This window comes from Schistocerca cancellata, chromosome 1 (genome assembly GCF_023864275.1).
Source record: "Schistocerca cancellata isolate TAMUIC-IGC-003103 chromosome 1, iqSchCanc2.1, whole genome shotgun sequence".
Classification (NCBI taxonomy): Eukaryota; Metazoa; Arthropoda; class Insecta; order Orthoptera; family Acrididae; genus Schistocerca; species Schistocerca cancellata.
In genome coordinates this window covers 776,531,339-776,819,696 of record NC_064626.1, presented here as the reverse complement: position 1 = coordinate 776,819,696, position 288,358 = coordinate 776,531,339, and the positions used below count along the sequence as shown (strand labels likewise).

Below are 288,358 nucleotides of genomic sequence, written 5' to 3'. Positions count from 1 at the left end.
TAGTTGTCAGACAAAATGTTCAGTTTCTTGGATCCACGATCTTGTGTGTTGGTATTATGCCCCTACCTGAAAAGGTGAGCGTCATTATGTCGCTGTTGCCACTGACCACCTTCAGAAGTCTCTGGCGTTTCCTGGGAATTATTAATTACTACAGACATCATCTGACGTACTTGACTGCCCATCAAATACTATTAACCTCTTACAAATTGGAAAAAGCATAACTGGCAGCCGACACTTGATGTGGTCTTCTGCAAGCATAACTGCTTTCAATTCCATGAAGATTGTGTTTGATAACGCCACATTGTTCACACATCTGGTTGTATTGGCCCCAATCGCTTTAATGGCTGACACAAGCCAAATGGCCATCGGTGCTGTTTTACAGCAATGTGTTTCCTGTTCCTGGGAATTCCTGGCATATTTCTCGAAAGGTCTGTTCCCACAATAGGAACATTGGAGTTCTTTCGATAAGGAGCTGACTTCCATCTACTTGGCTATTAAGCATTTCTGGCTATTGCCTGAGGGACACTCTTTTAATGTGTTCACAGATCACAAGCCCCTTACGTAAGTGTTTCACAGTCACAGAGGTCAACTCTCCATGTCAATGTTAGTAGGCAGATTTCATTGCACAAGTCACAAGTGACATCTGACACATCTCCAGGCAGGACAACATCGTTGCTGACTGTTTGTCTCAGGACTGTGCGTCAGTTGCAGCTGTTGATTGGGATGCCATGGCTGTTGACCAAGATTTGGATCCTTTCCTTCTTCAATGTCAGTAGGATCCATCATCAACTTAAACTCCTTCCTCTGGAAGGTTCTTGGCAAAAGATGTTGTGTGACATGTCCTGCAATCGTTTTCGCCCTGTTATTGCAACTCAACAGCGCTGCCCCATTTTTGACATTTTACATAACTTGTATCACATTTCAAGGCTAGTGCTAAATTAGTTTCTGATAAAGTCGCCTGGGCCGGCCTGCAAAGGGATTTTCGGCAGTGGGCGAAGTGTTGTCACATGTGCCAATCTCCAAAAATTACCCGCCATGTTTCTGTTTCTGTTCGTTCTTTCACCTCTCCTTCAGGGAGATTTTCACACCTCCACTTGGATACTATAGGCCACCTTCCCCCTCTGATTTCTGCCACCTAGAGTCAATAAGAGACAGATTCACAAAGTGACCTGAGGCTGTTGTGGTTGTAGACATTTCTGCTCCCTCCATCACCCAGGCTCCAATTACATCTTCGTTTTCACGATTTGGCATCCCTCAGATTATTACTGTTGATATGGGTAGCCAATCTTAGTGCCTTTTGTTTGACAAGATTATGCATCTGTGCGGGTGTAGTCACATTTGCACTACAAGCTTCCATCCCACCAGTAATGGGATTCTAGAGTGCCTGCACTGTACTTTGAAGGAGGTTCTGGTGTGCCATTCTGGTTCTTGGCCTGATACCTTACCTTTGGTTCTTATTGGCCTTCACACCACTGTAAAAGAGGATATTGAGTGCTCTATGGCCCAGCTTGTCTATGGAGTGATGTTAAGATCACAGGTGAATTTTTTTCACACTCCTCTTCCTGACCTTCATATTGGAGACTTTGAACTCTTCTTACAGAAGCTGCAATCACATATGCAATTCTTTTCGCTGCAGAACCCTGTACATCACAGAACAAAACCTGTTTTCTGTTACAAAGATTTATATACATGGCCTTTTGTCTGGCTGACGGAGGCGGCTGTCAAGCTTTGGCTCTCCCTGTTATGTAAGGACCCCATTAAGGTGTTATACTGTTCAGACAAGACCTTTGTCCTAGATGTAAACGGACGTCGGGATACTGTGCTGGTCGAGTCACTGAAGCTGGCTTGTGCAGAGTAGAGCTTAGGTTCTACGTCTGTCTCATTGGTGCCTCAAATACTTCAGTCAGTCTCACCCCCACCTCCTTCCCCTCTTGGCAACACACCGGTCATTTTTTGTGTGGGCTGGTAGGCAGATTTTTTGTCACTTTCCACATATTCAGGGGTTCTTGGTGTTTCTCACAGATCTCAGACATATAATGTGAAGTGCATTGATTCAAACAGAAAAAATTGTTTTTCCCATCTCTGCCCTTCAAGGGCTGATGTGGCGGTGTCAGACAATAAAACCAAGACAAATCGAAACAGTCTGAGCATTAAAGTTTAAGGATGTTTTGTAAAAGTGTATGTTATCTTTGTACCTTTCTTTCTTTGCTAGTCGACTTTGGTTCTATGTTTTGCATCGTATTGTGGAGTTCATATATGTGTTCTATTAATGTGTATTAATTGTGAAAATAAAATGTATAGTGCATTAGCATCCAGCACACATCCTTTTATGGAAGGGAGATCATAAATTTTCCAAAGACATTCATGAAACTTTATTAATTTTTTATATATGTAGCATAAAAGATGACCTGTAAGCTTAAGAATTCATCTCACATTCGAAGAAGAGAAACTACACATGGTGGTGACACACATCATCTGAAAAATACAATAGGAGATACGTAAGAAGTGAAGCATTTAGCAACTGTTAGACCAGTAAAAAGGATCTTCATAGGAGAAGGCTTGGATATAAGCAGGATTTTTTTGACACCTATGACAATTAAGCAAGCACATTTTATGAGTAATGTCCATTTAATGTCGTTATTTCGGTTTTAAGATTCCGTTTCAGATAAATAAAATGAAACAGAAATAAGATCAGTGGACCTTTATTCTCTCTATATGCCACACAAAACCATTATCGAATCGTTACAAAATGAAGAAAGTGCTTCATTCCTTGCATCTGTATTCCTAAACTCCTCACATGACGTGTCCCACAAACATCTGCAGCCTTTAAATTTCTTCGGAAATTCTGTCCTTAAAGTTTCATGTGCCTCACACACTGCTATGTACATTAGAACAGCATTTAATTCTGCTTGCATTGACAAAAGACAACCTTTTATCAAGAGGTTGGACAATTTGTTGGGTGGAGTGGTGGGGGCAAGGGGCGGCTGTCGGGTGGTCCTACACGCCTGACATCCCAACAAGGACTGTCCGTTGGTTGGTCAGTCTGTCAAAACGCCTACACTCATCCAATTTGTCAGTCAGCCAGTTGGTATGTGTGTAAGGCCATTTAATAAACTAACTGTATAGAATAACTTACATTGAAAAAGAAGGTAATGGTTCCTTAAAATGAATTCGAATTTCTCATCTAGTACCTGTTTGATTATTTAGGAATGACTCAGATTTTCTTCCATCAAAAACGTTGGTTTATTAAAAGTCTAGACATTAATACTGAACAACAACAATTAACACTTCCATTGCAGCACAAAGGGCAAAATAATCTGTGACTGATAAGACAGAGATATATAAATGTCATTCAGGTTATTAAATAATACTGTTCACAACACAAAGCTTTAACACCCTCTCTTATTTAATAACTTACAAAACCTCATATTATTGTACAACTGTCACAGTCATACAGCAAATTATGGTTTTGTTAATAAATCTGCAAGCTGATTTTCTGTATTTACTCTTCAAATAATAATTTCACCAGTTCTAACTAACTCTCAAGCAAAGAATTTTCTGAGAAAAATATGTTATCTCCATCAGTGTCATTCAGGATCCTATGATAGTCGAACAGCAGCTTCATTGTCTGCTCGTAGGCAAGATTCCGAATCCTTTACCTGGCGAAGTTCATTTAAAAGTCTCTGTTTCACTAGCTGCTACAATTCAGATGCTGTAGTGGAAATTGGAACTGAAATTTGTCACTGACTCATTCAATTTACAGGTGCACTGACGTACAGGCAAAGAACAAATAAGGTAGATCGTCCAGTCTGTACATCATCCCCATGATCAGCATCACTATAACATTCAAAATACCTTTGTTTCACCACTTATCTAAATAAATCCATAGCCATAAGCAACTCTCAAATAAAGAACAACTCTTTTTACCCTTATTACATCACACTCTGTTGGATTTTCAAGACTTTGTAACGACGTAAGTATTATTACAGCCTAACAGATAGTTCCACGCCATGCAATTAAATCTTTGTCATAACTTTATTAATCACGAGCATTTGCCAGGCACCAGAGGTTGTTCAAATACAGCACGCAGCGAGACAACAGTGAACGCCTACCTTAGTCATCTGCCATCTAGTGGCCAAAGAATAGAACTAAACAGAAGTGGTTAAAGAGAGTTGCCACCTAAATAAAAGAGTGCGATCTAAAGCCCGGTCCACACGCAACGACCTCTGCGCAGACATCGGCGCAGATGTCTGTACATGCAAAAGATCGCTGCAAATGTGGTGTGTTCACACGACACAAACCCAAATCTACTACTCGCCCGCCATCTGTCGGTGTAGAAAAGAAATATCAGTGGCAAGCGACTACGCTCCCCATAAACGTCAAAAATTTAATTCAGTTATTTTGAAATATAGAAATGGACGAAGTTCTGTTGTGGTCTGTGTTCGCAACTTGTGTTGCAAAAAAAGCATTCAGCCCAACCGTAGGAAACAGAGAAAGCGGTCAAAATGGTGTAGACAGTGGCTGCTAAAGTGAAAGTAGTTTTCTCACGTAAATTTACTGCGAGAGTTGCAGGGCGAACCTAACGACTGGCGAAATTATTTGCGGATGGATGTCGAAACTTATAATTATCTCTTAAAGCTTGTACACCTCATATTGTGAGAAAAAATACTTGTATGAGAAGGGCAATTTCTCCTCATGTACGGCTGGCGGTAACATTAAGATTCCTAGCGACAGGAAGGAGCTATAAGGATTTGGAATTTTCAACTGCAATATCGAAACAAGCGTTGAGTGAAATAATACCCAACACATGTGAAGCTATTTACGCTGTCTTAAGGGATGAGCTCCTTTTATAACAGTAGTTAATTTTCTGTTATGTTTACACACAAATATATTCTTTTCAATAAAATTTTGATAAACGTTTGTGAAATATATTGTTTTACATTGTCTCGTGTTCCATTTCCTCGCACATTGACACTCCAATTTCATCTTCAATTGTACTCATGGTTGGTCTTGGCGTTTCTTGATCACTAAGAAAGCCAAGCAGATCAAAATATCATAACGTTGGCCGGTATACTTCATCTACTCCTACACCAGATCTTCTAGATTTCTGAACTTCGGATAACTCTTTTTTGGCAAACAGTTCGCATCGAATTTTTTTTATTACTGTTTCTCTGTTTGCCGAGGCGTCAAGTGCCCGCAATTTTTCAATTAGAGCATTGTATGCTGCTGTCTTTTTGTCTCGGTCACTATATTCTATACTTTCAATCTTCCACAAACATGGGTAGTTTCTATATATTTCAATGAATTCACTTACAAACTCTCGAGAACACTGACGAGTATCAGACATTTCAATGCCATGTGCGCACAAATACAAACACTAAACAGAAAACTGCTGTTTCGCGCCAGATTTGCGGCGATCTCCTGTCCACACGCTCCAACTTGTCTGCGCAGATGTGGTTTGAACCCACAGATTTGAGAGATTTCCTTTCAAACCTCCAACTCCAACTTCCAGGTTTGCACACATCTCAGGTTGGTGCAAATCTTCTGTCCACACGCAACGACCTGTCTGCGCAGATGTGATGTGCGCAGACATTTGCGCAGACAGATCGTTGCGTGTGGACGGGCCTTAATGGTGACGACTATCTATAAACGATATTGTTTAAATAATCAGTTGTCTAATGTGTAATATGTTTTGTAAAAGAGATCTTCATTTTTAAAGTATTGTGAGAATGTAAGCAATTAGTAAGTGTTCATGGCCTTCACATTAAGTTATGTAAATGAGAGGAACCACCGCATACAAATTGGCGACAGGGAAGCTTACCACTGCTTTTGTCTAAGATAGATGGCCGCCGAGTGAGATCACACGTATTTTCTTCGTCCGCTAAAATAACTTATTTAGGAGAAAATAGTGTCAAATTTAAATTTTCTTTGTTTTGTATACTTGCTGTAGTGTCCGTTCTTGTCACATAACTGAATATTAGCGTCCCAGCAGAGATTTTCTTGAAAATACTTGTTCTTTAGCTGAAGTCCCGATAATCACGACATAACCCGAAATTTTACGTAACATAAACACAAAAAATTCTATTCAAGTTTTCATGATAGTGCAAAATTCGTTAAAAAAAGACAGCTAGTTTATAGTTTCATGAGTGTCTATTGTCGCAATAAAAGTGTAATTAAACGTTTTTTAAATCGTATTTAACTAACACATTTCGTATTGTTTACTAGTTAGATAGACGCGATCTAGGCCTACATTTTCAGAGTTATTAAGTCTAAAAACCTGACCAAACACTCCTGATAACGTAAATTCTCTAAAAGCAAAGTAATTACATATTCATTCTTCTGTCTTTGTATCTCTAATTCAGTACAAAAACAACCACCACCGCACGTAAGACCTTTGTGTCGTTTTTTTGTTTACACTCTGCAATCTCGGGTCCTTGACAAATTTAAAACATTCTTTAAATTTAATTATTCTTTCGAAGCTGACCATGAGTGAGAAATGTGGGAGCTGTAGTAGGGTAGTGAGTAGAGGGATTTGTTGCCAATCTTGTAGGAAATATTTTCACTTGGGGAGGGGGGATGCAGTGGGGAGAATGCTGGGAGAACAGAAAAGGCTCTCTCCTGAACTGCAGAGTATGCAGTAGGAACATTTTGATTGGGGGACAGGAAAGGAAAATCTGAGCCCTTCAGGCACAGTTGGAGGAAGCAACAAAGGAAATCAGAAGGATCAAGGGAGATGGGGGGAGGAGGATGGTTGGAAACTGGCAGCTGGTAGGAGGATAGGAAGAAAGAGAACGCGATCTGACAGTTTTATCAGCAACACCAAAAACAGGTATCTACCATTGGCAGAGTTAAGTGGAGAAATGGTTGAAATGGCTCTGAGCACTGTGGGACTCAACTTCTGAGGTCATTAGTCCCCTAGAACCTAGAACTAGTTAAATCTAACTAACCTAAGGACAGCACACACATCCATGCCCGAGACAGGATTTGATCCTGCGACCGTAGCAGTCTCGCGGTTCCAGACTGCAGTGCCTAGAACCGCACGGCCACTTCGGCTGGCTAAGTGGAGAAGAGCCTCAGGTAGAACAAGGAGCAGGAAATGTGCAGCACACTTCAACCGAGGCCAAGAAACCTAGGAATATATAACGTCTTAGGGGCATATGACATAGGTGGTGACCTGGACAAGATAGCTTCTCTGACTCGTGGCACCAACATACACTTTGTTGAGCTGTTCCTATGTCATGATAGACCACACCTTGATGGAGCTGTGAGGCGAATCAGTGTAGGGTTAGGGATGGCTCTGAGGACAGCCAACTTTGCTTATGTATCTCTGGTGCCCATCGGGACTATCAACAGATGGGATTTCACTAGGCATGGCCTGCACCTAAACAGGACTGGGAAGGGGAGATTGGTACAGCTGATTCATGAAAGTACAGGGAGTGTATCTCGGGCCACAAATGGTCAAATACCTGTTGTCATAGGTAGGAAAAGTAGGTCTTTTTTAGGATAAATCCAGACAACAGGTTCCCCTGCCTAAAGAGTATCTCCAGCAGTTTAAAAAATACTGAAACAATTACTTAGAAGACAGATTTTAACACTTCAAATATCACATGTACCAGATATCAAAAAGAAAAACAAACCATTGGAAAGAGTAACATGGGGCATTTCACAGACTTAAAGTCCTCCATCAAAACATGTAATCAGTTAAAAATAAAATACAACTATTAGAAGTTGAGCTCCAATCTCTGAACTGCACAGTAGTTTGCATTACTAGGCACTGGTGTAGAGACTCAGAAATCCAACATGTAGTACTATCATTGTATGAAAAGGCAAACTCTTACTGCAGAACTACTTAAAGGGGTGGAGGATCATGCATTTATATCAGAAAAGGAACACAGTTTAAATCAAGACTTGACCTCAGTACAGTAAGTGAAGATAAACACTTTGAAATATCAGATATTGAATTAACAGTGCCGCACGGGATTAGCCGAGCAGTCTAGGGCGCTGCAGTCATGGACTGTGCGGCTAGTTCTGGCGGAGGTTTGAGTCCTCCCTCGGGCATGGGTGTGTGTGTTTGTCCTTAGGATGATTTAGGTTAAGTAGTGTGTAAGCTTAGGGACTGATGACCTTAGCAGTTAAATCCCATAAGATTTCACACACATTTGAACATTTTTTTAAATTAACAGTGCTTGATATCACCAAGAAATTAATCATTTTGTGTGTGTATAGATCTCCCAGTGGTAGTGTGGACACTTTTTTCAATAAATTAAGAGAATTCTAGATAAAGTCTCAAATACAAACGTCAACATAATTCTGTGTGGGGACATTAACATCAACACTAATATCATAAATTAATCCAGCAGCATCTTCATAAATATCCTTCAAAATTTTGGCATATCCCTAATGGTCAATAGTGCAACAAGGGTTACAACAACAACTGTATCAGCAATTGATCATGTGGCCACAAATATGGACAGGGAAAAATGTGATGTAGCTGTAAAAGATCTTGGACTATCAGACCATCTCTGTCAAATAACAACAGTAAAATCAGGCATCGAATCATTCCCTGAACTACAAGCCTACAAACGACATCTATCACAAATCAAAATAAAAGAGTTTTCAAAAGAGCTAGAAAAACAAAGCTGGGAAGAAGTGGATAAGAAAACCAATATGAATATGAAATTCTCTACATTCTCCATATTCTTTAAATTGATCTTTGAAAAGGCATTTCCAAAAGTATGCAGGTCTGTATCAACATCTCGCAAAAACAGATAGATAACAGTAGGTATTAAGAAGTCCTCCCAAACACTTAAACACCTCCATTCCATGAAAAAGATTCACAATGATCCAGAATTCTTAAATTTCTATCATAGATACAAAAAGATCTATAGGAAGGTGCTAATTGCTGCAAAAAGTCATTTAATAACAAAATAATATATAATGCAGAGAGTAAAAGCAAAGCAGTCTGGGATTTTATAAAAAAGGAAATTGGGAGAGGCAAACAAATGCAGAATAACATACTGCTAAGGAAAGGGGATAAGGTAATAAATGATCCACAACACTTAGCAAACTATGTGAACGAGCATTTTTCAAGTATTGCAGATAAGTTACAGCAAAATTCCCCAAAACAAATATAAGACCTGTAAATAATGTTGCACTAAATACAATGATGTTACTTCCAACCACAGAGAATGGAGTCAATTAAATTGTTCGAAAACTAAAAAATAAAAAGTCAGTAGGCTTAGATGAAGTACCAATTTGTGTACCGGAACAATGCATAGGGATTGTACAAGGCCCCTTAACAAATATAATAAATGAATTCTTCAAATCAGGGACATTTCCAGAGCAGTTAAAACAGGCAAGAGTTGTACCTTTGCTTAAGATAGGTAATGCAGAAGGCATAGAAAATTACTGGCCCATGTCCCTGCTGTCAGCATTGTCAAATATAATAGAAGCAATTATGAAAGATTAATGAATTTCCTGAATAAATACAATCTTTTAAGCGAATCACAGATTGGTTTCCGGAGTGGCAAAAATACGGAGTCAGCCATTTTAGAATTTACAAAAGTTATACTTGATGCTCTTGATAAAGATGAGTGTGTCACAGGCATTTTTTGGATCTTTGTAAGGCGTTTGATACAGTCGACCACAAGATTCAATTAGACAAATTAGAGGCATTAGGAATAAGAGGGGTAGCTAATTGTAAAGATCTGTTCTAAATACTAGGGATTTTAACTGCTCCATGTGAATACATTTACCAGTCAATTGTACACATCAAAAATAACATTGGTAATTACTGCACAAACAGCTCTGTCCATGGCCATGCAACAAGAGATAGACTCAACTTACATTTACCAAGAAAAAATAACCATAAAACTCAAAACAGCATTTTCTACCAAGAAATAAAACTACAAGAAATTACCAAAACAGAGTAAAGAAATTGCAAAAATACACCTATTTAAAAAGGCAGCTTAAAAGTACCTGTTGTGCAATACATTTTATACATGAAGTATTACTTAGATAAAACAGAGTAGGGATTTGGTAAAAAAAATGTTAAACAAGTAAACAAATGATAATAATTATTATAAAACATCCATCATTCCACATAACACCTTCCACATAACACCTTCATTTTATGTTTTTCTTCCTTCTTCTTTACTTTCTAGACATACTTACCCCCAAGCTATGTATAGCACGTGTGTGTGTATGTGTGTGTGTGTGTGTGTGTGTGTGTGTGTGTGTGTGTGTGTGTGTAAATAGTGAAGTGTCACAAAACAATCTATGTATAGTATGTGCAGTGACTGATAGTGAGATATGAGCGAACAATATGGCATTACATTATTTAATAAGTTCTTTGTAAAAAAAGTATTGTATACCAGGAGTGAATTTAATGATTGTCTCTACCCAGAAGTCTGTAAATATATGTATATACGAATTAGCTTATTTTAAATTGATCTAAATTTGTAAATACTTTGACATATCCTATATCCTTGTAAAAAGTGACCTACAAATGAATAAGGCTACTGCTACTACTTCTACTACTACTACAGTTCGATTACCTGACTCCGCTGCAGTGCATTTTGCGCAGCAGAATTCCAAGTAAGAAGAAGTGGCTATATTTATTTACCAGTTTGGAAACACAGGCTTGCTGTATGTACTATGCAAATTCAAGAAACATTACACTGGCCAAGGTTAGCACCAATAAATACTACAACTGTGGAGTGACTATTCATTGCTACAAATTATTCTATGGTAGCATTACTCATTTGGGGTGATAACCTGTGATCAGCACCAAGTAAAAGACTGAACTATAATTTCATTTGCGAAGTGTATTTTATCATGTACTGTGAGATAGGAATTCATCTTGTGAAAGCCATGATCACTGACAAAATGTAAAACTTAAGGACTATATCTTTCTGACTTTTATACAAATCAAATAGCTTTAATAATTTCCTTATTTCATTAAAAACGTTTAGTGCACTAATAATTATTTCCTAAAATCTATAATTATAGCAGAATACTTTTCAGATAAATTAGCTGTTTGAATGTGAGTTATAGCATTGACTACTTATGGTAAAAACATGGAACGAAAATGTAAGGTATGTGAATGATTTTTACTAGCTAAAATCACTAGAACATGCTGCATGAATAGGCCGCTGTGTAGAAGATGAAGACAACAAAAGGTACTGGGAATAATTTTGTGTTAAGAAAAGTAACTACTGAGGCGGATATTGAAGCTACACACACAGTTTTGACAGGCATTTGTGCATGTGGCGACCTTTTCTCTCAAAATTATAATGTGTAGGCTAAAGTGATGGTATTTCTCGAAAGTCTTAATTGTCTCAATACAAGTTATCTATCGCAAAAATGGTCACGTCTGAGTAGTTAATGGATTTTATTTAGTGTGGAGCACCTCCACGCCCACACCGACGTGGTGACCATCTCAAAGGATCTACTGTCACCTCCATATTTGTTAGTTACTAGCCGAGGCCTTCATGGGATGTGGGGCTGTGATGTTATCTGCGTGTTTTGATAGAACTACCCGCTAACACAATCGCATCGAGGAGATAGATAGAGGACGAAAAGCAAACAAATGGTAGGGGTTTGAAGGGCAGAGGAAAGAAACTGTCAAGGCAAGCACCAAGGAAGAAAACGTCTACAATAGTCTGGTCAGGAAGTAAGAGCAGTTGCGGATTCTTGCTGCCTGCGGACAAATCATGTAACGATAGGGTAATTGTTAGTTTTTGGCTATCGTCCAATGCACAGTTCCATTTTCATTGCTTAGATCGTCATAAAGAGTATGAGTCCCTTTGAGGAGGGGTACTGCTGGGCTGGGACCCTGCAAAATCTCCTGGGCCAGCTGCAGCATCTGTACCAATAATATGCCAAGACTGATCATAAATCGACCACTGTGTAAGGGTTTCCGTTCGGTTTGTTTGCGTTTGGTTTGCGATTCGGCTTCTCTGCATTGATCGGCTAGTTTACACATGGCGGTGCCAGTTAATTTTGCTGTGCTGCAGGGGTTCACCAGTATTTGTCGTGTTTGTGTGCTGGTGTTATCCATAGGTGGTTAATTGGCCCTAAGTAGTAGTGTTTTTGGACTATTGTGTTTCCACTATTGTTGTGATCGTAGTTACTGTGACTAAGAATGAAAGGATTGTTCGAGTGTCTCGTTCTCTTGTACAGTCATGTGGCAAGTTTTCTAAATATATCCGTGAGAGTCTCAAGGCGGTATCCCCTGTGATGTTCCGCAGCATGTGTATATCATTCACCATTGCTCATGATATGTAGCACTGTGTTCTGATTGATCAGCAGGCGGCACAGACGTGCTGGAGCTGTGTATCTCCAAACTGGAACTGCATATGTCATCAGTGGTCTAATCAGTGTTGTGTACATGGACCTCAACACCTTCCTATTCAGTGTGCTTTGTCTGTTGAGCATAGGATAAAGCTGTTTGAGTCCCGTATTTGCTCGGTTGGTTACGCATTCTGTATGGCCCCCCACATAAGTTTCTCGTCCAGCCAGATACCAAAGTATCTGACTTTCTTACAGAATCATGTTGGCTGTGTACGTAGTATTATTTGTCTGCAGTTTTGGTATTTCTGCAAGTGTTTCAGTTTGCACGTGAACAGAACAGCTTCACACTTGTCGCCATTTAATTTAACAAACCATCGTTCCAACATAGGCTCTACAGTCCTGAGTGCTGTCTGTGATCATGAATTAATACTTGATGTTTTCCAATATTGTGCTACAAGAGCCATGTCATCTGCATAGATGGCTACTGTCATGTTTTGTGTAGCTGGAAAGACATTGATGCACAGGTTAAACAAGAGAGGCCCCAGAATGTTGCCTTGGGGTACTCCCAGTTGTATATCATGTTGTGTTGTCTATTTGCCCTGAATGTCAGTGTGGAAACATATGTTGGTGAGATATGTGTGTATGAGACTTACGAGTCTGTCAGGGAAACCAGCATCACTGAGTCTGCGAATGAGACTGTTGCGCCATAGACGATCGAAGGCCTTTTCGATGTCCAGGAACACAGCCCCTGTTACTTTGTTGGTGGTGTAGCCATGTATGATATTTTCTGCTATGTAGAGGAGTTGTTGTGTTGTTGATTGGGCATTCGTGAATCCGAACTGCTCTGGCCTCAGGGTGTTATAGGTGATTCAGTGCCTAGTGAGGCGTTTAAGAATTACCTTCTTAACAATGTTCCCGAGCGTGCACAACAGGCTGAGGGGCAGGTAATTTTGTGGGAGGGAGTGGTCCTTCTCTGGTTCCCTGAACATCAGGATCTTAGCTGCCCTCCAATAGTTGGGGAAGTGTTGGTGTCACAGGAAGGCATTCACAGTGTGTGTTAGGTACTAGCTAGCTCTATCCATTAACTCTTGGAGGACATAGTTTCGAATGCCATCAGGACCAGGAGCTTTCCTAGGTGTGATAAGCTCGATGACCCACGAGATTTCAAGTGTGTTATTACGTATTGTTTCGTCAAGCATGAGCCGGCAACTAGTTGTCTGATCTCCTGGTCTATTTCAAGTGTGAAAGCTAGGTTGGAGGGAACCAGATTCAATGTGAAAGGCAGTATTAGTGTTCTGGTCATCAGTTCATCTTTCTCTTCTGCATAGTGTGATGTTCCATCAGGTCCTTGTTGAATTGGTATGTAGTGCTTCTCCTTAGTGAAGTGACCGCTAGTTTTTACACACCAGGCTGCGTGGGATCTAACTCTGCCAATGTGCTGTCCCACTGTGCGGTTTTATATGTTTGTATCTTGCCCTGTATGTACCCTAGAGCCTGTTAATGTGCTGTTTGCACAACGGGCGCCTGGTGTGCTGCCAACATCTCCTCAGACTGTTTCTCATAGAGATCAACCCCTGGATTTCCGGTGACAGGGCCGTTGATCGTTGCTATGTGATTGTTGGAATAGCGCCGGCTATTGCACCCTGAACCACGATGGGGTCTGCACGGATTGTGTAATTTAGTGAGTCTCTGGAACATTACCATCAAGTGTTTCCTTGAACAGCGCCCAATTCGCGCTCAAGTAGTGCAATAGCCCGTTTGGTTCATTGTACTTCAGTGTCTCTTCTGTGTGAAATGTAACTGTAACTATGGTATGGCTTGAGGCCAGCATGCTTACAACTTCAGCATTGAGTGTGACTTTGATGCCCTTGATGAGGACCATGTCTGTCACATCTGATCCCTCTGCTAGGCTATGAGCATCGGCTCGGCCAGAGCTAGTGTAAATTAGTGGAAATTGCCTTCAAACTAATACAAGCAAATTACATCAAAGAGATGCTTAAGTTTATATCCAGCAGCAGTACACTTTTCAAAATTTACCACCACAGTGGTTAAGCATCTACAATGCTTAGCAGGTTTTTATATTACAGTAATATTGTAGTGCATGTTTGCATGATTCATGGATGTATTTTATCATCGAATATATGTTTTGGTGCTTATATAAAACTGGGTAGTTTTATGTTTGTTGCCCACCCGTATAAGCCACTAAACTGACAAATATCTTCATCGCAAAGTTGTTTACAAATAGTTGTGCATACCTCTGTATGGTATTGAGTTTACAGCAGTACTTATTCTGCTCATTTTGCAACAATTATTTTCGTGTGGTAAAGCACTGCTCAGACTTTGGTAGAGCGATTAACATTGGTTGCATGCAGAGTACTGTGCTACATGTGATTATCCACCCACATTTATGAACGAAGCCAATCGCCACTCACAATCACTTTTAGGAGCAAAACAGTTGTCCACATTAGGATAAAACTGGGTGGGGCATCTCAACTTCAACAGCATATGCTATGTTTGGTGTTGTCCCACACATCAGGTTCATCAAGTATCCAACTGCTTGCCTATAAGCATAATCAGCTTTGATAGGGTTCTCTTCCACGTCGTTGTCCTTGATAATTGGAGTTGTAACAGGTCTACAATCACTCACGTGAAAGAGCTCCAAAGCCTTCTTGGTGTAGTGATGCTGACTGACTTGAATAGAACCCTCTTCTTTTCTATCAATTTCCAATCCTAAGAAACACAATGTCGGTTTGATTTCAATTTGAACTCCCTTTCAAGATCTTCAATAAATTCTTTAAGTTCACTATCATTGTTTGCCAAAATCAATCCGCTATCAGTGTAGAGTATGAGGAAAATCTTGTAAGAACCCCTCTACCTCATAAAGAGGCACGGATCAGTTTTGCTGCTCTTAAATTCTACTCCCTTGGCGTAATTTGTGTATCTCTCTTTTCAGCATTAGGATGCCTGTTTCAAGTCGTATAAGCTTTTCCTTGCTTAACATACTTTTCTAGGACCATCACTGTAACCTTCAGGCTGTGCCTTCATGTTACCATAAAGAAAAATAGTAGTCACATCTATTTGTGCAGTGTTCAAGTTCTTCTTGGCGGCAACGCTGAGTAACGTTTGAATAGTCGACGTCTTAGCTGTAGTGTTAAAAGTTTGCTCATAATCAATCACTTTTTTTGCGAAAGTCCTTTTGTAACCAATCTTGCTTTGAATCTGTCAACAGGTCCATCAGTATTCGTCTTCAGTTAGTACATCCACTGACATGAAAATGTCCTTTTTCCAGGAGGTAAAACTTTCAAAGTCCAAGTTCCATTTTCTTGATGTGCTTCCATTTCTTGATCCGTTGCTGCTTTCCAGTCGTCATGACATCACAATAAGATTTTGGTTCTCAAAGGTCATTCTGCAGTCTTGAAGTCATCTTGAACATTTCCGTGTTAAACATTCATGCAGTTGTGGCTTAACACTTTCATATTCAGATTATTCTGATCTCTCTTCAAATTCATCTTGCAAAACATCATAACTATGGAACTCATTTTCTCTTGCAAATCTAAATTTCGCTTTGCTCTCCGTTTCGTCTGACGACTTGTAACATCCGCATTCCTAATTGCTCTTCTGGATTGCGATATAACTGATTGTGACAGTAAATGCTTAACGAAATTTTACAATGAGCAGCGCTATCGTTACCGAAGGACTATAACACCACTTAGTTGGAGGAAAGTGTACAACAGACCGTTCTGAAGGCAGAATTTATTCTAAACCTAATCTAAATACTGAAAATAATTTTGAAATGGGTGGAATATACTACAATCACTCACGAACCACACAGGGGCAGAGGGGAAAATGTACTTTGTGTAATATTTCCTACAAAATTTACTGATAATACAAAGAAAACACTGGTTAGCTAAAAAGAGGATAATTAAATGGTCGCCAGCCCGCTAGGGTAATGAGTCTCCAGAATATTAAGAACAGTAATGGGAAATAAATTTAAGCAAATAATCACTGGTGTGGCAAAAGAAGGTTGTCACACTTTTCCATAGCACAACAGTTCACAAGAAAATAGATGAATCAGAAAGTTTGCTGTTACGTACCCTGAAATACTAAATTTTCAAAGTAAAGCTAAATGGAGTTACTAGTTAAATAAATGTAACTAACACTTTGTTATTTAAGAAAAATTACTTTCAGTAACCTTAATGTAACGTAAAGCAATATTTAGGGAGAAGCAAGCAATGTACCTTAGATTGTTTGAAAGACTGAATTGAATTTGCTTTGAGCAAACAGGCAACTGATTTTACTCAGAAAGCCAAACAGAGAATTAATGACATTATGCACTCTTAACTTGTACTGTATCTTTAGTTATTAGTTTCGCCAATGAAATTTTACATTAATTTTAATGAATGAAGTGAATACTAAAAATTACAAATTAGAAAAGTCTCTGTTATGATATACAAGAATGAATAATTACTGAGGCATAAAATTTACACTGAAACTGGTCATTAGCAAACACACAAAACTGGCAGTAAATACTCAATCAGTTTTCATATTCTTATGACACTCGGTCACTGCATGGAAAGGAAAGGGACCCCACCTGATAATAATGTCTGAGGACAATTACAACACAGGTGCCTGACAAGTTTTAACTATTGCAAGTTATTATTCAATGTCTGCCCCAATAGCTGTATGGTCAGCGTGATGGACTGCCGTCCTAAGGGGCCCGGGTTCGATTTCCATTTGGGTCCGGGATTTTCTCCGCTCAGTGACTGGCTGTTGTGTTATCTTCATCATCATTGTATCCCCATCCGGTGCCCCATAAGGGGTCCCCCGGCCAATGACGCCAAACGCTCATTTCCATTTTTTCAAGTTAATCATACTTTGTGAAGGAATCACAATTAAGTAAAGCCTCTACAGTATTATATCTACCAGTTAACTGTCTTACGATGATGTTGCAGCTGTGCAGACGACGAGGAATATAGCCGACGACAATGCTGAGCTGCCGCTGTTGCTGCTGTTTCAGAACCCCAAGTCGTCTCCAGAGCCATATATAGTTATGGGACACGCAGTAGTTATAACTGCAGCTTCATTCGCCTGTCTAGTCCTACCGTGCTCTCAATATTCGTGGGTTAACGAATCAGGCGCGTCTACACTGGCGCAAGCATAGCTGCATGTCTGTGGAAGCGCCCAAAAACCAATTTCGCACTCTTTCATCATTCAAGCTACTCTGCTCTCCCTCTGCTTGCAACGCGACAGAGACTCTCCACACGCTAAGGTAAACAACGACATAGCTACTACCATTTCCTCACTACTATCGATACATTTAAATAAAGTTCCCTTGGCTACTACCCAGCAATTTATAATATTTTCATTATAATTACAATCAGTTATATACAGTAAAAAATAAATATACTATTGCATTGATCACACATTAAATATAGTTTCTGTAATAAAACTTACAGATTCAGAATTAGAAGTACAGTACTAGTTATCAACGGAAATTAAACAGCGAGAATTGTGGATGGTGCAGAATGTCTTTTATCTGCATTTTCGATGTTACAGATTCTTGAAACTTCTGCTGAGGGATATCAAGATCCACAGGATCTACTGGAATTTCCTTTTGCACAATTTTCTCTTCAAAAATAACATCCCATTTTCTATTTAGCTGACGACTTTCTTCGCACCAGATCCAATATCATCACGTCATAGCCAATCAGAATCGCTTTTACTGCTTTTCGATCCGTTTCCACCCTTAATTGTTTTGGAATGTGAACATAACTTTTAGACGCTATTATATGCAAATGCTTCACGCCAGGCTTCTTTTGGTACCATATTTCGTATGGAGATGTCCTAGAATACTGGAAGGCCCCCTTCTATTAATTATGTACACTGCAGAATTTTTCATTTCAGCCCAAAACTACTGGGAAATCCTCTTGTGGTGTTGCAGTTCTTCTTATGTCTGTGCTTGCTATGAAAATACGACTAGGAATTCCGCCTTATACATGACACCTTTTCAATTTCGTTTTACCCAGACATGTTTCATCACTTTTTGTGCTATCTTCAGTGGGTTATTTTATTTTCTTACTATAAAATAGTTGTTACATATTAACATTTACAGAAACTTTGGTACAAAATATTTACGATTGTGAATAATTATTGTCAAATATTGTACATTATTTGTTTACAGTTCACAATTGAGATATGTATTAACGACGTGATGCACTGTATGTTGTTTATTACATTATGTCTAAAGTTCTAGTTTATAATAAACAGAAAAATAGAAATTACGTTTTGGTGTTTGCAGATGACAAGTTGTAGATTGTGTAGCAGACTAGCTACCAACAAAAATGGCTAATAGCTTCATGTAAGGTATGTAAGCTAATGCATACATCCACTCTTATGCCAATTAAGCTTCGAACAAGAACTTTGAACATAATGTAATAAACAACATACAGCACATCAGGTAGTTAATACATATCTCAATGGTGAACTGTAAACAAATGATGTACAATATTTTACAACAATTTTTCATTCACAATTGTAAGTATTTTGTACCAAAGTTTCTGTAGATGTTAATACGTAACAACTATTTTACAGTAAGAAAATAAAATAACCCACAGAAGACAGCACAAAAAGTGCTGAAACTTGCCTGGGTAAAACGAAACTGAAATGGTATCTTGCATAAGGAGAAATTCCTCGTCCTATTGACTGGGAAATGTTTCTGTGGCTGTTTCAAGAACTCTTTAACTGCATCAATTTTGCTGCAGAGTATGACATAGTGGAACACTGGATTGTGCCCTCCTTCTGTTGACTCTCCATTGTCTATTTATTGTTGAACTCGACGCCATTATCGCTTAAGAGATTTGTAATTGTAGCCCAGTAGTCTTTGTTTTGATTATAAAATTTCTTTATTTAATTGGAACTTATGATTTTTCTTTGAAGAAGTAAGTTTCTCGAAATTTACTATAATCATCTTCGAATAAAACAAAGTAGCGGTACCCAGACTTGGACTTTTGAAAATGACCGCAGACATCTGTATGAATGAGCTCTCCTGGTTCAGAAGCTCTCTTCCAGGTGCCAAATGGGAGCAGTTTTCTTTTATTATAAACACAACCTTCCCAGAGCTCACAATCCAATCCCATGTTTACGCCTAAGATCTTGGGAATTAACATCTTGACATGTCGCTTATTTTTATGTCCAAATCTTTCATGATACAATTGTAGTAAGCTTTCACGACTGATTTCATTTACTTTTTCAGGAATAGGAGGTTTAATGCTTCTCATCTTTACTGCAACTAGTCCTACAGAACGAGCATGATTACCAACTAATTTTGTGACTTCACCAATATTAAAATAACGCCTTTTTGGAGTCGATAAAAATGTGATTTTTGGATTTTATCCTGTGCCACAAACAAAGAAAATACATTCTTTTTAATTTTTTATACATATCATTCATCTCTCACAATGATTTTAGGCAACATTCCGTTTACTACTGTTTCTATTTCTAAGGTGCCCTTGCCAACAGCCTCAACAGTATCATCATCTGTTGATGCAAAGGTACGTGTTGTAGAAAATGGATCAGATGTCTTGCAAAAAATGTCGCTCTTGGTGATATGACTTGTTACACGTTACACCCTTATCTGCAAAGCAGCTACCAATATCATACTGAGATGAAGTAACAACAGACGTTATGGCGAAGAGAACCATGTTCATATTTGGAGTTTCAGTAGCTTCTGACATATCACTGTTCTGAGGCTTTTGTGGTCAACCATCTGTAATCTGCTTTCAGCATTTCTTGATCACATGATTCTCACAAAAATGACAAGCAATTTTCTCTTTCCACTGTGGTTGTTTAGAGAGTTCTTTCTATGAATTACTTATAAGTGGCTCTTGAGATGCAGAATCTCCTCCTTTACTCAACAAAGCTTTCTCATATGTACAAAGTTGAGTTGTTAAGTTACCTACAGTCCTATTACTTTTTTATATAAGAGCCAACTTGATTTGTGTGAAAAATACTCATCTGGTAGTGTGCCTAAAATGTTAAAAATGAAAACTGAATTGGATAAGTCTGTATTTTTTTCTCCATCTTTGGCCACTTTTCGCTTCAAAACACTCCACACATTTTTCAGTTTTGATATAGGAGTTGCTACATCATCATTAGAATGTTTCACAAATCCAAAAAAGTCATAAGCAAACGTCACACAGTAAATTTTGCCTACAGAAACACTGTCAAATAATTTATGCAGTTCTGCCCATTTTCCGAGATGAATTAAGAAACATTATTTTTTGAAACTTCATTCTCTCATACCTATAGTCAATAAAATTAATGCACTGGTGTCAGCCTTAAAATAATTTACTATGTTATTGTATATCCCTTTTACTTGAGCAGTAACATCTTCCACAGGTTCTACAGTTTTAGCTAATCTACCTTCAATAACATCAAGTGCGCCAAGAATACCACATAGACAGATATTTGCTTTCTATTTTCTTGTATGCCAATTTGAGTGTCCTGCCAGTGAACTAATACTTATCACGCTAGTCGCATCCATAGTCGAAATTCACAAACTGACTCCAAAAACTACTCTGGCCTATGAAAGTCACAATACACTAATTTCAAAATTTACACTTCATTAATGTACAAAACATAGAACATGTGTTTCTTTAATTCACTTTGAATTATGCAGATGCACACATGGGCCCACAACCTGTTTGATTATTTATGAATAACACAATTTTTTGATTCAAAAATATTGGTTTAGTGAAAATGTACACATTAGCACTTAACAATGCCAATAAACGCTTCCTTTGCAGCAAAGACTGTAAAACAATCTGGGTCAGGTGAGACAGAGATATTTAAATGTCATTTAAATCATTAAATAAAACTGTTCACAAAAAAACTTTAACATCATCTATAACTTTTGACATATTAGTCAACTTTCACATACTTCGTAGATAAAGTTTGTATTGCATCTCATACACTGAGTGACATTATTATAGATACAGGTGGAGCAATAAATGAATTATGTATTGAAATAAAATCTTATTTTGTTGCACTCCCACTTGTATGTTGGAAATAGAATAGTGATTCTTTTAATTGTAAATTCTTGTGTAATATTTCAATGGGAACATGCAACATTTATAACATTTTGGTGATTGCCTGTGATCTTTGGATTTTGTCCATACAGTCTTTTGACCTTAGTTTCCACAACTGTATAAAGAAACTAAAGTGTGTGGGTGTCTCTTCACCACAATGGATGACAGCTCTTGTGGTCTTGATGAAATATTATATTTTAGTTCCAGAATTTAGTCATGCCATCTAAATGCATGAGACTGGCCAAAATGCCAGGAGAAATAGAGGATATATGACGACTCTAGGTAATTGTCTTGATAATAGGTCATTAAGTAAACCAAATATATGTAGTTCTGTGAACCCAGTATACAATTTTAATTTAATGTTCATAAGTAATGAGTCACTCCTTTTCACATGCATATTAAGCTTGATTGCATTCTGTAGTCTTCACTTCAGTATAAATAGCCTATAAATGCCTTCATTTTATTCTTGTAGTGTAAGGACTAAAAGATACTTCTTGAAACATTTCAGATTCATCATACTATTGAATTATTGCCTTACTTAGCAAGTATATGTGAATGGTGGCATGAATAAGAGCATCAATTCTTGTTAAAACTTATATATATATATATATATATATATATATATATATATATATATGTGTGTGTGTGTGTGTGTGTGTGTGTGTGTGTGTGTGTGTGTGTGTGTGTGTGTTTGTGTTTACACACACACACACACACACACACACAAATATATATGAAGCCCACCTGGCTATCCAAGTGGTTTAGCACGTTGCTTCCCGAGCGGGGAGCTGACAAATCCACCCAGTGGATTAGTGTCGAGGTCTGGTGTGCTGACCAACCTGTGGATGGTTTTTAAGTCAGTGTTCCATCTACCTCGACGAATTCGGGCTGGTTCCCCTTATTATGCCTCAGTTCCACTGTGTCGGTGATTGCTGCATAAACACAGTTTCCACCTATGTATACACCATAATTATTCTACCAATCCAACACTTGGGGTTCTACTCATCTGGTGCGAGACATTCCTGGGGGGGGGGGGGAGTTGACTGGGGACCGAACCACACAATAACTCTGGATTCGGTGTGGGCTGATGGAGGTTTGGGTGGACTGCTGTGGCCTGTTGTGTGATTGTGAACCACTGAGGGCTATGGAGGGATGAAGCCCCTCCGTTGTTTCTAGGTCCCCTGTTTAATACATACATACATACACATAAAAAAATTTGTGTTACCCCGGTTCCCAGATGTAATGAAGGTAGACGTTGACTGTGGATATTTTATTACAGACGAAGTGCCTTTTACTGTTCAGAGGTGTCACTAAACCTACCCAAGGATGTAAACAACCATGCATGAGCGGCGCCTATTCTACATCTACATTTATACTCCGCAAGCCACCCAACGGTGTGTGGCGGAGGGCACTTTACGTGCCACTGTCATTACCTCCCTTTCCTGTTCCAGTCGCGTATGGTTCGCGGGAAGAACGACTGTCTGAAAGCCTCTGTGCGCGCTCTAATCTCTCTAATTTTACATTCGTGATCTCCTCGGGAGGTATAAGTAGGGGGAAGCAATATATTCGATACCTCATCCAGAAACGCACCCTCTCGAAACCTGGCGAGCAAGCTACACCTTCTTTCTATGTATTCGCAATACATTACATTTGTCTATGTTAAGTGTCAGTTGCCACTCCCTGCACAAAGTGCCTATCCGCTGCAGATCTTCCTGCATTTCGCTACAATTTTCTAATGCTGCAACTTCTCTATATACTACAGCATCATCCGCGAAAAGCCGCGTGGAACTTCCGACACTATCTACTAGGTCATTTATATATATTGTGAAAAGCAATGGTCCCATAACACTCCCCTGTGGCACGCCAGAGGTTACTTTAACGTCTGTAGACGTCTCTCCGTTGATAACAACATGCTGTGTTCTGTTTGCTAAAAACTCTTCAATCCAGCCACACAGCTGGTCTGATATTCCGTAGGCTCTTACTTTGTTTATCAGGCGACAGTGCGGAACTGTATCGAACGCCTTCCGGAAGTCAAGAAAAATAGCATCTACCTGGGAGCCTGTATGTAATACAATAATTAGATGGAGGGGGTCCGACAGCCGATCAGTTTGAGTCATTGCACCAGGTAGGAGGTACACAGCTCTTGTTGTCTGTAGTTCAACCATGCCTGGACTGGCAATACCGCGGTTCGATCGCGTCTGCATTGGTAATTTGTGCCGGGAATGGCTCTCAACAAGGGAAGTGTCCAGGCGTCTCGGAGTGAACCAAAGCGATGTTGTTTGGACATGGAGGAGATACAGAGAGACTGGAACTGTCGATGACATGGCTCACTCAGGCCACCCAAAGGCTACTATGCAGTGGATGACCGCAACCTACGAATTATGGCTCGGAGGAACCCTGACAGCAACGCTGCCTTGTTGAATAATGCTTTTCATGCAGTCACAGGACGCCGTTCTATGACTCAAAGTGTGCGCAATACGCTGCATGATGAGCATCTTCCCTTCCGACGACCATGGCGAGGTCCATCTTTGCAAACACGGCATCATGCAGCACAGTACAGATGGGCCCAACAACATGCTGAATGGACCGCTCAGGATTGGCATTACATTCTCTTCACCGATGAGGGTTGCATATGCCTCCAACCAGACAATCGTTGGAGATGTGTTTGGAGGCAACCCGTCCAGGCTGATCGCCTTAGACACACTGTCCAGCGAGTACAGCAAGGTGGAGGTATCCCTGATGTTTAGGGATGGCATTATGTGGGGCTGACGTACACTGCTGGTGGTCATTGAAGGTGCCGTAATGGCTGTACGATACGTGAGTGCAACCATATCGGCAGAATATTGGCGAGGCATATGTCTTCATGGACGACAATTCACGCCTCAATCGTGCACATCTTGTGAATGAATTCCTTCAGGATAACGACATCGCTCGACTCGAGTGGCCAGCATGTTCTCTAGACATTAACCCTATCAAACATTCCTGGGATGGATTGAAAAGGGTTGTTTATGGACTACGTGACCCACCAACCACTACTACACCGAATCGCCATTGAGGAGTGGAACAATCTGGACCGACAGTGCCTTGATGAACTTGTGGATAGTATGCCATGACGAATACAGGCATGCATCAATGCAAGAGGACGTGCTACTGGGTATTAGAAGTACCGGTGTGTACTGGAATCTCGAACACCACCTCTGAAGGTCTCGTTGTATGGCGGCACAACATGCAATGTGTGGGTTTTTATGAACAAAAAAAGGGCGGAAATGATGTTTATGTTGATCTCTATTCCAATTTTCTGCACAGGTTCTGGAACTCTCGGAACCGAGGTCATGCAAAGGTAACTTCCATGAGAATTTCATCACATCTCTGGACAGAATATCCGAAAAACTCCATATATTGTAACTAGTATCCAGACACAAATTTCAATGAGTAATTAGATGGAGCAAATGAGGAAAATATAAGCGCGTTACTTTGTTGAAAATTCTCTCATGGTATAGTGTCCCATTGAAAATCTACCACATTCATCCATCACATGAAACGGTAATGAATAACTTTTTGAAGTAATACACTCAACACATATTGTAACACAACACACCTTACTACACTGTCCTTGTACATGCATTGCACATGCCATTACAAACAATAAGTGCCGCTAATAATTTCGCGAAACTATAAAACTCACAAGAGAAAGAGACAAAATGCAACTAATAAAAAGTGTTTCTCATAGTGAAACATCAACATTCGTAAGGTCTGATATCTTGAAAATCCGGCAAGCAACTGGCTCAACACATGAGTGGAGCCCCCATAGACGATCAGTTTGTCAAGCTGCACAGGTTTGTTAAACTATTTGGCAGCTTGCATCTATGTTTACCATGTTTGACAACGTCGACTGTGAAAAGTTTTTACAGGCTATTTGACAAACCACTTTGATGGTTGATGCATGCATTTGTCAGATGATAGACACCTGCTTGCTCAGACTGTTATCTATAATTTTTGGATATGTGGCACTGGAGTAGATTTTGAAGATTTAAACTTTGTATCCCACATTGCTTACTAGTGTCAAAATACTTTGTGACTCGATATGCACAGCATGAAAGCTGCATCATCAGTGTGGATAAATTTGATTGATAAATATGTTGTAGGGGCCTTAAATGTTCAAACCATTAGGTCAAATAGACTGTCAATTAAAATTTTTCTGAACTGTGTCAAACACATTCGGTTTGTCAAACTATTTAGTAGTGTGCTATTGAAATGTTTTCGACATGTTTGTCAAACACGTGAAATTTACCTGAGCAGCTAGAGATAGAAGGTCTAACGACATCAAGAGATAGTGTGGAGCTGGGATGCAAGACTCACACTCCTACTCATATCTAAAATAGCGGGTGTTCGAAACGGTGGAGGGCCGAGTGATTTTAGAATTTCCTCCGAAATTCTCGAAGCACTACAAGGTCATGTGTATATGAGGCATGCTTGCTTGTGTGAATGCCTGTGTGTTTTTTTCTTTTCTGATGAAGGCCTTGGGTGAAAGCTTACTGTGTAACATTCTTTTTGTTATGCCTGTCTGCAACTCTATGTGTCATCTTTATAGTGAGTGCAGTTTGCAGTTTCCATAATTGTTGATGTTCCAGCCTGGACTTTCTGTTATTTGATTTTGACAGCAAATGTAAGAATACATTGTGCAAGACGGCGAACAGTGTAAATCATCAGTATGTTATGTAGTTCCGTAAGTATGAGTGTAAGTTAGCACAAAAATGCGTAATCTGTAAAAAAAATTAGCATTTATTATAACGACAAATGTATCATGTGCATACTATCGCAAAAGTAATAGAGAAATACAGTTTGCACCCACGTCAATCGAAAGTCAAACAGGCACTATGAGAGGCACCCATATGCCTTTCTCATACTGTGGCATCAAGCAGTCAGGCCTGCAAGATGAGTGGTCTGCCAAGCGAGTGGATTCATTCTTATCTGTCGAGTAACATGAACTCTAGTACTCACAATAAAGTTACAAATTATCCTCCTGTATGAATAATGCGCAACGGAAACGCACGTCTGACTGTCAGTAATTTACAGAACTCTGACTGTTCACTACACACTGGCAATACCACATTTTCTTTTTTTTATTTAACGGCTTTTATCAACACGTGGCCATCGCACTGAATATGAGTGGCGCACACATTATAAATTCTGGATATCATGCCAACATACAATTTGAAGGAAAAGGCCACCAATCTTTTTCTTTTCACTATCTTATTTATTCCGATAAATTCTATAACCTAAACACACAAATTCTATAACCTACAACAATAACACATGAGAAATTCCGCCCAGTGGGCATGGCTTCACATTGGTGATTCTCTATCTTATAATCTCGTAATTATTCAACGCTACAGTGCACTTTCTGGATAGGATGGTGGATCTTTCTTTGCTATATCTCACACTTCGACTCTCACAACCATCATCACGAAACTTTCCTCCAGACCGAACGGGACATAAGGAACACGCATAACCCACTACCTCTGCAACTACCTAGCTACTCTCCCATGCAAACCACACATACCCAAATTACATGACATACACCACACTACAACATGGAATACAACACAATAAATAGTCACAACACTATCACTTTCAGCTTTCCCACTTCAATTAGTATTTATTCCAGTTTCACACGACACTGCCCCACTTCGTAATTCTTCTTTCCTACTATGAACTCTGGAGATATATTGAAAGGGTACAGTACCGCCCGACATTGAAAATAGGTACAACATACTTCATTATTTTTGTCAGAACAACACATTTTTTTTGTAAAATAACTCAATTTCAATTAATACAGCGAAGCTGGATACCAGTGTGGGAAAGAATGACAATTTATTTATTTAATTTATCATATGTGCACTCCCACAAAATAAATCCCTACATCCAGTTTGGTGAGATCTTTTGAAATGAATGAATGTATGGTCGTCTGCTAACCACAGATAGTGAATGTGAATATATGATCATCTTTGAGTCGATCCTTTGGCCACCTTTGGTGGAACCAAAGAGATGAAATTTACCTGAGCTTTGAGCGCCTGAAATGTAGCTGGCCAATAGGGTTGTAAGGTGCTCCCCCACTTCAGCAGAGGTGGAGAGGACCCTGAATACGGCCATGTTTCAGCACTCTGCCGCTGGATCCTGTGCTGTTAACACCTGTTTTAGATGTGCTCAGTAATGACGAAAGAGTGGAGGCATGGTATGCATGTGGAATATTTAAGAGTAGTTTGAAATAATAATTTCTCTATTTCAGGAACTTTTGTGGGGAGAATTAAATGTCAGGCAGGTAATATTAATGGGATTGTAGTAATCTTCGGAAGTGACCAACGGTCACAAAGAAACCACGTGTAGCAATAAGTTGAAATACTACCGTGTGCTTAAGTTAAGCTGAATCACTAGCGTGTGTACAATAAGTTGAAATATTTAAGAGATAGCGTGTGTACCATAAGTTGAAATATTTAAGAAATGGCGTGTGCAGGACTTGAAATTAGAGATGAGTACTTCCACGTGGTGAGTACTGTGTAAGTCTCAATCTGTGTATGAGACAAAGGATAAAGGGAAGTACTCATCCATGGTATCATTTGAGGCCTCGCGTGTGTGATGAATATGCTCTTAATATTACTTTGCATGTTATGTTTCCGTGTGATGCTTGATTCAAACTATAATACTCTGAGAGAGAAGCAAGGTGAGTCAGCTGTCTATCCAGCACCGCCACTTGGCTTGCATTGCACAGGAAGACGTGCATATATCTCCAGAGTTCATAGTAGGAAAGAAGAATTACGAAGTGGGGCAGTGTCGTGTGAAACTGGGATCAATATTAATTGAAGTGGGAAAGCTGAAAGTGATAATGTTGTAACCATTCTCTGTGTAGTATTTCATATTGTTGTGTGGTGTATGTCATGTAATTTGGGTATGTGTGGTTTCCATGGGTGTGTAGCGAAGTAGTTTCAAAAGATTAGTGGGTTATGCTTGTTCCTTCTGTACCGCTCGGTCTGGAGGAAAGTTTCGTGATGATGATTGTGAGAGTTGAAGTGTGAGGTATAATAAAAGATCCACCAACCTATCCAGAAAGTGCACTGTAGCGTTAAATAAATTACGAGACCATAATATAGAGATTCACTAATGTAAAGACATGCCCACTGGGCGGAATTTCTCATGTGTTATTGTTGTAGGTTATAGAATTTGTGTGTTTAGGTTAGGGAATTTATCGGAATAAATCAGATAGTGAAAAGAAAGAGATTGGTAGACTATTCCTTCAAATTGTATGTTGTCATAATGTCCCGAATTTATAATGTGTGCGCCATTCATATTCAGTGGGATGGCCACGTGTTAATAAAAGCCGTCAAATAAAAGACAAATGTGGTACTGCCAGTGCGTAGTGTACAGTCAGAGTTCTGAAAATCACTGATAGTCAGATATGCGTTTCCGTTGCGTAGTAATCATATAGGAGGATAACTTGTAACTTAAGTGAGAGTACTAGAGCTAATATTACTCGATAACTAAGAATGAATCCACTCGCTTGGCAGACCACTCATCTTGCAGGCCTGACTGCTTGATGCCACAGTATGAGCAAGGCATGTGGGTGCCTCTCAATATGCACGTCTTCCTGTGCAATGCAAGCCAAGTGGCGTTGCTGGATAGACGGCTGACTCACCTTGCTTCTCTCTCAGAGTATTATAGTTTGAATCAAGCGTCACGCGGAAACATAACATGCAAAGTAATATTAAGAGCATATTCATCACACACGCGAGTCCTCAACTGATACCATGGATGAGTACTTCTCTTTATCCTTTGTCTCATACACAGATTGAGACTTACACAGTACTCACCACGTGGAAGTACTCGTCTCTAATTTCAAGTCCTGCACACGCCATTCCTTAAATATTTCAACTTATAGTACACACGCTAGTAATTCAGCTTAGCTTAAGCACTCGGAAGTATTTCAACTTATTGTTACACTTGGTTTCATTGTGACCGTTGGTCACTTCCGAAGATTACTACAATCCCATTAATATTACCTGCCTGACATTTAATTCTCCCCACAAAAGTTCCTGAAATAGAGAAATTATTATTTCAAACTACTCTTAAATATTCCACATGCATACCATGTCTCCACTCTTTTGTCTTTACGGAGCACACCTAAGACAGGTCTTAACAGCACAAGATCCAGTGGCAGAGTGCTGAAACATGGCCGTTCTTCAGGTTCTCTTGCACCTCTGCTGAAGTGGGGGAGCACCTTGCTACCGTATTGGTCAGCCACATTTCAGGCGCTCAAAGCTCAGGTAAATTTCATCTCTTTGGTCCCACCAAAGGTGGCCAAAGGATTGTCTCAAAGATGATCATATATTCACATTCACTATCTGCGGTTAGCAGACGACTATATATTCATTCATTTCACAGATCTCACCAAACTGGATGTAGGGATTTATTTTGTGGGAGTGCACATGTGATCAATTAAATAAATAAATTGTCATTCTTTCCCACACTGGTATCCAGCTTCGCTGTATTAATTGAAATTGAGTTATTTTCCAAAAAAAGTGTTATTCTGACAAAAATAATGAAGTATGTTGTACCTATTTTCAATGTCGGGTGGTACTGTACACTCTCACTACTGGCTACCCATGCAGAAAAAAATGGCACGGTACTATCCTTGCAATGCGAGGGTAGTTCCAAACATTATTTTAAGAAAGCTGTATTAGAACAAACGTAGCACGTCATCAAAATAACCAGGAGGAGACCTTAGCCCCTGGTGACCTCAAATAGACGACCAAATGCTGTTACTTTACCAAATTATTGACACAGTTGGTGCATTATTATACTCTCCACAATCCGGAGTAATGTACACATACAAATTTACAACAATCCACATGACAAATAAAACATTACATCATACAAATAAAAAATAATGTTGAGATAAAAATTTGCTTAGTTACTGGGATCTTCGTTATTTTTATGAGTAATCCAAACTTCACTAATTCTAAGACAAATAAAAAAAATACTAATTGTACTCATGAAATTTTAAATAGCTCACCGTGCAAACACAGAACAAGTAATACGACATTCATAAATTGCGTTGTAATAATCTTTTACACGGCAATGTCTAAATACAAAACAAAATCAACAAAAGAAAAAATTGCGTACCCTAGTTCCATGTATAATGTCAGGCTCCATACCATTACTCTAAAATATACATCAAACGTACAGAGAAATAAAACTGAGAAGAAAAATAATGATATACATCACAAGTTTCATACTGGTTACGTAATATAGTTCATCTAAGACATCATGTCATACCTCATTAACTATCATCACTTAAGCAATTGCCACCACTACTCGACTGTGAGTTTAACCTTATCCTTGTCCATCAGTACAAATACCTGCTGCTGAGCTAGTAAGTCCATCAACTTTGATCAATACACGCAATAAATAGTTAGCAATAAGTGCTTGAACCCACCAGTAGCTCTCGTATCTTACTCTACTGCTCATTTCTCTGTTGTTACACATTTAGACGACAAGAACTTGCATTTCGACTAGCCTTCGTTACACTTTAATGTGAAATATCACCACTTTCATAATGAAAATAAGTGGCTTCAGTCAACGCACCAACAAGATCATTACTGTCCACGACATCATAATGCATCAGTTAATTCCGATATTTGTTGTGCAATGCAAACTCTTGTCCCCTGTGACAACCTTACTGACCAATACAACAAGTGCCGCTACGTTAGTATTACGCCACTGGCCAATAATTAAAGCATCATTGTACCAAATATTCTAATAAACATGTTATGTGTACTTGATAACCCAGAACAAACAAAAAAACACTAACTATTCTAAACACAAATGTTAATGAAATACAATTACACTTGCTGTCCCTTCAGGAATGAAACATATAAAAAAAATTTACACAAATACAAATACATTTCCTATCTTGCGAGTCACACGGAATCATTTCCTTTTGTGAATTTCTTGGGGTCAAAAAAGTTGCTGACAGGTTCCCTAGAAACACTGTCTCGGTGTCAAAGCTCTCCCATAGTTACCCGGACGAAAGTCTTTAAGTCACTCAAATCGGCATTTTGAACACATTAAACACAAATGTCATAGTCACTCTCAGAGTACCATCCACACGAATCTGGTCGTCCAGAAATGGCCCTACAGCTACTATTACCCACGGTTCTGTCCTTTCTGTTCATGGTGTAATTAAAAGTCGTAAGTTCCAACAAACAGCACTTATTCCCGCACCAATTAAAGAAATGTCTCCTACTACAAATGCAAATGTCAATGTCCCACTTTAGTTTCTTGCGTTCATACAATAATTAGTCACCAAACGACAACTGTCCTCTTTAAGTATACCAAGCGTCCCACATGCAATCACAAAGCACACTTAACAAGTCACTGCCAAAAGTTTATGGATCCCACCGTTCAATGGTCAAGACAAAACAAAACAATCGTCCTGTCTGCTAAAGACAAAATCTTGTCCACCACTCACAATGTGGGAACACCAGTCCTTCACTTTCCATCTTATGGAAACATACGAGCAGTCATCTTGTTTCACGGCTCCACAGTCCAGTACTAGTTAATAGTTGCTGGTAAAAAATGCCCACCGGACTCTACCGCGCGTCGTTCATTCTGCCGTGGCGCCGCCGCGCGAGCCGTTGAGCAGAAGAAAACACCCGCTGTTGCCTCCGCGGGATACTTTCCCCAGTCGTAAGGGTGGCGGAACTTATGAGTGGCCAGTGGTACGTGCGTGTCGCCCCAGGCCGTTGACCTGCTGTAGTGGGCGCGTGGAGTGTACCTCGACCGGCAGTGGAGTGGGGAGCACACCGGCTCTGTTGCCTCTCCCATGCCGACGTCAGCTTGGCTTACGTGGTACGGGTGCGTTCTGTGTAGCCCCTCAGCGCTACGACACCCAGTCAGTCAGACCCTTCCGTGCATCTCGCAACATTACAGACAAAAGGATATTCTTACAGTATTTACTCATTGATTACATGTATGATCTATTAGATACATTGGTAATAAAAGAATCTTTGTTCTAAAAAACATAAAGTCATACACCCTAGTTTTCTACACATACAACATCAACATTTATCTCTTTTCTATATACAGCCCACACTTGTGCTATTGATTGTACCTGTCGTCCCTCATACAAAACATGAAAGTGTCAAAAAAAAAAAAAAAGGAATAAGAAACAAAATATACAGCTCATATTACAATATCAAATAGTAGACTACTCTAACATCCTATCACATGAAAATATTACAAACTGTTGATTCTAAAACTACAATATACAATGAACCTTTGTGCTTGTGACAGACTGAAATTAATACCCCTTGAAAGTGTTCGAAAAAAAAAAAATAAGAAATAATCTACACAGCTCACAGTTACCTACCACATGTTGTTAAATAGTAAACTACTTTAACATCCTAACACAATAAACATTTTAGAAACTGATGACTCTAAATCTACAACATACAATGCACCTTTGTGCTTGTGACAGACTGAAATTAGTATCTCTTTATATATTTTACCTTTTTATTATATATATCAACATTTCTAGAACATGTGTGTACCATCCACATGATGTCAGATATTGACCTGCCATCGACGTTCATCCAAATCAAACAACAACACAATAATGTTTTAGTTATGGATCGGTAGCATCCCCTTTACAGGAGTGTGCGCATTGATCACACTACTCTACGACTCTCACTCACCAGATATCACATTTTCCTTCTCATTCAATCCATTAATACACTAACAGAATAGGTCTACAAGTCAGCTAACCTTAACACCACCACACTCACGACAACATACCATACCTTTGCTCCCTTATACTCAACCACATAACATATGAAGCTGTTTCAGAGATAACTTTCCAGTCTCCGAATTCGTCCTTTCACTCTGGCACCTCTCTCCATCGGCTTACCTCTGCATTCACTTTACCGATTATTCATCCTGCTAAATATCAACTTTGAATTGCGACATTTCATCTAAGAACAAAAAATACACATATTATTCATCCTGCAAAATAACTGTACACATTCTTGGTACCGTTTTGATTAGTTATACTGGTACCAGGCTTCAACAACAACAACAACAAAAATTATTTTTTTCATATAGCAAACGTTATGGTAAGAAATAGATTTACACTTATATTACATCTTACGTCAGTATTACACAACGTTCACCATCTGGATCTCATACTCCCTTTATGTCCCTTCACGTTGTGCAGTTGTCCTCATCTCGTCATTCGTATTTCGGCTCTCCATCCGTCCATTACTTCATCATTTCCTGGTCTTCCTTCGTCATTGGCATCAGTCTCTATTGTAGCATACACAGGCCTCTCTGTAACATACATCTAAGACATCTCCACATTATTAATTCTACTCACCTTTATTTACCACTGTTTCATCACGTCGAATCCCTCTTTATTAACAACACTGCTTCACGTCGCTTCTCTACTTAAATATCACCCTTATCCACTACTATTTATCACGTCGCTTCTCTCACTATCTACCATCTTTATCCTCTCATTACTCATCACGTCGTTTCTGTTTGATCCTTATTCATATGACAAAAAATATGTACATACACCACTCTGTCGACTCCTGTTCATGACTCATTCGACCAATCTATTCTGTCACATTTCCTGACATCCTGCCTGAAAATCATTATGTTCGATTTGACCCTGCACAACGTTACACACCACAAATAAATACACTGACTATCTACCATAACTTGCCTACTTTCGATCTATCCTTAACTTTTCCATAATTTGATGTTAGAAATGTGATGAAGCCCACGCGATTGTTTTCCCTTGATCGTCTCGATCAGTACAGCATTTTCATGGACAATCCGCCTCACTCTAAATGGTTCACTGTACACAGTAAAGAATTTGCTAGTTAGGAATCTGTGCTTACATGAAAATTAAATGTGTGCAGAGAATATACAAGCTGGGAGAAATGGGACAGCCCAAGTGTTAGAAACTTTGGTGCTAGTGGCCCCTTTCCCTAACACCAGAAAACTGTCACCACAACAACGACATACTATAGATCAGATGGCAGCTGATCTAAAAACTTCGATCACATTGCTGATGTTACCTGTAACAGCAGTGTAAATGTACCATGCCATACAGATCACAATGTTCACTTTTCACATTACGTGTTAAGTGCCTTTAATAGTCAAATTGCACTAATTAAATTGGACTCATTAGCATTATTACATGACATTTTGCAACTGGTTTTTTGAGGAAACAGTCCTTTTACTTTAGTGTTCCAAATAAAAATTTGCAAATTTTGCTCTGAGAGACCAGCCTAACAGATTCCATTACTGGTGTTTTATTCTGTGATTAGAAGTATGGTATTTGCATTCCTAATATGAGTGGAGTATGTCTGCTACATAGACAATTTTCAGTGCCAGCGGCATGTGTTTTAAGGCAAGATGTTAAGGGCTGATATGTTGGATCAGTTTCTCCTATCCATCAATCTATTACAACAAGAAAGAAATGCCAGGATTCCATGCTCTCCTGTCATTCTGATAGTTTCTGCCGTTCCTATCCTCGACTCTGTCTAACCTATGAGTCGTGTCTCCGTTCACAATGTTGCTCCCATTTCCCTGTTCCTGTAACAAGTACTGAAATGACGCAGAATCGTCTAAGCCTCTGCCTGCTATCGCTATATCTCTGCGCAGTTTCACTGGCAACTTCGTTATACAGATCCTAATGAACTCCCCAGGTTCGTATGGCACATCCAAATACCTATTTCGTCTCAGTATTTCCTGATAGCACGCCACTGGATCTCTTATACCACCTTCGTTACAATTTGGCGTCATCAATATGCTTTGCGTAACCCGGTCCTGCTTACTTTTCGACCAGAATTCATCTACATAGCTACTACAGTCTTTAATAACTTCCTGCATTTTCGCTTTAGCCTCGTCCCTCAAATGGTTACACTCAATCGTCATTTTGAGGAGCAGTCCCCACAATGAAGGTAATGAATCTTGAAATTGAGACAGCCTTGAACTATACCCAGTTGGGTTTGCCACATGTTTTATCCGACACACCCGTTCTTCTAATTCTCTGAGTTCGTCTTCCTCTTTCTGCCTATTTTCGTTTTTTGAATTTATCTCACTCTCCCTCTGCAGTCTACCTGATGGTGTTTCCCCTTCACTTCTGCACGCTAATTGCAACTGTGCTATTTCTTCCCTATGTTTCCTATTTGTTTCTAATTGTGCCTCTTTAAACTGTAATAGTGATTGTATCTCCTCCTGGTTGGCATAAACCTCTCGCTGCGTACTGTCAGAGCCTGTTTCGCCTCTTATACTGATCTTTTCTACATCTGCGCTAATCGTATTCATTCTGACCACTACCTCCGCAACTTCATCCCTGTGTTTATTTAGCGCCACTTCCTGCCGGGTGACTTGAGCTTCCACGCTGTCTAATGCCCCTTGTTTATCTGCAAGTAAGTCCTCCACTATCTCTTTGATTCGCTCATCCGGCAACACGTCCCTACTTTCTGTAATATCGCTCTCTATTGCACTTATTCATACCTCCAAATTACTGGTTTTTTCTTTCACAGCATCCCATACTTGCTTCACCGCATCCAGATTCTTCTCCCCCTCATCTAACCGATTATTAACTACGGGCAGACGCTCATCGATACCTGAGAGTAGCTTCCTCAGTGCCTCTTTATTTCCCTTATCCAATGCCTCCATACTTTCCTTACTATCTTCATCCATCGCTTCGAATATTTCCTTAATCTCCCTATCTCTCTCGTTATTATCTTTATCCATCGCTTCCAATCTTTCCTTATTATCTCTATCCATCGCTTCCAATCTTTCCTTATTATCTCTATCCCTCTCCTTTTAATCTCTATCCATCCTCTGTAAAAACTGCAGTAGCACATTGTCATTTGCTACTTTCGGTGCGCTCACCTCGTTCGCCTGAGAAACCGTAGCTTCGTTAAGGGTAGCTGCACTTTCACTGCATACCTGACCTAGTCCCAGCTCGCCCGCGTCGTCGGGAAAAGCCCCCAATTGTGAACAAAGCCCGCCGCTTAAAGGATCACCTGGCCGCAGTCCGCTGAACAATTCAGCCCCTTCCGAGTGTTTGACGTTCTCGCTCATTAACCCAAGGTCGACACCTACTTCCTGCTGCAATGCTACGTTCACCCCAGAATCACTATTCTCCATGGTGACTACACTTTTCGACTGCGACCTAGTTACTACGGACATTATGCAAAAAAAATTTATACCACGATCTTCCAGTCTTGGACGATGTAGCAAGCGATTACATAAAAAAAAATAAAAGATCCTCACCAATCCAGAAAGAAATTGCAAACAAAAAAAATTTTACTCCTTAGCGCTATCACAATACATCCCATAAAAAAAATCTTAACAGCAAACCCTAACAGCAAAATATCCTGGCAGGATCGAAATTGTGAGAGGCACCCACATGCCTTGCTCATACTGTGGCGTCAAGACGTCAGGCCTGCAAGATGAGTGGTCTGCCAAGCGAGTGGATTCATTCTTATCTGTCGAGTAAAATGAACTCTAGTACTCACAATAAAGTTACAAATTATCCTCCTGTATGAATAATGCGCAACGGAAACGCACATCTGACTATCAGTAATTTACAGAACTCTGACTGTTCACTACACACTGGCAATACCACATTTTCTTTTTTTTATTTAACAGCTTTTATCAACACGTGGCCATCGCACTGAATATGAGTGGCGCATACATTATAAATTCTGGATATCATGCCAACATACAATTTGAAGGAAAAGGCCACCAATCTTTTTCTTTTCACTATCTTATTTATTCCGATAAATTCTATAACCTAAACACACAAATTCTATAACCTACAACAATAACACATGAGAAATTCCGCCCAGTGGGCATGGCTTTACATTGGTGATTCTCTATCTTATGGTCTCGTAATTATTCAACGCTACAGTGCACTTTCTGGATAGGATGGTGGATCTTTTTTTGCTATATCTCACACTTCGACTCTCACAACCATCATCACGAAACTTTCCTCCAGACCGAGCGGTACATAAGGAACACGCATAACCCACTACCTCTGCAACTACCTAGCTACTCTCCCATGCAAACCACACATACCCAAACTACATGACATACACACACTACAACATGGAATACAACACAATAAATAGTCACAACACTATCACTTTCAGCTTTCCCACTTCAATTAGTATATATTCCAGTTTCACACGACACTGCCCCACTTCGTAATTCTTCTTTCCTACTATGAACTCTGGAGATATATGCACGTCTTCCTGTGCAATGCAAGCCAAGTGGCGGTGCTGGATAGACAGCTGACTCACCTTGCTTCTCTCTCAGAGTATTATAGTTTGAATCAAGCATCACACGGAAACATAACATGCAAAGTAATATTAAGAGCATATTCATCACACACGCGAGGCCTCAAATGATACCATGGATGAGTACTTCTCTTTATCCTTTGTCTCATACACAGATTGAGACTTACACAGTACTCACCACGTGGAAGTACTCATCTCTAATTTCAAGTCCTGCACACGCCATTCCTTAAATATTTCAACTTATAGTACACACGCTAGTAATTCAGCTGAACTTAAGCACACGGAAGTATTTCAACTTATTGCTACACGTGGTTTCATTGTGACCGTTGGTCACTTCCGAAGATTACTACGATCCCATTAATATTACCTGCCTGACATTTAATTCTCCCCACAAAGTTTCCTGAAATAGAGAAATTATTATTTCAAACTACTCTTAAATATTCCACATGCATACCATGTCTCCACTCTTTTGTCTTTACAGAGCACACCTAAGACAGGTCTTAACAGCACAAGATCCAGTGGCAGAGTGCTGAAACATGGCCGTTCTTCAGGTTCTCTCGCACCTCTGCTGAAGTGGGGGAGCACCTTGCTACCGTATTGGTCAGCCATATTTCAGGTGCTCAGGTAAATTTCATCTCTTTGGTCCCACCAAAGGTGGCCAAAGGATCGTCTCAAAGATGATCATCTATTCACATTCACTATCTGCGGTTAGCAGACGACCATACATTCATTCATTTCACAGATCTCACCAAACTGGATGTAGGGATTTATTTTGTGGGAGTGCACATGTGATCAATTAAATAAATAAATTGTCATTCTTTCCCACACTGGTATCCAGCTTCGCTGTATTAATTGAAATTGAGTTATTTTCCAAAAAAAGTGTTGTTCTGACAAAAATAATGAAGTATGTTGTACCTATTTTCAATGTCGGGCGGTACTGTACCCTTTCAACTACTCAAAAACTTGTTGAACAAACTGCTGCTTCTGAAAACAAAATTAGCTACTAAATGTGTTTCGTACATCAAATGTAGAACTGTTTACCATTATTGCTGCACAAATGTCATTGGCAAGCAAAAAATGTGTGTCATAAATGTTGTATAGAAGGCCTAGGCTTAAAATGCAATGAAACTGACAGCAAAGACGAACTTATTTCTGTACTGCTAAAAAATTTGAAGGTTTGAAAGAAAGCTCTGAGGCACTGTTAAATAAAAATCAACTAAATGAACCTGGAAACGAGGCAAGTGCACTACTCAACGTAAACCCAAACAAAGACCATCTGAAATCATTTAATGCGGAGCTCAATGTTAAATCAAGCAATATCCTTATCTTGGTACATAACAAAACAATGAACACCTCTGTAAAACTGGGACAAGTTGCAAGTGAAAGTGATTGGTGGTGTTTTTCGACAAGAATAAAAACAAAATAGTGTAGTTTGACCATAATGGTTATGGATGTACACTACTCTCAAACGATCTGTCTCCAGACTATAACACATCAGCAATAGTGAAACCAAATGCATGGCTTGAAAATGCAGTCAGGGAATGGCCATTCCATATCAGGCCATTTAGATCTTCTGACCCATAAACACAGAGTCGAGTGAACTTGGTTTATTTGTTCTTCCTAGCGATGTAAGTAGCTACACTGGTGTCCATAATTAAAGAAAAAAACCACTATTTCCCCATCCTGTGTTTAATACACGATATAGTGTTATAAACCGTCAAACTGAAGTCCATACGATTGTGTTCTGCACAGAAGAGACGTTTTAGTCAGCGGACAACCACGCCAGCGATGGCTTCAGGGCACCTTCCAAATGGGTTAGTGTTTCCCATTTACTCCCACATCCACGATCGCCATGTACACAGCCCCAGACGGTGCAATATAGCACAGAGAAGACGCCTATCACACTCTCTGCGGTCGAGGGCCATAGGAAGAATGGAAGCAGAATAGTCATAAACTGATGTGGCCCAGTGGCTCAATGTAAATCATTCTGTTGTTTCTCAGACGTAGCGACAATTCATAGAGACTGAAACTGCATCCCAAAAATAAGGGTAGGGCAGACTAAGTGTGACATCAGAGGGAGAGACCAGTTTTTGGCTGTAAGGGCACGATGGTACCGTTTTCCTACAGTGCAGCAACTGGCATCTGACCTCGCAGCATACTTTGAATGTCTTGTATCGAGGCAAACGGTGTACAGAAGGCATCGGGAGAGAGTGTTTATTGTTAGAGACCTGCTGTACGTGTACCTCTGACATGTCTTCACTAAAGAGAACGGCTAGACTGGAGTTGGCAACATGCCATCTGGATGGTCGAAAGATGGCCGGTGTTCTTGTTACAGATGATACCCGATTTTGTCTGGAGAGTGATTCCCAAAAGATTCACATCTGGAGTGAACGTGGAACACGATTTTGGGTCCCAAACATTGTGGAAAGAGACCGATATCGTGGAGGACTCCTCATGGTGTGGGCAGGGACTAGTTGGCCAGTCGAACACCTCTTTGTGAAATCGTTTGGGTGAATGAACAAGGTTTAACTGCTATCAGGTATCATGACGAGATCTTGGGACCTCATGTGCGATTGTTACGAGGAGCTGTTCGCCCAGACTTCATACTGATGGACGATAATGCTCGACGTCACAGAGCACAGGTGGTTGACGTTTCCTTGGAAACGAAAGATATTGCATGCATGGCGTGGCATGCTCGCTCTCCCGATTTGAATCCCAAAGAGAATGTCTCGGATGCACCATGGAGACGCATCCACCAACACTCACCAAGACTTGTGAGCATACTTACAGGAAGAACAGGAGCAATTGCCCCAACATAAGAGTGATGACATCATTTACAGAACGCCCCGTTGTTTTCAGGCCTGTACTGCTGCCAGAGGTGGTCACACCCCATACTGAGAACATTAACCAGTTGGCAGAGTGTGTGTGCAAATCTGATACATTGGAAAAAACGAAGAACATGATTGTCTACCCCTATGCATGTTGCACTTGTTTACATTCTGTATTCTTTAAATTGTTTCTACTTTACTATCACCTGTTTATACTGTTTCGTGGCGAAATAAGCGCAACCTTTCCAAATTTCTGTTTGTTAGTTTAATTGTCGACACTAGTGTACTTGTATGAAACAGAGATTGTGGAAGGGAAGGGATGGGTACGAATTCGTGACTTCCAGCCACGCAAGGCATTGTGGTGATAAAATGGCAAAAGCTGAAAATTTGAGTCACACTAGGACTCGAACCCGGAATTGCCATGTCTTATGAGTAGTTCCTTTAATTGCTTTGATCCCTGACCGACTTATTTCCAACTTATTGCGTGCTGCAATGCGGCATCCCTCATCCATTAACTCCTACTCGCAAATTATTGATTCCCATAGAAGTTCAGAAAATATTAGTGCAGCTGCAATGAAACGGATGTTACAGGACCATCATACTCTTACAGAAATCTATATATTTGAATGGTGTCTGTTCTGTCAGATATGACAGATAGCACTCAATTACATGCATAAGTAACTGTATCAATTTTAGAATTTTGTCACATCATTAGATGTTTTGTGGCTGTTATAATTGTCATGGGATAAAACGAGACATGCCAACATTTTGAAAATAAATGACTATGTCTTTCTGCATCATCCAAACTATTGCAAAATTTGCTTGTTATATACACTATAACACAAAGAACACTATAACAAAAATAAATCTCTCATACATTTAAATAAACATATCATGAAAGAGAATGCATACTTTTGTTTCATAAAAAACAATGTGATTTATTACTCTGAATAGCTCATCATCATATTGTCTTACTCTTGCATTGTCTCCTTTTTTATCTATGTATATTGCTTAATGCTGTAAACTTACAATGTACTGAATGGTCATTGTTACATTGTCATGTGATCATGTGCCATAATATCATTTAAAATTAGTTCTTGTACTATCTTTCTCATTTTAAATTGATTTCTGTAGTATCTAATTGTACACATGTACAGAAAATATGGAAAGACTAGTAAATAAATAAAAATAAATATTACATGAAATATTTTCGAAAGGCATTGCTCCACAGCCTTAACTAAATTTATGAGTGTCATATTGGAAAACGCAGTTGTCAACTGAATCTCTTCATTGTCTCAGCAGTTCATAATACCTCAAAACATTACCTCAGCATATGTATGTACAGAAAAATCAATCATGATTTTCGCAATGCGCACTCTGATTCTACTATAAATCATATATAATCAAATATACTTTTAAATTTCTGTTCAGTTGGAAATTTTGTTGTAGATCAGACAAGGTGAAACAATGAAGAGATTTTCTGAGGAACGGTCTTAGAGGCTCTTCTTTGGACTTTATTATACATTAAGGCTATTAAAAATCTGAATTTTACTGTACTTGAGTCATAGTTAATGAGCTGTGTATTAAGATCCTCACAGCACAAGCACAGCACAAGTTTAATTTCTATTCTAATTCGAGCAGCTCAGAAAGCATAAGCCATGTAACCTGATTGCCCTTGAATTATCATTGACTTCATGAAGATCAGTCCATAATACTTTCTAGTATTCTAAATGTTTGTTCTTATAATTGAATTTGTGTGTGTTTCATCCCTTTCGGTCTTATTCAAATGTTTCATTATTTTACATGTGGTGGCTTGCCATTTATGGACAGCATTTTCTGTGTTGCTCATTTAATGGTCCTGACATTCTATATGGAGCTTCATTTTATATGTTTTTTAATATAAAAGATAACAAGAAGACCTCACCCTGAACTGTGGGTCTTTTTATTTCCACAAAAAATATAAGGCAATTGCCCTTTAAATGCCTTACCTTGTTAATGTTTTTCTACCCTCTCAAAAATAAACACAGTAATGAATTGATGAGTTGCTACCTACATTTACAAGGACAATTTAATGTGAGTCATGATCAAAATTTATTTCCAGTAAATGGTTGCACAGACTGAAGACTAATAACAAACACATTACTATATTCTTTAACATGCGAAAATAGTGGTTACCAGTTCCGTTTATTCTGTTATCTTTCTCATAATATGATTTACTCTTCGCTTTTTATGAACTTTTTGGCCATTCATATTCGTTTCCAGGATGCACTGATCTTATTCTTCCTTTCTAGCCACTAGCAGTAGTCACTTGAGTTCACCAAAACACTGTCACAGCACACTGTTTGTACTACAGTGTATTGCGATTTTCAACAATTAGTACCTATATCCTTCAAAGTCACAAAATGTTTAGATTAAATTCACTGCTTAGGTTGACAATTATGCCCTCAGTACATTACTGTGCTCTGTTCTCTGTAATTTCTAATTTCTAGTCATCCAAAGAAAGTAAGAAAAAGATAATGTATTTTGCTGGGAAAAATAAGGGTACTGCTATGTACCTGGAGATTAGTTTCTTCTAATCAAGTACCTTTTTAACACATTGCTTGAGAGTTAATAGTGTGTGTGTGTGTGTGTGTGTGTGTGTGTGTGTGTGTGTGTGTGTGTGTGTGTTTGTCTGCTTGTTTTGTCTCTTATACATATGCATTATCTGCTCTTTCAAATATGTCGAAATGAACAGACACCTTATTCTATCCAGCAGTCTTATAACTAATTTTTTAATGGTTTTAATGACATTAGTCATGTTTAGGTTTCGAAATAACTCAATGGCAACCGGTGAAAATTTGTGCTGGACTGAGATTCGAACCCAGAACGCCCACTATCTATCTAAAGCCACATTTTGGGAATCCTGTTGGATTTTATTTTCTGAGACATGTGAGAAAAGTAACTAGACGGAATTTTTATCCACCAAGGTTTTTGTTTTTTGAAACAAGAATAGTGTTCCCTTCATAGTAGTTCCCTTTGGCAGCTATACACTGTCGTTGTTTTTATTCTTGGTAGTAGCGCTGAAAGGCTTCAACTGCTAGAGCCTTTAACACTTTCGTCACATTCTTTTGAATGTTCTCCAGAGACTAAAAATAACATCCTTTTAAAACATTTCTCAATTTTGGAAAAAGAAAAAAGTCCCCAGGACACATATCAGCTGAATAGGGGGCTGTGGAACAACAGGAACTCCTTTTGAGGTCAAAAATTCCTTAATCGAAGTAGCGGTGTCATATGGGGAATTCTCATGATGTAGCATCCACATGTGCGCTATGTTCAGTCTCACTCGACTCATCCTTTTCATCATTCTTTCAAGGACATGTTTGTAAAACACTTAGTTGACATTCTGTCCTGGAGGAACAAATTCTTTACACATGATATCCCTTCTGTCAAAAAAGTAGATCAGAATTGTTTTGTCTTTGATTTTCTCTTCTTTTTTGGTCTAGGAGATGCCTCAGTATCCCACACCTCACTTTGCCTATTTGTCCCATGATTGACTTAAAAATCCAGGATTCACGACCTGTGACCTAATGACTGAACTATTCGTGCTCATTGGCAGTCCTCTCAAGACGATCAACACACGTTTCTTCGATTGTCCTACTGCTCAATTGTGAGGTTTTTTGGCACCATTTTGGTATAAACCTTTCACATGTGAAAATCTTTGGTCAACATTTGATGTATGCTGAAAGTGTTTAAGTCACTCATCATCCTTATCGTTAAACGCTCCACGTTTTCGTTGGTTCATCTTGAACATGTTCTCGGCCATTGAAAAATGATTTGTGCCAGCGAGAAATTGTGCTCCTGACAAAGAATGTTCCCCATAGACCTGTTTCAACTTTTCTAAGGTCACACTCGCGAATTTCCCAAGTTTAACACAAAACTTTATTCCATAACGTTGCTCTAAATCCCGCTATTCCATTTTTGTAATACACAACAAAAACAAAACTTCACTGATGGCACTCTCAAAAATCACTTGATGCCTGTATGGAGCTGAAACTCAGACTGAGCATGTGGAAGGGATGAACACACAGGTCGACACAACTAGAAAAACACAGCATTGCCAGATGACGCTCAGTATTATCAGCCTCATCACTTTTCTCTCACATCTCATATATTGTATTGTCCATTATGTGTATTATGTAATTTCGTTCATTTTATGTGCATGGTGTATGGAAACAATGTATTATAAGCATTTCTTTACAGGTATCATTATTGTAACGATTTTATATCATAAGAATGAATCATGTATTATTTTCCGTTAATAAAATACACATGGGTGAACGAAAAACAAAGGAAACAAAAAAGATCAACAATTTAGTATGTAAAGTAACGTTTTAAAATATGAAAAATAATAAGAGATTTGTACTCATCTGGGCCACACGCTTCATGTATGTCACATAAGGACATTATTTTATATTGTTGTGAAACCAAAGATACTGTTGTATGTGATGATATTGTTTATTATTATAGGACTACTTTGGCGTGATCGTCAGCTTCAAGTTATTTGTGAGAAGTACACATTTTGATTCATTATTCCTAATTTTAAGTAGATAATTTAACCTGTTATAAAATTAAGGTTTGCTACATGCATCAGGTAATCAAACATGCACTCATCTGGGCCTGCTACATTATATACAGGATGAAGCGAAATTCGTGCACTCGGGATTCGCAGCACGACTCCCCACATACCAGCAATAAAAAAATGTCTCTCACAAAACTGCATCCAGCGAGTACATCTGGCAGAAAAAAGAAGTTAAAGAGTAGCAGTCTGGCAACACTGTAACCACAAGCATAGTAACTACCACTGTTGGTACATGTAAGTCGTTCTGTATAGTTGGTGCAGTGGAGAGAGTTTTGGGTTATCACACAAGACGCCTATGGTCCGATCCTGGATTAAGGTACATGCTTTTATTTGGTAAATGTAGCCCAGGTTGTACAGTATCTGGCATCTTAAACGTCAACCGCGATTGCAGTGGGTCTTCTAGAAAACATCAGCACTTACATACTGCAATAGTAGAAATGGAGGGTTGGTCAGCTATGAAAGAAGCCCTTTCCACTTGGTGGGCTTGAATTTATTAGCACCACTTTATCTAATAGATGCAAAACCTGATTTGTTTATACCCTCCTCCAATGGTCTCAAGGATTAGTAGCAACTGTTATTCTTGCCTCGTTCAGGTACGTTACATTTCGTCAGGGCCTTTTACGTTAGCAGTAGGTTTAGCAACGTGTGCTGCGAATAATTTCCAAACTCAGTTACTATTTGTATGTGTTATCACCATGGTCCAGCTAACTATGCCTTTCAACGTTGAGTCTGGTTACCGCATGCTGTTTAGTACATATATCGATGCATTATTATTAGTAGTATTATTATTATTATTAAACTTCCTGGCAGATTAAAACTGTGTGCCGGACCGAGATTCGAACTCGGGACCTTTGCCTTTCGCGGGCAAGTTCTCTACCAACTGAGCTAGCCAAGCACGACTCACTCCCCGTCCTCACAGCTTTACTTCTGCCAGTACCTCGTCTCCTACCTTCCAAACTTAACAGAAGCTCTCCTGCGAACCTTACAGAACTAGCACTCCTGAAAGAAAGCTGTGAGGACAGGGCGTGAGTCGTGCTTGGGTAGCTCAGTTGCTAGAGCACTTGCCCGCGAAAGGCAAAGGTCCTGCGTTCGAGTCTCTGTCTGGCACACAGTTTTAATTGCCAGGAAGTTTCATATCAGCGCACACTCCGCTGCAGAGTGAAAATCTCATTCTGGAAACATCCCCTAGGCTGTGGCTAAGCCATGTCTCTGCAATATCCTTCCTTTCAGGAGTGCTAGTTCTTCAAGGTTCGCAGCAGCAGAGCTTCTGTTAAGTTTGGAATGTAGGAGACGAGGTACTGGCAGAAGTAAAGCTGTGAGGACGGGGCATGAGTCGTGCTTGGGGAGCTCTGTTGGTAGAGCACTTGCCCGCGAAAGGCAAAGGTCCCGAGTTGGAGTCTCGGTCCGGCACACAGTTTTAATCTGCAAGGAAGTTTCATATCAGCGCACACTCCTCTGCAGGGTGAAAATCTCATTCTGGATTATTATTATTGTTATTCTATCGATGAGATTGTGGAAACATCACGTCTATTACTGTTAGGGAAACAGAGTAATTCGAAACCGAACATTTCACAATTAGCGGTGTTAGGATGAATCATGCTGAGAAATATCTGTCAGAGGGGTAATGCGCTTTAGGTGGAACAGTGCTCAGGACTGACGGCGTGTTTATACCGTATGCACTGTCCACCAGACAGGGATTAGTTGCGAGTGGAGTAACACGCTGTGACAGACTCCAATGTACATGCAAACACATACCGAATTTTCTCATTGTGAACCTCTAAACCAGTGTGAAAAACGTATGGTACACACAAAAGATGAATATATGGATATGCTTCTGGTCCTTGGTGCATCTGGTAACCAGGCTGGTGATGCCACTCGTGAATATGCTGCTAGATATCCTCGTCGACGTCATCCAGATAAAAATGTGTTTCATCATCTGGAGCTTTGCCTGTGGGAGTCAGGTTCTCTCCTTCCACCATCATGTGACAGTGGTCGTCCACAGATTCGCCGTACTCCAGCTACTGGAGGTCATACACCAAGAACTTCAGTGAGGTACACGTAGCTTAGCAAGGCAGCTGTGTGTCTTGCAAGGCATGGTCATTAACGTGCTGCAAGAGCATGGGCTGCACTCCTATCATTATGCTTTCATGCAACACTTGCATCCTGCAGTTCGCCATCAGCAGACTCAATTCTGTGAATAGTTCCAACAACAACAGGAAGCCAACGATGACTTCATGAACACCATAATATGGTCAGATTAATCAGTATTCACTTGTGAAGGTGTCTTCAATATGCACAATGCCCATTACTGGTGTGAGGTTACCCATACATCACCCATGACTGTGGATATCAAGTTCGCTTTGGTATCAACATATGGGCTGGAATATTGTGTGACAGGTGTTTGGGCCCCTACATGTTGCCTGATTAGTTGACTGCATGAAGGTATCACGCATTCCTCTCAAACTGTCTGCCTGATGTGCTGCAAGATGTTCCACTACATGTTAGGCAGAGGTTATGGTTCCAACATGATGGTGCATCTCCACACTCTGGAATTAATGTGTGACAGTATTGGACAAAACATTTCCAGGGAAATGCCATGGATGTGGAGGTACAGTTGTATGGCCACCGCATTCACCTGACATAAATCCCTGGATTTCTTCTTGTGGGGACACTTGAAGGAGAATGTGTACTCTACTCCATCGCTGAATGTGAAAGAATTGGTAGCATGTGTTTATGCCACTCTTGTTACTGTGGACATGGCTTTGCTGCGAAGAGTACAGTGCTGTATGATCTGGCGGGTTGCGCAATGTTTGGACGTGCAGGGAGGCCGCTTTGAACATCTGTTGTTCTGATTAAAACGTATTCTATTGTGAAGGTCATGCGGTCATTAATATAGAAATTTTTATTGTCACTGGTTGCTAATATGCGACATCTTAGTTCTCGTATTATATGTAGTATAAATGACAAGTACGGTGCTATCACCTTTAGCATCTCGAAATTGATATTGTTTTTGTCGCTATTCTGTCCTGTGATGGGTCATTTGTTTCAACTGTCTATTTCTTATTTGTCTAAGCATGTACATGTTATGTTCAGCGTTACAGACTGTTGTAAATTTAGGATACATATGACCTAAGAATTGGTGTCTGTTACAGTACGAAATGTCAGAATGAAATTAGCAAATAATTACAAATATGCCCCAACCTAGGATCGAACCTTCGACCTCCTGCTAGCTAACCCAAAAATTCTGTCCACTGCACCAAATGTACAGTCCAAGCAAATTGCGCTGATAGAGGTAGTTACTATACATTTGGTTCCAGTGTTGCCAGATTGCCGCTCTTTAACTCCTTTTTCTGCCAGATGTACTCGCCAGACGAAATTTTGTGAGAGTTCTTTATCACTAGCATGTGAGGCTTCTCACTGCGAAGCCCGAGTACGCGAATTTCGCGTCACCCTGTATGTCATATAAGAACCATATTTCTGTAACAAGTTCAAATACCTACTAAATTTTAAACATTGTACAGAACTATGATCTTTTTACAGGTAACCTGAAGATGACAATCAAGCCAAAATAGGTCTATAGTTACAAAAAATATAATCAAACACAACAGTGTCTTTGGTCTCAGTATACTAGTGTTCTTATAAGACATATATGACAGCAGGCCCAGAGAAGTACATGTTTGATTAGCTGATGTTTTTAGCAAACCATAACTCTATAATAGATTAAACTAGCTAGTTAAAATTTTGGAATATTGTACTGAACTATATACTACTCAAAGATAATCTGTAGACGGTAACTTGCTGAAACAGGTGTGTAATAATAAACAATATCATCAAACACAGTGGCTCTTTTGTCTCACAACATAATATAATAAGGTCCTTATACGATAAGTATGATGCAGCAGGCCCAGATGAGTACATGTTAGATAACATGATGTAAGTAGCAAACCATAATTCTATAATAAGTTAAATTTTCTACTTAAAAATTTGGAATATTGTACTGAACTATGTACTTTTCACAGGTAACATGAAGATCTCAATCACGCTAAAATAGGCTTGCAGTAATAAAAATATAATCAAACACAACAGTGTCTTAGCTCTCGTAACATGTTAGAATAATGTTGTTATCTGACATAAATGATGCAGTGGGCCCATATAAGTATATGTTTGACTACCTGATGTACATAGAAAACTGGTATGTCTATAATAGGTTAAATTATCTACTTAAAAAACTGGGATACTGTACTGATTTCTGCACTTCTCACTGATAACCTGAAGACAGCAGTCAAACAAAAAATAGGCCAGTAGTAATAAATGATACACTTAAACACAGCACTGTCTTTGGCCTCACAACATTGTATAATAACAATAAGTAAAACAAATAATAAGAATAATAATGAATATTTAAATATTTGAATTAGATATGTTGGAAATACTTTGACAGCACATTATGTACAACTTATTTTTCTGATATGGATTTCAGAAACCAGCTTTATTACAAATCAACAGATGTGGCATGAAAGCTTTTTTAAATTATTTTGTAATAAAAATTCTCATTTCTCAAAATTAATTAGTGGTGATGGGTATTTTGTAAAATTTCAAATTATTGCAAAAAACTGATTATTCAGCTTTCAAGAATCTTAATATTTCAAATTTCATATAAAACACATTTTATATGTTTCATGGTTTTGAAGATTATTGCTCTATACCTAATACATGAAACGATCTCTTGGTGAGTATTTTAACTCTTAAAAGTGAAATTTGACAAAAACGAAAAACAGATATTGTATTTTTCTGATCCCTCTACACAGCTGCCAAGTTTCATCAAAAAAATTGATTTGCATGCGGAATTTTCCCTTGTTAGTTGAAGAGTAAGTCCAATATTCTGACATGATGCTAATGTTCCTCAAGTACATAAACGAATGATTCTAAATCTGTGCTGTTGAATGAACCCAAGAAAAATAAGATCAATTCCCCCCTAGTGGCTGCTGGTGAACCTTATGGGTGATGGTGGGGAAAGCGTCATTGTGCAAGAAAGTAGAATGCCTTTTAACTTTCGTAACTTACACTTTAGCTGGCATGATAGCGTGCATGTTGTAGTTCCACATGTAAGTTGACTTGTGAGGGAAGCGGTAAGGGGATGCTCAAGTAACAAATTCCTGCCTGTGGAAACCTGGCTTTAAGCTTTTGCCATGCCTGCCTTTCCACCAACTGTTGAAACTCTAACAAAGCAGATGTAGTATGACTTCTATTCTTAAAGAAATACCCAAATCCTTATGAAGTTTCTAGATAGTGGAGAAAAAAAGTACACGAATTTGAATTTCGTCAAAAATGTATTGCTGCCAAACTAAAATATAAAATCCAAACGAAGTCATCACAAGCTCAAAATCAAGTGAAAAAAGTATCAAATGCTAGTATATTGACAGCCTACTGTAAACATTGCAATTACTTTCGTCTTGTTTTAACTACAAAAAAAAAAAAAACAGTGGAATCGATGAACTTAAAAGCACTATAGACCTATTGGAGAAACAGCAGCAAAATCTTGGTTATAAACCTAACAAACAGAGCATCGGCTACCAGCGATGTAAACAAAGAAAGAACTACAGTGGAAGCCAGCACAAAACCTGGAACTGCAAAGTAAGTGCATCAGATAGCTATAACGCCAAAAGTAATTCTACAAACAATGTCACTCATACATTTCTGAGTCCTGAAAATAATTATATACATCATAAGTTGTGCACTGTATATTTTACGAGTGTTTCCCATAGTAACTAACGAAATGATGATTAAAAATCAGCCAACCGATCTAACTGTGCAAAAAAGAACAGAAACTTCTAATTTTTACCGATCTTCATAGACATCAGATAGCAGAAAAGGTGGCAGATGTAGAAAGAAACTTGGGTATCCAGGTCTTTGTCAAGCAACAAGCAGGCATTGCAGAACTGACAAAAAAAATCGCAATATCATGTGAAAACTTTGGCTCAAAAGACAGTGTTGTAATTTGTGCAGATATCAAGGTAGTGAACTCGTCACACTTATTGAAAGTGTGCTATTCAAATTAGGCAACACAGATGCAGTTGTTGTAAATGAACCACACAGATATGATTTATTGTTTGGTCATGTGTAAATAAATTAATAGAAAGAGTGAACAAAGAGGTAGATGAAGTATGTAAAAAATTTCTGTGTGTGACCATAATAGAGATAAACAGGTTAGACAGATCCATGCATACCAGCCATGGTCTTCATTTAAATTATAGCAGTACATAGTTTTTGGTTGAATAAATGTGTCATGTAGTAAACATGAATAACAAGAGTGATGGAAGTAGCTCAAAATACTTTGGACAAATGGGTCATAAAGAAAGGTGCAATGCATTGCAGAAAGACTAAACAATATTTTTTTCGGAAGTAGATTGTATCACAACAAAATGTGTTGCAGAACTGAACTCTTAACATGCTCTAAAGATTGTACACCAGAATTTACAGACATTAACAAAGAATAAATATACATATTTTCCAACAGTGTATGGAAACATGCTTCAGCTTTATGTTCTTGTGAACACTAGTTACAGAAGTCACACTAGTTACAAAACCTACATCTATACTCAGTGAACCACTATGAAGTGCATAACTGTACCAGTTACTAGGACTTTCCCCCACTTGCATTAATGTATGGAGTGCAGGAAAAATGGTTGAATAAAAGGCCCTGCGCTTGCTGTTAAGTAAACTAATCTTATGCTCACTATTCCCTATGGGAGCGTCATGTACTGGGTCGTAGCATATTACTAGAGTCATCATTTAAAGCCAGTTCTTGAAACTTCATTAGTAGGCTTGCTCAGGACACTTTACATCTATCTTCAAGACTCTGCCAGCTGAGTGTTTTTCAACATCTCAGTTACACTCTCCCTTGGGACAAACAAACCCGTGACCATTTGTGGTGCCCTTCTTTGTACACATTCAATATCCCCTGTTAGTCCTATTTAGAAGGGTCCCACACACTTGAGCAATATTCTAGGATGGATTACATGAGTGATTTGGAACCAATGTCCTTCGTAAACTGATTGCACTTCCCTAGTATTCTACCAAACTGCTAATAGCTTTACCCATGACTGAGCCTATGTAATACACTACTGGCCATTAAAATTGCTACACCACGAAGGTGACGTGCTACAGACCCGAAATTAAACCGACAGGAAGAAGATGCTGTGATATGCAAATGATTAGCTTTTCAGAGCATTCACACACGGTTGGCGCCAGTGGCGACACCTACAACGTGCTGACATGAGGAAAGTTTCCAACCGATTTCTCATACACAAATAGCAGTTGACCGGCGTTGCCCGGTGAAACGTTGTTGTGATGCCTCGTGTAAGGAGGAGAAATGCGTACCATCACGTTTCCGACTTCGATGAAGGTCGGATTGTAGCCTATCCATTGCTGCTCGCGTTGGTTGAGATCCAATGAGTGTTAGCAGAATAATGAATCGGTGGGTTCAGGAGGGTAATACGGAACGCCGTGCTGGATCCCAACGGCCTCGTATCACTAGCAGTCGAGATGACAGGCATCTTATCCGCATGGCTGTAACGGATCGTGCAGCCACGTTTCGATCCCTTAGTCAACAGATGGGGACGTTTGCAAGACAACAACCATCTGCACGAACAGTTCGGCGACGTTTGCAGCAGCATGGACTATCAGTTCGGAGACCATGGCTGCGGTTACCCTTGACGCTGCACACAGACATGAGCGCCTGCGATGGTGTACTCAACGACGAACGTGGGTGCACGAATGGCAAAACGTCATTTTTTTGGATGAATCCAGGTTCTGTTTACAGCATCATGTTGGTCGCATCCGTGTTTGGCGACATCGCGGTGAACGCACATTGGAAGCGTGTATTCGTTATCGCCATACTGGCGTATCACCCCGCGTGATGGTATGGGGTGTCATTGGTTAAACGTCTCGGTCACCTCTTGCTCGCACTGACGGCACTTCGAACAGTGGACGTTACATTTTTGATGTGTTACGACCCGTGGCTCTACCCTTCATTCGATCCCAGCGAAACCCTACATTTCAGCAGGATAATGCACGACCGCATGTTGTAGGTCCTGTACGGGCCCTTCTGGATACAGAAAATGTTCGACTGCTGCCCTGGCCAGCACATTCTCCAGATCTCTCACCAATTGAAAACGTCTGGTCAATGGTGGCCGAGCAACTGGCTCGTCATAATACGCCAGTCACTACTCTTGATGAACTGTGGTATCGTGTTGAAGCTGCATGGGCAGCTGTACCTGTACACGCCATCCAAGCTCTGTTTGACTCAATGCCCAGCGGTATCAAGGCCGTTATTATGGCCAGAGGTGGTTGTTCTGTGTACTGATTTCTCAGGATCTATGCACCCAAATTGCGTGAAAATGTAATCACGTCAGTTCTAGTATAATATATTTGTCCAATGAATGCCCATTTATCATCTGCATTTCTTCTTGGTGTAGCAGTTTTAATGGCCAGTACTGTAGTTCCACTTCATGCTTGTACTAAGTGTGTAAGTAGGCTGTTTATGTTTTCTCTATGTAAGTAGGCTGTTTATGTTTTCTTATTGGCAACGTTACGTAGCGCTCAATATGAAAATCACTGGCTGTGCTGTGTGCAGTCTGTGGCTAGTTTGCATTGTTGTCTGCCATTGTAGTGTTGGGCAGCGGCAGCTGGATGTGAACAGCGCGTAGCGTTGCGCAGTTGGAGGTGAGCCGCCAGCAGTGGTGGATGTGGGGAGAGAGATGGCGGAGTTTTGAAAAATGTCATGAACTGCTGTATATATTATGAATATTGAGGTAAATACATTGTTTGTTCTCTATTAGAATCTTTCATTTGCTAAGACTATCAGTAGTTAGTGCCTTCAGTAGTTTGAATCTTTTATTTAGCTGGCAGTAGTGGCGCTCGCTGTATTGCAGTAGTTCGAGTAATGAAGATTTTTGTGAGGTAAGTGATTTCTGAAAGGTGTAGTTTAATGTTACTCAGGGCCATTCTTTTGCAGGGATCTTTGATAGTCAGATTGCGTTGCGCTAAAAATATTGTGTGTCACTTTAGTGAATGTTTGAGTACGTTCAGTTTTGCTCAGCTGTTTGAAAAGCAAATAGTGTAAGAGGTTTATAAGCACAGTCTTGTATAAATTGTTCAAAGGGGACGTTTCATATGTCGACCCTTAGCCTAGGATACCTCACTGAAATCTTCTGATTTTTTCTTGTAGTTTGTGTAATTAGTGTAGCTTTCGTTTATTGCTAGCGCGTAATTATAGAGAGAATTTCCTTTGTAGTTGTAGTTTTTCATTGTTGTACTGTAAAACAGTTGTGGCATGCATGTAGATTTGCACCAAGTATTTAGCAGCTGCGCTTGCAATTAACTACATATTATTTTCAGTGCTATGTTAATGTGTTCTCTTATTTTTGCTATTCAAATTGTGCTTTTCTGTGTTATCGTGTGAAATATTGTGACAATAATGGCGTGTGAAAAACGTAACACTCGGCTCCAAAGTAAACTGAGAAACAATAGTGACGACGAGCGTAGCTTATCAGCACCACTGGGTAGTGAATTAACAGACATTCGAAGTAGTAATTTGGTAACTGTGCATAGGGAAATGGAGCGGGCGGCAAATAATGGTGTAGACAGTGAAACAGGTAGTGAACAGGGAAGCATTATCGATCGATCGGTCGGCAACAGCTCGCCTCAGGAATCCGAAATGACAGAACACAATACTGCAAATACTGTAGACTTCGGTTTTGAGTCCTCACCGTTTTCTCAAATGAGTCAAGACACGTTTTCTGCTTGTCAAAATGTGAATGTTGCCGGTGAAAATGCACTGCCAAAAAGCATAGAGAAACAGATTTCAGACACTAATACATTATTATTGCAATTAATGCAACAAATGGAACAAAATCAGAGACAAATGGGACAGAATCTTCTAAAGTTAGACACAATGGAACAAAATCAGAAACAAACACAGCAACAGTTAGACACAATGGAACAACATCAGAGACAAACACAGCAAAAGCTTCAAAAGTTAGACACAATGGAACAATACCAGAGGCAAACACAGCAACAGTTAGACACAGTGGAACAAAATCTTAAAAAGTTAGACACAATGGAACAAAATCTTCAAAAGTTAGACACCACACTTGAACAAACACGTGAATATTTAACTACTGAGTTACATAACATCGAATCGAAATGTCAAAAAGTCTGTAATGACGTAAAAACACAAATTTGTGAGCATTTCCAACCTATTGCATTACAGAATCACGAAGCAGCCATAAAAGAACTGCAAACTATTGTTCATGAAAATCATGAGACCTTGCAAGCTAAAATTGACTCAGTTGCATCTACCGATTCGGTTATGCAACTTGCAAAAACTCAGGAAAATTTAAAGGACACAGTAGATACCCTGAAAATTGGTTCAGAAAGACACATGGAGGAAATAAGTACATTATCAGAGAAAGTAGTTGAACTTTCGAATCAGCTAAATAATTTATCTACGAAGGTAGATGATAATCTGAATGACGCAAAACTGGTAGTCTTTAATGACACAGAAGAGAGCGAACAAATTAGGATACTGAAACAAAATCTGAATCAAATTGATACGCAACATCAAAGAGAAATCCGGGAAGTACAAGATCAGCTGACACAGGTAATGCAAGAATTAGGTATTTCAGAGGACACTCGCGCTCCAATACGGGAAGAGGGACATAGAAATACGCAACAGCCACAAATTAATAACACAGGACACTTCGGAAATTATGAAAAAAATTGGCAAGGTACACCGAATTTTGAGATGGAACCGCCGAAACGACGTAACAATGACCGACATGCGACTCGCCGACATGATGATTTTGATTATAAGCTGTTCATTACTACACGTAAATTCAAAACGTTTAAGAATTCTGCCAACGACATTCATCCACAAGCGTGGCTCCATCAATTCTCTCATTGTTTCCCTCCCAACTGGTCATTGGAGCACAGGTTAGAATTTATGTGTGGCTACTTAGAGAATGAACCAGCTGTAAGAATGCGATCGGTCATTCACGATTGCCACAGTGAAGGAGAATTTTACCATGCCTTCCTCTCAGCATATTGGTCTCAAGCCACACAAGACCGAGTAAAACATGGCATCATAATGATGAAACATTTCGAACAATCTGAATTTTCCAGTCTTGTCAAATATTTTGAAGACATGTTGCATAAGAATCAGTATCTTTCAAACCCATACAGCCCCTCAGAACTCATCCGCATTTGCTTAATCAAACTACCTGAACATTTACGGCATATTATTTTGGCAGGACGTTGCAAAGACGACATTGAAGCTTTTCAGGGACTCTTACAAGAATTAGAAATTGACACAGACAGTCGCAGGATGCGAAAACGGGAAAACAATCACTACAGGGCACATCCGTCACAATTCCGTGACGACAGAAACAATAACAGGACACGACAAGTCTATTCTTACAACGCAAATCGTGACCAAACAGACACCACCCATATGACAACCATTGGCAGAGTAATAGTTACAGAGAAAAATCACATTTTCGTAGTAATGAATATGACAGAGACAATCATAGAAACAGACAAAATGGCAACCAGAACTATTATTATCACGGGAGACAGAATAACTTTAGACGCAACGGTCCAGCGCGCAGTTACGACTCGGGGAGAAATTCTCCACCACGTGACCGACACGAAAGAAACTGTGTAAACTACCGAGAAAACGACAGACCTGAATTCCATCAGAACTGGCGAGCTTTAAACAGAGCTCGGCCCTCTCGGCAAGGCGAATTTGTGGAAGTTAGGCCTCCTAATCCCAGTAACGACGCGCGCCAACAAAGAAACAGACAATGACTCGCACCGTAGGCAGCCACCTGCGCCCGCGGGCTCAGGGAAAAATAACATTGACGCTAACCTTGAGCAAAATTCCAGTATTCTTTACGGACGAATACCGCATGATAATTGCATTCAAGTTGAAACTCTGCGTACTAGGAAGAGTAAAGGTTTACACCACATTCCACATGTAAAACCATTTCTTGAAAGATAATCTGCCTTTTAACTTTGTCTTTGCCATAAAACGTTTCGCTTCACATTTGTAGTATGCATTGTCATACTTAGAAACTGTTATCATGCAACTATGTTTTGAAGTTAACTATCCAGTATAGAACCTAGGGTACATATTTAGACAGTAATTACCACTGTATTGTGATAGTGAACAGAGGACACAGTGTTACTGTGTGTGTACATTCTTGCTTGTTAGTTGCACGATCGCGTAACGACTATGAGGCTCACATACTTGGAACATATACCGGCACTGCTAATGAGATTTTACTGCAACATTTTGGTTTACTTGAAAATACATTCTGAATTAAAGTACTTTCTGGGAGACACCAGATGACACAGTGGTTAGTTTATGTGACAGCTACATGATTATATCACGATGTTACTAATGTGTGACACAATTTACATTGTTGCTTTTACGGTGTTTCTGTTTTGTCTCCACAGTTTTATGTATTATTCTGGAAAGCAAAACATGTTATAGTAGTAACTTTTGTGGTATAGCTACAATGAGACAGCCTTTTCTGTAGCACAACAATACGCTACAGCACAGTAACTTCTTCATCACAACAATAAGCGTAATAACTAAGAAATCTATACGCAAAGCATTTCACTTTTGTTTATTATGAGGTAAGAACACTGACTTCTGCAGAGCTTAGCTTTTGAAGGACGATAACTACGACACTTCCACAGAGATTATCTTACAGCAAGACGCACATCTAGCGCTACAGGACACGTATTTGAGTGATTAATTTTGTACTTAAAACATTTATTTTTAAAGATTTTTGAAATACAAAGAAAGTTTTCCATGATACATTTCATTCCATTGCTGTAATCTGTAACACCTTAGGGTATAATTACAATAATCTTCAGGGGGGTACACGCCTACTTTGTGTACCATGTGTGTGGCAAGCACAAGGAGCCCTAGCTAATATGGTATTTGCTTATACAACTTTACACATCGGTACCATATTTCTCTAATACATAAATTACACAGCTATCTGATCATTTAACTGAGAGAGACAAACCTTTTTACTACGTCAGTGACAGATGTTTACGCAATTACACAGTTGGGTAACTTCACACTTATGAAATTGTATTTTGTCTGTACTTTGTGAACTGTTCATATTTTTTCGGAACCATTGTGATACTATGAGAGCTTTGAATGATGTATTTGGTATGGTATCACGATTTTAAAGTACGTTTGAGGCAGATGACACTTTTGACATGAGCAGAGAATTTTTTATGGTTCGAAATTATTGCAGAAAGCTACGACTTTTTTGAGATTTGACTGAGGTGTTATGATGTTATTTTTACGACGACGATGTGTATTATGCTGTTGAGGTATGTTTATGTCAATAAAATGATGCTACGATATATGAGGAATGTGATTACGTGTTTATATGTATATGAATAATGAATAGAAGTTAGGGACTCTTGACTTGTGAAAAAGGATGTTGGAAACCAAGAATCGTACTTTAAGAGTTATGAAATGTGTGTAAATGCGTGAATGTATCACAATGCCGGCGAAAATTTTTTTGGACACTGTTATATTCATAGGATTTTGTTTCTACACATTTGCAACGTAAATTCTCGATCTGTGAAAATTTTATATGAGACTGTCACTGTAGCGGAAACTGCTGTCGTAAATATTTCCGTAAGAAAGTTAAGTGACCACCTGCACGTGCGTTGTGGGCACCCAGGTGTGTCAGACGCCTGGAGAACAAGCCATTAGAGTGCGTGCCTTTCCAGAGGCACAGGTAGAAAAAAAAATAAATAAACAAAAAGGGAGGCCATTAACCTCGCTGTTGACATTCCTTTGTAGAGGGCATTGCTAATGCGACACGCTCGTTACTTGAAAACATATGATTACTCGTACTTTGTGCTAATTACTGAAATGCTTATGAATTGATGGGAAATATTCGTACATCTGCACACCTGATTATGTCAAGCGTCTTTCTACGAGAGTTGAGAGAATTTCTACTAACTTATGAAATGTCACATGACTATTGAATGATGTTTTTATGCTTTGGTTTGCGTAATTGCTTATTTCATTTAATATCTGGTTTCCAGCTGTGTTGCAGCATTGCTTTTATAAAATAAAATGCATTTGCTAATGTGAACACTTTCTGTCAACAGATCTATTAAATAATTATTTTATGATTCACATTCTTTAAAAAAGGAGCACTTGGAAAGGAAAGAACAATAAGAAGGAACTAGTAACAGTAACACATAATTTTCTTTTCAAGTACATGATAATATTTTTTACAATAAGTTGTTGTGGTGCACCACTTTAATTATATAGACATTAAGATGACCACTTTAATTATATAGACATTAAGATGACCACTTTAATTATATAGACATTAAGATGACCACTTTAATTATATAGACATTAAGATGACCACTTTAATCATATAGACATTAAGATGACCACTTTAATTATATAGGCATTAAGATGACCACTTTAATTACATAGACATTAAGATGTGAATATACATTTCCCTTGTCTGCATTGTTGTTTTTAGTGTAATGTTTTTTCTGCTTGAGCTATGTCATGTTTAAATATAAGTTATTTCTGCTGCTGTTTGCCAGGCATAGCGCTACTAAATTTCACTTTGTATTACTCTGTTAAGCTAGTTTTACTATTGATTTATTTTTATTGTTGCTGCACATTGGCTCATATTATTTGTAATGGTGCATTGCTTGGTAATTTAGATTTACTGTAGCTTACTTTGCAATTTTCCATTTTTTTTTACATTGCTGTTTGTGTTAATTTGTTATGTGCTGCATTGCCTCGTCCCTTATTTTAGCATCTGAGCTCAGTAGATTTAAGTTAGCTTAAGAGGGGGTAGCCTATAAGAGAATGAGTTGCAATGAATTGGAAGAAATGTATTGAGAAGTTATACGAAAAAAGTACAGAAAGCAGGTATAGGTAGGACTTTTGGGAATAATGATGAACCAAGGGAGATCTCCATGCAAAATACTGCAGTAAAACAAACCCTGTCCTTTCCTTTTGTGTTATCCCACTATGTGTTTGTGTACCCTTGTGTATTTGTTTTCTTCCTGTCTCTGTGTAGTTTTACAGAATTTTTTCTTCTTCTAATACTAAGCTATATTCACTATGATGAGGAATACTGTTATCCTCAAATATAATTGGCATTAATAATATGTTATTTACCTTGTAAAGATGCTTAGACATTATTTATTCTGTTTTGTTTTAATGCTCATGTGTGAAGTTGATGTTTCAATAATTATTCTGATCGTTTATGTATGTACTCATGTCATAATTCCTGTAACACTGATGTATATGTTATTTCGAATCTTTTGTAAAGCCTGTATTAGTACAAATGTTATCTGTATTGTTATGTTCTTTAATGATGTATTTTGTACCTTTGTAATTGTATTCTCATGTTATAAAATTGTAATTGACACCAGTTCATCAAATTAAGTAACTTGTACGTTACATTTCACTGCACACATTTCTGTTGGTCATAGTATATGGACAATATGTGAGAAGTAGGGACTGATAGTGTTTGCACATGTGTTAATAATTCAGCAAGGGACTGATTAACAGCATTGCTGGTTCTAAGGACAATTAGAAAAAAAAACTTTGTGAGTGCACGAGTGGTGGTTTATGGACTTACTATATTATCCGCAAGACTCTTCGATGGTGAATGTGCACCTGCACAGTCGCAACAGATGGCTGCTGGCCGTCTCTACATGGACTACAGTGGGTCTGCATCTTTGATGACTCACCAATATCATTATTTCTACAAGGACTGCAGTGGGTCTGCACCTCTGGTGGCCCACCAATACCGTAATCTCTACCAGGACTACAGTGGGTCTGCTCTGTGATGACCTACCTACCAATCTTCTTCAAAACGTCGAATGACTCTGCTGTGGGTTTGCTCTGTTGTGGCCCATTACCTGTCTGCATGTCAAGAGTCAGCACAGTCTTTCCGTTGGAAGGACAACACTACTTCTTCACGACTGCATGGAAATCCACTACTTCTGTGTGCATTGTCTTTTACGGCTCAGACTTTGAGAAAACAAACTGCAGGTTTACTCTTATGATGAATGATCAGGACTGTCTTTATGGACTGAGAGAAAATTTTAGCTTTTGACCAACATTGTATCAATAAGTGTGTGCATTTGATTTCTTTGCTATTGTAATTATAAAAAATTTTTTCAAATCTGTATTGGCCACTGGCCAAAAATATTTTGTAAAATATTTTGTGGGGAGCATGGGGGCTATGTAAGTAGGCTGTTTATGTTTTCTCTATGTAAGTAGGCTGTTTATGTTTTCTTATTGGCAACGTTACGTAGCGCTCAATATGAAAATCACTGGCTGTGCTGTGTGCAGTCTGTGGCTAGTTTGCATTGTTGTCTGCCATTGTAGTGTTGGGCAGCGGCAGCTGGATGTGAACAGCGCGTAGCGTTGCGCAGTTGGAGGTGAGTCGCCAGCAGTGGTGGATGTGGGGAGAGAGATGGCGGAGTTTTGAAAAATGTCATGAACTGCTGTATATATTATGAATATTGAGGTAAATACATTGTTTGTTCTCTATTAGAATCTTTCATTTGCTAAGACTATCAGTAGTTAGTGCCTTCAGTAGTTTGAATCTTTTATTTAGCTGGCAGTAGTGGCGCTCGCTGTATTGCAGTAGTTCGAGTAATGAAGATTTTTGTGAGGTAAGTGATTTCTGAAAGGTGTAGTTTAATGTTACTCAGGGCCATTCTTTTGCAGGGATCTTTGATAGTCAGATTGCGTTGCGCTAAAAATATTGTGTGTCACTTTAGTGAATGTTTGAGTACGTTCAGTTTTGCTCAGCTGTTTGAAAAGCAAATAGTGTAAGAGGTTTATAAGTACAGTCTTGTATAAATTGTTCAAAGGGGACGTTTCATAAGTGTTACACCCAAGTATTTGTATGAATTTACAGATTTCAACTGTGACTCACGAAAATTATATTGATACGATATTATGGTTTTTTTCGTTTTGTGAAGCACACAATTTTATATTTTGAACATTTAAAACAAGATGACGATCCCTGGACCATTTCAAATCAGACTGATTATTTGTACAGCTTTGTTCAGACCGTACTTTGTTTTAGATAACCTTATCATCTACCGAGAGCCTGAGATTACCATTAATATAGTTCACATGTCCATTAATATACAACATGAACAGCAAGGGACCCAACGCACTTTCCTGCAGTATAGCTGAAATTATTTCTACGTGTGTGGATAACTCTACATTCAAGTGAACATGCAGCGACCCCTCCTACCAAAATTGCCTGAATCCAGTCACTAATTTCGCTTGATACACCATATGATCGTACTTTTTATTATAATGGTAGGTGAGCTTCTAAGTCAAATGCTTTTCAAAAATCAAGAAATATGGCATCTACCTAACTGCTTTGTCTCATGGCTTTCAGGATCTCATGTGTGAAAAGTTCGAATTGGCTTTCACATGATCTGTGTTTCCAAAACTGATGCTAGTTGGCATGGAGGAGGTCGTTCTGTTAGAGATGCCTCATTTCGTTTGAACTTAGAATATGTTCTAAGGTATTGGACTGTTGTTTTGTGGATCACTTCTGCTGTCCTTCCTGTAGACATATATGACCTGTGCTTTCTTGCAACTACTGGGGACACTTTTTTGTTTGTAGGATCTACGACAGGTTGTAGTTAATGCAGGTGTTATCTCAGCCACAAACTGTGTATAGAACTTCATAGACAAATCATCGGGCTTGGAGCTATGTTCAATTTTAATGATTTCAGTTGTTTCTTAACGCCATCTACTTCATTCATCATTTCAGGGGTACAAGAAGTGTGGTGGAGCAATACTTCTGGGTTTTCCTTTGTAAAAGCTCATTTGAAAACAGAATTAAAGCATTTCTGCTTCTGCTTTGCTACACTCAATTTCAATTCCCGCCTCATTTGCTAGGGAGCGAACACTAACTTTGGTGCCACTAACAGCATTTACATACAACCAGAATTTCTTTGGGTTTCGTGAAAGATCATTTCACAGTATTTTGCTAAGGTAGTCACTGAAGGTTTCATGAATTGCTCTCTTGGCAGCCAGATGCGTTTCTTTCAGCATCTGTCAATCTATAGGCCTATGCTTTGTTTTGTACCTACTATACCACTCTGTGCCATGTACACAATCAGTTCCAGTAAAATGCTATACATATAATCATTGGGGACATACGGCAAGGCAATGATGGGAGTCGAGAGGGCTCATGATTAGATGTAAGAATTAAGTTAATGCATTTTGTTTTCTGGTATTGTGAATGTTAGTTCTCAAAATGCGTGTTGTCAAGGACAAAACTTCGACAAAACCAGAGATGCAAGGTGTGTCAGAGACAGAAGTAGAAAGCATATCATTAGAAAAGACAGCACTATTAACAGCGATTCATACAGAACTGTATGTGTTGGCAGAATCGCGATCATCACAATGGGGTGTAGATTTGTCAGTTGCAAGTTTAATTGCTCATTTTTCTGGTAAGGCAACTGAGCATGTGCAGGTCTTTGTTGGAGACTTTGGAATACTGGCTCAGCTGAAATGTTGGTCTGATAAGGACTTGAGACAAACAGCGGAAGCTAAAACTTATGGAGGGTGTACAGAAGCTCTGAAGGGAGCGATAACATTCGAAGAATTTAAAGAAGGGTTAAATCAGAGATATACGAAATGAAATAGTGTCACATACTATAGGGAACAATTAGGGATAATAAATAAGAAAAATACAGAAACTGTGGAGCAATTTGCGGCTAAGGTAACGAAACGTAACGCATGTACCTCTGAATTAGGACAGGATGCTGCAGTCAATGAAATAATTTTGCAAGAAGATGAGCAGAGAGCGCTTGATGCTTTTTTAAAAGTGTTGCATGCGGAAATGTCAAAATGTGATGGGCAGTGTGTCCAATGGTTTTGCGCACAGCTGTGTGCTTAGCTGTAGACTGTAGAGTGTGAGGAGGTCGATTTGTCTACTAGAATACAGGATAAACAGACAGTGTTTGCGGCTAGTATAAGAAGTTTCAGATGTGGACAAATGGGCATGTAAGGAGGCAGTGTCGCCAGCGTCATTGTGATGTGAAAAAAAGCAAGAGGAAGTAATAGTTTTAGAAGTGGAGGACCGGTAAGTAAAGGAATTCCAGGGCCACCTATGGTAATTCCAAGTAAAATTGGATGCTACGAAGTCGTGTGCAGGAGTGGGCTTGTGAGGTAATGGGTGAATTGTGACGCCCTGAAAATATTCTAAGTTGGCGTGGCCGCGCGGGCGGCTTGGCCAGCCATGGTCCGGCAACAAACACGTAGTGGCGAATGTTACCCGGACGAGAGGGGTAGCCCCAGCGCATGGTCCAGCCGCGTGGCTGGGAATTCCATTGTGACGCTGTATCGACGAAGGAGACATGCTGGTAGTGCAAAAGATGGTGGACTTTGTGAAACCTTAATGGAGACATTTCACAGTTCGTATAGAAATTAATAGTAGCCAGATGAATCATGATACCTCAAAGAGAAACTTGTACATTACCATTATTTACACGACGATTCTGATGGCGTAATCAGATTTTAAATATATCTATTAGTTTAAACTTTAGTATCCGACGGTAAATTATACAAGAAACACCCAGCAACGCATTTCCAAAATCTAAACGGTTCGTCCGATTTATTCGATCTACGTGTCTTTATAAAGCTATTAGTGTAAACCTAAATTGGTATGAATTACAGGCATGTAACTTAAATAGTACTTGAGTTATTGGAGGTCAAAGTGGCCGATTACTATCGACCGCGTCAGGCCATAAGTACTCCACAGTGACACGAAAACGCGGTAGCAGCATGCTTGTAAAGATATTTATTCATCTATGTCTTAGTTTATATCTGATATATACTAATCATGAAGAAATTGGTTAAATATTTACGGTGTTTTAGACAGCACAGTGACATTAGGCTATTGGCCTACCTTCTGTTGTATTCCTTGGATATACGTTTATTCACTTTGGTCCGCAGCTCGTGGTCGTGCGGTAGCGTTCTCGCTTCCCACACCCGGGTTCCCGGGTTCGATTCCCGGAGGGGTCAGGGATTTTCTCTGTCTCGTGATGACTGGGTGTTGTGTGATGTCCTTAGGTTTGTTAGGTTTAAGTAGTTCTAGGGGACTGATGACCATAGATGTTAAGTCCCATAGTGCTCAGAGCCATTTGAACCATTTTATTTACTTTGTTAACGTATCTAATAATGTGTGTTAGAGCGTGTTTATGGTCCAGCTGTAGAAATATTTATATAATTTCAAGTTATTTAAATGTAAATTCAGTACTTCGAATGTGTTTCATTGTGTTTGTGTGTGTGTGTTGGTATGAAGACATGTCGCGAGCGCTCTAGCCAGTCACAGCGCTCTTGAATGGGGAGATTGGATGGCGGCGAGTTCGGAAGAGTTTGGTGCGAGGGACGGTCGCACAGGACAGGGAGAGGGTGATGGACGTGAAGGCGCGACGAACGGTCGCGGGGAAGACTGGGAGTGTGGAGCGGTTAGCGCGTGGTCGCGGCACATAGAAACACTTCGGTGTGCCGACTTGTGCACTTGTGAAATTTCCGTCGATTCTACACTGAAGACGTAGTGTGCGTTTAGAAGTGAATATCTCGCGAGCTATGTTGTTGTTCATAACTAATTACGCGCAGTAGGAATCTATTGTTTCCCTGTTATTCAACTTATATTTTATTTAATTGCTGGACCATCGACACCAATAAGTGTTTTGCAGAAATATACCGCATCCTCAAAAGTACTTCTACTATCGTACTCACCATTTAACGTCTTTAAGATAGCACCTGCAGATTTTATTTAATTGCAATCTTTCATTTATAAATTTCTATGTTACATTCACTAATTCTCAATTGCCTAGTGATAGAAACCTTCGACCATTCGATTCATGTGTGTATTCTGATGGTATACTGTAGACTCAGCAGTATTTGGCCTGTAATGCGGCAACTACATATCCCAGCACCTAGACAAAGAAACCAGCCAAAACTTTTAATATTGCAACTCTGGGTCGGAGGGTGCGTAGTTATTAGAAAGCCTGCAGACTGTGTGATAAGAGGAATAGTTGGGTTGCAGGGTATTATTGGACACAGGAGCCCATGTATCGATCACTAATAGTGATCTGAGGAAACAAAAGCAGTGGGACCAATGGTACAGACTACTTGGAGTGGAGGATAAAGAGGTCAGATCATTAGAATCAGTGGACGTAGACTTTTGCCTGGAACAGTACAATTTAAGAAACGTGTAGAGATTATACCACACGTGAGTGAAGGCTACGACATGATTTCTAATGTCAGCGTTGTTCCATAATCGATCTTCAGTAACATAGTGTGGAACTTGACCGAAAAATGTTTCAGCTCGGTGAAGCTGCTGCCAATGGAGCAATGTCGCGAGGGGAGTCTATCATGAAAGACAAACCGATTAAACTGTGAACGACCACACTAAGACTTACTCACATGACTGTGTACCTAAGGTCACTGGGAAATCACTTTGGGTCAGTGCTGAGTCCAGCTTGCCAGTAGGAATTCTGTGTGTGGTAGAACCGTTAGAAGAGTTTTTTTTCTTTTTTTTTGTAAAGAGGTGGAGCCCCTCCACGATGGCCAACACAAAAGGTCTACTGCCATCTCTGCATAAGGGTTGGTGTTCACTAAAGTGAGGTGTCGCAGGACGTGGGTACTGCGATGTTTGCGTACGTCTAGCTAAGGTTAGCCATTTATATGCGCTCATCTGGAGATAGATTAGGTCGAAAGTCGAACGAAGGGTAGCGGTTTTAAGGGCAGAGAGAAAAAAGTGCCAAGGCAAGCGCCAAGGTAATAAAACCTCTGCGATACTTAGGTCTGGCACTAAGAGCAGTAGCGGGTGTCTTGCTGAGCCGGCCGGTGTGGCCGAGCGGTTCTAGGTGCTACAGAAATAGAGGGCGAAAAGAAGGTAGCTGTTTCTATAGGTAACTTTATCGCAGATGACATAGGACTACGCATATTACACAGCACCACATACCTACGGGAAATTAATCACCAGCCTACTGCAAACCATACAGAATACGTCGGTACTTGCAGCAAATTCTGAAGGAATTTACCGATTAACAGCTGAAAGATGGAAAAATTGAAGAAAGTAATGTCGTAGGGCCAAAAAATCAACTGCTGGAACAGGGAAATATAGGTTTTGTTGTGATTACATACATCTAAATGCGAAAACAATGATGGACGCCTACCCTTTGCTAAACGTCACAGAAACCTTCATCATTTAGGGCAACGCAAATATTTTTCAACAATAGAGATGAAGAGTGGCTATCACCAGATAGAGGTTGCACCACAGGATCGACACAAAACAGTATTTAGGACAGAATACTCAAAGGTTTAAAACAGGCAATATTTAGTGCATCTCTATGACATAATCGTCTATGGGTGCGAAATGGAACAGCACATGTAGTGATTAAGGTTAAAAGCAGCGAAGTTAACACTGACTACAGAAAAACGTAATTTTGCGATGGAAGAGGTAGCATATGTAGGTCATAACATAATTAAAGTTGGAGTTAAGACAGAGAAAATTTAATTAGAGCTGTACATGAATTTCGCCGGCCGCGGTGGCCGAGCGGTCCTAGGCGCTCAGTCCGGAACCGTGCGACTGCTACGGCCGCAGGTTCGAATCCTGCCTTGGGTATGGATGTTTGTGATCTCCTTAGGTTAGTTGGGTTTAAATAGTTCTAAGTTCTAGGGGACTGATGACCAGGGCAGTTAAGTCCCATAGTGCTCAGAGCCATTTGTACATGAATTTCCTGTACCAGAATCTGTAAAGAAGTTACAATCGTTCTTAGGAGTCGCGAATAATCACCTCTGATTCGTAAAAGGATTTGCAGATATTGCCAGACCGTTGACACAGTTGCTAAAAGAGGGTACTAAATCTGTATGGTCAGAAGAGTGTCAGCATATTTTTGAGAAGCTAAAAGAAACTTTATCATCGAGTCCGATATTGCTATTTCCGAATTTTAATAGAGAATTTGTATCATGCGATGCATCAAACCAAGCACTTGGCTATGTATTGTCATAAGAGGTAGAAGACATAGAACATGCTGTATCTTACACATAAAATGAACCAAATTCTGCAGGACGAAATTATTCCGAAACAGAGAAAGAGATGTTAAGCTTTCTTTATGGCATCAAATATTTCAAATGTTATCTGTATGGTAAAAAGTTTAGAGTAAAAACAGATAATGTGGCGTTAAAATGGTTGTTGGGGTTAAAGGATGGGCAGTGAATTTTATTTCGAAGTCATAAACCTGGGAAGAAGCACATAAATGCGGATGGCTTAAGCAGAAAACTAGTAGTATTATATAATCAGGGTAATGAGTATAAGCAATGGAAAACTACACAGAGAGCGGATGATGAATGTAAGCTGTATTTTAAGCAGTCACACTTTTGTATGTAGGATGTGTTGCTACACAGAGAAATCAAGCTGGAACCAAGGGTAGTGTTGCCAGCAGAGCTGAGGAATAGATTTCTACAGGAAGCTCATGATCACCTATTAGCGGGTCGCGGAGGTTGCAGAAGTACCAACAGAAGAGTAGCAGAAAGGTATTGGTGGAGGCATAGGCAGACAGATGTGAACTATTATGTGCGGAATTACATACAGTGTACACAGAGAGCAGATTTGTGTCCAACAAGGGTAACATTGCAGAGGTTACATGAAGCATTAGTACCATTCAAATTTCTGAGGATTGGAGCTTTAGGTTCATTCAATAAAACACCTGCAGGGAATAAGTACGTACTCACAATCATAGATCATTTTTCAAGGCATGTAGAAATGGTCACAATGCCAAACCAGCAGGCAGCAACAGTAGGTCAAGCACCTGTGAATAATTGGGTTCTGAAGTTTCGAGTACCAGAAACAATAGTAACAGGACCAGGGAACGAACTTCATGTCGGATCTGTTCAAGGAATTGTTTAAGTTTTTGAATTGAAGGAGTTAACGATGAGTCCTCTTCATCCACAAGCCAATGGAGGAACTGAAAGAGTGCATAGGACAATTGGGAAGATGCTTGGATACTATGTTGATTCGCATCACACCAGCTGGGATTTCTATTTGAAGTGTGTCATCTCTGTCTACAGCACAAAGCAGCACATGAATACAGGACTATCGCCTTATGAAGTAAAATGCCATTGCTGTTTGACATATTGAAAACGAAGAAAGGGAAGCTGGAGAGGAATTTATCAAAGTGATTAGGAAAACTGGAACAGAATATGGAGGCAAATACAGAAGCACTGGAGAAACAGGAAGAAGCAGTGGGCTGTGCAACAAGAACGGCAAGGTTTTAGGTTGGTCAGTGGGTGATGCTCTCAACTTTGTATACACTGAAGGGAAAGACAAAAAAGTTTTTTGCAAAGTATCAGGGGCTATACCAGGTGTCAGTGACCAACTGCCAGGAAGTTTCATATCAGTGCACACTCCGCTGCAGAGTGAAAATTTCATTCTGGAGACATCCACCAGGCTGCGGCTAAGCCATATCTCGGCAATATCCTTTCTTCCAGAACCGCTAGTCTTGGAAGGTTCGCAGGTGAGATGCTGTGAGGTTTGGAAGGTAGGAGACGAGATATTGGCGGAATTAAATATGTGGGGATGGGTCGTGAATCGTGCTTGGGTAGCTCAGGTGGTAGAGAACTTGCCTGTGAGAAGGCAAATGTCCCGAGTTCGCGTCTCAGTCCGGCACACAATTTTAATTTACCAGGAAGTTTCATATCAGTCTGCTGCAGAGTGAAAATTTTATTCTGGAATAGGTATTACCGAAGGAATATCCGGATTTTGAGATGTATACAGCACAGTATTTTAATGATGAGCCAAGAACAGCAGAAGAAGCAATGAGTGGCCCAAACTCTCAAGAATGGAAAGAAGCGATGAAGAGAGAATTAGAATCTTTATATCAGAACGAAACCTTTGAATGGGTAGATATGCCAGGAGATAAGAAACCACTGCAGGCAAGATGGGTATTCAATTTGAAGAACCCTGAAAGCTCATCACCAAAATACAAAGCAAGACTTGTGGTAAAAGGATATACACAAAAACAAGGGGTAGATTACGGAGAAACTTTTTCACCTGTAGTCAAGTATGCATCATTGAGATATCTTTTAACCTTGGCAGTAAAACGAAATTTAATAATTCATCATATGGATGTTAAAACGGCATATTTAAATGGGAAATTGGAGGAGGAGATATATGTCATTCCACAAAGCGAAGCCATAAAAACCAGATCAGAAAGTAAAAAGATTTGGTGTTTGAGAAAAAGTATTTATGGACTTAAACAAAGTGGACGTTGCTGGAATCGATGTCTACATGAAACTCTAATAAATATGAATATGAAGCAATCCAAGGCAGATCCCAGCATTTACTATAAAGGGAGAAAAGAAGACATAATAATAATGGCGATATGGGTGGACGATTTCTTTATCCTGACTGAAAGTGAGGGCCAAATGAGAATTTTCAAGAAACAGCTGCAAACCAAGTTTAAGGTGCATGATTTGGGAGAAGTCAAACGTTATTTAGGTATGCAGATTACTAAGGATGAAGAAAGACAAGAATTGAGCATAAGTCAATCATCATACACGGAAAAAATATTAAGAAATTTGGCATGAGTGATTGCAATGGAAGTACTCCAATGGAAGTAGGAGTGAAGTTAAGTGTAAATGAGACTGATGTGGAATGTGACAAGAATGTTCCTTATTTAGAAGCAGTAGGGAGTCTGTTATATTTGTCTCAAATGTCACGACCCGACATTGCTTTTGCCACCAATGCAGTGAGCAGATATTGCAGAGACCCAAAGGAAAAGCACTGGAAAGCTGTAAAGAGGATATTCCTATACCTAAGAGGAACCTCAAACTATGAGTTAAAATACCATAGAGATGGTAATGCAAAACTAGAGGGATATAGTGATGCGGACTGGGGGAGAGAATTGGGAGACAGATACTCCACCACTGGCTGCTGTTTTAAATTAATGGGGGGCCTCACATCATGGTCCTGTCAAAAGCAAGAAACTGTTGCATTGAGCACCGTAGAGGCCGAGTATACGGCACTATCTTACACCACACAGGAAGCATTATGGCTACGAACATTAATAATTGAAATAGAACCCAATTTAATTGAGGAACCTACAACCATCTTCTGTGACAATAAAGGAGCCATAAACCTAGCTAAAAATGATGTTACTAGTGCTAGGACAAAGCATATTGATATACGGTACCATTTCATTCGGGACCACATAGAGCGACAGAACAATGCCGTGGACTATCTGCACGCAGAAGACATGTTAGCTGACCTTCTGACCAAACTCTTGGAAAGGGAGAAGTTTGAGAAGATTGTGGGACTATTTGGTTTATCTTGTGGAAGCAACACACAAAATATAAGTTCAAGGAGGGGTGTTGGAATTGTGTGAACAATATATTTCGTGTGTGACAGCGCAAAGTGCACTGTGTAAAATAGACCTCTTTGGCATTGTCTAACACTCTTTGTGTGCGCTAATTATTCTGTCGTGTTCGCTGTAAATTTTTTTTGTTCTTGAATGTGCAAATATAGTTATTAGTAAAATGTCCTTTTTTTCTCCTTAATACTTATTCAGCTGCGCAAATTCCAATAAAGGCTATGTGGCAGAAAAGAACAAAACATTCAACATAGCAGTAAGCGAATCACTTGTGCATAAAGAAACATCCAGTATCATCCCTTGACCTTGGGAAGACTGTATGCAGCACAATGGAAAGAAAGACTTTGATAGGGAGGCAAAGATGGATATAAGCCTTGAACCTTCCGTCGTAAATTTACAATCAGATGGTTTGGACAGAGACTCAGACAATAGTGATGATGACTATAATGATATAGACTCCAGAACAAAGCTAGATAATAATAGTTTCTGGTTCAAAAGACTTGTAGTTTAAAAAAAAGGTTTTTTTGTGAACATATGAATTGCTTAAATAGGTTACAAGAATTTCCTAGGCTTTAATGTTTGAGAATTTGTATCCTAAGAAATATGCAAACATTTGCAGCATAATTCCGAGGAGAAGCAACTAACTAGTTGATTAGTTCTGACATCTAAGCTTTCCTAGCATGTACTATGCTCTAGTAGCTCTCGAGAATCCGACCAGATAAATTCGACGAAAACTCCGATATTTCGACATTTAACAGTGTCGTTTTCAAGGCTGGAAATGGAAAATGTCCTGAAGTAACCGAGAGTGTTACCTGTCGAAATATCGGTGTTTTTCGACGTCATTCGGCAGGATTCCCTTTCGCTATTCTAAGAGTGTGCCTAGTTGCTTCCTTGTTTCATGGATCATAAATATGGTGTCTCACTGCAATGTCGAACAAGTTAGTTTAAACTTATAATGCTCTTTGACGATGAAAAATCTGACAACATACTGATAATTTGCGCAGTAACGTTTTGCATTAGTGTTTGCCACCAGCAACTCTTTTTTTATGCATAGTGAGTTACACTTAATAGCAATCAAACACACTCACACTCACACACACACACACACACACACACACACACACACACACACTAACAAAATTACATATTTCCAAAAAGTTCTATGGAGTAGGAGGAACTGTCATGTGCACAGGGTGGTCCATTGATAGTGACTGGGCCAAATATCTCACGAAATAAGCATCAAGACGGAGATGACAGATAAACTCCAGTGGAAGACTGTGCAGGAGAGACGCTCAGTAGCTCAGTACGGGCTTTTGTTGAAGTTAGAGAACATACCTTCACCAAGGAGTCAAGCAGTATATTGCTCCCTCCTACTTATATCTCGCGAAGAGACCATGACGATAAAATCAGAGAGATTAGAGCCCACACAGAGGCATACCGACAACCTTTCTTTCCATGAACAATACGAGACTGGAATAGAAGGGAGAACCGATAGAGGTACTCAAAGTAGCCTCCGCCACACAACGTTAGGTGGCTTGCAGAGTATGGCTGTAGATGTAGAAACTAAAAAACTACGAAGAACGAAACTCGTCTTGCTTGAAGGGACAAACCAGATGGCGCTATGGTTGGCTCGCTAGATGGCGCTGCCATAGTTCAAACGGATATCAACTGCGTTTTTTTTAAAATAGGAACCCCCCTTTTTTATTAAATATTCGTGTAGTACGTAAAAAAAATATAAATGTTTTAGTTGGAGCACTTTTTTCGCTTTGTGATAGATGGCGTCGTAATAGTCACAAACGTATAAGTACGTGGTATCACGTAACATTCCGCTAGTGGGACGGTATTTGCTTCGTGATACATTACCTGTGTTAAAATGGACCGTTTACCAATTGCGGAAAAGGTCGATATCGTTTTGATGTTTGGCTGTTGTGATCAAAATGCCCAACGGGCGTGTGCTATGTATGCTGTTCGGTATCCTGGACGACATCATCCAAGTATCCGGACCGTTCGCCGGATAGTTACGTTATTTAAGGGAGCAGGAAGTGTTCAGCCACATGTGAAACGTCAACCACGACCTGCAACAAATCATGATGCCCAAGTAGGTGTTATAGCTGCTGTTGCTGCTAATCCGCACATCAGTAGCAGACAAATTGCACGAGAATCGGGAATCTCGAAAACGTCGGTGTTGAGAATGCTACATCAACATCGATTACTCCCGTACCATATTTCTATGGACCAGGAATTGCATGGCGACGACTTTGAATGTCGTGTACAGTTCTACCACTGGGCACAAGAGGAATTACAGGACGATGAACGATTTTTCGCACGCGTTCTATTTAGCGACGAAGCGTCATTCACGAACAGCGGTAACGTAAACCGGCATAATATGCAATATTGGGCAACGGAAAATCCACGATGGCTGCGGCAAGTGGAACATCAGCGTCCTTGGCGGGTTAATGTATGGTGCGGCATTATGGGAGGAAGTATAATTGGCCCCCATTTTATCGATGGTAATCTAAATGGTGCAATGTATGCTGATTTCCTACGTAATGTTCTACCGACGTTACTACAAGATGTTTCACTGCATGACAGAATGGCGATGTCTTCCAACATGATGGATGTCTGGCACGTAACTCGCGTGCGGTTGAAGCGCTACTGAATAGCATATTTCATGACACGTGGATTGGTCGTCGAAGCACCATACCGTGGCCCACACGTCCCCGTATTTCTTTCTGTGGGGAAAGTTGAAGGATATTTGCTATCGTGATCCACCGACAACGCCTGACAACATGCATCAACGCATTGTCAATGCATGAGCGAACATTATGGAAGGCGAACTTCTCACTGTTGAGAGGAATGCCGTTACACGTATTGCCAAATGCATTGAACTTGACGGACATCATTTTGAGCATTTATTGCATTAATGTGGTATTTACAGGTAATCACCCTGAACAGCATGCATTCTCAGAAATGATAAGTTCACAAAAGTACATGTATCACATTGGAACAACCGACATAAAATGTTCAAACGTACCTACATTCTGTATTTTAATTTAAAAAACCTACCTGTTACCAACTGTCCGTCTAAAATTATGAGCCATATGTTTGTGACTATTACAGCGCCATCTATCACAAAGCGAAAAAAATGGTCCAACTAAAACATTCATATTTCTTTACATACTACACGAATATGTAATAAAAAATGGGGGTTCCTATTTTAAAAAAACGCTGTTGATATCCGTTTGACCTATGGCAGCGCCATCTAGCAGGCCACCATGACGCCATCTGGTTTCCCTCTTCAAGCTAGACAAGTTTCTTTCTTTTTAGCGTTTTCGTCTGACGCTTATTTCGTGAGATATTTGGCCTGGTTACGATCAAAGGACCACCCTGTATACAATGATTTCAGTTTGTGTCTGAGGATAATTGTGCTATATATTACGTTTGTACTTACAATGCCATCCAAATCACACTAAAATGACAAATATCACTAAAGTGACCAACATTGTAACCAGTTTTCATGATCTTGTCGTTAGACAATCATATTTTTGAGAAACATTGTACTTGACGTCTTCACAACTCTGCATCAACTGTTTTCACCTTCAACATGATGCAGTCTATAGTCGTGGAGCACTGGATGCAGTGTCATCAGCATGTCTCTCACCCACACATGACTGATCGAAATCAGTTATATAATTTATTACTCTCCTCGCAGATGTGAACATATAATGTGATGTACCATGGGCAAATGAACTTGATTGTTGTCCACAGATACGCAGTTTAGCAACAGACTTTGTTTACCCAGTCTCTCAAAAAACTCATGATCAAATCTCAAGAAATGGCTTTGAGCACTATGGGACTTAACTCCTGAGGTCATCAGTCCCCTAGAACTTAGAACTACTAAAAAACCTAACTAACCTAAGGACATCACACACATCCATGCCCGAGGCAGGATTCGAACCTGCAACCGTAGCGTCCGGGCGGTTCCAGACTCAAGCGCCTAGAACCGCTCGGCCGAAACGGGCCGGTCAGCAAACATCACCCCCTCCACATTTGCTCCACCTCTCTGCATGAAAGTACCTTCCTGCGTAATGCTGACTGTAGTTCCACATACTGTCTACATATATTAACTCTAATAAAACTTTGGTAGGTACTCGCTATGATCAGAAAGAGATGTTTGCAGAGACAGTGCAAGGTGCTTACTAGGAGATGTCTCGTTTCATTTTCATAAAGTTCAGTTTCTTACATCAAATAAAAGGTTTATTATGGTAAGTATCTCTTGAAACCAAAGGCACAGTGCTGAAAAGTAATCATTACTTAATGGGAACACTTCCTTACTGCCCACTGCGCTGGACTAAATATCACTTTGGAATTCCCTTTTTTAGCTTTTAAGTTTATGCAATGTATCAGCTCCAGAGAAGTGAAACGTCGAATGATGACAACCTATTGTATACAGCTATGCAAAGTCAGTGACCCAATGTGAAGAGAGTTTTCGCTGAATGATCGAGAAGAACTGATTAACCGTTCACTCTCCTGACCTCCATGAAGAAGTCATACACCATCCCTTAAATCGCTTCAAAGCTCAGGACAGTGGCAGTGCCTGACTATCGTAATAGCTTCCCAGATCGTCAAGCTGCTTGGACTGGAGAAGTATTTTGTCATATCAGTTATCACTACCTCAAGTGATACAGACAGACAACTGGTAGAGTTGGAGGGGTGTTGAACTTACGCAAACTTCCTCTGAGTCACATCATATCAAGGCTTCCAATTAAACAGGTATGTGGCCTTAGTCACAAAAAAACAGTTAATTATCCCTGATTTCGGTGCACAGTCCATGTCCATTAACTTAAAGTGAGGGCATGTAAGGCCTGGACAGAAGGATGGGAACAAAAGTGATGGAAGAGAGGCAACAAATAAAATAGTGGCCATCTGTTTCTTCCAGAATATCGTGGCTTACAGATTGGACATTTAGCAGAGGATATCTAACATCAGTAATAAGGACACGTTTCTGTTATGGAAATTTTCCCTGCATTTCCATGGTATAGATGTTGACTCTCCCCATATATTATTTGCAACTTGAAGTTAGAAGGTGATTTAAATCGTTTAGTATTTTCATGTTAATGGTATTATTATTATCATGTAACTTTGTGAAAGAGACTAATAAAACTGAAACTCCATTATCCTATCATCATAAAATACAAAACAATACAAAATAATCACGAACATTTTTAATGGAGTGCAATCTACACAAATAATGTCTCAGCAAAAATTAATGTTTTACGATCTGTTATCAGCTGCTGTGTGAACTGTATGTACTCTCATATTTGTTGTAATTTCAGAGCGTCTATTTGTTTAATATAGCGCTGGCTAAATGAACTCACAATAAAATAAAATAATCAACTTAAATCACAATTACTTGAGTTTAAAATATGTTAGAATTCGTTAAGCTCTGATTTTTTAAACATTTTTTTCTTAGTTTTATAAAGAAACGCGAAATCCATTACAATATTCAGCGCTCTCGTTGTCGCTAATTTATCTCCTCTTGGCTTTCAACTTCGGATATCTTCTGCATCACAACATTTCTAGCAAGTTTCTTAACAAATTGTATTCATATCAGTTCAAGAACTGGTCCGACGAGATTATGAAAAATCCCTAGGCTTCTAAATTATTTTTATTTTGTATCCTAATATATTGTGTGTATTGAAACGAAACATTGTTAAAGCTTTCTTTTATTTGGGTAACTAATTAATCTTCTACCGTAAGAAGTGCTTCACGTAACACCTGACATGAACGACTTTATTAGCCCAGTGATCTACATTACAATACTATAAACAAGTCACACAGTCTAGTTGTCCAAATAATTTTTACACTTACACTTGCTTGGAGATATTGGCCTCCTTTACATACCTGTCGCATGCGGACGAGTGTTGCAGTTATTGTGCAGTATTATCTGTTGCTGTTTCGTGTATTCTATATCGACAAATTCAGAAATGCACATCTTTCTTCAGTGAACTTGTCAATGTACATGACAGGAAAGCATTATTTTTATTCTATATGTTAAACAAGATTACTGATCAGTTTCTAGAAAAGAAGGAGTGCGTGCTTATAATCTCGACCGAAAGTTCTAACATCATCTTACGTGTAGTCGTCGATTCTCACCCAATTCGAGCTATAGCTTCTCATTACGCTGACGTGGACAAAGATGTCAATAATGCTACACAGATTTTGTTTGTCTATATCCGTTTGATATGCGTCGAAAGTCGCACAGTTGTTGTTTGATAGTGTTCGATTTCAACAGAGTAAATTTAGAACCAATTCTTATCGCCAGGCAAGTGGATTTAAACAAAATAAGCAAGTCTGTAGATGTAAACAGTACGCGAAGTAGCATTCACTTTTTGAGTTACCTGAAGGGCAATGCACTGTGGGTACGAGTTGTGTGGTGCGCATGCGCAGTTCAGTTTACAGTTGGAGCTCGTCAGAAAATGGCGTCGGCTAAGTTCTTGGAGGAAGCACTCAGTACAGACGTCGATGAATCAGCAGTCAGTGCTATTGTGGGAACGTTGGAGACACAGTTAGTGACTACGCAGCCTGCAGTTTCCAGTCAGCAAGGAACATCTGCGTCTGTGAATCAGAATCATATGAACAATACTATTGCTAATGGGGGCACTGTCTCAACACAGAAACACGGTGTTACAAACGGTGGTCCTCCATCTATGAATATTTTGAATGCAGATGCAAATAAAACTATTTCTTCTAGTACGATACAGAGTAGTAATGTTGTTCATTCAAGTGTTGTAAATACTGTCGTGGCTTCTCTTCATGGAGGAGTACCTACAAGTGGATACTTAAACCAAGTAACTTCAAGTGCTAATCAAGGAAATATAACAAATATTAGCAAATCTCACGAACCTGTTAAAGTAGTTTATCCTCCTGGAAGTCAAACGAACACTAGTACTGTCGGTATTAACATAAACAACAGAGTGAATTTCCCAACAACAGCTCTTCCAAATGGTAATCTTGGATTGTCTCCTATTCCATCTCATACAGTGTTAAATGCAGTCACATCAACAGTCCAGAGTGCAGTGTCACAGTCTCATTCACAGTCTGGAGCAAGTGTTACTGGTAAAATTAGTGGTGTAGTTAGTGTTGACGGGAAACCTGGAACTGCTTTAGTGATAAAAGCTAGTGGAAATAATAATGCAACTCAAGGGACACCAATAAGTGCTAATTTAGTGACAGTCCCAATGACTGTAAATACTACCATGGCCCTGACAGGGTCATATGTAAACACAGCTGTTGGAACTACTACTGGCACTACAACAGGAATGTCAGGTGTGGTGACATTAACAAAACCAGTTACACATTCGGTGGGGACTTCACAGACGTTGGTAGGGAATTCGCCTACTATTTTACCAGCAAATGTTCAAATTTTGAATGTAAATGCAGTTCGATTAGGCACACCTGGTCAGCAAGGACAGAAGAGCATACCACCAAGAGTTGTTATAGGTGCACCACATATGGTTGGTGCTAGACCAGGGCAGCCAGGAGTAAGTATTTGAAATAAATTTGATACTGTCTGCTTTAATAGTGGAACTATAGGAGTGCTGGAATGTTGTGCTACTTTAGTTGTTTATTAGTTATTTACATTGTCAAAATGAAAGATATATTTTGCACAGTACTGATCATATCTTGCAGTAAAAAAGCTTGAGTTATTTAATGGTGTTGTCATTATAGTCATATTACCAAGATTGGTGATTTTATTGAGATTTCCTGAAAAATCACCTCTGTTGTCAAGTTTTGTTTGTATACAGCACTCATTTTGTTGCTTGGGTGAATTAAATTCTAGAGAATGAAGCTAGTTTTTTACAGATACATTGCATAGTGAAATCTGTGATAAGAAGCTGAAACAATCAGTTGTACATTTAATTGTTGCCTGTTAGCCATCTACCCAAGGTACCAAATAGGCAATGATTTGTTATATGTTCACATTCACACATTTTCAACATTTGATGAAATGATTCTTACTATTTGCTTTCCTTTTAATGTTAGGATAGTTGCAGTGTTTTTTTTTCAGTTATTAGATTGTTTCACATCAGTAGCTCTATCTGTAAAAATAAGTTTAGCCACATCAGTGCTATACATTGTGGAGTGGAATGTGTTTATTTTTCTCACGCAGCATTGCAGCAAAGGTGTGAATTACACAATATCTGCATCATTTTGAGATTGTGGTAAATAATGGTTTATTTAAATAACATTGCAAAAGTGGGTCATTTTTTCTTTCAGAATGTTAAATTGTGGCTTGCTTTTATGGGCTTTTGAAATGTGGCAAAGTAATGTACTGTATATTTGTGTTATTGGAGTCATTGTATTTTTATCTATTTCGTATGTTATGACTTACGAGATGTATAACATGTAACTTGACTGCAGTTGACAAAAAATGGTCAGAGGTGCTGTCAGTTGGTGGTGTCCTTGTCATATTTGCCTTTGTTTATATGCATAGGTGTATGTTTATATTACTTAAAATACAGTAAAATTATTGTCTAAGTAATGAGTTCTCATTTTATTAGAGTATTCTATAATCAAATAGAATTATATGTATAAAGTGAAGCAATTATTCATTTATGCAGGGTCTGTTGATGTAACCATAATCAAGGTAAGGGATAGGTGGGTGACTTACTTGTGTCCACTGGTAGCTTTGTCTTAGATTGTTGTCATACTATGGATTCTGAATAATTCTTACACCTATGACACAAATGCTTATATAGTGATTAAAGGTAAGAGATTGGCTTACGTTAGTGGCTCTCCTCCCACCCTCCACTCCATTGTGTTTTATGTAGTTAATATATGTAACGTACACCAATATATTTGTTGGTTATTTGTCTGTCCTTTAATACAGCTTTTCTGGATTTGCCATGCTATTTTTTATTTTATAACAAAAAATGCATTGAATATGGCACAAAAGTATACATCAAACTGTTACAGATCAGTGTCTCACCGCAACTAAGATTTTGTTTTTTGGGGGTGAGAAATGGTACTATCGTCCTATTGTCTTCATTTTTATATTATTTTGCCTTTGTATCATGTAAATGATGTACTTCTGCAGACCCATGGAAAGACAAGTTAACCTTTGAAAATATTAGGTCAAAGAAATGATTGTAGCTTTGCAAAGTGTGATTAACAGTGATCATTAACTTATTGTAAAACAGTTACTAAACAGTTGGTCATTGCCATTTCCTTCGGCATGTTCTGTCATCTGTGTCTAGCTACTGTATTTCCTTCCTGTAGGGCTTCCCACTACAATAATGTCCTTTTAATTATTTTGGAGTGTGAGAAATAATAGAAATCTATACATATCTGAATTGTTTTATTTAATCTGTTTTGGTAATCTGACTACAGGATCACTTTGCTGGTCCTCTATTTCCATTGTTGATAGAATTGTACATGGCAGAAACACACACACAAATGGGCCTATGAAGTTCAGCTTTATAATCTGACCAAAATATTTCTTATATTACTTATATTAATATTGTAAATAATTAACATATATTTAATTCGATTCAGAACCAGTTGCATGATGTAGTGATCAGAAATAAGGTCTGCGTTTTCATTAATGTGTGTAATGAACTATATTTTTTTCATAGCTATCATTGTGTAAGAATTGTGGTTTGTTTGTGTTGTGTGTTATTTTGGTGTACTTGAGAACAGCTCCTGCCTTGTGGTTATCCAATTTTCTAGTGAAACTAGATCCCATGTGTTGGATTGTAAGAATTTTTTAGCTTAAGTTAAATGCCATTTACACTTGCTATGGAACTTATCGTAATATTATACTGTAAAATGGCCTAGGTTGGTTGAACGTGCTGATGCCGGTCATTGGGTTTGTCTTGTGAGATAATGAATTTGGTGGTGATGTGCACATACAGTGACAGAACATAACACTGACCAAATTTATTTTTCTTGCGTATTTTTGGTGGTAAGGGGCTGATTTGTATTGGTGTTCAAGATCTAGGTTGAGTTGAAAGATGGCAGTTTGGATGTGAGTTGACAGAGCCAGTGAGTGAGCAAATGAAATCTTTGTTATGGTGAGATACTGACCTGTAGCATAGTCCAAGATCTAGTTTAGGTTGCAAAGTGACAGTTTGCTTCAGAGGCAGTGAAGCTACTGAATTTAATGTCGTGAAAATAACACACAGTTCTTCTTATTATGTTTATTTCATGCCCTCCATTTTGATTATGTCATGGGTCAAAGCGCATGAGTGTGGCATTGACAGGTTCAGTATTTACATGTCCTTATTTTTTCCAAATTTTGTAGGTTGAAACAAACATCAGTGACCAGTGACTTATAAAATGCTGCAGTTGCGCAATTAACAGTATTGGAGAGTCTTTTCATAACTGCAGCATGTAGTTCTTTTGGAGTAAATAACAATTAGTTCTGCAGCTGTTGTTGCCTACATTAGTTGATTCAAACAATTTTAAAAGTTTCATCATGTGTAGTAGTTAGTTAATCAGATAAAAACTGTGATGGGTCATTCCATGGCAACTCTGTTACAAAGTGATGTTTATATTATAAGTTTTGGACAATTAACAGAATAAAATGTTTCTATTAAATATTTTTTTGGCTCAACGGAGGTGTCCGATCCCACCCGTCGGCTTTGATCCATGATGTAAGGGTTGTGGTGTGTGACGTCACAATGGTGCGGAGTTTAGTTGAGTGTGTAGTGTTTATAGATGTTGTTTTGTTGCAGTTGGTGGTGCCCTCTGGTGTTGTGTTTATGGTTTGTGTGTTATGTGGTGTATTGGGTTCATTTTGATTTTTCTGCTCCATCTGTTAAGGTATTGGTTTTGACTGTGCTTACAGAAATTGGTTTCAGTGAGTTAACAGTCAAGTTTTTGTTGTGTTTAAGTTATTGTAGTGCTGTTTGCTGTATGTCACATGTTAATTTGTTTAATTTAATTTGTGGCTGCTTTTGTTAGGTATGGATATGACGGATAAATTTAATAGTGCTTGTTTGCATGCAGAAATGGGGGACAATACGTTGTCCCTCATAAAATTTTTACAACTATTTGGGCTGCTGGCCGAAGTGGTAAAGTGGGACTTGTGTTGTCAGGAAATGCGGTTGGCAAAAGTTCCGCCGTCTCGGACCAGGGACTGCTACATGTTGCGGTGTCGTAGGGACAGCTTACGGTGCACCATAAGGCGTGGTACCTGGTTCGAGAGGTCTAGGTTGGGCATGCAAGAGATTGTGTTGTAGGGCTTCCCACTACAATAATTTCCTTTTAATTATTTTGGAGTGTGAGAAATAATAGAAATCTATACATATCTGAATTTTTTTATTTAATTTTATTTATTTTTGTTATAGATCCTCTCACAGTTTTTGTGCACATGAGACTGTTGTGAGTGAGAGGACAGTTTTTGACTGGTTTTCGTTTTGCAGGGAAGTTTTTTTTTTTTTTTTCGGAATATGTTAAGTACAGGGGTAAGTTGGGTGGGCCTGGGATGATGGTGGAGGTTGACGAGTCGCAGTTTGGGAAGAGGAAGTATGGGAGGGGTAAGTCTGATTGGTTTATGGGTGGGGGGGGTGCGTTGCATCTGGGGGTGGTTTTTTGGAGAGTGTGTTTATGGTTTTGGAGGGGTGCACGAAGAGGGAATTGGTGGGATTAATTGAGGAGTGTATAGAGGAGGGCAGCACAATAGTTTCTAATGCTTTTTCACCTTATAGGTGGTTGGGCGAGAGGGGGTATCATCATTTAGTTGTTAACCATAGTTTAGAATTCAAGAATTATGAGACTGGGGAATGTACAAATGCAAATAGAGGGGTTTTGTGGGGTGGTCAGTTATTGGGAGGGGAACGAGGCGCTCTTCTAACCTTCAGTCTCATTTAGATGAGTATTGTTGACGGAGGAGCGTCCCTGGCAAATATTGCATTTTTCGTGTATTTTTTTCTAAAGGGCAATTAGTAAAATGTATAGGCCGAGGGTGGTTGGTTAAGGAGGTGTTGTGGGGATGGGTGGCTCGGGGAGATGGTGTAGTTTTTGGTAATGTTTGTGGAGGCAGGTGGGTGGAGAGTGGTGGTTGTTTTGTGATTATGTTGTGGAGGATCTATTTTGTTGCAGTTGTTTTTGAGTCGTAGTGTGTGATTGAGATTTGTTTATTTTATGGTTTTTATTTATTGATGAATCTTTGATTTTTTTTGGGGGGGGGGGGGGGAGGTTGGGAGTTTTTTTTGTTGGTGTGTGTGTGTGTGTGTGTGTGTGTGTGTGAGTGTGGGGGGAGGGAGGCTGACGTAGAGTGCAGCGCCGGAATTATTTTGTGGTAAGTGATCGTTTTTTTGCCTGTTATGATGGTTGGTGATGTACTTCTGTGTTGTTTGGTTGGTGGTATCGGTGTTTTGGTATTGTGAGCTGCTGTTGAGCTATATGGGTCAAGGGAAGTGTTCGATTCCAATTTTGTTTGTCAAGGTGTTGGTTTTGTGGTAGCAATAGTTGCGGCATTGGTGTAATTTTTGGAGTTTTATAATGTGGTATTGACTGTTACAGTTGAGCTATATAGGTGAAGGGAAGTGGCAGATTCCAGAGGATATTGTGTGTAGTGGAATTTGGGAATTTTGTGTTGTCGATTTATTTCGTCATTTTGTGTGGTTTGGTATGGTGGTGTGTGTTTATATGTGTTTATATTTAGTTTGCCCACACCCAAAAAACCCAATTTCCCATGCTTGTCCGGTTAGTTTTATTATAATTTTGGTGCAAGATGTGTGTGTGTGTGTTGGTGTTTCGATCTATTTTCGTGTTTGTTGTCATGTTTACATAATGACTTAATAAGCGCCATATTGCAGTCATAGTGAATGGTCGAAAACCCCCATTTCCAATGCTTGTTGTCATGTTTACATAATGACGTAATAGGCGCCATGTTGTAGTCATAGTGAATGGTAGTTTCCACCATATTGGTGACGTCATGGGTCAAAGTAGACGGCGGAATCAGACACTTCTGCACTTCAAAACATACTTTATACAGAATGCTCTATAAACCTATATCACAATAATTGTTACATTACTATATTTATAAAACCAAATCCTATAATTATTCTTGGTAACTCACGTTACATTTCCAAGAAATGACTTTTGTATATGATAAAGAAAATACAAAAGTCTGCTCTGTTTTATGTGAACATTTCTTGTAAGTTTTACACATAATACCAGACGATGTTATAAGTATTTTAACAAAGTTCCAAACATTTAATCTCCAATAAAATAAATATTAAAACATAATGAACAGGTAACTCGCATTACGACATACGGTAACTCACGTTACATTGTCACAGATCACAGTCAAGCTTGAAATAACCACTGGAATTTACAACACTTGGAAGGTTCACTTTTCTGACAAGCTTGTCTTTAGTGTAGTATAACTCATCTTTAATTTCAGGCAACTTCCAAAAACTTCCCATCTTTCATAACAACATCAACTTTAAACTCACAATTTTCAATTTTAGAAACATTACCAGGAAAATATGAATTGTCGTATTTTACCACCACCCAGTCATCTACTTGTATATCTAGTGATTTTTCTGTTCTATATGTGTTTTACTCTGCAGCTGATGAAGTGGTGTGTCGTACAACTTCATTATTGTAGAGTTCCAAGTGATGAATTTTAGAAATGTTCAAGAAAGGCTTGCAGTTCTTGATTAAGGCCGAGAGATGTAGTTTTTTTGCCTCTTTGACTAAAGTCTTCTTCGCTCATAAGAACGTATGTCATATTAGAAGAAGAATTCAACAATGCTTTTACCAAATCTGTTGCATAGTTTACAACACATTTCCTGCTTTTCACACAAGACCAAACTTGGTGTTTGACAGCCTCACCAATTTCATCCACTGCTCCCTTCCCATGAGAAGTTGCAAAGTACTTCCATGTAATTCTTTTGGCATGACTCTTACTTAAAACTTTTGTATCCTCTCCAATATATCTGTTTTTAAACTGGGAAGCAGGACCATCTGACCAGATTGTAACTTCTCCAATATTTTTTGGTAGTTCTTCAAGAAGTCTATCAACATAGGGAATGACAGTGTTATTTGCGTGGTCAAGATTACCAGATAGCAAGACATAGGGGTGAGAAGTACCTGAATGCCAGATCATGGCAGTAAAAATACTAATTTGATTCTGCTGCCATTGTGTACTTTGAATTTCATCTTGACTCACACATGTAAAATTTTCATAAAAATTGATTTGCATCATGGCAGTTAGCATCGCAGAAGGCAGTGATTCCTTATCACTCTGATAGTTCTTTGATTGTTCTCTCTTAAAGTAGCAGTGCTCTAAAAATTTCAGTCCTATGGTAATAATATGATCAAATAAGATTCTATAATGTACCTTCTTCTACTTTCAAAATTCTGCCATCACCCTCCTGCCACACATACCATTTCACGCCGTACTCTTGTACACCAGTACATAAATCAAGAAGTTTAACTGCCAATAAATCTTTATATTTCATGCACTTTCCCAACCAACAATCGGCTGTAGGCTCTGCACATAGAAAAAGTTCTGGCTGATTACTGGTGTACTTAGGTATTTGAGGTACTATGCTATGAAGAGAGTTAATAGCACAAATGAAATTCTCATGATATCTGCAGACACACACATTGTGTGGAAGTTTATTGGCAAGCATGGCATGTTTAGGTCTTAATTCTGCGAATTTACTTTTACCAATCACTTTGCAATTTTCTTCACAAAACATTGCCTGGGCTTCTTTCGAAGAGAACATCAAGTGTCGTACTTGCAACTTACTCTTACCTTTCTCACGTTTTACAGTCACAACATCTTTGCGTCCAGGGGCCTGTCTGCTAATGTCATCCTTTCATAGAATTTGCTCACACTTAATATTTCATCACTTATTTTTTGTTTAGAGATTCTTTCTACTTCTAAAAGTTCAACATATGTATGATACAACCTTCTAATAACAAATTTTTGTTTTCTGGGTGATGCTGGAAGTACACATTTCAGTTTTGATATATCTTTTCCCAATGAAGACCTATTTTTATATGGTGGAGAGGCAGAACTATTTGGTGTAGCTGAAGATAATTCCTTTAGCCACTTCCTGTACTTGGCAACTCTTTCTCTAACATTCTGTTTCCTGTCTGCAGCAATCCTTTCTTGTTCTCTTTTACTCAAACATTTTTCCAGTTCCTGCTTCTTTTTCCTGAATTTTTTCATAGTTTCCTTGTGTTTGATTTTATAGTCTTCACATCTGCCTTCATCTTTCAATTTCTGCGTTCTTCTCATCTTTTCAGCTGCACTTAAAGGCATTCTGCAAAATTACAAATTTTTGTAAAGTAGAAATACATCTACATCCATACTCCGCAAGCCACCTGACGGTGTGTGGCGGAGGGTACCTTGAGTACCTCCCTTCTATTCCAGTCTCGTATTGTTCGTGGAAAGGGGGATTGTTGGTATGCCTCTGTGTGGGCTCTAATCTCTCTGATTTTATCCTCATGGTCTCTTCGCGAGATATACATAGGAGGGAGCAATATACTGCTTGACTCTTCGGTGAAGGTATGTTCTCGTAACTTTGACAAAAGCCCGTACCGAGCTACTGAGCGTCTCTCCTGCAGTGTCTTCCACTGGAGTTTATCTCTCATCTCCGTAACGCTTTCGCAATTACTAAATGATCCTGTAACGAAGCGCGCTGCTCTCCGTTGGATCTTCTCTATATCTTCCATCAACCCTATCTGGTATGGATCCCACACAGCTGAGCAGTATTCAAGCAGTGGGTGAACAAGCATAGTGTAACCTACTTCCTTTGTTTTCGGATTGCATTTCCTTAGGATTCTTCCAATGAATCTCAGTCTGGCATCTGCTTTACCGACAATCAACATTATATGATCATTCCATTTTAAATCACTCCTAATGCGTACTCCCAGATAATTTATGGTATTAACTGCTTCCAGTTGCTGACCTGCTATTTTGTAGCTAAATGATAAAGGATCTATCTTTCTTTGTATTCGCAGCACATTACACTTGTCTACATTGAGATTCAGTTGCCATTCCCTGCACCATGCGTCAATTCGCTGCAAATCCTCCTGCATTTCAGTACAATTTTCCATTGTTACAACCTCTCTATACACCACAGCATCATCTGCAAAAAGCCTCAGTGAACTTCCTATGTCATCCACCAGGTCATTTATGTATATTGTGAATAGCAACGGTCCTATGACACTCCCCTGCGGCACACCTGAAATCACTCTTACTTCGGAAGACTTCTCTCCATTGAGAATGACAAGCTGCGTCCTGTTATCCAGGAACTCCTCAATCCAATCACACAATTGGTCTGATAGTCCATATGCTCTTACTTTGTTCATTAAACGACTGTGGGGAACTGTATCGAACGCCTTGCGGAAGTCAAGAAACACGGCATCTACCTGTGAACCCGTGTCTATGGCCCTCTGAGTCTCGTGGAAGAATAGCGCGAGCTGGGTTTCACATGACCATCTTTTTCGAAACCCATGCTGATTCCTACAGAGTAGATTTCTAGTCTCCAGAAAAGTCATTATACTCGAACACCTATAGCTGTACCCTATGGGATTTTATGTTGCATATGGAGATAAATATACATTAAATATGTTGTTAGTTGTGTTGTATGTAATTCAGAACCAATCTGACTGCTCAAAATTATAACTAATCCTACAAAAATTATGGTAACACACGTTAAATAAATATTGGTAACTAACATTAGGCTACGTGATTTAAATATCCTATTCCAGGCAAGGCTTTCAGGAGGAATTTATTTGAGACACCACCAGGTACACTTATGTGAAGGACATCATGGCATATAAGTTTCTATACTTATATGGATTTTGTGAAAATCTTAAAAAAGTTGGCATTTGGTAACTCATGTTACACATTTTGGGTTAGGTTATATAAATGTTTTTGTATTTATCATGCTTAAATTGTTTGCTTCTAAAAATATATAAAAAAGAAGAAGAAGTTATGCACTTTAAAGTGATTACAAACCATAAAGAATTATTATAAATTTCATGATTTTTTACTTACCTTGAAATTGATCAGATCTTCTGCGTGAACAGACTCAACAAAATAGTGTTCAAAACAATGGTTCCCACAAGTAAACAATATGTTTTGGAGGGAAAAATCAATCTTGCCAACAAAATTCGATGCCCAGCCTACATACGTAATGGGGGAAAATATTCCCACAGAAAAGTTAATTTTTTGATAATAATTCCTCGTTTACATGGAATGACCCTGATGGTGCAAAGTATTTGTGGAAGACATACAGATAAAGAATACAGAATTCTCAGTCTTTGGCATTTCATTACATTGGCAGCAGCAAATTGGGGTATGGCCCTGTGTGTCAGAATTTAAAATTATGTATGAACATTTTGTGGCGTCTCTTATCACATCTGATTTCCACTTTACATAATCTAATCTCTTATTCTTTTTTGTGTTTGTTTTCACTTGAAAACTTGTAGCAGATTACACTACAAACACTGCAAGGCTTGCAACCTGGTACGCAAGGTCATCTATTGCTGAAGACTGAAAATGGCCAGTATCAATTACTGCGGATGGGGCCTGTACCGACAACGCATAGTTCGACTGTTACTCCAAACAGTGGCACTGCTACGATACCAAGTGGCAGTACCTTCAGGATTCAGTCAGTTCCAGCGGTAAGTTTCATATTATATTTACTGTCATCTTAATATTTTTATTGTTGGCGAAATTGGTTTTGTAATTCAGCTTCAGATTATTAATGTGCAGACAGCTGAACAAGTATGATTGCCATTCCACTGTTAATTTTATTTTTTTATTTTACGATGTACCAGAAGTATAGTTGGAAGGTTCTGGTAGAATGTAAATAATTTAGGAGTAAAGGAGACCACTCAGCGAATAGCAGGAGCATTGAGTCTTCAAGAAGCGTGAACGTAGGCAGCCAGCCAGTTGGTTGGCAAGGAATGCGGAGGGAAGGGTGGCTAGTACACGGACTAGGTATGTGATGCATGGATGCTGGAGCCGGTGAGGAGCGGTGCACGATGACGGTGATGTGAAGACGTCACTTGAGAGGGGGTCATAGGACAGAGGGACAGAGGAAAGGGAAATTATGTGGGGATAGTGGGTTAATGGAGGTTGATGCAATGAAGGTTACAGGAGCTGAGGATGTGTTGCAAGGATAACTCCCATCTACACAGTTCAGAAAATGGTGGAGGGAGGAATTCAGGTGGCTCGGGTTGTGAAGCAGCCATTGGAATCCAGCATGATCTGCTCAGCTGAAAGTTGTGCCACTGTGTAGCGAACTGACCCATGTGTAAGGCCTGCAAAAGCCATCCACCCAGCACTTTCTACTCCAGTCCTTTCATAAACTTAACATACACAGTCAGAGTCAGGGCCACCTGTGAAAGCAGTCACTTCATATACCAACTCTGCTTCAGTCACTGCAAAGCCTTTTATATTGGTGTGACAATCAACTAGTTGCCTGCCAGAATGAATGGCCACTTCCAAACTGTGGCCAAGAAGAAAGTTGACCATCAGGTGGCACAACATGCACGTGAGGACAACATGCTGAATTTCTGTGGCTGCTTCACAACAGGGCCATCTGGATCCTTTCCTCCAACACCACCAGTGTTTCTGAACTATGCAAATGGCAATTATCCTTACAGCTTTTCATTTGCTTCCATAACCATCCTGGCCTCAATATCCATTAACACATCGTTCCCACATCCTTCACTCAGCAATTTCCCCTTCCTCTGTCCTGTTACTCCTTTCCAGTGCACTGCTTCCCATCGGCTCCAGCAGCCATGCATCACATGCCTAGCCTGTGCACCTGCCACCCCACCCTCCTGCATTCCTAGCCAGCTAACAGTCTGACTCCCTCTGAGCCCATAGCGAACAATGCTCGACTACTCTTCCTCCCTTCCATTTCTCTCTCTCCCTCTACCTACCCCAACTGACAAACCCCCACCCAATCCATATACCGAACTGCAATTCCGGTTTTGTGTGTCCAGCCAGCACTATGTAGGGACACGTGTGTGTGTGTGTGTGTGTGTGTGTGTGTGTGTGTGTGTGTGTGTGTGTGTAAAACATAGATCCTAGTTTCAGGTGGAGCTCAAAAACTAATCTTTGAATTTTTTGTTTGATACTTAGTCACTAAGCCATCTTGCTCATTACGTATACCAATGGAGGATGCATTTTGTATAAGAGTATCTTATTTATCTTTGTGGGAAAAATTTTATTTTATTTTATGATATTTTATGTTCATGAGACTTTGTTTAGGATATCAACATGACACATACAACACAGATTTTATCATTGTTGTGTGAACTTGTTCTTAAGTTCTTCATCACATTCATATGTGTCCGCCCCGGTAGCTGAGTGGTCAGCGTGACAGACTGTCAATCCTAAGGGCCCGGGTTCGATTCCCGGCTGGGTCGGAGATTTTCTCCGCTCAGGGACTGGGTGTTGTGTTGTCCTAATCATCATCATTTCATCCCCATCGACGCGCAGGTCGCCGAAGTGGCATCAAATCGAAAGACCTGCACCAGGCGAACGGTCTACCCAACGGGAGGCCCTAGCCACACGACATTTCCATTATCACATTCATATGTAAAATATTGATTTTACTTAAATTGAAAAATATTTGCCTGAAACAGATATCTGTCGGTATTGCCGTAGGTTGAAGGGTTTTTCTTTAAAGGTATTTAGTTACCTTCCAGTGCTTCTCTTTGACTCGGCTGTCCCAATCGTAATGGTACACGATTGTTGACCAAGTAATATGCCATCTATTTTAACAAATTTCCAATACCTAAACATACATCTTTCAGTCTACATTTTGAGAAGTCTATAAACAATCTCCACTGACTTAGGACCTAAGTGATGTTACAGAAGTTCAATAAACCCCTCAATAACACAACAAAAAAAACCATATGGTCTTCTCCTTTAAAGAGTTTTATTAATTCCTTTTCTCTGTTCCTGTACCAAGGGAATGATACTCCATGAAGTAAAGGATTTTTTTTTTTCTTTTTTTCATCCCAGTCTTAACCCAAGAAGTTCGGTAGCATCTTTTTTCAGATTCAGGTTACAATTTAAATCATTTAGTTTGTTTCGATTAAATAATTCTGGTCCAGAATCTTCCTTCGGCTTGTAATCATCATCACATCACGTTTTTTGACTTGCTTTCATGTCGCCCAAGAATGGGTGGTGGAATTGGAATGGGAAGAGATTCACCACGCGTAACTGGTTGTAAGGTTGAAGAAATATGGAATATTTTATATTCTTACTTTTTGTATTATGACGCTCAACCTTAACAATACAAAAATAGCAAGTCATGTTTTCCTCCAAACCATGGGCATTGCAAAAAGCATTGATTTCCTCTTCCCATTTTTCCACTGTCTCAATCTCTCTCTCCTACTTGCAGTAAAATTTCTTGCTGTGAAACTTAGGTTCAAATGCAGCTACATCTTTTGGAAGCTATGAACTTGAAGCATATGCTGTACAAAGAAATGATGTTGGGGCAACAATGCCACCACAGCCTAGTAAGGCAGCATCTTCAGAAACAGTTATGATTGCTACAGCACAACCACAGCAGGAAACAGTAATGGATCTACCTGCTGGTTTCAGCAATTCACCCACTCAATTATTGCAGTTATGAGCACTCTCATTCATCCATACATATTTTGCAATAATGGAAAAAATATTTCAACAACGGAGAGTAGACAACGGTCTTGAGAAGTTCGCTTCGGTGATAACTAACCTGAACAACCAGACCTTGGTGTTAATATCAGACTTTTGTGTGGCCTACTTTGAAAAGAGAAACATGCCTTTAGGTACATTCCTGTATTCCTTGTCAGCAAAGTAATGTAGACCAACATGTACATACTGATATTGGAAATTTTGAAGGTACCTCTGCTAGATTCACACAGGTTAATATGCACCTCGTTAGATCTCTACCACAGTCAGAAAGTTAAGGTATTTATCTACAGCCATAGGAAGATGTACAAGGTGGGCAGAGGCAATTCCAGTACACTGTATAACAGCTGAAACTACAGTGAAGACATTTCTGTGTAAGCAAGTGGTTGCACATTTCGCATGCTACTTTCAAGTTATATGACTGATCAAGGACATTACTTTGTGTCCACTCTGTCCCTAGAGCTGGCCAAAATTTGTGGTTTCCAATGCCGCCACATGTTTACCTATCACCCTGCCAGTAATGGTATGGTGGAACGGCAGCACAGAATGCTGAAAGCAGCATCGATGTGTCATCAAGAGAGATGGATGGAAGCGTTACCATTAGTATTGATAGGCCTGCAAACAGATCACAAACCTGACGTTGGTACGTCAGTGACTGAGATGGTTTACAGTGATCTGCTACTGATTCTGGAAGACTATTTAGTATCTGTCTCACTGCCAAAGTCAGAGGACCTCATGCAGTGTGTGCAGCAGCTAAAATGTGACTGCATGAATGTATGTTGCACACTGCCTTCACGCCATGGCACCCATACACTAAGACTTGCATGGTTGCTCTCATGTAATGTTAAGAACAGACTTGACCAAGTTGTCCTTACAGCCACCTTATACTGGCTCTTTTGAGGTGCTGGGTAGAGGAAAGTACAACATGGCCATATTATACAATGATCTTTCAACGAAAGTCTCGATCGAACATTTTAAGCCAGCATGGGTTTTACTCACACCAATCTCAGGTGCTTTACCTGTGTGTCAAGACACAGCGAACGCAGAACGAACTGAAAGGACGTCTAGTGCATCATTCGAGACAGTGCCACAACTGACAGATGTGTCACCACCACAAACAATCCCGTCACCGCTCCCAAGACATCAGACGCACACAAGAACTGGCCATTGAATTAAAGTATCAATACATCCCAGGGGCTCCACATTTTAAGAGGGGGGAGGGGGCACCTGTGTGGCAGTATTTTTTCCATGCAGCTGTGTGAAATGATGTCGGAGTGTGCAAGGTGTTTCTTTGATGGACACTGTTTTTTATTTGTTCTGTCGTGTTAAGTAATTTCTGAGTGTTTGTTGATTCTTCTTAGCATTAAGTAATTTTGGCAAGATTGGAACAACTAGAGTTTTGTTCATTCATTATATGCTGCACGTGTTCTATTTATGTGGTTTAGATCCATGTCTCCAAATGATTAAGATCTGAAATCAGCACAATAAGAACTTCAAGAACAGCGGAAGTTACACAAACACCAAAAATCATGTTTTGTAGTATTATTAATCTAATATAACTAATGGAATACGTAAATTGCTATCAACAGTTTACTCCTTGTTTTTTCCCCATGAGTGTTGTGCATTTGTAAATGTGTTGATTGACTGGTATTTATTTTGTACATTCAGACCAAAAAGTGTGTGTTACAGCCCTTCTTTGGATCTGACGAAATCAGGTGATTCTAAGAAAAAAAAAAGAGACAGAAAAACACATTCCCAGATTATGCTCTTTGTGGACAAGACACATTGTTCATATATAGGGAACATGGACACAGCAAAAGAAACTGGAATGATTCTAGAAAAAGCATGTGAAAACTCTGTATCCTTATGTAGAGTGGGATTGTGTAGAACATTAATCACAACCAAATGAGATAAATGCAAGTTCATAGACAACTATAGTGATAAAGTCATAATGAATGCATTTTAGTTAAATGAAATAAAGTTTCCAGTGAGTGAAGAGCGGATAGGAAACTAATCATTGTCAACCTATGATTATGACACTTGAAAACAGTGATGCAGGTGTTACCAGAGATTGTCTTAAAGTAAAACAACAACGAGATGTCAAACCTGAAGAAGCAAGTGGCGATAAATAATGATTCTTACATCTAAATGATAATTTCATACAAAAGTATTATTAAATGCTGCAAATGTAATGAACCTAATCAATCGCTAAATATTGATTGAGCAGGAACTAAAAAGGAGAAAACTCCTCAGAAATAATCATAAAGGTAACGTAACTATAACATTCTCATAAATGGGTGATGTGGTACATAGATTCTTGTGCCTTGACTCACATCACAAACAATGGAGGGAAGATTCATAATGCCAAGCCATGCAACAGCCCTGGTCAGTGTGAGAGATAATGGCTGTGACTGAACGATTAAAGTACTCAGTAGTAAAGCAGCTTCGTAAAAAGGGAGAGAGGGATAATAAAGACAATTTTAGACCTATTTCTACGCCTTCAGTGTTTGCTAAAGTTATTGAAAAGGCTGTGTATGTAAGGATAATTGATCATTTTATATCACATGATTTGCTATCAGATACACAGTTCGGCTTTAGAAATCGTTTAACAACTGAAAATGCTATATTCTCTTTTCTCTGTGAGGTACTGGATGGGTTAAACAAAAGGTTTCAAACACTAGGCATATTTTTTGATTTAAATAAGGCGTTTGATTGTGTTGATCACAAAATATTGCACCAGAAGTTGGACAATTATGGAATACGAGGAGTAGCTCACAATTGGTTCACCTATTACTTTAGCAACAGACAGCAAAAGGTCATTATTCACAATGTTGAGAATGGCTGAGATGTGGAGTCTGAGTGGGGTACAGTCAAGTGGACAGTGCCCCAGGGATCAGTGTAGGGGCCACTCCTGTTCCTTATTTATATAAATGATATGCCCTCTAGTATTATGCGTAACTCTAAAATATTTCTGTTTGCTGATAACACTAGCTTGATAGTAAGGGATATTGTGTGCAACATTAGCTCGGTTTCAAATAGTGCAGTTCATGACCTAAGTTCATGGCTTGTAGAAAATAAAGCTAATGCTAAATCACAGTAAGACTCAGTTTTTATAGTTTCTAACATACAATTCAACAAAAACTGGTGTTTTAATTTCACAGAATGGGCATATGACCAGTGAAACTGAACAATTCAAATTTCTAGGTGTACAGATAGATTGTAAACTGTCGTGGAAAGCCCACATTCAGGACCTTGTTCAAAGACTTAATGCTGCCATTTTTATATTCCAACGGTATCTGAAGTGAGTGATTGTTCGACCTGAAAATTAGTCTACTTTGCTTATTTTCATTCACTTATGTTGTATGGTATTATATTTTGGACTAACTCTTCCCATTCTAAAAGGATATTTTTGGCTCAGAAATGGGCGGTTCGGGCAATAAGTGGTGTAAGTTCACGAACCTCTTGTCGATTCCTGTTCACGAGTCTGGGTCTTTTGACATTGGCCTCTCAATATGTATACAGGGTGTCCCATTTATCTTGACCACCCTAAATAACAGTTTGTCCAGATGCAAATTACAAAATGTTTCAAGCAAATGTTCTTCAGCCGTCAGGGGGACATCAATCAGCACGATTGCCTTCATTGTAGCTTTGGTTTTAAAAAGATATGAACAGCAGCTTGACATTTTTAAATGGCACCCTTTATTTTTTATTCGGTAATTAATTTCCTCTCCTAAAGGCCTGTTCAAAAATGTATCACAGTGTAACATTCACTGAAACACAACATTATTAATTACATAACACAACATTGACGTTGATGCTCCCAGCACTTAGTGCAGGTACTCGGGGTAATGGAGCATATCCAAATGCTGATGTTGACAGAGAACAAATGTAAACATTGGTAGAATGCACACGCACCATTCCGTAACCATCATCAGTTGAAGAGTTGTGTGAGTGGAATGTACATCAACGAAGAGAGGTAGAAATGCTACTCATCTATGGGGAATGTAAGTCAGCAGAACAGTAATTGCATTACTGTTTTCTTATGTACAGGTATATTTAGTACAGTAGTTTAGTCCTTTTAAATACTGTTGTGTAGTGTAGGCTTACAGTAATGGCTGTCCTTCCTACAATCTGCATCGACATAATGTTTCTTTTATTTTGTTGTTGAAGGTAGGCGAAATGCTAACTTCCCATCGGATGTTTTCTCGTCTTGTTGCAATGTTTCAGGAAACAGGAAGTTTCAACCCACGCAACGCAATCATCGTAGCACTCGCACAGACAAAGCTGCCGAAGTTACTGTTCTTGCTTCCTTTGCTATGAATCCACATGTGAGCACACAACAGCTTGAACACGAGATTGGCATTCTTAAAACCGGTGTACGTAGTATTCTTACACGTCACTGGTTCCATCCTTACCATGTGCACCTGCATCGAGAATTGGATGGGAATGATTTCCAGAATCGTATACAGTTCTGTCAGTGGGCATAGCAGCAAATCCTCACCAACCCGAACTACTTCTCCAGTGTTCTATTTACCGATGAATGTCCCTTCTCAAACAAAGGACAGGTAAATACAAGGAACATGCATTATTGGTCCAGTGACAACCCACAATGGCTTAGACAGGTGGAATGTCAGTGACAATGAAGAGTTAACGTTTGGTGTGGGATGCTTGGTACTACAATTATTGTCCCTTATTTCATCAATGATAGTCTAAACGGCACAGTATATGCGAACCTCCTCACACGAATTCTTCCTCCTCTTCTGGATGAAGTGCCGCTAAGAACCAGAATGCGTATGTGGTATCAACAGGATGGATGTCCAGCACGTAATGCCTTGCTTGCATGTCGTGTTCTGAACCGAAGGTATCCTGCCAGATGGATTGGTCGAGGTGGAACAGTTACTTGGCCTGCTAGGTCTCCTGATTTAGATCCTCAGGACTTTTTTCTTTGGGAATACATTAAAGACATTGTCTATTGTGATATTCCAACAACTCCAGAGGACATGCAGGAACATATCGTGCTTGCTTGTAATTCTCTTCGGCAGGCAACTCTGGAAGCAGTAAAAAATTATTTCATTCAATGAGTGCACCAGTGTATCTGTGTCCAGGGTCAACACTTTGAGCACCTTTGAATATTCTACTCCTGGGCTATGGTACAGGAGAGTCAAGTCAATTTTGTGTTATGTTTTTACTGACAACTCCAGCAAGTTGTCGAATTTGTGATCCCGGACTCAAAGTCAATGTTGTGTTATGTAATTAGTAATGTTGTGTTTCAGTGAATAGTACACTGTGATAAATTTTTGAATAGGTCTTTAGGAGAGGAAATGAATTACTGAATAAAAAATACAGGGTGCCATTTAAAAAGGTCATACCGCTGTTCATATCTTTGTGGAAAAACAAAATTGTCCCCCTGATGGCTGAAGAACATTTGCTTGAAACATTTTGTAATTTTCATATGGACAAACAGTTGTTGAGGGTGGTCAAGATAAATGTGACACCCTGTACATTCCTTTCTGTCATTTCTTAGTAACAACATTAGCTATTCCCAAGAATAAGCAGTTTTCACTCAGCTAATACTCGGCAGACATCAAATCTGCATTTGGATCGGACTTCCTTAACTCTTGTGCAGGAAAGTGTGCAGTATACTGCTGCATCCATTTCCAATAAGGTACCACTCAGTTAAAAAATCTCAGCAGTTATCCACGCACTTTCAAATCGAAACTAAAGAGTTTCCTCACGGGTCACTCCTTCTATTCTGTCGAGGAATTCCTTGAAAAATTAAGCTGATTCTTGTTGTATTGTTGATTGCATTTACTTAAACTTATGGATTGACATTTTTTTTGGGGTCATAAACATTTTATTTTTATCTGTTATTACTTTTATGTTGTAATTTCATGTACTGACATTCCATGATATTGGAGATTTGCTCCTCAGTTTGGTCCTACGGAACGTGATTGTGTGTGTGTGTGTGTGTGTGTGTGTGTGTGTGGGGGGGGGGGGGGGGGGGGGGGGGGAAAGTGGGATAAGAAGTCACAGAAGTTGACATTCAAGTACTACTGCTGGGCAACTGAAGGCTATCAATTCATAGATACGGAGACTTACCAAGTAACTGTCAGCAGAAATGTGAATTTCCTGGAGGATGAGAATTTTCCAAGCTCAGAGATAAAACAACCTAATCTTACCAATGATTAGGATTGGGACAAGAAGCAGTTCTTTCTAACATCAGTACTTTCATAGTGAAGGAGTAGTTAAGTCATTAGACTGTGAGTTTGAGCCCTTTTATAGCTTTGAGGCTGGAACACTGAAGCTCAAGCTGAGGAACATATTTTAAAAGATATAACACCTCCAGGGTCAAGCAGAGAAACAAAATCCGAGGAGTGGCCTGGTCATATGACACATTTGAGAAGAAGTATTTTTAATCTCAAAAAAATTCTTTGAACAGATTTTTTGAGATAATACTTACAACCAGTGAGCCAGTGCCTAGGCATGGAAATTACACAAAATCATGAAAAAGGAAAAATTTGAAATCTTCCAGGAATCCTGTGTAAGAAATGTTCTGTGTTCTGAAGAAATGTGAAATGAGTGAAACCAAGCCGGTTTCAACACCACTCAAACTCTGTTTGAATTTGAGGTAGTCAAACCAATTCACATCAGTGCACCTTAGCACAAGGCAATAGGAAGTTATCTACAACTATCTTATATCTCCATACCTGACATGTTTTGCTATTATCCTTAGCTGATGTAATCACTATTTTAATTCTTTGACTTACTAATATTTTTTCCAATAGTCAACCCTATATTTACCACTTAAATTTACGAAAAAGCAGCATATTTTGTCTTACACAATTTTCTCAGTATTTTATAATTTTTTTGAGAGGAACTCTGTAGTCTTACCTTAATATTTACTGAAGTGATGAGGAGTGAAGATGATACTGCTATTAGGGGCTCAGCATTCGTTCGTCGAGTACAGGCTTGGTGACTCCAGTATTCTTGAGCTGGGAACTGGTAAGTGCCACCAGTCCCCTGTCACTGTAAGCTCTGGACTTGCTTCAGCGACCATTATGTGGTGTGACAGTGGGACAGTGTGTGTCATAGGGAATGGGGATATTGGCTTGACCATCTGGTTCATGGTGATGGTAGAAACATCTATTTATAAAACCTCTCAATCTTAAGGTTTACTACATGCTGGTGGGGTGCTTGGCTGTTGAGGTGAAACAGTCATTAGTGGGCATCTTCTGGGGAACCTACCTCACCTCAGTTGTATAAGGCTTACCTAGGCATATGGGGTTCTGTCTAGGTGACTTTTATGGATCCTCCGGAGGTTTCTCTTTCTCTTCCCAGCGGAAAGGGTGGGCTGCTGGTAGGTGCCAACATCCAGTCAATGAAGAGGACTTGGATAGCCAGTCTTCCTGATTCTGGACTTCTGCAGAGTGGTGGTATTTGTAGTAACAGAACATATGCTGCTGGCCAGAATGTGTTTTTCATAGTCAAGTTGAAAGAAGGTCATTTTGAAAAGGTTTTGCCCTTCTGTATTCAAAAGGGCATAAATGGAATCTGTGCTCTTTTAAAGTCAATCAAGCACTCGTGAAATGGGACATCGTTAGTGGAAACTTCTAATTCCCAGCAAGCAGTTAACCTCCAAAAAACTAGAAGTATTGGGGAGTTTGCAATAGAGACAGAATTGTGCAACACCTTGAATTACAGCAAAGTTGTTGTGACTTCCAGGGATCTCTTTGTCATCCCCAGAGAAGAACTGAAAGATGAATGGGCCCATGAAGGCATTGTTGATGCACAAAATATAACAGAAATGGTGGATGGTGATCTAGTAAAATTGGACTCAACAGCACAAAACTTTCAGAGCGTGTCAAGGGAGGTTTCCTTTGCCTCAGTGCATGGCCTTATTTCCCGAACCAAATGTGCTGTTTTAAGTGCCAGTGCTTTTGGCACACTACTGTCAGACATAAGGGAGAAGCCACTTGTGGCAAATGTGAGAGGGCCGCCCAAGAAGAAGTTGACTGTTCATCTCCTGTGAAGAGTGTCAACTGCTCCGGAGATCACCCTATATGGAATGGGGTCTGCAGTGTCTTTCTTGAAGAAGAGAAGATACAGAAAATAAAAACCACTGAACACAACTCGTATAGAGAGGGCAAAAAGATCTAAAAGGCCATGCAGCCCCCAACGCTCGCTGCTTCCTTTGTGTCTGTTCTTCGACAGCCAGTCCCTAAAACTGATATTGCAACACAAATGGAGGTTGCCAGTGTCAGCACTAGTACCTGTGTCTGCCAATGCACTTGTTCTGCTACAGTTCTGTAGAAGTCCATACTTTCATCCAGGACTTTGGACAAGGCTATGGTTGCTGCTGTTACGTAGCTCCCTGCCCCTCCAAAGGTTCAGGCTGGTCCACCATCTGGTGCTGTTATTACCATAGCCACGGTTGTGGCCCAAAAGCCTACAGGACGAACAATCTGAGACAAAGTGTCAATCACTGACTGAGCCAGGAAGTAAACTGTCCGATGATGGTGAACTAATCCCCTGTGACATATCTTTTGATTGTACATAAGAGCTAATGAACCTTGTTGGCTGTGACAATCATTTCACCTCGAAACTGAACCTTCTAATACGGTAGCTTCCCCTCCCAGGAGGAAAGACAAGGTGAAAGTGCAACCCCCGTGGTAAATGGCTCCCATCCTCCAGTGGAAATTTAATGGATTCAGGCTGAATGTGGAGGAACTGAAGATCCTAGCACAGAAACACCCACTGTGCATGTGTTAGCAGGAAATGCATTTTGAAGTGTCCGATGTCCCTGTCCTAAGGTGCTACACAGTCTATTGCAAGGATGGCCTGAATGGACCAAGGGAGTGGTTATTGTGTTTGTAAATAACACACACCACTCCTCTGCTCTCCTCCTGGCTACTGACCTGCAAGCAGTTGCAGTTGAAATTCACATGTGTTGGAGGACCGCAATTTGCTCTCTGTATTTACCTCTGATGCAGTAGACTCTGAGGCTCTCACAGGTCTTGTGGAACAACTCCCCCACCCATTTCTGCTCTTGGGAGATTTCAATGCCCATAATGTCTTGTGGGCCTCAACCTCCACTTGCCATCGGTGTCAGGTTTTTAAGGGCCTCATGGCATCCTACGAGCTGATCATCCTAAACAGCGGTAATTCCACTCATTTTTGTGCTACTACTGGGTCATTCTCAGCCAACGACCTCTCTCTCTGCTCTCCAGGCTTTGCAGACTCTGTTCAATAGGAAGTCATTGATGACCTTTACAATGAACACTTTCCACTCCGCATTAACCTACTGGATGGAGAATTGCTTCAACAGAACCCACCGAAATAGATGGTCAGCAGGGCTAACTGGACACTGTTCATCCAGCTGGCTGTATTTGAACATCACAACAACATCGAGCATTGGGTGGACCACAGGTAATCTATCATGTCACTGACTTATCCTCCCCAAAATCCTCGGGTCATCAACCTGTACCTTGGTTGACAGATAAGTGCCATTCAGCAATTAGGGCCGGGCGCGCGGCTATTTGATGATTAAATACTGTCCTACAGAAGACAACCTCATAGACTTATGAGTCGCAAGAATCAAGGCTCGACGTGTAATTAAGGAGAGCAAGAAAAGATCATGACAAGCATTCCAGGACTCTATCAATTGTTGTACTTGTTCTACAAAAGTACTGGAAGCCATCTGGTGGATTTCCGATAAACACAGTCGTTTACCAATAGCAGCAGTGCTGAAACAGATGTGTCTCCAAACACCTGGAGACATCGCTCAGACGCTGGAGAATATTTTGCAAAAACTACTGCCAATGCAAGCCAGGATCCAGCGTTTCATAGGTGCCGTGTGATTGTAGAGAGAGGCAAGTTGGACTTAAGATCCAACAGTTCTGAGTCCTACAACTCCGCTTTCTCCATGTAAGAGCTGGAATTGACACTGTCTGAGACTCATTACAGTGCACCCGGTCGTGATCAAATTTGGTACTGCATACTTAGACATTTGTCAGTGGTGTCAAAGGAAATTCTCCTCAAATGTTGTAATCTTATGTGGCAGACAGGCATCTTGCTGTACTCATGGAGGGAGCCAATTCTGATACCTCTCCTCAGACCAGGAAAGGACCTCACATATTCCTGTAGTTACCGTTATATAACCTTAACGAACTGTATAGGAAGACCCTGGCGTGAATGTTAACCATCATTTGGTCTGGTTGTTAGAGACCAGCTCCTCTTAGTGTGGATTCTGGAGATGCCGGTCCACTGTTGACGGCTATTCAGCCGTCTCTTCTATGTAAACATCACTGTTTTGACATCTTCCTTGATATCAGTAATGCATATGACACTACTTGGATACATATTAGTATCGTGCAGCTGCATCAGTGTGGCTTTCGTGGCCCCCTTTCTCATCTTCTTACAGTCTTTCCTGTCTCAGCAGTTTTTAGGACTCCAGTTGGTGACACACTGTCAGATTGTTTGAGCAGGATAATGGTGTCCATCAGGCAATTGTTTTAAATGTTACCCTTTTTGCCATAGCCACAAACAGTATCGTGCCTACAGTCAGGAGTCCTGTACCTTGATCCTTATTTGTGGATGATTATACTGTTTTCTGTTGCTCCTCCAGTGTTGCAGCAGCGAGCCACCAATTGCAGCTTACATTGCGGAGGTTAGAGGAGTGGAGTGCAAAGACAGATTTTCAATTTTCTGCGGATAAGCGTGCGTGTGTGCGCGCACAAGCATGTGTGTGTGTGTGTGTGTGTGTGTGTGTGTGTGTGTGTGTGTGTGTGTGTGTATTTTAATTATTCTCGTCATATTTTTAATTTATCTGACTTGCATATGAGGGACACCATCCTACATTTTAGAGACTCGAGAAGTTTCTGGACCACATTTTGACTCCAAATTGTTGTGGTTGCCACACCTGAAGCACTGTAGCTACAGGTCTTCGGGAGCAGACAGGGCGTGTCTGCTCCAGTTTTATAAGACTTTTTGTGCATTTGTGGCTGGACTATGGGTGTAAAGTGTATGAATTGGTAGGCCTTCTCATTTGAAGATCATTGATGCTGTCCACCATGAGGGGATTTGGCCAGCCACAAGAGCTTACAGACCAGTCCCATATTCAGTCTCTGCACTGAGGCCAGGGAACCTCCACTGACCATCCAGCGGCAGCTCCTCGTGGTGTGTCAGGCATGTAATTTCCTCACAGCTCTGACTTCACCTGCATACCATACTGTTACTAGTCCATGTGTGGATCTCCTTTTCTCCAACTATCCATGAGCCACAATACCATTTGGGATCCATGTGCGCTGAGGCCAGGGAACCTCCACTGACCATCCAGCGGCAGCTCCTCGTGGTGTGTCAGGCATGTAATTTCCTCACAGCTCTGACTTCACCTGCATACCATACTGTTACTAGTCCATGTATGGATCTCCTTTTCTCCAACTATCCATGAGCCACAATACCATTTGGGATCCATGTGCGGCGTGTGCTGGAGTCACTCGATGTGGAGTGAGCACAACCCTAAATCCATCATAGTTACTGTGTACTGCCCTGGTTACCACAGAGGCCGAGAGTAATTTTAGATTTGGTGCAGTACAGCAGAGATTACACTTCTCCTCCTGTTTCTAATGTGGTATTTTCTGACATTTTATATGAGCACCACAACTTTTTAGCTGTCTTTATGGATGGGCCTGAACAGAGGGCTTTAGTTGGTTGTTTCTGTTTTCGTGGATCATGTCCTCAAAGTCCGACTGCTTAAAGAGTTTACTATCTTCGTTGCAGAATTATATGAGATCTTGTGGGTACTGGAGCAAACGAGACATTCATCCAGTGCTAAATTTCATGTCTGTCCTGATTCTTTTAGTGCCTTCACTCTCTAAAATGTCTGTACCCGGCAGATAAAGTAGTCCAGAATATCCAGGAATCCCTCCTCCAATTACAACAAATGAGGAAGGAGGTGTCTTTCTGATGGGTACCAGGGCACATAAGTATTGCAGGGAATGAAAAGGTGGATCTAGCAGCCAAGGAAACATGTTGTGGCACTTGACCATTTTAGTTTGCCATCCTCATGCAAGCAGTAACCTTGCTGTTGAGCTCCAGAGTCTTGCATCGGAGGGAGGATGAGTGGTTGGAAGTGACAGACAATAAGATTCGTCTAATAAAGCCTACAACACAGCCGTGGTATACCTCCTTCCAGCCATGTTGACAGGACAAGGTCCTCCTTACTTATATTTGCATAGGCCAAAGCCCTATAGTGCATTGTTTCTTGCTCTGTCGAGAGGACCCTCTCATGAATGGTGCTTGCGGTGTACAGATCACTATGCACTACATTTTGTTGGAGTCTGTTTTATTTTCTGACCAGCCGGCCCCAGCGCGTTTGGCAACTTGTGAGTTTTTAGAGTGTTATGAATTGTCCAACATTTTTCCTAGGATTTTAGGGAGATGATTTTAATGTGTTAACTGTGTGACTGGCTCACCCATGTTTTTTGTAAGCGTTCAGCCAGTTACATTTTCCTGTGCCTTTCTTATAGCTCCTCTGTCATTGTACTTGTGTTTTAATCTCCTATATAGCATGTTTAGTGTCTCTTCATTGTCTTAGCATGTATGTTAACATTTTTGCCATTTTATCTACATTTGTTTGTTTTAATGTGTGTAAGGGTGCTGGTAACCTTGTCTCTGTCTGCCCGCAAGCTCCAAACACACCTGAAGATAATACTGTTTTAGAAGTGTTTGTTGGTGTGGTATATTGGACAACATTCAGGCATGTGCAACACCATTAGGCGTTTCTCACACTCATACTGTGTATCACTTTTCTTCTTCCTTGCTTTGCACACTGCATAATTTTTGGAGCATGCTTTCATGAAGGATTTGGGGGGGGGGGGGGGGGGCGGGAGATAAACTTAGCAAAATGGGCCAAACTTGCTTGCAGTGTACCAGGGGAAATTCCAGATCGAGGCCACACCTCTAGGGAAATCTGGTAGAGTGACCTGTTCTGTTATGTCCTCAGCCATGTGAATTCTAAACTGATTGAAACAAGATTTTTTTCCTATCACTATTTTTAGTGGGACATTTGAATTGAAAATCCAAAGTCCATCAGGTAAAAGAAAATTTTCATATGTCCATTGGATATCTTCTCATGAGAGGGAAAGATGACAACTGTTCATCCTGTCTGCCAACTGCATTCATTGAATTGTTGTATTGTATAGTAGCTTGTGACTTCTGAACGGTTATTTTGATTTTACTCATCAGTTTTTCTTGTTGCTGTCATATTGACATCTGTATGAGTAGTGGATAAAATATTTACTTCTTTTTTATCCATTCGCTTCAGAGCCATGAACTTTTGTTAAAATAACACGAGAATCTTTCCTTTTTTAATTTAGATTTTTTGAACTGGGCTCATGTATTTTGCCTTGTGGATCTGACTGTCCCTGTTGTCCGGTATACCACACCAACAAACACTTCTAAAACAGTATGTCCTGTATGATCATTGTCTAAATACAGTTACATGAGGTCTGTAATGACTGCTTCAGTAATTGTGATTCCTTTATTGCTTGGCTCAGATTTTTTTCCAGTATAAATATAAAATCCTGAACAGTAGCCACTATTGAACTCACAAATTTTGAAGACTTTTATATTCTGAAAAGAGCCCATTTTTGGGGATGTAATTGGATGTAGCAGAGTCTTCCTATGAATTCCATGAAGCTTTCATGAATTTGAGCATCTTATTCAGGATAATAAACAATAAATATTTCTAATAAATTTTCAAATTTTGTGGTCTAGTGAAAAACAAAAGACTATTTCATATTCTGCTTATGGAACAAGATGTATGGCTTTGGCATCAACTGTTGAAAATTTACTGTTTTTAAGACAACTTACGTCTGAGGTAAATCTAAGTGATGTCAGAAAATGACTTAAAATACTTGTATATTGTGATTAAAAAAGAGACATACAGTTAGCAAAGCAGGGAACCTAGTGGCAAATTCTAGATCGAAGCAGATATATCATTTTGTAGGAAGACATATTGGGTCAGGCATTGTTAATATTGAATGCCTGCCTTCTGAAGAAATGTTAGCTGATACTTTCACAAACCTCCTATGTAATGATAACCATAATACATGTGTGAGAAACTGTAGCCTTGTTAAATAAGTTAGTGAGTGACTTCATTGAACTTCACATTGTGTGTTGGTGTTAATTTAAGGGGACATCTTGGAATATGTAAATTTAATAAGATAATGATTCGGTTATAATAGAAGGAAACATTCCACGAAGGAAAAATATATTTAAAAACAAAGATGATGTGACTTACCAAATGAAAGTGCTGGCAGGTCGACAGACACACAAACAAACACAAACATACACACAAAATCCAAGCTTTCGCAACCAACGGTTGCCTCGTCAGGAAAGAGGGAAGGAGAAGGAAAGACAAAAGGATATGGGTTTTAAGGGAGAGGGTAAGGAGTCATTCCAATCCCGGGAGCGGAAAGACTTACCTTAGGGGGAAAAAAGGACAGGTATACACTCGCACACACACACATATCCCAAAAGACTGCTACTCACTGTAGAGATGATACGTTTAGTTGCAGACAGGCACAGCAAAAAGACTGTTGCACATTGAGCTTTTGGTCAAAGATTTCTTCAGAGAAGGCAAACACACACACACACACACACACACACACACACACACACACACACACACACAAATCGCCATTTCCGGCAGCTTGGTGGGGCTGCTACTGTCACGTTGAACAAAAACAGCAGTCTGTAGGTGGTGAGGAAAGGTAGCGTTAGCGATAGTAGGGTACAGATGGGAGAGAGAGAGAAGAGCGCTGTCTGGCACAGTGTGCAGGTACTGTATGGAGGCATGACAAGACTGCCATCACGCGCAGTGGCAGGAGGCCATGGAGCAGGGAGGTGGGGGTGGGGGGGGGGGGAGAAAAAGGAGAGGATTCTAGAAGGGAAGAGATGGGTGGATGTGTTGGCAGATGGCAGAACATGGCGAGGGTGAGGGGATATGTATAGGGAGGAGGTGACAGGACAGAGGGGGTGGAAACTGTTGGTTGGAGAGTGTGGAGACTGTGGGGTACTGTAGATTGAGGCTGGAATAATTTCAGGAGCAGAGAATGTGTTGTGCAGTTCAGAAAACTGGTGGTGGAGGGGAGGATATACAGGGCCTTGGTTGTGAAGTGGCCGTGGAAATCAAGGGTTTACGTTCAGCTCCATGTTGTGTCACAGGATGGTCTAATTTGCTCTTGACTGCAGTTTATCAGTGGCTGTTCAGCCTGGTGCACAGCTGGTTGGTATTAATACCAATATAAAAAGCTGTGTAATTTATTGCATCAGAGCTGCTATATGATATGGCTGCTTTCACAGGTGGCCCAGCCTCTGATGGGGTAGGACAAGCCTGTGGCAGGTCTGGAGTAGGAAGTGCTGGGTGAGTGGATCGTGCAGGTATTGTGCCTGGGATATGATCCATGTGGCAAGGGGTTAGGATTGGTAATGGCAGAGGAGTGGACTACAATGCTGTGGAGGTCGGGTGGGTAATGAAACACCACTTTAGAAGGGGTGGAAATGATATTTAGTAGGCTGCTCCTCATTTCAGGGCATGATAATAGATAATCAAAGCACTGACGAAGGATGTAGTTCATTTGTTCCAGTCCAGAGTAGTACTGGGTGATGAGGGGGTACTCCTTTTTAGCTTGTCCTTTGGGGGTTGGAGGGAGGATTGGAGGTGTGTGGGGAAAATGGCACAGGAGATCTGTTTGTGAACTAGGTCTTGGGGACAGTGCCTGTCTGTAAAGGCCTTGGTGAGACCTCCAGCGTACCATATTTACCCGAGTATAAGATGGTGCTGAATATAAGACATTCCCCCATTTTTTTAAGAGGCTCCTTGATAAAAAATTACTTTTAACACAGTCTGACAAATCAAAATTATGAATTGTTTTATTGATGTTGAGTATCTGCCTAAATTGTTAGCTTTATACCTATTTTAAACTTAAACAATTTATTGATTGTCTGTATTTTGATAACACAAGAAGGGTAATTTCAAAGATGTATGAAACTTGCAACTCTGTTATTAATGAACATTGATCCTCCTACCTTTTCTCATTATTTAATTAAAAAACATTGGTCCACTTACTCAGTGTGCTTGCACAAATCAATCAGTGTGCAGCTCTGTGTTGCTACACAATCAATCTGCATGCTTGCACGGGTCAATCAGTGTGCAGTCCTGTGTTGCTCCACAATCGATCTGCATGAGCACACTGAGTAAGTGGATCAGTGTTTTTTAATTAAATCGTGGGAGAAGGTAGGTGATCAATGTTTATTAATAACAGAGTCACATGATCGATATATATTGCTAGGGGCCCATGTGTTTGATAGACATTCATTCTTGGAAATTACTACAAGAAGAAATCAAATAAACAAAAAGAAATTGTTTACACTAATTTTCATCTTCACTACGTTTTTTGCTTACCAAGCATGTTGTCTGTGGTATCACTGTTTTTAACATTGCCATTGTTTGAAAAGCACCGTTGTGAAAATGTATAACTTCATTGCCACAAATATTTTCACTGTTTCTTCTGAATAGATTGTGGTATATGAGGTTGTGCTTAGGATGAAACCCGAGAAGACGCTGATTTTTGCTGAATACGTGTAAGATTTTGCTTCTATACTGACGTGAGAATGTACAGTGTTATGTACTTTCAAGCATATCATATGCCGGCTGCTCTCTCATTGGCTGTGTGGAACCAGCAGCTGACATACACTTTTAATTCCCATCATACCTAATGTTTAGCATCGACAACATTGTTGCAGCAAATATGTCAGTATGCCACTGGCTCCTATCTAAACTTTTACTGTCTCCTGCAGAAATGTATACCATTGCCATGTATTCACACAATTTTAAAGTTGATTCAGATGGATTCAGGTAAATTGGTAGATGTTCATTTAAAGCCAAAGTAAGCGGTGTAGGTTCCCATGGTTGGCAGCACAGTGTAATTTGCAGCCTGCTCAACCCTCCGCTTCCCTCACTCGTCCCAGTTCCCAGCTATCCAGTATCACTGTTCCCCCTCCAACCACTCCATAGTGCTGTGCTTAAGCAGCTGTCAAACATGGACTGCAAAATCTTCTAGGGTGCGGGTCGTATTGTAACAACACCAACTAATACATAAATAAAAGAGTGCAATCACGATTCAGTGAAATTCTTGAACTTCCACCCACAATCTAGTGATGGCTGTTGGTACCATCTCCAAGACGAGTCGTGCCACTGTAATTTATTCTCACAACAACAATTACAGTCAGTTTAATATGATTTATTTTGTTTGTTGGATATTTAATACTTTTCATCTGAATGTCACCATCCTGTTCTAAAACTGATTAAAAGGTGGTAATGTTATTACCTGGTATTCTAGTATGTGAACAGCAGCTGAATTTCTCATTTGCAACCCATTAGGTAAATTATTACAGTATCTCATAATCAAATAAGAAATTGACTTGGGTTCACTATCAAGTAATGTTATTTGAAGGACAACATGTTCCCCTTTCACTGTTAACTTTACTTAAAAAGCACCATAAATGTTCGTACATTGTATAATTACTTGTATGAGAACTTTTATGGCAAACCTGTTCAAATAAAATAAGTTTGTAGCTTGATAGCATTAAATTGTATATCCTCCTGTATTTCACAAACTTGTCAAATGTTAAGCAGAGCAATACATTGTTGTGGTGGCTAGTTCGTAGTTTCTTGCATATCCCTTGCACTAGAGCCGCACGAGACAAATGTCCCGAGTTCGAGTCTCGGTCGGGCACACAGTTTTAATCTGCCAGGAAGTTTCAAATGTCGCATATTTGAGCAAGGTCGATACTGTATGTAGCACATCGGTGTGTCAGGAAATCTCGAACCTGTTAAAGTGCGAGTATTGTTTGCACTGTCTATGCTTCCAGATTCTTCAAAATAAATCTGCATGTCACCTCAATAGCCCAGGCCTCATTTGGAAATGTAAGACAATCCCTATATTGATCTATTGAACTATGTAAAAATATTGACCCCAGCAGCAATAGTTTAATACGCGAATATACACTGCTAAGCCAAAACATTATAACCACTGCCCACCGCATAGTTGGATGATGTGTGGATGCATTATGGGCACATGGTATGGTGACAAAAGTATGTAAGTGGAGCAGACACAGAGACACAGTATGTAAGTGGAGCAGACACAGAGGGGGGTTCACCCGAGTGAAGATGAGGACTGCAAATGAGCAAATACATTGATAAAAAAAGGACTTTGGCAAAGGACAGACTATAGCTGATGGAATGTTCATGTGCTTCTGTCATGAGCATCTACGGAAAGAGGTAGAAGGATAGTGAAACTATTCACAGAATATGGGGTTCAGAGGTTTGTATGCTCTGTAAAGTAGGACAGATAGTGATCTGTGGCATCTCTGACAAAAGAGCACATGCTGGTGCACGCAAAAGTGTTTCGGACCACACTGTTCATCGTACATTGTTGAACATGGAGCTCCACAGAACACCACCCCTATATGTTCACATGTTGACCCAATGACATTGTAGATCAAGGTTGCAGTGGGCACAGGACATCGGAATTCGATGTTCAGTCAATAGAAACGTAGCAGCTCTTCAAGTGAATCACAGTTTTGCTACGCTAGGTCAATGGTTGTGTCCACAAACTTAGTCATCGAAGTGAATGGCTGCTCGAAACGTGCGGCACACCGAGGACACAGGCTGGTGGGAGCAGTATTATGCTATGGGAGATACGAGATATTCTTCTGCACTTGCATGGGACCACTGGTAGTAATCAAAGACATGGTGACAGTTGCGAATCACCTACATTCCTTCATGCTTGATGTCTTCCCTGACAGCGATGTGGTCTTCGAGCAGTTTAATTGTTGATGTCTCTGAGCCAGAACAATGCTACTGTGGTTTGAGGAGTATTATAGTGAACTCACATTTATGTCTTGGTGATCAAATTCTCCTGATCTAAAAACTTTGGAACCTGTCTGGGTTGCTGTCGGATGCCATCACTCTGTACGCAAATCAGCTGCTCTGTATTTACGCAAATTACAAGACAGCCAATGCCATGTACCTCCACAAACCTACCAACAAACTGTCAGATACCTGTTACACAAAATCAGTCATGTATTTCGTTCCAAAGACAGACAAACAAACAAACTATTAAGCAGATCAGTATAAGATGACCCCCGTAGGTTTTTGAGTGATGAATTTTGGAAAAAAACCTCAGTTTATTATCAAGTAAATATGGTTCTGGGCAAGGAAGTTCTTGTCACTGTAGATACTGCATCCACCGCCAATGCACCACCTGTCATTCCCCTTCCCTGCTCCTCTCCTTTTCTGCTCTCCTTCACCCACTCCCCTCCACCTTCCTGCCCCAAAGCATCCCAATGATGCACCTGGTGACAGTGTTGTTGTGCCTACATCTAGTCCATGCACACTCTGCCAGATAGCGTTCTTCTCTCTCTGTACCCTCCTCTGATTTCATTCAACATGACAGTTGTATCTGGTCTGAGCTGCTGGAGGTGGCAGTCATGTGCATGAGGGGTACCTGCTTGTGAGAATGAATGTGTGTTTTCTTCTCTGAAGAAGGCTTTGGCTGAAAGCTATATGGTGCCTGTCTGCAACTCAGCGTGTCATCTTTACAATGAGTAGCATCCTATTCTCTTGCTTACATTGTTGGTATTCCAACTGGAGCTACTGTTGTTTAACAAGCAAATTTTTCAGTTTACTCTTTGTTTTTTCTGTTACTCTGTGGTGGTTGTGTGTTTGTAAATTTTTAGTCATTGTAGTGCTTATTTTTTGTTTAATAAAAAGTTCTTTTGCAAGGTTTTCATGTTAATGCTATAGATACTCGACAATAACACCCTGAGAGCTCAGTTTTGAAAACCCTCCATTAACTTAGCTAAGCTGTTAATGAGTAGAATCTAGATATGTCACTGTAGAAATCATGAAGTAAGAAGCAGTTACATTGTACAGTTTCCATTGAGAGGGAACTGTGAGTCTTGCTTCGAGGAAATCTGTCAAAGGTTTGGAAAAGATTCTGTGTGTCCCTAGCATAGGCTTTTCAGAGTTAACTTTATTGCTAATGTTTCTCTATAAAGTTGACCATCCTAATCAGTAGCTGATTTGAATATTATTGCAGTATGAAAATTCGAATTTTGAGAGATGCAGTGTGTATCACGCCATGTGGTAGAAGAGTTATTTGGCCTCTCTGTGTATGCAGTTAACGTCGATCTACTATACCATATTATATATGGAAATTTGGAAAACTCCTTGACAGAGTAATGCATAGTACAACGAATCTCATTGTGTAGAGAAATGCTCCAAAAAATTTGAAAGTGTTGCAGCTCATTACTGCTGATGTAACTGATGTGGTTATGATCTTGCCACTGAATTACTAAAAGAAAGGTGGTTGTGATGAGAGTGTATATGTTGCAATATAAAAATACCAATGTGCCAAGAATAGAATGTTCTCTTAAAGACAGAGCATGGTGGAACGTATGATGCTTATCTTACAAAAAGGTGATGTGCAAGATAATATTTCTCTCATTTCAGAATCACTTAACACACACATTCAATACCTGATTCTTTTACTATGACAGTATTCTATCTAATTTGTTAGGAACATGAAGTGAAGACTTGGCTGAAGAGGTCGTAATCTTTTAGTGATAATGAGCCATGGTAAATGAGCTTATACATGAAACTAATAGAGAGAAGCCGAAAAGAACTACGTGGAATGTATATATACTTTAGGAGTAAAGGAGACTACCAAGAAGAAGTGCTGAGTCATCAACAGGCACACATGAAAAGGAATAAAAAATTGTGTGCGCTTGTTGACAACTCTAAACTTTTGCTTTTCAATAGGTGGTCACCTTTACTCCTGAAGTACTTACTTTATACCAGAACTGCCCTACTATAATTCTCTCTCTAAGTGAAATTTTTATTTGCTTCAAATTCACATTAGTTTCTTCTTTAAACTTTCTGAAAGCAATAGGACAGAGTTACTCCTCTGTGGCTCTGAACTGCAAGTGGACAAGGACTGAAATGTGATTTCTAATGCTATGTGATAAATTAATGGAAGGCAAAATGTTGGACCAGAATGGATAGGGCATTGTAGAGGGGGGAATAATGATGGAAAGAAGGGAGACAGTTTAATAGGGGTGAAGAAGGGGAAAATAACTCAGCAAAAAACTTCTGGAGGTGAAGAAAAAAAATTCTGGATGAAAAATAAATTTAGGAGCTCGAGATTGGGGACACAGTAGATTACGTACTGGATAGATAAAAATGGGTGGAGATGATTGGGTTGGGTTGGTTTAAATTAAGCCATAGTGATTTGAAAATAATTCACTGCTATAATACGGAAGTATTTTTAATTATTTGTTTATTTTAATCATGTTAGGCACATAAGTTTTGTTGCACAATTAGGTACCTTGGTGACAGATCTTACCCACCTATTAAAATGTATCTGGTATAAGGAAAATCATTGTAAATTATGACTCTTTCATTTATTTGACAAAATCTTAAAACATAACCTTTTTTGCCCCCTCCAGGACCACTAGACCGATTCAAAGTATATTACACAAATTTCTTTGAGAAATTCTCCACACATCCATCTCTTTTGTTCTTTGCTTTTCAAGCACCACTTCTGTGTAGTTTTGTCTTTTCCTCTTTCGGAGGAATTACAACATCTGGAGCCTGATGGCTTATCAAGATTGATTTTTCTCTCCTCCTCAACACCATGTAACATTTGTCCCTCCTCCTTCTTTCAAGTGGAACTTAGGCACTAGAGCATTGGTGTGGTATCTGAAGTTTCCCAGGCAACATACTCCATAAAACTGCTTTGTAACAACTGTTATTGACCTTTAAAATGTGCTTACATTTAAGAGATCAAACATCACTACTGTGGCCCTTCTCCTTGTGGTCCTATATAGCAACATCATTTTTTGACACAACTGATGCATCAGATTAACTCCAGTTTTTGTACAATTATAAAGTGCTGGTCACTAGTACCTTCATCAGTTTCATCATCATGGTTAGTATAGCTAGCACAATTTTATTTTTCTTTGGGCAATATGACACAGAATGCATTTGTTAATGAAAGCAAACACTGACAAGTATATGTCTGTGTTGTTATTTGAGAGCATTTATTTTCAGATCTCTTTTTGTTTTTCTCATTGTACTATGTACATGAGTTTTGTTTCTTCTAACAGTGTTTGAACCACTTTGAGCTGCTGAATCAGTTATCACCTGTACATTCCAATTTGTTCCAGGATTAGGTTCCAGTAACTTCTAACATAACCGTTTTAGCTAGCAGCATTGGTGGCATGAAACTTTCCTTCAGGCTGTTGTCTGACATACAGTTTCTAAATTAATTGTGTAGCCAGTCTTAGCATCAACAAGAGCAAGTTATTTTAATCCACTACCTTTAGAGTTGTGCCAGTGCGCTTCATATTCTTTCTCGAAAAATATCATACCAGTCACATAAAGGATGATGATAAAATATCTTATGTCTGTGCTATCTGTCAATCTTTTGCCTCTTCTCTCTGGCAAATTGTAAACAAATGTTTTCAATGTATGCATTAGTGCAGGAAACAGTAAGTTGCATTATTTCATTGTCATGTTAAGAATTCAATGTTTCTTTTGAAGTCTTGACCCAGCAAGCCCTACCTTTTCTTCTAAGAAGATGAATAATTATGTTTTTTGCTGGACTGTGCAAATTTTTTCCAGGAATTTTTGTGTTCCATGTTGTTTATCGATCATTGTCACAATAAAATTAATATGAAGTGGATGCACTCGTATTATTCAATTCAGACAAACTATATCTATTTTCCGCATCACACACTTCATGGCATAGTCCATATCAATTCAGGCAGGATAGGAAAAAATCTTGCCTTCATAGTCTTGGTTGTTATTGAATTTAACATGTGTTAAAATGAAGGACTAAGTAAGGAACACACATTTTTTTTGTTTTCTCCAAAAAAAATTCTGCTCAGGGATACTGCCGTCCAAAGATGACACTGCGCATACCATTTTGAAGATGGGAATTTTGGAAAAAGTTTTAAAACGCTGTATCTCTGAACAGCTCTAGATATTTTGTTGTTGTTTTTTTTTTATTTGAAAGATAATTGCTTTATGGTTACAAAGAAGTCCTCCATTTGGACTTACCTGTCAAAGTTCTTTTACTATAGTCGTCTGAACTTTTTAAAAATAATTTATGGAAAAAAAATTTCAAAAATGCCAATCCATTAAATTTGATTTTTTTTTTATTAGTACCATATAGTTCTACATTCCCTGAAAAGAAGAGCTTCCACTTTTAGGTTGAACAGGTTTTATAAACAATCAAAATTTTTGCCATACATAAAACCTTATTACCACATTATCATGCAACAGGCTCATAAAAAATCAAAACCTAGTCTTATTTAACATAATTTTAGTTTAGAAAGATGGGTAAGAGACTCATTTTTCAAGCATTTTAAACGGTTCCAAAATGTATGTGAAAGGTCAAAAGACTTCAAGGTTTCAGTTTATACAACTTCTATGTGCTCTGTTTTGTACTGAAATTAGCCAGTCAATGGACTAAAAATGTGTTCCACTGCTACAGCATCTTCCTTTGATATGAAGTGATGCCTTCCTGTTGAACCAATAGGAACTGGAGCACTTACAATCTTCAAAACATTGTGAGCACCGATGTTGTTGTTGCTGTCCTTCAGCTGGAAAGCTATATCCAGGAGCTGGTCCATGTGGTAGCATAAAGTTCACTACAATTTCATTTAACTCCTAACTGGTGTCTATAATCTTTGCAATCCACCAGTCACAGTCACACACACACACACACACACACACACACACACACACACACACACACACACACACACACACACACATATCCCCCTTCTCAGGTTGTGAATCTGAAGATTATCCTGCTGTTTCTGAGGTGTTGGCCGAATGAACGAAATTTCTTCTTTCTCGCTTTTTAAAGTGTGTGAAATATGAGTTTTCCCATCACTTTGAGTACAAAAATGTGTCTTCTGAATTCCTTTCACAGGAGTAGTTTGTTTGGACCATTCTTCTTTTTTCTGCTCACAGAATTCTTCGATTTTCTCTTTGGATGAAAGAATGAGGGCCGGTGATGTGTAAAATTTCACGACTCTCGTAAAATCATCAGCATTCTGAATCACAGCTGTATTTGGTCTGGGAATATTATGTCTTATAGCATGGTGCTTCAGCAGGCATCCTACACCATGACAAGGCCCCTTCCCATGACCAGTAGCAACGTATACCCAGTTAATTGGCACAAGTGATTTACTCACTTCAAACAGCTGGTAACAATTTTTAATATGACTAGGAGCACCCTCAGAAATGATGGTGATCATCTCTGCCCCTGTTTGCAGTTGAAGAATTTTGTGCATTGCTAGCAAAGCATGTGCTGAGTCATGTCATGTGTCAGCACTTATAACTGCAACCCTTGTGGTCTTGTTTTGAAAATATGTCACTCCTGTAAAAACTGAAACCTGGTCATTACTCTAAAGATATCCTTGTACTTTTTGTGGGAGGATTACAGACCTGTTCTCAGCAAAACCACAGTGAAGCACTAAAAGTAGTTCTTCAGCCTGTACACATCCTCTCACTCCTGAAATGTGTTGTTGCAATTTCTTCAGATGCTGGTGCGTTACTGCTTTCACTGACCATTTACCAAGTTCATCAATGAAACTGTCAAAGGCAACAGTTTTCTTAATTAGTTTATTTTCCTCCCATGTCGCATATGTAATTTCTGCAGCGTTATCTGCTACATCTTTCAGACCAAGTGTTTGTAAAGACAGTCCTTCCTTTCCAGGGTAATCACCACATTCTTGAAACAAACAAGTCTTTCACTTTACATCACAGATTACTAATGACTTCACACGCTCAACCAAGGTGTCAAATGCTCCAGTAAGTTCTTCGAAGTTACCACACAAAGTTAAAAATTCATGCAGTACACACAAACAGACATCTCTAGGGGGTGTGGAACTACCCACTTAGGTTGTAGTGCATAAAATTTTGATGTTCCAATATGTGAAGTTGTATAGTTGCTCTTATAAATTGTAAAAGTTTCTTTAATGCTGAGAGTCATGTACCTCTTCACTTTCACAACTTTTTGACCTTCAATTGTTACAGTTATAGTGTCTTGTTTGGTGGTTCTCTGGTGAGAACAGTCCCATTTATCTTCCAGATAAAATGACTGCACTATTTGAACTTCAGCTGCTTCTACAGGATGACCATAATAGGGATCTGGTCTTCCAAAGACTCCTTTTACAGACATCCCATTTCTTGATTTGTCTACCATGTACTTTGATACTGATGGAATGTGGTTCAAAACTGTTTTCTTTGAAAATGTCTCTGGAATAATAGTTAAAACTTGCACATTTTCACTTAGGATGCACAATATTCAATAGCTGAATTGATATTTGTGAAAAATTCCTGGCAAGAGGCCTTTGGTTCATTTTCTTCTGAAGATGGAATTTCTACTTTCAAGAGTGTGGTTAGTTTTGCTGTAGTGTTTTCATCCATAGCTTTAGTAATTTCTCTGCGATTTCTTGATGCATAGAGCTTATGACTTGACTTCACTGATCATGGTTTCTTAATAGGACTAACACCTACCTCTGTAGTTGACTGATTCAGGGTATTTAATTCTTCCTCTATTGATGCAAAATCTGCACCATGGGAGGCTTCACCTAGTTGAGATACTATCGTTGTTGTTCTGTCTAAACATTTAGAACACAAAAAGTCATCAAAGGAAACATCTTCACTTTGAAATAGTCTTCAAATGAGAACATTTATTCCCAACCTGAACAAAGTCTGTTTTCTTGTTTGTCTTACATATCACTGTTTTTATGGATATGCAAATAGTCAGCATACTTCATTTCCCTGTGGCCCCAGTCGGAAGACATTTCAAACAGTCCTTTTCACAAAACACACTGCAACTGTGTCAACTGGCAGATTCCTCATGAAAACACAGAACTCACTGTATGCTCTCAGGTTTCTTAGAATCCTCTTCAGTAAACAAATTAGCACTGAAGAACTACAATACAGAAATCTGCAATGAACAACCACGGCAAAGAAACTGACAAGACGCTACATCAAAGTGTAAGAAATATGTGCAACAATGAAAGAGAAAAGAAATAACTACAACAAAGACAACAGAAATAAACATTGTAACAAAGAAATTAGAAAGAAACAACTTCAGTGAAGACATACATTATCCTTGAAAGTTAAAAAAGATGATTTTTTAAAATAATACCTGTCCAACTTAAAAGTGGAAGCTTTTGTTTATAGAGAATATACTACTACATGTACTAATTAACAGAAAAAAAAATCTAACTTTTCTGGATTGGAATTTTTGAAAAACAAATTTTTTCTGTAAATTATAAAAAAAAATTCAAAAGGCGACAGTAAAAGAACTTTGCCAGATATGTCCAAGCGGAGGATACCATTGTAATCATATAGCAATTATCTTTCAAATAAATAAAACTATAACAACATATCTAGAACTGTTACAGAGATACAGCATTTTAGAAATTTTTGCGAAATTCGCATCTTCAGAATGGTGTTCACATTGTTATCTTTGGAGGCCTGTATTTTCGAACAAGAATTTTTTGGAGAAAACAAAAAATACATGTTTCTTACTTACTCCTGAATTTTAACATATGCTGAATTCAATAACATCCGAGGCTATGAAGGTAACCCCCCCCCCCCCCCCCCTGAAGTGATATGGATTATGCCTCGTGTACCGATTCAGTATTGTGGTCACTTTCAATCACTTGATTAGTTTCTTGTTCACTTTCATCAGGACATACCTCTTCTGGCTCCTCAAGCCATTGCAGAACAACATTGATATCTTTTGTTGGTTCTTGTCTTGTGCATTTTGACATTTTACTTGTTCTGAATACAGCCATGTAGTTGACAACTGTCAACCAAACATGCTAACCTTCCTCCTCCATTGGCTCATGGTTCATTCCTGAGTTTGTGTGTGGCGCACATGGGGCCCAGATCTATTGCAGCCCATTGTTTCTTCCCTGGCTGCATTTCCTTGACCGTGCCCCTCCCTCCTTATCCTTGCTCCTTCTGCACTGTCCCCTCCTTCCCCTTTCTGTGTTTTGATTTATGTCCACCTGGTTCCCTGTACTGCTTGCAATTTTGTTCCTCCTGCATTTTGGCATGCAGGTCTCCGCTTGAGGATTTAACTTCTAAATTTTATGTTTTTAGCATGCGCCATTTGGGGAAGAAATCCCTGCCTAGAGTGTATGGCTTGGGATTCCTCTCCCCCCCTTCCTTCCGCTCTTCCTTCCCTACCGTAGCCCCCCTCCACTAGCACATGTGACCAGTCCATGTGGGGGAGGGGGGTGGGGTCTGCTATGTACCCATCTTGCTGAGCCCCCTGGTAACACAGGGATCACACTATTGATACCTGAGCTTTTCCCTCCCCATATATGCAGAGGAGTGGTTGCTTGTCTTCTTGGAGCATTGGAACTCCTGGCAAAGGTTGCTGTGCCAAGTGGCCCTTGCTGTGGCTTGGTGGCACCCATGGGGGGAGTGTGGTTTTCATGAAGAATATCAAGCTGCAAAAACCTGGCCGTTCTCAAATAGCCTTCTCTTAAAATGTTGAAGGATCATTGAATGCTGCTTTATATGACCTGGCAGCCTTTCCTTCCATGGCTACACCCTGGGAGGAGGGCCAGACACACCGTCTTGGAATGAAACACTTTCCCCAGTACCTCACACACATTCACTGCCACAAAGCCACTGTTTTTTGGGGAGAATATTAAGGACAAGTTTGGGGAGTTGAGCCTCTCTGTAAGATGCGGTTGGGCTTCCTGCTGATCACAACTTCTTCTCTAATCCAGTATGCAGCTCTTCTTGCTTGTGATCATCTTGGCACTGTCCCAGTGCCTGTTACCTATCACAAATCCCTGAATATGGTCTTGGGAGTGATTTTTCACAGGGACCTCATTCTGGAAATTGATGAGGAAGTCTAGGCTGATATTGAGTGACACAGCTTTCATTTTGTTTGACATGTGCAGAAGGGTAGCAAAGACAACCACACTGACACTTGCACCTTCATTCCGGCTTTCGAGGGGCATAACCCCCCCCCCCCCTCCCAAGAGAAGGTCAAGGTTATGTACTACAGACATGATATGAAGCCGTACGCCGCACCATCCAAGAGGTGCTTTTGTTGCTTGATTTTGGGCATATGGCTTCCCATTGTATGGCGGTCCATCTGTGTGGTGACTGTGGACATCCACTCCATGCGGGAAACCCCTGTGTTCCGCCCCCTTTGTGTGTCAGTTGTCATGACAGCCACTCCCATTACTCACCAGATTGCCCAGTTTACAAGAGGGATAAGAAGATCCAAGAGTACAAGTTTCTTGATCGCCTTTCTTACGCTGAGGCTTGCCAAAAAAATGACATACTCCATACGGTGTCCTTACCCAGCCCCATCACCCTCTCCCTCCCCTTCCCCTTCAGTTCCCACAACCTCCCCTCTGGGCGCTGCTTTCCCTCCTTAGCCGGAGAAGTTATCCCCTTCTTCAGCTCCTGCCTGTGATGCCCCCCCCCCCCCCTTCCCCACCCCTCCCACCACCACCCGAGCCCAAATTTCTTGTATCTTCGTGGCGCCTATGCGTAGTATATGTTGGCACCAGTTGTGTCATTCGGCAGTCAGCTTCTCTAAATTTTTTTCAATAGTGTTCCTTGAAAAGAAAATCACCTTCCCTCCAGGGATTTCCATTTGAATTCCCGAAGCATTTCCGTAACACTTACATGTTGTTCAAAATAACCGGTTACAAATCTAGCAGCTTTCCTCTCCTTCAATCCAACCTAGTACAGGTCTCAAACACTTGGGCAGTACTCAGGAATAGGTTGCCCCAGCATTCTATATGTGGTCTACTTTACAGGTGAACTATACTTTCCTAAAATTCTTCCAATAAACTGAAGTCGACTGCTTGCCTTCTCTACCAGAGTCCTCACATGCTCATTCTGTTACATATCATTTTGCAACTTTACACCCAAATACACTCCTGGAAATTGAAATAAGAACACCGGGAATTCATTGTCCCAGGAAGGGGAAACTTTATTGACACATTCCTGGGGTCAGATACATCACATGATCACACTGACAGAACCACAGGCACATAGACACAGGCAACAGAGCATGCACAATGTCGGCACTAGTACAGTGTATATCCACCTTTCGCAGCAATGCAGGCTGCTATTCTCCCATGGAGACGATCGTAGAGATGCTGGATGTAGTCCTGTGGAACGGCTTGCCATGCCATTTCCACCTGGCGCCTCAGTTGGACCAGCGTTCGTGCTGGACGTGCAGACCGCGTGAGACGACGCTTCATCCAGTCCCAAACATGCTCAATGGGGGACAGATCCGGAGATCTTGCTGGCCAGGGTAGTTGACTTACACCTTCTAGAGCACGTTGGGTGGCACGGGATACATGTGGACGTGCATTGTCCTGTTGGAACAGCAAGTTCCCTTGCCGGTCTAGGAATGGTAGAACGATGGGTTCGATGACGGTTTGGATGTACCGTGCACTATTCAGTGTCCCCTCGACGATCACCAGTGGTGTACGGCTAGTGTAGGAGATCGCTCCCCACACCATGATGCCGGGTGTTGGCCCTGTGTGCCTCGGTCGTATGCAGTCCTGATTGTGGCGCTCACCTGCACGGCGCCAAACACGCATACGACCATCATTGGCACCAAGGCAGAAGCGACTCTCATCGCTGAAGACGACACGTCTCCATTCGTCCCTCCATTCACGCCTGTCGCGACACCACTGGAGGCGGGCTGCACAATGTTGGGGCGTGAGCGGAAGACGGCCTAACGGTGTGCGGGACCGTAGCCCAGCTTCATGGAGACGGTTGCGAATGGTCCTCGCCGATACCCCAGGAGCAACAGTGTCCCTAATTTGCTGGGAAGTGGCGGTGCAGTCCCCTACGGCACTGCGTAGGATCCTACGGTCTTGGCGTGCATCCGTGCGTCGCTGCGGTCCGGTCCCAGGTCGACGGGCACGTGCACCTTCCGCCGACCACTGGCGACAACATCGATGTACTGTGGAGACTTCACGCCCCAAGTGTTGAGCAATTCGGCGGTACGTCCACCCGGCCTCCCGCATGCCCACTATACGCCCTTGCTCAAAGTCCGTCAACTGCACATACGGTTCACGTCCACGCTGTTGCGGCATGCTACCAGTGTTAAAGACTGCGATGGAGCTCCGTATGCCACGGCAAACTGGCTGACACTGACGGCGGCGGTGCACAAATGCTGCGCAGCTAGCGCCATTCGACGGCCAACACCGCGGTTCCTGGTGTGTCCGCTGTGCCGTGCGTGTGATCATTGCTTGTACAGCCCTCTCGCAGTGTCTGGAGCAAGTATGGTGGGTCTGACACACCGGTGTCAATGTGTTCTTTTTTCCATTTCCAGGAGTGTAATTAAACGACATGAGTGTGTCAAGCAGTGCACTACTAATGCTGTATCCAAACATTACAGGTTTGTTTTTTCTACTCATCCACATTAATTTACATTTTCCCAAATTTAGAGCTAGCTGCCATATGTCACACCAACTACAAATTTTGTCTTCAACTTCGGCACCTTACTGTACACTAAAGCATCATCATCATCATCAAACAACAGCAGATTGCTGCTCATCCCGTCCACCTAATCATTTGTGTATATAAAAAACAACAGTGGCCCTATCACACTTCCCTGTGGCACTCCTGATGATTCCCTAGTCTGACGAACACTCGCCATTGAGGACAAAATACTTGCTTATATTACTTAAGAAGTCTTCGAACCACTTACATATCTGTGAGCCTACTCCATATGCTCTTACCTTTGTTAACTGCCTGCAATGCAGTACCATCTCAAGTACTGTCCGGAAATCCAGAAATATGGAATCTGCCTGTTGCCCTTCATCCGTAGTTCACAGTACATCACATGAGAAAAGGGCAAGCTGAGTTGCACACAAGCGAAGCTTTCTAAAACCATGCTGATTCGTGGATGTAAGCTATGTACATATTTTTTTTAGAGCTTGATCAATTATTCACTTGAATGTCAGCAACAATTTCTTTACTTGTTTGTGTGATTCAAATGAGTGTAGCTGCTAGCTGAGACAACCCCTCCTTATTTATTTTACTGAACATGTAGACATTTCTGCTTGCCTTTCTAGTCAATTTTACCTTTGTTTCCATTGTTGCTACAACTGCATTGTTATCACGTTTCCAGTCTCTATTTTCACATTTTCAAAGAGATCAGGTCAGTTGGTTGCTATTATGATGAGAGCCACAGAGTGGTATATTGTATGCCAAATAAACGTCAGTTTCTCCAAGGTGCCTGTATAACAACAAATGTCAGCATTAATAAAAGTTACGACTTTTATTTATGGTACAATATATACAGTTTGAGTTGTGTGAGGAGACTTGAGTGAAAAGCACGAGTTCACTGAAGATCACTTAAAAGCAGAAGCAAAGTCTAAACTGGATAAATTACAAGTTCCTGATTCAGTGTCCAATTCAGGCTAGCCAGCATGCTGGGCATAATCCAGTCTGTAAATACAGGTGTATCAGAGCAGAAATCAGCAAGGTTGCTTGAAGATTACACGACAATCATTGCTAGGTGGCTCGTGCATAATCGGAGGTAACTGCTGATCACCTTACGGGAGTCATAATTGAATCGGCTGACGTGGAGCAATGTGGCCTCGTAAATACCAGCTGAGTAGAAGGTTACTTGTCCCATTCTGTTTTCATAAATGACAGGTTTAAGGAAATAGTTTAGTGATTTTGGTGCTGCTTGTCGGAGTGATGCCTTCTGCAAGCTTGACAGTGAACATTTTGTTATGCTGTTCCATGTCTGCCGAGTAAGCAACCTGGCAGACCTGGCTATACTGTGGGAGGGCGTAACCCCTAGGATACAGCAGTTGCCAACAAGTCTAGTATATGTTCATCTACATGTAAACTGTGCAAGCGCTCTGTAGTGTGTGGTGAAGTTCATATCAATGTTAGCAGTTTCGTGCACTGTACCATGCGTATGTTGTGAGAGACATAATGTCATTTCTCTTATCTTATTATGGTGACTCGTACATGTGAGACATGACAGTGGCAGCAGGATTACTGCACAATCTTCCTTGTATACCAGTTCTCTAAATTAATCCAACAGGGTTTCGTGAGAACAATGTTTCCTTTCTTCCAGAGATCAAGAATCTCTGTTGTATTTTTATGAGTTGTACCAATCTGTCCTGACCCTGGCAGTGGGCTTTAATAATTTAGTAATATGTGTAGATGATTTGTTGTTCATATTTTTGTATTCTAGTTTTTTAGCAGTTTAAGTGCAATTTAGACATATGTCTCATAATTGTAAATTTTGAGCCCTTGGATGTTAATAGGTGACTGAAGATAAATGAGGGCTGGAGCATGGCTTTTGGTAATAGTTTTAACTTTTACCTTCTTTAAGTAGTTTAGAATGACAGCTGATAACAGCTTTGGGGAACACTCTCAGTCTATAACCAAAGTCATTGTTATAATAAAAGTACTGAATTGTATTTACAATTAATTACCTCAAGTATCTTTGTTGTAGGTTTAAGTATTTCTAAGTCTAGGGGACTGGTAACCTCAGATGTTAAGTCCCATTGTGCTTAGTCATTTGAACCATCTTTGTTAGCTATCTCAGCTGAAATAATTGAGAAAAAATCAATTTAGGATTGTAGTACACTGTACAGAAATACAAATTTTGTTAGGATTACTCATTTTTGTTGGTTTCACCCAGTGCTAATTTCCATATTAATTGTTTTTGTATAGGATTTTCATGTTGCATGTTAAGTAAGTGAACAATTAACATGGTTCATCAGAACAAATATACTCAATTGTTGTGGAATAAATGTTTTTTTTTTTTCTAAATTCGCCAATTATCTTTTCAAATTTCAGCATGGAACAGTAGCTGTTGCGACAACAACAGCAGCTGCTATTCAAGCAACACCTCCTCCAGCTTTAACAACTCAGACAGCAACTGTACAGGTAAATAACATACGTCGTTCACCAATATGCACATCATAAGTATTTAAATGGGAGGGAAAAATATTTGGTTGTTGACTGTGCATGGGTGTGGGAAGGCTTTGTTCCAATTACATTGTCAGATATTTCATGTAAGGAAAATTGTTTTATTTTTTTATTTTGTCACATATCATTCTGTTCAGCTTGTGGGATTGTAGAAAGCCCAATGTGATTGAAAACCCAGTGTGATTCCTGTGGTCTTCAGTTTAAGTAATACTAAGAATGACATGTAAACTAAAAAATAAGCTTATGAATAACTAGTAGAAATAACAGCACTTTGTGCAGAAAATTTTAGTGAATACTCACATAATCAGTGTTTAACACATTTTCTGTATAATGTTTAACAAAACGTAATTTTTTTCAGTGACTCTATTACTATGTGATTTCTTTGCTACAGTAGTACAAAAAAATTAAAAAAAATGCTCTTCAGTTGTGAGTGCACATCATGATCCTAGAGCCTGGGCACATATTTTCAGTCTGGTTCAAAATGTTCTTCATAGGTTTCAAAGCTAGTGTAAACATGAATTAAAAGATAGTGAAAATCTTTCCAAATTATTTAGAAATGTAATATATAATGGAATATGTAATGCAATATAATGATAATAGTAATTCCATGCTGAAAACACAATATAAAATATTCATTGTTGTTTATTGAAACATCGACAATCTACCATAATCTCCATTTGAAATTGACATCACTTGATGGCCATGAGAATAGTGGAGCATTCAAGCTCAGTGTGGATGATTTCAGATACTCCAAAATATATTCTTGCTATAGTAGATTATCTCTTTCAGAAATTCTGAAGAAAAAGTGAGGTAGTTTCGGGAATATGAAATTTGAAGGATTCCACCATATTGTTCTCATTTATCCAGTGCATTTAAATTAAATTGAAAATCATATGAGAAAAAGAATAGATTTATGTGATCAGCATCAGCACAGTTTTGCTTGAGGTTGGGAGTAATGCAATCTTGAAGAACAGATTTCCTTTTTTGCGCAAGTCTCTATCTCTGTTTGTGAATGAGTAAAGTCGGGGTCAAAGATGAGCGTTGTTGGGATCGAGGCACTACAGTACAGTTGTTGTTTGTGCACTAAGATGTATCTTGCTTTAGAATCATAGGTTGGGTCAATTTTTTTGCAACCATTTCTTTAGAAATTTAGAATCTTACAATCAAATAATCCTATGTTCGTTGATTTTATGTCTTGGTTTTCTGGTGGAACAGATGGAGTTCTTATTCGAAAATTTTCCTGAGATATTTATATTTGATACTGGATTTTTGAGACTACAAGTTAGTGCTGCTTTATGTTGTTCTTGTATTCAGAATTTATAATAGTGAAGCATTGAAATTTATTCAGGTAACTGTAGGAACAAAGAACAAAACTGTTGATAAGATCTCTTCAGTAAACACACTGTGAAGGCAGCGGAATTAAATATGATCTACTTCTCATCAGGAAATCATTCTATGCCAGAATAATCACTGCTGTACATTTTGCTGCAGCTGTATGGCAATGAATGCAAACAATTGGATCAATTTACCATCAAGAATGTAAGAAATTTGTTTACCTGAGATTCATAGTCAATTTTCATAAAATAAATTTCACATTTGCTTCTTTGATCCACTAATATTTTTATGTCGTGTGTGTGTGCCAGGGGGGGGGGGCTACTTTGGGCACCCCCTTTCTTGCTCCATTTGTGAGTGGTGTGTGGGAAGAACAGCAGTTGGTAAGGTTCTGTAAAAGCTTAAGTTTCTTTGATTTTATCTTTATTGTCATTTTGCAAAATACATGTGGGAGAAAGTAAGTAATCCTTGTAATGCTGCAGACGAGATCTTTGCATTCTGTACTGTGGCTGCTTTTGTCATGGCTGTACTACTCGCCAAATGATGGTGCCTATGTTGAGAGACGGCATTCTGGCTGATATATTCACGTCTTTGTGCATCGTGAATTGTGGTCCTAACCAGTCATCATATCTCATAAACGATCAAGGTCTTGAAATGAGGTTTTCCGCAAATGGTAGCACACGATGAAGCACATATGTTGTATGATAAATACTCGAAATGTTTTTATTCAATGGAAGTAACTCATCTACTGCATAGAGAGGTCAACGGCTCAGAACAAATTCAGATTTCCTTAGCACTGAAGTAAAATCCAAGCGGCATGGGTACACAAGTCCACAACACCTGGAGAACAGCATAGCAGAGTGTGTAAGTGCCCACAGCAGCGAAAGGGTTAATATGTTACATGGCTCTCCTTGGAATGCACACTTCCAGAGCTTTAACAGTGGATCTCTGTGATGCCCAACAACACTAAAAGCATGCTACAGGAATTCAATGAGGTTCACCATATGGTTTCTCCTTTCTCTCCTCCATTAATACTACCTTGTAAGCAAGGGCACCAGACCAGTGAATAATATATGAACATCAGTTGAATGGGGGTTTTGTAAACTTCTTTCCGTAGCTGAAGTAAGTTTTCTCTGGTTTCTTTCAACAAATCTCAGTCTGGTATCTGCTTTTCTGACTGGCTGTTTTATGTGGTCATTCCACTTCAGCTCTCCATATCCACAGCTCTTTTGTAGTGTCTGCCAATGTCTTACTGTTTCCAGTGATTGGTTGCCAATTGATTGATTAAACAGCAGTGTGACTTTTTACCTTTTAGTCTCTGTATGTTTAGGGTCAGCTGCCAGTCTGAGCACCAGTTGTCACTCATTGCGTATCTTCCTAAGTTTGACTACAATTTTCTGGCATTGTGACTTACATTTATACAACAGTATCACCCACAAAAGCACACCGGCAGTTTTGATACTGTCCACTACATAATTTATATATACAGCTAAAAGTAACAGCATTATAAAACACACTGGGGGGAACGCCTGGAGTCACTTTTATGCTTAAAAATTTCACCTCATTAAGAATTAAAATTTTGAGGTCTGTCTGTTAGCAAATCTTGAATGCAGCCATCAAAGCTGGTCCAGTATTCCATATGCTCATATTTTATTCAATTGACAACAATGTGGATGCTTTCCACAAGTCAAGAAACACTGTGTTATCGTAGGTTCTCCTATCTATTGGCATCTGGATCTCATGGACAAACAGCGGAAGCTGAATTTTGCAATATTGTTGTTCGCAGAATCTGTTGATTCCTGCAGAGATTTTGATTATTTTAGGTCATAATGTGGAGGTGTAAAATGTATTTCATAATTATACAACAGACTGATGTCAGCGATACAGGCCTGTACTTTTTTGAATTCCATGGAATGTCTCGTTGCTCCATCAAGCTAACATTAACTGCTACTGCTTGAGGAGTGGCTTTCTTTGCATAATCTATGTAAAATTATGCATGTATCTCATGCTGTCTAGTTCCCTTACTTTTGTTAAGCAGTTTTCATAATTTTTCATTCTGGGATAAGATACATCATTTTGATATTCATATGATGGTTATATTGAGGAACCGTATTATTGTATTCAGCAGTGAAACAGTTTCGATTGATTGAATTCAGAATATTGAACTCATCTCGGTTAGCCTCTGTTTCTGTATGGATGTTTTCACTGAGTGACTGTGTTGATGATTTTGATATGTTTATTGACTTTACTTAGAATTACAACTTCATTGAATTTTTTTCGAGGGTAGTAGGCAGTATATACATTCAATTCATTGAATACTTCTTACTTTGAGATTTCATCATTCAGTACACAGACGTTATAAAAATTAGGCATTAACTTAAAAAAACATTTGAAAGATATGTGTTCACTTTATACCTTAAACAGTATGGAAAAACAGTATTAGCAGGTAAAGGGTGAGTTAGTACCAAAATTAATTTCTTTGAGCCTCTTACCTGAATGCTCAACCCTTTTGCAAAACCTCCGATATAGGATTTTCTCACTTTCAGTGATTTAATGAGATAGCATTCAATACTTTTGAGGCAGTGAAAATAAATTGTCAGTTTTCAGAAATTAAAATTGTAAACACCAGACTGACTGTACACTGTAATTGAAACCGCTTTTTGCGGTAATTCTCATAAATTCTATTTACTCCTCTGTTCCAACTTGATTAGTTCCTGTTATTTGGGAGAGTTTGCTCTCTTTTACTTTCCCCTTTCTGGGGCACTATGCATAACTCATTTAGTATTCCTTTTTCATTCCTCCAGCTACTCAACTTTTCCAGACTTCAGTTTTTATAACTGAGGGAGGTTGCACATTAATGATACACTGGTCTTGCATCTTGGATGATGATGGTTCAAATCCCTATCAGACCTTCCAGATTTAGGTTTTCCGTGATTTCCCTAAATGGCTCCAGGCAAATCGAAGTGGGTTCCTTTGAAAAGGGCATGGCTGATTTCCTTCCCCATTCCTTCGTAATCCAAGCATGGGCTCTGTCCCTATTCACCTCGTTGTTGACAGGGTATAAATTGTAATCTTACTTCCTTCATTTTTTTATATTTTGGTTTACATCATCAGTTTTGCCTGTTATGATGCTTATTCTAGAACTTTGACTGCTGTAATATTTAGCTTCTTTTTTATCTTGACACTTGCTCTGGATGTACTTGTTAAACTACAATAAAATAAAGACATGACACACTCATGTTCACTAGGAGCAGCAGACAGACATGGACAGAATGTAGCAGAACTGTGGCTGCTTCATCTGCTGAATATGAGGAAGGTCATCTATGATTTTAGGTCAAGCTAAATATGGTAGGGCACATTGAGGGAAATTAGTGGCCCACTCCTTTGCACGTGCCAAAAATCGGTGTTTCCATCAACTTTTGGTTGTGTATATTGGTTTGTTACCTAGAACCAAGCTGTTTTTGTGTCCTTTTTATGGATTTGTAGTTTCATGCAGTAGCTCCTCCTTTTATAGATATTTGTAAAATTTTTTGTATGAACTCTGATTCTTATTCAGCTTTATGACAGTATGATAATATTGATTGCAAGATGATAAAAATAACGATCCTCTCTGGAAATGTTTTGTTTTTGACTGATGTGCTTGAGATATGGAAAAATGGAAATAGGAAAATCTTTTTGTTATTGGTGATGAAATATGTTTAATAATGATTGTCTACTGTGTTGTAACTGATGGCTGAAACATTAACTTAGTAAGTATGTTTGTTCAGAATAAAATAGTAAAATGCAGTTTTGCTATAGTCTTTTTGTGGACTAAAGAGTCTTACAACTACGAGTAATATTGCGGGGAGGGAAGCCAACTTATAAGTCAGGGCTTAGCTATTGGGCATTAAAACTTGTCATTTTATGAAGCAGCCTTGGCTTTGCTAGAACTTCAAAATACGTTTCTGAGTGTGGCCAGTGGTGTGGATTCGTGTCTCGTTTATTTAAGTTTCGGGTTTCTAATCTGGATATTGTGAACGCAATTCCCTTATTGTTGTTGACATACTGTGTTACTTTTACCTGCAGCAATAATTGCAAATGAGAAAAATGCCTACCTGCGCCGTGACTTTGAATTTATTTGAAACAGTTGGTGTTATTGTCTTCCCTTCCCACCCTCCCCTTCCCAATTTTTATATTTGTTTGGTTACATTGAGGTTGTGCTGTAAATTGTGGTTAATTTGTATGGCAAGTGAGAAGTTTAAATTTTCTTGTAATCGAGCTTCTGAAAAAAATAAGTGGTAAGCAGCATTGTGAGCTGAGAGGCTGAACATACATGTAGTGAGAGTTCTCAGAAATGAAAGCCACACTCAGAGTAATTGTGAAACATGAAAGTCAGTCAGAATTTAACACCTTTGCTATGTATGGTGAAGTTGGTGCACCATTTTGTTAAGTCACGTAGGAAACGGCTTGATAAATACGACTGAATGTATTAAATTATTGTCAAAGACATCTGAGAACTACTGAACAGTACAAAATGTGTCAGTTGGTATGAGCAGAAAATTGTTTACTGAATACTATTGCACTTGGACTTTCTTTCTTCCCATGCTGATAATCCTACAAATTTTAACAAGATGATGTATGTGAAGCTCTCGGAGGAGAACAGTGAGGAGATTGTCTTTTGTAGTAATTTCTTTTCAATTCAGGATTTTGTACTATCATGCTGAAACACTTCTTAGATTTGTGCAGTTTTGGTGAAAAATAATGTACTTCACAAATGAAATGCAGACACGTAGGAGCTACTTTTACAGATCCCCCCAAAGAAGTATAAAAACTAGCAAACATGCAGTTTGGATAATTTTGGATAATAAGTAAATATCCTATAATAAGAAAGCTTTTGACAATGTTGACTGGAATACTCTCTTTCAAATTCTAAAGGTGGCAGGGGTAAAAGACAGGGAGCGAAAGGCTATTTACAATTTGTACAGAAACCAGATGGCAGTTATAAGAGTCGAGGGACATGAAAGGGAAGCAGTGGTTGGGAAGGGAGTAAGACAGGGTTGTAGCCTCTCCCCGATGTTATTCAATCTGTATATTGAGCAAGCAGTAAAGGAAACAAAAGAAAAATTCGGGGTAGGTATTAAAATCCATGGAGAAGAAATAAAAACTTTGAGGTTCACCGATGACATTGTAATTCTGTCAGAGACAGCAAAGGACTTGGAAGAGCAGTTTAACGGAATGGATGGTGTCTTGAAGGGAGGATATAAGATGAACATCAACAAAAACAAAACGAGAATAATGGAATGTAGTCGAATTAAGTCGGGTGATGTTGAGGGTATTAGATTAGGAAATGAGACACCTAAAGTAGTAAAGGAGTTTTGCTATTTGGGGAGCAAAATAACTGATGATGGTCGAAGTAGAGAGGATATTAAATGTAGACTGGCAATGGCAAGGAAAGCGTTTCTGAAGAAGAGAAATTTGTTAACATCGAATATAGATTTAAGTGTCAGGAAGTCATTTCTGAAAGTATTTGTATGGAGTGTAGCCATGTATGGAAGTGAAACATGGACGGTAAATAGTTTGGACAAGAAGAGAATAGAAGCTTTCGAAATGTGGTGCTACAGAAGAATGCTGAAGATTAGATGGGTAGATCACATAACCAATGAGGAAGTATTGAATAGGATTGGGGAGAAGAGAAGTTTGTGGCACAACTTGACCAGAAGAAGGGATCGGTTGGTAGGACATGTTCTGAGGCATCAAGGGATCACCAATTTAGTATTGGAGGGCAGCGTGGAGGGTAAAAATCGTAGGGGGAGACCCAGAGATGAATACACTAAGCAGATTCAGAAGGATGTAGGTTGCAGTAGGTACTGGGAGATGAAGAAGCTTGCACAGGATAGAGTAGCATGGAGAGCTGCATCAAACCAGTCTCAGGACTGAAGACTACAACAACAACAACAACTATAATAAGAAGTGGAAGCTGTATTAGAATTATTGGAATAAGAGAAAATCTCAAACTATCTTCTGAAACCATGTGCAGCTAATAGTGTAAAATTAAGAAGCTATTGTTGTTTCCTCTCTGGAAACAAAAATTAGAGTAGGCAATACAGATAATTGATGAGTGGCATATACATTGATTTTTTTTTCCCCATACTGGAATTTGCCTTATCATAATACTTTTCAGTTAATTTCCCAGCTTCATTGAACATTATGAAACTTTTCTAGAGAGACAGTTACCCAAGACTTCATCTTCGTGAGTGCTGTTTTTCTCATAAAACATGGTTATGAAGGTTTATTTTTGTTGATTTCCACAGAACTTGTAACATTTATTTCACGTAATTTCATATCACTCTAAAATTAATGTGTTCCTCATCTATAATGACAAGAATTTCTTGGGTAACAGGATGCTTTGACGACTGTGGGCTCCATTGCGAGTGTGGCCTACATCCATTAGCATAGTGTGCTGTTGTATTAATTGGATGTACACTATCATTCAGTAAATACTGTATACACTCAAATAATCCACGCCCTCGAATAATCCACGCACCCTAATTTTGAGGGAGGGATTTTTTTTCTTCAATTTGTTTTATTTAAAAAAATTGTTCTAATGTAATGATATGTTCAGAATTATGTATAACAACAATTGGTTTGAAGAAACACATTATAATCTTCACTTGCTGTTGTATAGGTTGATAAATCATTAAAACACAACCGATTCAGCAGTGTGCAGCGGGCTGGCCCATTAGCCGGGCAGCCAGCTGGGGAATATATCACCACCAGCTGGTACTCTAGGCCTACCTACAATAGAAGGGGGGAAAAATGTGAATTACCATTTTTAAGAATTTAGTGTTAATACAGTTTGTGTAATAAAATATTTTAGTCAATACCTTTGCTCCCTTACCTCTCTGTTCATCATCACTTTCATCATCATCATCACCACCACTTGTGGGAGAATAATTGTTGTTGTCACCATCTTCCCATAGAGTGTCGTCCTCTGTTCCATCCAGTGAATTTGTGATACCACATTCTTTGAGGGATTTTTCCACCAGTAGTTGCGGAATGGAGTCCCATCATGCGATTTCCACCAACTCGCAAATCTGGGACAAATCTGGCCATTTGATTTTTCCACTCAAAGTGAACTTGTGGTTTTCATCAGCCATCTAATGCATATATCACTGTTTAAGTGTAGCTTTGAATGGCCAATATGGACACACGTCTAGTGGTTGTAGGATGGATGTTAGGCCTCCAGGGATAATGACCAAGTCAGTTTTCCCTTTTTGTAATTTCTCACACTTCCATAGTTGTATGTCCACGGAAGCTGTCCAGGACCAACATGTTATGTAAATTCAGTAACGCACCAGGACAACGTTGTGAAACATGCATCACCCAGTCAATCATGATCTCATTGTCCATCCACCCTTTCAGGTTTGTCCTCACTAATATGCTTTTCACTGATATTTTCAGAATAGTTTTCCTTTTAAATATCACATAAGGTGGTAACTTTTGTCCATCACGGGTCACACACATCATCACCGTACACCTTTGCTTCTCACTGCCACCAGTTCATATAATGATGCGGGATTCTCCTTTCCTGTTCACGGTGTTGTCGAGCAGCATTTCAAAATAGATAGGCATTTGATCTGCGTTACCAATTTGCGATGATATATAGGACCGTTTGCATCGTAGATTTATCATTTCCTCTTAATCACCTGGAAGCTGTTGAGCGAAGGGAGTTTTCCTCCGGAACCTTAATCCACTTCTGTTGAAAAATCTTGACAGCCAGCCCTGGCTAGCTTTGAAACTGGTAATGCCTAGTACTTTGGCAAGCCAGTGCTTTAAGTTGACATACTTCACCTCAATGTGCATTCATATTGCCGTTTCTTACCTACATAATCGCAAAGCCTTTCTTCGAGGTCGGGATGTTTCGCTTTTTGGCCGCGAAATGCCTAGCGATTACTGTTAGTTTCTTGAAGCCGCATTTTGTTTTTTCACCAGTCGCGAATACAACTCTTGCTCAAGTTGTACATTCTTTCCTCTGCATGGTTTCCAGTGTTCTCGGCTTCTTAAGTAATTTTCAATTTTTTGTTAGCGGTGTATCGGCAATTTGAGAACTTGTAGCCATAATTAACAAGTTTGTAAACATTGTTAATACTTCACTTCTAATGTGTTACTGCCTATCTTTTACTGTATCTGATAATTAAGGTATTTTGACAGTAAATGATACGACTTAGTAGTGGGTACTTAATGTTAATTGGACAAAAACACTCACAGAATAATCATATACTTCAGTATTTCGTTAGAATATGTATCACTTTGTTTGTTAGAGTTTCTACAAAACTTCTTTGTAAACAATGTTCTTTGCCTTGTAGGACTTTTTCCTTGCTCTGTTACTATCTTTTGTTCATGCTCATTACTATGTAAATCATTTTTGTCTTATTAGCCACAATGCAACTCACATTGTCCGTTAATTCTTCATGGTGCTAGCTCTTGATCAAGTTTTAGTGTATATTCTGTATCCAATTTACCCCCTTTGTTATTGAGAGTTTGCTAAATCCTTTCTCAGTAGGTATCTACCTTATACAATAAATGTTCCTTCAAAATTTCATGTTTCTAGGATCAACAATTCAACACCAGACATTGATATGCCAAAAAGCTTTGAACATTCGTTAAGCTCCATCAGGAGTTGAATAAAAAAAATAAAAAAATCTTTTCTTAGCGGACTTCTACGTCGCATAAGGAGTGTCTTGTCTAAATTTCAAGCACCTAGGATCAATGGGTTAGGCTGTGATCAGTTCATCGAAAAATCTTCAGACCCTCTTTACACTCTCTTAGGAAATGAATTTCGAAAAATCCTTTCATAGCTGATGCATGTATCATACAAAGAAGTTTTCTTCCAAATTTTGTGTTTCTAGAGTCACTGACTGAAGTTAGGTATTGATTGTAGCATGTAGCATGTTCTATCCCCAAAACATTTACACTCATTTCATCCCATTATGTGTTGCACTTTGAAAAATCTTTTCACAGTGGTTGCCCATGCCATTCAAAAAATATTTCCTCCAATCAGTGGTTTACGCTGTGCGTTCTTCTGTAAATAATATCTTAAATTTGAAAGTACATGTCTTAATAGAGAGAACAATTTGAAGAGTGGATGAGTATGATTACTGTTTCTACACATATTCCTCGCCTTAATCATACAATGAAAGTTCGAAACAATTTTGTCATTTGTAGAGATTCATATAATTGTTTTCTTTTCCCTTTGTTAATAAAATTTAGTTGATCTCTTACTAGCTCTTTATGCTCGTGAAGTAATGAGTGCTATCACCAGGGGTGTCATAATTGAGTCCATATTTTTAGATTTTCAGAAGGCTTTCGACACTGTTCCTCACAAATGTCTTCTAACCAAACTGCGTGCCTGTGGAATATCGCCTCAGTTGTGTGACTGGATTCATGGTTTTCTGTCAAGAAGGTCAGAGTCCGTAGTAATTAACAGAGTCGTAGAGTAAAACACAAGTAATATCCGGCATTCCCCAAGGAGGTGTTATATGCCCTCTATTGTTCCTGATCTATATTAACAACATAGGAGACAATCTGAGTAGCACTCTTAGATTGTTTGCAGATGATGCTGTCCTTTACCGTCTTGTAAAGTCATCAAACGAATTGCAAAATGATTGAGATAAGATATCTGCATGGTGAAAAAAGTGACCCTGAATAAGGAAAAGTGTGAAGTTATTCACATGAGCACTAAAGGAAATCTGCTAAATTTCAATTAATCGATAAGTCACACAAATCTGAAGGCTGTAAATTCAACTAACTACTTAGGGATTACAATTACAAATAACCTAAACTAGAATGATCACTTAGATAATGTTGTGGGTAGAGCAAACAAAAGACTGCAATTTATTGGCAGAACACTTAGAAGGTGCAACAGGTCTACTAAAGAGACATCTTACACCACACTTGTCCGCCCTATTCTCCAGTATTCCTGTGCAGTGTTGGGATCTGCATCAGGTGAAATTAACAGATGACATCGAAAAAGTTCAAAGAAAGGCAGCTCGTTTTGTATTATTTTGAAGTAGGGGAAATAGTGCCACAGACATGATATGGGAATTGGAGTAGCAGTCATTAAAACTAAGACATGTTTCGTTGCAATGGGATCTTATCATGAAATTTCAATCATCAGTTTTCTCCTCTGATTGCAAAAACATTCTGTTGGCACCCACCTACATAGGTAGAAATCATCATCACGATAAAATAAGAGAAATCAAGGCTCGCGCAGAAAAATTTAAGTGCTCTTTTTTTTTTTTTTTTTTTTTCACGCGCCTTTTGAGAGTGGAACGGTAGAGAGATAGATAGCTTGAAGGTGGTTCATTGAACCCTCTGCACGCACTTTATTATGAATAGCAGAGTAATCACGCAGATGTAGTTGAGATCTAATCAATGAATAATGCATCCCCTCTCAGGGCTTGTATTGTAAGCTAATGTTCGCAATATCTGTGTTTGCTCTAAAAAGTATCAAGTTTGATACTGTGCACGGGGAGCATTTCTGGTCTAAACTTACCTTAATGGCATTTATGTCTCTCGTAGTTGTGAAAAGCTGGTAAAACAACTTATGCATAGTGGCATGAAGGTAATTAGATCTTCCACAAAGCAAAGTTGGAAAGAAATGCACGAAATTTTTGTGTGACTGATTTTATGGAAAATAGTATTTATACCTTTCATTGTGTAGAATTCTGGATGGACATACTGCAGTATGCTATGGAGAGACCTTTAATTGATAAAATCTTATGACTGCCACTTCTAAAACAAGTTGTGGTATAGTTTCTGTGGTACTTGTGGAAACAAAGCATTGTTTCTCAAGAGAAGAGTTGATGTCGGTTCACTTAATTGGAATGTTGATGGAGTAGTAGTAAGTAAGGGTTGTGTTACATAGACGATACAGATTTTGAGTGATCTGGAATTAAAATGTTAGTAGATTTGGCAAACATTTAGAATGCTCAAAAATCAGGTTTTGGAACAACAGGGAGACTGCACATTCCTGGCAGCTTAAAACTGTGTGCTGGACCGAGGCTCGAACTCGGGACCTTTGTCTGACAGAATCTCAACTTATTTCCTGGAAAGGGTTACTAGGAGACAAGTACACTTATTCTTTTCTGTGTAGACCATTAGAATTTGCATACAATAAACATATTTTTCTGGTTCAATTAATGATACCAGGTGCACCAGCCTTGACACTCTGGTGCTGCAGAATCGTTTCAAAGGAACATTACGTTCTTACCAGAGGATTATGCTGTTCAACAAGACAAAAAGTGGCAACTTTGCATTCCCTTTTTACTTTTGCATTGAATGATGAGTAATTACTTGGTGTTCAGAGCTTTCGAACTGTACAGACTCAACATTTGTTCTCAGATTCCAGTGTCCAAACCTCTGATGACTATCAGCTGTGTATTAGCAGGCACAAATGATGCTGAAACTTTCCAGCACATAGATAATAATATGGCCCAAAAACTGCAGAAGATGAATTTAAGAGGACAGATTTTCAGGATTTTACAAAAAATTTCTCTGGTCATTCTGATTTAGGTGTTGGGTGGTTTCCCAAAATCTTTTCAGGCAAAAGCCAAAATGGTTCCTTCATTAAGACCATGGCCGAACACCAGTCATATCCTCGTAACACATTTATTCTTTGTGAATTTATATGTTTTGAACTGCTTATTTTCATTGCATTTTGATGACAAATCCAGTATCTTTGTAAGATTGTCCCTGGATTAATTAATAAATTAAATGAAATCTAAATGTTAAAATATTGAATATACTACAGTGATCGATATGGTGAAAGGTACCTCTAAATCACAGTTAGCTGTATGATGATCTTTTTCAGTCATACAACACAATGTCAATGCGTTTTGAACCAACAAATAATTTTAATTGTCCTTCATGAAATTCTTCATTGACAGAAGTACGAAAAAAATGGAATTCTGCAAACTGATTGTAAACAGTCCTTTCTGATGGTGATTCATTACCAAAATTTGACTGACATGAATCGAGGTCTTATTGTTGAATGAGTCCTTTATGAAAATTGTATAAAATTATCAAGTGCAAACCTTCATCAGAAATTCCAATTTTTCACAGCATCCTTTCTTTAAGCACTCAATAGTAAATGAACTACTTGCCGAGTTTCCAAGCTGTCATTGTTTTAAAATAGTAAATGACAAATTTTGACACTATAATAACATCAGACATGAACAGCTCCACCCTAGTCATTTGTAAAAACTTAAATGTCAATCTCCGTATTAAGAATGTAGGTGAGGAACTTCGATTAAATCTCGATAAGAGTTAAGGCAACAAACCAGGATGGATCCCAGCAGCCAGACTGGATTTTCACAGCATGCAGTTGTTAATATCTGTAAGGAAACAATCTTGGTGAACCATTTTCTGGGATAAAAATATCCACATTATTGTTCAAACTGTTTGAGAGAGAGACCTCCTGGCTAACCTGATGCAGACACATACACACACTAGTAAGGATATGGTTGTTCGTGGTTTGTGGTCTGTTTTAATACAGAATTTTTTGTCTATTTTTGATGATGAAACAAAATGCTGAACTCGATAATTGATGACATAAAATTCGTGAAAAACTAGCTGGCAAGTTGTACGTATCTATTCCATTATGAACTGCATCTGTAAGACTAACTAAAGGTACTCCAGACTTCTACCATGTTTCTTCGGACAAAAATCATTAGGAAAACCATTCACAGAGTTCCTCTTGACACTTTGCCGTCTGCACGTCTCGTACAAATTGATTCGCTTGGCCGCCAGCAGCGCTAATTCAGACTACTTGGCTTGTCGCCAGCCAATCTTGACATTATCAGGAGATTATAAATTGTTAAGTTTTACTAATCTAATCGTTAGTTCTCATAAGTTCTCAACCCTGTTCCCCTACTTGCATGAAATTTTGAAGATATACATACGTAAATAAATACAAAATTAGTTTGTTTCATATACTTGTTTATTTACATTGTCTTTGGTAATTAATACTTCTCTTTCATATGATAAGCAGCAAAACAGTCTCCAAGGTGTAACGCAACTCCACAGGACTTGCTCATTAAGGTGGTTTTTTACATTTTATTTTTAATTTTTTTAAAATACATGGCAGTTTCTTCGTTTTCCTTTATACGTTTTGGAAATAAGTATTAGTTGGTGTTGCTTTATGTGATAGGTAAGTCTGTCAACAAGATCGTGGTGAGATGTACGTGTTATAGTGGCAACCTTCAAGTTTTGCTCAGAAGCAGGTACATAGTCTTTTATCCACGAATCAGACACTTTCAATAAAAAATCGTGAAATCTGAGACTGTTGTGTTCTGTATTGAAATGTACAGAATGTATTAAATAATGCACAATTAACCAGCATTATCTGGTTTATTGTTGTTGTCGGAAAAATGTAAAAATGATAATATTTGTCTGAATTGAAGACCTTTTTTGACCATTAGTTTTTCTGTATATAGGGTAATAACTCAAATATTGGTCTGCCCGATCCACTCCTTTCATGTATTTGTTGTGGTCTAATGCCTTTTCAGATTTTTTTTTTATATTGTGTAATTGATTTTTCTACATTTTCTTTATGTGTCAGTCAAAGTGGCATTATGTATTGTAGAGATCATTCGTATTGTTTTAGTTCTTGAAACTCTCCGTACCTGTGCGAGTATTTCATGTTTCCGTTGATGACAAGCTTCACATTGACTTTCGTGCACTTTAATTTTTCCAGAAATCCTTTATTTTGCCATATCGTTTCACAAACTAGAATTTTCTTTTCAAGTAACTTCTCTGCAAGTTCTACACTGTTATAATAATTATCCATGTAGAGGTGGTGCCACTTTCTATAGGAAGGTGTCAGTAGTTCCATCACTGTTTTTGCTAAAGGCTCTCCAGTGCTGAAATATATCTTGAAAGAGGAAATGTATCCCATACTCGAATTACACAGCATCTGAAAGAGTATCCCATATTTAGTAATTTTCAACGAATTGTAAACTTTAAAATTTGACCATCCACGCCATGGTATCAGACCTTCATCAACTGAGACGTTTTGACTTGGATTAAAAGTTTCTTTAAACTTTTTGGAAAAATAATCAAGTACGAATTGCACTTTGAAAAGCCGGTCGGCATTATATGGTTTATTGTTGTGTCAGAAAAATGTAAAAATGATAATATTTGTCTGAATTGGTTGTGAGACATTGTTTTGCGAAATATCGGTGTGTTTATTGATGGATTCGTTGACCAGTAATCATCGTTCCTTGCTCTCCCCCCCCTTTTTTTTACAATTCCATAAGGATAGCAAGCCCAAACTATATATATACCTAAAAACAAAGAAGATGTGACTTACCAAATGAAGGTGTTGGCAGGTCAACAGACACACACACACGAACACAACATACACACAAAATTCAAGCTTTCGCAACAAACTGTTGCCTCATCAGGAAAGAGGGAAGGAGAGGGAAAGACGAAAGGATGTGGGTTTTAAGGGAGAGGGTAAGGAGTCATTCCAGTCCCAGGAGCGGAAAGACTTACCTTGGGGGTAAGTCTTTCCGCTCCCGGGACTGGAATGACTCCTTACCCTCTCCCTTAAAACCCACATCCTTTCGTCTTTCCCTCTCCTTCCCTCTTTCCTGATGAGGCAACAGTTTGTTGCGAAAGCTTGAATTTTGTGTGTATGTTTGTGTTCGTTTGTGTGTCTGTCGACCTGCCAACACCTTCATTTGGTAAGTCACATCATCTTTGTTTTTAGGTATATTTTTCCTACGTGGAATGTTTCCTTATATATATATATATATATATATATATATATATATATATATATATATATATATATATGTGTGTGTGTTTGGTTTGTTTGTGTGTCTATCGACCTGCCAGCGCTTTTGTTATATATATAGTCTTCGTCTGATACATCAGAATCAGTTGGCTACCGTAGCGTTCGTCGAATTCTTCTTGGAAGTATTTCACTATCTACCGACAATTCTGCTTCACTTTCATTTTTTTAATATCCAATGTCTTCTTCCCAATTGGCCAAGTTGTCCGGTACGTCAGACAAGACGTCCGCACATTCATCACAAATAATGTATTGTCTCTTTAGTCTGCCATGATGAAAGGGCACAAGTACTTATAAAAACAAACAACTTGTTGACACGTGTTACTTATTGTTACCTAAACAAAACACCAACAGAATGCAAAAGATACTAAAGTGCTGTCGTCAGCCACTGCGCGATACTATGCTCACGACACCACTGCGGTGTCGCCAGCTGTTGACTGCTATTTCGTGCACGACACCACTGTGGTGTCGCCGGACGGCACAGTGTTAAGATACAAAAATGGCTTTTCCACATACTACTGTGGCAACATAGGAGGACACTTTACACCGATTTGGCTAGAGTTTCTTGGATCACTCCTCATACAGCTCTGTTATCTTCTCTTGCGAAAGTCAGGTATTTATATCTTTGAAAAATACAGTACTGAGAAGTAGACAGTTCATTTATGAGGTAGTTCATGAAACAGTCAAATATTGGTTTGTCCATTTCCAAAAAAAATAATGAAGTTAATCCAAGACTGATAGGAAACATTGGTGGCCAATACCTGTGGTGTGTTTTTCAAGCTTATTGTATGCAATACAAGAACAAATATATAATTGACAAAATCATGACTGGCAATATGCTTAGACTGGCAGGTCACATGTGAAACTCCTTCTAAGACTTTTCTGCCAAAAACTGAGTGCCATTGAATGTGTTTGGAATGAACTTAAACATAAATTGTGTCCTAGATAAATTCTCCCGAAAAAAAAAAAAAAAAAAAAAAAACAACAGCAATAACTATTCTCCATGTGTCAATAAGGATTGTCAGAGGTTAGTGGAAAACCTTGCCCTAGGATTTCACATTGCAATTAAAACCAGAGAATGTCCTGTATGATGTTGATTATGCAACTTGTGTCTTTGGAATGATCAATAATTAGGGCCTGGAGACTCTAGAAGTTATTGAAAGAACACCATAATTGTGCAGCTGCTCTTACATTGATTACCTCAGAATGCCATCTCTCATTGATTTTCCATTATTAATGTGTTTTTTTATCTTCTGTACAAGGAGAACAAATATGTTCTATATTTTATGTGGACTGCAAATAGAAATTATTTGGTTTTCTGCAGTCTACATTAGTTACCTTCGTGCATATAGTGTGTGGCAGTTTTTTAGGGTAATGACAACATGAGTTAATCATGGGAAGACATTTTAATTGAGAAGAGAGTATATTTGATCAGAATTTTGCAACTTAAGATTTGGTACCTCTATATTATGCTCTGTGTAGGTTATTTCTATATTGAAATTATATTGCAATCATTTTCAGAATTGTAAGAGTCCATCTTGGGGCATGATGCTCATGTTATGAATCCCTCAAGGATCTGGAAAAGGTGAAATATCCATGGATTCTGGAATATTAACTGGAGTGTATCTGGAGATGGTCTTGATAGTGCTGGTTTTTATTCTAAAATCTGTGAATCCATGTATCTTTTCTGGGTTCTTTGGATAATTCAACTTGTGGAGTTTTTATTATTTAGAATGTCTTTTTGAAATGTTCTCAGATATTCATCTGGGCGGCATCATCCAAATGGTATGATATTTCAGCAAGCTGACTTGTTGCCATCTTCAGGCAACCTTAATGACCGATTTGTCTTCCATTGGGTGCCTTTTTATACACTTCTTCCTTCCCACTGTCAAGCTTGCATCTGTAGTATCCACAGATGGTTCTGCTGATGAGGTGGAGGGGGAAGTTCATTGCGGGACACGAATTATTGTCATCAGTAACTGTGCCGCCACCACAGAGGTCTGGGTGCTGCTAATGTGGACAAGGCACTGCAGTGTAGTGTGATCTAACAAGCAGAGGCTCCTGGGTATGGGATTAACTTTTTGAAAGAACCCATATGGTAGTGTTAATGGCGATCCCAGGTCTCACATCCTGCAGCGATTCATCCTGGCGGGCCTTAGTTTGCGACTAAGTGACAGAGAAAGTTCCAAATTCCAAGTGACTCTCTAGAGTAGGCCTGTTCGGGAGAGAGCTAAGCAAGCACGAGCACGTATAAATTTTCTTCATCATAAATTTCCACAACTTCACAAGTTTGTAGCTGCAATTGATGCCTCCTTATGATGTATGTTGTTTTCAGATGAAATTTAAATTGACATCAATATGTAGTTCATTTCTATAAAGAAATTGCTTTTGAATCAATACTACTTATTGTGCTTTTCACTAAAGCATCAGTGTCTGGTATCACTGTTAATTCAAAGATAAATTTTTAATTTGGAGTCTGTCGGTGAACTTCTGTGGTTGGATTTAATCCTCTTCATTGCAGAAAAAGTTGATTGCACAAATAAATAGAACCAGATATTAGTGCCGGCACTCACTTGCCCTGTTGGTAAAATGTGGTTGTTATATTTGAGTATAGAAGACTTATGACTCAACTGCCTGTCACAAGTTCTAACTGCAGCTAGGTGTCTGTACTGATGTGTTATAAATTAATTCTGGTGTGTCTGACCTTCGCTTTGAAGTTCTCAACACATCCATAATGCTGCTTTTCATCTATTTTAAAACTAATACTCTCCACTTTAACGGTGGCATCGTTTAAGTATATTTAAAATATGGCAAACTTAACATATGGTCATTCTTCTGAAGACAGTGAATAGTTTGCATTTTTCTCATACTGCATAATGACTTGACATCACAGTTGTAGATGTTTTGAGTTTGATAATCCGTTAAGATACCTGGCAGAACCTCGTCAATCCAGTGTTCCACCAAGATGTTGTCCACAGCTTTCAATTCACCGGAATTTGTTCTCTCTGTGATTCTGTGGCAATCTTGAAATCCTTCTAACCATCGCGATGAAGGCTTGAAATCAGCGGTGATGTTCATATTTGTAGCTAAATCTATTGCTTTGCTTTCAGTATGTTCCCACTGACTGGTAGAGCTGCAGCCCATATCTGCTTGAACCATGTGAAAAGTGCCTTTTCCAAATCTGTGTATCTCCCTTATTGCTGACGACTGCGTTTGGTTGATTTTGCACCCAATTTTAAAAACTTATTCAAAATACTATTTCCTTTGCTGATGACTGTACATAGTGATATAGGCAGTTCCTGAGTCTGAAGAAATTTCAGATTTCGTTTTGTGTCAATTAGCATCCACCTCCCGTATGAATTTTACTTTCTAATCTTGCCTGTAACTTTTCCTTTTTTTATACTCTATGGCTGATCAGAAGTGACTTAATGACGGAACCACTGTTCAGTAATATCAGCAACTTTTAACTTCTCTATTGTTACCACAAAAGAAATTCTTGTGTTGAAAATAACAGTGCTAGAGCGTCTTTGCTTCTATGCTGTCTGCTCTGGTTAACCAAGTCTTTGCCCCCTTGTTTCCACGGCACCGCCCACTTGCTGTACTTGCATACATCCACAAAGTTAAGGAAAATGTTTCTAAGCTTCATTTCAAACAATGCTCATTACAGTGTCACAGTACTCAAATTATTTCACCAGAATTTGTTACATTAACTGCAAATTATGTAAAAAGGGATTATGTTTATATAAGGTTTAATTAACACTATTTTAAATACATTTTTGGACTGACAAAACTTTATGTAGAAATAAGAGTTACACAGAACAGAATTACGTGTAAATTGGGTTCAGCTGTATTTGTAATACCTTCTTTCAGTTAAACCTTCATCTGCATTATTTTTCCCATAGTGCAACAAGAATTTATGTTTTAAATGTTTGTGACGATTACCATCCAGAAATGTGTACTTGTAAAGGAAAATACATTCTCGACATCATTGCACAGCCTTGTTTTTCTTTTTCTTTTTTTTCTGTTCTGATACACTGGCAAGATTTTCAAATGTTTAAATATTATGGTAGATAAATAAGAATAATTATGGTCATGTTGTCAAAGATTTCAGATCAAATGAGAATGATTGGAAGAGAAAATAAGAGAACGAAGTAGTTAACATGGATGACTAAAATGGCATGAGAAAAGATTAGAAATTTAAAAAATTGCATTTAAAGCAATTATCAAACAATGAAAAATTCAGGATGGAATGTAACAATATTACGAAAAGGAAAGTTGCCTCTCGCCATATAGCGGAGATGCTGAGTCGCGACTCAGCATCTCCACTGTATGATGAGTAACAACTTTCCTTGTCATAACAATGTTATTTAAACCAATTAATCGAATAAAAATAAAGATCAAAGCCATTTTGATAAACACTTAAAAATTTACAGCATCTGATGAGATTTGAACACACAACCTTCTGCACATTTGGAAAGTACCTTAACTACTGCACCACAGTGCCATTGTCTTTACTGTCATCATTTTGAAGACGAGTCTAGAATGTCACATGAAATTTGCATTCTCCCCCTCCCCTCTCCCCCCCCCCCCCCCCCCCCTTGATTACTCACAAATGAGAGGCCTTCAAGGCAAGTGGCTGCAGGATGTCATATCTGGAACCGTAACTCATGCTACTGTGTAAATGGTTTCAAAAAGTTGTTCCCACCCCTGAGACCTTTCCTTGTAAGCTCTTCAATTGGTATGGGTTGAATGGGTATTCCTACAGGCTGTCCTCATGCTTTGAGCACATTCAAGGCTGGGTCCCAAGCCTTATTTAGCTAGCAATTGCAGTCTTTATTTATCAACCCACTATATAGCTATATCCCTACTGATTCTTTTAAAACATTTACCAGAATATGTTATTTCTTTTAAGAACTTTGTGCCGGCTCCCCCTCGTCGGAGGTTCGAGTCTTCCCTCGGGCGTGGGTGTGTGTATTGTCCATGGCATAAGATAGTTTAAGTTAGATTAAGTAGTGTGTAGGCTTAGGGACTGATGACCTCAGCAGTTTGGTCCCATAAGACCTTACCACAAATTTAATTCATGGTATGTCAATTGGAGACACAGTGTTACGTCACAGCTAGCTTGATTGGTTGTTCCTTACCTGTGTGAAGTTTGTGACTTGTGCATCTTTCCTGTATTGTCTGGATGGTCTGAGCTTCGTTTAATTTCTCGCAGAGGCATAGGATCCAAGGGACAGTGTATTTTTGGAGTCCTAGGTTGTCTGTATCCTGAACCTCAGTGGTGTTTTCATCTTGGTTGCTGGGCTAAGTACACATCTAACATTATATTTCCATAGCATTTTTGTAGATGGGTTATTAACATAAGGGATAAATATTGTCATTACAAGTGGTTTCTCTCCTCAGCAAGCTGTGGCCTAAGCTGTTTTGGGGGCATGACACACTTAATCTAATTGGGATTGCAACCATTCTTCCAGAAAACTGTGTGTAAGTGCTACAAGTCCACTTCTAAGCTTGTTTGGGTAGAGACTTTGTTAGCCTTGTGTACTAATGTACTGAGAACACCTTCTCATTGAGAATGGGCATGACAGCAGGAAGCATTCAAGTATAAGGCAGCATGCAGCAAAAGACAAATCTGTCATCAGGACCACTTAAAAATGGGTATAAGTAAGCTTACTGAAATATTGCACCAGTTGGACGACACCAACTGGCTGAATACTTGAGAACATTACAAAATCATCAGGAAAGCATAAAATAATATGTTTAGAATGTCATATGTTGAGGCCTCATTGTGAAAATGCTATGGTAGCAAAATCAGTTGCAGTTTAATTTGAATATTGGACTATATAATGTATATGAGATACAGATGTATTTGGTATACTAAGTAAATAAAGCATTTAACAGCCCCAGCTTTGATTCCATCATTGACAGATTAAAAAATGACAACACCACCACTTCTTATTCCGTCATCAAAGTAACAATAATAATAATAATAATAATAATAATAATAATAATAATAATAAATCTCAAAAACTTGTAGAACTATCATAATTTGTGGGGCACAGGTATATGGGAACGTTTGAAGTAGATCTTGGCAAGCTTGTGGATGTTCAGCAAGTGGTGCAGATGCCAAATCGTCAAGTAGTAATGGACATTTAGTTGCAATGGAGCACTGGACAGTACGGAGCATGTGGTCACTGTGAATGCATAATACTAACATAGTGACAGTGTGACAGCTTCACAAAGAGCGTTTCATGTGTCAATATGAGATCCTACTCTGCAGTCAATTCCTCCTTCATACACGTTCAGAAAGTGTGTCCGTAACTTAAAAAAGACTGGTTCAGCTTTGAAAAAAAAGAGAGAGAGAGAGAGAGAGAGAGAGAGAGAGAGAGAGAAGAAAAAACTTATTGGACTATATTGTCTGTACATGCAGAAAATTGACTCATCATTGGGACTCAGACATTGAAGCATGCATGTCTTCAATATCATCCTTAAAAACTTCTGATTGTTCAAGAACTGAAGCATAATCATCTTTTGGCTGAAATCAGTAAGGATGCTAAGTTCATTGATGTCAGTGAAGCCTATTTTCAGCTAAGTGGACATGTGAATCAGTAGAACATCCATTACTAGGTGCAAACTACACGCACAAACAAATCCTGCTGTGCTTCAACAGCACAGTGCTAAACTTACTGTATGATGGCAGTATCGTGTCATGGGGTAATAGGCCCTTACTTCTCTGGAGATGGAGGAGGCACCACTGTCAGTGTGACAGCTCAATGTTATGTTATCACAGTAGAGATATTTTTGACTCCAAGACTTCATTCTCCTCCCAGTTTTGACTTTCAACATAACTGATTTCAACAGGATGCAACTCAAACACTGCCTGACTGTCTATGGCTGCAGTGAAACACTTGTTTGGGGATCACATAATTTCAGAGATTTCAGACATCATGTGGCCACTCCATTCTCCAGACCTATCAGTCTGTAACTACTTTGCATGGGGACAACTGAAGAGCATTGTTTACCAGGCTAGACCAATGATCCTTGCCCAACTAGAGACTCAAATTGAAGAAAACATTGCCAACATCCCAGAGAACATGTAGTACTCTGCAGAATCCTCAGAATTGGTGTATTGAATATGTGTGGCAAAATGGACAGTATGTAAATGATGTAATTTGTAAAAAGTGATGCCTAATGAAATTTCTGCTCTTTTAGAATATTCATTTCGGCATCAAATAAAGTTTTATAAATTTCCTTCAATTTTTTTTTTTTTCTCATTTCTGTTCACCAACCTAAATGATGAAAGTGTGAAAGAGATAGTTTTCACTCGGCATGATCTTAATACTCTGTTTCTGGGAAATAAAATGTACAACTGTATAAGTATGGGCTTATCCATAGAATATGCTTTATGTGACCTGTGGAACATTTAAATTTGTATAATTTTATAATACACCTGGACTACAACACATGAAATTTGGGAGTAAATTTCACTGAGGTTACACAGTTGAGCCTTAGTGCTGCTTTTGATCATGAAAATAAGAAGGGTATTGCAGAATGTATTGTCTCATGAAAGTACTCTTATTAACATGAATATGTGTTACGAAAGTGGAATATTTTCTAACAATATTTCATAAATAGATGTACTTCTACTTCGTATTTGTGTCTTACTTTATCTAACACATTTAAATATGGTTTTAAATTCAGTATGTAGTGGTTTGCAATTCACCAATGTGTTCGGGAATAAGAGAAAGTTAGAGCTAACTACCTCAATGGAAATTACCATATGATACAGTGGTTGAAATATTTCTGTGAAATAAAAGACAAATTAAAAATCATAATGTGAAATTTTTTATTGTTTAAAAATATATAGTTGAAATGAACATATTGTTACTTACATACTAAAGTTGTATCTGTTAAATGTAGTGCACTAACTGCCATTTTAGGTACTACCTACACAGAGCTTGTGCTTGTAAATTGACCGTACTGGTACAAATGTTTGGTTTTAATGTTAAATGACACAGAAATCTTGAATGTCCGAGCGAAGTTTTTCATTGTTCATATGTGCTGATCATACTTCTTTTTGCTGCAAGCAGTAAATTTGTTGAAACTCCATGGCAGATTAAAACTGTAAGTTTTTTGTTTTAAATTTGACTGGAAAGTTAGAGTGTCTGTACCAGACCAGGAATCAAATTTGGATAACTGTCACTTGGGTGTGCTCTCACAGTGAGCTGCCTCTGTATGGGATTCCGTGATTCAAAACTTACCACTGCTTCCACCCTCTGCAAACAAGTGCCACGAGCTCTATAGGCACACCCCCGAATTAACCAACATTGATCTGAGTGAAAAAATTATACAGTGAAGTTGGCTGTCATAAAGATGTTCCATTTGCTTTGTCCTCTTTCCCATGGGTGCCAACTCTCTGTTCTTAGTAGGAGTGTCTCCATAAAGCTTCAGAAGGAAAGAAGTAGGAAGAAAGATAGTGGTTAGTTGACTCTGAAATTCTATTCTTGGCTATCGGTTTACGAGATAACGATGTTACCAACAACAAATGGAGCTTTTTGTTATTTAACCAGAAAGTGCATTACAAATGTTTAGTCTTACTCAATTTACATGTATGTTGATATATTTGCCAGATTTGTGTATCACTCCCAAATCAACTACATTAAAAAATATAGTGAGGTCAAATAAGTATTATCACATATCAATGCTTTTTCTATTTCAAATTTAATTCGAGTATCGAAACATTGTTGTAATATTTTTGATAATACCTACTGTTCCAAGCTTCCATTACAGGCATCATCATTGGTATCAAAACATAATTACAATTTTTTTCATGAATACCTATCATTGTGGGCTTCCAATTTTTTTCATGAATACCTATTGTTGTGGGCTTCCATTACAATGATCATCATTGAAACTATGAGAGAAATACTTAAATCAAAGGACTGCAAGTGACGCATTTATATGTCAGTGACAGTTCTTTCCTTATTTCATTATTGAGATATGAAGAGAATGAAGTACATCATAAATTTGAAAATTTGTGTAGAGAACCTAGTTTTAAAGTTAGTTAATTAAGATAAAAAAACAGATATGACAAATGTGAAAGACTATGGAAAGAAATACCTTGTTCGTATACATAGCATGTTAGCAGGAGCTACAGAGAACCTGCATATTGTGTTTGTAGTTCCTAATATACAGTATATTTTCTTACCATGAGTTTATCTAAGCTGTCTACCCTTTCTTTTGCACTCTTTCAAATTTGAATTTGTCATTCTCTTTGTAGTACACTAAATTCAACAATAAGAAAATGTTTGAGTTTTTTATTAGTTTCTTTTATCTTGTTTGCTTCATGTATCAGGCAGATAATAAAAAAATGGAGTATAGTTTGCTAAATTCATAATAAACATAACTAACATCTTATGAATGCTCAGTAAACACCACATAATATTGGTGAAAAGCAAGCAAGAAGCTATGTTTTAATTCACAGAAAAGATACACCATGTGATCAAAAGTATCCAGACACTTGGCTGAAAATAACTTAAAAGTTCATGGCACCCTCCATTGGTAATGTTGGAATTCGATATGGTGTTGGCCCACCCTTAGCCTTGATGACAGCTCCCAATCTTGCAGGCATACATTCTATCGGGTGCTGGAAGGTTTCTTGGGGAATGGCAGCCCATTCTTCCAGAGTGCTGCACTGAGAAAAGGTATCGATGTCGGTTGGTGAGGCCTGGCCCAAAGTTGGCATTCCAAAACATCCCAAAGGTTCCATAGGATTCAGGTCAGGACTCTGTGCAGGCCAGTCCATTACAGGGATGTTATTGTCATGTAACCCCTCCACCACAGGCCATGCATTACGAACAGGTGCTCAATCGTGTTGAAAGATGCAATCACCATCCCTGAATTGCTCTTCAATAGTGGGAAGCAAGAATGGGCTTAAAACATCTTATGAATGTAGGCCTGTGCTGTGATAGTGCCACGCAAAACAACGAGGGGTGCAAGCCCCCTCCATGAAAAACACAACCACACCGCACCACACCACAACACAACCACCTCCAAATTTTACTGTTGGCACTACACACGCTGGCAGATGATGTTCACCGGGCATTCGCCATACTCACACCCTGCCATTGATTGCCGCATTATGTACTGTGATTTGTCACTCCACACAACGTTTTTCCACTTTTCAATCACCCAACGTTTATGCCCCTTACACTAAGTGAGACATCGTTTGACATTTACTGGCGTGATATGTGGCTTATGAACAGCTGCTCAACCTTGAAATCCAAGTTTTCTCACCTCCTGCCTAACTGTCATAGTACTTGTAGTGGATCCTGAAGCAGTTTGGAATTTTTTTGTGATGGTTTGGATAGATGTCCGCCTTTTACACGTTACAACCCTCTTCAACTGTCGGCCGTCTCTGTCAGTCAACAGATGAGGTCGGCCTGTACACTTTTGTGCTGTACGTGTCCCTTCACATTTCCACTTCACTCTCACATTTGAAACAGTGGACCTAGGGATGTTTAGAAGTGTGTAAATCTCGAGTACAGACACATGACACAAGTGACACCCGATCACCGGACCATGTTCGAAGACTGTGAGTTCCGCAGAGCTCCCCATTCTGCTCTCTTACGATGTCTAATGACTACTGAGGTCGCTGATATGGAGTACCTGGCAGTAGGTGGCAGCTCAATGCTCCTAATGTGAAAAATGTATGTTTTTTTTTTTTTTTTTTTTTTTGGGATGGGGGGTCTGGATACTTTTGATGGCATACTGTAAATTTCAGTTTTTTTTTAGGATAAACCGTTGATAGTTTTAGAATGTTCAATGCATTATCTATAATAAAAAATAAAAATAAAAAAAAGAGAGAGAGAAGTTATACAGAAAGGTACACAGAAGTGCCAAAGAGACTGATATAGCCTGCATATTCAGATACAGAGATATTGTAAATAAGAAGAACATGGCACTGTGGTCGGCAAAGCCTATGTAAGACAGAAAGTGTATGGTGCACTTCTTAGATAGGTTACTGTAGCTATAATGGCAGGATATCATGATTTAAGTGAGTTTGATCATGGTGTTATAGTCGCTGCACAAGCAATGAGAGACAGCACCTCCAAGGGAGTGATGAAGTGGGGAGTTTCCTATACGACCATTTCACAAGTGTACTGTGAATATCAGGAATCCGGTAAAACATCAAATCTCCGACATCGTTGCAGCTGGAAAAAGATCCTGCAAGAACGGGAGTGACGTCAACTGGGGAGAATCGTTCAATGTGACAGAAGTGCAACCCTTCCACAAATTCCTACAGATTTCAATGCTGGGCCATCAACAGTTGTCAGCTTTCGAACCATTCAATGAAACATCATTGATATGGGATTTCAGAGCCTAAGGCCCACTTGTGATGACTGCACGACACAAAACTTTACGCCTTGTCTGGGTCCATCAGCACCGGCTTTGGTCTGTTGATGACTGGAAACATGTTGCCTGGTCAGACAAGTCTCGTTTCAAATCGTATCCAGCGGATGGATGTGTATGGGTATGGAGACAACGTCATGAATCCATGGACCCTGCATGTCAGTAGGTGACTGTTCAAGCTGGTAGAAGCTCTGTAATGGTGTGGGGCATGTGCAGTTGGTGTGATATGGGACCCCTGATTCATCTAGATACACTCTGGTAGCTGACACGTATGTAAGCATTCTGTCTGATCACCTCCATCCATTCATATCCATTTTGCTTTCCGACGGACTTAGGCAATTCTAGCAGGACAATGCAACACCCCACACATCCAGAGTTGTTACAGAGTGGCTCCAGGAACATTTTTCTGAGTTTAAACACTTCTTATGCCCATTAAACTCCCCAGGCATGAACATTATTTAGCATATCTGGGATGCTTTGCAACATGCTGTTCAGAAGAGATCTCCATCCCCTTGTACTCTTATGGATTTATGGGCAGTCCTGCAGGATTCATGTTGTCAGTTCCCTCCGGTAGTACTTCTGACATTAGTAGAGTCCATGCTACATCGTGTTGCAGCACTTCCGCGTGATCGCTACGGCCCTACACAATCTTAGGCAGATGTACCAGTTTCTCTGGCTTTTCAGTGGAGAATTATTGGTGGTAGATGATGCAGTGTTCCTAACATTTTGTGTGACATGTCTCATAAAAAGGCAGAGCACATTGTTGGGGCAACATAACAACCATAATTTAAGGTAAGAATCCTGGACACAAGTAGATTATGAAAGTGTGAAAATCTACATATATTGTAACAACCTTGGTGTCTGTCGTGTGACGTATGAACTGACTTATGAAGATGGCGTCCTCATAAGTGCATTATCAGTTCAAGTTACCTAGTACACTACATGGCAAAGAGGCACCATTTCTCCAGTTTCTTTAACTTAATTGAGACAAATTTTACAATTATGAATTTGACATTGATGTCATACTTTAAAAATAACTTAATACCTGTCTGATTAAAATGTTATGACTCAGTTGAAACACACATGGAGAGGTACTTATAATGCTGGCTGCAGGGGGGTGGGGGTGAGTTTGCAATATGCATCACCCCACGCTCCATGTGCACGCGCGCGCACGCACACGCACGCGCGCACACACACACACACACACACACACACACACACACACAGGTGCACATAGTATACCCTTTCATACTCATATTAACCCAATTTTGTGCATTATTTTTTTGGTAGTATGAAAAGAAAGATTGGTATATAACTACCACAGTTACCATGTACACTTGTAGTTCAATGTTGCCGAAGTTTCAGAGAGAACAGTAACCAGAGTGATATCAGATTCACATAAGATAGCTGAAACATTCAGAAAATTTTCAGTCATGGGCAGATTCTATTAATGTTGCGCAACACAGCTACTGAAATATTTTTCGTATTTATGAATTTACCCAGTTACATCCATTGAATACTTTTATTTTTTATGTTTAAATACCATTACCATGACAACATCCTCCTCTCTTATTGAACTTTTGAAAAGATTGTACAAAAATGTGTGCTATTAAAAGTTGTCATGTAAGTTGTCAGCTTCATTGTGGGCTGAATTTATTTTGGGATTGTTTGTTGTATTGTGGTCTATATCGATCACATGCTCCTAGGTAACCTTATTATTGGCATCTTGTTTAATTTCCTACAGTTTTAATTTGAGTAAAAGTTGGTAGAATGTGTCCTGGAAATTGTTCCTCTATATTTTTCGTAAATCAACACTGCATTGTCAGATTTTGCACAAAAATGAAAGATTCACGTACTCGAAATGTTTAATATTTTGAAACAAATTGATAGACCTGGTGATGCTATACGTTGAGTACAACATTATAAATACAGAGACTTATCAAATATGAACTGGAATTTACATGTGGCAGCTATGGTAGTGCACAGAAATGGGTGCAACGCCTACAGGATGTTAGTGGGGATGTGTGAAAGTGTTTTGATGCTACAGTTTTGCGAGGCGTGACTGCTCAAGTGAGCCCACCATGTGTAAACCAGAGGTAGACAAGTCTGTGCAATACATAATCATAAAGTATCTCACTTAAGAAGACTCCAAACCTTTGGAAATATTGAGGAGGCTCAATGGACAGTTTGAGGAAGCAAGCCTTTCAAAGACCCATGCATGTTAATGACAAAACATTTGTGGCAGGACAGCTAGCCGTGGAAAAAGTACCCCGCCAAAACAACTGTGGACAAGCATTACACAAGATAACATTTGTACTGTACAGGACCTTATTGCAGAAGATGGTGGTGCATACACCTTTCTTAAATTGCTTCAGCAGTAGGAATAAGCTATGGAAGTGCTCAAGTCATTTTGACTGATGAACTCAACTACTGGAAATGGTAGTTCTTCTGCGTGACAATGCAAGACTGCATCTGCTGCCATAATGAGAAATCAACTGTAGGTAGTTAATTGGAGGAACACCCTCCTTACATTCCATCTTTATCACATTGTGACTACCACATGTTTGGACTGTTGAAAGAACAACTTTGACGACACCAGTTTGATAACAGTGCGGTAGTAGAGGAGTTTGTAAGTGAGCTGTTGTGCATGTAAGCGAGCTGTTGTGCATACATCTCTCTTTTTTTCGTCGAGAATGGCATCAGAAAGTTGCCAGTTTGATGGGGAAAATGTGAAGCAAAGTCAGGAGATGATAGAAAAATGATTTTGGTTTTACAAAACTCAGTTCATATATGATCTCTTCCTGTAGTTCTCTTGATTCAAAAGCAGTTGTTATTTAGCTGAGACTACTCTTCACCAGCATGGCCTTCATCATCAACTGGTGACATTGAAATATGCTATCCTGGCTGAGACACAAAGTTGGAATATGATCACTATTTTTTATTTACTTAAATTTGGCATATTTCGTGACAGTACTTTTTCCGTTAGATGTTTACAAGGCGATATTAGTCTTGGCTTCAGTTGTCTAGTTGAAGTATGGTTCCAAAATGCATCTTTGTCGGCTGCAGAAATGACCTGGTTCAATGTGTTTGCCTCATTTTTGGTATTTCAAATACCATTTCTTCAAGTGTAGTTTCTTCTTATAGTTTATATAAAAAAAAATAGTAACATAATTCAAAAGTATTTATGACGGCGACCTGCACATTCTTCTTCCGTCAACACACACCAAGAGTTAACTGCCGACTGAGTACAGTCAAAGACGACTCCAGCGTCAAAGATATTTTACACAACACACAAGCTTCCACTTGTAATCAGTCTCTTTGCTATTCTTCGATACATTTACTAATAGTAATCAATATACTTTCACTCTCAAAAATATAAGTAAATTAACATATAATAAGGCAAATTATAATAAAAATTCTGACAAAAAATATAAGAAAACATTTACAATTTGGTATCGACAAATCCGGTAGAAAATACCACATCTCCCAGATCCATTACAACATTCACATTCAAAAAAGATTGCCAACCATTACCTCGTGGTCAGAGTGCTAACGTGAAAGATTGTGATCTTACTGGTCTGTACATGAGATTTTAACTGAAAAACTGAACATGCATAAAACTGCAGCAATGTTTGATGAGGCACTGAGCAGAGGGCATATTGATTCAACATTTAAAAAACCTTGAACAGGCTTCAGCTCTTGGCTGATACCCCATTACATGTACAGAGCAGCAAATTAAGTGTTTATCTCTTTCTGTGTTTTCCTTGTAGTATACTTATTAAATTTCATGTGTGTTTCTCTATTTACACTATGTGATTGATCAAAAGTATCCAGACATCCCCAGAAACATACGTTTTTCATATCAGGTGCATTGTGCTGCCACTTACTATCAGTACTCCATATCAGCGACCTCAGTAGTCATTAGACATTGTAAGAGAGCAGAATGGGGTGCTCTGTGGAACTCAGACTTAGAATGTGGTAAGTTGATTGGGTGTCACTTGTGTCATACGTCTGTATTTGAGATTTCCATACTTCTAAACATCCCTAGGTGCACTGTTTCTGATGTGATAGTGAAGTGGAAACTTGAAGGGACACTCACAGCACAAAAGCGTACAGGCCGACCTCATCTGTTGACTGATAGAGACCGCTGACAGTTGAAAAGGGGCTTAATGTGTAATAGGTGTACGTCTATCCAGACCACCACACAGGAATTCCAAACTGCATCAGGATCCACTGCAAGTACTATGACAGTTAGGCAGGAGATGAGAAAACTTGGATTTCATGGTCGAGTGGCTGCTCGTAAGACACACATCGCGCCGGCAAATGCCAAAGGACGCCTTTGTGAAGTGACAAATCAAGGTACACAATGTGGCGATCCAGTGGCAGGGTGTGGGTACGGCGAATGCCAGGTGAACGTCATGTGCCAGCATGTTTAGTGCCAACAGTAAAATTCTGAGGTGGTTGTGTTATGGTGTGGTCGTGTTTTTCATGGAGGGGGCTTGCACCCCTTGTTGTTTTGCATGGCACTATCACAGCACAGGCCTACATTGATGTTTGAAGCACATTCTTGCTCCCCACTATTGAAGAGCTATTCAGGGATGGTGATTGCATCTTTCAACACGATCAAGCACCTTTTTGTAATGCACGGCTTGTGACAGAGTGGTTACATGACAATAACTATCTCTGTAATGGACGGGCCTGCACAGAGTCCTGACCTGAATCCTATAGAACACCTTTGGGATGTTTTGGAATGCCAGCTTTGTGCCAGGCCTCAGCGACTGACATCAATACATCTCCTCAGTTCGTTTCCAGAGTTGAGCAGGGTCCTTTGGTTTGGAGCTGAGTGGAAGGTCTCAACCAAATGCTTCATAAACTCTGTGATGGTATTGGTTGCAGATTTCTAGACCTGTGTAACCATGTGGAGATTTGTAGGACTCCCCTTGATACCTCAATGGTGAACTACACATATGAAGCAGCTACTTGCGTAGCAGAGTGCTTGTGGAGTGCACGTGAAGATTTTTTAGGCTAGGCTGTATTTTGAGGTGCTCTGATGAGCAATCACCAATTGATATGCAGCAAAGGAAATCAAATGGCATTCAGAATAAAGACGCTTAGACTGTCACAATTTTATCAATAAACTGGGGAAGTATTTGTAATAAAGTTCTTGAATTTACTACCCTCCAGGAAAGTTTTCGCACTCAGATTATTCTTGGGACTGAGAGCTGGCTGCAGCCCGAAGTGGAAAGCTCTGAGGCATTTAGTGAGTCATTGAACGTTTATCGGAAAGACAGATTTGAGGCCATAGGAGGGCGAGTGTTCTTTGCATTTGACAAAAATATTGTCTCTATTGAGGTCAAAGGTGAGTGTGATGGTGAAGTCATCTGGTCGCATATAACAGGTACAGGGGAAACCAAGTTAGTTGTTGACTGTTTTTACCGGCCATCCGATTCTGCTGTGACAGTTTTAGAGTCATTCAAAGAAAGTCTATGGTCATTATTGCATAAATACCCAGATCATACAATAACAGTTTGAGATGACTTTATCCTGCCAAGTATGGACTGCGATGTCTATGAATTTATTGAGGGGTACAGAAGAACAGTCTTGCAAAGTAGTTTTTGGGCCTTGTTGAGGTGTCAGTATAGAGATGAGGATTAGTGATTACGATGTCATCATAGCGACTGTTGTTAACAAAAATCTCGCGTAGACAGTGAATTGGCATCACATAGTTCCAGTCAGATGGTTGTAGAGGAATTATGGGCAAAGTTTAAGCAGATTGTAAATCGTGGTCTGGAGATTTATATGTCTAGTAAGTGGATAAAGGATGGAAAAGACCCCACCATGGTTTAATAACAAAATTCGGTGGATGCTGACAAAGCATGCATTCTTGCTTCAAAAGGGAATGCGTAAATCATGACAAGAAAAGGTTAGCAGAGATTCATGCATCTGTGGAAAGATCTATGCATGAAGCATACAACTACTACCACTGTCGCACCTAGTGGGTCTAAGGCTTCCATTCAGTCCCTTGTCGACCAGTCTGGCGTGGCATTTGAAGATAGCAAAACAAAAGCCAAAGTTTCACATTTCACATTCAAGAAATTGATCTTAGGAGAACCATACAAACCTACCATCATTTGACCAATAGACAGACTCCCGTATGGACGACATAGCAATAAGTGTATCTGGCGTAGAGACACAATTGAAAGATTTGGAAGCAAATAAATCGCCATGTCTGGATGGAATCCTAGTTCGATTCTACAAAGAGTACTCTACAGCGTGGGCCCCTTACGCATTTATCGTCAATCACTCGCCCAACACGAAGTTCCAAATGGCTGGAAAAAAGCACAGGTGACCCCAGTATATAAGAAGCATAAAGGAACTTGCCTGCAAAATTACAGACCAATATTCCTAACTTCTGGTAGCTGCAGAAACCCTGAACATATTCTCAGTTCGAATATAAGAAATTTTATTGAGACTGAGAACCGTACGTCCACGAATCAGAATGGTTTTAGAAAGCATCGCTCATGTGAAACTCAGCTTGCCCTTTTGTCAAGATATACTGAGAACTATAAATGAAAGGCAACAGCAGATTCCATATTTCTAGATTTTCGGAAAGCATTTGACATGGTGCCCCATTGCAGGCTGTTAATGAAGGTACAAGCATATGGAATAAGTTCATATATATGTGAGTGGCCCGAAGACTTCCTAAATAATAGAACCCAGCACATTGTCCTTGACGACGAATGTTCATCAGAGGCAAGGATATTATCAGGAATGTCCCAGGGAAGTGTGATAGGACCGCTGTTATTCTCCATGGTTTAGTGGACAGGTTGGGCAACCATCTGTGAATGTTTGCTGATGAAGCCATGGTGTACAATAGGGTGTCAAAGTTGAGTGACTGTAGGAAGATACAAGAGGACTTAGACAAAATTTCCAGTTGGTGTGATGAATGGCAGCTAGTACTAAATGTGGAAAAATGTAAGTTAATGCTGATAAGTAGGAAGATCAAATCTGTAATGTTCAGATACAGTATTATTAGTGTCCTGCTAGACTCAGTCAAGTCATTTAAATATCTGGGTGTAACATTGCAAAGTGATATGAGGTGGAATGGGAATGTAAGCGCTGTTGTAGGGATGGCAAATGGTCAACTTCAGTTTATTGGGAGAATTTTAGAAAAGAGTGGTTCACCTGTAAATGAAACTGCATATAGGCCTCTGGTTCGTACTGCTTGAGTGTTAGGGATCCCTACAAAGTCAGGTTGAAGGAAGACATTGAAACAATTCAGAGGTGGGCTACCAGATTTGTTACAGGTAGGTTTGAACAACACGTAAGTGTTACAGAGATGCTTCTGGAACTGAAGTGGAAATCCCTGGAGGGAAAGTGATGTTCCTTTCAAGGAACACTATTGAAAAAAAATTTAAAGAACCGGCATTTGAAGCAGATTGCCTAATGATTCTTCTGCCACCAACATAAATAGCACTAAAGGACCATGAAGGTAAGATATGAGAAATTAGAGCTCATATTGAGGCATATAGACAGTTGTTTTCCCTAGCTCTATTTGTGAGTGGAACAGGAAAGGAAATGACAAGTAGTGGTATGGTGGCTTGCAGATTATCCATGTAGATGTAAAACTTGGAGATGATTAATATAAAGAGTCATACAGGAGACAGGTTTTATATGGCTACAAGAATGAGACATAAAAGCAGTCATCTCAGTGAGGTCATGACGGATATCCCTGTCCAAAAGAGCCACACAACCTTGATCCATTTTCACACTGATGTTCACAGCTACTTCAATATCAGTAGAATTGTGCAATTCTGATTGTAACGTCAAAGTCAGTCAGTCAACCCTGATTGCTATGCAAGTATTTTAAAAAGTTTCAATAAAATATTGCATTTATGGCAACATACTTAATGGTGTCTTCACCATTGCAATTCACTTGCGCACTTGGCTACATCAGTTTGCAACTTCTATGTAAAAAATCGCATGACTGTTCTCTTCTGATCATCCAACTTCCAAGACCAGGCTCCATGTGACTCTTTCCTGTTTCCAAAGATAGAGTTATTGTTGAAAGGATGCTGTTTTTACACAGTGATACACTAGTAAGTGGAACTGTCTTTCAATGACATTCCGTAAAAAGCTTTTTAGAACTACTTGGCAAAATAGACACACCCTAGGATAAATGTGTGGATAGGGAGGGATATTTTGAAGGAGAGAAGGGTAAACATAATAAATGATCATTAATAAAGTTCAGTTATTTGTTGAACAGACATCATATGAAAATAATTCAAACTGCCCACATATTGAGTGCATATTAAAGTGCTCTTGTGATTGATGTTATCGGTGAAGATGACTGGCTGACTCAATAATTTTAAAGAAATTTATGGAATAAAGGGAATAGATACACACTTTGCTACATTACAAGGTGGAAAAATTAATGTCAGTTTTTGTTGACAGTTTTCTCCTATTTTGTAAGTCTTTTGTTTCTCCTGTGCCACGAATCACCATTTATATGTTGAAATTTACATGTTTCACTATTTTTTTAAACTATTTTGACATTCTTGTTTTTATTTCCATTTATTGCTTATGGAAATACATCAGGTAGAATTTAAAGAAAGTACTGTAACCCTTTTGTGCCTCTAGAAATGCTTTCCAGTGATATATTAAGTAAGGGGAAGTGACCATTCTATAATGAGAGCATTCTTGTTTAAATGTTGTTTGATACTCATCATTAATTGTTAATAGACTGATTTTGGATGAAATTCCATATAAAAGAACATTGTGAAAATTGCAACACAGAAGGCACCTGTGGCTGCAATGAATGTTTGTCAGATTAGGTCAATGACAATACACAATTTACAGAATCTTCTATAGTCTTTGCTTCAAACTTCCAGTGTAGCATCAAGTTCCTACTTGATGCAACAAGTGTCTCTAAATAGTATAGCATGGAATCAAAAAGGACCTGAGTACATTCCTGGGAAACTTTGCTCCATGTGGTTTATGAGAGTCCAGAAAATGTCAACAGTGGTTGGTAAAGGGCTATATCAAAGCAGTTGCTGACAAACCATAAAGCAAACATGTACAATGGGGATTGAGCAGATGTGCATGCCAGAGAAGCTGTGGTCCCATAATTCTTTGAAGACAGCTGCACATTCATGGCCAAATGTGGTTTTTGAAATACGGCATCTGGAGGGAGGGTCAATGTCCCTAGCTCTGCCAATCTCCCTGAAATAGCATTTGCCATGCAGATTATTGTCAGTATGTTCTAGTCAAGGTCATGTGTTATATCCAATGGTGCTCCATACCATCACACTTTGCATGTGTTGATTACACAACTCAACAGTGCAGGCTGCAAAATTGCAGTCACCACATTAGAATATAAAATATGCAGCTATTGCTGTTGGCATATTAAAGTGGGACTTGTTTGAAGATGCTATATTTTGCCACTCATCACACCAGTGGCAGTGTTCCTCTGCTCGTTACAGCCCAAGTTGTTAATACAGTGTGACTAAAGAGAAAGTTCATATTTGAAGAGCTCTCTTCTTGTGTGCAACAAATCTGAGGAGAATGGGGGGGTATGGTCATCACTTGCTTGACCTGTAAGAATTCAGTCAACATGGAGCACTTCTCCGGAGTGGACCATGTGTTCTGTATGCAAGAATTTTACACAAACGGTGATTCGGTGAGTGTAGGCAAGGAAGAAGTTTTTCAGTGATCGTGGATTGCATTATATAAATGATGCTCCAAGTATTTCCCTTATCCAGAAATGGATCAGTACATTTGAGGAGACTAGTTCAACACTGGCCAAACCGAAATTTGGGCTACCAAGGTCATCAAGAATGGACGAATCCATAAAGAGTGTAAATCTGTCTGTCCATGAAGATCCTAATCTCTCCATTTGCAAGTATGCAAGTTCTTTAAAGATGCATAGATCATCACAGCATCGAATTCTGCAAAAAGACTTTAAACTGCACCCGTACAAAATCCAGTTGGTGAAAGAGTTAAAGCCTCAGGATGCCAGACAGACTGCAGTTCATTAATGATGTGATGACTAAGTGCACTTCCATGTATCATTATCATCTTGTTTTCTCAAGATGCTAGTTTTCACTCGAATGCCCATGTCAATAAGCAAAATTGCTGCCACTGGAGCGCAACGAATCCTAAACAGAAGCTTGAGAAACCCCATCATTTCCAAAAACTGTTGGCTTTGTTGCTCCATGAATAATTGGCCCATTCATTTTTGAGAATGACAGTGGTCGTACAGTTACAGTGGATTTGGAATATCATCTGATGATGGTAAATGACATTTTTCCTGGTTAGTGATCACGGTTTCAACAAGATGGTGCCACAGCACACACATCCAGTGTGTCTATACTGGAAGTTCATGAAATTTTCCCTGGCAAATTGATCTCCAGTAGGTGTGACATAAATTGGCCCCCACTCAGTCCAGATTTGAGTCCCGTGGATTTTGTCTTGTGAGGATATGTCAAATCTAAAGTGAATGTCAATAATCTGACTTCTCTGGAGTAATTAAAAGAAAATATCCGTAGTGGAGTGGTAGCCATCCCAGTGTTTACATGCCAAGCTGTCATGCAAATTTGTTTGTATAAATGAGTGCCATAGGCAGGCTGGTTTGAGTTTAAATGGCATTATTTTTTAAGAAATAAATTCCTAAACCATATATTTCAATTATAAATAAAGATTTTGTCAGTAGACTTCAGCCACTATTTTATTTTGACACATCAAATAGAAACTTTCTTTTAAGACACCATGTAGTTTCTGGTCAGTGGAAGCTGATATAATGGCATGAGTGACAGTGGTTGGCCAATTTCTGCCTATTCCTTTGTAATAAATTTATGCACAGGTTCTATGCATGAATCATTGTCACAGCTGTGTGACATTTTTGAGCTGAAATACCATGGCATGACGATCACATTTCTCAGAAACTCGTTATTCTGCTCTGTTTGAATTTATTTCCTTGCTGTTTTTGTGCCCCTTGACATGTGTTATTTGTACTGGCACATGCTTCCATACTTCCACTACAGTTGGTGATCCCTCACTGAGCAACTTGCCAGCAAACTGATCTTTTGGGCATACATGTGAGAGCACTGCGCAGCCTTACACAGACACAATTTGTCTTTGTTGATACACTGTAGCTAACTGACAAAATATTAGTCATCACCTTGAAAGTGCACATTGATTGTTTTGGAGAGCTGCAGATGGTGTAGAATGAGCATATAAAAATCAGTCCATTTGTAAATATGGCAGAAAGGAGCTATAGTGTGCAGTGTATCACTGCAGATCGTCCAACATACCTGCAGTGATGAGTGTGTCACTCTGTCATGTAACGGTGCAAGCGCAGTTGGCATAAAAATATTTAAACGACAGGCTACAGAGATGGGTGTCTTGCCTTGTCAGTGACAGTTTCAAATCTGACAGGAATTGCTGGTGTCTGTGAATACAGGTCCATCTTGACGAACATTTTGTGTCAGGTATGTTGCAGAACCACATTGCTGCTTTTAAGTAGTGCAAGGCGCCAGGTGCACCAGACACGCTATGAGCCATTTAACCTGCAGTGTTTGTTGGCTGTAATTCAGGACAGAGGTTATTTTGTGGTGTTTTGGCGGTGGGCCCACTAAATTCAGATTAGTGTGAATGTGAACCAGGATCTTTATTAACATTTGCGGTGACAAAGTGTTGCCGTTTCTTCTACAAGTTAGTGATGATTATGCTGTGGACACTCCTGTCTTCCTAGATGACAACAGCCATATTCTCAGGGATGCATACTTAAATTCCTGGCTTGATGATCACTGTGGTTCCTTGTCGTATCTCGACTACCCCACTAAATCATCTGTTCTTAATCTTGTAGCAGATATTTGAGACTACCTGGATCACTGGGGAAAACATAGCAATCAGCATCTCAGTAATCTGGTAGTTCGATGGGATCTAATCGGAGTGGCTTCAGATGGATGTGGCTCACATGAAGAAACTTAGAGACTCTCTTCCTCACCGAATTGAGGCCATTATCGTGTCTAGATGTGGTTTTACACAGAATTAACATGATGTCTTTTTGGGGCGACTAAATTTTTGTCGAGTGTACTTATTAGGTTGGATTCATTTAGACCATTTTGTTATGCTGAAATTGTTACAAATGTTAATGAAGTTTGTGGATTTTGTCATACATTAATAACATTTAACATTCACACTGAAGCACAATAATATCAGAGTTTTCAGTGAAGTTGTGACTGCAGTTTCATATTGAAATAGTAACTTCAGAGCCCTCCCACTCATTTCATTATCATAGTCAATTCTTTTGTTAATACAGCTACTGATATTCTGACTTGCTTTTCTGTTGAGTATATTCTTTCACCCTTCTTTCATAATTGATGTGTCATTCTTTTTTTCATTGTTAGTATAGTTTTACTGACATTCACAGATGTTGCATGCTCTCATTTGCCATCCAAACCGTTGATACCACCTATCTGATAATAGCACTCAATCGTTGTCAGATATCTAAAACTGAATGTGTTGTTTTGAGGTGTAGTCAGTTTGATTCAGAAAGAACAGTTCATGAACTTTAAGCATGCACTAGCTTTTTATGGAGTGATGGCTTTCTGTTCTGCTTTTATTGTTTATTACCTGTGCTTATTTTTAGTTACAGGTGTTTTTTTTTTTTTTTTAGCTTGCACTTAGCTTTTCTTAACAGGAAGTTTATTCTTCAGTTGCACATATTGCATTTAGATGGCTAAATGTAATTCCTGTCAATAATTTTTCAGCGACACACAGTTGACACTACCAAAGAAAAATGTCGCAAATTTCTTGCAAATCTGTTGGAGCTCTCAAGTCGAGAACCAAAATCTGTGGAAAGGAATGTGCGTACACTAATCCAAGAGTTGATTGACACCAAGGTTGAACCAGAGGAGTTCTGCGATCGGCTTGAGCGATTACTGAATGCATCTCCACAACCCTGCCTCATTGGATTTTTAAAGGTCTTTTGTTTAAATTAAATTTTATGTGCTTGCAGCTTTTTATGATATATTTGGTAATAATGTTTTTTCCTCTTTTTTCCTGCAGGTAGGTATGACAATTTGTTTCTTCAAGCTTTATTCTTTGTGGGTCTGGACCTTTTGAGTTATCTTATTGTTATTCCAATGGAATATTCTGTTTCCTCTTCAGTTTCACTGGTTTTATGTGATACACCATTTTATTTATGCATGCTTCTGCATTTTATTATTATTTGAAATAACCGTGACTCTTGTATTATTTGCTGATTTATTTTGATAACAAATTTTGCATACAACATTTTTGTGACTCACATATGTTTTGATTCTTTGTACGAGTACATCATAACGGTTTTCTGTAGCAATGGACACTAGAATCCTTTGTAAGACTGGGTTGTGCATGTTGCACTTCTTACTAATTTACATGTGAGAGTCTAGTTAAAATGTACATAATATTTAAGAGAATTCTCCACCATTATGTTGCAGCGTCACACTCATTGTAAGCATTTCTAGGAACTCATTGTAAGCATTTCTAGGAACTTATACAAAAGTCTCCATAAGACTTTTTTTAACTTGGACATAGTTGAAGGTATAGAGCTTGAACATATGGAACACTCAAAAAGTGGTAAATTTCATGATTTACTGATGTATTGTTTATGTGAACGTTTTTGATATTAATATCATTAATGTACAAAACTGGACATATCAAAGACATAAGTAGTCCATATACTGTAAATGCATTTACGTTTTAGTAAAACATGCATAATTGCTAATTCCTTAAAGCAAATGCTCAAAAGTCACAAAACTTGCAGCTACTGAAAAGTGGTGTTGAACCTCATAATTTCTAAGGTATGAATAGCCAAAAACTGCACATCCTCCCATTGTATCCAGTCAGAGGAGATAAGTAATGCAGTAAATACAAGAATAAACTGTACGCGAAATCTAATCTAACATAGGTTTCTATTAAGGAAGTTACCATTGTTCTCTTGATAGATATTTATATATAAAAAACTAGTAAAAATGATCTATGATCCAAAATAAATCACATTCAGACTTATTCTGTTTTGACTATTTTTTATTAAGCTAAAAGTTTTAGAAGAGAAGGAGATCACCCAAAAAACAAAAAGAGTTGACGTAAAAAGAATAAGTTACAAGAAATTGAATGTTGTTGGAATGTCTTACAACAGAAGTAGCATCAACTTGGTTGACAGGCAAGTGTTGGATAATTAATCTGACTCCATTTATGATGGATACTTTGAAGACAGGTAAAAGTGTAAAAAAAAAAATCAATGACTTACACTTTCCAAGGAGGGGAAAAAAATGGAATGGATAACCTATTGCACTTCTTATGTCCTAATAGCAGATGTCTAGACTGTAACGTATATGGAGGTTGTCATAATCGTTTTAACAGTTCTGTGTAACTGAAATTGTCTACTAGATCACCAATTTCTTATTTTAGATGGTGCAATAGCTGCTTCTTTTTATTCAGAATAAGGTTCAGGTTACTTTCCCATAGACAGTTCACAATGCTGTACTGCAAACTGATGGTCAGTGTACCATTGTCTCAACTGTCTCTACTTTAGGTGAGGGTTGCAGTTAAATGGCAAGTCTTGACAGAACCTTGACATTTTGCCCAGAAGAGGCTTTACAGTCCATGAAGGTATCACAGTTTTCTCATTCTTACTACACTCCTGGAAATTGAAATAAGAACACCGTGAATTCATTGTCCCAGGAAGGGGAAACTTTATTGACACATTCCTGGGGTCAGATACATCACATGATCACACTGACAGAACCACAGGCACATAGACACAGGCAACAGAGCATGCACAATGTCGGCACTAGTACAGTGTATATCCACCTTTCGCAGCAATTCAGGCTGCTATTCTCCCATGGAGACAATCGTAGAGATGCTGGATGTAGTCCTGTGGAACGGCTTGCCATGCCATTTCCATCTGGCGCCTCAGTTGGACCAGCGTTCGTGCTGGACGTGCAGACCGCGTGAGACGACGCTTCATCCAGTCCCAAACATGCTCAATGGGGAACAGATTCGGAGATCTTGCTGGCCAGGGTAGTTGACTTACACCTTCTAGAGCATGTTGGGTGGCACGGGATACATGCGGACGTGCATTGTCCTGTTGGAACAGCAAGTTCCCTTGCCGGTCTAGGAATGGTAGAACGATGGGTTCGATGACGGTTTGGATGTACCATGCACTATTCAGTGTCCCCTCGACGATCACCAGTGGTGTACGGCCAGTGTAGGAGATCGCTCCCCACACCATGATGCCGGGTGTTGGCCCTGTGTGCCTCGGTCGTATGCAGTCCTGATTGTGGCGCTCACCTGCGCGGCGCCAAACACTCATACGACCATCATTGGCACCAAGGCAGAAGCGACTCTCATCGCTGAAGACGACACGTCTCCATTCGTCCCTCCATTCACGCCTGTTGCGACACCACTGGAGGCGGGCTGCACGATGTTGGGGCGTGAGCGGAAGACGGCCTAACGGTGTGCGGGACCGTAGCCCAGCTTCATGGAGACGGTTGCGAATGGTCCTCGCCGATACCCCAGGAGCAACAGTGTCCCTAATTTGCTGGGAAGTGGCGGTGCGGTCCCCTACGGCACTGCGTAGGATCCTACGGTCTTGGCGTGCATCCGTGCGTCGCTGCGGTCCGGTCCCAGGTCGACGGGCACGTGCACCTTCCGCCGACCACTGGCGACAACATCGATGTACTGTGGAGACCTCACGCCCCACGTGTTGAGCAATTCGGCGGTACGTCCACCCGGCCTCCCGCATGCCCACTATACGCCCTCGCTCAAAGTCCGTCAACTGCACATACGGTTCACGTCCACGCTGTTGCGGCATGCTACCAGTGTTAAAGACTGCGATGGAGCTCCGTATACCACGGCAAACTGGCTGACACTGACGGCGGCGGTGCACAAATGCTGCGCAGCTAGCGCCATTCGACGGCCAACACCGCGGTTCCTGGTGTGTCCGCTGTGCCGTGCGTGTGATCATTGCTTGTACAGCCCTCTCGCAGTGTCCGGAGCAAGTATGGTGGGTCTGACACACCGGTGTCAATGTGTTCTTTTTTCCATTTCCAGGAGTGTATGTCTTCAGAGGGTAAGTCATTCTCATACTGTCTCTCAAAAGCTTTAATTAAACTTTTCCCATCTTTCATTTTCTGTACTGTGAAAGCAAATTGGTAGAAAAGGAAAGACAGTCATTGCTGTACCATAGATTTTTCATGGAATTTCTTCTGACAAGTTGCCTGTTTCTTTGTTGATGTTGGGTTCTTTAAACATGTGTCATTTGACAGCTGTCAATGTAGCTGTACTGAAGCACAGCACAAAGGAATAAACCTCAGTTACTGTTGCTGCTGTTTATGCATTTTTTTAGTCTAGTGAATCTTGCAGATTTCCTTCTGCTGACTTACCACCAGCAGAGTGAAATTTGTAAGTTTGAAGCCTATCTTCAGATGAATCAGTCACACACAGAGATGTTAAATTACTCTTGTGACCAAGCGTTACACGTTTCCAACATTTTTCAATTTTAGTAGTCTATGAGGCAAGTGATGCGCCTGTATTTTTTCACTTTATCAGTTCACTGTTTCTTCTGAACCATCTATCTGTATTACATGCTGTTCTGTATGTGTTTCTCATTGTACTTACCCAAGAAGTGAATAATCTGTTAATAGTTATGGTGATATTCTTGGATCACAAGTCCCTGGCTACTATTTGATGAGATACAGGTTACAATGTTTTCTCTGCCTGCGAGGGATGTTTATTTAGTTTAAAGTGCTCTGTTATATTGTATCTGAGTAAATAAGATGTAATGACTATTGTGATACACTCAAATACATCTGAATTTGTCGTGAACAACAGTAATAATTTTTGTTTGTACCAATATTGTTGAATTTATATTGTAACACATTTGGAAGCTTCCAGCATGATTTGTTCCTTAAACTATAGTAAACTGTGCTTAGTCAAAGGTGTAGTCCTGTTAGCCCATCTGTAATACATTCGCTATGCAGAAATGTCACTTTGGCATAGCACTTTTCGTATTGAGCAGCTTATATATGTGTTCTTGAGTTTTAAAGTATTTCTTGTACATCAAAAATCTATTTGTCTTAGGGTTAACCTTAGTCATTTAATGCCTTTCTTTTCCAAGAAATTGCAGTATGACTTTCAAGTTCTTCTTATTTTGAAGGTCTGTCTATTGCACCTCATGTTCAAAAAATAAATTAGTGAGTTGTACCTGCTGATATATGCAACTGGATCAGCTACCTCAGAGTTTTGAGTAGTTGCCACTATAACCGATGCAGAATAATTCATTCTCAGTTTGGCTCTTACTGGTTATCTCCAGGATTTCTTCCTTTGTGCGACAGTGAATACCATTTATAACACTATGATGCCAAGCCTTAAAGATAGTTGGAAATATAAAGCAAAGTTTAAAACTGCAACAAATGACTCCAACAGCAATTGCACATAAAGATTCGTAGTAAACATTCTAAAAGTTCATGCATATGTTGTAGGTCAGAGTAGAAACATGACTCTTATGTGTTAACACACTTACAAAACACTGGTACTTCAGTGGCAATGCATTAGGGCATGTCTGTGACACTCAGGGGTCTGCACAGTGGCATTAGCAAATATGTCTGGAGAAAATTAGGAAAAGCATACCCCAAGTTGCCTAGACACATCCAGTGCATTTTGGTCAAAGTGCAGTGTCACATGTTAACATGTTTGTAGTTTAAAGTTGTTGACATTTTCTCTAATTAGCCATACTGTTGGGTTCAGAAATAGTGTTATAATATTTCCAGATTTTTTTTAGAAAGAGGGTTTTTTGCTGATTGATTGATTGATTGACTGATAAATCACTGTGACCTTAGAAGGAGTAGGTATGAATAACATATCAGGATAATGAGAGAGCACTATGTAAAGAAAACACAAATATGATCTTTATTGGTATTAGTTCTAAACCCTTCTTTTATATTTATCACAGGTATTAGTTCTAAACCCTTCTTTTACATTTACCGCAGTTTTGGTTTACACGGTACATTTTGCGTGGGTGGCATGGATGGATTTCTCTTATTGAAAGTTAACGGCCAAAATAAAGGATATATCTTTATTTTGAGACGAAGTGTCTTAATGAGATTTTAAAACTGTTGTTTGTGGCTGCAATTGAGAAAGATTGTCGTGTGTTTTGTGGTTCATTTTATATACATTTTTGTTACTGGGCAGAAGAGAGTGAGACTGTAGGATGGCACTCTCACTTTGTGAGGACAATTTACAGTTTATTGGAGCAAATGTACCTAAGACTTGCAAACTATTGAATGTGTCTAGAGCATTGAAGTTGCTACATGGTGAATTGTAACCATAAGGTCATAGGTGCAATTCATATGACATAACTAGTGTGGCTCCACATAATTGTGCACATTATGTTTTCCACATGTCACTTGAAAATGAATGTTGTTTTTGATTGTGATGTAGATCAATGAAAAGACCTCTTAAGCCACTAAAGTTGTTAAATGGGACTTGATACTTGCAAGGGCACCCTGTTTGCACTCGGTCCTTGTGATGCAAACTGAGGAGCTACTTGACTGAGAAGTAATGACTCTGGTATTGTAAACTGACATACAGCCGGGAGAGCGGTATGCTGACGACATGCCCCTCCATATCGGTATTCAGTGACACTTGTGGGCTGAGGATGACACGGTGGCTGGTCAGTACTGTTGGGCCTTTGTGGTCTGTTCAGGAGGAGTTGAGTTTTAAGGGCACCCTGTTAGACTTCGTTGAATCACCTACCATGGTTTGGCAGTCTCTCTCTCTCTCTCTCTCTCTCTCTCTCTCTCTCTCTCTCTCTTTTTCAGCAACATCAGTCACAATGATTCCAGAGATTTAGGAGTAGTCGTTATGTTAGCCTGAGAAATGTTTCTTGCACAATGTTGTTTACCAGTGCTGGCTCCGTGTTTTCAAATGTAAATTCAGAGCTCTCCATAATATATTCAAAGTCATTATGATATCAAGAGCTCTCTTCTTCTGAGTATTTCCGATATTTCTCCTCCCAAGCTTTGTTCTGTCATGTGGTTAGAAAACTGAAATGTTATGCAGAGGGAAGTGCAATTACTGCATATCAAGAACTTCGTTGAGGGGGCCGAAGGGCAAAGTTGAACCTAATAGTTAACTATCCTTTGCGGTAGACTAAAATTATAATTTTGTTTTATTGACATTCAATCTGGATCCATTTCTCAGAATATTTCAGCTTGATGCTCCATTAGTTCTGTTTGTACACACTGTCTGTCTCTGATATTGAAAAATTTAATGGCATAGTTTGTGATGCATTACATCCTAGCTGTACTCTGATTCCATGTCACTTATTAGTGGCTGTTTGAACTACATAAATTGATTGCATGGACACCAGTAAAGCAAAACTGTTTTTTGCCTGCGAGAACAATTAGTCCAGGGAAATTTGGAATTTCAAATTGGAAAAGTTAGGATATTCCAAAGAAATATTTTAATAGAATAAAGTTACCACAATAACTTAGAAACTCACTATAATAATCATAAATAATTTCCTGTCGAGTACATTCCTAATAGCTGAAATTGAGAGATGAACATGCAATGTTGGAGGAAAAACAAGTAGTAACTTGTCATATTTGGATTTGCATAAGTACATTTTTTATTTATGTAAATCTGGAACCCCTAAAAAAGCACACCTCATGGCGAAATGTAGAATTACACACACCAGTTTAGCATTTTTGTGCCCAGGAATAGAACTGTGAAAGCAGATTATAAGAAACTTGTGATGTTAAAATGTAGGGAAACTAATAGAAACTGATATTCATCTAGTATTGTATTCTTGTTTAAATATATGAGAGTTACATTATACAGAAAAGGTGACAGGATAATTTGTGTGGTTTGCAACTAAAAGGTTTTTTTTTCATATTTATATTAGTTACTATGGGAATTGAAATTTTGCACTAATTAATATTAGGGCTCATCCTGAAAATACACAGCACAAATTAATTTCGGTAGAGAAAAGCAGTAAAGTGTGTTATTGGTGTGGTCTTTAGTCTGAAGTCTAGTATGCGGCAGCTCTCTACACTAGTCCATCTTGTGCAAGCCTCTTCACCTGTGAATAACTACCACAACCTACACTGATCGGAAGATGCTTAAGGTTTCTGTTGTCTACTGTGACTTTTTTGGAGTTGGTAACTTCAGCAATAGAAATTTTCATTTGTCCTCTTTGCCATCTGTTTAAAAGTTTTCTATTCTTCCTAAATGTGTTTAGCTTTCATTATTAAGAAAAGCAAAGGCCCAGAATTTGCACATCTACATTCTGTTGTATGTAATTTCATGCTAATTTGTAGTTTCTAGTTTGAATCACAAGCCTTGATTTTTCAGGTATGTCCTTTATATCAGAGTAGGAACTGTGCAAATTAGGGATCTTCCAGAACAAGTCTGGCTAATGTTCAATCATATCTGTGGTTAAATATGTGTTTATTAGGCTGAAATGGTTTTTCTAATTTGTCAGTTTATAGATTTATATTGAAAACTATATCAGCTGTGGCAGATAAATACACTTAAACTATTTTTGTTCCAATGAGTGTATTTTGTTACAGAAAAGCTTGCCACTCCTCCGCCAGTCTTTAGCTACGAAAGAACTTGTCATTGATGGCATTCGGCCACCACCTCAAAGTGCAGTTGTCTTCTCACTGGCAAATTCTACAATGGTTCCTCAAGTGCAGGTAATCATTTTTATACCAAATAATTTTATACTGAATATTTTTCCACTTTAATTCATAAATCCTTCTATGTGTAAGCAGAACTCATTTATATGTGAAGAAGTTATTTTAATTACTGGTCAAGAAGTAGATTACTTTCATATTCTTAAAAAACATAAGTCTAAAAAATTTCTCTTGTTAATGTGTTACGTTTGGTATCCAACAACAGATGATGGATGTGAATACAAATATGAGTAATCAGCAGGGGCCAAAAAAGTTTTTTATGAGATAGAAGTCAGTTTCTTAGAAACTGAGATGATCATAGTATAAACAACAGTGATTGTACATTTGCTGTCATGTTAAGAAAAAAAATCAGTTCAGCTGCTAAAGAGGAATAAAAGAAATTGATAGTAGGAGAACTAATGCATTCTTAAAGGCTTGCACTGCTCTTTCCATTTAGTGACTTTACATCTGCCTGTAGTATTTCAGGATTAGCAAGGATAGGATGGCTGCATGACGTTCTTTAAGCATACGCTTATTCCACTAGCAGATGAATTGAGTCTTTGACAGGCATACATATAAAGGAAAAAACTTGTTGATGCACAGTTCTGCATTTGAGCAGGTGGTCTAGGTTATGATGGTGGTTGTGTCAGGTGGGGTGGGTTGATGGAGGAAGAGGCAGGAGGTAGGGAGAGGGGTCAGGGTGAGTGGCTTGTGGCTAGGCAGGAAGCAGGTTGTTTGCCAGCTAGGAATTAGAAATGAGGGAGGAACGGGTGGCAGGAGCAAGTGCTAGGCATGTGATGCAAGGTTGTTAGAGCCAGTGGATACTGGCACAGGCTGAAGGTGGCATTGTGACAGGAATTTTGGAGGGAGTGACAGGACAGATGAATGGAAAACCATTGGGATTGGAGATTTAGATCAGGACAATTGCAGGAGCAAAGGATGTGTTGCAAGGATAACTCCCATGCTTAGTTAAGAGAGATTGATTGTTGAGGGAAGGATCCAGATGACCCTGGTTGTGAAGCAGCCATTGAAATTGAGATTATTATGCTCAGCTGCATATTGTGCCACAGGGTGGTCTACTTTGCTCCTGACCACAGTTTGGCAGTGGCTGTTTGTCCTAGTGGACAGCTGATTGGTAGTAATATCAGTAAAAAAAAAGCCATGCAATGATCGCAGCAGAGCTGATGTATGACACGGCTGCTTTCACTGGTGGCCCAGCCTCTGATGGGATAAGCCTGTGACAAGACTGGAAAAGGAAGTGCTGGTTGGGTAGATTGGGCAGGTCTTAAACCTGGGTCTTTCTCAGTGATATGATTCCTGAGGAAAGAGGTTGGGAGTGGGGTGGCATACAGGTGGACTAAGATGTTGTGTAGGTTGGTTGGGTGACAGAACTCCACTTTAGGAGGGGTGGGAAGAATCTTTGGTGGGATTTCCCTTATTTCAGGGCATGGTGACAGATAATCAGAGTCCACTACCCACCCACATTACACAACATCCTAGTCTACCCCTATGCCTCCTCACTCCTGACCCCTTGCCACAGGTATCATACCTCTGTGGAAGACCAAGGGGCAAGAACCTGCCCAACCACCCACTCAGCACTTCCTACTCCAGTCCTGTCACAGGCCTATCCTACCCTATCGAGGGCCGGGCCCCCTGTGAAAGCAGCCATGCCATATAATAACTCTCCTGCAAACAGTGCACAGCTTTTTGTGTCAATATGGCTACTAGCCAGTTGCCCACAAGGATGAATGGCCACTGCCAAACCATTGTCAAGAACAGTATTAACCAACCAATGGCACAAAATGCCGAATATCAGTGGCCGCTTCACAACCCCTGCCATTTATATCCTTCCCTCTATCACCAGCTTCTCTGTAATACACAAAGGGGAGTTATCCTTGCAACACATCCTTCACTTGTGTAATTGACCAATATCCCCACACTTTCCACCCAACAAGTTCCCCTTCCTCTGCCCCGTCACCCCCTCCCAAATTCACTACCTGACATCTATTTGCATATACTGCTTCCCTCTGGCTGCAACAACTTTGCATCACATGTCTAGTGCGTGCTCCTGTGACCTTTCCCTCCCTCATTCCTAGCTGGAAAATAAACTGCCTCTCACCAAGCTGTGAACCACTCACCCCCAAACCCTCTCCCTGCTATCTGCCTCTCTCACTACCTACCCCATCTCACACAACCTGACCACCTGCCAAAATGCAACATTGTGCCTTCAGCTGGTGCCATGTGGGAGTATAGGTGTGTGTATATGTGCACATGCTTTTTCCTGTGTGTGTATACTCTAGCTCAGAAAAGGATTACTCCAAAAGTTAGCAGGTTTTCTTCCTTTATGTGTGTGCTCGACTCAGCTCTTCTGCTTTTTGTTGTGTGGTTCTTTTAATCCTCAAGCATTTAAATTCTATCAGCACTTTCTACAAATTCATTCCACTGGAGTTTGCCTAGCCCTTGTGTTACAACAAAAGTGCACCTACCACACATTATTCACATTCAGGACCTACGTGGCAGGGAAGTAAAGTGATTTGAGACAATTTTGGGAAATATAGCAGTTGTAACAATGATTTCAGTAAAAATGCCATATGATAATATTATATTAAAAAATGTGTTTGTGGTAAATGCTGAGGGAAAGTTCTTATAGAATGTGAGTGCTTCAGGATTAAGAGAGACCACTCACTCCAAAGCTGAAGCGTTGAGTTCGCTTACCACAAAGCAGTAGTGTTGAGTTGTTGATGGGTGCACACACTTTTTAGTGTGCCTGTTGACAACTCAATGCTTGTGCTTTTTGATGAGTGGTCTCCTTTAATCCTAAAGTGTTTGTGATAATAGGTAGTCAACAGTCATTTTAAATAATTTTACTTTCCAGAAAGGCTTATTCTTTTATTTGAACTGCAAGTTGTGATACAACTGAAGAGCTAAGAAATTATGAAGAAAGCATAAATCTGAGAAAGGAACAACAGATCATATTTTCCACAAGAACAAAATATTACATTAGTGTTAATACCATCCATCATAATAGATGTTTTGAAAAACCTTCAACTGTATCAATAATGATTTAAATCGTTATAGAAATGGTAAGGACTTTAGGGGGGTTTATTTCACTCTCTTGTCATTGAAGGCCTTATGTGTCTTCTCTTGTGGCACTCTATGTACGATTTTTGGTCTAGTTACTGTTCTTCAGCAATAGGTGCTCAGCAGTGGACATGCACGTTAAATCTTCATATACAGGCTTACATTTGGGAGTAGTTTCAAATCATCTTCAACATCGAATACGGTTCTCAGAATTGCTTAAGTTGAGTACCAGGATGGTTTCTTTGGAAAGCAAGAGGTCAACTTCCTTCTCAGTGTATTGCCAGCTTGTAATGAGTTTGTGGATTATGAGACGTTAAACCTAAATATATCATCCTTCCTATTTGGATTCATTGTGTTGTTTAGTGGTATCCACTGTCATCTAATTGGCCAAGTGTGCTTTCCCAACAACTGATTGGACCAGTGTACTTCACTTTCTTGAAGTGCGGCTCCAGCTGTTGTCTGTAGCACATCTCCAGGACAGCAAGTTATCTCTTTAGTCTTTCCTGCCTTTTCTTACAAGGAAGCACCCCATTGCCCCCCCCCCCCCCCCCCCCCCAGATCAGGCATGAAAATAGGAAAAAGGTGTACTGACCTGTGAAGAAAAAAAGGAAAAATAGAAACGGTGAACAGTCTAAGAACAAGTGCAATAAAGAGCAGCCTAAAACAGCAATGGCATCCTAGGTAAAGGGTCGTGTTGTTGAACTGCCAAGCGGGTAAGTCATATTCAAAGCACCCTCACGCCATTCATTTTTTTCTCTCCCACAACATTATGAACTGTCTGTCTGGTTATTGAAATGTTTGTTTTCTTTCTGAGTCATACTACACATTGGTTATAGAATATGAGTCACGTGGTAAGAATATGTTACCGTCACAAGTAAATGTGATGAATACTGAGAGCAGGTGAGATACGACATAGACGTCTCACAGAAATGAAGACAACAAATAAACAGGTGTGAACTATGTTACAACAAAGAAATTCAGGAGTCAAGATGTCCAAAATGGAATGCAACTTCAAAAACGTTAAAAACATATGTTTTGACAGAACACAGAGAATCTGTGTGATTGTGAAACTATTGTGTTCATTTATTGCAGCTTATGTGACAAACTATAGTGTTTTCATGATTTCCTTGGGATTGATCATATTCACATTCATACAAACACCTGTATCGGGCAAGGAGGCATATCTCACCCACTCACCAGTCTTACAGATTAGGTGTGTTGATAAGTGATTCTGTTACATGACACATGTACTGTAAATGATGCCATCTATGACACACCAGACATATTTTCTGGTGGTGGCATCAGTTGACTTGTCACCTTGTCATCAAATGTTTGTGGTTCCCATTTGAAAGTCACTCCCTTTTTCGGCTGCTAATAGAGTAGTTGCACAGAATCAACTGTCATTATAGGTCCCTGCTGTACACTTCGCTGTTGCAAATGGACATCACACGACAATACAGACACAAATTTCAATAAAGCGAACAGTGAAAAAAATAAAATAAATAAATAAATAGGCATGAAAGAGTTTTGAACACAGCTCGCCCGCTTAGCAGTCCAACACCGTAAGCACTTAACCATAATGCTCTACTAAATCTGGTGGTGGTGGGGTGGGGGAGTTTCCTTCGTTTGTAGTATATATTACGTAAATTTTGTGTGTGTTTTTGTATTTAAAAGGTTTAATCTCGTGTTTTGTAAGTGTTTTCTTACAAGGGAACCTCCCCATCGCACCCCCCTCAGATTTAGTTATAAGTTGGCACAGTGGATAGGCCTTGAAAAACTGTTCACAGATCAATCGAGAAAACAGGAAGAAGTTGTGTGGAGCTGTGAAAAAAATAAGCAAAATATACAAACTGAGCAGAGCATGCACATGATAAGCCACTTCAAGGACAATGCAAGCTTAGGAGTGCAGTGGTCCCGTGGTTAGCGTGAGCAACTGCGGAACGAGAGGTCCTTGGTTGAAGTCTTTCCTCGAGTGAAAAGTTTAATTTTTTATTTTCAGACAGTTATTATCTGTCCGTCACTTTTTTGGGAGTGATTATCACATCCACAAGAAAACCTAAATCGGGCAAGGTAGAAGAATCTTTTTACCCATTTGCCAAGTGTACAAGTTAGGTGGGTCGATAACATATTCCTGTCATGTGACGCACATGCCGTCACCAGTGTCGTATAGAATATATCAGACGTGTTTTCCTGTGGAGGAATCGGTTGACCTATGACCTTGTGATCAAATGTTTTCGGTTCCCATTGGAGAGGCACGTCCTTTCGTCTACTAATCGCACGGTTTTGCGGTGCGGTTGCAAGACACAGACACTAAACTTATTACAGTGAACAGAGACGTCAATGAACGAACGGGCAGATTATAACTTTGCGAAAATAAAAGAAAAATCTTTTCTCTCGAGGGAAGACTTGATAACTTTACGAAAATAAAAGAAATAAACTTTTCTCTCGAGGGAAGACTTGAACCAAGGACCTCTCGGTCCGCAGCTGCTCACACTAACCACGGGACCATGGCGCTCGTGAGCTCACATTATCCTTGTAGTTGCCTATCTTGCGCATGGACTACTCAGTTTGTATATTTTGCTTATTTTTTTCATAGTTCCACAGAACTTCTTCCTGTTTTGTCGATTGATCTGTGTACAGTTTTTCAAGGCCTATCCACTGTGCCAACTTATAACTAAATCTGAGGGGGGTGCAATGGGGAGGTTCCCTTGTTAGTAGTATATATTGCTCAAATTTAGTCTGTGTTTTTATATTTAAGACGTTTAATCAGACGTAAATTCAGGCAGTCTGTAGTCCAGTTGAGCCGGCCGTGGTGGCCGTGCGGTTCTAGGCGCTGCAGTCCAGAACTGCGAGACTGCTACGGTCGCAGGTTCGAATCCTGTCTCGGGCATGGATGTGTGTGATGTCCTTAGGTTAGTTAGGTTTAAGTAGTTCTAAGTTCTAGGGGACTGATGACCTAAGATGTTAAGTCCCATAGTGCTCAGAGCCGTTTGAACCATTTGTAGTCCAGTTGTCATTTCTCCTAAACAACCAGATACACAGTTCAGTGCCCATTAGTGAAACGTCGGGGGGGTAACAAGTTGCAAGTTGCATATCTGGGTGTGTCAGCCTTTATTTGCTTCAGCTAGTGTTGCTAGGATGGGTCCGATGTGTGCATACTGTGTGTGGATGCAGGAGGAGCTGGTTGCAGTTCGCAAACAGTTGAATGTAGGTTTGGCTACAATCAGCTGCCTTCAGGCTGCTGTCTTGGGGTGTAGCATTGGTTGAGGAATCTGGTGCGTCACATGGGGCACCGCAGGTATCACTTGTTTCACCCACGGGCTCTGCTGCCAGGGCATCTCCTAGTGTACCCAAGGCAGTGGATCTGCCATCCACAGCAGGATGAGTGACACGTGGTGATGCATTCTCTTTACTCGAGATGGAGGGCCAGTGTGAAGGCTGGGCATGTAGCCCCACCTATTCACCCTGCAAGTGAACAGGTGGCTGTTCCTTCAGCAGGATTCGAGCGGGCAGATATGGACAGAGATTTACTAGTTATTGGGAGTTCCATTGTCAGGTGTGTTATGTAGCCCCTTAGGAAGATAGCATTCAGGCCTGGAAAGAAAGCTAGTGGTGTCTGCTGGCAGGTCTCATCCGAGAAGTGGTTATTGAGGGTGCAGGGTGGACTCGCCCGCAAGTTGTGGCTAATGTCGACACCGGCAATGCCTGTTGCATGGGTTCCGAGACCTTCCTCAATTCATACAGGGGGCTGGTGGAGGTGGTGAAGGCTGCTGGCCTTGTGCACATGGTGCAAGCACAACTTGCAGTTTTCAGTATTGCTTTCAGAGTTGATGGTTTTGAGCCTAGTGGAAGGTCTCAGCCAAAGACTTTGTTGACCCTGTGACAGTCTTGGCTGCAGATTTCTAGACCTGCATTATAGGGTGGGGATTTATGGGCTTCCCTTATAGGTCTTGAGTGCACTACACAAAGGAAGTAGCTACTCAGGTAACAGAATTTTTGTGGAGTGCACATGACAGGTTTTTAGGCTAGGTGGTAGTTTGAGGTTCCCTGGTCAACATCCGCCAGTTGATACACAGATAGGGAAATCAGACCGTGTTCAGAGTAAAGATATGTTGACTGTTGAATTTTATCAGCAAATTGTTGAAGTATTAATACAGAGTTCGCAAAGTTACTGCCTTCCAGGAAAGTTCTCATGCTCAAAGTCTTCTTGGGACAGAGAGGACTGAGAGCTGGCTTAAACTTGAAGTAGAAAGCTCTTGAAGTATTTATCGGAAGGACAGATTAGATGCCGTAGGAGGGAAAGTGTTCAATGTAGTTGATAAAAATATCACTTCCATTGAAGTTGAAATTGAGTGTGACAGTGAAGTTATGTGGTAGCATATAACATGTGTAGGTGAAACTAAGTCAACTTTTCGATCTTTTTACTCGCTGCCATATTCCAGTGTGACAGTTCTAGAGTCATTCAAAGAAAGTCTACAGTCATTATTGCATAAACACCCAGATCATACAATAATAGTTTGAGATGACTTTATCTACCGAGTATAGACTGGGATGTCTATGAATTCATTGCAGGGGATACAGACAGAGAGTCTTGTGAAGTAGTTTTGAACACTCATCTGAAAACTGTCTTGAGAAGTTACTTCAGCAGCCCACACACAATGGAAATATCTTGGACCTTGTAGCTAAAACAGGCTGGACCTTATTGACAGCATCAGTATAGAGATGAGGATTAGTGATCATGATGTCATCATAGTGACTGTTATTACAAAAGTAATAAATCGGTCAAGAAGTCTGGGAGAGAGTTTCTGTGAGAAAGAGCAGATAGGTAGTTGTTAGCATCTCTCTCAGACAAAGAATTGACATCATTTGGTTCTAGTATGATGAACATAGAGGAATTAAAGGCAAAGTTTATAAACAGATTGTGAATTGTGCTGTAGATGAGTATGTGCCTAATAAGAGGACTGGGTGAAGACCCACCATGGTTTAACAACAAAATTTGGAAAATGCTGAGGAAGCGAAGGTTGTTGCATTCACGGTTCACGAGAGAGCACGAAAATGATGACAGGCAAAGGTTAGTAGAGACTTTTGTGTCTGTGAAAAGATTTGTGCGTGAAGCATACAGTTACCACCATCGTACCTTAGCAAAAGCTCTGGTTCAGAACCTGAGAATATTCTGGTGCTATAAACACTAAGCAGGTCTAATCCATCCAGTCACTTGTTGACCATCTCTTCCTGTGACAATTGAAGATAGCAAAACAAAAGCCTATGTTTTAGGATTCCACATTGAAGAAATCATTCAAGCAGAAGAATTGTACAAACTTACTGTCCAACAGACTCTTGTGTGGAGGACAATAGAAATAAGCATCTCTGGTGTTGAGAAAAAAATAAATAACTTGCCAGATCCAGATGGAATCCCAGTTTGGTTTTATAAAGAGTACTCTATGGCATTGACCTCTTACTTAGCTTGTATCCATCATGAACCTCTCACCCAGTGCAAAATCCCAAGCAACTGGAAAATAACGCTTGTGACACTGTATGTAAGAAGGATAAAAGTAAAAGAACAGACCCGCAAAATTATAGACCAATATCCTTGCCTTCAGTTTGCTGCAGAATTCTAGAACATATTCTGAATTTGAATATAATAAATTTCCTAGGGAGCAAAAAGCTATGTCCATGACTCAGCTTGGTTTTAGAAAGCATCACTCATGTGAAACTCGGATTGCCCTTCCCTCACATGAAATACTGTAAACTGTGGATGAAGGGCAACAGGCAGGTTGCATATTTCTAGTTTTCTGAAAAGCTTTTGACATGGTACATCACTGCATACCTCTAATGAAGGTACAAGCATACGGAATAGATTCCCAGATATGTGCGTGGCACAAAGACTTCTTACGAAATAGAACCCAGTTTGAAATTAGAATTATATTAATACCTCCAGCTGCTGACGGGCGTTGATATGTATCAACGGGGACAAGTGAAAATGTATGCCCTGTTCGGGACTCGAACCCGGGATCTCTTGCTTACATGGCAGATGGTCCATCCATCTGAGCCACCAAGGGCACATATGATAGCGTGACTGCAGGGACTATCTCGTGCATGCCTCCCGCGAGACCCACATTCTCACCTTGTACGTCTACACACTACATTCGGAGTGTCCCACCCAAAAACATTCATTACTCATGGAAGACATTCTTACCAAGTCCCATAAAAGTTTGGGGAATGTGTGTGCATCCACACAGAAGAAAAAGGTCATAAACGGTATTGCCAGAACTATATACTTATATGGATAAGGTGTCTGTTCTTTCAGACATGTCCGAAAGAATGGACACCTTATCCATATAAGTATATAGAACCCAGTATGTTGTCCTTGATGGCAAGTATTTATCAGAGACAAGGATATTGTCAGTAGTGCCCCAGGGAAATGTGATAAGACTGCTACTATTTTCTATATATAAATGATCTGACGGACAGGGTGGGCAACAGCAGTCTGCAGTTGTTTGCTGACGATGATGTAGCGTACAGGAAGGTCTCAAAAATGACTGTCTGTGGGATGATTCAAGATTACATAGACAAAATACCTAGTTGGTGTGATGAATGATAGCTAGCCCTAAATGGGAAAAAAGTAAGGTAAGGCAGATGAACAGGAAAACAAATTCGTAATGTTTGGATACAGAATTAGTAGTGTCTTGCTTGATACAGTCAGGTCTGTTAAGTGTCTGAGGGTAATATTGTAAAGCAGTATGATATGGAATGAGCATTGAGGATTGTGCGAGGGAAGGCTAATGGTCAACTTTGATGTATTGTTAGAATTTTAGGAAAGTACGGTTCATCTGTAAAGAAGACCACTTCTAGGATGCTAGTGTGACCTTTGTTTGAGTACTGCTCAAGTGTTTAGAATCTGCATGAGGTCAGATTAAAGGACGACATCAAATCAATTCAGAGGCAGGCTGCTAGATTTGTTACTGGTAATTTTGAACAAGACGCAAGTGTTACGGAGATGCTTCGGGAACTCAAATAGGAATCCCTGGAGGGAAGGTGACATTTTTTCAAGGAACGCTGTCGAGAAAATTTTAGAGAACTGGCATTTGAAACTGACTGCAGCATGAACCTACTGCTCCTAACGTACATTTCGGACAACAAAGGTAAGATATGAAAAATTAGGGCTCACATGGAAGCATATAGACCGTCGTTTTTCCCTCTCTGGGTCTCCAGGTGGAACATGGTTAACTAGTTTTCCCTACAGTGGCTTGCAGACTTTATATTTAGATGTAGATGCAGAAGTACACTCTGTCTACAGTTCCAGAAAATATTCCTTCAAGCAGGTCATTTACATCTACATCTATACTCTGCATACCATTTTGAAGACCACGGCAAAGGGTACTTCCTGTTGCACAACACATTAGGCTTCCTTCATGCTCCATTCACTTATAAAATGTGTGAAGAATTACTGCATAAATGCCCCTTGCCGTCACAGCCCCTATGGCAGTGATAAGTGGGGACTGTAGCATACACCTTTATCTGTCACTTATTACTGGTTCATGGAACTTCGTAAGTAGGCTTTCATGGGATAGTTAATGTTTATCTTCAATCACCAACCACGTCAAGCTTTTCAGTATTTTTGTGACAAACTTGTGATGATTTTTACTGTCCTTCATATAATTCAATATCTCCACTAACTTGAGGTATGTACCCTCCATATGTTCTTGTTGTGGTCTTCAGTCCAGAGACTGTTTTGATGCAACTCTCCGTGCTACTCTATCCTGCGCAAGCTTCTTCATCTCCCAGTACCTACTGCAACCTACATCCTTCTGAATCTGTTTAGTGTATTCATCTCATGGTCTCCCTCTACAATTTTACCCTCCACACTGCCCTCCAGTACCAAATAGGTGATCCCTTGATGCCAGAGAATATGTCCTACCAACCAGTCCCTTCTTCTAATAAAGTTGTGCCACAAATTTCTCTTCTCCCCAATTCTATTCAATATGTCCTCATTAGTTATGTGATCTACCGATCTAATCTTCAGTATTCGTCTGTAGCACCACATTTTGAAAGCTTCTATTCTCTTGTCTAAACTATTTATCGTCCACGTTTCACGTCCATACATGGCCACACTCCATACAAATACTTTCAGAAACGATTTCCAGACACTTAAATCTATACTCGCTGTTAACAAATTTCTCTTGTTCACAAATTCTTTCCTTGCCATTGCCAGTCTACATTTTATACCCTCTCTACTTCAATCATCATCAGTTATTTTTCTCCCCAAATAGCAAAACTCCTTTACTACTTTAAGTGTCTCATTTCCTACTCTAATTCCCTCAGCATCACCCGATTTAATTTGACTACATTCCATTATCCTTGTTTTGCTTTTGTTGATGTTCACCTTATATCCTCCTTTCAAGACACTGTCCATTTCGTTCAGCTGCTCTTCCAGGTCCTTTGCTGTCTCTGACAGAATTACAATGTCATCGGCGAACCCCATGTTTTTATTTCTTCTCCATGGATTTTAATAGCTACTCTGAAATTTTCTTTTGTTTCCTTTACTGCTTGCCAATATACAGGTTGAATAACATCGGGGATAGGCTACAACCCTGTCTCTCTCCCTGCCCAACCACTGCTTCCCTTCTATGCCCCTTAACTCTTATAACTGCCATCTGGTTTCTGTACAAATTGTAAACAGCCTTTCGCTCCCTGTATTTTACCCCTGCCACCTTCAGAATTTGAAAGAGAGTATTCCAGTCAACATTGTCAAAAGCTTTCTCTAAGTCTACAAATGCTAGAAATGTAGGTTTGCCTTTCCTTAATCTATTTTCTAAGATAAGTTGTAGGGTCAGTATTGCCTCATATGTTCCAACTTTTCTACAGAATCCAAACTGATCTTTCCCAAGGTCGGCTTCTACCAGTTTGTCCATTTGTCTGTAAAGAATTTTTGTTAGTATATAGGCCTCCAAATAATTGGTGTCTCCCTGATGATGCAAAAGATCATGTCAGCTGGAAAAAGAGCTAAGAGAGCAAATACCGTTAGACTGTGGGACAAATTCTCAGGAGGAGGAAAAAATAAAGAAAAAAACAGAAGATTATATTCAGTATCTCCAGTTAATCCTATTTGGTAAGGGGTGCATACACTTGAACACTATTCTAGAATGTGTTGCCCAAGCATTTTGTAAGCAGTGTCCTTTGTAGACTGAATGTATTATTCCAGTGTCCTATCAACATAACAAATTCTGTCATTTGTTTCACCTACGATTGAGCCTAGGTGATCATTCCGTTTCATATTCCCACAAATTTTACACTTAGGTATTTGCGTTACTTGACTGAGTCCGGTTGTGACTCATTAATGTAGTAGTCGTAGGATACTATTTTTCTGTTTGGTGAAAGCTACATTTTACAAATTCTGAACATTTAAAACAAGCTGCCGGTCTCAGCACCTATGAAGATATGAGTGGATATTTGTGCAACTTTTTTGCAGATAGTACTTTGCTCAGGATAACTGTGTACTTGTTCTACCATGCATATGCATATATAAGTTTGCATGATTTCTGAGATGAATGGCCAAGGCGTCAGGATACTGACTAAAGAAATGCATCTGTCTTATCCTAGTTCTGACCAAACTCTTGAAAGTCGCGAGCGTCTGTTGATTGCTCATGAATCATAACAACTTCCAAAGTTACTGCATAGTAGAGTCCATGCGGCAATGAGTTGCAGTCATTATCAGTTCAAGACAGGACCAGTTAGGAAGTGTAGTGTACATCAGCTTTTGGGCACACATTCAGCAATACATACTCAAATGTTTCTTAAACTTTTTACTGTACTCAAATGTTTCTTAAACTTTCTATTGTACTCCCATACAGCATGTGAAGGTATTTTATTTCACTAATTTAAGTCATGACAGATGCTGTGCACTTTGATTTTAGAAGCATTATCTGACTGATATAATAAATTTAAGTCAAGACATTAAAACTACCTGTCATGGTGGACTTTTATTCGTTCTATTCACAAAGCAAGAAGAAAACTTCTGTATAAGCAAGTAAATAGTTAAATGTCACCTTCTGTTTTGTATGCCATCCTAATAAAAAAAGTTGTTAAAGAACAGATGTGGCTATGCAGTTATGGGTGGAGACTCACAACTTGTGGAGGTAGTGCTGTCTCGATTTTACCCTAAAACATTCCAAATCAGTTCTTGTGGGTAGCTTCATAAGGGAATCGTCCAGTCCGACATATCAAAATCTACCCTGGAATTTTGTATACAGGAAGGTTACATCGAAAGACATGCAGTATCAGAATTTTAGCTTCTAGGATCCACTGCAAATCATCTGCAAAAAAATGTTGAGGTACTTATTTTTACCACATGAAGAATCGATTGTAAGACTGGTTTGTATAGCCCATCCTGCCTAGTGCACGACTCAGCGAAGAGCCCTTGACGAGAGAGCTTAGCGTAGCACAGAAATCCTGAGTGCACACTTACACATTTTAAACATGTTAACAATGCAAAAAATATCATGTATCATAAATTTTTTGAATAATTTGCAGATCATGTTGATAGCTAAACTGTTTAGGATGTAATAGCGTCAGAGTTGAGTAGCAGAAGAGAAAAAAAATCAAGGTATAGTTCGAGTGTTAAAAAAAACACTCGAACTATACCTTGATTATTTATTACATTACAGATGACTTCCATCAGTCAAGACTTTAATTTGTGGAAGTGAAAGATTTGTTTCACATACATCATTTTGTAACAATTCCTGTTGCACAGCTCTTATTATAATTTTTGAATAATTCCCTGTAATAGTCACAAAGATTCGAAATGTCTATTGAATAATGAAAACAAACATTTTCATTACATCAGGCACATCTGATAAAAGAAAAATTTATGCCTTTAGGCACTTCTCAGTAATTGCTTTTGACAGATTGGGGATGGGTACCATTTTTCTACAAATTGTGTTGTGTACCAGGCATAGTTGATCAAATTCATAAAATGTGGTGATGTAAACTGATAATGCACAAATGACTTATAGTTTAAGAATGCTGTTCTGATGATGATGAATCTGAAATGACAAAGAGCTGTCGGGTATTATATTGCCTTATACTTACCTGAAAAATGTTTTCCATTGCCAGAAAAATTATTTATTGAGAGGATCAGTCACATTAGTTATTCCGGTTGGAATCCGAATTCTGTCAACAGTCTATTCGTATTCCTCCTCAAGGACAGAGAGATCATTGCATCTAGGCCAAACATCCAATAAAAGTGATGAATTATTTTGTGCAACTGGTAAGAAGGTGTTTCGAATAAAATGTTTGAATTTATTCTTTCCCGTATTTTCCCGATTTTGATACATCCATTACAAGATTTTTGCATTTAAACACTCCTTTCTTTTTATTGGGGGTTGTAATTTGCCTTTAGGTTCCTAATGGTAGCTATAAAGCTTCAGAAACAGTAATAATCCATTTATACTTACCTGTGGCATTATTGTATATGAATGTATCATAACATTCATAGATTGTACAACCAACTGTCTTCTTTTTGCCCAGAAATATTACAGTCCAATTTGCATGCAGTTCTCGCGCGGAATTTGACTGACTGTCTTCACATCCAGCAAATTCTAGGATAAAAGTAAGCATCGTCTTCATGTCAGCCCCTTATTTCTCTACAGTATTGCCTATTAAAGTCATATCCTCTACGTGTTGATCTGAAATAAACTGCATAATTTTTTGACTTCCTATTCTGTAGGGTTTGTTGAATCTGCTTAATTAGATTGAAAAACCTTGGAAACCAACCATTTTATTTCACTTGCAATTATAAGGTTCGGTCTCCCACATCTCGTATGGTAATGATGCAGCATCTCTCATGAGCAGTTCTAAATCTTTCAAATAGTTTTTCTTTCACACTTTTGCAAATTTAATTTTAGTGCACATTTCTTACTTCATGTCAGCTTTTTTTTCCATTTACACAGTTCACATTCAAACTTTATTAAATGAAACCATCTTCACACAATGCTCCATTTCGGGTGTTACCTCTATCCTTTGTTTAATAATAAATTCACACCATACTTTCTGTGACTGAAAGCTATTACTGTACATGTTTTCTTTGGGCTGGGAAGGTGTTCTTGTTCTGGACTATTATTGGAACCACAGTCTTTATTCGAGCCACATTTCAGGGAATCCTCAGTTATTACCTTTCTCCCTAAAGTTTCCACAGTTTCCAGTGAAAGGTTGACATCATTTGAATTAATGTCCAAGAAACAGACGGATGCTGTTAGCAGGATGGAGAAAACACAATGAATATTAATTTAGTTTCATCTCCATGTTAACATTTATAAAAATTCACTTTAATTTATGATTGTATTGTGTCGTGTTATCTGTTTACTAATGTTCCATTAGTCAAGTACATGTGCCTGCCATGTTGCACATGTGCAATATGCCACGGCTCCATTAGGGGTGCACATTTATCCAGCTGTCTGGCAGACTATGAATTTAACAATTTTCAATATATTTTAAAAATACTTACAGTGCATCTTGCAGCCAAAATTTTGACAGTATACCTCTTTAGCTGTTTGTTTTTGTATAAAAGAATTTCAGGGCAGGTTTCAACATGTCAGATTGGACTGTTGCCTTGTTAATGTGCCTTTCTGAGGGTTACCTCCGCTCAACTATGCACTGGTGGACTGAATAAGTGTTACTGTCTTGGCTGTATTTTGCATAAACAAGAGACACCCAAACTTTAATAGAACAGTGACTTGCAGAATATAAAGCACCCATAGACTTGGTCATTCTGTTTGGACAAAACACGCATGGAATGGCATTTACACAAATAATGATCACATTGTATTCACATGGCAAATATTCAGCACTGTATTTATAATGTACAGAATTGTGTTGCAATGATGAAAAGAGCCACAGTTTTTGCTCACATTATTTATAAGTAGACTAGCACTGGGAGAAAGTTTATTTATTTTCTTTTTTCTGGATAAGAAATAAAATTATTTGAACACTAACCACTAAGGCCATGTTTGCACTGACCAACATGTTCTTTCTTTTGTCATGTGAAGAGTAAAGGAAGGTAATTCCTATTCAAGGTTTTTACCATCCCTCAAATTAGAAAAGTTGGCTGCCATCTTGGGCACTGACTTTTATAGACTGTATCGAAAACAATATACTGAAGGCGAGAGGCCTGCAGCAAGTGTAATGGGGTCCTACGCACTGTTAAGGAGATGTGTATGTAATTCAATTACACATCAGTGCATTTATAAAATCTGTCTTAAAATTAGGGACCAGCTGGCAAGAAAAGATCATGAGAAATGTAGTTAAAAAGGTTATTAATAGATTTTTCACTCGAGATTTGTGACTTTTTGTGAATAGTCAGTTACCTTGCCAGTAGGTACAATTCTAGTCATGCCAATCTCCCTCCCCTGACATGCCCCACTACATAAAATTTGTTCGAATCTGATTTCTTCAAACTTAAATCTGAAATTTTCAACACATCATTTATCTTCAGAATGTTGAGAATCAAGCTGTATCCTGAAGCTTAAGAAGGGGTGATAATCACTCGCCATGATTCTTTGAAAGCTTCTCACTTGAAATTCCGGCTTTTTTGGCAATGCAGGCAGCAGTGTGTAGATTTGCACCCAGTTTGTGATAATTCAAGTTCTTTGTATCAATTTTGGTATATTGTTGCTTTTGACAACTGTGGAAATTTTGTAGCAAATTAACTAATTGCACACAGAATCGGACATTGCGAAGTGTGCAGAAAAAATGCAAGTGTGCACCTCACAACGTGTAGCATAAAATTGACTGGTTATTAAAAGAACAATGTTTTGCTAGCATTTGCTGTACTGGGTTATATATTGATGGTATTTAACATGGCTGTCAGTGTTAAGGAAAACAGTCCTACGACAGAAGCTAGAGGAGCAGGACTATAAGACAGTTCTGGAAGAAACAATAGAATTCAATTTTAAGTTAAGGAGCTGATATCCAGGTATGCAGCAGGAAATATGTTTCTGGAGAAGGTACCCTCTCTCATGGAAAAATATTATGAGATACCTACTTTTTCTTGTTTTTATTGGTCAATGATCAAAAGATGTTTATTTGATATCAGACCACATCAGTAACAAATTTACTTACTCATCACAAGAGGGCAACTCACGTGGCTTGAACAGGCTGCATTTCTGCAAGATGGGTAATCCTATTTATGCAAGGCTCCACCTTTCAGGCTGTTGTATCATACATGTTCCTTGTTAGTGAAAGCATTCTCCATACCTTCCATTTAAACTTAATTGTGGTTGGTTCATTCACTGAAAGTGGTTACCTGCTCAGAGGTTCGGTATTAAAACATGAAATGAAGTCACTCCTTGACATAATTGAATGAAGTATGCTAAATATGTCCATTGTTGCAAACATAGCATGACTAAACATTAAGTTTTATCTTTTTGATTTTGAGTGCAGACAACAGGTGCTTACTCTGAATTTTCTTTCTGTGGTACTGAGAATAACAGATGGAACTTATGCATGAGTTTGTCTTGATTCTCATCGTCAAGCTCAGAGGTTCAGTCTTGTTTGGCAAGAGAAAAATTGTGTGCATAAAGATTTTAAGTTACACTAAAAAACAAAAAACTGTGTTTAGTGGTAAATGTTTCTGAGGTCCTAGCTTTTATTAGCACTTTCCAACTCTGCAGCTGCCTGTATGAGCATGACTTCTTTCATGTATTAACTTTCAGCTGTGCAAAGGAGAGGTTTAGGTCAGTAACTATTCTGCTTATCAAAATCTATCTTCTGTTTGCGTAAGACATCTAGTTTTGGTTTTCCTTGTAATTTGGTTCTGTTGATTAGCTTCTAGTAGCAAGAACCACTATTTAAATCAATTAGTACTTATCATATATGTCAGCAGCTTAGCCATTTCTCATTTAATCCAGTTAGCTGTCAAAATTTGACAAAGAGAAAAATGCAACAAATATTTATGTTAGGTTATGTGATTTTTAAACTTCAGAAGTTACTTGCTGGGCTTTCCATAAAGCATAATTTTGTGTGTTCTCTGATTTGCTGTTGCTGTACATTTGTGTTTGGTAGCATTAGCTCACAGTTTAACATCTGTACTACCCTCTGAGCAGTTTAGCTGTGTAGATACTGTTCGGTTTTTGTAGTGTGACCTCTGATTACAAATGCACCTATTGTAGCCTAAATTTACATTGATGAGCCAAAACATTATGACCACCTGCTTAATAGCATGTTTGTCATATTTGGAATATAGTACATCACTGATTCTTTCTTATGAGGGTTCCGACGGTTTGTTGGTAGGTTTGTTGAGGTATGTGGCATTAGCTGTCTATGCACAGGTCATTTAATTCACGTGAATAACAAGCCGCATATTGCGTACGCAATGATTGTGCCCAATAGTGATCCAGATGGGTTCTATGGGAATAATGTCAAGCGAATCTGGTCACGAAGACATCAGTGTGAGTCCACTGTAATGCTCCTCAAACCACTGCAGCACGGCTATGGCTCAGAGACATGGACAATTATACTGCTTAAGCAGTATGAAATCATGCAGGTGGTTTGCAGATGTCAGAATGTCTTGATTACTACCATGGGTCCCATACAAGCATAGGAGAATGTCTCCCATAACGTAATACTGCTCCCACGAGCTTGCATCCATGGCATGCTGAACGTTACGAGCTGCCGTTCATCTCAGTGATGACATCTGTGGAAAAGACCATTGACCTTGTGTAGAAAAAATGTGATTCACCCAAAGTGCTGATATGTTTTTATTGATCGGCGGTCGAATCCTAATAATCCTGTGCCCAATGCAGTCATAATTGATGATGTAGGTCAACATGTGAACATGTAGGGTTGGTCTGCTATGGAACTCCATATTCGACGATGTACAATGAACGGTGTGCTCTGGAACACTTGTGCATGCACCAGCATCATGCTCTTTTGGCAGAGATGCCACAGATCACAATCTATCATATGTTACAGAGCAGACAAGCCTCCGAACCGATGTTCTATGTAGAGTCACGGACGTCTAACCATTTAGCACCTAATGGTAGTTTCACTGTCATTCTATCTCTTTCTGTAGACTCTCACGACAGTAGCATGTGAACATTCTACTATCTTTGCTGCTTTGAGATACTCATTCACAGGCTCTGCGTAATAATAATCTGCACTTTGTCAAAGTCACTTATCTCAGTGGAATTCTCTATTTGCAGCCCATATATTTGGTAGGGTGATCCCGCGTCTGTGTCTGCTTTGCTTACATGATGTGCCTGCAGTGGCACCAGGTGGCATCCAGTGTTGCTGTGGGCAGTGGTCATAATTTGTACATCCGAAGGATATTTTATCTTGTTGACAAAAGGCAGACTTAAAGTATTCTTGTTGTAGGAAATAGTTAAAGTGAACTCCTTAAAGAAAGCAAAGTGTGTTTTGCTACGAATTCAACATCACAGTTGTATGACAGGCCCTTCAGAGAGTATCAAATAACACTTGGAGAAGAAGTGGGTACTTATATACAACAAATTCCTGTGCTTCTTAATGATTCCTCCCTCACATCATAAAATATTCCAGAAAAAAAGCTTCTGGCAAAGTAATTGTTATCATTTGTATTGGGCATGTTATTCAGTGAGACTAAATGAGTTTTGAGCTGTTTAGAAATATTACTCCTCGTGTTACTATGCTGTACAGGATGTTTCAGAAAGAATGACCTGATTTCAAAACTCCATATTTATTGATAAAAAAATGCTAGAGAGATGAGATAACTTGCAAAATACTCACAAAATCTGAAAGTTTTAGCTAAAATTCAGTACAAACTTTACACAATCTACCTGCTTTTGGAGAAGTTATGGCAACTGTTATTCTGTTCTTCGTTTGTTCTAAGTCATGAGGTAAAGGGGAGATGAACACACTTTCCTTCACATATCCCTACAAAAAAAAAATTCATGGTGTCGTTTCTGGCAGTTTTGGAGACCAAGAATGCAGGGCAGTGTCTTGGGCTCCTGTGCCCCCTATTGAGCATTGAGGCAGTGCCATTGAGGAACTGAAGGACATTGTTGTGCCAGTGTGGTTGAATGTCATCCTGGAGAAAGATGAAGTCATCATAATTCTCCTGAAGTTGCAGAAAATGCCGTTTCAGTCACTGTGTTTTCCTGTGTGAAGTCGACGTGGACTCTTACCTTTGCACAAGCATCCTCTCTCTTCAAGTTGGTGATACCAGTGATTAATGTTTGTTTGGTGCAAGAGGATCAATGTCAAAACGCCAATGAAAAGCACAATGGGCCTAAATCACTGACTCAGTCTTTGTGAACTGCAGCACACAAAACACCTTCTGCTGAGCAGACGCCATCTTACTTTTGACTGACTGCAAAGACACATTGATGGACATCTAATGGCAATTTTCGTAAACTCTAGGCCACTCCCACTCAAACAACACACATTTCCTTGCCAGCACATCCCATGTTTTGCATTTATTGCCACCCAAAATCAGGCCTATCTTTTTGAAACACTCTATATTACTAATTCACTGTTTCAATTCTGTTACTGCAGCTGTGTTCGCCCAGCAAAGTGAATGAAAATCTTGTTTTATTTAACTTTTTGTTCATTCATTGATTTCAGACACAGCAGATAAGGCCTCAAGTTGCAACGGCACAGGTGCGGCTAATGGCACCTGTCAATGCAGCAACACAGAGTGTAGGTGTGACTACTGTGCCTCGACCTGGGCAGCCAGTACAAACTCACAGAATTGTTGCGGTAAGTATCATTGTATGTTTTCTGAAAAATACCGTTGTTGTGACTCGCCGATTATTCAAAGTGCCGCCGCGCAATTACGCACGTCCTCTACGTGCGGCGCTGTCTGCCAGCCATTCAGCAGCTGCGCCACCTAAGCAGCCAGCCGAGCAGCGGCCGCCAGACTGAGACTCAGTGTTTAATCGAATGCCGACTTGTACACAGGTCAACTTACTCAGTGACTTATATGTGTTGTCCGAAATATCTGTGTTAAATTTGAAGATCTAACAATTGGCGACGAGGTAGTGGATTTTTCCTTTTCACCGTTGACTCCCAGGGTTCCATGGCTACTGTCGAGCAGCTCTTGCAAAATCTCCTTGAACAGCAAATGCTTCTAACAGCGGCGATTCGCGATTTCATCGCGGCATCAAATGTGGGGCGTTTCTCGTCGTTGGCTGTACCTCCTTTTCCACCTTACGACGAGGCGGCAGAAGACTGGTCTGATTATGAAAAACGTCTTCGACAGCACTTCTTGGCATTTCATGTCACGGACGAACAACCATGTAAGTCTCTGTTCCTTTCCTGGATTTCACCTCAAATGTATCGGTTGTTGTCGCAATTGGCTCCTTTGAAGGATCCTGCGTCTTTGTCCTTTGCTGAAATATGCGCCCTTCTGTCTGTCTATTTTCAAAAGCAAACGCATGTGGTAGCCTCTCGTGTTGCCTTTTATCGTTGTCAAAAACAACCAAATCAGTCCTATCGCGCTTGGGCTGCTGAACTTCACGGCCTCAGTCGAAAGTGTCAATTTGTTACTGACGTTCACAAAGAATCCTATGCCGATTTCATGGTACTGGATGCTATTACCCGGTCGGCGCCCGACAAAGAAGTTCGGCAACGTGCCCTTCAGTTGGCGAATCCATCTCTAGATTAATTTCTCTCCATTGCGCAGTCTTTTGAAATTTATCGCGCCGCTGGGGCGCAAATAGAAGCGTGGGGTGACGTCGGGGAAATACAACCTCTGTGCGCTGTTGATGATGCGTGCGGCGCGTCCCCGCCGGTCGACGTGGCCGCAGTACACTCCCACGCGCAGCCTCGGCCTAGCCGTAAACAACCCACTAAGAAACTGCAGCAAAATCCCCGGCAACTTCCTTCATGTCCGCGGTGTTTTACGAAACATTCACGCGAGGATTGTCCCCAACGTTGGGCTGTGTGTCACAATTGCAAAAAGAAAGGTCATGTGTCTTCCGTTTGTAAATCCGACCGCATACACGATGTTCATGAACATGACGATGATTCTGATTCTGTGTTGTCTGTCAATTGCACTTCTTCCCTTTCAGGGAAGTTATTCCTCACTGTCCAAATCCTTGGTCGAGATGTTCGCATGCAAGTGGATACCGGTTCTGCTGCCACTATAATTAATTCTCAGACGTATCTTCAGCTGGGTTCTCCACTCCTGTCCCCTGTCACTCAGCAATTACGGACGTACAATAAACAGAAGATTTCTCTCTTGGGACAGTTTAATGCTGAGGTATCTAAAAAATCCATCGTTCACACTGTTCCCCTATTTGTGGTCGACCAGAGCAACGCAGAAAATCTTTTTGGTTTCGATGCCTTTCGCGTTTTTGGATTCTCCATAGATGACTCTGTCAATATTGTCTCTGACGCTATTCCTTATGCTCAACTGGATTCCTTGTCAACGACATTTTCGTCCCTTTTTTCTCCTGGGTTAGGCCGTGCAAACGACTTTGAAGCTCATATCACACTCAAACCTACTGCTCGGCCTAAGTTTTTTCGGGCTCGGCCCATTCCTGTGGCCCTTCGTGATCGGGTAAAACGGGAGTTAGATCGTCTCACTGCTTCCGGGGTCTTGCATCCTGTCACTTCCAGTGAGTGGTCCTCTGCTGTCGTTGTAGTTGCTAAGCCCAATGGTGATATTCGTCTCTGTGGCGATTTCAAAGCCACTGTAAATGCTCAGTGCCTCATCGACACTTACCCTAAGCCCCGTCCTGAAGAACTGTTCACTAAACTCGCTGGAGGACAGTATTTTTCTAAAATTGACCTGTCGGAAGCTTATCATCAACTTCCTCTCGACGCTGCTTCCCGGCAGTTTCTGGTCCGTAACACACCTCTCGGCCTCTATCAGTACCAATGCTTGCCATTCGGGGTTGCTAGTGCCCCTGCTCTTTTTCAGCGATTCTTGGAACAATTATTGCTCCCTGTCCCGGGGTGTATCAATTACATGGACGACATTGTTGTCACTGGCTCCACCACTGAAGAACATCTTCAAAATCTCCGCACACTTTTTAATGTCTTACAGACTGCCGGTCTTAAGTGTAATCTTCAGAAATCACAATTTTTTCAGGCATCTATCACGTACTTGTGGTTTCAACTCTCTCGGGATGGGATTCATCCGCTTCAACACACTGTTGCTGCGATCGATGCCCTTCCTCGCCCTACATCTGTTAAGGAACTGCAGGCCTTCTTGGGGAAAATAGCATACTATCACAAGTTTTTACCGTCTGCGGCGTCAGTGGCTCAGGCTTTGCATCGCCTGTTGCATAAAAACGTGCCTTTTCACTGGTCCGCGTCATGTGACGCGGCTTTCCGGAAATTAAAGACTATGCTGAAACAGGCCCCGTGCCTGGCTACTTATCGACCTGGCCAACATCTTGTTCTTGCCACAGACGCCTCTCAATATGGGGTCGGTGCAGTCCTTGCGCACCGTTTTTCTGACGGTTCGGAACAACCCATCGCTTATGCCTCCAAAACGCTCACGGAGGCCCAACAAAAGTATTCTCAAATTGAGAAAGAAGCTTTGGCCATCATTTATGCTCTTCATAAGTTTGGTGTTTTTCTCTATGGCTCAAAATTTCATCTTGTTACGGATCACAAACCACTTGTTTCCTTGTTTCATCCATCAACGTCACTTCCCGACAAGGCTGCACACCGCCTCCAGCGTTGGGCTCTTTACTTGTCCCGTTTCAATTATGAGATTCATTTCCGGCCAACGGCTCAACATGCGAATGCTGATGCTTTGTCTCGCCTTCCCTTGGGTCCTGATCAGGCATTCGATAGGGACGAACTTTTGTATTTCCACCTGGATGTGGCCGAGCAGCGGATTGTGGACGGGTTCCCCATCACTGGGGACAGGCTGGTGGCTGCTACGGGTTCTGACCCTACCCTCTCCCGGGTTTTACGCTGTATTCAGAAGGGTTGGCCAGATCGCCCGTCCGCTAAGACTTCTGATCCGTTGCGGAACTAATACACTTTGCGCTACCGCCTCACGGCTAGGGATGGTGTTATCCTCCTCTCCACTGACAATGCTTCTCCGCGTGTTGTGGTACCTGTGTCTTTGCGTGCTTCGGTCTTGCGCCTCCTTCACCAGGGGCACTGGGGTGTGTCTTGCACAAAATCTCTGGCGCGCCGTCATGTGTACTGGCTGGCATTGACTCTGAAATCGCACACATGGTCGCTGCCTGCGGCCCTTGTGTGTCACAGGCTGCTGCCCCGAAGTCATCTTTGTCACCGTGGCCTTCGCCTGAGAAGCCCTGGGAGCTCATTCATGCTGACTTTGCGGGACCCTTTTTAGGTACTTATTGGCCCTCGTAATTGACGCCTATTCTAACTTTCCTTTCATTGTCCGTTGCACGTCACCTACCACCGCGGCAACCACCAGTGCTCTCGCCCGCATTTTTTCTTTGGAAGGCCTCCCGTCTACTCTTGTTACTGATAATGGTCCGCAATTTGCCTCTTCCGACTTTGCGGATTTTTGTGCTCGTCACAGCGTTACGCATGTCACGGCCCCGCCGTTCCATCCACAATCCAACGGTGAGGCTGAACGACTGGTTCGCACATTTAAGACTCAGATGGGGAAACTTCTGACTTCTTCTGCTGCTGATGATGCGCTTCTCCAGTTCCTGGCGTCTTACCGTTTCACCCCCATGGGCAATCACAGCCCGGCTGAGCTCTTACATGGCCGACAGCCCCGCACGCTACTTCATCTTCTGCGGCCTCCCACCTCATGGCTGCGGGTGCCTTCACTTGGCCGGTTCACCGCCGACGACCTCGTCTGGGTACGGGGATATGGCAGGCGGCCAAAATAGAGCCCGGGCCGCATCTTACGACACCGTGGCAGATGCCTGTATGAAATCCAGACGGACACGGGTGTTGCAGTGCGTCATTCGGACCAGCTTCGGCCTCGGGTGCCAGCAACGCCTGTTCCGAATACCACCACACCACCTTTGGCTCTACCTGATGCTCGGGATCTTGGCATCCCTCAATACTCACAACGCAGCCCTCTCACAGTCATCGCGATGCCAGCACCAGAACGGACGCCACCAGGAGACGTGCCCATGCAGGAACCGGAGGATCATCCTCTGTCAGAGTACACCTACTCGCCTCCTCCTCCAACGGATGCCGACACATCGCCCATGTCTCCTGTCATATCAACTGGACTTGCCGCAATGGGCAGATTGGGGCATGGGGCCCCAGCAGATTCGACCCCTACGTCTCCTGTCATCTCGACCCGTTATCATCGGGGACACTTCCGTCCGTACGGGAAACCTCCTCCTCGAGACTTTACGGCAAGTCAAACAACGCCTATGGACGTTCGCCATCTCCAGGACACCTCCATCAAGACCAGTGCAACAATTTCAAAGGGGGGAAAAGTGTTGTGACTCGCCGATTATTCAAAGTGCCGCCGCGCAATTACGCACGTCCTCTATGTGCGGCGCTGTCTGCCAGCCATGCAGCAGCTGCGCCACCTAAGCGGCCGCCACTGAGACTCAGTGTTTAATCGAATGCCGACTTGTACACAGGTCCACTTACTCAGTGACTTATATGTGTTGTTGTGTTGTCCGAAATATCTGTGTTAAATTTGAAGATCTAACAACCGTGATGTGTACTACTCCTTCCGATCTGATCACATAAGTGTAGAAAAGATGTGGAATGATTTCAAAGAGATAGTATTGACAGTAATTGAGAGATATATGCCACATAAATTAATAAGTGATGGTACTGCTTCCCCCATGGTACATGAAATGGGTCAGATTGCTGTTGCAGAAGCAACGAAAAAAGCATGCCAAATTTAAAAGATTGCAAAATTCCCAAGATTGGCAAAATTTTGCAGAATTTCAAAATAAAGCGCGTACTTCAGTGCGAGCTGCCTTTAATAATTTCCACAACGAAACTCTGTCTTGGAATCTGGTATAAAACCCAAAGAGATTCTGGTCATACATAAAGCACAGCAGTGGCAAGACGCAGTCAATACCTTCACTGCGAGATAACAACGGTGAAGTCACTGATGACAGTGCCACTAAATCAGAGCTATTAAACATGGTTTTCCGAAACTCCTTTGCCAAAGAAGATGAAGTAAATATTCGTGAATTCCAATCAAGAACAACTGCCAAGATGAGAAACATAGAAGTAGATATGCTCGGTGTAGCAAAGCAGCTTGAATCACTTAATAAAGGCAAGGCCTCTGGTCCAGATTGTATACCAGTCAGGTTCCTTTCAGAGTATGCTGATACAATAGCTCCATATTTAGCAATTATATACAACTGATTGCTCACAGGAAGTTCCTTACATAAGACTGGAAAATTGGAAAATTACTCAAGTCACACCAATACCCAAAAAGGGAAATATGAGTAATCCGCTGAATTACAGGCCCATATCACTAACGTCAATTTGCAGTAGGGTTTTGGAACATACACTGTGTTCAAACATTATGAATTACCTCAGAGAAAACTGGGTGTCAAATTGATTCCAAATTTTTAGATTTCCAGAAGGCTTTTGACACCATTCCTCACAAGTGTCTTCGACCCAAAGTGCGTGCCTGTGGAATATCACCTTAGTTGTGTGACTGGATTTGTGATTTCCTGTCAGAAAGGTCATAGTTCATAGTAATAGATGGAAAGTGATTGAGTAAAACAGAAGTAATATCCGGTGTTCCCCAGGGAAGTGTTATATTTATATTAACAATACAAGAGACAATCTTAGTTGCCATCTTAGATTGTTTGCAGATGATGCTGTCTTTACCATCTTGTAAAGTCATCAGATGACCAAAACGAATAGCAAAATGATTTAGATAAGATACCTGTAGGGTGCATAAAGTGATAGTTGACCCTGAATAAAGAAAAGTGTGAAGTTATTCACATTAGTACTAAAAGAAATCTGCTAAATTTTGATTATGTGATAAGTCACACAAATTTGAAGGCTATAAATTCAACTAAATACTTAAGGATTACAATTGCAAATAACCTAGATAACATAGATAATATTGTGGGTAGAGCAAACCAAAGACTACGATTCATTGGCAGAACACTTAGAAGGTGCAACAGGTCTGCTAAAGAGACTTCTTACACCACTCTTGCCCATCCTATTCTGGAGTATTGCTGTACGGTGTGGGATCCGCATCAGGTGGGACTGAAGGATGTCATCAAAAAAGTTCAATGAAGGGTGGCTCGCTTTGCACTGTCATGAAATAGGCGAGATAGTGACACAGATATGATACGTGAATTGGAGTGGCAATCATTAAAACAGAGGCGTTTTTCGTTGCGACAGGATCTTCTCCTGAAATTTCAATCATCAGTTTTCTCCTCCGATAGTGGAAACATTCTTTTGGCACCCACCAACATAGGGATAAATGATCATCACGATAAAATTGGCTCGCACAGAAAAATTTAAATGGTTGTTTTTCCCACGCACCGTTCGAGAGTGGAACAGTAGAGAGACAGCTTGAAGGTGGTTCATTGACCCCTCTGCCAGGCACTTTATTGTGAATAGCAGAGTAATCACGTAGATGTCGTTGTAGACTATTATGTTATAGTATAATGTTAAGTTTCATGTTATTGAAATTTATCAGCTGTAAGTATAGATTCAGTCTATATTTTAATGTAATTCACAATATATGGAAAAGGTAAGTTGCTGTTTACTGTAAAGATGACATGTTGAGTTGCAAACAGTCACAATGAAAAGACACGCATTAGCTTTCAGCCATAGCGCAGAAGCACATACAGATACACATGCACATTCATTCACACGATGTGTCATCTTTATAGCGAGTAGCAATCTTGTCTTTTCCTTACATTGTTGATATTCCAACCTGTAGTTCCCATTGTTTCAGGGGAATTAGCCATGATAGTAGAAGGTAAGTAGATTATCTCCCAAAACATATGCAGTGACAAATGCAAGCACTGTGGTACTTGTTCCAGCTCTTCCTCTGGAATGATTTATAGTTTTAAATCAGCGTCAGTTGAGCAATCATTATTTGGAAAAGGAGGGAAGTGTGGAGGCTGAAAACTGCAGAGGGAGACCAAGGCTCAGACACAGTGAGCAGGTTCAAATGGATGTAGATTGCTGTAGTTATGTAAAGATGAAGAGGCTTGAACAGGCTAGACCTGCGGAGAGCTGCATCAAATCAGTCATTATACTAACAACAGCAATAACAATGAAGTCAAGGTGACTGAAAAGCACCTAGTATATATTAATAACTGTTTTGCATTGGGGCTTGAAAGGACGATTCCAAGCGACTCAGAAATTGGTAAATTGCAGCCTTGCCCCTGCTGTTTAACTGGTTATTTACGGAAAGAGCGATGACCTGTGAAAGCACACATCTGTCCTATCAGTCAGCTGCGAAATTTTTTTCCAGTACTTTGGTAACGAGATAATGACTAACACACTCCTGTAACACCCCATGTTATATGCATGCTGTGAAATTTAGAGAATACCATCAAAATACTACTTCTGTTACTTTGTTCATTTAGATATTCCATTCAACATGAAAAAGGTTTTTCCGCCCACCTCTTATGCTCCCTAATTCTTCTGTCTTTACACCCTCTTGTTCTCTTTTTTGGCTTTAATTAGTTTTTTGTTTGCATTCTCACTGTGATTTCTGTCAAATTTGTACTATTGAATCCTTTTCATTACCAACAATTTAATGTGATTAATACTTAGGAATCTGAATCTTCAGTGTTTTTCCTTTGTTACTTTCGAATCTTTTGTGCACTTTATGATCTTTCTTGTTCAAAAGTACTGACTTTACATCTGACTGCATGTTCAGGGTGATAGATATTATTCTACTGAGCCAGGTGAAGCTGTAGTTAAGAAGCTGTATTCTGGAAGAGCAGGATTAAAATCTCTGTCTGGCTATCCATATTTAGGTTTTCCACAGTTTCTGTAAATCATTTCCACCAAATTGCGTTGAGTTTCCTTTTTTAAGGCGGAAGCAAGTTTCCTTTCTCCTTTTGCAGTCACTGCTATTGCTGTCTCTTATCATTTTGGTATTATGGAAATTTAAACTGTGACTTTCCTTCTTTCAATGCAAAAATAGACATAAATATGATTTCTTCTTTACCTGCTGTGTGCTTGCTTGAATTAAATGGTAACATGAATCTTCATACTAAATAAATGAAATAATTTACCTTTTCACCATTCGGCTTGGTATCTACCTAGTATTATTCAGCCCTAGTAATTTCTATACATTTGAATGTCGTACACTTTTAATATTTACAATTAATCTCATTTAGAGGAACCATTCAGAATAATAATTTAATTTTCATTGTTCAATTTATTTCCAGCCTGTGCGGCCACAAACTCCTGTGACTCGGATGATAACAACAACAGCTTTGAGGCCTCAGTCGCCTGTTACGACTGCCACGACGACACTCCCTTCAACGATTACAACGCAAATAAGGGTACCTACTCCAACACTCCCTACTCCCCCACTTCACATTAGGCAACCTGTGCAGGTGCAGACAAAAACCCCAACTGCTATCCAACTGAGACCTCCACCTCCTGTGCAGATAAAAGCTGCAATACCCCACATTAAACCTCAGACAAATGCCTTTGTCAAACCTCCTACACCTTCTCTCTTGCCAAAACCTGTAGCAAAAGAAAAGGAGAAAAAATCATTCTCATCTGCAGGGTACACGTAAGTATATGCTGATGCTTGCAATTTTCTCTACTGACAGTTTTTGTTGCCATATTTTCTTTCACATTATACAGTCAAATAGTTGCTAAGAGTGTCGTGAAACGTCTTTTTCTGCAGAGGAGACGATGATATCAATGATGTAGCGGCAATGGGTGGTGTCAATCTGGCAGAAGAAACTCAGAGGATTCTGGGTTCAACTGAATTTGTTGGGACACAGATTCGTTCATGTAAAGATGAAATATTTTTACATGCAGCTCCTCTTCAGCAAAGAATCAGACAAATTGGTGAGACCCATTTATTATTTTCTGATCAGATGTAACTAACTATATTGAAGCAATCACTGCAAGTGCTGTTTATGTGATAACAACGTATCAAATGTTTTGATTTGTTTTTATGAAAGTTGCTCGTCATGGCTTAACGGAAGAGCCATCACCAGAAGTTGCAGCACTGATATCACATGCAACTCAGGAGAGGTTGAAAAACTTGATAGAAAAATTGTCCATTATTGCAGAGCATAGAATAGATGTTATTAAGGTAAATATATATTAACTTTCTTTTGTAACAAAATCGTTTTTATCTACTCAGTTCGTTAAACACTACTTTTTCTTTTGTTTAAAGATGGATCCGAGGTACGAGGTCACACAGGATGTTAAAGGACAGCTTAAGTTTCTGGAAGAATTAGATCGTGTAGAAAGGAAGAGACATGAAGAGCATGAACGGGAGCTACTTTTAAGAGCTGCAAAGAGTAGATCAAAATCTGAAGATCCAGAGCAAGCTAAATTAAAAGCAAAAGCCAAAGAAGTATGTAATTGCTATTTTAGCTTTTTATATTTCTTTCACAGTCTGATACTATAATAATAACAATAATAATAATAATTGTTATTATTTACTACTACTACTAATACTACTGCTATTATTTTGAGGGTACTAAACGAACATATTAATTGTCATGCAGTTGGTTCCTTTTTGTTGAGCGACCTGCAACAGTGCTCTACAGTTGATGCTTGAATTGTAAAGTACAGCAAAACCTCCCTTTTACACTTTTAAAGGGATTTTTTAAAAGTGATGTAAATTACTGAAAATGTATATGGTGGAAAATTACTTTTTAAGCATGTACTTTATAATATGTTGAAAAGCAATTTTATTAATTGTTCTGACCCTTAAATGAAACCTTTTATATTTTACATTTTGTGAAAATGTTTGCTCTTCATACCAAAAAAACCAGAATTATAGTTTGTTTCAATTTTTTTCTGGTGAATTTCTTCTTGCTGGTTTTCTAGTTCATAAATACCAGATGTTTCAAAATTATTATCAGCGTTTTAAGGATTTATTACTTTCAACTTATAGTTGTAAATAATACATTCAGATGAAAGAGTAACTCAAACAGTTTATCTTCCAAGTGTTCATTTTGATCACCATTTGTTACATGTCACACATCTAGTCGATAGACAAGTTCTCTCCAAACCTTGATCAGCTTTTCTGGAGTAATTGTTGCAACAACTGCTTAAATATCGTTTTTTTAAGTGTGGTAGATCAACTGGTAGTAGAGGCACATACACATCATCCAAAGGCATCATCCAAAGGTAAAAATCACATGATGTCATATAAGGTGAATGTGGACACCATGCAAAACAAACTGTCATCTGATCCCTTGCAGCCAATCCTGCAGTGGGATACATAGTTTAACCAGTCAAGTGCTGAGATATACCAGCACCATCTTGCTGCCAAATAAAGTTATGTGGTTCAGTTTCTTCCAATTGAGGAAAGAGCCATAGTTCTAGTGTGTCAAGTTAAGAAACACCAGTTACAGTTGCTTGACCAAGGGGAACATTCAATTTAGGGGAGTCTCATTGCAGCTGTACCATCTCACTGATATTTTTTGACCCCCCCCCCCCCCCTCCCAGATTTGCACATTATGCGTGTTAACTTTTCCACTTTGGTGAAATACTGATTCATGCCCCTTTGTGACCAGCTAGTGAGAGACACTCTGCTCTCGATGAGCAACATAGTCAGCCTGTTATCTGTAACCTACCCTCCTATATAAAAGACACAAACCACCACCAACACTGTTCCTATATTAACAGCCCAAATGCCCATGCCCTTGCCACTGTTGAACTGTACCATTCCCAATGCCTCACACTCCAGTCCAGCATGACCGACTATATCCTCATGCATAATTACCTCTCCTTTGAAGGCATCGTCTACAAACAAATCCATTGTTCAGTTATGGGCATCTGGATGGCACCATCCTATCCCAAACTACTCATGTACCATCTAGAGGCATACTTCCTGACCACCCAGTATCCCAAACCTCTCACCTGATTCAGATTAGTTGATGACATGTTTGTGATCTGGTCAAAGGGTGAGGACCACCTACCCACATTCCTCTCAAACCTCAACACCTTCTCCACCATTCGCTTCACCTGATCAACCTCAATCAGACCTTTTGCAAATATACTAAGGGTCCCCCGGAGGCCTTCACACACCGAAATTACCCTCCCAACCCTGTGAAGAAACAGATCTCCTGTCCCTTGTCTCTCCAGTCACCCACCCACCACCCCGCCCACATGCCCAGGGTCCAGGACCACTCGCCACATGATGCAGTATCACTCAGGACTGGAGCAACTGAATCCCAATCTCTGACAGGGTTTCGACTACCATCCATTGCATCCTAGAATGAGGACTATCATACCCACTATCCTCCCCACCCCTCCCACTGTGGTATTCCACTGCCCACTGAACCTAAGCAAAACCCTTGTCCATCCCTACTCCACCCTTGCTCCCAGCCCCTTGTGTCATGGCTCTTCTCCCAGGAAGAGACTTGGTGCCGAACATGATGTGCTTCATTTCAGTGACTGCTTCACAGCCTGCATCATCTCAGTCCTTCCTACCAACATGAGCTTTTCTGAATTGCACAGGTGCAAACACCCCCCTTGGCCTCCCTAGCTTCAACCTTCATTAGTCCCTGCACCTACCCATCAGCCCCCCGGCCCATTGCCCTTCCTACTTGCCACAAGAATCACATTTCTTACTTTAGAAGAATGGCTTTTGGCTGAAAGCTTAAATTTGCAGCAGTCTCTTTGTTGTGTCTGTCTGTGACTCAATGTCTCCTCTATATGGCTAGTAGCAATCTATCCTTTTCATAATGTTGCCCTTATTGCATCCTGGACTTCCAGTATTTGTTTCTTTATCACTAATGTTTTCAAAGTAACACACGTTTCAGCACATGTTTTTTCAACTGCCGTTAAGAAGAACCACTGATGTTACAAAAGCTCTTTCGTAGCATCAGTGGTTCATGCTAAAGGCACTGGAATTTCAAAACAAAATGAATAAAATTGTAGTCTGAGACAGAAACCACTAGGGCTCAAAAGGCATATTTACATAAGGTGTATCAATATAAAATTAAATTCATTTGTTTTGTGAGACACTTGCAAGTCCAAATAATATAGGAAGAAAATAGGTATAGTCTTTGATTCATTTAATGGATTTGCTTTGTGTTGTTGGGAGAAAAATTTACCAAGAGTTTCTTTCATATCTAGCCCAAAGGAGACAGACATGTTTTCTCTAGTGTCAACAAATAGAAAACAAATTTTAGTCATGCTGAGTTGCTGTAAAGATGACAAAACAATATTCAGATGTCACTGTGAGAAACATATAAAGTAAAGGATTTAGCATATGGCTAGTGGCTAAAATAAACCACTGACTTGTCCTAAGTTGACAATCATTTGAGTACAAAAAAGACATTGCATAAAATTTATGTTCCAGAACTCAATTAAGAGCAGAATTTACTATTGTAAAACAGTCAAATAATTAGTGAAATAATTTTTTTTAATTTTTTTGGACTAAAGGTCGGTGCAAAGGTTTCTTGTTTCACATTTACATTAGAGTTTAGAAAATTGCTAGTGTGGTCTTCACTACAAAAATATTTCCAAATGTCATCAACACTGATGTATTAAATCTTGTGTTGTTCTCTCTTTATCTCCTGTACTATCATATTTTGGGGCAACTCTACACATCCGCAAAGAACATGACTAGCTTAGAAAGGGTCTGTGACACAGCCGTTTCTCTCTCTCTCTCTCTCTCTCTCTCTCTCTCTCTCTCACACACACACACACACACACACACACACACACACACACACACACACACACACACACACTCCCTGGTGGAACTTCTGTATAATAATATGAACTCCTTCAAGAAGAACTGCAACATTCACTCGGTGAAAACTAAGCAGAAGAATCATTTTCACTTATATTTTTCAGTTTTTCCCAGTGTATTTTCTGGAAGAAAAGTTATCAGGCAAATGGCCGTATTATGCCACAATCATCTGGCCATTCACCAGATAACTGGTTGGCCAGTTTGCATTTGGATAACACACCTTTAAATGTTGTACAGCAAGATGTGTACTAATCTGCTAAACTAAAGGTTTTCAAGTGACAAACACTTTATTTTGTACAAGAGTTCCTTGCAATAATCTTGAGCATTTCAGTGTTTGTTTCTGTATAATATTGTCAATCTTTTGTTTTTCACATAAAAATATTGTCTTTTTTCTGAAAAATATGTAAATAGTAACTCCTTCAATGATGAATAATTTTGTCTCAGATGATTGAACAGAGTCTGTGAGAAAATAAAATAAAGAATCCACCACTGCCATATCATCGTGTTGATCCTGTGCAGTTGTTGACAAAGGAGTGGTGGTGGTGCATTGTTAATGAGGTACTAAATTTTATATGATAGTAGAGATTCTTGTTCAGAAGTGTTAAACTCTCAGAAATTTTCTGTGGAGTTTTACATTTTAGTTAATGAATCAAATAACCATTCATTGGGAATGAATAAGAGTGTTACATGTAGAATTACACGTAGAACTGCAAAATAGTATTGTCAATGTATAAAAACAGATGGTGGGTCATTGCGACATAGCAGTTAGTATCGTTAGCTACTAATCTAAAAGATCCAGGTTTGGTCTGAGGAGAAAAGGTAAAGATTTTGCTTAAAAAATAATGAGCTATCACAACTGAAGATTTCTAATGAAAGCAGTCACACTCAACTCCTTCTTTATCTGTTTTCTCAAGTAAAAAAAAAAAAAAAAAAAAAAATAATCAGATGAATAATTTGATATGCTAGGATTTTGATTGTTAAAGGGACATCGAAAAATTTTAATAGCGTGAGAGTGAAATTTGTGTGGATTAGCAAAGTAAAATTATAACCAAACTTCTCGTCAAGTAGTAATAGGAACTGGAGTGATGAATGGATAACAAGAGTTAATGTTATTAATAGTATTATGAATAGGAAATTTAATAATCAGAGTTGGTTACTACAACAATCAAATTGCTGGAATTTAATGGAAGTTGGTACCCATCAGGTTTGAAGTGAACAAGGGTGTAGAAAAGATGGAAGCTGTCAAGCCAAGTCCTTCATCAAAGTTAACATGCAACAGTAGTTCAGTCTGTGTATTTGCTAGCTCCCACAGAACAAAACAATTTTCCCCCTTTCCTGTGTAGCCCTCAACTACTTAATGTTTGGTAAGTAGATATGTCTTCATATGTGAAATGTGATCAAAAAGTAACAGGAAGTTTTTAATTTCACAGTCTTTATACATCTGATCTTCAAAAATTGTATATCTTGTTGGTACATATGTTCCTGATGTATATATCTCTTTTCAGATGTTTGGAATATTTAGTTTATTGTTGACAGTTGAAAAGGTTAGACGTGTTTTCAAGTGCTCGGCAAATTTTTAGTTTAAAAAATGATGTATCAAAGAAACTGCATTAAATTTTATGCGGAAAATGGAATAAAGTGCAGCATTGCATTCTAAATGTTGACTATGGCCTGTGTCTTTTGGCAGATCTACTACGAGAAGACAAGAGTTTGCGAGTGATATAAATGCTTCAGAGAGGGTAGCGAAGACATTGAAGATGATGATTGCCCTGGATGCCTTGGCATATAAATTACTGAAAACAGTGTGAAAAAGTAAAGAAAATGATTCTGAAAAATTGCCGAATGACCATTCTGGAAAATTACTGAATCACCATCAGAGAGGTTGCTGATGGTGTTGGAATATCCTTTGACTCGTGCCAAGTAACTTTTTGGATGTTTTGGGCATGAAATGTGTAGCAGCAAAGTTTGTTTCGAAATTGTTGAATTTCGACCAAAAACGACGACACACAGACATTGCTCAGGAATTACTGAATGGAGTCAACAGCGATGATGAAACATGAGTCTAATGGTATGACATCGAACCTGAGCCCCACATAGTTTTTTTCTTTTTTGCTTGTGGTAGTATAGTCAATAAGGAATACTACCTGCAAGTTATGCAATGTTTGTGCGAAGCAGTCTGAAGAAGAAAAACAGAATTGTGGTAAAAACACTCATCTCAATAATGCTCCTGCTTACACCTCAATGCTTGTTCATGATTTTTTGGCAAAAAACAGTGCCTCAGCCACTGTACTCACCAGATGTGGCATCTTGCTACTTCTGTCTATTCCCGAGGATGAAGAGAACCCTGAAAGGATGCCACCATTGATGAGATAAAAACACAATTGCTGAAGGAACTGAACACAATAACGAAAAGTGATTTTCAAAAGTGCTTCCAAGATTGGAAAAAGCAGTGGCACAAGTGGGGACTACTTTGAAGGGGAAAAGTTGAGGTTGATGGACAAATAAAGATTCTTCAAGAAAAATTAAAATGCCTGTTGCTTTTTGGTCAGATCTTGTACATATTATATTCCATCCTGAATTTTCCATTATTACAACATGACTGAATACTTGATGTTTTTTAACATTGAAGCAGAGTTATTACCAACCAGTGTTACATATGTTACTGTGCCCATGTCACATTCTGATGACTGTGAAATAGAGAGTCTTGGATAATGGAAAGTTTATAGTGGAGGAGGAAACTGAACAGAGGAATACCATATAGTATGGAATGGGGAAAAATACATAATAGGAAGTTGTTTCTAGAGTTGCAATAGGTTAGAGGTATATGCCAAACTTCTCTTTGAAACATCCTGACAATTCAAAACTTGCAACAGACTGGGAATCAAACCTGGAACCTTGCCATTCACCAAAAAATGGAATTTATCAAGTGGATTACATCAGTCGTCAACAGTGACTCTGTAATCAAATAATTGACTGTCTATACTACTATGATTCTCATGTGGGTTCAGATAACAACTTAGTCGTGATGAGCAGATGACTGCAATTCAAAAGAATAAATGAGGACAACTCACCTGTTGTGTGAGGGAGGGGGGTTGGGGGGGGGGCGGCAGATAGAGGTAAAGGAGAGGCATTAGAGAAAGTGGGATGTCAAAGAAAAGATATTGGTAGCACACCGGCAACTTCTGTCCAGAGAAAATATAAAGGACAGAGTGAGAAATAAAGATGGGCGAAGGAAGAGAAAGAAGAAGTGAAATGAATGGTACAATTAAGAGCGTGGAGAAAAAACAAAATTGGTGAAGTGAAGTGGGGAAAAAGAATAAAGAAACTAATTGAGTAAGTAAATAAAGTGTAACAATAAAAAAGAAGTTAGGGAGGGGTCATATTTTAACAGAGATTAAATCCTGGTGGACTCTGAAACGTGAGGGTTTGTTGTAGAGGAAGTTCCTGTCTCCACATTTTGTAGAAACAGTTTCATGTTAGATGATTCAATTTTTTTTCCCTTTCAATGCAATTAAAGGCCCCTCACATTTACAGATTGTTGGCTAGAATAATTTGCAGAAGAATGGAAATAAAGATTGAAACTTACTGCATGAAGATCAGTTTTGTTCCACTGTAAAGGGCAAAGGCACTAGAGAAGCAATTTTCTCTTTGTAATTAGTAACAGAAGAGAGAGAGAGAGAAATCACACATACACTATGGTATCAAAAGTATCCGGACACCCCCAAAAACATATGTTTTTAATATTAGGTGCATTGTGCTGCCACCTATTGTCAGGTACTCCATATCAGTGACCTCAGTAGTCATTAGACATCGTAAGAGAGCAGAGTGGGGCACTCCGCGGAACTCACGAGCTTCGAACGTGGTCAGTTGATTGGGTGTCACTTGGGTCATATGTCTGTATGCGAGATTTCCACACTTCTTAACATCTCTAGGTCCACTGTTTCCAATGTGAGAGTGAAGTGGAAATGTGAAGGGACACTCACAACACAAAAGCGTACAGGCCGACCTCATCTGTTGACTGATAGAAACTGTCTACAGTTGAAGAGGGTTGTAATGTGTAATAGGCAGACATCTATCCAGACCATCACACAGGAATTCCAAACTGCATCACTGCAAGTACTATGACAGCAAGACAGAAGGTGAGAAAATTTTGATTTCATGGTCAAGCGGCTGCCCATAAGCGACACAATACACTGGTAAATGCCAAATGAAGCCTCGCTTGGTGTAAGGAGCATAAACATTGGACGATTGAACAGTGGAAAAATGTGTAGAGTGACGAATCACGGTACACAATGTGGCGATCCGAAGGCAGAATGAAGCCTCGCTTGATGTAAGGAGCATAAACATTGGACGATTGAACAGTGGAAAAATGTGTAGAGTGACGAATCACGGTACACAATGTGGCGATCCGAAGGCAGAGTGTGGGTATGGCAAATGCCTGGCGAACGTCATCTCCCAGCATGTGTAGTGCCAACGGTAAAATTCGGAGGCAGTGGTGTTATGGTGTGGTCGTGTTTTTCATGTTGTTTTGTGTGGCACATCACTGCACAGGCCTACGTTGATGTTTTAAGCACCTTCTTTGTTCTCACTGTTGAAGAGCAATTTGGTGACGGCGATTGCATCTTTCAACACGATTGAGCACCTGTTCATAAAGCATGGCCTGTGGCAGAGTGATTACATGACAATAACATCCCTGTAATGGTCTGGCCTGCAGAGAGTCCTGACCTGAATCCTATAGAACACCTTTAGGATGTTTTGGAACGCCGACTTCGTGCCAGGCCTCACTGACCGACACCAATACCTCTCCTCAGTGCACCACTCTGTGCGGAATGGGCTGCCATTCCCCAAGAAACCTTCCAGAACCTGGTTGAATGTATGCTTGCAAAAGTGGAAGCTGTCATCAAGGCTAAGGGTAGCCCAACACCGTATTGAATTCCAGCATTACCAATGGAGGGTGCCACGAACTTGTAAGTCATTTGCAGCCAGGTGTCCGGATACTTATGATCACATAGTGTATTTAATGTTGTGTACATGTATAAAAGCCTTAGACATCTTGATAGCTTAGCAGGTGGTAATTTCAGAAACAATTGAATAATCATCAAAACCAAGTTGGTGTACCAGTAAATGAAAGAATATTTCAGAATAGAAATAAAATTACAGGAGTTACATACGTCAATGATAAGAATCTCAGACAACATAGCACTTATTGGCAAAGATATGGTGGAGCTGTTGGCTGGCATGGTCATCCTATTTATCTCCAAATTTGGGTTAAATATTCATGAAACAAATACAAAATCATGAATAGTAGTAGATAGGACAGTACTAAATTCCCAAACAGTGAAATTGAGGATGACGCTGTTGAAGAATGTTAAAAATTATGGGGGCAAATATGAAAAATGAAGTGAAGATTAGAAGAAAGATATACTGAATACCCTTGCCAGAAGAAAAGGGGACTTAATTAATGCATTTGCAAAGACATTCATGGGTACTCTACTTTGCATTCAGAGGAGCATTAGAGGAAGCAAATGGAGACACAATCTAAATAAGATTATATGAAGCATATTGTTGATGACACTGGATGGTAGAAGTATTTGGAGAAAGCAGTATGGTAAGTCCTGGAGGATGAGATTAACCAATTTAGAACAATGATGACTGAAAACTGAAAAAGAGGGAAAGGGGGTATGCATGGAAAGATCACTGAAAATGAACATTGAAAATGGCATTTAGATTAGGCACTAAAGGAAGTCAAGTAATTGAATGTAACTGTGAGATAGCTGTATTTCATAACTCCACAGGGTTGGGTATCTCATCTGTTACTGTGTATCGTTTGTCTTCCTTTCCCATGTAACTGAGGTTTCACTCTTAGCTTAGTATCTGATAAAATTTTCCCTTTGTCTAATATTTTTGACATTGGTAACCCTTTTTCCATGTTTCTTGTTTGCGACCATGGACGCTTAGAAATAGAAGCTTTTTCCTACTATTTTGGTGTTGCTGAGCTGTTGTATGGGTGGTAAATGTAACTCTTCACCTGCTTGTATTTGCTTGAATTTCCCCATTTTTGACTGGATGTGAGATTGGACATCATTGAAGAGTGCATAGTGAACGTGTACCTTCAGGGAGTAGAAAGTAGGAAAAATTGAGCCGTTTGGGGGAAGTGTTGGTACTTAAAAAAGCTGCCTTTGAAAAAATGTGTAGATATGTAAGACAAAACAGCTTGTGGTCATATTGAGAATCTACTTGATTGCCTTCAAGTGATATCATGTTTCTTCGAGGAGTTACTCAATTTGCTTAGGCAATATCTACTTACAGTGGAATGTAGGACAAAACTGCGAATTATATATTTTCACTGTTGTAAAAATGGATGACATGATGCAGTGGAATGTGTTATATCAGAAACCACATAATTAGAGTTTTTCGTAAGATGTTTTATGCCATGAAGGCACTTCTCTGAGATCAATGCACAGTGTCTGTAGAAATCATGCTCATCTGGTGTCTCACTTGAAAATATAAATCCTTGGAAAACTGTGATGTCAGCAGAGACTGTAAATTGTTGACTTACATGCTTTCTGTTCCAATTAATAGGTGGAATCACAATGCTGTAGCGTAATACTTGCAGATGTGTAGGGTGTCAGAAAATGATATGCTTAGGTCATTGTGTTAACTTTATTGTAAACTTCCACAGAGTGGTCTGTTTAGTTAAGAATATGCTATGTTGAAAGAGTGGAATTCGACATTTTTTTCACACTGCGTCATCTTGCATCGTATTCAGTTTGATTTTTTGAATATGGAGTTTAACTGATTGCGACATAATATTGGATAAATAATTTGTTGTTCGGATTTCTTGATATATTTATTCTCATCACCAAATTTACTCATTTTTACAATAGCCCTGGAAATGTTGCCTCTATACACCAATGTTGATAAATGAATAATTCCAGGGTGTATACGCCCTGGGGCAACTGAGAAATCCAGGAAAAACCCAGGAATTTTTTCCACCAGGAAAAAACTGGGAATTTTTCATTGTTATGGTTTTCAGTTAAATTTTTGCTATTTTGGTCACTAAGAACTGATACTCTACCAAAGAATTTTACTGTACCCCACAACTCCTGAATAAGACTCCACCAATAAAACATAAACGAGAGAAAAAAACCAAAATAAAACTTAGTTACAAAGGAAATGTACCATTTACAACAACAAAACACAGTGCACACACAAATGTCTGCCAACAGCAAAATTTGTGAAAGGCTTTAGGACAAAGAGTGCATTACTTCATAACAACAAACTGCTTCCGATGAACGTGATGTCACAACTGTTTGCATTAGGTTCGTTTCAGCACTTCCAGCAGGCTCTTGCACATTCACAGTTGAGTCATGTATGAGCTTCTGGGTACTTGAAATTTGGCTATTAGCTGCACGAGCAGTAGCAACAAGCAGCCAGAGGCTACCTGGCAAAATTTTTCTGGCATGCGCAAGCTGCCAAATTTGTGTATGCAGAGAACAGTCTGAGCTGTAGTGGGGAGTTGGGTTAGCTGCACGTGATCCATGTTTACGCATAGTAATTTGGCTGTTTCTTCATCATTTACAGTTCCCACATCAAATGAAAACAAAACAGATTTCTGTGGGATGGAGCTATCAAGTGAATTAAAATACATTCACATAATTATGGAAGTTGAAATTAGTTTCATTTTTCGGATTCTATTTTATTTCCCTATTTTTGGCAGTCAAGCATTAACCACCCTGCAAAACAATAAAGTTATTTTTGTCGATTTGCTAAAGAAATTTGGTGTTTATTAATGTTTTCTGCAGAGGCAGTCAGTTTATTTGAAACAAAGTGCTTCATTCCACACAGTTGGCTAGTTTGCCATTTCAGGTGCACATTTTCATCTTCGGGCACGTATGGTGGTATGCCATAATAAAAACCAAACATGAGACAATACAGTACTGGAACTCCAAGAAAATTTTCATCCCAAAAACCACACTAAAAAGCTTAACATCAGTTTCCTGATATGAAAATATGCAGCTTACATGTTGCTGCATGTCTTAGATCTTTCCAAAATGGTATTTTTTTTTTTTTTCTTTCCAGAAAGTCCTATGCTGATGTATAAAACCTTAACCATTCATAGGATTGATAACTTTTACTGTTCCAAGGGAAAGTATACTGTCAGTTAACAGGGAGAAGGTGTATTTTCACCCAGGAAAAAGTCTGCTTTTAACCAGAAAATCCGGGAAAAATGTGGGGAATTTTTTTTCTTGTCCATGTATGCACCCTGAATTCATTGAATTTTCAAACAAATTTTGTTCTTAAAGGCATTTTTTAAACTTTTAACATTTCTCATTCTTTGTATTGCATTAGTAATTGACATGCCACTACTTTACCATATATTTGTATTGCGTTAGTAATTGGCATGCTACTATTTTACCATATGTCAAAATTTTCTAACACTAGCAATAGTATCCACCAATTCTCACATCCTGTTGCACTAGCTTTGCCCTGTTGAGGGCCAGAAGATTTAATTAAGAATTTTGAACTGCTTGTTCTGCTGACTTCATGATTTGTACAAATTAACACAATAACACAAAAAATTAACGCAAGTAGTATCAGAACAGTACACTACCAGCACATGGTTCCTCTATTGTTGTCAACTATGGCACTGAATACTGCAGCAGCAAGACATTTATTACCATGGTTTCATTCTTGACTCCAACTCACAGCAGCAGCTGAGCTTCCTAGGCCTAAAATCTTGTGAATGGGAGTGGTACAGTTTTTTTGTGTTGTCAGAGGGTGTGTCTTTATACTGAGTATCAAGAAGGCGTCACTCCATCAATTATATTCCCAGTTATAAATATTCTTTACTTTGTGGAACAATGATATAAACACTTTAACGAAGTAATTGCAATATACAGATAATTTTCAGTTTGTAGATCTTCCGTTGGCAAGTTTTGTATTTATTTATTTATTTATTTTTATCTAGATGCAAAGAGCGGAGATGGAAGAACTGCGACAGAGGGAAGCAAATCTCACAGCGCTACAGGCAATTGGACCAAGGAAGAAGCCCAGGTTGGAACTTGGCACTGGTGTTGGAAATTCAAGCCAGGTATTTCTTATTTATGATCTGTTATTAAAATCATTTTTTTTAATAATCTTATTTGTTGATTTGTGTAATTTTTTTCCTTTTTTTCTCATCTAGAACATGGTATGTAAACAATTGAGAAATCTTAAGTAATTTAGGAAGAGAAAGGCATTTATCTTTCTACCAAACCGGTTGCTAGAGTCTCTCTCTTTTAAAACTTTTATATTATGTGGAAATAAAGAAATGAACACCACCTGAAAGAAAATTCAAAAGGAAAAGACCAGAAGGCGTGGTGCTAGGAAAAGGGAGAACACACCGTTGGGTGGCTTGCGGAGTATAAATGTAAATGTAGAAGATTAGAATTTAGTGTGCAATCGAGGATGATGACTTTAAAAATGAAGCCTAAATTCGGACTGGCTAAGGATAAGATAGAAAATCAGTCAAGTACTTTTCAAAAGATCATGTCTGTATTTGCCATAATCATTTAGAGTAATCACAGACAACCTAAATCTGAGTGGGAAAACAAAACATGAACCCTTCAGCTCTGAAGAGAAAGTCCAATGCTAGAAATACTACACTGCATTGCTGAGTTGTTGTTGGGCTAAAATTGATTGTAATGAGAAAAGGATGGCAGTCGCCATGTCAGAGAACAGTGGTTATTGAAAACTGAAAGATATATTAGTGAATACGGTCGCAGGTTCGAATCCTGCCTCGGGCATGGGTGTGTGTGGTGTCCTTAGGTTAGTTAGGTTTAAGTAGTTCTAAGTTCTAGGGGACTTATGACCTAAGATGTTGAGTGCCATAGTGCTCAGAGCCATTTGACCCTTTTTTTTTTTTTATTAGTGGATACAAAGAGGACATGGAAATGAAAAGAAGATATCATCAATATAGTGAAGAGAGCGGAAAGACCAGGACATAAAATAAATAAATAAAATACAAACATAAAATGAATATGCAGCAGGTTGACCAAAACAATCAAATGGTTTTAAACAAAATCCAAAGCAAAGATGCTTTGCATTTTTTGTTTTATGGGTGTTAGGCTATGGTCCAAGGCACATTTCTCTCTGTAATGTTTCGTCTTCCAATGCTGGGGATATCATCAACTGAACAGATTGTATTGTGTGATTAAAGATGCTCTGGTTTATAAGTGCCAAACAGTAGGAATCAAAGCTGAATATGGATTTCATAGTCCTCCTTCACAAGAAAAAGTAACCAGCAGTTAAACAGAGATGGACCAACAGCAAGGAAATGGCATGCACTTCGGAGACACAAGAGTATGCAAGAGGGAATGCCGCATGCAAAAGAAAGCATAGTTATATAATTGTTCATATAAAATAAACTCTAATCAGTTACAGCTTGACAATTGTACTTTATGAACACTCTTTTACGCAATGTTGTACTGAATACATAAAATATCTGAGACTTCCTGATGAAAAACCTTTTCAGCTTAGTAATGTCCTCAGTAATGAATTTGTCTCCAGTGCAGAATTTTTAAGTATAATTTTTTAGGTATGAGCTGTTTTCTTGGTCTTTTTCTAAAGCTGCTGGTAGATTTGCGACTTAGTACCAAACTTATTGTATTATGTTCATCAGCAACCAAACATTGACATGAAATATGGATACCTGCTGTTACGAGTTAAATATCTTGGCAGAGCATAGAAAAAATAAGTTCTGTTACTGTATTCTATATTGATTATTTAGAACTTTGTTCATGACATTCTATACACCATTTCAGCCATCCTTAGTCATACCCAAGACATAGGACTTTGAACTCCGTATAATGAAACTGTGAAAGTTGTTTTTAGTATAAGACCTCTGGTACATACTTATTTCTACACATACACAAATCTTTTCATAGGTCTCATGAGACTTTTAATAATAATGATTTAATAATAATAATAATAATAATAATAATAATAATAATAATAATAATAATAATAATAATGATGATGATGATGATGATGATGATGATGATGATGATGTACTACTCACCAAACCAATATTAGAAGATGGTGAAGTGCAATTTCACCATGCACACAACAGGATAAAGCAAAAGTTCAATTGAATTTCCAATTATCGATTTCCTTCAATTGCATTCAGTTTGTGGAATTTCACAGTTGCCTTATTCCATTCAAATCATGTCACTAATCTTATTTGTGTGATAGTAAGCATTGTGTATCAACTCCATGCTGCTGTCTACCCCTGGTAGCTGGGTGGTCAGTGCGACAGGGGGGGGGGGGATGTTTGTGTTGTCCTAATCATCATCATTTCATCGCCACTGATGTGCAAGTCACCGAAGTGACGTCAAATCGAAAGACTTGCACCTGGCAAATGGTCTACGTCGATGGAGGGCTCTAGTCACACGACATTCACATTTTCATGCTGTCATATGGACATAGACATTCTGAATTTGAAGCAATAATACTCTGTTCAAAATTACTTGAGCTGTGAAGGATGTAGTGGGTCGAGACACACAATGGAGACACAGCACACACTCAGCTAACTCCAACAGAGCTGCAGCTGCAGCCCTAACCCACAGTCGCGAAACCTATATCCCCAGCATTACAACACTTCCTGCTTGGTCTAGGCATCAGTTTCATGTAACTTACGATCCTGTGTGGTCATTTGTTGCATGCTATGTTTTTTCCCCTATTGTGTGATAGCAGAAATCCTTATTTTATGTGTTTTTACTGTTATTTGTTGTGCAGTACTGAACTGTATCAGAGAAATAAGTTTGTGAAATGTTCAGAATGGAAAAATTTCACACCACTCTTGTGGCTTATGGATTGCTATATGAGCTCAGTTGAGAGAAATGATTTTGCACATTATGTGCCTACTTCAAGAAAGGCAAGATTTTTGTAATGGCTCATTTCTCTCCATTAAGAATGTGATTGAAAGAGCTACTGCATCTATGAATACAAACAAAAACACTTACGAAAATAGTCAAAGAAATGTCCAAGAAATAAAGATATGCTGGAAAATCCTCAAAGCTGGAAACTGAGGGGAAAACATTCTATGATATGCACATTATGTCTTTGTGTTTATGGTTACTATTGCAGAGAGGAAAACTCGAGGTAGTTGCACATCATCATTTACAATTATATACAACCTCTGATTTTGCTATGGGCAAAACCTTGACCACAAGCTGCTGCCAGGGAATGTCGACATTCTATGGTTTGGTTGCTGATCAGAAAATGCAACAACAGGTTAATTATAAACCTAGCAACCTGTTTCACATAGTGAAACTCAGCTGTCAACAGCTTAGCTCTGACATACAAGTGGAGAATTATGAGTCAGTTTTAACTCCAATTATCTTGTGTTAAATGTATTTTACAGAGTTCTTGTTTGGAACAGATGAAATAGAGAGAGAGAGAGAGGGAAACATCCCACATGGGAAAAATATATTTAAAAAGAAAGATGATGAGACTTACAAAACAAAAGCGCTGGCAGGTCGATAGCCACACAAACAAACACAAGCATACACATAAAATTCTAGCTTTCGCAACCAACGGTTGCCTCGTCAGGAAAGAGGGAAGGAGAGGGAAAGACAAAAGGATATGGGTTTTAAGGGAGAGGATAAGGAGTCATTCCAATCCCGGGAGCGGAAAGACTTACCTTAGGGGGAAAAAAGGACAGGTATACACTCGCGCGCGCGCACACACACACATATCCATCCGCATATATAGTGTATATAGCATATAGAAAACTATCATCCACCATCTTGCCAAGAACAAAATTACAGAACTCCACACATTGTTGTTTGTCACCTTCACAACGAGCTTGCTGTAGCAGAATTTTGTATGGTTTCATGTGTAAACATCTATTCAACACATGCCAGACGGACATCAGGGGCATGTTGAGCTGTTGAGCTGCATAGCAAATGGATTTCTGCAGACTCCTTGTGAAACTATGGCGGATGCATTCGACATCTGTGTTAGACACTCAGTGATTTGACTTTATACAAACAACCAGCTTCTTGGAATTGTTCATGCCATCATCTAACACTCTGTGCTGTAGGAGGATCCACGCCATACCTAGCATGAAAGTCACACTGAACAGTTAATACAGACCCATACTACACAACAGTACATTGTTCACGCACATATCTCAAATAACATAATAGTTATGATTTTTTTTTTTATATAGGATAGTTCTTTTTGATACACCCTGTATATACAGGTACAAAGGATTTATGAACCTGTCACTTTTCAGTACAATGTCTATTCAGAAGATGTAAAGCCCTGACCACTATGAAAGTCTGTAAATGTTATTTGATGGACAAACACACAAATTAGTAGTTCACCTTCTGCGGGAGCTCCAGGCAGAGGATGCTTACATCTAATTGGCAGCAGCATAATTGTTTGTGGCAGCATCCCCATGTCACGGTTGCAGCTGTAGGAAACATGGCGGTGTAACTGATGGTGCGCGTATTTGGAGATGTGGCCAACTGGATAGTGGCCTATACCACACCTCTCCTTGTCCATATTAGGAGGTAGAGGGGAGAGGCCTGTGCTGTGGATATTGATGAGGCAGATTGCGAAGCTGGAGGCAGAGTAGACCAACCGGCATCCCAACATGTGGGTGCCAGGGAAACTGTTCTGGAAAACCAGCTACAGGACAACTCCGACAGCACAGATAGGAGGCTGGAGGCTGCTGGTTACTAGTCGACAGTGTCATTGTTTATGGGAGAGGCGACCTGAAGTGTTGGTGACATTGACACCACAGGTGGGCAGGTGGAGACTACCATCAGTGGGGCGGTTGCATGTGGACGTGCCTAATTTGGTAAGGTGCAGAGGGGGTTGCATTGCGGCGGACAGATGTGGCTGCTTCATGTGACCAGATGTCATTCAATGAAGAAATCTAGAACAGTTTGATCTACAGCAGGATCATTGAATTCATGGACTGTAGGTGACTTTGGTGGTGGTGATGCATGCAGGTGAAACTTTGTGGTGAAGTCTGAAGCTGTCACAGAGAGAAAGGATGAAGCAAATGCAGCAAGGTCCGATGGCGTTGCCCATGCAAACACTCTGCCGGCAAAATGTTAGGAGCAGATAAAGTAAAATGTGAACTCAGAAACATCAGTAAGGCACCGTCTCGTGGATGTGAGGCGTGAAGTTGGTACATCTTCATTCTGAACGTTTGAACGATATGTTTGGCCTCGCCATTAGACTGTGGCGAGATTGTGGTGTTGTCCTAACATGCTGTATTCCGTTGTGTTTGCAAAAGTGTGCAAATTTCTTGGAAGAAAAATAAGGTCCAGTATCAGAAACAATTGTTTGTGGCAAGACTTCAAGAGAAAATACAGAAGCTAGTGCCTTGATAGTGCCGACAGCATTTGTAGAATGCATTGGAATAACAGAGGGGTATTTGCTGTAGGTATCGATGATAATCGACTAACGTGTTTGCCAAAAGGGGCCTTCAGAATCTATATGGAGGCACTGCCATGGAATATCAGATTGTGGCCAGGAGAAATGTTCCTGACACAGAGCAGCCTAATTGTCCATGCAAGTGCGACATTGTGCCGTCACATGTTCATTTGGCTATCTAAACCAAGCCATATACAATGTTGGTGTGTCAGATGTATAGTGCAAACTGTTCCCCGATGACCTCTATGTAGAAGACTTAACACCTGCTGTTACAACGAAGCTGGGATTGACACCGTTGTGTGTTCGTTAGCCGTGTCAAGCAGAATCACATCACTCAGTATAGAAGACCATTGCGGTGCACTAAGTATCTTCACAGTAAGTGATCGGGAATTCATTTCTAAGAGTGAAGCCAAACTTCGCGAATGTAACTTTTTAGCAATGAAAGTAAAAGTGCTGCATCTGTGCAAACAGATAAATGAGGCAATGTGTCGGTGTTTGCGTGTTGAGCTGTTGGTCAAAACAGAATTTTGTACTGGTAATTTGACAATAATAGTGTCGAACGTTGAAGCTTTTGCACCATGTGGTTAGGTTTCAACAGGTGGAACAGTGCAATCAAAGGCTTATGGTCCATGACCAAGGAAAGGTTTTCTGCCTTACAGATGATCATTAAATTTGGTGACTATATATATTATATCCAGGGCTTCTTTCTCCAGGTGACTATAATTAATCGGAGTACTGTTCAAAGTTTTGGAAGCAAATGTGATTAGGTGTTCTGTTTTGCCAAATTTGTGGGATGAAACTGCCCCAATGCCATGGGAAGAATCATCATCTGCAAGCACAAGTGGTTTGACTGGAACGTGATGCATAAGGCATGGTTGACGAAGCAATGCATTTTTCAGTCTTTGAAAAGCTTGGTCACGGTCTTTTGTCCAGTGGAACGGAACATTTTTGTGTCTGAGGTGGTTCAGAGATGTAGAACAGCTTGCAGTTCACGTAAATTCTTAGGACATGGCAGTTGCTTGAAAATGTTTCATCGAAGGACGAGCATCATTGGTGTCGGTGATATGTCCTAAGTATTCAACCATTGTGCAGGGGGGGGGGGGGGGAAACCACATTTCTGCAAGTTACATAATATAGTCCATATTTTTAAGGTGTTATTCCAGTGTTTGTCTATAGACAATTATGTCGTCAGAATGATTAAAAGAAGAAGGCCCCTTCAGCGCCTTCTTCTTTTAAAGTTTTGAAACAATGCAGATGCAGAAACACTTCTGATAGGTAGGTGTTGATATTCAAACAAGCCAACATGAATATTCATAACAATTACTTTTTAATCTCTTCGTCCATTGATCATTGCAGGTAGGCTTCTGCAAGATCAATTTTTAAGAAGAACTGTCTTCCCTCTAGACGATCTAAAATTTCCTCTATCAATGACTGTCCGTGAATTTATAATGTGTTTTAAATCTGCCCAAAGATGAATCTTCCCATTTGGCTTATGAATGATCACTTTTCCTATTTGGCTTGTGAATGATTACTGAGTGTGATGCCCAATGACTCGCTTAAATAGGTTTTAAGGCACCAGCAGATTCCAGTCTCTGAATTTCTGAAGCGATGTCATTGCATAATGCATGCGGCACAGAGCGTGTATGGCAAAATTCAGTGTGCACATTAGCTTTCATCATAAAGTGAGCAAGAAATCTTTTTGCACATCCTAGAGCATTGTCGAACAATTGTTGATACTCGTTATGGAGTTGCTGAATTGTGGCACGGGAAGCTTTTGTGTCAATGGCATGAAACTTTTGTGTCAGTGGCATGCACATTGTCTTGTATGTGTAATGTGAAGGAACCAAACGCATCCACCTCAGAAATATTTGAGCTTGCCCGTGTGAGGACTACAGTGAAAGAGACTTCCTTAGTCATGTTGTTGTTTCTTGCAGTTAAGTGGCACATTCCAAGCATTTGAAGGCCATTATGGGCAGTCAGATGCAGACTTGATGTTTGCAAAGGTGGTTGGCCAATTTTTTCATGGGAATCTATGTTAAGCAATGTGACAGAAGTTTAAAAGGCTCTTACTGGTTACAAATTAGCAATGTAATCCACAGTTTGTGGTGTGTTCTCTTAATACAGTTGTCCATTCTGTGTTATAAAAAACTGTTCTGTTTCCACCTGTGTAATAGAGCACTTTTGTGAATTTCAAGGTTGGGAGAACCTTTTTGAAATTTGTAGTATTCGCATTAAACACCTGTGTGTGCGTATTTTCTGCGTCTTCACTTTCCTGACTTTTGAGCAGGAGGAGATGCAGAACCTGAACATGAAATGATGTTGATTTCCATTTGTTTCTGGTTTGCATTATTCTCACGTGAAGCAGAGGAGGGCGTCCTAGTCTTCTGCAGGCAGACCAGTTTTGTATGTACCAGGTGATGACAATAATTGCATTCAGCTTGTCTGAAGAAGCATTTATTTCAATCATGGGTGACATACGATTTCACACGATTTTGCTTTGTGCGGAGCTGGAGCAGTTTAATTAGCATTGCACCAATGTGGCAAATGCTGTGTGTAGTGTGTCTGGCCTTGTTTACATGATGCTGACTTGCGAGTGATGGAGCCGAGGTTGTAGCTAGGACACAGGTTGTTCGTCTCAAATAAAGTGATAACTGATTGACAGAAATCTTCCTCAGGTAAATCTTGAATATCATGCATCGATAACTTTAAGCACTTCACTGGGCTAGGGTTACAATACTTAAGAATTTCGGCCCTTAGTCCCTGACCTGATAGATTCTGAATAATAGCATGGTGAAGCATATTATCCTGATAATCTGTGCCATAGACACAATTGAATTTACAGTTTCTAGTTATGTCTCATGGCGTGCAGATCTGCAGTCCATTCTTAAATATAATTGATCATTACAACATTGTATGCAGAAAAATTCATACTGTGCAGGAGCAATGTATATTTTACTTTCAAAGAATTCATCTAATCTTGCGTTTATGACCTCGTGGGGCTGGGTTTGGAGCTCACTGAGGGGAAACAATTGCACTAGGAGGAGGTAGGTGTACGCTCCTACACATGAAAAGAAAAATGCACAATGCGGTTCACCTGTGATTTTGTAAGCGTCAAAGTGTTGATGCAGCTGTGTTACGTATTCTTTCCCTGTTTCCTTCATCTCGTTGAACTGTCGGAAGGGTGGAGGGGGCAGCTGAATTCCTTCTTTAGCTTCTGGCACCTTTTGCTGCGGGGCTGCTTGCACTTGTAAGAGCCAAGAAACTGCCAACAGCAGTTCTGCCTTTTGTTGACTCTGAAACTGAACAGCAGATGTTAGATGCTGCTCAGCACTAATATGTTACTCTCACTGGTTTGTCATGATTTCATAAATATCTTAAATATTTCAGCTTATGCGTTTCAACTTCACACACACACACACACACACACACACACACAAAGAATTCAATAGAAAGAAAAAAATTGCCCTGCTCTGGTTTTTAAAGCTCATGCTCTTCCACTTTCCTTTTGCTCATCTGCAGGCTGTTACGTCTTCCTTTTCACACTGTGTGTTTCTTTAATGGATACAGGAGCAAGGAACAGATGCTGTTCAAGTGTTCAAGAACAGGGAATTCAGATATTAATTTATTCTACAAATAATAAGTAACAAAAGTAATACATAACTTTGTTGCTATATTTGGAGCATCAGTTGCTAACATTAGATTTGAATGTAGAACTATTAACAGATACAGAAGATTTATAAACCTATCACTCTTCAATACAATATCTATTCAGAAGATGTCGAGCCCTGGCCACTGTGAAAGTCAGTAAATGTTATTCAGTGGACGCGCGCACACACACACACACACACACACACACACACACACACACACACAATGTTCGAACTGCAGTTCCAGAGTGGGGATGCTTACATCCCATTGGCAGTGGCATAACTGTTTGTGGCCGCACCCTCATGTGACAGTGTCGGCTGTAGGAAGTGTGGCAGCATGCATATTTTGAGTGTGACTGATCAGATAGTGGTGGATGCCATACAAATGTCTGGATGAACCATCGACATAAGGATTACTGAACATAAATGATTTGGGACAGGTGGTGAAATTGTCCATGGCAGAGTACACAGCTGGGTGAGGCCGATCACATAATAAAGTTGCCTGGCATGGAGGGTCTTGTTGTGGAGAAGAGCTACCACACCTGGTTGTTGAAGAAGCCATAGAACTTCAGAAACATAATAATATTGTCAACAAGAAAGATGGAAGTCTCAAGGTGAATGGACACTGGGTTCCCATGCTTCCAAGAACAGCTGTTGCAGGTAGCAAGGGGACAGCCACTGTGGCATTGATCAGGGAAAAGCCATTAAACATTGGTGCTACAGGTACATGTGATCTGTGGTTCCAAGCTCACCTCTGTCTACCACCAACACTGGAGGATGAAGTTTTGGCAATGTAGCTACTTGTGCTGGTGAAATATCAGAAAAATCATCAAAACAAACATTGGCCGAAGAACCCATGACAGAAGCCAACAAAGAACATGTCAACATGTGGGCACAAAAGCCTCAACAATTTTGAATTAAAGAACATAAAGTGGTGACGAAATTATTCTACCCTATCAAAGAATATCTTACAGTCACTCCTGAAACTAATGTTGTCGGTTGTATTGTAACACATATTAACTCTCTTAAGAGGTATAACAATAAAACTGTGAGGCTGGTTGGGGGGGGGGGGGGGGGATCTTAGTTAGATTTCTGCACAACCACAGCAGTATGTGCTTCAAAGTAATTTCTTTGTGCCTGTACACACTTACCACATCAATGTTTCCATTGTTAGTAGCATCTCTGGAACTCATCTTGTGGATTAGCAGCAAAAGCCTTTGTTACAGCTGTTTTTTATGTCTGTACATTTGCAAAATGGTGTCCTGTAATGAAAAACTTATTTTTTGGGAAAATCACAAAGGGCCATATTGGTGAACAATGAGATCATGGAAGCGCTGCAATGGTCTTTGACATCAAAAACTGTCCAATATACACTGCAGTATGGGATGATGTGTTATCGTGATGCAAGATCCAGTTGTTAGCGATGTAAGATCCAGTTGTTAGCGATGTGTGGACGAACATGACAGACACATTTTTAAGGGCTCAAGAATTTCTTGGTTGTGGTCTTGGTTTAGTATCTGGCCTGGGTGTAAGCACCGTATGTGCACAGTACTCACACAAGCATGCATTTCCCCTTGGTGAACTTTCTTTGGTCTTGGTGATACCTTCGAACACTATTGCAACTTTGATGTTTCAGCTCATCATCATTCTGGAAAAACAAAGTTTCATCACCAGATTAGCAGCAACAGTCCTCTGCTGATCTTTTTGTTGCTGTGAGAGATTTTAGGGAATCATTTTGGCCCAAAATTTTCTCATTCCCAGATTTTCTGACAGTGTCAGGGTAAGAGTTTCCCAATTAATGTTCAATTCATTTGCAATCAGTTTCACAGTTAATCTTCAGTCAGCTCACTCAAGTTCACTTGCAGTGACAGTGTTGTCATCTGTTGATGGTCACCTACTGCAGTGTTCATCTTTGACACTTTTTCTGCATTAAGCAAACATTTTGTGCCAATGAAAAACTTGTGCCCTTGATAAAATGTCATTTCAAAAATTCTGCTGTAGCTTCCCATATGTTACTGCGGCATTCTTACCAAGTTTCACACAGAAAGGATAGCAAGCCGCTGAGCAGTACATCAAGATTCCATTGTAGCATCAAGGAGCAAACACAGGACTTCACTCTTCAACCACTGGGGGGAGAAAACTGCAGTCTCATTAGTCTCATACACGATATTAGGCAGGTGGGCCAGTTGGCTCCTCAGCATATCTTATGAGTGGACACCCACATATTGTGTTACATCATTCATACATACATAGTGTACCTTAAATCCCACTGTGAAGGGAGCCTGTAGGGATGTGGAGCACCTGTGGCTCTAACCATGGTACAATGAACAGATATGAAGTTCAGATATAGAGCTTGCCATATAATGTAACAAAACTTCAGATATCTATACAACATATTCACAAAATGAGCCTGTTTTTGTTATAAATTGAAATTTATTCTGTTTGAATAAGAAATTTGATTCTTTTATAACATCTGAGTGCATGATTAGATTAGATTCAGCTCGTTCTATAGACACCTCCCCCCCCCCCCCCCCCCCCCAAAAAAAAAAAAAAAAAAAAAAAAGAGAGAGAGAGAGAGAGAGAGAGAGAGAGAGAGAGATTCTCATGGGTGTGGGACATGTCAGAAAATATAACACAAAACATAAAACATCTGGATATAATGTGTACTATGCTGGTCATTTGTCAGGAGATTGCCAAATTAGGTGGATACATTACAGTGAACTGGAACTGCTAATATTTACAGAATTGATGATTTCTTCTTGCGTTACCAGTCGAGTGGAGGTGTCGTCTTGTTGCAACATTTCAATATTTCAATGAGTTTCGTACCCATCATCTTCTGGCGAAGGCAGTTTGCCTGTTGTGACAAAGTGCTGTCAAAACTGAAATCTAACAGACATTTTTACTTATGCTGTTCTAACAGTCTCTGTTAATGTATTCATCTATAGAGTAGGAGGAATTGCCTATCAAAAAGTCTTTCAACCTCTCTTTAAACAGTGCCTTATCTGAAACCGCGGTTTTAATGGTTGCTGGTAATTTATTGAAAATGAGTGTTCCTGAATAGTGGAACCCTTTTTTGGACCAAGATATGTAGATTGTTCTTACTCATAGTATTGATACTATGTATTGAGCTATTGGTTGGAAATAGAGATATATTACCTTGCAACAAATTTCATTAAGGACTAAATGTACTGAGAAGCAGTGGTCAGAATACAAAGCTCTTTGAACAGGTTTCTACATGATGTTCTTTAATTTACACTACAAATGATTCTTATTACACGCTTTTGCATGCTAAAAACTTTTGCTCGGTTTGGTGAGCAACCCCAGAATATGATCCCATATGACATAATACAAGGGTTGGAACTTAAATAGTGGCAACTATTTATTCACAACCGATTCAAGAGAGTTACAGGTTTGCACCTGTTACTGTCCTTCAAAGTAGTCACCAGCATTGTGTAGAATCTGTCGCCAGCAATGTGGAAGGCGTAGTATACCGTTAGCAGAGCCTGTTCTGTTGATGGTGCGAATGGAGTGGTCTACTGCCTGTTGAATCTCTGGAACAGTTCTGAAATGAATGCCTAGAAGTGGTTCCTTCATCTTCGGAATCAAATCAAAGTCACAAGGACTTAAGTCTGGGGAGTATGGCGGATGGTACAGTACTTCCCAATCCCATCGACTGAACAGATCAGCCACAGCTTGCTCTGCATGCGCCTGCTCATTGTCATGCAAAATTATGGGTGGGTTGCGCAGAAAGTACCGCTGCTTCTTTCACAAAGGTGTGTTTCTTTTTAAAGCATCACCTGCGACCAGCTTTGCGAAAGAAGTGGTGACACTTTCTGCGCAACCCACCCATCATTTTGCATGACAATGCGCAGGCGCATACAGCGCAAGCTGTGGCTGCTCTGTTTGGTGGATGGGATACTCCCCGGACTTAAGTCCTTGTGACTTTGATTTGATTCCGAAGCAGAAGGAACCACTTCTAGGCATTCGCTTCAGAACACAACGCTGGTGGCTACTTTGAAGGACAGTAACAGTTGCAAACATGTAACTCTTTTGTATCAGTTGTGAATAAATAGTTGCCACTATTTAAGTTCCAATCCTCGCAGAATGAAAGTAAGCAAAGTATGCAAGTTTTTTTTAAAATATTTATATCTCCTACATCTGGCATCATTATCACTGCAAATACAGACTTGTTTAGGCGCTTAAGCAATTCTGTGGTATGCCCTTCACAACTAAATTTATTATCGAATTGTAATCCCAGAAATTTAACACTGTCAACCTCTTTGATCTGCATGTCTTCATACGTTGTACACATGCTGGAAGGAAACTCTTGCGGGTTGTGAACTGCATATAGGGGGCCTTTTCAAAGTTTAATAACAGTGAATTAACTTTAAACCATTTATTAATGACAGTGAAAATTTGATTAGCAGCTATTTATAAATCTGTATTTAACTTGCTATTTACCGCAATGTTTGTATCATCTGCAAACAAAACAAACTTAACATTTGGCGATGTAACAGATGAGAGGCCATTACTGTACATAAGAAAAAGCAATGTACCCAAGATGTAACCTTGAGGAACACCTCATGTAATTAATTCCCAATCAGATGAAGACTGACTGCTTACTTCACAGGTATTTTGCAACGACACTCTTTGTTTCTTGTTAGTTAGATAAGAGTCAAACCATTTTGCAGCATTGCCAGTGACTGAAGAGAATACTGTGGTTCACACAGTCAGAGACTTTTGACAGGTCACAGAAAATGATAGTAGCCTCTAATTCATTATCTAATGAAGTAAGTACATTCTCACTGTAAGTTTAAATAGCTTTTGTATCAGAACCCTTGGGCAATATATTGTTTGCAGTCAGATGCTTAAGCAGACGCTTGAACACAACCTTTTCTAATATTTTTGAGAAAGCCAGCAAAAGTGAAATTTCCAGAATGAGATTTTCACTCTGCAGCAGAGTGTGCGCTGGTATGAAACTTCCTGGCAGATTAAAACTGTGTGCCCGACCGAGACTCGAACTCGGGACCTTTGCCTTTCGCGGGCAAGTGCTCTACCATCTGAGCTACCGAAGCACGACTCACGCCCGGTACTCACAGCCTTACTTCTGCCAGTATTTCGTCTCCTACCTTCCAAACTTTACAGAAGCTCTCCTGCGAACCTTGCAGAACTAGCACTCCTGAAAGAAAGGATATAGCGGAGACATGGCTCAGCCACAGCCTGGGGGATGTTTCCAGAATGAGATTTTCACTCTGCAGCAGAGTGTGCGCTGATATGAAACTTCCTGGCAGATTAAAACTGTGTGCCCGACCGAGACTCGAACTCGGGACCTTTGCCTTTCGCGGGCAAGTGCTCTACCATTAAATTTGGAAGGTAGGAGACGAGATACTGGCAGAAGTAAGGCTGTGAGTACCGGGCGTGAGTCATGCTTCGGTAGCTCAGATGGTAGAGCACTTGCCCGCGAAAGGCAAAGGTCCCGAGTTCGAGTCTCGGTCGAGCACACGGTTTTAATCTGCCAGGAAGTTTCAAAAGTGAAATTGGTCGATAGTTTGATGGTATCTCTTTATTCCCCCTTCTTGTAAAGTGGTTTAACTTTGGCATATTTTAGCCCGGCTGGAAATGTTCCGCTGATAGGAGATTGATTACTCAAATAGCTTAAGATAAAACTCAACAGTGTGTGAACCAAAGTCCAAGACAGTCACCTGCAGGTGAAACTAATTCTCTCAAACACATTGTGACTAATATTTATGAATTTTAGTGACTGTTTGGGGAGTGTTTTTGTTGTTCAAATAATGTAACATTCAATCAACATATGCTTATGTGCAAATATGCAAATATTGTCCTGAGGGAAAGATTATGCTTCCACTGTACAGAAATGAAATAATAGCATATGTTGTCAGAATGAGATTTTCACTCTGCAGCGGAGTGTGCGCTGATATGAAACTTCCTGGCAGATTAAAACTGTGTGCCCGACTGAGACTCGAACTCGGGACCTTTGCCTTTCGCGGGCAAGTGCTCTACCAACTGAGCTACCGAAGCACAACTCACGCCCGGTACTCACAGCTTTACTTCTGCCAGTACCTCGTCTCCTACCTTCCAAACTTTACAGAAGCTTTACAGAAGCACTCCGCTGCAGAGTGAAAATCTCATTCTGGAAACATCCCCCAGGCTGTGGCTAAGCCATGTCTCTGCAATATCCTTTCTTTCAGGAGTGCTAGTTCTGCAAGGTTCGCAGGAGAGCTTGTGTAAAGTTTGGAAGGTAGGAGACGAGGTACTGGCAGAAGTAAAGCTGTGAGTACAGGGCGTGAGTCGTGCTTCGGTAGCTCAGTTGGTAGAGCACTTGCCCGCGAAAGTTAAAGGTCCCGAGTTCGAGTCTCGGTCGGGCACACAGTTTTAATCTGCCAGGAAGTTTCAGCATATGTTGTGTCTCCTACTCTGCTATCTGTTTGTCATTCTGTAGTTTCTGAAAGAGGAATGCCATTAACTACCACATTCCACTTTACATTTATTGTTGCTATTTGTTGAATTCTCATCAGTAGAGAACAAGAGGTAACATCACTTGTCATGCACATCTTGTAAGTGCCTTGCAGTTTACTAAGGATTTTCTTTGTGTCATAACATTGTTTTGTGAGGAATCTATGATATTTTTGCTGTTTGATCTGTTGGCTTTTGATTAGCTTAGTAAAAAATGTGCCCATTATTGTTTCCATAATCTTGTGTTAACCCAAGCTAAGAATATCCTGCTCTCAAGAGTATACAAATTTGTTTTTGTAGCTCTCAAGCTTACAGTAGTTCATGACCAAATAAACTCTCTCTCTCTCTCTCTCTCTCTCTCTCTCTCTCTCTCTCTCTCTCTCTTTGTGTGTGTGTGTGTGTGTGTGTGTGTGAGAGAGAGAGAGAGAGAGAGAGAGATAGAGAGATGTAATATTTGTTATGGTATATCAATCTCAAACAAAATTGGAAGATGTGGTGCCAGATGTTATGTTTGTATGTAAAATTTTGTGTGACACACTGTGATTTTTGGGCAACGTTATTAGCTGGATGATTCTGTTTCTTCCGCATTGGGATTGTCATTTTTGTTATTTTTTCTTAATTTTTCTCCAAACAGGGAGGTGCTGGCAGTTCAAATGGCGCAGGCAGTAGCCTTAACAGGACACAGGTATTGTACTATATTACATTTAACTGTATAAAGAAAGCTTTTTCTTTTGCTAGAATATTCGTATGCGACTTTTGCATTGCAAAGAAATCAATAAATAAAACTCCACAAGGAAATTAGTTCATCCATAATAGCGTGGAAATTACGAGCGTCCATTTAAATTTAAGCCAGAATTTGCACACACTTTTAGCAACAGTTTGTGCATGGATATATTTGTTGGTATTCCATTATGATGGCTAGCTTCAAGTGATTCTGAACATATGGTTCTCATGTCAATGGTATGCTCTTCATAAAATTCATGTTCACAGTAATGCAACTAATGCCATCTACAAATCGTTATTTGATGCTTAAAATGAAAAATTGTTGGTAATAATGGATGAGTAAGCTATTGAAAAGAAAGACCTCATCTGGCCACAGGATATGATTTCTTTGTAACTGACTGATGCTAAATTGATGAAAGTTGTGCATCACTCTTTTTTTTATGTAGAAAATTGTCAGGAACCTCATAAAGATAACAAAACTCATCTTTGTGGGAGGTGCAATAGTATTTCTGTAACTTTCAGCGCACTGTTTTACTGCGAAAGGAAGCACTAAATATGGGACAGTCTCCTGGCATATTGCAAAACAATCATTTATTGAATATCAGGATTGTTAGAAGAAGAGAATAAGATACCATTTGATAGTTGTGGATGTCTTCAGTCTGTGCCATCTTCATGACAACAAAGATCATTGAAAACTAACTGGTGAGGTGGAATGCGGCACAAGAACTTGTTTCAACTGTTCCCATGTTTCGTTAGTGTGTATATGAATCAAGTCAGTCCATACATAATGTAATCACCACTCAAACATTGGACTGTAGGTATGTTCTGTCCAGTCAACTGCTGTATACTATCTATGGTAATACATGTAATCAGCGTGTTGCCAAACCCTCCATCCATTATTGCCAGTATATGAATCCTGATGGTGCTGCACCTTCTTTATTCAGGCAGCTGCTCATTTGGCCTCATGAGGCTAAGTGGATTCTATTCAAGACATTCCTACCTCAGAAAAATCCAAGGTGGTCTTGGGAATCAAACCCAAATCCTTCCACAAACCACTCAGCTATGGAGTCTATCGGTCCAAGCAAACTTGTATCTTGACACACCCCAATGCTTTACTACGAGGAATAGCCAGTGCTCTCAATTTGCCGTTAAGTAGTCTGTAATTATATGTACTTCATTTTATGTACCATTATCTGACCACTGTCGTTTAGTGGCAGTCCCCATAATTTGGAAATAGATAGTTGTTATACTTTCATATCAACTAATCTCTTGTCACCAGGTACCCTTCCTACTTTGTAGCAGAATTGTCATATAGTACCTGTTCCTTAGATGAATACTAAGCTATTTAATTAAGGCCGCATTATTTGTTTGAATACTCAAAACCTTGGTGTCTCATGACAGAAATGTCGTCTCAGAACAGAATTAATAGCTCTATTAAGTTTTTCTCCCTTGTATTTCAAAGTACAAGGCTGTTTGGCATGAATGTCGTCTGAAACAAGCATAATTTAACTAACAGTTATTTTTTTATACATCACCTTTTCAGCCTATACGATACCCTGATACGGGGCTATAGAAGACACTACAAAAGCAACCTTGTTGCCATTTGTCTACTTATCACACTTGTGTTAACAGCCGTGATGAAATCTACTAGAGGTCCTAAAGTTGAAACGTGAAGAGGCGTTGCATATAACCACAGTATTTATATAAAAAATATGCAAACCAGGAAAAATGGCACAACACTCTATTGGATAGGAATGAAACAAAATACCTGTATTTATTGAAATCATGTGTTGCATGGGGATCAAAAGGGTGTAGGAGGAAGTTAAGTTTTTTTGATGGTGATGTTTATCCTTTGTAAGTGTGGTTATTATTTGTATCTTTACAGTCACTGAGTTCAGTTACACATGTTGAGTTCTTATGCATTTATTTGACAGGATCCATCCTTCAACAAGCTGCATTTTTATCAGTCTCTTCCCCACTCACAGTATTACTGATTTATAAATCACAGGTGTCTCAGAAGTTGTACAATTATTTAGGGTTATTAGTCAAAGCATTTCTCAGAAAGTTATTTAGACATTTATTATTTTGTGATGTTGGCAACAATACTGATAAAAGTATAGAGAACTGAACATTGTTTAACTGAAGTATCATTTTCTTTAGTATCACTGATTGCACAACGTATAAAAAACAGCTAGGGTACAGGCAACATTCAGGGAAGTATCTTATGCCTCCACTTTCCTCTTCTTATACTGATCCGTGAAAAATATACATGCTTTATTGTAACATAAGGAACATTTTTAAATATATTTGGATCAACAGTCACACACATCATCAGCATTATGTTTCAGGGGAAACATTTTTTCGACCATCAACCCTACCAGTGAGACTCAACCAAAGACCATTGTTTAACTGTGCCTAACTCAGTTCACTCCTCCACCCAGTCGTGATCCACCCTACTGCTCCCAAACCACCTGCTGTTAACTTTCCAGGATTTCTTAAGCTCTAACCTTGCCTCACCATAATTCCCCAAGTCCCTCAACATGCAAACTAACCTTACATCTACAGAAAGAATCGCAGTCCACCATCCAAAAACTGATCCCGACCTTATAATCCTGCCTGCAGACAAAGGCTCCGCCACTGTTGTTTTGAACCGCAAGGATTACCTGGCAGCAGGACTCTGCCAGCTGCCAGATACATCCACCTATAAACCTTGCCACAGTGACCCATTCCAGAAATCCAGCAGATCTCCAGACACTCCTCAAATCCTTAGGCCCATCCCAGATCCTCTCCCTGGAGTCCGTGTCTCTGCTCACCCCTACCACTCCCCACGCTCCTAACTTCTACATGCTTCCTAAAGTCCATAAAATCAACCACCCAGGACACCCCATTGTGGCTGTTTACTTTGCCGCCACTGAGAGAATTTCTGCTCTCGTGGACCAACACCGTCAACCTATTACACAGAACATACCTTCCTATAGAAAAGATACCAACCATTTCCTCCACTGACTCTCCACAACTCCTGTCCCTTTACCACACGGTGCCCTGCTTGTCACTATTGATGCCCCCTACCTTTGCATTAACATCCTTAATGCCCATCGCATTACCGCTGTTGAACACTGCAGACGTGTTCAAATTATTAGACTAAAGATTTTTTTCAAAACTTTACATTTATTACACATTTACATCCACATATGAATTATTTGTACATTCAGTACTTTTATGCATGCCTTTGTTCTTAATCAATATTTTTATCCTGTTTGGCATAGTTTTGTTAACTTTTCACGTGATGTTTTAATATCATCGTCATGGTACCGGATTTCGTCTAGTTTCTCTATGAGATCTTGTTTGGTGTTCATTGTAAATTTCCTGCTAGGACCTTTCTCGGACATCACACTCCAGGTCATAACAAAAGTTCGATGCTTCAGATATTACTGCAGACACTCAGCTTTGAACTGTTCTCCAGGTTTGCAATGAACATACTGGCTGCTTTCTTCCAACACAGTGAATTCAGATTTATCACTGAAGTATGTGTATAAAATTGCAAGTTAGAAAAGTTGGGAATAGTAGCATAGGAGACCTCAACAGTCCCAAAATTCAAATGTGCATTTCTTCAGTATCAATGAAACATCACAATTTCAAACCAAGACTCCTAACTGTAAAGATCAGACCCACTTAAATTACCAAATCATTGCACATACCTTAGCCCAGTCCTCATGTGTCCACTCCTGAAGTTGTTTAGCCCACTGTAATCTTTTGGTTTTCATGGCAGGTATGATGATCTGTTTTTTCGTCGGTCAGCATGCCCTTAAACCACATTCAGACAGCGTCCTCCTCACTTTCATAGGTGAAACTTCAACACCCATACCTTTCAGCTGTTGGCTCATGTCTGTAGAAGTAAGTTTATGATTCATTGTTGACATTTTTGTGAGTCTTCTCATTGTTCTGGGATTTATTTTTCTTTTATGTCCACATCTTCCTTTCCTGTTTGGCTTGTATTCACCAGCTTTCTGCACTGAAAGTTTGGTTCTGCTGACAGTTTTCTGTGATTTTCTCATTCTGTCAGCAATTTCTTGCTGTGTATAACGATTTTCAGCAAGAAGTGCTACCACAGCTGAAACTTTCCGAAGTGAAACATCTTTTTGTCTTTCCCTTTGTCCTCACTTTCTTTGGACCTCACATTTATTCCTATTGCTTAAAACATGCTAGTTCACAAGCTATATAATGTCTTGTTAATGTAGCAAGAAACTTATAGAATAAATAACAATCTGAAGTACACCACAGAAACATAAAATATTACTGTAAAAACAGTTTCAAAGCATGTACACAGACAGCTAACATCAACACGATTTTGAGAGAAAATCACAAATGTTATCGTCTGTGAAAAATTCAGTGATCTGTGAGTTGCTTGGAAGGGAAATTTCATGGCATCAATCAAACCTTTAAAACAAATCAATTATTACACTTTGCTCTCCTATTTTTACACCAGAAAACTTAAGAGCATCAAAAATAATAGTTTAGTCAAATAATTTGAACACAACTGTACCTTTCCCAATGCCCAACGGATTCCAAACCGCCATGACCAACTTTATCCTCACTCACAATTCCTTCTTCTTTGGAGACATTACCTACAAACAAATCCGAGGTACGGCTATTGGCACCTGCATGGCACCATCCTGTGCCAACCTATTCATGGGCCATCTAGAGGAATCCATCATATACATCCAGAATCCTGAACCTCTCACCTGGTTCAGATTCATCGATGACATCTTTGCGATCTGGATTGGGGGTGAGGACACCTTATCCACATTCCTCCAGAGCCTCAGCAACTCCTCCCCTATTTGCTTCACCTGGTCCTACTCAACCCAACAAGCCACCTTCCTAGATGTTGACCTCCAACTCAAAGATGGCTCCAACAGTATCTCCAGCCATATCAGACCTACTAACTATCAGCAATACCTTCACTTTGACAGCCGCCACCCGTTCCATACCAGGAAGTTCCTTCCATACAGCCTAGCCACCCATGGTCATTGCATCTGCAGTGATGAGTGGTCTCTCTCAAAATATACAGAGGTTTTCACTGAAGCCGTCGCAGACCTTAATTATCCTCCCAGCCTCATACAAAAACAAATCTCCCATACCTTATCTTTCCAGGCTCCCACCACCTCCCAAAAGTCTCACCGTCTGGCCACAGAGGGGCATTCCCCTCATAACTAAATACTACTCAGGACTGGAGCAACTGCATTACATTCTTTGCCAGGGTTTTGAATACCTCTCATTGTGCCCTGAAATGAGAAATGCCCTGCCCACTATCCTTCCCACTCCTCCCACAGTGGTATTCTGCTGTCCACCGAACCTACACAATATACTGATCCATCCCTACACAACCCCTGCTCCCAACCATTGTTCATACCCCTGTAATACACTAAGGATGCAAGACCTGTCCCGTACATCCTCCCACCACCATCTACTCCAATCCGATCACAAACATCACTTATCTCATCAAAGGCAGTTCTACCTGTGAAACCAGTCATGTGATCTAAAAGCTCAGCTGCAACCACTGTGCTGCATTCTATGTGAGATGACAACCAACAAGCTGTCTGTTCACGTGAATGGCCACCGTCAAACTGTGCCCAAGAAACAAGTGGACCACCCAGTTGCTGAGCACACTGCCAAACATGATATCCTTCATTTCAATGACTGCTTCATAGTCTTTGCCATATGGATCCTTCCCACCACCACCAGATTTTCTGAATTGCGCAGATGGGAACTTTCCCAGCAATATATCCTACGTTTGCATAACCCTCCTGGCCCCAACCTTCATTATTCATTGTCCTCACCCATCCAGCCTCCCTGTTCCCATCCCAGCACTATACAGCACTCATTCCACAATTGCACCCAGTCTTTTTACTTCTCTCCTTTCTTGCTTCCCCCTCTCCCCACCTCTCCCTTGCCCTCTGGCTAACCTCCCGAATGCACAAAGCTGCCCTACCCTCTCCACCTCATCCCTGCGCACTCTTTAGCACAGGGCTTCACAACATACGTGCTCGCGGAGCAAGCTGTGAGCAGCAAGGCGCGAGCACGGAGCAGCACGAGCACGCTACCCCCACTACCGGACCAGAGTGGAGAGTGGGGAAAGTCACGTGGGGCACACAACAGCTGCCGGCAGTTAATGTAAATCCGCGGCCACCTGCAGGGATATCACTCACGAATTATTACTGCGATGAATGAAACAAATAAAGGAGAATGTACACATGCCACATAATTTTATTAGATTAGTGTATGCCACTACATTCGCATTAATTTGTGAACTGTTACACAATAAAAGGTGTCACTGAAGTGTGGGATTCTCAGTTATCTTGTACTTTTTGCCCTTTACAATTGTGTCTATGTTCAGAGTAATTGTTCTTGTGCATTTTAGGCGCAGCGTGCAGTTTAAATTTCGATCAGACAATGCCTTTCTCAGGTGCGTCTTGTTACATTTCATTGCAGAAAACAGTTGTTCACAAACATTCGTGGAACCGAACATTGATATTATTGTAGCTGCCAGTTTGTGCAAACGAGGAAATCTATCCTGAGGGAAGTGTCTGTAGAATTCCAAAATGTTTTTCTTGTTCTGAAATTTGTCTCTGTATTCTCTGTCACACTGCAGGTCAATGATTTCTTGCTGCAGCTCAGGACGAATCTCTTAAATATTCACTGAATATGGAGAGAACAGATCAAAATCACTCTAGTGCTGTCAGATCTTGAAAGCGCTGATCAACTACACTATGTGAATAACATTCACAGTCTTTGTGAACATCTTGCATGGATGATAATTTAGGAAAATGAGCTAGGTGTCCTGTTTCCAGCTGACTCACCCAAAGTGTCAATTTCATTTTAAAAGCTCGTATTCGATCTATGAAATGAGTAATTAGCAGATCTTTACCTTGTAGTAAAATGTTAAAGCATTCAGATGGCTAGTTAAATCTGCTAAGAACGTGAGATCACATTCAAACGTGCGCGCGCATTTCCCCTCCCTCCCTACTCCGCGACCTTGCACCTGCTCGCGAGCACGTGCCTGAGCAGACGCGAGTACTCGCGCTCAAAACCGGCCAGTTGTTAAGCCCTGCTTTAGCAGCACTGCACTGTCAGCCACACCTACCCTACTATCCCTCCCCCTCCCCCTCCCGGCCCCAGCCTCCTCCTTATGCCCACTCAGTTGCCACTCCCATCATGCACTGATGTGTCTGCTCGCAATGTGGCTACAGTTGCCTTAGACTGCAGTCGTGTGTGTGTGTGTGTGTGTGTGTGTGTGTGTGTGTGTGTGTGTGCGCGCGCATTTTTTGACAAATTCTTTACGGGCTGAAATCTTTATTTGGAACAGTCTTTTTTGTTATGCCTATCTGTGACTCATCAAAGTTAATGATGGAAAGTCCTGTTTTCATACTGCAGCTTGGTTATCCATAATTCTTTGCATGCAGAAATGCTAGGCTGGCGGTTGAGTGATACTGGCACCATAGCTCAGTGTGTTCAGTCAGAGGGCTGGCTGCTCTGTGTACAAAAAAAACTTGAATGAAATATTCAATGGGCAACTAGAGCAGGTGTCATGTGACGTCCACCCCAACCAACTGCAGGTTTGGGGGGGGGGGGGGGAGAGCTCTTTTCATTATATATGAGGAACAAAAATACACCATAAATAAATTATTGCATAATCCCAGCTGATTGTCTATTTGTGCGTGTCTTCACAATGACTGTGGTTAAACTTGTCATGGAGACTGGCAAAACGTAAATAATTCTTGCACCATACGCAAAATATTGCAGAATTGCTCATAAAAAACATATTTAATTCAGGTTGCTAAATGCACTGCCCAATGCAGAGGGGTGAAGAAAGGTATTCAAATCATTAGAATATTATCAGATGGGCGAAAACAAAATATCGAATAAAAGAGCCATGACCAAGACTCAAACACAAACCAGCGGTAGTGGGTTAAATGGTTCGTATGGTGATCTCTTCGACTTAGAAATTGACTCTTATTCTGCTAAGAATGGTGATGTAGAAGGACAGTAATATAATGTGGAGTTAGCCTAAGTTAGTATTTAGAACTGAAAACCATGGTTTCTCATCAGCAATCAGAGTCCATGGTTTCCAGATGGCGTCTGTCACTTCTGTATAAAGAGTATGTTCTTGCAGAAGTTTGAAAATTGGTTATGCTAAGGTATCCAGCTCTCTTCTTACTGGAGAGATGATAGAAGTTTGCTCACCCATTCAACTCATTTTAAACATAACTGAAGTTCCTGAAATTTTGGATCAGTCTCAAGAAAAACAGATTCAAAAATTATCGATGCTGACCAGAACACATAATATGTTCATAGTGTATTTGGAGATTGGTAGGGCACTGATGTGTAAAACGAGGTCTTAGGATGAAGCCCACCTCCTAGGAGGTTTATTTACTTATTTATTTACATATTTATTTGCATTCATTTGTATGGATATAAAACTAGCACTCCATATATTTGATATTCAAAAATGCATAAGTTATGTGCACAGTAACCACTTGTTAAGGAAGACAGATCTAAAAATTTGAACTCTCCATTCGAGCTGTTCGTATTACTTTTTTAAGGGAATATTGTTTGTAAACTGTTAAACTGTTTACGTAACATGCTCATATGATGATTCATATTTGCATAATTACTTTGAGAACTGTTGGATGACTAACCAAAATGTGTTTCCCAGTCATTGGATGAGTCTGAGACCTTAGTTCATTCCCCACTATAAACGGGAAACCTGTTTGTTTTTTGTGCATATGTTCTAAGTAGATCATCACTGCCACTGAGATAATGGAACAAAAATGCCATGAATCATAATATGAATGTCTTCCACAGACAGATCATATTTCTATGTAAAGGCTCTCCTTAAACAGAGGTTTCAGGAGGCATAACATGCTGTAAGTGGATATAAATATCAAATACAGCATTAAGCTAATATACTAACTCACATGAGCACTACACACTCATTGGCACTACATCCCAGGATAGGACTTGTGTCTCCTCAATAATTTTCCGCCATTCCTCTCTGGACTTCGCTGAAGACCTTCAGTTACAGCAACCAATTCGAGCAGCATCTTCTACAACCTCGTCACTCCATCTCAACCTCAATTGTCCTCTTGCTCTTCTTCCTCCAGGTTCACTGCAGCTGGTTTTCCTTGCAGGATCTATTCATAGAGTCACATTATATGTCCCGCCCATCCCACTCTACACAACTTTATGATCTTGACCACATCATCCTCCTCATAGCAGTCATAAAGCTCAACATTTCTTCGCCTTCCCTGTCTCTCATTTTCATACACAGGTCCAAAGATTGTCCTTAATATTATTTTGTGTGATCCCAGTCTGCTGTCACACCATCCTTACGTTCCATTCTTCTGGCATCTCTTCGTTTTCCCCACATGAGGAACAAAATCTTGTATACCCTGTGATTTAATTCATCTCCTCCGGCTCTCAATACTTCTGCTGTTATATTATCAATCCTTGGTGCTTTATTGTTCTTCAGTCAGGCAATTGCTTTGTCTACCTCTCCCTGAGAGGGGGGAGGGACTATGGCTGCCTCATATTCTTCTGGGTGGATCAGAATCTCTTCAATAGGGGGCTCTGGGGCAGCCAACAGTTCACTAAAATACTCTACCTAACATTATATCTCTTGGTCATAAGTTAGTAATTCCCCATTATTACTTTTACATATATTAATACATGGCTTAAATGTTGTTCTTTCACTATTAATTAATGATAGAATTTTCTGACTAATTTGTTTTTCCAATTGTCTCCAATTCTTCAATCTGCTTTCTTTCCCATTCTCTTTCCTTCTTCCGATGCAGTTTCTTCTTTTCTTTCTTTTTATCTTGGTAATTTCTTACCATTAAACGTGTGCACGATTTCTCAAGCGTTTTCCTATAAGTCAGGTTTTACTCATAACTTACTCTCTTGCAATGTTCTTCAAACCAGGAATTTCTTGGTTGTTTGAAAAGTGCCTGCCATCAATAATTACATGATCATTTTGGCTAAAGGTGTGCTGAACAGCGCTACACTATATTACTTTATGGATCCTTTTGTGTGGGAACATAGTGTTACCTACAGCCATATTATGTGATAGTACAAACTGAACAACTCTGTATTCGCTATCATTTGTGTATTCATGTAGACTATACTTTCCTATTGCTGGATGGTAATGATCTTTTCCAATCTGTCTGCGTGTAGATGTTCAGAGTAGAGCATCTCTGTCACTGAGGGAATGGAACAGAGATGCTATGAATCATAGTAGGAATGCGTTCCATGGGTAAATTATATTTCTACGTACTTGATTTCCTTAAAAAGAAGTTTCAGGACATGTAACATGCCGTGTGCATTTATAAATATCAAATCTTTTCTTTCTTTCTTCTCCTCTCTCTCTCTCTCTCTCTCTCTCTCTCTCTCTCTCTCTCTCTCTCTTTTCTGCAGGTTTTATTATGCAATTCCAGATTTCAGCTAGTGCCTGAAGCCTGAACAACAGGGAACTAACATGCATCGAGATTTTAAAAAAATAATGCGTTGATAATAGCTAGGAACTAGCCGAAATCTGGATTTGCGTAATAAAACCTGGAAAGGGGGGGGGGGGGGGGGGAGACGACTGATTGCTGCGCTCTTTCATTTATAAATTACATAACAGTCGCTGAGTGCACCCACTTTCCTAATGGAAGGTAACCTGATAAAAAGATTAGCATGTATATGAACTCGTAACTTTGATTACACACACACAAGAGCTGAGTGACAAGCAGATACCAATCATAAAAGACCTGCTTCATCAATTTTTGGACATTTTATTTTTTTCTCGGGAGTCACTGAGAATTGCCCCCTGTGTTTTTGCTTATTGGAATTCTCTGTCATGAACTTTACATACGATGAATGAGGGTAGATCCTTTGTGGGAAATTTTGTATCCCTCCTTATTAGTGAAAATTCAATGAATGAGACTCTCCTCAGTGCGGGGTATTCTGCTGACAGACGTGTCGGGATAGCGAAATCTAATGTCACCTTACATTTGTAGCTTCAACCAAATAATTGTGGGAACAAAGACATTTGTCTCTTTAAATTCATAGAGATGAATTACTTTGCTGTATTTACCAATGCCAAATCTACAAAACAGTTATGAATCTAAATTTTTAATATTGGCATGTTTTCAAGGTACTCTGTCCCATGACTGAAAATTTATCTATAGTCAAAAGGCACTAGCATTAAAGGGAGAATAATTTTGTGAAATACATAGGAAAAGAAGTTACATATCCTATAGAGCAGTAGAGTTTCCAAAACCAACAAGTAAGATCTTAGTACATCGAGATGTTCAGTGTACTATCACCAGGTATTGTAGTTTCTATGACTGCAGTGACAACAGGAGATCTATTTATTTATAAACGGTATGTGTTACATTACCACAGAAACTCGGAGCTATGATTTAACAGTTTTATGTTACTGGAACACCTAACGTAAGAAGCATTTCTAACACGTCTGACACAAACTGAAGTTTATTCCTGTAAGAAGCCAATTTTGTTTATCCCCATTCACCATGTTGTCTAATGTCGCTGTTTATTCAGAGCTCTCGCTGGTCTTAAGCACCAACTCATCAATGCAACATGCACTGTGACTAAGTAGAATAGAGAATGCATCGTCTTTCCTCGATTGTTCACTGACGTGTTTGAAATTTCCTTTCTTTTACAGAAAGTTTGCTTTAATAGGCCTGGTTTCCATGATAACAATTTACTAATGGACTCTGCTCCTACTTTATATTATTATGTAATGAACCTACTGCAATGACTGAAACCAAAATTGTATGTTTGGTTATTTTTGGATAGCCTGGTTATTAGTTGCCGTATTTCACGATAATTCTTATGTTGTTTCATGGCATGGTGTGAATAACTTCTTTAACTTGGTAACATAAGTAACAAGTCATTTTGCTTTAAAAATGTTGTGTATAGTGCATTAAAATTCTATTTTGTTGAATGTGGAATACGTTAAAATAATTAAGTCACGTCAGTTACATATTTTTTTGAACATCAAGGTTGCTTGCTGGTTTTACTACTTCCGGATCATTATTTTTATCTACTTAAGTGCCTAAAAAGCAGTGAAATAAAGTGTGACATATAAACAAGAAGAACCATTAGATTGGCATTATTTGTTATAGTGTCATTGTATCTGCCAGCATCTTCAGAAGTGGGTGTTGCAGATGATTCATTTAGTGTGTTGAGAACAGGCTGTTGCAGAAGACTTTGAACAGAAAAGGAATGTTGTCATGTAAAAGTTCCGTGATCTAAATATCAGAGTTCCTGGTGATTATAGTTTACTGCTACAGATCGGAAATATTATGTCGATGTATGAGGTACAAGAAGTTTCGCTGTCAGCTTTGGGAAAATATACCTTACAAGCTAAAAACTTTTGCTCGGTTTGATGAGCTACCCCAGAATATGATCCCATATGACATAATACAAGGGTTGGAACTTAAATAATGGCAACTATTTATTCACAACCACTACAAAAGAGTTACATGTTTACACCTTTTACTGTCCTTCAAAGTAGTTACCAGCGTTGTGTAGAACCCGTTACCAGCGATGTGGAAGGCGTAGGCCGGCCGGAGTGGCCGTGCGGCTCTAGGGGCTACAGTCTGGAGCCGGTTCGAATCCTGCTGTCCTTAGGTTAGTTAGGTTTAATTAGTTCTAAGTTCTAGGCGACTGATGACCTCAGAAGTTACGTCGCATAGTGCTCAGAGCCATTTGGAAGGCGTAGTATACTGTTAGCAGAGCCCGTTCTGTTGATGGTTAAACCAGTCCTAAGCAAAGAAGGGAAAACCTAAAGGTGGAAGGAGTATACAGAGGGTCTATACAAGGGTGATGTACTTGAGGGCAACATTATGGAAATGGAAGCGGACGTAGATGAAGATGAGATGGGAAATAAGATACTGCGTGAAAAATTTGGAAGCACACTGAAAGACCTAAGTAGAAACAAGATCCGAGGAGTAGACATTATTCCATTAGAACTACTAGTAGCCTAGGGAGCCAGCCTTGACAAAACTCTTCCATCTGGTGGGCAAGTGAAAGCTACCAAAATATCAGTTTAATATGTCACAGATGCAAAACAATAACACGAACTCTTTACAGTTGAGTGGAAGAACTGCTAGAACCAACCTTGGGGAAGATCAGTTTGGATTCTGTAGAAATTTTGGAACACTCGAGGCAATACTGACCCTATGACTTATCGTAGAAAATAGATTTAGAAGAGGCAAACCTACATTTCTAGCATTTGTAGACTTAGAGAAAGCCTAACAACGTGACTGGAATTCTCTCTTTCAAATTCTAAAGGTAAAATACAGGGAGCAAAAGGCTATTTACAATTTGTACAGAAACCAGAAGGCAGTTATAGAGTGTCAATGGGCACATAAGGGAAACAATGGCTGAGAAGGGCGTGAACCAGGGTTGCAGCCTATTCCCAATGTTACTCAATTTGTACATTAAACAAGCAGTAACGGAAACAAAAGAAAAATTTGGAGTAGGAATTAAAATCCAGGGAGAAGAAATAAATCCTTTAGGTTTGCTGATGACATCGTAATTCTGTCAGAGACAGCAAAGGACTTGGAAGGGCAGATTAATGGAATGGGCATGGTCTTGAAAGGAGGATATAACGTGAACATCAACAAAACCAAAACAAGGATAATGGAATGTAGTCGAATTAAATCAGACAGCACTGAGAGAATCAGATTAGGAAATGAGACACTTAAAGCAGTAGATGAGTTTTGCTATTTGGGCAACAAAATAACTGAGGATGATTGAAGTAGAGAGAATATAAAATGTAGACAAGTTATCACAAGGAAAGCGTTTCTGAACGAGAGAAATTTGCTAACATCAAGCATAGATTTAAGTGTCAGGAAGTCTTTTCTAAAACTATTTGTATGGACTGTAGCCACGTGTAGATGTGACAATGGATGATAACAGTTTAGACAAGAAGAGAATAGAAACTTTTGAAATGTGGTGCTAAAGAAGAATGCTGCTGGTTAGATGAGTAAATCACATAACTAATGAGGAGGTACTGAATAGAATTGGGGAGAAGAGGAATTTGGTAGCACAACTTTGACTAGAAGAAGGGATCAATTGGTAGGACATATTGTGAGGCATCACAGGATCACCAATTTAGTACTGGAGGGAAGCATGGAGGGTAAAAATCGTAGAGGGAGACCAAGATATAAATACGCTAAGCAGATTCAGAAGGATGTAGGTTTCAGTATTGACTCAGAGATGAAGAGGCTTGCACAGGAAAGAATAGGATGGATAGCTGCTTCAAACCAGTCTTTGGACTGAAGATAACAACAACAACAACAACAACAACAAAAACATGAAGATATGTTTACTACAAGTAATTATCATAAATGCAGTTATCTGTTTCATGCCTTCTGCGAACCAAGACAATAATTAGTTTTGGTGGTAGTATAATTTGGTTTTATTGCTGTAAATGCCCATGATTTATACAGTAAATGTAACATATGGTTATTTTTACCATTTGCCCAGATGAGTGTAGAAAACCACGTATAAATCATACACAGACTAGTTCACCGAACTGTCTCAGTACGCCCTTGGATCAAACCCAGTCAGTTCTTTCCTCCCCAAATTAGCAGCACAGCGAGGAGATGTGATATCTCAGTGCCACAACAGCAGGTTGGTGGTGATAAACGTGAGTAGAAAGAGATACTAAGGTAACAGTTGACAAATTCTAATGTAGATATTTAAAAACTACAAAGAATCTTTCGTTGCTAGAATCGCTATTACACCTGGTTCATTTGATCCAATGTATGATGTACCACATGCTCCTTGACCAATGCGCATTCTACAAAGCACTGTAGATGAAGTTTCAATATGTTTTCTAAAAGTTTTCGTTTAGTTGTGAGATGGATCACACGAAAGGTAGAAGATGGCAACCTGAACAAATAGCCTCATACTGGTGATCGCTGCAAAACAGCAGCAGCTCAGGATCGGCAGATATGCCTTTTCAGTGAAAACTATCCGTTTGTCAATGCACGACAAATTCCGCAAGCTTTGAGACTCCCTATTAGCAGCAAAACAATCATTCGTTGTCTATGAGAAGGTGGACTGCAAGCAGGAAATGCTGCTCAGAAAGGGACATTATTTCCCACAGCCTGCCGTGCTTTTGCTGCTGCAAATGTCAATAGAAATGTCCAGTTTTTGAGGCGGGTGGTTTTTACAGATGAATAGGTTTTCTGTGCGATTTCAACAGGAAGAGTACTTGTTTACCGGCCAAAAGGCAGTAGGTATGATCCAAGATACATTCACAGTTCCCAAAGAAGTGGTAGGAAATCAGTAATGATACAGGCCTTGTGTCCGCAGCTCGTGGTCGTGCGGTAGCGTTCTCGCTTCCCGCGCCCGGGTTCGATTCCCGGCGGGGTCAGGGATTTTCTCTGCCTCGTGAAGACTGGGTGTTGTGTGATGTCCTTAGGTTAGTTAGGTTTAAGTAGTTCTAAGTTCTAGGGGACTGATGACCATTGATGGTAAGTCCCATAGTGCTCAGAGCCATTTTTTGATACAGGCATGGATATCAGCCAAATGATGTGGGTTCCTGTGGGAACCGAGAGGAAAACTGGATGCGCGCAACTGTATTTCCATTCTGAAGAATGTCATGTTGGCTTCAGTGACTGACTGATTTCGCAACTCTCAGATTGTGTTCCAACATGATTGATCGCCCATTCACATGTCACATGTCGTTAAGAAGTAGTTTGGCGACTACAGAAATATTACTGTTTTGGAATGGCGACCTAAAAGAGCTGACATGAATCCAGTTGACAATAGTTGGACAGAAATGGTTAGAATTCTGAATGAATTCACTATCCACTTACCTCCAGCTTGCTGATGATGTGTTTCATGACACCTGGAACGTATTACTTGAAGTTATCTGGCTGGAGTTTTGAGCTCAGTGCCCAACAGACTTTGAGCTCTTGTGGAAGCAGACGGTGGCTATACACGATACTGAGCAGCACTAGCAGATGTGTTACTTTTTGTTAACCAATCATATTCAGAAGATAGTCTCTAACTTTTTTGTGAAGAGGTATAATTTCATGTCATTTCCAAAAAAAGCTGCAAGTTTACACTGGATGACCAAATTAATTTTTGACAGGGTATCTAATATTTAATTTGCCAAAAAGAAGTGCTCATTTTCTGTATCCATCCAAAAATATGTGGATAAGAATAAAAATCAGCAATAACTTTAAAAAATAGCAGAGAAGCTTGTGGATGAAGGCACAATTGGAGAATGAAGGTTGGGCTAGAAGGGGTGCTAAGGAGGCCCAGAAAAAAAAAGAATGAAAAATATGCAATATATTTTGAGTCACTGTGAAAGCAGTGGCTATATGCAATTATAAGTAGCATTAGAACAAGAGTTTTATTTATTTATTTACAAGGCTTTAATTTGCGACAGCTAAAAAGTGCTGCTTCGTAAGACCCAATGTTCATTTACCATAGGCAATGCAGCAACTGTGTCAAACCTTTTGATATGTACCAAGGTTCTCTGGAAGAGTAACATGCTTTCCAAAAGAAAATGACAAGATTTTTAGTTCATTTCATTTAAAGAACTTGCATTGTGCTTTGACATTCTGAACTAAAGTGTTGTTGTTATGTGTTATTTCCATGAGAAAGGACAGTATTAAGTTTCAAGATATAAGAATTAAATGGAAGTTTTTAATTTAGAAAATGCACTATTTAACAGTTTATATGTTGAATAAATATGTACTTACAATGCAGATGTAGAAGAAAGTCAAAAAAGACATTGTAAAAAGAACAGGCTGGTCTGTTAAAAAACTGTTGGTAAGAACTTTCGTTGATGGTGAGAAGCCAGAGTTATATGCCACTTTTTCCTATTCTGAGTTTTTCTGAAAACTGATACCTTGTAGTATGTGCAGAATATAACATCCAGTACAATTTTCGTAGAAGCACAGAATTTTAATCCACAGTATATGGATCAGGAACCTATTAATAGTTTCTTTATTTTCCTTCTCACTGCTGACACTGAGAGGTTGGTTGGTTGATTTAGGGGAGAGGACCCCAACAATGAAGTCATTGGTCCCATCGGATTCGAGAAGGATGGGAAAGGAAGTTGGTGATGCCCTTTCAAATAGCTTTAGTAGCAAAGAAGTAATAACACAGTATGTCTTGCTTGTTGCAGCAGTTTTTTTATACATCTCAATGTTTATGACATCATATCTCCAGTCATCACTAATTCAAATTTTAAACGACCAGGCCAGTTGGCCCCGCGTTCTTATTCCCACCAACAGATAGCAGTAGTTTAGACACTCTGGTGATACACCATGTCCTATCTCCTGTACTTGTCCACTGTAGCGCTAGGGGTCACAGCATGAAGTGTAAGTGTCCTGGTGTTCATTGAGTATTTCTTTAACCAGGAAGTTGGCTGTAGTATTGTCTGTTGTCACTCTGCCATGGACTTGGGTTTTACCACACCTAGCCTGACTGCTGTTTCCTAAAACGTTATATGGGACTTTTTTGCTTTTTTATGTGTTCTACAGCATGTAAAAACTATTATTAGCTCTGGTCTCTTGTTTATTTTCAGTATAACACCTGATAATGGGCATGTAAGAGCCTGAAACCGAGCATGTTTTAAATAAAAAAAAAAACCTTACAACTGAAGCAGTATTTTCAACCTCTGTTAGTTAATGTGTGTTAAAGTTTACATTTATATTTTCATTACAACAGCCAAGAAAAGTGTTGAAATTTATGTTAATATTTTCATTACAACATCAAAGAAAAGTGTCAAAATCAGTGGAGGTAACAATTAGAATGAAATATTTACTCTCATGAAATCTACCAGCGATCCACCGTGCCAAACAGTTGTTGCCATTCAAGCACCTGACAGAATGGATGGGCGGAAACCAAACATTGTGGTGAACCATGGCCTCTAGCAATTCATAACAAAGGCTGTAGAACAGGAGCCATCTTGTTCACTATGTGATCAAAAGTATCTGGACACCCTCAAAAACATACATTTTTCATATTAGGTGCACTGTGCTGCCATCTACTGCTAGGTACTCCATGCCAGTAAGTCATTAGACATCATGAGAGAGCAGAAAGGGGCACTTCGCAGAACTGATGGACTTTGAACGTGGTCAGGTGATTGGGTGTCACTTGTGTCATACATCTGTATGCGAGATTTCCATACTCCTAAACATCCCTAGGTCCACTGTTTCCGATGTGATAGTGAAGTGGAAACATGAAGGGACACATACAGCACAAAGGCGTACGGGCTGACCTCATATGCTGAGTGGCAGAAGAGGGTCATCATGTGTAATAGGCAGACATCTGTCCAGACCATCACACAGGAATTCCAGACTGCATCAGGATCCACTGCAAGTACAATGACAGTTAGGCAGGAGGTGAGAAAACTTGGATTTCATGGTTGAGTGGCTGCTCATAAGCCACACATCATGCCAGTAAATGCCAGACAACAACTCGCTTGGTGTAAGGAGTGTAAACATTGGACGGTTGAACAGTGGAAAAACGTTGTATGGAGTGACGAATCACGTTACACAATTTGGCGATCTGATGGCAGAGTGTGGGTATGGTGAATGCCCGTTAAATGTCTCCTGCCAGCGTGTGTAGTGGCAACAGTAAAATTTGGAGGCAGTGGTGTTATGGTGTGGTTGTGTTTTTCATGTAGGGTGTTTGCACCCCTTGTTGTTTTACATGGCACTATCACGGTACAGGCCTACATTGATGTTTTAAGCACCTTCTTGCTTCTCACTATTGAAGAGCAATTCAGGGACGGCAATTGCATCTTTCAACACGATCAAGCACGTGTTCATAATGCATGGCCTGTGGCAGAGTGGTTACATGACAATAACATTCCTGTAATGGACTGGCCTGCACAGAGTCCTGACCCGAATACTATAGAACATCTTGGAACGCCGACTTCGTGCCAGGCCTCACCAGCCAACATCGATACCTCTCGGTGCAGCACTCTGTAAAGAATGGGCTGCCATTCCCTAAGAAACCTTCCAGCACCTGATTGAACGTATGCCTGCGATAGTGGAAGCTGTCATCGTGGCTAAGGGTGGGTCAACACCATACTGAATTTCAGAATTAATGATGGAGAGTGCCATGAACTTTTAAGTCATTTTCAACCAGGTGTCCGGATACTTCTGATCACATAGTATATGTGCCTCCAATGAATACGTTGTTACCGTGGGTCCAGCAAGTGTGCTGGTGAAGCACCCACTGAACATCTGTTGACTCCCATCTTGGTGATCAAGGTTACTTTAAGTACTAGCCATTGTCAATAATTTGCTGCCTGTCATCCATATTATGTGAGCACCATGTTATGCAAGTACCTTTTCCATTTGTACGAATAAAATATTCCTGAATAATGGGTCACAAATTGTAACATCTCAATTCTTATTGCTGCCTTTATTCACTGAAGCTATGATAAAAGCAATGGAGAAAAGAATGTGTCAGTCGCAAATAGCTGAAAACATTTTGGGAGAAAAAGCAATGGCGTTCTTAAAAATCTGTCTGCGAGACATACCTCATATCGCAGAAAAAAAAGTGTGCATATTGTTACTATTGGCTGTGGTGCTTGAAGATTACTGTTTTCCTTACGGCTTTCGTTTTGTGAAAAATACATGAGGTATACATGTAATTGACAATGTTAGTAATGTTGTCCCCTAGTCTGTAATGCTCTGAAGCAGACAGCAAAGCTTTGCATGTGAGCATAACGAGTCCCTCACAAATTCTGTCACCGGTTGTACAAAAGCTGACAAAGGCGACACATTAGTTATACTTCAAACTAAATATAAAAACAGAAATTACAATTTTTTTGGAAAGAACAATCTAACTAAGCTAAAACAAGGTAATGGGAACAATTTCAGTGCAGAAATCAAGAAAGTACTTTAAAAATTCAATTTCCTCTTCAGATTATAAAAAGAAATGACTAGAGAGTAATACAACAACTTCAAATGGGAAACAACAATACAAACAAAATCTAGAAAACAGAACAGTTAACATTAAAAATAAAACTAATGTTTTCCTCTCAGCATTCATTTCATGTAATATTTGCTAGGTACACATGTAACTGTATGATGCGGGTTCTCGCGAATTCTGTCAGCAACTGTACCTTTTGCATCACGTGCCTTTAATTTCTTTTTAATAGTTTTCAGTGTACATGAGTCCATTTCTGCTGTGTGATTGCCTTTGTAGTCACATTTCATTTGCTTTGAAATGATTTTGTGTGAACTTCTATTCTAAAGCAAAGATGATCAACTTCTGGATTTCTTCTGTCATATCCCTGACAACTCGAAGTGGGCTTATCTCCCAATCTGTGTAAATCAAACTGGCTGTTCAAATCTCCTACCATTACTAAATGTTTTTAATCAGTAGGTTCTTCGAAGTAGTACACGATATCTACATCTATTGAGCTTCCCACTTGTGGAGGGTGCTTATTCTCTGAGCCATTGTGGGAGTTATTTTTGTCGGTCTTATTTAAGTCTTTGACATAGGGTCCATACAATTTGCGTATCAAACAGAAAATACAATTGATATAACTGTGAAAATTACAAGGAGACTGAATTGCTGGCCATTACATGCACAAGAGATGGCATTCTTAGTAGTACCGTTGGAAACCTTTAACATAGAAAATTATAATATTAGCATTTGGAACTAAATACTCCATATTCAGAGAAGTAAGAGATATTGAGCAGCAAAAAGGGAAGGGGCAGAACAGTTAGGTCACCATCCTCCTTTAAACATGGATTTTGATTGCCCCCTCTTTCACCAACCTTCCCCAAACAACTCTGTCTTTCATGAAGAAGGGACATTTAATAACACAAGTTAATCAGAAAAAGAAATTGTTTCTTTGTTCTCAACATGAAAATTAAACAAGATGGAATGGCACAAACTGAGGGTTTTTATTTTGCAAAAGCTGAACTGAACTTAAATCGTGCAAGGTTTTGTATCATTACAATTCCGGAAGATTTGAAGTATAACAATATATAGCTGCCATAAACTCTTCGCCAGATTCAGAATTATTTCTAGCCCTTTTTTATTTAAGTAAATGGATAGATATCATTAAAACCTAATGCAAAAAGAAGCCAAAGATAATTTTATCCAAGAATATCATCAGAAAAAATTGTGTACCCCTATGTATCAGTTATTATGATACTCTTTGCAGAATAACAAGTACGGATCCCTCTTTCATCCCAGAAAATAGAGACAATGATATTTCTGGCTGATAAAACCTATTTTGCCTTCATTGTTGCACAAAAACCTTCGGTTCATGTTTCATTTTTGTTGGGAAATGACCAATGTGTCATTAACAGAACTAGATTAGTGCATAAAATATGGCAGATTCTTTCTAAAATAATTCAAAGAGTTACATAATTCTAACATTTTGTTGGTATCAGGATCAGCAACTCAATATATCTGTAATTTATTAAGTAAAGTCTCAGTCAGAGTTGCAAATAATGTTTTTATCAGTGACTAGTTTCAAACATTTTCGTTTATTCTTAAACCTTTACCTATATTAGAAGGTACCAGTATTATTGATAAAACATGATATACAACATTTTCAAACATTTTGTGTGCACAGATCACAGCATTGCCATAAATCTGTTACGGCATGCCTGCTTGTGTAATGTTTCACTGTACATAAATACTTTTTGTTTTTACTTCATGTAATGTAAGAAATGTTTTTGGCTGTATTATGGTTGTCTTGATAAATTCAAAAGTTGATAGGTGTCTTTAGTTGTTTGTACATAAAAAATTTGATTGGCACCTTCAGTTGTTTGTAATGGGTCCATACCCTCTGTGTCTCATAGATCATGATGTTACAATAAAGTGTGTAGATACTTTACTGGGAAAGGTCTCAGATATTATCACACCATTTTATAAATTCTTGAAATGTCATAAGCTAACTGCTTTACTGAGTCGTGACTCATTTTTAAAAAGAGCAAAAAAGTTACTGTATTTAAATTCAGACTGTTCGTTCATCAATTTGTCCAGCTTCTTCACAATCTATTTATATTTTTCCCATTCTTTGAATACTTCTAACTTCATTCCTTTAGGTGCGACATGTAAAATTTTCATAGTATGCCCAATACCACCTGTAGTATTTTTTGTGCTTCACAAATGATGTACTGATAAGTTCCTCGTACCTGATCATGAAATTCCATCTACTATAGTCAATAAATTAATTATTTATTTATTTGTTTATTAATCCGTGTAACTAAGCTCCTCTTAAAACCTTTAGCTACTGCTACTTGTTTGACTATGTGTGATTCCTGTTGTATTTCCGTTACATCTAGTGGAAATTTACATAACGAGCTACCAAAGCAAACAAATACATCTTTTTATATTTTGGCAGGTAGTTGGCATCTAAGAAGTAAATTTTCCTTTCAGACTATTTCTCTAAATTGTATTTAATACTGTGAAACTGCCAGTTAAAAGTCATTTGCAGAACAAGCAGACCCTCCTCTCCCTTTATTACAATAAATATATCACCTAAGTAGCATTTGTACATAAGGTCCTCCTCTTGTTTTATTACAGTAAATGTATATCCAAGAAGCGTTTATACGTAGCTATCTTCTGCATCAATCATGTGTTGTTCTGAAACACCACTGTCTCTGAATTATTGGTAAATATGTCCACTAATAACCCAGAGCGGCAAATGCTCATCACCAAACTCCCACCAGTCAGTGCCTTAATAAAACTCCACAAACAGAGCAAAAGTATGCTTATTGCTGTTGTTGTTGTTGTTGTTTGTGGTGAAAGATAGGCTCCAGTGGCAGAATTTTTATTAGGGTCATTTGAAACAGAAAAACAGCATAATAATGTACTAATTGATGAAACTTTAAAAAATAATTAGAAGACATTTAATACACAATGTCATCATGGGAAAGGGTGAAGTAATAGAATTTCTTGAACTATTGGAATTTAGTGTGGATTTCAATTGCTTTGAATTTGGTGAGAAAGTGCACCAGCAGTCGTGGTTTGGTGATGGGCAATTGCCTCTCTGGTTTGTGTGTGGACATATTTATCAATAACATACACACAGTGGTGTTTCAGAATAACCCAGGGTTGACACAGAAAGTAATTATGTACAAATGCTATCTTCTAATGGAGATGATTTGAAAATGAATGAAAATGTTTGAAACTGGGCACTTATAAAAATATTATTTGTAGCTCTGACAAAACACTTATTCAATCACAAATTGAAACATCATTAAGATGTTTTCCCCATTTTATTTTGATCAGCTTTAACACTTGTTGCACCTATCTTGTATGAAGATTTATTATTGCTACTTTTTTGCACAAAATTTTCTGTCTTTTACGTGCCACTGACATTATCTATTTCAAACCTATTTAATCCCCAATCATCCAACAGTATAATTATAGACTATTGATGTTTCCATCTGTTGTTGTTGTTTTGGGGCACCCTTTTTGAAGCCAACGGGTATTCTCCACAACAGATACTTCAGGCGCTATGAATGAAAGCGAAAGTTGGCATAAAGATTGCAGAACAACACACAGAAAGATTAAAATCCATGGATTTTCTGACATATGTGGGAAGCCTATCGTCAAAAATGGGTGGATCCTTAGCAAGCACAAAGTACTCTCGGGTTACGTAAAACATCATTTGATGCTCCAGAAGGCTGAGGTTGACAAGATCCTTCAAGTGTGGCTTTCCATACATCAGGCAGAAGACTTTTACAGTCCATGAAACATGCACGGAACACTGCAGGTACACCTGGCTCCTACAGCCTTAGAAACTGGCTGTGGCGGAGCACAGTGCTCATACCGGTCACTTGTGTCACAAAAAAAGCCAGCATTTTAGTGGGTTATATAACATGTTCTGTCATAAACTCACAAAGACATTGCCACAGTGCAGCTCACAGAGATACTCGACATCCCAGCAAGGTTCGACTGTGGAGCCACAAATGTAATTCGTGCACTCCTGTGCCACCGATTGACATCTCTGGTACCTTTGTATCCGTGGACGCATGCACAGTATTGCAATCTGCATGTTTAAAAGGACTGAGCAGTGGCTTGAGTGTCAGTCTTTTGGCTCACTCCGAAGATGGCTGAATGATCTGTGACTGAAATATTAGAAGAAGCAGAATTTGTGTGGCTGCATCCCACAAATTTAATGAGCCATTCTTCATATGGATCACTTTCAAGAGAAGTGTGGCATATTTTATTTCCACTTCTAGTTTTCTAATTATTGCAAGTGAATGTGCAGAAGCATTGTGTGAATTTTTGTAGACAGTGACTGTCCAAAACAAAAGATGTATGTGACTACTTTGTGCATTGGGACTTTGGAAAGCAAATAGCATCTGTTGTCTCATGTTAAGACCATTGTGCACCAAGAGTGACACTTTTAAAACAGAGTACATGTTCTGGATTTCCTGCAGACACAGTTCTGCTGCAGTACTAATAACAGGTGCACGACAGTGTGTGCGTGAATTGATGCAGCAACCATAAATGTACTCCAAAGTTGAAGTACATGGGACAGTTCAGCAAAACATCTAAATTGCACACAGATTCACCATGATATTCTGGTGGCATATGGACCATACAATGGTGATTTGATAAGTCTGTTAAAGAAGCAAGAGAAAATGTTTGTTTCTTAAACAACTCACTTTCCTTACTGACACAGTCTCCTTTGAGGGTTATTTTTTCAGCCAACACTAGTTTAAAATAGTCCAATAATGAAACATAATAGGGACCAGTTATGGTTGTGCTTTTTCCAAGTAATTTATGAGGATTATTCCTTGGGAATTCGAAAAACCAATGGCCATCACCTTACCAAGTGACAAAATGGTCATTGTATTCTTTGGTGCACTTTCACCAGCCTTTGTTATTTGTTTTGACTGCATTTTTGACTCTGGTGTGTAATAATAGCTCCAGGTTTCAACAGCAGTCACAAATCGACACAGAAATTCTTGCGGATTGCAATAAACATCGTTAGATATTATTTTGAAATGTTATGCCAAATGCGCTTTGTTCAACTGTGAGTAGTAGTGGCACCACCTCGCACACAGCTTCTCCATAGACAATTTTTCATGCAGGATATTTTGCACTCTCAGTTGAGATGCCTACAGTCTCAGTAATCTCCCTAATTTTTATTTGGCAGTCTTGCATTACCATATTGTGCATTTTGTCAGTGGTTTCCTTTGTTATGACCTCAGTTGGATGGCCGGAGCGCGCTTTGTCTTCAGTGCTTGTCCGAACATGTTTCGATTTGTGTGGCAATACAAGGCTTCAAATGGAAATGTTTCAGTAACAATACGAAACTGTTTTCTACATTTTCAGTCGTTGTCGGCACACCGACCAATTCAGATGGCTATCAATAATGAACAGTGAACTGTAAATATTTGTTATGTGATCTGTGTAATACTCAAGCTTACAAACCATGAAGACGCAAGAAAAGTGTCCTGGTCTTTCTGGGAAATTTACCAGACTTACCAAACCACACTTGTATGCAGTACCACGTTTGGCAGTAGTGAGATTTTGCCAGCAGTTTGACCAAGGCTGCACAGAACTGGATGATGCTTATGGGGAAGGAAGGCCATCAATGTCGAACACAGACAAAAATGTCCAGACAATTAAAGAACTGATTCACAGTGTGACTATCACGGACATTACTCAGCAAGTGCACATCTCAGTAGGCAGTGCTCATTCCATCTGCCAGATCAAGTGCAGTATTGGAAATTATGCTCAAGTTGGGTCCAACAGTCACTGCTACGTGCACACAAAGGCACAAGGTTTATGGCATCTCTGGAATTTTCTATGGAAGGCAATGATTTCCTAGCCACATTATTATGGGGTACAAAACATAAGCCCATCATTTGACACCTGCTACAAAGATAGTGATTATGGAATGAAGGCACACTTCCTTGCCTCCACAGTAGAACTGCAGAGTTGCTTCATCAGCAGGAGAGGTTATGGCAGCCGTTTTCTTCAATTTTGAATGAGTTATGTACATAGATTTTATAGCAATGGCACAACCATTAATGTCTGTTTCTACTTGCAACACTGACGTTGCTGAGTAACAAAATAAAGAACAAGAAGGATGGAAAATTAAGCAAAGGCATTGTTCTCCTGTACAACACCTGACATGGCACGCACAGCACAATCTTTGCTTCAACATTTTGGTGGATATGTCCACGAAACGACCCAGATTTTGCACCGTGCAGTTTCCATCCTTTTGGATAGCTGAAAGAACATCTGGGGGAAGGAGATTTTCCAACAGTGAGAATGTTCAGAGGTTGGTTCTTCAATGGCCCCATTACCAAGGAACAGATTTCTGTAATTGCAGAACTGAATGATTGCTAGAACATTCAGACCTATGTTTACAGAGACTTGATGACTATTTTTAAAAAATAGTGTCAGGTATCTGTGTCACTTTGAAGTGTAGTGCACCATTCAGTAAAAGTTACATAGTCTGTCATAATAATTTGTTATTTGCTTTTTGAAGTCCATTCGTCACCATGTATCCATTTGAATGAAATGCACACAGCGCGACAACTTTAAAAAACCCTTGTCTGTAAAATTTTACAGAGATACGGTTGACTCACTGCACAACGAAGTACCCTCATAACAAAAACAATATTTCATTGGTATTGACACTATCTCTGTTCAGGCCAAGAACATTTGACTTTGACTTACAGTAACATGGTATGAAAAATTTGGTATGAACTTAATATAGAGGAATCCATCTGTCTTAATGAGGCAGTATTGTGACTACTTATCACAGCATATGTTACATCACCAAGGGCAGTGCATACAGGGAAGGAATATTTTGCTCCATAAAGGCCAGCTGTTGTCTTATTGAAGATAATCATGGTGGTTAGTGGATGTGATATGGGTAGTTGACTCGTTATGTATTTGGATCATAATTGTTAACAAATTTAAATCACAAATACATACCAACCGATTTAAAACTTAACTCATTCTGGTTCAACATTTTTGTGTCACTAAAACTGACTGATATAGAACTATGTCAATAGTTAGTTACTCACATAGAGAGAGAGAGAGTGTGTGTGTGTGTGTGTGTGTGTGTGTGTGTGTGTGTGTGTGATAGAGCTAACAAGTGCGAGAATTGTCTCACAATCAGCTTAACAGCTCATGCATCGAAGCTGCTTACAAGAATAATATACAGAAGAATGGAAAAGAAAATTGAGAATGCACTAGGTGACGATCAGTTTGGCTTTAGGAAAAGCAAAGGGACGAGAGAGGCAATACTGACGTTACGGCTAATAATGGAAGCAAGGCTAAAGAAAAATAAAGACACTTTCATAGGATTTGTCGACCTGGAAAAAGCGTTCGACAATATAAAATGGTGCAAGCTGTTAGAGATTCTGAAAAAAGTAGGGGTAAGCTATAGGGAGAGACGGGTCATATACAATATGTACAACAACCAAGAGGGAATAATAAGAGTGGACGATCAAGAACGAAGTGCTCGTATTAAGAAGGGTGTAAGACAAGGCTGTAGCCTTTTGCCCCTACTCTTCAATCTGTACATCGAGGAAGCAATGATGGAAATAAAAGAAAGGTTCAGGAGTGGAATTAAAATACAAGGTGAAAGGATATCAATGATACGATTCGCTGATGACATTGCTATCCTGAGTGTAAGTGAAGAAAAATTAAATGATCTGCTGAACGGAATAAACAGTCTAATGAGTACACAGTATGGTTTGAGAGTAAATCGGAGAAAGACGAAGGTAATGAGAAGTAGTAGAAATGAGAACAGCGAGAAACTTAACATCAGGATTGATGGTCACAAAGTCAGTGAAGTTAAGGAATTCTGCTACCTAGGCAGTAAAATAACCAATGACGGACGGAGCAAGGAGGACATCAAAAGCAGACTCGTTATGGCAAAAAAGGCATTTCTGGTCAGGAGAAGTCTACTAATATCAAATACCGGCCTTAATTTGAGGAAGAAATTTCTGAGGATGTACGTCTGGAGTACAGCATTGTATGGTAGTGAAACATAGACTGTGGGAAAACCGGAACGGAAGAGAATCGAAGCATTTGAGATGTGGTGCTATAGACGAATGTTGAAAATTAGGTGGACTGATAAGGTAAGGAATGAGGAGGTTCTACGCAGAATCGGAGAGGAAAGGAATATGTGGAAAACACTGATAAGGAGAAGGGACAGGATGACAGGACATCTGCTAAGACATGAGGGAATGACTTCCATGGTACTAGAGGGAGCTGTAGAGGGCAAAAACTGTAGAGGAAGACAGAGATTGGAATATGTCAAGCAAATGATCGAGGACGTAGGTTGCAAGTGCTACTCTGAGATGGAGAGGTTAGCACAGGAAAGGAATTCGTGGCGGGCTGCATCAAACCAGTCAGCAGACTGATGACAAAAAAAAAAAAACATAAATTGGACCATCATTTCTTTTTTATGGCATTCAAATATTTACAGGCCCCTAAATGAACATTATAATTATTACACTCATATAAGGTGTCAGGTTCCATAAAGCTTCTTATCCATTTTTATGGTTTCCAACAAACAATGAAAAATGTTTGTGCAAGGTTGTCTTAAGTAATCTGCTATAACCTTTGGGACAAAAAATAGCTAACAATACCAAAAAAAAGTTTGATCCTTCAAACATTATGACAGTATGGCATTATATTTTTGAGATGATGATATTTGGAACTGCACACTCCTCAAGGCTGGTTTTGGAGCTGCAACTCAAGGATTGCAGGATATTTGGTGGCAAATAATAATGGACCTTTTATGTTCATGACAGCCTACTTAATTATTGTCAAAGTTTTCATAGCGTGGTTATAATCAACATTATTCAATCAGTATCAACTTATCAACAACATATCTGTAATTTTTAATAATCTTTTTAAAGTATTGGCCACTGTGAATGGGTAATTTTTTCTTCTAATGTGTTGAGAAAAATATTTGCAATACTTAATAAATAAGATTTTCTACTGTTATATATATATATAGATTGATGGAAACAATACAGACATCAATAATATCCATCAAGCAATGAACAACCTCCATCTCAATATCAAATTTACTATGGAATTGATAGTGGACAATTCAATTAACTACCTTGACCTAACAATTAGCAACAACCACCACACATTTGATATATATAGAAAGCCAACCACCACAGATAATATCCTAAATGCCACCTCTTGCCAACCTAAAACACAAAAACATGCCTTCTTCAAACTCCATGATTAGTAGAATAATCAATTTACCTCTAGAACAACAAGCCACACAAAAAGAACTGAAAACAATCTGTTACATAGCCTACAAAAAATATTTTGATCCAGATATAGTAACAAAATTACATAAAAAACACACAAGAGTGAAACCCATCATGATACATAATGACATACATCTTACCAGAGCAACCTTAACAAAACATGGAACAACCTTATTACCTACAGTTTACCTGGATGAATATCAAATAAGGTAACTGCACTATTTGAATCCACACACAAACAACTGGGTTTCCATACAAACAACAATCATACAACAAAATTATATTCAGGCACAACCAAAATCTCAGAATATGCCACCTCTGCAATATACAAAATCAACTGTGATGAGTGCAAAAATTTCTATATTGGTCAAACTCTACGAAATTTTAACACCAAATTTAAAGAACATACTAGAAACAGTGATTGTAACCCATCAACCTTTTATTTACACCTGAAAACGAAACACCACAGACAGGAGAAAATTGAATCTGTGCTAGAAATATACAAACAACCAGAAGGACTTATTATGAACATTCTCAGAGAACTGGAAATTTATATTCGTACAAGGAAATATCAAAACACAATTCTAAATGAATACACAGAATTTAAACGTAAATACTATCTACAAAACTTTACTGATATAATAGAACACAAAAAGACAGAGTCTGATGATAAACAAAACTTACACGGACCATAGATAAAATTTAAAGGAAAATAAGAAAGACGATAGGTAACATCATCTGTGTAAGCTGTATATACTTTGAAAATGTATAGCATCATAGTAAGGAACTGTCAAAACTGAACTACCAAAATATCTGACAAAAACCTCTTTTTATGTTTCGCAATTACGAGAACTATTACACATATCGAGGCATGACAGAAAGACTTTACTGTTGATGCAATATTGTCATCACTTCCAACAAGACGTAAATACCAGTGCAGATGTAAAAGTAAAACAGCCTCAATTTATGTACAGATAACCTTATCAATGTTATTTCGCAGCTCTCTGTATAATGACAGTAAGCCAAAACAGGCCTGTTGTGTAAACTATTAAAAAACATATTACCTTACTGCAAATGGTTTGGAGCATTCATTTTCATAATGTCTTATACTGACATATACGATACTGTGGGTCCATCAGAATGTAAAATAATAAGTTATTAACTGCTGATTGGGGAGGAGGAAATGAGAAAATAACTACAAGAAATGAATCTTTGAGTTGAACATAATGATCAGAGTGTATTACATTAATAAGTTGCAGGAATGAATCCATTTGTTCTTTAAATCCTCGCTTCATCTTCTTCTAGTTCATGAAGGTGTTCCTCACTTTCAGAAGATCCAATAGCAGAATTGCTCCTTTTATACACTATGTCTGTATAATATGACAGATTTTCATTATATATCCATTGAGCACCATAATATTTAGGTAGCAGTTGGTGTACATCCTGTAACTTTTCTCATTTGACATGCACTGCATTTAGCAGTACATCTGGGGTCCACCAAAGAATCCTTGTCTCTTTTTGATGATCAATAGATACACTGAAATGTCAGACATGTACAACAGTTTTCCTCTTACTACAACAGGTGTCTTGCCCTCCTTTTTTTTTTTTAATGTAGACACCTTTGCATCAGAGACTTTGAAGTGCTAAAGTGATAGAGGTTTTAGTGTTGCGTTACCTAGTCCTTTCCAGTGTATTACTTTGCATGCATCACTTCCTAACTTTTTGATGATTCCTTCATTCCAAAAAAAGTCAGAAGTATTCTTCTGTACAAAAAATGACTTCTTTCTTGTCTACAGCATTTTCAGCGCATCTGAATACGTGGTCCAGTGAAAGAAAGGAGGGCCGAACAATTGGGTAGACTATTCACACTTCTTTGATGTTTGGTGGAGCTTCATTGCACAGCTAAAAGCAAAGCATTCCAATTATTGCAAAATTTTTGTTTTTTTCCTGGACAACCATGGCAGAACAATTTAATGTAATTGATGAAACCCTCAAATTGAAAAGTTGTCAGGCAGATGAAATTTTGTTGACCTTTTCGGTGATCTGCCACAAGCCAAGTAAAGACTGTCATAGTTTCCTTGTCCTGAGGGGCCGTTAGACACTAAAATTTTATCATACAGCAGCCTAGCATAATATGCTGCATGATAGGACGTTTTGGTAGTCTGGTAGTCGAAGGACAATTTCTCAGCATTACAATCCTTCATTTGTATTAATTCTATAAATGAAATATTATACATTCCGTATGAATGTGGCACATGTTTACTTTCAAGTAGCACTCTAATTCTTATTATGAACTTGATGCTGATGGACAGTGAGGTAGTTTTTGGAAGCAACAACAGGGATTTTGGAACCAGTAGGCTAGTAGATATGATGTTTATAACAGTCACAGGTACTTAGCATTGTGTTAATACGTGGTGTTCCAAACACCGTATATTAACACAATAGTGGACAAGATGGAGTAGATTCACAAAGCACTACTAGCTGAGTTTTGACCAAAAGTGTATAAGACTATTTTTGGAACCTGGCTTCTCATATGTTGACCATGTTCTATAAAACTGCATATTAATACATATATACAAGAACAAGAAAGGTGTAATTCAGTGGGAGGAAGAATAAGATTTCTGGTCAGGTGAGTGCAGCTTTAGCAATATGAAATCAGTTGACAAGAAATAGGAGTGTGGTTGAAGTATTGTGAGTAGATTATTACAGCCAAGGTCGATAGAAAGCCATGGGTCACCAAAGAAGTACAGGTATATATGCCCACTAACTCCACAGGTGATGAAGAGATTGAGAAAATTGTGACTTTAGGCTTTCCTGGTGTGTGATGGTTGTGAAATATACTCAGGTATTCAGAAGGATGGCATCATCCAAATGGTGCAATGTTTTGGCAAGCTAACTTGTTGCCATCTTCACGCAATGCCAGTGATTAATTGTCTTCTGCTGGTCACTGTATCATGTACCCACTCCCTGGGTTCTGTCCCATTTGGATAAATCCTGTGTGATGCATGTTTTGCGCGCGTGTGTGTGTGTGCGTGCGTGAGAGAGAGAGAGAGATATGCCCTGTTCCATTGTGTGAAACTATCCAGCCTATCAAATTTGGCATGAAGGTAACTATTACTATTTATACAGGTTTCATTCACTCTGTGATAGTTTTATACAGTATAGACATAGATACCAGACAGTAAAGGTGCATATAATCTGCACGAATCATAGGCATAACAAGGGATAAACATAATCTTTAACTTGTTACTTTCAGGAGAATGTCAGTATGTACACTTTCGTAGCTTTTGGAACTAAAAGTTCTGAAAGCAAATATACTGTATGTACATTTGTGTGTGTGTATATTGGCAGTATTGAGTCCATGTTCTAGCATTCATCACCATAAGTGTTGGAGAAAAGGGCTAATAACCACCAGAATTGGGGAAATATTGTGAGGGGGCAAATGGGACCTGTCCTAAGTGAAAGTTTCTTATTTTTGTGTGATTACGTATCAAGGTTAGCCTCCCTAGCTGAGTGTGTGTGTTTTGTGTTTTGTGTGGTGTGTGTGTGTGTGTGTGTGTGTGTGTGTGTGTGTGTGTGTGTGTGTGTGTGTGTGTTTTGGAGGGGGGGGGGGCTGGATCCATTTCAGTTTGATTACATTGCTGATGAAAAATCACTGGGCACAGTAGCTGTCTCATGGAAAAGTTTCATTGTGGATGCCCAACCAATGTCCAAACCCCTACGGGAATAAGAAACCTGCAAGAGGTGGGTTAATGGGCAGGGGTCTTTGCAGTATGTCGAGAAAGGAGCTGGAATTTTTGGTCTGCTGGAAAATGTGTCTGGATGGCCAAGGTCATTAATGTAACTGTTCCAGAGAACAGGAGCATGCAGGTTCTAGTTCTGGTCCAGCACAAATTTTCAATTCTTGCCATTGCATTGCTGTGATACATTGTGCAACTGGAAGTCATTATTTCCTTCCCATCTCTTTCCCATCCTGTTTCCTTTCCTTTCACCCCAATTATTTGGGTAACAACTGTAAAATTGCTAAAAGTAACTGCCCAGAGTGACCTAAAGTGCAATGACTTCATAAAAGTTGGAAGATCTGATGGGACCCTGTCCACCTGTAATCCATGTATTGTTAAATAACTGACAAAATAAAGTTCAGTTACAATTATGTCTGGGAGAGTTTACTTGACATTTAATTGTTTCAGTTGGTTGCGGAACGAAGAACCTACAACAAATTTTTTTAACATCATTCATCACAAAGTGTTCATAATTAAAACAATACTCACCTTTTTGTGTGATGCTGCAGTTACTGTTGTTGTTGTTGTAGCTCATATTTCTTTTATTTAATTGGGTTATAATCTTGCCAAAAGGTTACCTGGGTATTGTAAGTGTTTAACGATGGTATATTACTCTTCTTCTATACACAAAGTTGCTGTGCTCCCAAAATAACGTAAACAAGTATTAAATGTTATTTCTTCAAAATGAAACACCTGGTTAAAATAAGTATTCTTCTCTTTCAACTAGTCAAAAAATAACTTTTCGGCATTTCTTGGTGCATTAGCAATATATCCCACTTTGATACAGTAGAAACAGGTTACGTTTCGAAAACAGTCTTCCCCAGCATAACACTGACTCTCCACTGTTACTGCCTGCAGCAGCGTAAACATAAACCACAGATGACAGCTCACGGAGTATGATTCACACCAACAAGTACATTGAAATATATTTACATCTTCTTTGGTTTGAGTAATCAGTTTTTGAAAGTTTTTTTTTTTTAAATAGAAGATAGAAAATAACATGACATAAAAAGTATAGGTCCCCAGACATGAATTTTATCCAATGATTTCACATATGCATTCTCAAAGTTGCGAAATATAACAGGAATAGACGTTGTATCGCAATATGCAATTGATTTGTGGCTGTGCCACCAACTACAACGCTCCATGATTGCCTGGATAAAATCCCATTATAAGGAGCAGGTACCTACCTGAGATCTTTGGAAAAGTGTGAAGGAAATGGACATCACTCACAAAAGAAGTGGCTTACAAAACACTTGTGATACTGGTTCTTTTGTATTATTTATCGATCTGGGACCCCTACCAGATTGTGTTAATAGATAAGAGCCAACAAAGAGAAACTTTTTATCATGCAATAATTTAATAACTGTGAGAGCATATGGAGATGCCCAGGAAACTGTAAGTGTCAACAGTAGTAGGGAGGCATTGTGTTAAGTTTACTACTACATCTCTGGAATGTTTGTTTGTAGAAGAGACAAGAAACATATTACTTCCTCTCATATATGCCTCATGAAGTGACAGAAAATCAGAGAAATTACAGCTCCTATGGAGGTTTGCTGACAGTTGTTCTTCCCATTAACACCGAAAGGAGGCTTGCAGAGTTTAGAAGAAGAGTGGTAGGATGCTTGAGATAGAATGCACTCAGCCCTGTGAGGAGCTACTACATCTACATCCACAGACATACCTAAACTATTGTGAAGTGCATGGCATCACATGTTAGGGTTTCTTCCTGTACTAATAATGAATGGAGTGTGGGAAAAATAACTGCTTAAATTGCTCTGTGTGTTCTGTAATTAGTCTGATGTCATCTTCATGATCCCTACAGGACTAATGTGTAGAGCGGTGAAGAATATCATTAGATTTTTTACTTAATATTGATGCTTGAAACTATGCAAGTAACCATTTGCATGGTAATTGGCGTCTGTCTTAAAGCATATACCAATTCACGTTTTTCAGTATTTCCATGGCACTCCTGCAAGTCAAACAGACCTGTGACCATTTTTGCTGTCCATCGATCTGAATGTCTTCCTCATTAACTCTATTTTATGTTGAGTAATATTCTAAGACGGACAAACAAGTGATTTTTAACCAGTGTTCATTGTAGACAACTACATTTTCCCAGTGTCCTGCCAATGAAATGAAGTCTGCCACCTTCTTTATCTATGCTTATAAAGTTTTGGCTGGATGGTGATGCAGCTTTGTCAGATAGTAATTCATGACACATCTGTAAAAATCTGTGGTTGCTATTGTCTGTCACATCATTAATATACAATATGAACCACAAGGGTCCCATCTAATTTTTGTCAGTGACTCTCCATCCAAAGTAACTGCTGCATCCTCTACACCAAGAAACCCTCAATACAGTCACAAATTGTGTTTGATGTCTCATATAATTGTCCTTTTGTTAACAGCTTTGTTAATGCTTTTCAGAAGTCAAGAAGTACAGCATCCACCATATTGTTTCAGGATGCAACATGAGAAAAGCACAAATTGAGTTTCACTTGATCAGTATTTTCAGAATTCATGCTGGATGGCACGAAAGATGTAATTATGTACAAGTTCAGAATATGGTCTAGGATTCTACAACAGATGGAACATGTTTTTATACCCGTCTTGTACTAGGGTGTTGCCTGTGCTTTCCAACCACTGGAGACGGTTTTCTTGTTAAAGGAATCTGCAGGATATTGTTATTAAAATGGGATCCAACACACGCTGAGAATGTATATAGGATGTCCCAAGAGGAATGGTCACCATTCAGGGATATGATGGGAACATTCATTTGTAGCAAAAAATTGCATATGGGCATGTGGCCTATTCCAAATGGTTTCCAAGATAGAACAACATAATGTACATTGTTGTTGTTTATTTTCTTTATTATTCAGTACAGTGTCAGTTTTACACAGGTACAACAGTTAGTCAGTATTGCCATTTGCAGTTTAGAAAATATCAATTGAAAAATTCACATTTGTAACATATTCAGTAAGCAGTATCATCCACGTCACATTACAGATGTTGAACATTTCACATACAAATTCGAATATCCCACAATCAACTTCAGTGCACTTGGGCACTCATGGGAGAATATATTGTGTTGCTTGTCTGAGAGGCTCTGCACAGTCCGTAATGAGGGCAGCAATGTCAGTAATGTGACCAAGCAGTTCATTTCACATATTCAACTTTCATTTATACCCGTCAGACTTCATTCAAAAAAATCAAGTGGTGTTAGGGCTGGCGATATTGCCTGGCAATATTGGCAGCCGGTTAATCATACTACCATGACCAATCCAGTGATTAGGCGAAGTGCGGTTGAGATGTTCCTTCAAATGTCTGATAAAATGTGGAGCAGCTGGAAGTACATTGCAGCCTGCATGGCCAAAGGAATGTCCTTGAAGAGTTCAACAAACAAATTTGCCAAAAAATTTAAGTAATTCTGTCCCTTTATGTGCTCTTCTAAAATGACTGGACCTATCAACCTTACCAGTCATGAATTTTTCTGTACTCACTAATGATTATTATGTATGTTGTTGATTCCATTCCTTGTAAATGTGGCTTCATCTGTGAATAGTGTTAATGGAAGCAAATGACAATAGTTTTAACCAGTGACAAAATTTAAGTCACATGGCATTGTCGCCAACATGGAGATCGTGGACACACATGTGTAATGGGTACAAGTTTTCCAAGTGTATGGTTCACCATACACATATTTGTGGGACATTGATATGTGCAGAAAGTTGCTGTATGCCGGTAGTGGGACTACGCTGCACACATTTCAGCAGTGTGGTGCTGTTCCTGCACAGGTTTTTGGAGTATCTTTCAGAAGAAAAATGGGAAATTTGGAAGAATACCTATTTCAGGCATGTGCTGAAAACTGGAAAACCTCAACAATCAGTAGTTCAACATGTCAGAAAGCCCAACATTATTCTTCAACAGCGGCAGGAGCACTACCTTCACTTAAGGTGTAAACATCCCCCACATATGCATAGTCTTCATTAGTGTACATGCGTGTGGCATTTCAGCCAGCACTTGCACAGACACAGTTAAGTGATGCCTCTGATACACTCTCAATCCCAGCAGTACTACACCCATAATCTGCCATGGGCAACTGCACATTGAATGGGGTAATTTAATGGCAGAAATACATCCTGAGCAAAGAGGTTGAAAGCAATGAGGTAGGAGGTGCTACAATAATATGTCAAAGAGGTTGGGTGGGTAAAAGACGTATGTGTGTGCCACTAGTCTAGAAGCAGCTGTGTTCTATTTTGAAAACCATTCGGAATAGAGCATATGTCCATATGAAGTTAATTGCTTCAAATGAGTGTTCCTTTTGTGCTTCAAATGAGTGTTCCTTTTGTGTACCTGAATATTGACCATTCCTCTTGGAGCATCCTGTACAGTGTGACAGGGATTTCATGGGGCACTGGAGCCTTGTTTAATTAAAAGATTTTTATTTGTTTCTATATTGCTCATTTTCAAAGTAGTGAGAGAAGTAATATAGGCGGTACTTCTATATCTTCCTTTGTAGATGAACATTTTTAAATGAAATTCAGCATACCTACTTTTGCTTTGCTGCTTGAAAATTCAGTTCCTGTCATCCATGAATGTACCAAAACTAACTTTGGTGCCACCTTTATATATGATTGGAATTTTTTTCAGTTTTGAGAGAAATCTTTCGATAAGATTCTACTGCAAGATTAATCAAAGTCTTCAGTTGTTGCTGTCTCGAAAGTCAGAATCATTCCATTCAACATCTCTCGCTGTAGCCGTATGCTTTAGACAGTTCTTTACGCTAGCTGCTTTCCATGGATGTTCCCTTCCATCGTGAACTGTTCTTTTAGATACATGTCTATCAGTGCACGGTCAACTATTCTTCCAGATTTGCCTCTTTACCTAGCATACTGAACATGTAAATCTGACAATGTGTTCTAGCTACCCTTTGTATTTTAGTAATCGTTGTTGATAAATTACATCATAGTCACTGGTACCAGTTTCATGATGGTCATCCTCAAATAAGTCAGGTCTATTTGTTGACAGTAAGTCTAATATATATCTCTTATGAGTGAGCTAAAAGGCACTGAGGCATGTTTCACATGATGTATTGTCATGTCCACGACTTGCAAAACTGTAATTAACCCAATCAGTTATTGAATGAGTAAAGTCTTTTGCAGTGTTACAGTGTGACTGGAGCACATACGTACTGACAAACTTTGGTTTTCTCTATAGTTTACCGTTAGATTTGGGTTAAGTCTGGTGATCAGTGTACTGATCCAATTACACTTTTATGCTTGATGTTGATACTGAGTGTTATCCGAGCAATCTCACATGTAGCTTCAATTTTTTTCTTGGTAGATTCAAGTGTCTTGTCTACTACTGCAATAGATACTCCGCATCCATTTCCTGTTACCCTATCCTTTTAATATACACTTTAATTTATCACAAAATATCACTGCTTTCAATATCAGGTTTTAGCCAGCTTTCGGTGCCCAGTATTTATGTAAGCTCCACTGGCTTTTAGGATTGCTTCAAACTCTGAGCTTTCGTTTGCCAAGTACTCCTTACGATTTTAATCTTTAAAAGTCTTTTGCACATGCCACACACAATCAGCCATCTGACTAACATCCTCTGATTTTTAGTGCAACTCTGACCCACGTAAGGGTACTCAACAAATCATAACCCTGTAGCATACATTTAGGAAGTCACAGCCTAGCTTGTCGTGGAACCTTCAGATTCTTTGTTTCAAGTCTTCTACTCGTCCCAGAACCAGGGGAGCCTCAATCTAGAGGCATTGCTGCAGATGATGAGCTTCTGTGAAACTCCATGTGCAAACCTGGTTTTATCAACCCTCTTTTCCAGTTGCTGAAATTTTCCAAATGTGAACTTGGACCAGTCTCATCATTTATTCCACTGTACACCACAATCCGCACTTGGATGCTTCTTATTCACTTAATGGCAACGAGAACAGCCTCTTAAATTTGTTTAGTCAGCCTTCGATTACCAAATCTTTGAACTACCAATGATTAGCAGGCCCCTACCCTTTTACATTTGCTTCCTCTTGACACATGTCACAGCAAAGTTTCCAGCAAGTGAAATAAGCCTCACTGGCTCAGGTTCAATAAAAGACAGCACATCAAACTAGTTGGTGGGGGGGCTGGATGTAATATCCTCTGCTTTCCCCGATCCCTGCCTCCCTTCACAGTTCCCCTAGTCCTACTACTGGCACAGTGTTCACAGTCAAATGGCCAAGTGGTGGTAGATTATGTACTTTCTACAGATGAGAAGTGTCTGTAGGAGAGGATGGTACTTGGGGCACACTGGTATTTCTCTCTCTCTCTCTCTCTCTCTCTCTCTCTCTCTCTCTGTATTTTGCCCAACACACCCATTTGAAGAAGCTTCCAGTCACCTGACAGCAGTCAGGGATTTCCAGCTGATTATGAAGAGCAATTAAATAATTAAATCATTCTGTGCCCAAGTACAGCATTGTCTGTGGAGCTGCATTCTGACTGATGCATTTTTATCTGAACACTAAGCAATTAATTTTAAATTAATTGCACATAACACTAAGATGACAAAAGTCATGGGATACCTCCTAGCATTATATCAGAGCTCATTTTGCCTGGCGTAATGCAACTCAATGTGGCATGGACTCATCAAGTCATGGGATACCTCCTAGTATTGTGTTGGAACTCATTTTGCCCAGTGTAGTGCAGCAACTCAGTGTGGCATGGACTCAACAAGTAGTGCTCATATCCATAAAAAAGGGCTACATACTCTTAACGGTTTCGGCAACAAGAGAAATGGTCCAAAGATGGATTGCGAACTTCACACTTCTCTTACTACACTTGACTTACATGAAACTTTTAGCTGACCCTCTTCTCTGGATATGCGTCGATCTCCAAAACTTGTTCTCCGAAGAAATAATGCTGGTTAGAGGAACTAACCTTCTTCTCTCTCTCTCTCTCTCTCTCTCTCTCTCTCTCTCTCTCTCTCTCTCTAGAAATAACTCGGTAACCTCATACTTTCAGTTCAGTTCAGTTCAGATGTATTTTCATCTCCACAAGTTTCACATAAACATACAAATTCTTGAAGTCAACTACGACGTCACCCATTAGATACAATTAAACTTAATCACAATTGCTTGGTTTTAACGACCAAATAATTTATAGACGTCCCCTGCATCTTGCATCGTTCAGAGCTAAGATATGAAGTAAGTTAAAAGTCTATATTCAAATGTTCATTTTTCTTTTATTTTTTTTTCAACACTCTCATTCATTAACACAGCAAAGAGTAGCATTTAATTACTCCATGTCCTCTCCTACAGTGTCTGTGGCACTTGTGGCAAACACTTGTCAGTTCCGCTCGTCTGACGCAGCTCCTGTCTTCCCATGATAAACGTCAATCCTGCACACACAGACGTGTTGCGCAGTAAATAGTCTTTCTCTAACACTTATCTTTAAAATATCACGTGTTTGAGGCGTCAGAAGGTCGAGTGGTTCCAGAATTTATGTGAAAATTCTCGAAGCACTACAATACAAAACATGTAACCATTTTAATTTATATCATGTCAGTAGATGTATCAGAATATCCTAGGAAGTGCTCATCCTATGTATAATTAATGAACAGACCCAAACCTTCCATCCTGTGTCTTGTTAATCAGTCTGGTGTTTACAGCAGGCACAAAGGTGGAATACAGAATGTTGTTCCTTGCAATACAGTATTGTTGCTGTATAGCTACAGTGAAACGTAATTTACTTACAGCCTCACATTGTTTAAATACCTTGGAGTAATACTAGAGAGAGAGAGAGAGAGAGAGAGAGAGAGAGAGAGAGAGAGAGAGAGAGAGAGAGAGAGAGATGGGGGAGGGGGGGTCACATCATAGGGCAAGGTCACTGTTATGATCCATGGAACATGTAAATAACGAAACTAAAGTATGAAATTGAGTGGAAAAGTGAAACCACTAATTAATGGACCAGGTGCATGGAAGACAGGATTTTTGGGAGGATTCAGGGAAAGTGCATACAAGATGCTAGTACACACTATACCTGAGTACTTCTCCAGTTTTTAAGACTTGTAAAGTAGATCTAACAACAGACATTGAAGCAGTTTGAAGACCGCTGCTAGGATCATAACAGGTTTCTATAGCACATTGGAAATTGTGAAGATATCTCCAGAGTACTTAAATGAAAAAGAGAGATTAATACACACAGAGATACACACAGTCATTTTCCCACCTTGATTCATTTGAAAATGGAATAGTATGTGAATGGCTAACACTGGTACAAAGTACCATCTGCTATACTCTGTACAGTGCCTTATGGCGTATGTATATGTAGCTGCAGAAGCTGTTTTAGAAGTCTGTTAGTAACAGATTGATTGTTGAAAGCTTCCTTTCATTGCTGTTAATTAAAAATTTTGATTGTTTATTACCAAAATCTGTCTTCCGTGGTATTTGTGTAAAGAGGCATAGGAAATAAGCTAAATATCCATTCATGCGAGCTAATGTATCACACTTTTTGACTGCAGAGGCTTTATACACAAAAAAATGGAGTATCTGCTGAAATTACCATTGAAACCAATTTGACTTTCGGTTTTTTTCCCCTTTGTTGTAGCAGTATATATCAGGAGTGTAGTTACAGAAGTAATTGCAGAAAACTTTATGCCTAAATTTATTGTAGCTTTGAACTAACTGTGGATATTAACAGTAATAAAAATGAGAAAAGATGGCTGGATCACTATTATAAACTTTGTAAAACAACAAAAATATGAAGTACCATGCTGATTACTAGTTCATAGTATTAGGAGATTATTGCACAGGCAAACAGTATATGAAAGATGTTTAGTAGATAGCCACATAAGTACAGAGTAGAAATCTTAGCCCACAAAATATTACAGGAAAGCATGCTTCAAAAAGCATCCTCAACATAGGAGTTTATGTGTGTGTTTTCATAATACAGTTTTATTTTCCTCCCCTGTACAAGTGTTTTACTGTATGTGCTGAACTTGGTCAGGATGTGAAAATGAATGGTGTCAGGAGGAAACCTTTGGAAGAAAAGTTGTTTCCATTCACAAGTGGACATTTTATTTCTCCAAAAGTCTATGCCTAAGGGATAAACTACTCAAACCTGCTACAGTAACAGGAGGCGGACACAGTTAAATTGAGAGATATTGCACCCCTAAAGGGAAGAACTAGCAGACATGTCCAGCTGCAGACTGGGCTGGCAGGCAAGAGAGCATTCTCAGTACAGATGCACTCACCAATCTGTCCAGCGTACCTCACGTGGCTGCCACTCATTACTCTTATTGGTGGGCAGAGGGTGCTTCAGTGGGTATTCCTCCATCAGCAGTACTCAACATAGCATTCTTATTCAGTAGTTTTACCATGGGACAATGTTCATTGCACAAACATCCAGTACTGTGCCGACCTAGGCTCAGCCACTGTCTTACCAAAGAGGCAGTACCGTTTGTCACATGAAAAATAACTAAAACGGAAATTTTGAAAACCTGTTTTCTCCTCCCAATAAAACTGCTCACCACACACACATCATACAGTGATAATGTGCATAAATATGACTACAGAATTTTATGCTTCATATTAAAGAATTGTGTAAGAGAAAAGTGATTTCGCATTTAACCCTGATTACATTGATATGCAGTGTCCTACAAAAATTATGGATGCATCTATATTCACAGATAATAGTCCCTTATCCTCCTCCCCCTCCTCAACTGACCCACCCTATTTTCCACCTGTAATTTTGCTTTAGAAATGTAAGTTGATTTGTTTCTTTGTAACCTGCCACAAACCAACATAACCTGCTTTTGAAAAGTTTTCTATGAAGAACTTTTTTATGAGTTTGTTTAATTATGCAGAAGTGGTTCTCAAATATTGGTGTTTCACGTGGTATCACTGTGAATGGAGACTATTTCAAAGATGTAACTTGACGAGAAGGAGGGATTGTTTGATATACACATTCTGAGATGTGAAGGAACAGTCTGTTAATTGAGGGAAATGTGGAGGTAACAATTGTGACAATCGTGATGTCATTATTAACTGTCTCATATTTTCCTTGAGCTTTGTAGTACTTGTGAATCATAGTTATTCTCATTTTACCTTGTGTCTCATTGTACGCATGTACATCAATATGAAATCATTTACTTTAATTTTTTGAGTGTGTAATATATGTATATTGATGCTAATGTTTCAGCTACCAATGAGGCCAAGGTTGAAACGGGTGAACCTCAGAGACCTGCTTTTCCTGCTGGAACAGGAGAAGGAGACTTGCCGAAGTACTCTTCTGTATAAATCTTTCCTCAAGTGATTGTTGTTCTCACTTCTTGAGTGTTGCGATAGCCATGATTGTCATTGGCGTAAGTGCTGTGAATCTAAAACTTCTACTGGTGTCCTGATCCCTATTCTTCTCAGAGCTTTTATGAGATAATGACACTGTGAAAAAAGTGTGCAATGTTGGGTGAAATCAAATGTCTTGATTTAAAACAGGCAAGTCTTTCTTACTAAGCGTGAAATGCTGAACTTATACTTTGTGTAAATAAACGTAAGAAGAGTCATGGATGGGTTATTTGTTGAGTATCTTATGATAAAAGTGACAAAGTGCACGGCATCTCACTCCCAGGCGAACTTAATGTGTAATGAAATCTTCCTTTAAACTGATGAATGAATATACTAACTTTTACATGAAGTCTAATTGTTACTTTCAGTACAAAGGCAGCCTTAAACACCAAAATTTTCATATCTTTTTTTCTGTGTTCAGGAAAAAAATACTTTTCTTGTTAAATTTATTGCTTTAAATTGACTAGTGCACTGCTATTTAGTAATGTGCTAATGTGAAACTTGGTGTACTATACTGTCATTTAAGATACTGAAAATCTTCCAGATTTGTAGCAGAATATTGCTAATACATTAAATTTTGTATTTTTATATAGTTAAAGACATTGCCTCAAACAATAGTGCACAATAGATTGAAGCTCCTGTTTCTTTTACAGTCTTGTATCTTACTGATTTGCCTGTTTTATAATTGATGTACAATTTTAAATGACTTGAGACTAGTGTAGTAAGTCCAGTGTCTTATTGAAACAAAAAAAAAAATGAAAAAGAAAAAAAACGAAATAGGGGAAAATGAGTCATATGTATGTGTTGTTTCTGTAAAGTATAGGATAGTCTGTTCTACAGAGGAATCTAAGTCTTACCCTTAAGTTACCATGTATTATTATTTTTTATTTGTTGTTGAGATTACTGTAAGTTGATAGTGAAATTATATGTGGTATGTTAACTTTAACTGATTGCCAAATTAAGCTAATCAGTTCAATATGGCTACCCTACTTTTAATATTGCATCAAAACTGGCTTAACACTCGTATGTGTTAAATATTTTTAATTTTTTGTTTTAAATTTCCATGGATTGATCAGTAATTAGATTTATACAGATTTTTTAATCTTGTGCTGATGACTCATCTGTCTTACAAAATGTGCAGTGTTTATTGTGATTAAATTTAAGAGCCAGATAATTTCACTGTACCTGAAGCATTTAAAATGTTATTTGTTACTGTTTTTTATAGATCTGGCTCTTTGCTTATTTCATGTGTGTTATTGCTGATGCACGTATACAAAAACACGCCTGGGAGTATAGAAAAATTGTAAATCCTATTTGCTAAGAGAGATTATTTGACAAAATTGTGTTCAGATTGGCACTGTTGTAATTTTCTTTAACATGAGTTAGTGTACGTTTGACATTTAAGGCTTTTATGCAAGTAATGGACATCTTCCTTATAACCATTCATTTTATATTACTGAATGAATAATAATTGTCAGTGATGTAACAACACTTATGCAAATTTGCAGTTATATACTAGCTATTTTTTGGAATTTCAGAATGTTATTATTTCTTTGAGGTAGTCAGAAGTTTCCTTTCAGTGCAGATGAGCCTTAGCCAGAATAGTATCCTCTCTGACATAACAGAAACAATACTTCAATTAACTTTCTTCATATAATTTTGCTTGTATCATGACATAGAGGTTCAAGAGAGAGAGTGCTGCTGCAATAACAGTAATACTTTGCTGAATTACTTTCACTGTCCACCCAAGATGTTCTGTGTGCTGCAGGAATAAGAAACTTCGATGCAAGTGGTTTTTGTAATTTGCGGAAGCCTTTAAATTCAAGAAACCCTATCTTGCAAATTATTTCCAAACAATCTGCTATTCTCATGTGTTCCGATTATTAGTGTTTATGTTCTTGTGTCAGCACAGTTACTGAAGAGTCTACAGTCTCAGTAGTCATCACATAAGGAAATTAATTGAATGAAAAAGTTTTTCGTATCTTACTCTATTACTTAGTCATCTTATTTATTTGGTGTGAATACGTGTTTTTTTGCTGAATAAGATCTCTGCCGGAATTCTTAAACCCTAAAATAAATTCCAGTCTTATGTAACTCACAATATATTTTTGATGATGGAGGCTTTATCACACACACTTAGGATTGTTATTCCCTCATGTAATTATGAAAAGTTTGTAACAATGTTTTTATACAAAAGAAGCAGCTGTTTCTTTCATTGTCAGTTATATTTTTATATTTGAACTGAGTAGTGTCAGAATAAGTGTAGCATCAGCCTGTTCCACAGTTGGTTTCTTCCTCTAAAAAGTTGATTAGTAGAACAAGAAATATTCTTGCACTGGACACCATAAAGCACACAAGTGATAAAATAAAAGTGCTGTTTCTGTATACTTCTATAACAGCGCATACCGAAAATAACAGCCGCTGACCCACTAGCCACTCTTTCAGATGCTGACTCTGTTCTGAAATTGTGGTAGACATTTGCTTATGCTATTTACAGATATTGTTCCTCTCAGAAATATGCAATGTTCATTACTTGCTTGAGACACTTAAATGTCAGCTGTACAAGAGCTGTATCACTGGTAATGCCTCCTAAGTGCAATTGTGCCTAGGCTGTTTCAGCCTGTAAAATTTCAAGGAGAACTTTGTGCTGTGCTACGTAGTGTAAATATATATATTTGTGCGTGCGTGTATGCGTGTATGCGTGTGTTGTGTGTGTGTGTGTGTGTGTGTGTGTGTGTGTGTGTGTGTGTGTGAGAGAGAGAATTTTGATTGTTACCTGTAAGTGCCTATGGATTTGGCTCACAGTTGTCATCTTTCATGGCTTGATAGTGCCACTGTGGTGCTTTGTGAACTGAACAGAGAGAAAAAAATGTTATGATAAGTGAACTCTGTTTTGTTGTTTATCAAGTCCAAAAAGTTTGTAATGAAGGTATGCTAGAACTATATTTATAGTTTTCATAAACTGAATATGTGGTGCATCTGCAGTGACTGTTCACAGTTTCTAACTCTGTGGATATAAAGAACAGATTGCACGTTCAGTTCAGCAGTTTTCATGTAAATAAATAGAAGTCTAGTATGTTGTACATAAACATGTAAATAATTGAACTGCGTATTAGTAATTAATTAACAATAGAACAGTTGTTATTTTCTATATTTCATGGGGCCATTTTGTGAGAATAGGTTGTTTTAATAACGGCAAAATACTTTTCTTTGTAAAATTGCTTCTTTGTGTGAAGTTACATTATTTGCTTATGTCGTATGTAATTTATCCGGTACCAAACGACTGAGACACCTTACGAATGTTTGCACTTGTGCAACACATCTCATTGTCAGTATTAATGTTGATTTGTTTTTCTGAGTTTTTAATCTAGAGAGGATCTGAGGATATATGTATATACTATTTAACATTTTTACATCCCAGTACAGTGACAGTGCTAGATAGTTTTAGTGATTTGTTCATTTTAAATGATGTAATTAAATGTGAACATATAATTTTGTCAAGGGATGAAGTTGCTACTTTGTTTGTTATGCCTAAGACATATGTAATAAGTGCATATGTTTAGAACATTTGTTGTTTCCTACTTCAGTGAAGCTCATAATCATGGCAACTATTAGGGCTCATATTGAGTTTATATATAGTAAATTTATATAAATATATACATATATATATATATATATCTAACAGAGTTACAAAGGAAAAAAGTAAATTTCGTAATGAAAGTTTTAAAAGATGTCCTTATTGCATACTAAATATTTTTCCTTTACATGTGTTACATGTTTCCTATTTTTTTCCCCATTAATATTTCAAGTGTAACAGTGCACGTTGTCATTCATCTCAAGAAAAGTTTATACTTTGTTGGTGTTGATAAAAGAATATTTTTATAGATCATTGTTGAACAGATACTGTTAAGCACACAGTAAAGAAGTTAGTTTTCAGAGAAATGATGAATCTCCACTAATATAGTGGTTCTCTGTGCATACATAGTTCCAAGAAGGCTGGATTATCATTGCACTGGAAACACAGGGATAACAATTGCTGGTTCTTGGTGAGAAGGAGTCGACAACAGAAGAATTTATACTGCGTTTTCTGTATGTCTTTATATTGTTGCCTGGGGAAAAAAATGAAAGAGAGGGGCTGCACATTATTCATAACAGAAGTTTTCCGTGATATGAAACAAGAGTGTGTATTGAAACTCAAACTAATTACCTGTCATAGATCAAAATTTTTTATCATCTTGGAGTTTGTAAAATGACAACTGGATAAAGAATTCCGAAGCTGCAGATTGATTATCAGTAGGTAGATTGATTTATGTTATAAGTGAACCATCATTTTTCAGCAACATTTTGAATGTATAGACTCATGCTGTGTTTCTTCCGTATGTTCGTTCTTCTAAAGGAGAAATTGTGGAATATTTTGCTGTTGGTATGGCTGGTATGCAGATAAGCATATGAAGACAAAGTTTCATGCTTTACCCCTTTTTTTCCTAGTATGTTTTCTGCCTGTTAACATGCCTTTTTTTATCACTGAAAATTCTTGGTGTATGTGGATACAAGAAGTCACATTCTGGTTGAGATTTCTCGATAGTAGATCCCAAAGTAACTGGTTGGGTGTACTGGTTCTCAGGTCAGAGGAAAGTGAGGGCACTCCAATTCCAACAGAACTGAGAGTCATGTGGCAATCTTGAATCCAAACTAACGTTTGGATTGATGACAGATTTAATTGTGTGAAATGTCTTTTTCTCTGTATTGACTGTATACACAAGACAATCATTTAACATTGTTTTATTCCCTTGCCATTCAAGGAATCTAAACAAACACAGCATTTCTTGTAGTTCAGTTTCAACATGATATGTTGATATGTTAAAATGCTCAACCGCTCTTTGCCTATCGTTATGTACAATTAAAAATGTATTGTGTTTTAAATGTGCAGTGGGGAAGATTGGGAATGGTAGTCTTGCTTTTATGAAACAGAAACAAAATAACTGCTGCAGGAACCTCTACTTTACACAAGTGCTGCCAGTTTTAGTGCAGCATTCTCAGGGAGTTTTACTCCAGGGTATATAAGACCTTATACCTTATGAAATACTGGGAGACAAATGCATGAGCCTTTCAGTTAATCTAAAGCCAGAAAGAGTGTAAAGGGGAAGATCCAAAAATGTAACTTTTTCTTTTGTAACGCTCTGGATTGTTCTTAAATTTTATGTTTCTTTCTGATACAGGTGCCCTTCATTCTGTATAGGCGTAATACAGTTTCTTATTTATAATAATGGGCTATATTCATCTTGTACTTTTGGTCATCAGTTAAAAAATTACTTTTTGTTTAAAAAGTCCGGCATAACTTCCCACTGAGCAACTGTTTAGAGATGTTCATGTCTGTAGGACTCCGACATGTGGTGCATAGTGTGATGTAATACTTTACCTTAAATGGTACTTTTGCCTGTCTTTATGGCTATATAGTTCTTTTATGCTGTATCACACACATACACAATTAACAGTGAAAAATTGATCCTGTATTTCATTGCCACGTGAATTTTTCCATTTACAGTTGTCATTTTGAGGTTCCTTTCATATTATTCCTGTCTCTTGTAGTGTACGTGTCTCACATAGCAAGACTTGCATTTTAATTAGTTGTGTTTGCTATCCTGTTGTACTCTTCTTGGAACTTTGTCATTAATTATGCTATGATTATAGTCATTATATGATGATGTAAGGACTGGTAGAAATCAATGCAATATTCAAGCATTTCTGTGATTTCACAGTGTTTTCTGCAATAGTGTAGCAGTGCTGGGTATAGGAAACCTACAGGGGAAGGTTAGTAGCAAATATACAAGATTTGAATAAACAAGAGAAATTGTGAAAGTAATGAAGAAGAGTTCAAATAATGTATATTTATATAGCTTTGGATAATATGAAACTGAAGAACTCAGTTTTCTATGTGGATCAAGGAAGCAAATTATCTCAGTAAATTGGCATATCAAATGAATTCAGGCTATATAGGCTTTGTACTTTCCAGGCATTGTGTACGTGAAATTCATGACATCATCTGTTCTTACACATTAACAGAAGAAAAGAAGAAGAAGAATAGAAGGCTAGTGTAATTGGGTGGCATTTGCATGACATAACATAAATAAAATGGTAAACAACTTGTTTGAAATGTGTGACAGGCTAACCAGTTGTTATGAATCCACCATGAAAGAATGATACACATTGTATGTGAAATGCTGAAACAGCCATCACAGAGAGGAAATTAGATGAAACTATTGCACGTAAGGTGCAGAATACCTCCTTCCAAATGACCATGCTACATTTCTTCCTTTCTATCGTGAAAGAGTAATGAATTACTTTGTTAACACAGAAGGTAAGTAGCTATCGGTGGTAAAATACCTCAGAAAAGAATATAAGAAACCATTATTAATGTGAAATTTATTGCCATTGATTGGCTGGAGAAAAGACAAATGTGATGTTGCAAAATCATCTGCAGTTTTTCACATTTGTGGATATGGGGTTCGCATGTTTTTGACTAAGTGCACTTTCGTACTGTTTTTACTCTCGGTAACCGTAATAGTACTTCCTACTTTAAACCTACTCCTACATGTTGCAAGGGAAACACTTGTTGTTACTGTCCTCAGGTACATACACTAATATCTGAGGCCGACAGACATTTATATTTGGTGGTTTCTTGTTCTCCCAGTTATTGCTTTACTCTCTTATAATGCATATGTCTGTCTCCTGCTTTCACAGTTATGAAGCAATTCAGGTTTCACGTGTATATTTTTGGGGGCTTAGTTGCATCAATGTTTGTGGAAATTGAGTCACAGAGCTACTGTCAATGTCCAAATGTAAATATGTCTGTTACTGAGATTTTATTCTTTTGCCCAAGAAAAAGTTAACTTGCAACTGTGATCTTTGAGCTGTTATTTAAAGCTATTGGCCCTACTGATGCCAGTTTATTGCTTTATTGAAGGCTATTCTGCACTTTTCAGTAGCAGTACTTTTTTTTGTTCCCTTTGAAATGTAAATTAAAATAATGTTAATTGGTGCAAACATTCGATAAGGTCATCTAAAGACCATTATTTGTTATGTACGTTAGTAAAATGCTAGTATTCATTGTTACCATGTTGATCAATTAATAGATTTATCATGCTTATTTGTTCTGATCATTTAAAAGTGTGTACACATCATTTTAATTTATCTTAAACACCAATATTTATATTATTTTTAATGCTAGGTATAAAGCATTGTATAATTAACATTTCCTATCAAGGTCAATTATTATTGTACAAAACATCAATTTTTATAAACATATTTCGTATTACCCAACTTCTCTCATAGTTACTTACAAAAATTCCATCAATACCCGGAAACTGATGTCATGTGATATATCTGTCATCATTCTTCCCATAAAGTGCACAGTTTTGATTCCAACAGGGAAGTGGTAAAAGTAAGTTACGGGAGAAAGAATGACATGCCATTTCACATCACAAGGCTAGAAGAGAAAAAAGTCTTCATCATAAAGTAAGCTTTTGTTGAAATGCAGGGAGATAGACATGAGGAGAAATATGAGTGGAGCAGTATTGCAAAGGAGATGGAGGTATAAAGAGAGACCAAGGCACTGATGATGAAATGCTTCAGTAAATCTATCATCTACAACAAGTATGCCTCCTACAAGACATCTATTTTTAAGAAAATACACCATTAAACAACAGGAACTTCATTATAAATTGAAAGGATTTTCACACAGAACTGAATACAGTGTTATGGAAACAACAATTGTTTCATAAAAATCAGTTAAAAGGTGTCCAAGTAATTGGGAAGTATACTTCCGTACAGCACTCAAGAGGAAGAAGTAATAATTATTGTTACCAGAATGGGTAAACTTGTCCAAAATTGGCAGGATAACGATGGTTCAGTGTGAAGACAATTGTTTCCGTAACAGAATAGAGTTGGGAAGATTATGAAATAGAAGACACTATCAGCAGAGTGGAAGAGAAGTGAACGTGCAAACAAAAGACACCAACTAGTGAATCCAGGACAACAGAAGCATCTTTGTCCATGAATGTGCTGCAGAATTCAAAATGAGTCATAGGGCTATATACACTATAATTCATAACGAAATCCCTGACCCGTCACTGTATATAAGTCCTAGAAGATAAAGTGTGTGTCTGATAGTACTGTTATTTTGCAGTGTGTTTTGCAATTATCTCATCATTACTACTACTGCCACCACTGCCTCTGCCACCTGGAATATTCCAAAATAAGCAATAAGTTTTGAACAGGTTAAATGGGAACTTAAGAAAACAAATATTTTGGTTGCAGCAGTTTGATGACGTTCTTATACGGACAATATTTTATTAAAATTGTGAGTAAGTAGATGACATGAGAAATTTGAAAAGTAGGAGAAGATATACCACTCAGGGTGGCCCACAATATTCAGAAGGGCCAAAGCTTTGATCAAAATGGAGTCTTTCGGCCTCCCAAAACCTAGTATTTTCACAAATTAAGACTGGCACTCTACTGAGCCATCTCAACTGAAGAAAATGCCCCACCTCTCCACCCACCTCGCACCCCTCCCTCTTGTAGAATTTTTACTTTTATTTTACTTGAACACATGCATTCCAAAGACCAGTCCATGTTTTATAAAATGCATCATGCTGCTGATTGATACAAATGAGGATGGTCCTCGCCATGAAAAATATGTCAGCGCCTTTCCACATGCCATTCGTTCATTGTGTTTGATAGACGTGAAGCAAAATTGCCAGGGGTGTGGAACTACACACGATGTACAGTAATAGAGAGAAATAGTTGTCAGAAACTGGTTCTTAGCACTGTATTAAGTATTAATGACCATTAAAGGCTATGCACCAATCAGCAAAAACATTATGACCACTGACCTACTAACAGTACAAACCCATCCAACTGATAACATTGTCACCTGGCAAGGAATGAAAGCTAGTCAGACACATGCATAGTGCATGTAGTATCGGTGAGCGCGCTGTCCGTGTGTAGAATGGGGAAGGTGCACAATCTATCTGAGTCTGACCTTTGCCCTGAAGGCTTGGCACAAGCTTTACAGAAACTGCACAACTTGTCGGGCATTTGATGAGCGCTGTTATGTGTGTCTTCAGCAGGTGGTGAAACCATGTTCAGATGATGTGGGCTTGGGTGACCACCCCTCATTACAGATGTCAAATATCATAGGCTGGGCAGACTGGTGAAACAGGACAGGTGGTGAACTGTGGCGGAAGTAATATTGGACTTAAATGCTGGGCAGAGTACAAGTGTGTCCGAACAAGCAGTACACCGAACACTCCAAGAGCCTCTGCAACTGACGACCTGTGCATGTACCAACGTTAACACCACAACTACTATTGAGATGGGCATATGACCATTGGCACTGGACGTTGTGCAATGGCAGGGTTTTGAATGGTCTGATAAATCCAGATACCTTCCTCATCGTGCCACTGGGAGAGTGTGAATCCGTTTTCTTCCAGGGAAACAGCTCCTTGACACTTGCACTGCACTCTGAGGAATATTCACATGGGCATCCACGGGTGCAGTGGAGCTCGCACAAGGCACCATTATGCCAAGGAGTACTGTAAACTGGTTGCAGACCATGTACACCACCTCATGACGATCAGTTTCCCGATGATAGTGGCATTATTCAACAAGATAACGTGCCGTATCAAATGGCCAGGAGTGTGATGGTGTGGTTCAAGGAACACTATGGCAAGTTCCAGTTATGCTGTTCTGCCAACTCACCAGATCTTGATGCAATCAAACACATCTGGGATGTGACTGAACATGCTGTTGGAGCTCATTGCCCCCTCCCTAGACTTTATGGGAATTAGGTGACTTGTGAGTGCAGATGTGGTGCCAGCTCCCTCCAGGGACTTACCAAGGCCTTGCAGGCCATGACATTGCCACGGTTATAATCCTGATGGTGGACGTACTAGCTATTAGGCAGGTGGTCATAATGTTCTGGCTGATCTGTGTATAAGAGACATAAACAGTGTCAGTCATTGACCGATCACTGTGAAGGATAGGGGATGCCTTGTACTCATGTGAGACATTATTTTCAGCACTTGACCAAGACTTAAAGGAGCCTTATTGTGGGTCTTCATTTGACTGGCTGGTTGAATTGTGCAGTATCCAGATTTGTGGGGCATTTGGATGTGGTAGTGACCCAATATTGGACTGCATGGGAATGGGATGGCAGGCATACTCATTATCAAGGTTCCGTTTGACCACTTCGGACCACTTTGAGGGAGGATTGCTGTACTTTGCAGTAAGCATATTGTAACCCCTTCATATCTGTGCATATCATCTACTAACAAGTAGTGGACATTCTGCAATATTCTGTGTCATCACGCCCCACTAGCAGCAGCTGGTCTAGGAATTACTGACTCACGTGTAGCCTGCCATTAACACCACTACAAAAACTGCTGTGTTTGGATTGGTGTCATGACCAGGAAGCATGGACTGCTGATGAAAGGCGTCACATTGTTTTCAGTGATTAATTGTGGTTGTGCACTATAACCAGTGACTGTCGCCAGTGAGTATAGCAGCTACCTGAGGAGAGGCCTCAGTCTTTGGAGAGGAAAAGCGGTGTTACTCCATGCCTATGGTGCTGGGGACCATCAGATATGGCTTCAGGCCATGGCTGTATATCACTTAAGAGCTCTAATTTAATCTCTTCAGTGCTGTAAAAGGCTTTGCAGGTCAAGGCTTCGAGCACTGTGTGAAGATGGCTGGAGTTCTGAGTATGATGTCCTAAAACTTATGCAACTACCTTGAATTATAAGCTCTGAGCATGGCACCGATGTGGGATGCCGGTACAAAAAGAGAAGTACAAGGTTGCAGCCTTGTTCTGGTAATGTATCCTATCACATCAAACAATAACTCAAGGCTTAGCATCACCTATCCCATCAGTCCAAATAGTTTTGTAAGTGGATTAACAAAAAACTAGAGAAACATTAGGTGGTGATTTTAATGCTCCAGGTGTTGTATGTAGTCACCCTTCGCTTGAGTTCAACACACAGACTGTTCATACTACCATCTGAAACTGGCAGATAAGTTCTTCTTTGGTATGTTGTTACGCCCGCACTTCATATTGGCTTGGATGTCGGATTTGTGGTCAGAGCATTGATCCTTCATTCAAATTTCTGCACTTGATAGTTTTGTAGTGGTCCGTACTGATAACACCAGGTCTTGTCACCCACGATAGCTGTTTACAGAAAAGAATTATCTGATTTTGCACTTCAGTCATCACGCAGTAACGATCTCCTCAGATCGTTAACACTTATAACTTAAATTCTGTTTGCCTGGGATTCATCAATGATTGAAAACAAAAGTTTCAAGCTTCACAAAATTTATTTACATTAGTTGATAACTGAACTACACACTCCACAAGTAAGCAAAACACTGACTGACCAACCAACCTCTCGAAGTATCACTGCGTCGCTTTACATAGAATTTTAACAATAAATTTCAAAATAACACATTATTAATTTTGTGAAAATTTGATGTTACAATTAAAATTTACAAAACGTAAGGAAACTGATGTTACAGGTGAGTAAGGTATAAAATGCAATATCGAATGACATAATTTTTGTAGTATTATCTGTAGTTTTCCATAAGAAAATCAATCAGAACTGTAATTACAATAATATCTCTTATATTATTTTAGTTATGTAATTAATTACAGTTTGGATTTGGTTACTAACATTCAGTGACAGTACAGAATTCGTGCTCTATCCAATTACATATGTAGAATTCACAAATAAGGCCTCAAAATCTGGAAATTGAAAAGTTTTTTGATGCAAACAACTGGAGGGTTAATTATAAATGTAATTACAAAGAATATTAATTACTGAGAAGGACATAAAAATTTATAACAAATGAAAATACATCACTTGGTAATAACTTTTAAGCTGTTTCTCAAGATAATGATGTTTTCTGTGTTAACTCATTAA

The 288,358-nt window shown here is 39.3% G+C and overlaps 1 protein-coding gene across 2 annotated transcripts; it reads left to right on the top strand.

Annotated features, from left to right (window-relative positions):
* Window positions 1–77,908: 77,908 nt before the first annotated feature.
* Window positions 77,909–280,103, top strand: LOC126187313 (transcription initiation factor TFIID subunit 4). Of its 2 annotated transcripts, XM_049928316.1 has the most exons (13): window positions 77,909–79,257; window positions 89,183–89,377; window positions 125,377–125,466; window positions 165,862–166,074; window positions 173,710–173,835; window positions 194,491–194,625; window positions 203,178–203,530; window positions 203,648–203,814; window positions 203,931–204,064; window positions 204,149–204,331; window positions 216,663–216,785; window positions 232,883–232,933; window positions 276,244–280,103. In XM_049928316.1, the coding sequence occupies exons 1-13, from the start codon at window positions 77,959–77,961 to the stop codon at window positions 276,355–276,357; spliced, it is 3,183 nt and encodes a 1,060-aa protein (XP_049784273.1). In that variant the 5' UTR covers window positions 77,909–77,958; the 3' UTR covers window positions 276,358–280,103. The 2 variants fall into 2 exon arrangements, with proteins under 2 accessions (XP_049784273.1, XP_049784282.1); XM_049928325.1 differs by lacking the exon at window positions 165,862–166,074.
* Window positions 280,104–288,358: the final 8,255 nt, after the last annotated feature.

Bases quoted from the DNA above. Each gene is read 5' to 3' on its own strand.
- LOC126187313 (XM_049928316.1), top strand. From the start codon at position 77,959: ATGCGTCGAAAGTCGCACAGTTGTTGTTTGATAGTGTTCGATTTCAAC. The intron at 203,531-203,647 runs GTAAGTATATGC...CTTTTTCTGCAG, and splicing joins TTCTCATCTGCAGGGTACAC to AGGAGACGATGATATCAATG. The intron at 216,786-232,882 runs GTATTTCTTATT...TTCTCCAAACAG, and splicing joins GTGTTGGAAATTCAAGCCAG to GGAGGTGCTGGCAGTTCAAA.